We start from the raw sequence: 286,274 nt of genomic DNA on the forward strand, positions 1-286,274 counted from the left end.
TAGTTGCTCCGCGGCATGTGGGATCTTCCCGGACCAGGGCTCGAACCCATGTCCCCTGCATTGGCAGGCGGATTCCTAACCACTGTGCCACCAGGGAAGCCCCTCTATTTGTTTTTTAGTAAATGATAGCAGTTTGTAGATAGGGCTCTGCCATGTGCATTTTTCTACTTAAAGGTGTGTCTTGGAGATCTTCACGTCAGTGAATATAAATCTTTTTAAAGGCTGCATAGTGTTCCAAAACCTGAGATTCATTAAGCAGTCCCTAGGAATGTACGTTTAGATAGTTTCATGTGTGTTTGTATGAGTGTGTGTGTGTGTATGAGAGAGAGAGAGAGAGATTCCAGATGGTGGCAGGGAAACTCCTTGAAGTGCCTTCTCATGTCCTTGTGTGACCATTTCCCTGTAGGATATTTCTAGATTCTGTCATTGCTGGGTCTGAGAACATGCATATTTTTTATTTTAATAGATATGGCCAAACTGCCCTCTAAAAAGCCTGTGTGGGTTTGTACTCAACACTAGGAATGACGGAGGAGGTCTCTTCCCCACACCCTCTGTCTCACAGGGTAGCCCGAAGATTCTTTTCCTCACCTTGGCCATGGTGTCTCTTGCCATTTTAATATGCCAATTACCAGTGAGCTTTTGGACTTTTACATTGGCTTATTTTCCGTCTTCTAAGAGCTTGCTCAGAGCCATTACCCATCTTTCTACGGGTTATTTGTCTTTTTCGTATTGATTCGTTGAAGCTTTTTATATCACCTGCCCTTAAACACCTCCACCCTCCACCCCAGCTCTGGGAGCTGCCTGTGGACAGAGCAGGAGGAGGGGGGCCGAGCCCTCCCGGGAACTTGGGTTTTCTTCGGAATGTTTTAATGAGGCATCAAGAGGCCTCCCCCAGATTCCTGTTGTGGGCCTTCTGGGGACACTCCCTGGTCCGGCCACCACATCAGGAAGGCAGCTCTTTCAGAGCCCCCAGGAAAAAGAAAGGGTGGAGTGGGGGGTTTGCAGATGCCTGAAATTGTCTGCAAAATATAGTGTGACTGGGAGAGGGTGCAAAGTTTTGCTCAGATTCTCAAAGACATCAGAAACCTCCAAACCTTTCAGAACCCCAACTCTGGGACCTGCCTTTTGCAGAGGTGAGACCTGGTAGGATTCTGTTCTGCTGACCAGGTTGGGACCTGCCTTGTGCAGAGGTGAGACCTGGTAGGATTCTGTTCTGCTGACCAGGTTATGGTTAGGTTAGGTCATACCATCCTTCTGGGCCTTGGTCTCCAAGCCCAGGTAGAGGCCACTTATGAAGATCCACAGGGTCCTAGCAGCCAACTCTGCCATCCCAGGCTCCATCCCACTGCCTGCCCTGAAGGCCTCCACGCTGGCCAGGATGAGAGGCGTCACAGTGCCTCCCCCCAGCCCCTCCCAGCCCCGAACACAGGCAGCCTGTTCAGGAAGGCCAGGCGGAGGGGAGGAAAAGTCAGCACTTGTCAGCCATGGCGTGGTGGGGCAGGAGCGTCCCCGGCAGGGAACCCATCCCAGCCTGCTCAGGCCAGACAGACAGACAGAAGGCAGCAAGGGCAGGGAGCAGTGCCTAGCCAGCCGGCATGGGAGACATCGAGGGGTGCCAGCACAGGTCCCAGTAGTGGAACCTGGAGAAGAGGGGCAGGAAGGCCAGGAGGTCACGAGGGGGTCTCCTGTTAGCCAAGGTTTTCTCCTCCTGGCTTTTCTGAAGGTACAAACTCTCCTCCCTCCTAATACGAGGGTGCAACTATCCTCTGCCCAGTTAGAACTGAGCACAAGCTGCCATCACCCACGCCATCACCACCTGATCACCTCTAAGTCTACGTCCATTCCTGAATTACCTTTGTGGAAGCTGCCTTAGGTGCTCTGCAAAGAGGCTCTTGCTTGACACAGTGAAAGATAGAATCCAGAAGAACTCTGTGGAAAACTGGTATTGAGGCTGGCACTAGAGGACCCATGTGGCGGGGTACTTCCTCCTTTCTTTCCCTTCCTCTGGGGTTGTTGCTTCAGTATCAAGCAGACCTTAGCTCCATTCCTGGCCCTCTTCTTTCGAACTGTACTCTCGCCTCAGTGGCCTCATTCGTAAGATGGGGATGTTGAAGGAGATGTGGTTAAAGCTCCAGGGGCAATGGCTGTTGCCAACATGTAGAGGGGCTCTCATGGGGTGGGAGACACTGGTCACATCCAGGGATGAATGTTGGTAGATCTGCTTTCTCTAGAGGTGAGCAAGAAGCCAGCAGCTGTCTTCCCCTGGGGGAGCAGGCTGACGCCAGTCAGAGCGATAGATGAGATGACCCAAGAGGACATCCTGAGGCGGACACCAAGCAGTAGAAGGAGCCTCTTTCCCAGAGACAGAGGTGTCAGCAGCTGAAGAAGGATCCCTTGTATTTCCTCCTTTGTTTTGCCTGGAGGAGGAGAATGTAGGCATGTCTGGGATCACAGACAGCAAGTGTGTGGAATTTGGCAGTTAGGAGAGGAACTGAGAGGAGTGGCCCTCATTTGGTCAGTGGCACGAAACTGACTCTCCACCACCACTGTCACCGTCACACCTCCATCACCATCATTAGCCTTGACATCGCCCCACTCACTGTCTTCACCTCCACCCCCACAGCCCCCATCACTGTCATCTGCAGCTCCAACACCGTTCTCAGTGGGGTCTCCCTGGGAGCTGAGTTAGAAGGAGCTGCTTGCCCCCTGGCGGGAGGGGTACTGAGCAGATGGCTTTTCTCTTCCTTTGAGCTTCTGAACTCAGGAAATGAGAAGCACATCCGGGCTTCTTGACCACACATTACTTTCTCTCTGAGACAGCAGCTTCTATGTAGATAACATACCGGCTTCCAGCCCGCATCTGCACCCTGCCTGTGGCCCCACAAAAACCAGCCCTAGGCTCCCAGGCCACTTCTCTCCCTGCATATTCACAAACTGCAGATCACGCACATGTGTGCACACAGGAAGGTTCCACGTTGGAGGGTTGAACATGGGGAGAGTGCTACAGCCGAGCCCTCCAATGGTTAGGTCAGGGGAAGTCAGCCCTAACCCGAGACTGTAGGAGGGTGTGGGAGGAAGAGGGGTTCGGGACACCTGGCACCAGGGCTAGGTGACCCTATCAGTGGTGGGTATGGACTAACTGACCCTTGGCCATGACCCAGCTCCAGGTCCCTCAGTCCTCATCCGTGAGACCCGAGAGGCACAGACTCTCTGGATCTAAAATGATACAAGTCTGAGTCCTCCTTACCAGGAGCTAGGCCAGGAAACACTGAACTCTGCAGGGGAAAAGGGGCTGGTCGGGGAGGGTGCAGCGGATGGAGTGGCCAGGCCGGGAGGAGAATCAGAGCTCTCAGCATTTCCTGCATCACTCCATTAGAAAAGACCTCACTCAGGGCAGAGGCAGAGGAGGGGCCCTCCTGCCCCTTAAGCCCAAGTATGGGGGTCTGGCAGTGACCCTGAATCTTAGTGTGAGTCCAGGGTGGATCCAGAAATGCAGAGATTTATCGGGGTGTCCTTTCACCCCAAAAGCTGGCCAGGCAGACCTCACCTGCAGGCCCTCCTGTACCCCCTGCTCCCAATCCTCCTTGGAGTCCCACCACCCACCTGCTCCTCACTGTGGCCCCCTGGTCTCAGTCATCTACTCAGACAGTCTCCCCCTGCCTCTCTGGGCCCTGAGCCTGGGGGCACCCATGGTGCCCGGCAGCACAGTGGCCCATAGCCAGAGGTGGGGAGCCATGACTTGGTGCTGCTGCTGACCCAGTGGTAATAATAGCAACCAGCTTTTTGTGGGCCCCACCCCTGCCCAAGCTTTTCATACAGGACCTCATTTAACCCTCACAACAGCCCTATTATTATCTTGATTTTACACATGGGAGACTGAGGCACAAGGGTTAAACAGCTTTGCCAAAGATACAAAGTCAGTCAGTGGTGGAGACAGGATTCAAGTTCCGGTGCTGGGCAGAATCTCCTTAGATGAGGAGAGGGTGCAGCTGGAGGGAGAGGTGATGGATGAATTCCAGGCAGGGGAGCTGTACTCTAAAGCAAGTGGGGATGCTCTTGGTGTAGAGCTGCCCTCCACTCCTTGGGAAAGTGCTTTCTTGACTCCTTGCCTTGAATTCTTCTTGCTGCAATGGCAGTTCTGCCATGATTGGGTGACAGAGAAATGGGTCGTACAGTCCAGGGAGGCCAGAGATGGTGCCACTGTCCCTGTGGGTGAAGGAATCTGGGGGCTATCTGGTGCCTGAAGCACATGCCCCTCTCCTGGGCATTCCCAGACCCACCAGGAAATGAGACTCCAGAAAAGAGGATGTGCCTCCTCTTGGCCACAGAGGGCAGCAGTAGCAGTAGGTGGTGGCTGAGCAGATGCCTTGGGCCTGTGATAGGGGGTGTGGGTCAGTTCCTGGTCGTCACCCAGCTGCACACCTGTCTGTCTGTCAGCCTGCCAAATGGGCAGTTTTCAACCCATGGCTGCCTGCCTTTAGTCTAGGCCATCAGCCGTAACCCTCAGTGGGTCACATCAGTGGGCTAGTCTGTCTATCGGGAGGGCTGGTGTGCCAGACTTTGGGGACTGGTGGAAGCCTGTCAGCCACTCAGGAGCTTTTCCTCAGCTGGAAAAAATCTGGTGATTATCTGTTCATCTTGAAAGAGATGAAGGTGGGCAGAAGGAGGAAGGGGTGGTGGGGAAGGGGGCATGCTGAGGGAGTAAGGATAAGATGATAGGAAAGGTGGTACTGACCGTGGTTATGGGGCTGGTGGCAGTGATGGTGCTGATGTTGCCTTTGGTGGTAATGGTGCTGGTGGGGATGGCAATGCTGGTGGTAATACTGGAGGTGGTGGTGATGGTCACGGTGGTAATTGTGCTGGTGGAAACAGCACTGGTGGTGGTGATGGTAATGATGTTCTACCAGTTGTGATGGTGATGATGGTGGGTATACCGATGGTAATAGTAGTTAGTGCTCATGGGGGTAATGGTGGTGCTGCTGCTGCCGCTGCCGGTGGTATCGGTGGTATTGGCGGTGGGCGGCGTGGTTGTGTTGGTGGTGTTGGTTGTGGTGGTGATGGTGGTGGTGGTTACTGACAGAGGTACTAGTTGCAGTAATGGAAATGGAGGTGAAAGGGTGCTGTAGTGGGGGTGGGATGGGCAGGGCAGCTACCCAGGGATCAGACCCCTCAGCAGCTTGGATCCCCAATGCCAGAGGCACAAAGAGAACTTCAGGTTAGTCTTGGAGCCCCCTGGATTAGGGAAAACCCTAGTTGTCCTCCCTCAAGCCCCATCTCCCCAGGGCTACTTCTGCCCCAGCCTGCTCAGCCTTAGCTGCGGGTGGGGGAAGTTAGAGGAGCTGTAGGGGCCAGCAGCAAGCACGTGGGAATCTCTCCAGCAGTTCCCGGGCATTGGGTCCAGCTGAGATCTCAGGGTCCAACTCAGACGCCAGTGATCCGCGAAAGCACGTCCGGACACCCACAGACATGCAGGCTAATGAGCAACCGTATCACACACTCGCAGACACACACACGCGGACCTTTGCCCAGAAACATAGGTACACATGCATGTTCACAGACACCTCAGGCTCACGTCCCAAATGTGCGTGCTGGACGATCCCCACGTGAGAATATACAGAGACAGGGGCACACACGAGTGCACACACCAGCCAGACAGCATTGTGCGCGGCCACTCAAGGCTGTGCCGCCACTCACACGCAAAGACGCGCACGCGCCTCTGCTAAGTGAAACCAGCAGAACCCAATCCCAGCCGAGCCAACTGGAGACTCCTTGGCCCTAGAAGCCCTTGCTGCTGCCACCGAGAGACTCGGTCAATTAACTTCTCCCTGCAGCGGTCTCCCTGACCCTCCCGGCGGCTGCCCGCCCCCGCATAATGGGGCCCAACCCCTTCCCCCCACCTCCACCTCCCTCCCCTGCCTCCTCTGGGCTCTCCCACCCTCCAAAGCTCCGCTCAGACTGAAGGGACCGGGCCCTGACAGGGGATGTCTGAGGGGATGCAGCTCTGCCTGTTGGAGGTCTAAGGGAACCAGGCTCTGTCCTGGGGGTCTGCGGGGACATGGCCCTGACTTGGGGGTGAAGGTGGGGTCTGAGGGGATGCATTAACCTCTTGTGGGTCCCACTCATGGGAGTGGCTGGGCTTGGGCACACTGAGTTTTTCCCAGGGCGGGATGCTGCCTTTACCCCCTGACTTCCTTCCAACCCTAAGTCAGGGAAACAGAGGCTCAGAGTGAGTCCCATCTCACCCCCACCTCCGTGACGTTCCTGCTCCCTTCCTTAAAATGATGCCAGTGAATCCTCGTGGGTGGCAGCCAATACCCAGGGTGTACATGCTGGAAGGAAAGAAAGGAAGGACATTCCAGGCAGAGGGAACAGCAGGAGCAAAGGCCGGTCCACATCATCAGAACACAGGGTCTACTTGGATGTAGGGAAACTTCCAGATAAGCAATGGATGTGGGTGACTCCCACCCACAGCCTGCACAGGAGTGCCCCGCCCAACCCAGACCACTTGCCAGCAATTTCTCCATCCTCTCCCTCTTGGGACCTCAAGGGTGGGAGGAGTTGAGGCACTCTCCATTCACGGGGAAAGCACTGACTGGGGAGAGGGCCAGGATGGAAATTGGTGACTCCCAAGGTCCCGAGGGCACTAGGACTTGAAGGAATCCAGGCCCTGTTTCTTTCCCCAGAGTTCACCACCCCTTATCCACCCCCTCTCCACCCAGGTCCCCAATAGACAGCCAGGATCCTGTGAGGATCCACCCTGGGACATTCCATCCCTTTCCCATGTACCCCTGGGGAACAGACTGGACAGAGAATATCAGTGGCTGCAGCCTATGGGGTTACTATTGGGCAAGCAGGGGACAGCACCCCTCCCTCTTTTTTCCCTATGGTGGGGCAGGCCCTTCCCCTTGAAGCCGAGGCTTCCCGTCTGTACAATGGAGCTACATAAGGCAGATTTCCCGCATTCTTTGGAAAGGGGGGGGAATCCCTCAAGGAGGTTGGGATAGTTGTGGAGTCTGCTGCTCTGCTGGGAAGTCCTGCCTGCAATCTGACCTTCGGCTTGGTAGGTGGATGCAGATGACGTCATGACCAAAGAGGAGCAGATCTTCTTGCTGCACCGTGCCCAGGCCCAATGTGAGAAGCGGCTCAAAGAAGTCCTGCAGAGGCCAGGTGGGGGCGGGGCTAAAGGAGGAGGGTCTGGGGGCAAGGTCAGGAGACAGAGGGGCCAGAGGAAGGTGGGAGCCCAGGATGCAGATCCAAGTGGCACCAAGGGAGGGTAGGTCCAGGTAAAGTGGGCCAGGCCAAAGTGAGGACCAAAAATGGGGTGAGTCAGGTGAGATTAAAGTCAGCAGGCTCAGAGATGCACTGAGCCTCCCCTCCCAGGGTGGGGATAGGAGGTTACGGAGGCAGCTACTGACTGAATTACCTCGAACTGGTTTAGATCTAGTGAGGCACGCCACGATCAGGAGCACTGACGAGGGCTCCAGACCCCGCTGGAGTGGGCTGGGACAGCTTCCTGCAGGAGGAGGAGCTACCCAGTGCAGGTGCAGAAGGAAGAATAGGTCTTTGAAAAAGGCCCCCTGGGCAAAGGGCAAGGCAGAGGTGTCCAGGGTCAGGAGAATGGGGCTGGAAGGGGAGGGGAATAGAGGGATACGGATGGGTTTCTATGTCAGTCACATCCACTGTCCAGTAAAGGGTTCTTGATGGGGTAGGAAGGCTTCCTTCTACCAACAGAGCATCTCCATGGGACCCCTGCCATGGTGAAGCTGGGAGGGGCACTCACCTGACCTCACAGCTCCTGCCCCAGTCTCAAGCTGGTCTCTTCCTTGAGTCCCTTTCCTGGAAGCGGAAATGGAGCTTCATTAGCAACCATCCAGGCCTCTGACTTCTGTCTGATTAATCTCCTCAACCTGGAAGAGGCCCAGACCCCACCTGACTGGCAGGGAAGACAGCTTCCTCCCCTGCGCTGGCCCTCAGACTGCTGGGAGGGGATGCTGATGTACACCCAGGACGCAAGCACACAGTGACGTACCCTGGAGCCCACAGACTTTGCTCCCCTTCACAGGGACTGACATGGTCTCTGCAGTCACAGCCCTGCCTACACTGGCCCCGCCGGTGGCTCCCTGCTCCCCTGCCCCAGTCACATCAGGGTCTGGGCAGTCCTGAACCCAGCCGTCTTTCTGGTTGTGGAAGCATGGAGGCACCTCCCTCTGCCCTCTCTTTGTTCACGATGGAGGCCTTCCCTTCCCACTCTACCTCATCCTGCTACCCCCACCCTACTGATGCCCCAGGGTGCAGGCAGGAAAATGGGCACAGCCATTCTATCCCAGCCCAGGGTGTCTGCACTCAGCTTCTCATTGTTGCCACAAACCCCGACATGGGAGGGCCAGGGGGCCTTGGCTTGGGCTGTAGCTGAAGGTTAGATAATGAGGAAGACTTTCAGCAAGGAAGAGAGACCTCAGGCATCTCTCCAGTGGAGGGAAAGGCCAGGCCCCATCTCAGATGGAGAGTCTCCAGGGTCCCTTGTGGAAGCTGTGAACCCCTTACTTGGGTATCCTAGGGCAGGGGATGGGGTAGGTGGGCTCATCTGTCTTCCCTTGACAACTGCATCTTGCTCTTGTCTTTCGTACCACCAGCTTCTCGACCTACACAGCGCTCTGGCCGGGATTCATTTTCACTGTTTCACCTCTGTTGACATCACCACTACTGTCTACTTTTGCCATGCGCCCCCTGGTGGGGCCTTCGCCTCCTGCGTGGGCTTTGGCTGTGACTCCTGGGTCAGACATTTCTGCCCGGATTTACTGCTCAACCCACTCACTAGTTGATCCCACACCTGAATTGTGTTCGTTACCATTTGAACCCCTTGTTTACAGTCTCCATGCCGACTGATTACTTCTGCACCTGGCAAGCACTTTACAGTTTGTAAAGCACGTCCCTACCTGTCATCAGCCTAGGTGTCAGCAGGGCAGGGGACAACCCCCATGGTACAAAGGGGGAGTCTGAGGCAGGAGGGTACCCTGGGTCTTCTGCTGTAGTGCTGTCAACAGCCATAACTGGCCTAATTTCTCCAGCTGACATAATGGAATCAGGCAAAGGATGGGCATCTGCATCCACATCAGGGAAGCCCAAGAAAGAGAAGGCATCTGGGAAGCTCTACCCTGAGTCTGAGGAGGACAAGGAGGTGTCCGCTGGCAGCAGGCACCGAGGTACGTCTGTGCTTCCATGCATCCATCTGAGACCGACTCGGACCCACTTGCCCCACGGCTCCACAGCCTTCATGTGAGCTCATGCTCCTCGGCTCTTGTAGGAGGGGAGGTGCTAGGAGGAGACTCAGCCCAGGGGGCAGAGTGTGGAGGGGGCAGGCAAGCTGGATGGACTAGGGCCCCCAGGAGATGTGGGCAGAGAATTTGACTGCACACCTCAGGGGTGGACCCAGGGCTGTGGCCCCTCCCATGGAGAGAGATGACAGAGAACCCAGGAGACAGAGGGGCAGGGAGAGGCTGGGAGAGACCCAGAGACAAAGAGAGGCAGGAAGAGACAGAGAGGGGACCAGGAGGCACACACTGGGACTGGGACTCAGGGTGTCATAGGAGGGTGCATCAAGACACATAGTGGGGTTGGCCATAGAGACAGAGCAGGACAGAAGGGCGGCTGTGAAGGGGTGGGGCCAGACAGTGGGACAAGGAGGGCAGAAGAGAAGAGGAGGGAGATGCGGGCTGCATTGTCCCTCAGGGAGGTAAGGAGAGACAAACGCAGAGCCCAGGCTGCAGCCACAGGGCCAGTTTGAACCGGCTGGGTGGGCAGCAGATTCCAGATGGGCCACATCTGGGAGGCTGTGGTCACCCTGTGGCTCCCCAGGGATCAGAGGGAATTGTGGGCCTGGCCAGGCGGGGCTGGGAATATGGTGCCCAGGACAGAGAGCCTTTCACCAAGCCGGGGTGGGTCTAGCCATCAAGGCAACCTTCCAGGGTGGCTGGAGAGTCCTGTGGTTGGAGCCCTGCAGGGGGAAGAAGGAAGCTGGGAGTGGAAAGTGGAAGATTCAGAGGCTGGAGACGCTCCAAGGTCACTTAGCATCTCTGCTGTGAGGCTGGAGCCCCAAAGTGGGATGTGTCTCCCTGCCTTGAATCCCACAGTTAGCACTTAGATTGGGGGGATTATATGTACCCCCACAAGTGGTCACCAGAGTCTCACAGCAGGTGCTCAGGGCGGGTCTTGGACAGTGGTGGAAGTGCATATCAATCCCGATTTCCCAATGAAGAAACTGAAGTGCAAAGAGAGTAGACACCTGCATGAGGTGGGCAGCTCTTCAGGAGTCCGGCTGGCACTGGAAACTAGACCTTCTTCCTCTAGTCCATGGTCCCTGGGCAAGGAGCACATAGGAAACATTCTCAGCTGAGGGACAGTTAGTCTGGGAACTTGCTCTTCTTTAGGGACACCTGGAAGGTGGGACCAAGAACAGAGAGAAAAGAGAGAGGCCTGGCTAGGGGCTGAGCACCAGAGGAGGGCAGGGCCCCGGGCTGTATGACCTTGGTAAATCACTCGCCTCTCTTGGCCTCCACCAGCCAATCTAGAAAATAGGACCATTACCAGCACCTGCATAGAGGGTCTGAGGGAATTCTATGAGGCCAGGTGGCTGTAGGGCACAGTAGGGAGTAAGGGCTCAATACATTCTCTCCAGAATGCTCCAGGCCTGAGTTCTCCAGTCTTGGGGCACACCTATCCCTGAGGGAGCCAGAGACCACAGGTGTGTTTATTCCTCTGGGTCACTAACCATGGATCTGACTGATGTCCCCCACCTGTTCTGTCTATCTCTGTGGTCACAGGGCGCCCCTGCCTGCCAGAGTGGGACCACATCCTGTGCTGGCCGCTGGGGGCACCAGGTGAGGTGGTGGCCATGCCCTGTCCCGACTACATTTATGACTTCAATCATAAAGGTAAGGCGGGCTGGAGTAGGGTGGGGACCACAGGGATGTCAGGACTTGGAGCTCAGGGCTTCAGTGGTGCCAGACCTCTCTGCCTGCCCTGACCCTCCTATGGACCTGCAGGCCATGCCTACCGTCGCTGTGACCGTAATGGCAGCTGGGAGCTGGTGCCAGGGCACAACCGGACATGGGCCAACTACAGCGAGTGTGTCAAGTTCCTGACCAATGAGACTCGTGAACGGGTGCGAGGCTTCCCCCTCCCTAACCTGACCCGTGTAAGGCCACCCCACTCCACTGGTGACCCCTGAACCTAGTCCTGACTCATCTAGCAACCTTAAAGTGGCCTCTGACCCTTAACCTGATGCTCACCCCAGTCCCAGGGCTCTGACAGTAACTCCCCACCTGCACAGGAGGTGTTTGACCGCCTGGGCATGATCTACACCGTGGGCTACTCCGTCTCGCTGGCCTCTCTCACCGTGGCTGTCCTCATCCTGGCCTACTTTAGGTGGGCGGGGCGAGGAGTGGGTCGGGGGTCTGGGGTGGGGAGGGGACGTGGTCGGGGAGGGGCCGAGGTGGGGGGCGTGGGGCGTGGCCAAGGGCGTGATTGGACCGGGCGGAGGCATAATGTCTCTCTTCCGCTCACTGTACCCCTGCACACCAAGCGCCGCTTCGTGCCCTCCCGCCGCGTGTCCCCGTGCCCCCACCCACGGTGTTGTCGCGCGCTCCGCAGGAGGCTGCACTGCACACGCAACTACATCCACATGCACCTGTTCCTGTCCTTCATGCTTCGCGCCGTGAGCATCTTCGTCAAGGACGCGGTGCTCTACTCCGGCGCCACGCTTGATGAGGCTGAGCGCCTCACGGAGGAAGAGCTGCGCGCCATCGCCCAGGCACCGCCGCCGCCCGCCGCCGCCGCCGGCTACGTGAGTGCCCCCTCCGGCGGCCCGCGCCCGCCCGGGGCCCCTAGCCACCAATGGCTTCGCGGGAGCCCCACCCACCCTGCGGCGCCTCTGCCCTCGCCCCCGCCTGTCTCCTGCAGCCACGCGCTTCAGGCCACTCACACCCACCTCTCTGCGTGCATTGCACCTCTCAGCCCTGCTTCCAGGCCCTGTTGCCCAGAGCTTTGTGAGTGTTCCCCCTGCCCGCACTTTCATCAACACTCCTGCCTCGGCCCCGGACCACCAGTCACCCCACCTCTTCACCTTGATCCCCCACCCCCGTCGTCCGTGCCCTCCTGCCTGGGCAACATCGCCTCCACACACACCCCTCAGCCCCTGCCCTTGGTAGAGCCTGTCCCTTCCTCACCAGCTTGACTAGCACCTGTCGTATCTTACCAGCACCCCCTCCCACTGCCCATCCCTCAGCCCAGCCCAGCCCTGCCCAGATGCAGGTCCTGCTTTCTGGCTAACACCAGCTGGTCTCCTAGGTGGGCTGCCGGGTGACTGTGACCTTCTTCCTTTACTTCCTGGCTACCAACTACTACTGGATTCTGGTGGAGGGGCTGTACCTGCACAGTCTCATCTTCATGGCCTTCTTCTCAGAGAAGAAGTACCTCTGGGGCTTCACGATCTTCGGCTGGGGTACGCAGGCACGCAGGCAGTGAGGTGCAAGCAGGGTGGGACCATGGGCAGCAGGGTCAGAAAGTGCCACTGAGGGGAAAGCACCCATACAGCGTATCCTGTGCCAGATGTGGGGCAGCAGGTGGTGAGCCGTCTGTGACTGACTGCCCCCCCCACCCCAAGCTCAGGGAACAGGGCTTGGCCAAGGGTTAGGGTTCACTTGGGGTTGTCTCAGCCTGGAGTTGGGGCTCACCTGGAGGCAGGTTCACCCGGGGTTGAGGCTCAGCTCAGGAGAGGGAGGGGGGGACTCTCAGGTCAAGATTCCACTCAGGATCAGAGTGGATCTTGGGTCAGAGGTCAGCCTGGGGCTGGAGTTGGAAGGCAGCTATTCTCACCACTGTATCACCACTGCTGGGGCTGGAGTTGGGATCTGGAACGCTCCCTCCACCCTGAGCCCCACTTCTCCACCAGTCCCCACGCTGCATGGAGCTGTCCATGCTTCTGCCACCCTGCCCACAGGGTCCATGGCCCAGAACTGCAGGCCTTGGCTCTAGCATCATCTAGGCTTCAGCAGCTCCTCTGCAGAATGGGTTGCTGGGGTTCTGCACTCCTCCCCCCACAGGCTGTGGGATCGAGTTACTAATAATTGTCCATTATTGTTGGCAGCTCCAGAGCTTGGCCAGGCTCCGGGGCAACTGGCCAGACTGCAGAAGGGTAGGCTGGGTGGCTGGAGCCCTCCCTGCGCTCAGCACCTAGAGGCCCTCACATCAACAGCCATAGCCTCCCTGCCCTTTGGTGGACACTCTGACCTTGACCTCATCCATGGCAAGCCCCAGAGTTGCAGGCTGATGTGGGCTCTGGGGCTAGAGGGTATCAGTGTGGGCGAGAAGCACACAGATAGGGGAACACAGAGAACTTTGTGGCACAGGAATGTCACAGCTCCTTTCCTTGCATAAACCCAGGTCATGCCCTGCCCTTCCCAAGGGTACCCTGGGCCTAGAATGAAGTGTGTGGGGGCAGAGGGTGGGGATTTGGGCTCCTTCCTAGAGGCAAAACTCACTCAGAGGTACCATGTGCCATCTGAGTTGGCTTGGGCCTGGGCACACTGAGATTTCCCTGTAGCCCTTTATCCATCCTGGAACAACAGCACACCCTATCCAGCCTCATCCACGGGGCTAGGACTTTGTAAAGGGTGGCAGTGCTGGAATAGAAAACCCGTGATGATAAGCTCCCTCCCTCACAGGGAACCCCTAGCCCAGAGCAGCACCCTTTAGGGGAGGGGAGGGCAGAATGGACTGGGTGTGGATAAATTAGTGATACCTTATTCACCAAGTGCCCAGCAGGAGTGCATGTGTGGTACAAGATGCGGAACCAAGATGAGGGCAGAGGGCTGAACAGGGTCGTGAGGGCTGGAGCCCTGAGGGGAGGCTGTGCGGACAGCAGGACAGCACATGCAAGAGTAGGGCTCTGTCACCAATTAGCCCATGTGCCCAGGGTGAGGGGGGTCAGGGACAATGGTGGGCTAAGCTGGGGGTCACCAGGGATGAGGGGAATGGGACTGGCAAGGTGGGCTGAGGAGAGAGACATCATGGACAGTCCCTCACACACTGTCTCCCTCTGTGCCCACAGGTCTGCCTGCCATCTTCGTGGCTGTGTGGGTCAGTGTGAGAGCCACCCTGGCAAACACCGGGTAGGTCCAGGTGAAGTGGGCAGGAGGCTCTGACACAGGCCAGAAACACCCCTGCTACCCTCTTTCTCTGTAGAGCACGTGAGGGGCACCTCCTGTACCCTGGCCCTGAGTGGCCCAGTTTCGGGAGTTTTCAATTCAGCTTCAAGCTGGGTACCCGCTCAGGGTCAGCGGAGGCTACTTCAGAAGGGACCTCTGAGGGTGGCCTCAGGCCTGGCCATATATGACACTCCCCTGTCCTGTGCTCTTGGTGGGAGTCGGGGGACAGCTAATGTAGGAGCAGACCAGCTCTGGAGCCTCCCTGTGGGAAGGCTCAGGTTGGGAACGGCAGGGGGTGGGGGCTGATGCCTCAACCTCCCCCAGGTGCTGGGACTTGAGCTCCGGGAACAAGAAGTGGATCATCCAGGTGCCCATCCTGGCCTCCATTGTGGTAAGCAGGGGTGGCCACAGAGCTGGGTCGGGGTATGGACCGTGGGTCCCAGTGACCAGCCCCTGACAGGGACCTATAGAGGCTTCCCTGGACCCCAGGGTTGGAGCCACAAGGCCCAAGAAGCAGCTGATCCCCACCCGAGTCCACATGGGGAAACCAAGGGCCTAAGGAGCCACCTGGAGACACAGTGGCAGAGCAGAGCCTGAGCAGCGTCATGGGTCCCAGAGTCCTTGCCCCTCTCTGCTAGGGTGCAGCCTCGAGACGCAGCCCTCCCTCACTCCCACAGCTCAACTTCATCCTCTTCATCAACATTGTCCGGGTCCTCGCCACCAAGCTGCGGGAGACAAACGCTGGCCGGTGTGACACGCGGCAGCAGTACCGGTGAGCCACACCCACCATGCCCAGGCTCCTCAGAGTTCAGGGGTCATCCAACACCAGCACCACGTACAAAAGCAGACAGAGGCTCCACGAATGAGCCTGTCTCAAGGAAGGACTCAGCTCCTGACTCCCTTGCTGGCCCTGCCAGCAGTGATGGGATCTTGCCTGGCTTCTGGGGGCACCCCAAAGCCAGGCTGGGCCTCTTGGTGCTAGGCCCTGCACTAGAGCTGGGGTCTGGGCAGGACAAACCCAGACTTCTCCTCAGAGAGCTGGTCGCAGGGAGTCTGAGAGACAGGTGGGCAGTGGGTGGCCTTGAGAAGGCGGAAGCTTGACTGAAACCTGAGGAGGGACCTTGGGATACCGAGGTAAGGCCACGGGGGAGTGGGGGAGTGCCTGCAGAGGGACCAGCAGGTGCAAAGGGCCCTGGGACAGGGCGACATAACTTATGGTCCACTCTGGGACACCTCAGAATTAAGGGGCCCTGTTAACACTTTGCTGAGAAAACAAAGTGTCATTGGCTCAGGTGAACTGGGTTCCCCCACTGGCTGCCAGAGCCTCGGGCCTTTTAGTGGCTTCTGGAGCCTGGGGTTGGCAGGTCGGGGTACACAGCGCCTGTTGAGGGGGAAGTGGCTCCACCCTGACCCCCCTGCCCCGCTGGCCCAGGAAGCTGCTCAAATCCACACTGGTGCTCATGCCGCTCTTTGGCGTCCACTACATCGTCTTCATGGCCACGCCATATACCGAGGTCTCAGGGACGCTCTGGCAAGTCCAGATGCACTACGAGATGCTCTTCAACTCCTTCCAGGTGCGCAGCCCTGTCTGAGGGTGAGGGGCGGGTGGGGTTGGGAAGGCTGCTTCCACCCTCTCCAGATGCAGCTCTGGGCCCTGACCCAGTACCCTCTCTCCACAGGGATTTTTTGTCGCCATTATATACTGTTTCTGTAACGGCGAGGTAAGCGGTGGGCCACGCTGGGGCAAGGCAGGAAGGACGCAGAAGTGCCGAGGGAGGGTGGGTGGAATTTCCTGGTGTTCCGGTGGTTAGGACTCCGTGCTTCCATTGCAGCGGTCCCGGGTTCGATCCCCGGTCGGGGAACTAAGATCCCACAAGCCGCAAGGTGCAGCCAAAAATAAAAAAAAATTTTTTAATTAAAAAATGAAAAAGAAGTTCCGGGGGTTCCCGAGTCCTGTCCCTTCATTCTTCTGCCTGGTTCTTACTTTGTTCCTCCAAGAACATCCCTGAGGACGTTCTGAAGGCAGAGAGAAGTCTTTCCAGATGATTCAGGCTGAGGATGCGCTAGGATTTGTGGGCAAAGCCAAGTATCTTCCCAGCCCCATGGTTGAATCGGTTGAATCGTCTGTCATCCAGATTGAACACTCATCCACCCTTGGGGTCATTTGAGCTTTCTAGATTCTGGGTGTGTCAACTGCCTGCAGCCAGGCGCCATGTTCTGAGAATGACGGGATTCTTCTTGGCCTTGAAATTTTCCAGTAACAGCCTGCGCCTCTTTACATTCAGTGCTGAGTGTTGCAGGGGCAGGGATGGGGGCACCGCTGGGGTTGGGGACATGTGGCAGAGGGGTTAGGGGCACACCTGACCACCCACCCTCCTCCTGCCATCCCAGGTACAGGCTGAGATCAAGAAATCCTGGAGCCGCTGGACATTGGCACTGGACTTCAAGCGCAAGGCACGCAGCGGGAGCAGCAGCTACAGCTACGGTCCAATGGTGTCTCACACGAGTGTGACCAATGTAGGGCCCCGCACGGGACTTGGCCTGCCCCTCAGCCCCCGCCTGCTGCCTGCTGCCACAGCCAATGGCCACCCCCAGCTGCCCGGCCACACCAAGCCAGGGTCCCCAGCCCTTCAGACCACACCACCTGCCGTGGCCGCTCCTAAGGACGATGGGTTCCTCAACGGCTCCTGCTCGGGGCTGGATGAGGAGGCGTCTGCACCAGACAGGCCACCTGTCCTATTGCAGGAGGAATGGGAGACAGTCATGTGATTGGGGACCCGAGGGTTGGACCTGTGGACATAAGGGTGGACAAGCGGACCAAGAGACAGGTTGTTGGACAGTTGCCCACTCAGGACTGGGGCTGGGAGGATAAAACAGGAAAAAAAAAAAAAAAGGAAAAGGAAGCAGCGTGTGGTTTCCTGTGGTCTGAACTGGGCACCTATTCCAGGAGGGGAGGAGCTGGGAGCCATGGGGGTGTTCTTGGTCTTACCTCAGGAGGGGGTCTAGGAACCATGGGCCAGTCCCTGGGGGGTCGGGACCCAGCCCGGCAGAAAGGGCCTGAGAGAGGCCCCTGTCTAAGCCTAGAGAAGCTCAGGTTTGCTGGGTCATCAGCACCCCAGTGGCCCCATGCAGGAGGAGGGCCCCAGCCTTTCCCTGTCTCCAGCTGTCCCTCGGCTGCTCCCTGCACTTGTACACAGGCTCCATGGGCACCCAAGCTGCCTTTGGCCCAGGCTGAGTCCACAGACCTACTCACCCTGAAACACTCATATTGGCCACCTCTAGGACAGAGCTATGTCTTCCTTTCAGACTGGGTGCCCCCCAGGACAGAGTGGAGCCTCTCCTCTCAAACTGCATTTCCTCTAGAACATGGTTTAACCTCTTCCCACAGACTGAGGACCTCTTCCCCCCCAGGACAGAGCTGTGTTCATCCTGCAGACTGTGCACCCCGCAGAACAGCGCTATGCTCACCCCTCACACAGACCGGGCATCCCCCAGGACAGGGCTATACTCACCCCTCAGACTTGTTACCACCTTCCCTTTAGATGAACCCCCAAAACAGAGCTGTGCTTTCCCTTTGAACTAAATGCCCCCAAGACATGCTGGGTACCCCCCTCAGGTTTGGTGATCCCAAGCAGGGCAAGGTTCCCCCATATCCACTTGGATACCTCCTCCCCAAGGGCTGGCCCTCCTTCCTCAGGATTTTTGCACCCAGTCCAAGGCCAGGCCTCCCCCTTTAGACTGGGCAGCATTTGCCCCCTTGACTGGATGTCCAGGGTAGAACTGGACCTCTTACATCAGTCTAAGCTCCTAGTCCAGGACAAGGTCTCCTCCCTTAGACCTGGAGCTCCTGGGCCAGGGCCAGCCCCCCCACTCAGAGAGACCCTGAGCCCCACCTGGGCCATCCAGGTGTTGGCAGAGGAAGTGGGAGCCCTCAGAGGGCCTGGCAGGCAGTCAGGACCCTGTTTGCCTTGAACAGGGGCTGGAGCCAGGTAGTCATTTCTCCCTTCAAGGCCTCACAGCCCAGCCAAGCCGCAGGGAACACGTAAACACCAGCCGAGCCGGGCGGCAGGCAGGCAGGGAGGAGGAGCCCAGAAGACCCTGACTCATCAGCCTCCTTGGCCATGGCGTCTGGACACCTCATGGTGCCGCTCTAGATTCCAAGTCAGGCCAGTAAGATGAGCTCCAGCTCCCACCTGTCTTGGGCATGAAGATAGGCCCGGCCTGTTCTGGCCTGTCTCCCCGCAGCCCAGGCTGAGGACCTCTGAAGACCCATGGAAGGAATGTACTCTGCTGGGGGCTCCTAGAACACAGGCCAGGCATCAAGAGGAAGCTTCAGCTCAGAGCAGGATCGAGAGGGTCCAGGGTCATAGAAGAGAGGCCTCTACCGACCCACAACATGCCAGCCTCTGGAGAAGGAGAGACTAAGTGGGGCCCATATGTCAGCGGAGAGTGAGCAGGCTTTGACAGTCCACTCCCATTACCACTCAACCCGGGGTGGAGGGAGGACAGAGAACAGAATGAGGAGAAAGGGGACTGAGTTCCCTGGAAGATGAAAGGGACAAGACCCAGTCCAGCGGTCTGATCAGAGCCTTGTTCAGAGATCAGAGTTTGTGAGGGAAAAGGGACCTTCCTTGGGGGAAGAAGGGGACACAACCCTGCTCTGAGGACGGGTAAGGAGACATAGAACTTCCATGGGTGTTTGAGGGGACAGAGCTCTACTCTGAGGGTACAGGAGGGGACAATGAACCTCCTGAGGGGGTCTCAGGGGACACAGTTCTGCTCCGAGGGTACCTGAGGGGACAAAGCTTGCCCTGTGTAGTCTGAGACACAATCCTTTCCTGAGGGCACATGATGGGACATGGACCTTCTGTGGGGGTCTGAGGAGACACAGCTCTGCTCCAAGGGCGCATGAGGGGACACGGACCTTCCATCATAATCTGAGGGGACTCAGCTTTGCTCCGAAGGTGCGTGAGGGGACAAGAACTGCCCTGTGTGGTCTGAGAAGAAACCATCCTTCCCTGAGGGCACGTGAGGGGACATGGACCCTCCGTGGGGCTCTCAGGGGACACAGCTCTGTTCCAAGGGCATGTAAGGGGACATTAAACTACCTAAGGGGATCAGAGGGGACGCAGCTTCACTCCGAGGGCGTGTGAGGGGTCTCTGGACCTCCTGTGGGGGTCTGTGGGGACACAGCTCTGCTCCAAGGGTGTGTGAGGGGACATTGGGCCTCCTGAGTGGGTCTGAGGGGACACAGCTCTGCTCCAAGGGCACGTGAGGGGACCACGAACAACCTGAGTGGGTCTGAGGGGACACAGCTCTGCTCTGAGGGTGTGTTAGCAGACACTGAACTTCCTGAGGGGGTCGTAAGGGACACAGCTCTGCTCCAGGGTGCGTGAGGGGACATTGGACCTCCTGAGTGAGTCTGAGGGTACACAGCTCTGCTTCGAGGGTGCGTGAGGGGACATTGAACATCCTGAGGTGGTGTGAGGGGACAGCGCTCTGCTCTGACGGCGTGTGAGGGGACATTGAACCGCCCGAGGGGGTCTGAGGGGACACACTCTGCTCCGAGGGCTTTAGAGGGGACACTCAACTTTCTGAGGGGGTCTGAGAGAACACAGCTCTGCTCCGAGGGTGCGTGAGGGGACACTGGACCTCCTGAGTGGGTCTGAGGGGACACAGCTCTGCTCCAAGGGCATGCAAGGGGATATTGAACCACCTGAGGTGATCAGAGGGGACACAGCTTTGCTCTGAGGGCATGTGAGGGGATTCTGGACCCCCTGCGGGGGTCTAAGGTGAAACAGCTCTGCCCTGCGGGCATGTGAGGAGACATTGGACTTCATGCTTGGGTCTGAGGGGACACACCTCTGCTCCGAGGGCGCATGAGGACAGGACCTGCCCTGTGTGGACTGAGGAGACACAATCCTTCCCTGAGGGCACATGAAGGGACATCGACCTTCCGTGGGGGTCTGAGGGGACATAGCTCTGCTCCGAGGGCACCTGAGGGGACATTGAATCTCCTGAGGGGGTCTCAGGGGACACAGCTCTGCTGCAAGGGTGAGTGAGGGGACATAGACTTTCCGTGTGGTCTGAGGGGACACAGCTCTGCTCCGAGGGTACGTGAAGGGACATTGGATCTCCTGAGCAGTCTGTGGAGACACAGATCTACTCCGAGGGCAGGTGAGGGGAAACGGACCCTCCGTGGGGGTCTGAGGGAACACCGCTCTGCCCCAAGGGCATGTGAGGGGGCACTGGACCTCCTTAGGGAGTCTGAAGGGACACAGCTCTGCTCCGAGGGCAGGTGAGGGGAATTTGGACTTCCTGAGGGGGTCTGAGGAGACACTTTCTGCTCCGAGGGCATGACAGGTGACATTGGACCTCCTGAAGAGGTCTGAGTGGAAACAGCTCGGTTCTGAGGGCACGTGAGGGGACATGGACCGTCCTTGCGGGTCTGCGGGGACACAGCTCTGTTCCAATGGCGCGTGAGGGGACATTGGAGAACTGAGGGGGTCTGAGGGTACACAGCTCTGCTCCAAGGGCATGTGAGGGCCTAAGACCTGCCCTGTGTGGTCTGAGGAGACAGAAGCCTTCCCTGAGGGCACGCGAGGGGACATGGACCCTCTGTGGGGGTCTCAGGGGACACAGCTCTGCTTCAAGGGCATGTAAGGGGACATTGAACCACCTGAGGGGATTAGAGGGGACACAGCTCTGCTCCGAGGGCATGTGAGGGGACGTTGAATCTCCTGAGTGGGTCTGAGGGGACAAGCTCTGCTCTGTTTGTGCGTGAGGGGACATGAACCTCCCGATGGGGCCTGAGGGGACAGCTGTGCCAGAGGGCAAGTGAGGGGACATGGACCTTTTGAGGGGGTCTGAGGAGACACAGCTCTGCTCCAAGGGCATGTGAGGAGAAGGCCTGCCCTGTGTGGCCTGGAGACACAATCCTTCCCTGAGGGCACCTGAAGGGACATCGACCTTCCGTGAGGGTCTGAGGGGACATAGCTCTGCTCTGAGGGCATATGAGGGGACATTTGAGCTCCTAAGGGGGTCTCAGGGGACACAGCTCTGCTCCAAGGGTGAGTGAGGGGACATGGACCTTTCATGTGGTCTGAGGGGACACAGCTCTGCTCCGAGGGTGCAAGAGGGGACAAGACTTGCCTTGTGTGGTCTGAGGAGACACAATCCTTCCCTGATGGCACGTGAGGGACATGGACCTCCACGGGGAGTCTGAGGGGACTCAGCTCTGCTCCAACGGTGCGTGAGGGGCAAGACCTGCCCTGTGTGGTGTGGAGACACCATCCTTCCCTGAGGGCACATGAAGGGACAAGGAGCCGTTGGGGTGGGAAACACTGCGGGGACACAGCCCTACACTGAGGGTGCTTGTGGGCATGGACTTCCTGAGGGCTCTGAGGGGAAAAAGCAGCGCTCTGAGAGTGCTTGATGGGGCACAGACCTTCTGTGGGGGTCAGCAGGGACACAGCTCTGCTCTGAGGGCACATGAAGTGACGTGACCCTGCCCCAGGGGGTCTGAGTGATACAGTTTTGCTCCTAGGGGGTGTGAGGGGTCATGGACCTGCCGGGGGGGGGCGGGGGCGGTGGTCCGAGGGGGTGCAGTCCTGCTCTGAGGGTACTAGAGGGGACGTGGACCATCCATCCATCAGGGGTCCTAACAGGGTCCTGGCTCTGCCTTCATTTTTAGAAGTGAGGTCTGGCTGTGGGGACCCGGTCAGAGGGTGCTGGGTCAGTGGCTCTCATTGAGCACTGGGACACACAGGCTGGACTGTGTTCAGCTATAACCCTGTTGTCTCCTCAGCCAGCCCCAGAATGATCCCAGCCCGAGGCTCCCACGGCCAACTGAAACAAGCCTTGCCTGGGGCAGAGGAGCCTCCTCTTGGGCAGCGTAGGGGACTCTAGAGCCAGACAGGGGTCTGGGCCCTGGCTGGCTTCCCGTGTTTGCTGTGTGATCCAGGGCAAGCTGCCTTCCCTCTCTGAGCCTCAGCTTCACCTCTGAGGTCAGGCTCCTGTCTAGGTCTCTTGGCCTGTGTGGTCTCAGTACCCCGACCTGCTCCCTGGTGGGCCCCCAGGCTAGCTCTTGGCTGCCTGGACAAGGACTTTACCTTTCCCTTGGGCAGACCTGGGGCCCTCAGCACTGAAGGCCAGGACATCCCCAGGTGAGAGGCTCCCTCCTTCTTCGGCATCCCGGTCATGCAGGCAGTGGGGCCAAGAGGGTGGGTGTGGATCCTGGGCATCTCCTTCCCATCCAAAGGCTGGGGGTCAGGAAAGGGGCCAGGGTCTGGGAGGCAGAAAATTGTATCCCAGGCCTAAAACCATCCCTTCAGGCCTCAGCCTTCCATCTGTGCGTGAAAGGAGGGAAGGTGGGGCCCTTCGTGTGCCTGAATTAATTATGCCCCTGCCACCTGCAGCATCTGTTTTAGGGGGGTAGAGAGGAGAGTTTCAACGCCCCCAAAGGCTTCCTGACTGGAAGGCCTGATGGTTCTCAGTCCCAGTTCACAGACTGCAGGGTGGGGACACGGCCAGCGGTTCTGGCAGGGGACTCTGTTGATGGACAGCCCCATGGGGCTCCTGTTGGCTTTGCTTCCCAATGGCGAGGAGGAGGGGACGAGGCCAGGCTGGGAGGACGGGGTTCTGGGCATGGGACACCGGGCTTGTGACCACTGCAAGCTCCCTTCTCAGAGCTTCAGTACCTGTGGCTCCAGACTCCAGGCCCTGGTGCACGAGGCCCTCCACCTGCTCCTCTCCACTCCCCACGCGGTGCTCTCCAGTCAGCCCTCCTTGGGGGCCTCTGCCCCAGCACCCTTTTCCTGCTGCAGCACGTATGAGTCAGGGGACGGCCTTGGTGTGAACCACGTCCTGGCCCTGCCCAGAGGCGAAACTGTCAGGCTACCTGCCCCCAACAAGCGCACCCCAACCAGTGAGATAGAGAGGTGTGCTGTGTGTCTGTTGTTATGTGTGTTTGTATATATGCTTACTTGCATTTGCGTGTGTTTGTTTGTATATGTGCCTAGTTATATGTATCTGCTGTGTCTATTCGTACTGTCAGTTTGTAGTTCTATTTGTATCCTGTGTCTGTGTGTTGGTAATGTGCTCGTTTGTAATATGTATCTGTGTGTCCATCTGCATGTGTCTTTCGGTGTGTCTGTGTGCGTGACTGTACTGTGTGTGTACCAATATGTCTGTTTGTATTTATTGGTATGTCTGTGTATATGTGTGTGTCTATTTGTGTGTGTGTGTCTGTGTGGACCCGTGGTCTGAGAACGCCGCCTGTGGGTGGAATTTGGCCCAGAGACATATTTGGTTTGGCCCTCATAGTATTTTCAACATCTTGAGCCAACATTTAAAAATCAGGATATTTCACATAAAAATTCAGCTTTTCAGTTTCTTTTAAAAATTCAGAAGCCCTGGCAGCCTCGGGCCTGCGTTCCCATGAGGCCACTCTCCTCCAGAGCTGCTCAGAGGCTGCCTCGTCCTCCCACCCTCCACAGCCTCACCACTTTTCTCGCCCAGCAGCACCTTGAGGATGACTGAGTTTGTGATCCCAGAGTGTGTGGTCATGACTGAGTGTAAGCCTCGTTGCCAGGGAGTGTGTGCACGAGTGTATGGGACGAGTTCATGTGTGTGTGTGTGTAGGGGGGAGGGTGTGTGTGCGCATAAATCCATTTTGCAATGGGGGGCGTGTACACATGAATGCGTGTGTGCATATGAGGTCAATCTGTGTCAGTGGGCTGAGCGCATGTGTGAATGTGTGCGTGTGTGCATTAGGCAAATGTGAGTGTGTGGGGGACATGTGAGTGCCTGCATGTGTGTAGGGCATCTGTGCGTGCGGAGGTTTAGGTATGTGAATGCATGCGTTTGCAGGTGTGTGTGCGTGGGGTTTGTGTGGACATATTTGTGGCCATGTGGAGTGTGTGAGCCACTGCGGTCTGAGCATGCTCTGCACAGGAGCTTCTTTCGGCCTTTGAGGGGGAATCGGATTCCGGGTTTCTGGCTGGGCCACCTTGTGGGATTTATTTCTGTCTCAGTGCCGACCAGAGCCCTGAGTAATGGGAACATTTTAAGAAAACCAGTAAATACATAGAGAAAGGGCAGGCTGGCCGGGAAATAGGCTGGACACCCCTGCCCAGCCCACAGCTGCCAGAGGCCCTGAGTCCAGGCCTAAGGCAGGGAGGGAAGCAGCCCTAGAACCCAGCATGCTCAACCACTGTGCTCTATGGATACCCACTTCTGCCCATCCAGTGGGTGAGTCCCCTACACCACCTGGATGGCCCCTGGATCTAGGCATCTTTGCAGCTTGGCTCTGAGCAACAGATGCTCAGGACAGGCCCAGGGGGTGCCATGTCAGACCTGGCCCAGGGGCTAAGGGGACCTGACCCTCCAGGTGGGGCCCCTTTCCCAGCCAGGCTACAGTGGGTCCACATCCCTGAGTATTCGGTCCACATACGTCTCACACATACGTAGACCTTCCCTCGGGAGGGATGAGGCTGCCTGTGACCTGGCAGGGTTGGTGCTCCCCACAGGGTTGGGAGGGTACGCAATACACTCCACTTGGAGCCCACACACCCGAAAGTGCCTGGTGCCTGGAACCTGCGGAAGGCTGGTGTCGGTGGGGCGGAGTGGAGGGTTCTGTTGCTCCCCAGGACGTGGCCACCACTGTTCTGGGTTTCAGGCTGACTGAGCCCCACTCCCGGGATCACCTCTGATATCAGCCCCTTAAATGACACAGGCCCCACGGGAAAGGATGGGGTGCTTCCTCTGGTGGGATGAGGTTCCTTACAGAAGATCCACTTCAGCAGCGGGAAAAGCAGGCTATGCTGACCCACACTCCCCCTGTAGGGGCCCTGGGTCGGTGTCTTCTGCTGCCCCCCAGTGGCCGTGTGTGGGCAACAGGGGAAATAAAGGCTACACGGAGATTCTTATCCATAAAGGTCTGCTGGCTGAATAGAATTGCTGGGCTCTTGGCCCTAGATCCCCACCACTCACTACCCCGCACTGTGATGCCCAGTGAGATGGTTTGGGGAAAGCCAAGTCTTTTAGACTGGTCTGAGGAAAGGAACGTGGCTCCTAGCACAGATCCCGAGACCACTTGGAAGGTCAGCTCCTGGAGAGCAGGGCAACGTCAGGTTTACAGCTGCATCCTTAGCCCCTGGAACAGTGTCCAGCACAAGGTGAATACTCAGGAAACAGGATGAATTAATGCCTGAATCCCCAGCTCCTGTAAGGGTGCTGCAGCAGGCCCCAGATGCAGCTCAGAGCCCCATGGAGAGGTCACCTGAAGGTGAGCAGGAGTCTCGCACACTGAAGGCCAGGGGTGGGGAAGAGCAGCATGAAACCCCAACAGGGGACTTGGCCTGGACGATGCCTTGGGCTTGAGGATGCACAGGTAGAGTCCAGGGGACTTGATTTGCCCAAACTGGTCACCTTCACACAATTCACCTGCAGCCCACTGGGCTAGACAGAATCTTCCCTTGTAACTTTAGGGGCTATGCCTCTCTGTGACCCTGCGTCTGCGATTCCTCACCGTGTTACAGGCCCTATACCAGCCCGGATGTCCACCTGGCCTCTAGGGTCCTGTCCCTGCAATCCCAGGTATGACTTCCTCCCAGCCCTCGTGCTGCCTTCCCTCTTACCCAGAGGCATCAAGCGTGAGTCTCTGGGCCAGCAGGCCCTGTACTCCTGTCCTCTGCTTGGCAAAGGGGTATCCATGCTGTTGCCGAACATTTCAAACCTGACACCTCTCCTGAGATGACCCAGAGGCCAGATGTCCTTGAGGATTTCCAGCAGGAAGAGGGGCCTGGAGTGTTGGGAGGTCAGGGCTGTCCTGGAGGAGTGCCTGGTGAGCCAGGTAGCAGTGGGCACACCGGGGCTCCATCCACAGAGCTGGGCACTGCCACTTGGCCCATTTCTTCAGCCCTATGACAAAGGGGCTGCTGGGGCCTGAGAGTCTGAGAGTACCAATCAAGAGTACTGTATTATTCTAGGTAGGAGTCCTTTATCAGATATGGGGTTTGCAAGTATTTTCTTAGTCAGTAGATTTTCTCTTCATCCTTTTAACAGGGTCTTTGTTGGAGCAAAAGCTTTTCATTTTGGTTGTCAAATTTGCCCTTTTTTTTCTTTATGAATCGTGCTTTCTCATGTCTAAGAACGCTCTTCACCAAGCTCTAGGTCCTGAAGGTTTTCTCCTATAATCCACTTTAATTTTTGTATAAGGTCTGAAGTGTAGGTTGGGGTTCCTTTTTGGGACCTTTGGATGGATATCCAATCACTCCAGCACAATTTACTGAAGACTGTCCTTCCTCCATTGAGCTCATTTTGCACCTTTGCCAAAAATTAGTGAGCCATACCTATGTGGGGCTACTTCTGAGTTCTCTGTATTCTTCCATTGATCTATGTGCCTACTTTTCCACCAATACCACCATCTTGATTACTGTAGCTGTATAATAAGTCTTGAAATGGGTTGATTGACTCTTCCTGCTTTATTCTTCTAGTTAAAAATTGTTTAAGCTGTTCTTGTAACCTTCCTGATACATTTTAGAATAATCTTGTCTATATATAAAAATCTTACTGAGATTTTGATATGAATTGCATTAAACCTGTGTATCAATTCTCCAGTAAAACCACCTGAGCTTGGAGATGTCTTTTTCAGGGGTTTAAAAATTATGAATTCAATATCCTTAATAGTTACAGAGCTATGCAAATTATCTTTTTCATTTGGGGTGAGTTATGGCAGTTTGCACTTTTCAAGGAATTGGTCCATTTCATCAACTTGTCAAAATGTGGGTATTTACAGTACCCCTTTATTGTCCTTTTGATGTCCATGGGGTCTATGGTGATAGCGTTATTTCATTCCTAACATGCCTAATGTGTGTCTCCTCTTTCCTTTTTTTCTCTTTTTATTTATTTTTGGCTGCACTGGGTCTTCGTTGCTGCGCATGGGCTTTCTCTAGTTGTGGTGAGCGGGGGCTACTCTTCATTGCGGTGCACGGGCTTCTCATTGCGGTGGCTTCTCTTGTTGTGGAGCACGGGCTCTAGGCGTGTGGGCTTCAGTAGTTGTGGCACGTGGGCTCAGTAGTTGTGGCTCGTGGGCGCTAGAGCATGGGCTCAGTAGTTGTGGCGCACAGGCTTAGTTGCTCCATAGCATGTGGGATCTTCCTGGACCAGGGATTGAACCCATGTCCCCTGCATTGGCAGGAGGATTCTTAACCACTGCACCACCAGGGAAGTCCCTGTCTCCTCTTTCTTCGTCAGTCTTTATTTCTTGTTAGTCAATTACTGATTTCTGCAATGTTTACCACTTTCTTTGCTCACCACTTCTTCCTGCATCCTGTGGCAGGCACTGCTGGCTGCCTTCCCGGTACTCTTTCTACCCTTCTTCCTTTCTCATGGAACCTCAATTTCAATCATGGTGGCAATGTGCCCAGCTTAAAATACCCTTACTCCCCACATGTCTGCAGTTAGGGTTGGATCTGACACAGTAATGGCTGATCAGATGTGAAGGAAAGCATGGGGGACAGGGCTTGAAGTCATGGTTTCTTCAGCTGGCTTGCCCTTTGCCCTTCCCCCTCCTGCCTGTAGCTCAAACCTGGGAGGTCGGTTGGGGGGGGGGTGAAGGCCTCCAAGAGAGTTAAGGACAGCAGCTGAGGACACAGAAGGGACTCACGTCCTTCGTGGTCTCAAGGAGTCACTGTACCACCTTAGACATAACACAAGAAAAAACCCCTCCTCACTTAAAATCCTGTAGGTGAGCATCTGCCAAATGTCATCCTGATTCCCATATCCTTCTCCCTGCCCCCTCCCTCCTCCTCCTGCTACAGAGCATCCTTTAGTAGTTCTTTCAGCAAAGATCAGTGCAGAGTAAACACTTAGTGTCATAAGCCTGAAAATGTCTATCTTGCCCTTATTATTTATTATTAAGCAGACTGACATTTATGTTTCCTCAGCACTTAGGAAAAATTTGTCTTCTACTATCTACCATTGACTGATGAAAAGTGGAACTCATTCATTAGTAGGCAAACTTTCCGTTGTTGTTGTTTTTTTTCCCCTCCTGTAGCTTGTTGGATTTTCCTCTTTCCCCTCAATGTTCTAATCTTGACCATTGTAGTGAAACTGCAGATGTAGCCATTAAAAAAATTCTACTTCATACTCATTGAGTAATTTAGGTTGTGGATTCTGGAAATTTCTTTTAAAATTGTGTGAAATACAGTATATACAACCAAAAAAAAATGGAGAAAATGAATGGATAAAGAATAAAATGAATTCCCACCCCTTAAGCCAAGAAAAAGAACATTATCAACACCTCAGAGGGCCCCTTCCCAGAGCTAACCACAAGCCTGATGATGAGGATCATTGCCTTTGCTCTTCTGTGCCGACTTTACCACCCATGTGTGTATCCTTAGAGAGTGTATTGTTCTACTCTGCCTGTGTTGGAACATCACACAAATGTCTCATACTTCTTTTCTTCTGTGACCTGCTTTTAAAAAAAAAAAAATTATTTATTTTTGGCTGCGTTGGGTCTTCGTTGCTGCGTGCGGGCTTTCTCTAGTTGTGGCGAGCGGGGGCTACTCTTCGTTGTGGTGTGTGGGCATCTCACTGCGGTAGCTTCTCTTGTTGTGGAGCGTGGGCTCTAGAGCGCAGGCTCAGTAGTTGTGGCACACGGGCTTAGTTGCTCCGTGGCATGTGGTATCTTCTGGGACCAGGGCTCGAACCCATGTCCCATGCATTGGCAGGGGGATTCTTAACCACTGCGCCACCAGGGAAGTCTGACTTGCTTCTTCTGAGATGTATCCACAATCTTACACGGGGCTATAGCTCATTTCCTTGCTATAGAGTATTCCACTGTCAAAACAATAATAACTCATTGTGTTTTACTGTGTGTATGTGTGCTATTATGAACATTGCTTCTATTAGGGTTCCTGTCCCTGTCTCCCGGTATTCTTGTGCAACAGTGCTCTAGGACACTAATAGTGGAATTGCTGGTCACTGGCTGTGCACCAGTTCAACTTTTGCAAAAGTGGTCTTACCAACCAGCATTCCCACATGTGGCAGGTGGGAGGCCCGCTGCTCCACAGCACACCAGGGTAGCTAGTAACCCTTCTGTCTGAAAGTCTCCCTTGTCTGGCATCACCCCAGCTAGCTGAGCTTCCTTCTGTTGATTTTGAGCATGACAGAGCTTTTCTAATCCCTTTCAATCTGTTTGAAAGACTGGGTTTAGGTTTCTTTTTTTAAATGACATCAGACAAGAGTTTTTTTTAAAAAAAGCGAACAGGTACATTAATAGTAATTAATGACATATTTGGATTTATCTGTCCCACCTTTTTCTCTCTTTGCCTTCTTTTGGATAATTTATTTTTCTCAGTCCATTTTTTTTTTCCTTAATTTCTTTGGAAGAGGTACTAGGGACTTCCCTGGCGGTCCAGAGGTTAGTACTCTGCGCTCCCAATGCAGGGGGGAGGGGTTTGATCCCTGGTCAGGGAACTAAGATTCCACATGCTGCATGGTGAAGCAAAAAAAAAAAAGAAAAAAAAAGAAAAAAAGAAGGGGTACATTCTATCACTCTATTTCTATTTTTAGCGTTATCCTAGAAATGTCAGCCTGTCTGTATACCAGAGTCTTTGCTCTCTTCCTGAGTGAGCTTGGTAGATGGCTGTAATTCCAATCACCGATCACCTCAGGACTTACTATTATTGTTGTTATGTACCCTAGCCCTTGTTTTACTTTTACTTCACAACACATATTTGTTTTATAAGGTTAACGTCTACTTAAATTTACACTTTCTTTCTCTTCATTCCTTCTTACGATCTCAGATTTTCCATCTGGGATTCAGTCTGAAGACATTCATTCAAAAAAAGACATTCAGTTTTTTTTTTTTTTTTTTAAGGAGAATGCTTATTTCTTTTTTAAAAAAACAGCTTTATTGAGATATAATATATACCTCATACAATTCACCCATTTAAAGGTACAATCCAATGGCTTTTAGCATATTCACAGACTTGTACAACCATCACCATAATCCACTTTAGAATATTTTCATTACCTCAAGATAGATTTTTTTTAAAAAGTCTGCTGGTGACAAAACCTCTGATCTTGTTTGTCTAAAAATATTTTGTACTTGTAACATATTTTCTCTGGGTATAGAATTTCAAGTTGACAATTACCTTTTGTCCAGTTAACACTGATGCCAGATGGTACCATTCCAGTTAACACCGGCTGTGTTTGAGACATTTGCTGTGGGCTTGCTCTTTGAAAGAAAATATAATCTCTAATTTTAAGATTGTTTCTTGGTCTTTTCGTTCTGACAATTTATTACAATGTGTTCACGTATGTACTGGTTTTTAAACACGTCCGCAAATTCTCAGACTCCACCTCGAGGTGGAACCTAATTCTTCTCCCTTTCTTCTCCCTTTGAGCGTGGGCTGGACGCAGTGACTTGCTTCTAACAAACAGACTGTGGCAGAATATCACTTCCAAGACCTGGTCATAAAAGACCCTAAAGCTTCCTCCTGCTTCCTCTCTGGGATCACTCATTCTGGGGAAAGCCAGCCTCTACCACATGTGAACACTCATGCAAGCCTTATGGAGAGGTGCACGCGGCAAGAACTGTGGGTGCGTAATGCTTCTCTATGCATTCCTGTGAGCGCTGGGAGTGGAAACGGTCCTAAAGCAGATCCTCCAGCCCCAGTGGAGCCTTGCGTTGCCTGCTGCCCTGGAGGACATCTTGACGGCTACTTCAAAGAGACCCCAAACTAGAACTACTCAGCTAAGCCACTCCTGAATTCCTGATCCACAGAAACTGTCAGAAAATAATGATTTGTTGTTTTAAGCCACAGAGATTTGGGGTAATTTGTATGCAGCAATTTATAATTAATACAAAGTGTGAAAAAACTTGAGGCAAACTTGCTTATTGAGCTGTAATGAACATACAAAAAGTGCACAAAACGTATATGTACAGCTCAATGAATATTTGTAAAGTGAACATACCTAATGAGTCACCACCCATAACAAGAGACAGAACATTTGACTGCAGATGTCTTTTGGTTGCCCAGCTTGAGAACTGCTGACCTTGAACCTGTGGACTGGTGATTTTGAAAAGTTCAGTCATGTAAAAAAAAAAAAGACCTTTGCCCCATTTTTGCCTTTTTTTCCCCCTGGAACTCCAACCACAAGTTGGATCTTCTCACTCTATCCTTCATATCTCTTAGCCTCTTGTTTACACTACTGATCTGTTTATCGCGCTGGCTGCATTCTGGATAACCTCTTCAGATCTAGCTTCCTGTTCACAAATTGTCTCTTTGGCTCTAATTCACAGATACAAGGTTTTAAATTGCTATAATAATTTTTACTTCTAGAGCATCACTTTGGTTCTTCTGCAAATCTATTCTGGTTTTCAAGCTTCTCTTTTAGTTCTTAAATCATTTTTAAACATTGAAATTATCTGACTGATAATTCTAATGTCTGAAGTCTTTGCAACTCTCATGCTACCATGTTCTTTCTGATGTCCTTTGCTCTGAGTGCTTTGTTGCCTAGTATATCTCGTGAACTTTTCTGTAAGCTATTCCTCTTTCTTGGAACTTTATTGGTGGGGATTCTTTGAGGACTCAGATGAATAAAGATTCATTCAGGTCGGATCTGCATTTCCTTCTATCAAGTGTCTGAGACCACCACATTCTGGGACCACTGTAAATCTTGACCTGAGGTTTCCCGTGTGCAAACCCACATGAGGGAGGGCTGCCTCAGTTCTCAAGGGAGACTTTATTCTACTCCAGTAATTGGCAGGGTTCAAGCTCCCCTTGGGATGTCAAGAGTACAGACTGATTATTAGTTTACAGAGGGTGCTGCCCTTTGGGGCCCCACCAGGCACTGAGGGCCTCCAAAACCAAGGCTCGATTTCACCTGGCTTGTCATATACCTCCAGGGCAAAGGTCAGGCTTCAGCATTCTGCCACTTCTCTTACCTTTTGGCCTGAGTATTCCATACTTTCTTGCCAGATCATTGATGCATTTAAAAAGCATTTGTCAATATTTATTTACCTAGTATTTTTAGCTGTTTTCCAAGGGAAGATCACTTCAGGCAACCATCCTACCGAGATGCCAGAAACAGAAGTGATTGCTACTCCTTCTTCAAGTACCTTTTTTCTCCAGTTTTCTTTTCCCAAACGAATTCCTATCAGCTAAAGGACAGCTACCAGTACGTCAGGGCTCTCAACCTATCCCCTCTCTCTCCTTCTCTCTCTCTGCCACCTTTTGGATCTTCAACTTTACTTCCAATTTATTAATCCCTTCTTTGACTATAAGTAATCATTTAGCTCCTCCAGTGAGTTTCTTACTTTAATAAACATTCTTGGGCTTCCCTGATGGCTCAGCAGTTAAGAATCCACCTGCCAATGCAGGGAACACGGGTTCAAGCCCTGGTCCGGGAAGATGCCACAAGTCGCGGAGCAACTAAGCCCGTGCGCCACAACTACTGTGTCTGCACTATAGAGCCAGCAAGCCACAACTACTGAGCCCACGTGGCACAACTACTGAAGCCCACGCACTCTAGGCCCTGTGCTTCGCAACACGAGAAGCCACCGCAATAAGAAGCACGTGCACCACAACGAAGAGTAGCCCCCGCTCTCCGCAATGAGAGAAAGCCCGCACGCAGCAACGAAGACCCAACGCAGCCAAAAATAAATAAATAAATAAATTTAAATAAATAAATAAATGAACATTCTTTATTGCCAAGATTTCTAATCAGTTGTTTCTTATACCAAATCCCTGTTCTTGAGTTGTGTGAGATCAGAAAGTCCCTCTTTGATCTCACTGGTGATAAAACAAATGCTCATTTTAAAGCCTGTTAGGATATTATCGTTTTACTTTCTTCAAGTAGAAATTCTCCCACTTGTTGGGCTGCTGGCCATTCTTTATGGCACTGGATTTTCTCATGCATTTTATAATTTTTGAGTGTCCCTCATGGGTGATAGTTTTTGCTTTTCTCTCTCCCTGCAGGGCCATTGTTCTATAGGGCACACAGGGCTGCAAATGCAGAAGCAAACCTTTCATTAACTCTCTGGGCTCTCATACAGTGGGGATATCCTTACTCTGGTGCTGAGTGGGAGCCTAGTTGCTAGTCACAGGTGTCTGAGTCCTACACTGCCACAGACAAACATCCTGCTTCCAACTGCAATCCCAGGAGGTGGGGGCATCTTTTCACCCTTTATTCCTAGGAAGGGAAGCCCAGCTCTAGACCCTGGCTATGCAGAGAGAGCCTGGCTCCAGTCCTGACACCTGTGGGGCATGTCTGATCCCTGTCCATTGTGGGAATCAGTCCTGGCCTTGTCTCACTGCTCACCACAGCAGTCAGCCACCTACCACTTCAGCCCTTACTCATAGCTGCCAGTTTCTGCTCCCTTCCCAAGAACTATCTTCTTAGAGGAGTTGCATAATTTTAAGTTAAACCATTTACTTTATTGTATGAGTGACAGTCCGTGTGCACACACTCCCTCCACCTCTACCGCCCGAGTCCTCAGCACCGTCTACCAGAGCTGGGCCATTGTGTTCCTAGAAGCTGGCACAGAGGGAGGAACACACTGGGATGACTCAGGGCAGGGGCGGGAGGCTCAAGGGGAAACCATGAAGGAAACTTAAGAGTGTGATCATCCTGGAGGAGATGAAACTCTAAATGGTCACAGGTACCTGGAGTCAGACTTGTGGCCAGCCGGTCATTCTGGAGAGTCAGCTCCACAGAGGAGGCTCATGGTCCTGAAGCCAGGACCTTGGGGACCCAGGGTCCAAGACCACCCCCAAAACCCAGGCTACAATACCCCAGTCTTTAGCAGAATGGGCCACTCTCCCCCATACGGGTGCCCTGTGCCAGGGAAGCCAGCGTCTAGCTCTGGCCGGTGAAGTGGGGAGATGGGCTGCTGGGGCTGTGGGTGGAATGTGAACGAGCACTGCCAGGGGCCCCGAATCTGTAGTGGCCCAGAGTCGAGGCTTTGCCAAGGCACAGTTCACCCCCTTCATGGGCCCAGTCGCTTCCTTCTCACTGCGAGGGCGTCCACAGAGGACCAGAGTGGGAGCCTCTCCAAGGTATCCCACAAACTACTGTAAGGCCTATCTCTGTCACCCAAGGATTTTGAGATGATCACCGCTGACCAAGGACTGGACCAGAAACCTGGACCCAGAAGGTCAGGCCTGGGCCTTCTCCACCCCTCCAGCCTCAACATGTTCAGCCCAACACAGGGCTTACTCATATTAAACATCACCTCTGCAGCTGCCCCGTCTTGGGGCCCAAACCCAGAGTATCCCAAATATTCAGGAGGTTTCTGCCATACACAGGGGTCTGCTTGTTTCTATTTCCAGACATTAAAAAAATTCAAAATAACATATATATGTAGAGATACAGCAAGCCCACAGAGTTGTTGCTGGCTCTGCCCCAACTCAGCATGCTGGGGACCACTCAGGAGACAAGGAGCCGACCTCACAGCATGGGGAGGGGTGGGGTTCAGACTGCTAGGCAGGGAGTCACTGTTCTGAGGCCAAACTGGAGGTGATGGCAAGCCCAGCCCTGACCCTTGCCCAAGACCATCCTCCTATAGAACAGGCCTGAAAGGCGGGCGGCGAGGGGATAGGGCGTGCCTCAGTCGGAGTCACCAGCCTCTTGTTCGGTGGTGGTGGCCGCCACTGCAGAGGCCAGGTTGTCCTCCTGGCCCTTCAGCCTCTCACCTGGAAGGGTGGCAGACAGGAGGAGTGGAGAGGGGCCGTGTGTTTGCGCCACCACCCAGAGGGCAGGGAACGCTGCCTTACCAGGCCCCGCACTTACGGATCAGCTCGGCGATGGCCCTCTGGGTCCGCTTTTCTAGCTTCTCCAGCTTCTTGGCTACATCTCTCTTGAGGTCCCTGGAGCAGGGAGGTGGGAGGTGGGAGGAGGCCGGAGGCTGAAGGCTGGCCTGGTGTGGCCTTGGGGCCTTCCCCTCCCACAGCCCCTCCGGCATCAGGAATCACACTCAGGTGCCTGAGGTCAGGATGCTCCTCCCCTCTCTCTTTCTGTGTCCTCCAAAACCCAGCACCAGCCAACCTTGCCAGTCCCAGTGAGGCAGGGACTAGCACCACAGACCCACCCAACACAGGGGACCGAGTCAAGGTGTACAAGGCAGATGGTTCTTAGGGTCCTCTCTTTGTCTGTTCCCCTTGGTCTCCATCAGGGAGTGACTTGCCCTGGCCCGCTGGGGGTCCTGCTCCTCCTTCGACCACACGTTCACCCTCACCACCAGGAGCTTCCAGAAGTGCACACACAGCCTATTCCCCCTGGATCTGGGTTTCCAAGGACACGCGCCCCATGCTTTTGTTTCATCATATCAGAACACCTTCAGCTAGTGCCGTACTTGACACAGAATTGCAAGTGAGAGGGAAATGGCTGGTACCTCTGGACCAAGGTAAAGCGAACACACGGCCCTCTCTCGCCCTCTTTCTCTGCCCAGTCAAAGGGGCACCATGAAGGATGAGCATCCCCATTTCAATGCAGAGGAAGCTGAGGCCAAAGGTAAACAGGCTAGCTGGTGGCAGAACTGGCACAGAAACCTTCATCTGTCCTTCCCACCGTCTGGCCTCTACCCTATGGCTCCCTGAGGGCAACGGTCAGCCTTGTTCAAATGGAGCTCTCTGAGGTGGGGCGGGCCCTCATCCTTTCAGAAGGGACGTTTGGAGGGGACTGCTGAGCCCCCTCTGCCCGAGCCCCTCCCCACCCTTAGGTGTCATTCCCCGTCATGTCCCTCTCATTCTCCACTCACGTCCTTCTCGGCACTTACTTCAGACATTAATAATCTGAACATAATAATTCAGGCAGTATGTCTACACTGCCTGCCTCCCGTTGCGAGGCTGGGAAAGGCCCAGCCGGAGCCCATGCCTAGCACCAAGAGTGTCCCAGTCAGTCTGCACTGGTCCTACATGGGCAACACTCACCAATCAGGCTTCCGGGGTGCGAGGTTGGCCAGGTCCTGGGGAGGGAGGAGACACAAGTCAGGGCTGGAAGGGCTTAGCCCCAAGGGAAGTAGAAGACAGGGGACAGAGGTAGGAAAAGGGGAGAAAAGGGAGGAGGAAGGAGGGGGCTGAGGGGAAACAGGGAGGTAGAAAGGGAATAAAGAAGTGACGAGAAGGAAGGATGTGTGAAGAGAGCAGGTGGGAAGGAGAAAAGGACCCACAGAAGGAGCAAGGGAGGATGGGGACACCCCCAGGCACTCACCACTTCCTCAATGATGGGCTCTGGCTTGGCGGCCTCCAGCTGCTCCTTCACCTTCTCTTCCACTAGAGGGCGCAAGACAACAACGGAGGCAGGTCGGAAAGGAGCCACCACTCTCCCAGATAGGCAAACTGCAGCCGCAGGTCCCTGGGAGAGTCTGGGCTTTCTTGCCCCGCCTCTCCCCTTGGCCCCTAACTACCTAGAGGTGAAGATCCTGCAAAGGCAGCTCTGGAGGAAGGGCTTGGGTTTCTCAGGACGAAGGCAATCCGGGGATGAAGGAGGGCCAGCAGGCGGCAGCCAGCTAGAGTAGATGGAGCCAAGACCTCTAGCCAGGAAGCATGGGTGCTTCTCTTAGTCCCAGGATCCCCAGCTGGGAAATGAGACAGTTGCCTGGATATATCCAAAGTATGGTTTTGGGAAGGGCCTTGAGGACTGGCTTTTCCCATACCCTCCTGGGGCTCCTGGGCTCTGAGGACGTGCCCTGGGAATGGCCAGGGCACAGGTGGCATTTCTTCCCATCCCACTCTTAGATCTGTGCTCCCAAGACCAGCGGGGCAGCCACCTTGAGGAGTCCTGCCCACGTGTACCTCCCGGCTCCACCCAGCTGCCAACAGCACAACGGGCCTCTGGGTGGCCTGACCAGGAGGGCCCTGACCCTGTGGGGACAGATGTCAAGAACAACAGATTTGGGCTCCATGGGCTTCCTCTAACCCCCCTCACCATTGTCCCGGGTCTCCTCATGGCCCTTCTGCCCTGCCTCACCTCCCTCCAGCCACAAGTGCTGACCCTGAGACATGGGACCAGCTCCCCGTCCCTGTCCTCTGTCCTGCCTTACTCTCCCCACCATGCCACTGCCTCACCACGGCAAGGCCCAAACCATGAAGCAGATCACCTGGGAAGTGTGTGCATCTCAGGGCCGAAGGAGATGGGGAGGCAGACTGGAGTGTGGCTGAATGTGCAACACTTTACTCTTTTATAAGATAAATGTATCTATTAGTTTATTACTCATATAATTAAAAATTGATAAAAACAAAGAATAAAAAACACGGCCAGGGCCAGGGATCTGCATGATAGGAAGCACCCCAGCATCTCCAGCATGGATGGCTCTGGACAGGCTGCAGCTGGCCAGATGCTCCGGCTGCTGTGCAGCTCCCCACACCGTGGTGTGACTGGGCAGCCTCCGGGCCAGGCCCTTCATCCCACCAGTGAGAACACCTCTGCCCATCCTTTGTGCTCTGGCACTGCCACGCCCCAAGCTGGGCGGGTGTCTGCCTGCCCACTACTCTCCAAGCACCTGGATGGTCAGCCCGTCTTCAGCGTCTCTCACTCTGACCCTCCAAGGGCCCGCAGCACCCATCACCCTGCCCCTGCTGTCCAAGGGCCCCAGGGCCACTTCCACTTCTCAGCCCGGAGAGGTCCTCTGAGGGGATGTGGCCACTTCCCTCACAGGCCCCTGGAAAGCCTCCAAGGCAGGGCGTGAGCAGGGCAGAGCAGGCACAACAGGCCGCTTCAGTGCCCAGACTGCTTCTAGTTGTGCATCTGCCACGAGATGGTGACGGAGGGTCCTGGATGCCCAACTTCCAGCCCCGGCACTGTCAGTTATTCTCCAAGAGACGGTGACACCTGCCAAGGTGGAGGCAACCAACAGTGCCATGGAACAGAGGTGGAGATGCAGCCCACCTACCTGCGATTGGCTTGGCCTGGGGCACCCTTCTCTTCTTCAGGTCCTCATCCTCTGGGACATAGTTCCGCAGCCTGAGTTCCCTAAAGGGCAGAGAGAACAAGCAGAGAGAAAGTAAGGTATAACACAGTCTCATTCCCCTTATACAGGTTGCAGGTTGGCATGTGATGAAGCCATAGGAGCTGGCTACTTCCTGGACTTTCCTCTGGTCTCTCTGGAGATGACCTGGTGAAGGGGGACAGCACAGGAACAGAAGCTTCACTGTGATAGGCTCCCTTCTCCGAGCCTCAGCCTCCTCACCTTCCAGTTAGCAGCCGGGCCGGGTGCTCTCCCAAAGCCCCACCTGCACTGTAGGTTCTCATCAAGAGCTGGGGTCAGGGGTGTACAGAGAGCATTCACTGGATGTCTTCTCCAGCATTATCTCCATTTGACAGTTACGGGAACTGGGGGTCAAAGAGACTGCACCATTTTTATAGGGTCATACAGCAGTGGTCGCAGCATCTGAGACAAGGCAAGCTGTGACTCCAAGCCAGGGCCAGAGCTACTCCTAAAAGAGGAAGCCAGTGGTCACCCACTGGTTCCCCAAGCCCCACCTGCTCCTCAGAGCCTTCGTTCCCTGGAGCCTCAGCTACTGGTGGCAAGGGTCTGGTGTGCTGGCCAGCAAGGGCTGAGGGAACAGGCATGACAGTGTGCAAGGCTGGGAAAGCCACAATGCACCTGGACAGCCATGAGAAGTTCACATACCTCGCCCCTGCAAGGGGTTTTTTAAATCTACCAGAGCAGATCCCACGACCTCCTCCACGAAGGGGTAGCGGCCACAAGGAGCCAGAATGGCACACTAGGATTGACCAGCGACCGTGGTGTTGTTTTCCTCTTATTGCAGTCTCCTCGGGCAGGGCTGGCTGTACCAAGTGCTCACTGGAGGCCTCCCTGGCTCAGCAGCTCATCAAACCCCGACTCCCACACACAGCAGCCTGCCCGCAGGATGGGCCCTTGGCTAACTCCACAGGGTAGCAAAGAGAGAGTTCCTGGGGGCTGCTGCTTAATAAAGGCAAGACAGAGACACTAGGACAGACCATCTAGGCCCTGCGGGAGGCAGAAGTGGCCTCCCCAACCGGTTAGCCAGATGGGACTGGGATGTGGGTCCTCTTTCTTCCCCACTACCTCTTCTGAGCCCTCTCAGGGCTGCTGGCGCCTCAGAAATCCTGGGAACATTTTCTCAACAGGAGGCCTCCTGTGGTCTGTCATCTATGGAACCCTCTGTCTGTGCCAGGGAAATGTGTGGCTGATTTCTCCAGCCCCTGGGCAAGCAAGCTTTTCCAGAAGGGAGGCAGGAGGTGTCTGTGGCTACATAGTTAGCAAGTGACAGTGGTCTCAACTTGGGGTTTTTCTGACACCAAATCAGTCCCCTATTCACCAGCTTCACCTGCCCCCCTGCCCTCTGACAGGGCCCCCAGGGCCTGCAGTCCTGGGGCTTGGCTAAACCTGTGTGCCTGGGAGTAGTACCAGCATGGCCTGTGTGGAGGAAGCCTGCTGCCTACTCCCAGGGTCTACCTCCTCTAAGGAGCAGGGACACCATCCCCTAATGCCTGGAGGTAAATGCCAGGTCACTAAGGCACTGGGAGAGAAAGTGGGGCATGATCGGTACACTGACTTTCGTTTGTAACAGGGTGGGGAGAAAAGTGGAAGAGAAACTGGGTGTGGGAAGAAAACTGTGGGGATTCGTGAGAATAAAAAAAAAAACTGTCACTCTCAGAAACTGGCTCCAGGGTCTTGTAAGAGATCAGAGAGAGGAGAGTCTGGTGGCAGCTGTACCCAGAGCTCATAGCAGTAACCACAAGCACCCACATCTCCAGTACCCCCTGCTGCCCTGCTTCAGAAGACTAGCCGGAATGAGGGAGGACACAGCAGGAGACACAGAGAGGCCAGAAGCAACAGGAAAGAGCAGCAGCATCTGGTGGGCTGGCTGCACAGCAACCACCCCCAGCACCCCCGGTAGCCCCGCCGGCCACTGTCCCCTGTTCTGCCCTAGAGCTGAGCACTGCTCAAGCACTCAAGAACACCTGGGTCCCAGTCACTGTGGAAGTGCCCCATGCTGGGCTCCGATTTTCACATCTGTAAACAAGAAGGCTATGCTGGGTGTGTCGAGCTCTGTCAAGCTAGGTTCAAGTCCTTCCCTGGTTCAGTCTGTTGAGAGATAATGAAGAGACTGACCCTCACTAATGTCCAATTAACTGCTCCTCCCACCCCACCCCTATTTACCACCAAATGGCAAAAGTTTCTGGAGAGGTCATGGGGCACTGGGTTCTGCTCTGGGGCTTGGCCTTTCTAACAAAGGAACAAGGTTTAATTCCCTCCTTCTGCAAGCTTAAAAAAATCTGTGTGAAAAAAAAAAAAAATCTGTGTGTTGGTGAATTACCACGGCAACAAGGACCTGAGGGGCTGCAATCACAGAAAGAAGGGAAGTGCAACAAGGTGAGCCTGGCTTTGGGCATTTCTTTCCCCTTAAAGCACTTGTCTTTTTACAAGCAGAAGCTGAAAAGCCGAGAGACCAAGCAGAGCTTCCTGCGATCTCATGAGGCTGAAGAGACAAAAATTTGTGTTCAGTGAGAGGAAGCCTCTTTATCAGTCCTGAAAGGGTAGGTCAGGGTATCCATGTCTGCCAAAAGCTGGAATAAACTCCTTCTGGGGGAAAATAAACTATTCAAAATCCCAAATCATCTCTGGAACTTTTCATATGCAATATCCAGAATTCAATCAAAGCCAAGAGAAAAAAATAAAGATAACAGAAATGCACTCACAGGAGACCTAGATACTGGAATATAGTATCAGAAATGAAATGTGCATTAATTGAAATTATTAAAAGTTCAGGAAGGTATACCACAAGATTGAGAATTTTAGCAGAGGGCTTCCCTGGTGGCGCAGTGGTTGAGAGTCCACAACGGGAGAGGCCACAACAGTAAGAGGCCCGCGTACAGAAAAAAAAAAAAAAAAAAAGAATTTTAGCAGAGATCTGAATTTCGGAAACTGTAAAAATCAATCAAATGGAAATTCTACAAGTGAAAATAGAATCAAAATTAATAAATCAATAAATGGGTTCAACAGCAGTGTGGATACTGCTAAAGAAAGGATTAGTGAACTGTAAGATAAGCCAGAAAATATCCAGGCTGAGGGACAGAAGTAAAAAAGTTGAAAAATATAGAAAATAACTTAAGAAACATATGGAACATGGTGGAAAGATCTAACATACATGTAATTAGAGTCCGCAAACCAATATTTAAAGAGATAATGAGTGAAAAATGTACAGAATTAATTAAAAACATCAAGCCATAGATTAAAGAAACTCTATGAACTCCAAAGAAAAGCATAACTAGGCAAATCACTGTCAAACTACTTAACACCAAAGACAAATTCTTAAATTGGACAAAGACACCCAAACTTCAAAGGAGAAACTGAAAATGACAGCTGATTTTTCAACAGAAGCCATGAAAATCGTAAGACAATGGAGAGATACATGGGAAGGGCCAAAAGTAAATAAAATGCCACACCAGAATTATAAAGCTAGGTTAAACAGCCTTCAAAGAAAGACTTTTCCAGATAAAGAAAAATTGGGAAGATTAGTCATCAGAGGATCTGTTCTTTAAGAAATACTAAAGGGAATGCTTTAGACTGAAGGAAAATGATCTCATATGGAAGCATGGAACTCAGGAAGGAATGAAATGCATTCCTTGAGAAGCATGAAAGAGTAAATACGTGGGTAAATTTAAATGAATATTGACTGTATAAACAGTAATAATGACTTGTGGGATTTCAAATATAGCAACAACAGTACAGAAGACAGGAAGAGAGGCAAATGGCCTTAAAGTGTTCTGAGGTTGTGGCACTGTATGGGAAATGGTAAAATGTGACTTGTTATTAGACTTTGATAAGTTAAGGATGTATGTTGTATCGCTGTGGAAACCTCTATAAGGGAAAGGAGTATATTATTAGCAAGATAACAGGAAGGACATGGAAAGATTAAAAACAAAAAATCCAAAAGAAGACCGGACTTGAGACACAACAGGAAAGCCAAGAAACGAACGGTAAGACAAGAGGGTCACGAGGTGGGCCCAGGCTGCCATCCTGGGGGCTTCCCCCTGCAGTGACTGGAACTGTCACAGCTCTTGGAGACTGGGTGGGATGTGACTGCACTCATCAGGCAGCACTGGCATCTGGAATTCACCCTTCTGGAGGCCACTAGAGCCAAACGCTGGTTCTGCTATCCCCATTTTAGAACAAGGAAGCTGCTCGGGTGAGAGGGTACAAGAGCCTTGGCCTTCCAACAGTGTGACCTGGGTTCAAATCCAGCTTTGAAGCTTTTGAGACAGGATGGAAAGTGTCATGCTTTCACTGGCTTCCATATGGAAATCAAAGGTATCATTTCTCATGAGGCTGTGGGTGACACAGAATGTGGACATCAACACTGCACAGAGTGGTGTCCTGCAGAGCAAAGGTCAAATTGCCCAGAAGTGCTACCTTCCCACTCCACACTGCTGCCCCAGAAGCCCCTTCCTAAACCCTGAGAGCTCTCTAACTGCTATGAGGGGAATATGGCAGACTGTCCCAAAATGGGACGGTCAACCCTCCAAAGCCCAGAGAGTAACCCTTGAGTGCAGGTGGGAATGAGCAGCCCAGCAGCCCATGGCTGGGCCATGCCCAGCCCGCATGGCCTACCAAGCCTTCTCAAAATACTGCGCAAGCAGATCGAAAGTGGTCCTCGTGTGGCCCACAGGGTGGCAGGGACGCGCCTGTTTCTGCACATTGCACATCAAGTGGCAGGGCTGGCCAGGACATACCCCAGCAGTCGAGGCCCAGCCAAAGAACAGCCTACTACCTGCCTCTCCAGTATGTCTGATCTCCATGAACTTGGCATTGTTACTGGTAAGTCCAGGAGCCTGGCTTCTTATCTTACTGCTTATATCTACAGCCCTTTCTGCTCAGCACTAGGTGTGAAATGGACCTGGACTGAAATCTTCTGGATAAGGAAAGAAGACAGATTCCAAATGCACGGGCTCTTCCTACGCCAGGCAATGCCCAGACACTGAGGAAATGTGAGCCGATCCCCAGCTCTCCAGGAGCCAAAGGCAGATGGTGGAGAGAGCCAGGCCAGAGAAGAACCAGGAGCCTTTCAGACTCCCCCGGTCTAAGGCTGCAAAACAGGGGAGTCCTGTGCTACGGTGCTCTGGAGGACACAGACATTAAGAGCCCCCTCCTGGAGCCAACCCTCTCCTAGCGGGGAGAGTGCATCATGCAAACCCTGCTTATGTGCCCTTTGGCCCATATGAACAATAGAACGCCACATGACCAAAGGGACAAGGAAGATGCTTTTTATGAATTTCTGTGTAATGAATGTCAAGATGTACTGTCAAATTGACATGAGCGAGGTGAGGAACAGTAGTATGGCAGTATAGTGTGCTATCACGTGTGTAACAACAAGCATGTGTATGTGGGGGGTTGGGGGGATATATATCAGCATATTTGAATATCTGTGCACAGTCCACCTCTGAAAGGAGCCAAGCAGCTGGCCCTCAAGGTGGTGTTGCAACTAGGAGGTTGGGAGTGAAGGAAGATTTTTTTCCCCTGTGTGTCTTTTAACACCTTTTGCATTATGAATCATGAATCCTTTACATACTCAAAAAATAAAATAAAATATATATAAAATACATAAAGATACACCCAGACATTACATGGATCATTATATAGCCACTGAAAATAATGTCTGCAAAGGATTGTTCTGAACATATAACAGAAATTTAACAGACAGAAAACAACAACCAAACGTTGACAATGAGGGACTTCCCTGGTGGCGCAGTGGTTAAGAATCCACTTGACAGTGCAGGGGACAGGGGTTTGAGTCCTGGTCTGGGAAGATCCCACATGCCATGGAGCAACTAAGCCCGTGTGCCACAACTACTGAGCCTGCGCTCTAGAGCCCATGAGCCACAACTACTGAGCCCATGTGCCACAACTACTGAAGCCCACAGGCCTAGAGCCCGTGCTCCGCAATGAGGAGAAGCCACCGCGATGAGAAGCCCGCACACCATAACGAGGAGTAGCCCCGGCTCGCAGCAACTAGAGAAAGCCCGCGTGCAGCAACAAAGACCCAATGCAGTCAAAACTAAAATTAATTAATTAATTAATTTAAAAGTTGACAATGATTATCTAAGAGTGATTTTTCACTTGGTTATTTTGAATGTGCCAAGAGCTAGTTCAGACAGGCCCCTGCCCAGCTGAAGCTGCCATCGCATCTGAGCCACATGGTCTGCACCTACTCCCACCCAAGACTCCACAGAGCCCAGCCCAGCTTCTCTAAATTTACAGGCTGAGGGGCTTCCCTGGTGGCACAGTGGTTGGGAATCCGCCTGCCAATGCAGGGGACACGGGTTCAAGCCCTGGTCCCGGAAGATCCCACATGCTGTGGAGCAACTAAGCCCGTGCACCACGACTACTGAGCCTGCGCTCTAGAGCCCACAGGCCACAACTACTGAGCCCGTGCGCCTAGAGCCTGTGCTCTGCAACAAGAGAAGCCACCACAATCAGAAGCCCGTGTACCGCAACTAAGAGTAGCCCCCGCTCACCACAATCAGAGAAAAGCCCATACGCCACAACGAAGACCCAATGCAGCCAAAAACAATAAATAAATTAAATTAAATAAATTTTTAAGTAAATAAATAAATAAATTTACAGGCTGAGCTTTGCCCCCAATCCACCTGAAAATGCATAGCTGATGGGCACTTAAAGAAGTAGAAACAGCTGATATGCCAAAACTCAAGGACTGAAAAATTAATTATGGCACTCTCAAAGAAATACTAAGCAGCCATTGAGAATTTTATAGAAGCATGTTTATCAAAAGATGATCAAGATATGGTATGTGGGGCTTCCCTGGTGGCGCAGTGGTTGAGAGTCTGCCTGCCGATGCAGGGGACACGGGTTCGTGCCCTGGTCTGGGAGGATCCCACATGTCACGGAACGGCTGGGCCCGTGAGCCATGGCCGCTGAGCCTGCGCGTCCGGACCCTGTGCTCCACGGCGGGAGAGGCCACAACAGTGAGAGGCCCGCGTATCGCAAAAAAAAAAAAAAAAAAAAAACCAACCACCACCACCAACAACAAGAAAGATACAGTATGTGAAAAGGTTACAAAACAGAAGGATATTCACAGATACAGGCTAATAGGATTTACTAAATTTCCAACAATTGAAAAAATCTTTAAGTACTTTGAATATCAATTTAAATTTAAAAAGAGGCGTGGAGTAAAGGTTTATGGCAGCTAAGTTGAATCCCAAAGGGCCCACAAGATGAGAACTGAAGTGGCCACACTGGCTGTCGGGGCCCAGGTGGTGGCAGGGCCCAGAGCCTGCACAGTTCACTGCCCCCCACTCTCCTGGGGCCCAATCTATCCCTCAGACCACTCTGGGGGCCGTCCTGGGCTGCAGAATGCAGGCTGCAGGCTGCCCAAGAGAAACACTCTCCACCGCACAGCTGTCGGCAGCCCTGATGCCCACCCCTAGAGCCCCAGCCAAGAGGACACATGGGACAAAGGCCACTGCACTGAGAGTGAAGGTGGTGCAACGGAACCAGGCCTGGCCTGCCCGGGAGCTCGCATGCAGAGGATGGGAAGGGCTCCGTTTCCCCATCTGTGACATGACAGCTGGATGAGCTCAGCTGTTCTCCACCCTGCCTGCACACCAGACAGGGATGGAGGAGGGGTCCCAGTGCCGGTCCCCTCCCTCTCAGCTGGGGAATCTTAGATGAGTCACTTCACTTGTGTGAACTGTGGTTTCCTCACTCATGGTGGATCACAACGTTCCCCCAGAACAGGTTTAATAAGAAGGACTTTCGAGGCACTGGAGATCACAACATACAAGACGAAGACTGTCTTCCATGTAGGAAGGCCCCAGCCGTGCTCCCACTCTCCCCCTACACGAAGGGAAGCACCTGGCCCAGTCACACATCGAGTCGGCTTCCCACGACACCACATCCCTTATACCAGTTCTCTCTTGATTCACTCTTCCACATTCCTGCGCATAGTCCCGAGCAACAGGATCAGGAAAAACAGGGCGGCCGCAGGTCTCTGTGCTGCTGCCTCAGCACGAGTCACGGAGCCACAGTCCAGCCCCTCTATCCAGGGCCACGACATTCCGGCCTGGAGCGGGAGTGAGGTAACTCAGCAAGTGGGGGCAGGGGCCGCTCTGAGCATCACCGCGAGAGCTCAGCAATATCTGCCGAATCAAGCTGACGTCATGGGTCTGCAAGCACGTCCTGGTGCAAAGCCACCATCCTGGGGACCCAACCGGCAGATGCGAGAAGGCCTGGCATTTGTCAGCCTAAAGGGCTTGGGCACTGGGACAAGGCTGGGCCGGGCCTCAGCTGGGGTGGGACCTTTCTCCATATGGAGTTGGAGAACCGGTTTTCCATCCCCGAGGAAGGAAGGTTCATGGCCTAGTTCCTTCTCCAGTACGTGACACTCACCCAGGGTGTCCCTGAATGGTGACAGCTCTGGCTGGGTGCAGACCTCAATCCTAAGCCAAGGGGAGGTGACGGCTGTGGGAGCTGAGGGTTTGGGGCTTGCTTGTTCAGGCACTTAAGACACGCTCCCCCGCTCCATGCCCAACAGAGTGTGCAACATCGGCCCTCTCCTCCCACCTGGTAGGGTGGCCACGACTGTTGGCCACAAACCCTACCCTAGACATACCTCCACGGCATACACTAGCCAACTTGCCATCAGGAGGAAGTGACTGAGGGCTTACAAAAAACAACAGCAACTGACATAAATGCCCCTTTTTGTGGCCAGGTTTCCAGGGCTGCCATATCACATCTTACCTAGGCGGCAAGGAGGGGGCTGTGTTAGAGATGAGTCATGGGCGCCCGTGCAATTAACCAAGAGGGAAGGTTGGCTGGGAGAGGGCAGATCCAGCCCAGAGGAGAAGCAGGGGTCCTTCTGGAGGTGGGAACTCGTCTTTCCTTCCCACAGAGCCTGGCCTACGCTAGTCGACCTTCGGGGGACCGACTCCCACTCAATGGGGATTTGGTTGTAGGGGAATACGGTAGGATTTATCCTGAAGAGAGTAATAAAAAAATGTTTAAAGGTATTCTGATCTGTAGATTCCATGTAATACCAATCAAAACTCTAGCAAACTTTTTATTTATTTTTATTTTATTCTTTTTTGTATTAGTTTATTTTAAATAAGTAGGCAACAATACAAACACGTACACTTGAATGATGCCTACGTTCTGAAATTTTAAGAGGAACTGACATGAGACGGTCCATCCCTTCCACACTCCTTGAAATACCCATGCACAGGGCCACTAAGGAATGGGTTAGGATGAAGGGAAGGGCATCGTCTCCAGAAAGCCACGCCCCCTCCTCTCCTGGTTTCCACAACACATCATTGTCCTCCTCTGTCACTCTTTACTCTCAGTCACCTTCAGCAAGCTTTAAAAATAGATATTAACAAGCTGATTCTAAAACCTATAAGGAAAGCCAAAGGAACTAAAACAGCCACGATTCTAAATAGGTCTCCTTGGACAGATGGGTAGGAGCATGGGCAGAGAGGAAGGTGGGTGATTCTCCAGCATGGCTGGTGAGGGGTGAGGTCCTGGGGTGCCTGCCTCCAATCCTGCTGGATTTTCCCATTTCCTCAGCCATAACCCCTGGCCCCGCACTGTATCTGGTTAGACAACTGAATCTGCAAAATGACTCAAGGCTCCAGTCAGTAATCAAAAACCTAAGGACAAACCAGAAGAAAACCAAAGAGTCTCTGAGCAGTTACCACAGACCCACCCCCAAGCGCCCAAGTCTGCAGTCACTTGGCAAAACAGCAATGACCTGGCCTTCATCTCTGTCACCAGAGAGGGCCGCGTGCTGTGCTGGGGGGGGCCAAGGTCCAACAAGACACCCCAGAGCCCAGTGCTAGGGTGACAAGGGTCCCTGCACCACCACTGAGCATCACCAGCCTCTTAGCACAGAGCTGTCGCCTTCTGTGATAACAAGGGAGATGGCAAGGACCCTGCAGGGCTGCTGTGAGGAAGGCGTGAACACACTTTGTAAAGTGTTAAGTCACACGTGCACAGACACACACGCGCCCCTGTGGACTTGAAAAAGCCCCATCTCGTCTGAGATCAGCTCCTGAATAAGAAGGCAGGGATGAGGGGCCTGCACCTGGGGAGGGTTCCAGTCACACTGGTGAAGGAAACAGCAGGCTGTGGCGTCAGGAAGGCCTGCTTCCGAGTGCTGGTCCAGCTTCCTCTGGGGAACACCCCTCCCCACCTGCTGCACCCCCTCAAAGCACAGCCCACTGAGATAAGCTTTCTCAGGGCATCAAGATCTACTCCCCGAAGTGAGCAGGCACCCAGGCTGCTGGCTCAGACAGAGCTTCACACACCAGGGAGAGTCTGGACCTGATTCTGCAGGTGCTGTAGAACCATGTCACCCAAAGTGTTTTCAGAGAAGAGTGAGGGGACATGAGGGTCTGGAATAAAAGGCTGGTGGCTAAGAGTCAGATAGCCAGTGGGGGAAAGGGTGCAGAGAAGGTTCCAACTGTAAGATTGTCCTGTCTGAACAAGGCAGCCATGGGGTGGAGAGGAAGCAACGGGGTAGAGACTGAACGCAGAGTTGGGAGGATGTGGAAGCCAACAGGTACTGGAGGAGCGCGCAGGGCAGAGAGCTGCGTGTGAGGCATTACCTGTGCTTCTCGCCTTCCTCCTCCCCTTCTCTGAGCTGCTTGGTCTTTGGCTCCCCATCTTCCTTGTCCTGCAAAGGAAGGGAGAAAACGAGCTGCTCAAATTAACACTCCTTCCAGGAGCTAGACAGCCTGGCCAGGACCAGCTTGGCATTCCAGCCTCCAAGCGGGGCACATGCCTGCTGCAACCGACGGGGCACAATGCTGGAGCCACAATTCCCACCCCTCAACTCCCTCAGCAGAATTTAAAACCCATGACCCTGGGCTTCCCCAGTGGCGCAGTGGTTGAGAATCTGCCTGCCAATGCAGGGGACACGGGTTCAAGCCCTGGTCCGGGAAGATCCCACATGCCGCGGAGCAACTAAGCCTGTGCACCACAACTACTGAGCCCACGAACCACAACTGCTGAAGCCCACGCGCCACAACTACTGAGCCCATGCGCCTAGAGCCCGTGCTCTGCAACAAGAGAAGCCACCGCAATGTGAAGCCCGCGCACTGCAACGAAGAGTAGCCCCTGCTCGCCCCAACTACAAAAAGCCCAGGCACAGCAACAAGGACCCAATGCAGCCAAAAATAAATAAATAAATTAACAAAGCAAAACAAAACCATGATCCCAGCCCAGGCCCAGACCAGGGTGGCCCTCAGAGAACACTAGCAGGAAGAGCTGGAAGGTCTTAGGTGGTGAGAGATGATGCTGGTCAGTGCCGCCGAGGGCCCACGCTGGCAGGCCACCAGCCACCCTCATGTGTCGGGAGAGTCACCAGCAAGCAGAGCAGCACAAAAGCTCAGGTCTCCTGACCGCCACCCCCTGCCTTCCAGGCCAGAGGCCTCTCCAGAAACACCTATTTGGTTCCCTTTAGGAGCAGCATAACTCGAATTAGGACCAGGCTTGTAACAGGTTCACTCCTGCAATGCATTCAGGGGGACGGAGGGAAGGGGAATTAGTTTGAAGTTTCCATGGGAAAAATTTCTAAATGTGGTTATCTTCCTCTTCCCCCTTCCCCACCTCTTTGTAAGTCTAGAGAAGCCATGTTCCTCTCAACCCTGACAGAGTGTGCTTGCTCTCAGGTGCGCCGAGGGCCCAGCAGAAGGACACCCCCATGCTGCTTCCACCTGCAGCAGGAAACACCTTCCTGGGCTTTCTTCCTTACCATGTGACCACTGCAGTTGGATCAGACCTGCCTGCAGACAAACGAACATGGAGGGCGTGCACTGGGTGTGCTCTCGCATGCGCCCACGCCCCCAGTGTCTGTCCTGAGAAAATCTGGGACAGAGCCCTGCCCGGGGTCTTCCTGCGTGCCACGGCTGGCCCTCCAGAGGGGATCAATGTGCCCCTGATAACTGGCCATGACCTGCCTTTGACTTGCTGGAGCATGTTCCGAGGAGACACTTGGAAGCCCCTGCCATGGGGGACCTGCTGCAATAGAGAAAAGAACATATAAATTGTAAGTAAAATAGCTCCTTGTACCACCTCTCCTAGAGATTTGTTTCTGTCACTGACAACGGCCTCCCCGAGAGTGGCATTTGCATTATGAGTCACTTCCTGCCAGTGCTCATCATGGAGACCCTGGAAACCACCAGACTGCGCCATTTGTTGGCCACACACCTATGGGCAAGGAGACCACCCAAACCAGGCTCGGAGTCCTGGACAAGAGAAAGGTTTCTGTGATGTGAATAGAGCAAGATGTTCCCCTGGCTCTCTCAACCCAGGGCGGCTCAGTCTCCTGGGGATGAGGCAGCAGGAACCACAACAGCTACATGAGTGAGGTCAACATGGGTCTGTGGGGTAGGTAGGGGGCTTCCTACCTTTCTACTAAGGGGTGGGCAGAATTTGGGTGTTACAGGATGGGGAGACAGGAACAGGAAGGGCACTCCCAGAGGGGAGCAAGCTTGAGCAAAGGCGGGGTGTGGTCTGAAGAACACACAGGTGGTTGGAGCAGCAGGCAGGGCGCAGGTGAATTCAGGTAAGGCTGTCAAGGGGTGGGGCCGATCACAGAGGGCTCTGGCCAGTGTTCCAGGGCAACGGGAGCAGAGCTGCTGGAGGAAGGACCAGAGGCCTTTCCCAAGAGCCTGCTGAAGGGCTGGGCAGGGAGGCCCTGGGGCAGAAGCATTTGTTTGGTGATGGCCAAAGAGGTAAGGGGAGCAGGCGTACAAACTCTCAACTGAGAAACATGTTAAGGCTCCCCACATGGCTCCCAGGCTGCATGCACCCCTCCCTGACAAATGCTAGTGATTATGGGAAGCCAGAAGCCAGGACATAGGAACTAAAAGCTCCTTCCTAATTGCCAGCCAGTGGACTCCCTGATGGCCAGAGGTCCTGCAGCAGGGGAAGAAGGTGGCAGACACCTCCCCTTGGTGAGAAAGGACAGAGGTGGAAGAGCAGCAAAGGCTCAGCTTTCCCCCGAAGTGGGCTGATGGGCAAGCCCACAGGAAGGCTTCTTTCCATGAGGGCCCTGTTAACCTGGGCCAGCTGGAGGCAGAGGTTGGGGACTGTGGAAACAGCCTTTGGGAGCAACTCCTTTGCAAACACCATGCACGTTCACAGCCCCTGAGCAAGGGCAAACTCAGCAGCGCAGCTGCCACCACCCTCCTGGGGTCCCGGAGACACTCAAGTGTCTCGGCAAAGGCCAAGTTATTCATTAATGAGAAAACACCCAATGATCTAAATGACATTTTAAAAACATGCCCCGCAGTCTGGTGGGCCGTGCAGACTGCTGAGGTTAAGGAAGACCCCAGCCTGGGAGGTTGTGCAAGAGCAGGGGCTCTAGAATGGTACCCATATGTGCGTGGAGCCGGAGCCGGTGAACAAATGAACAGGCCACATAAGTGCAGGGACGAGGCGCGCTCCAGTCGGCCCACTCAAAGGCAACTCAGGTAGCACGGTGAGCATCTCTGAGCAGGGAAATGGCTTTGGGGCAACCCTGGCCTAGGTCACAAGGCAGGACTTGCACTGCTTGGGACAGTGGTAGGAGGCACTGACCAGTTTCACGGCCCACCCAGCCTGAGAGACTCGAAGGCCCTCAGAACTGGAGGGCTCACAGGACGACCGCCTTCCGAGTCCTCAAATCAACCCATGGGGGAAGCTGGCAAATGACCGCCACGGAAAGGAAAGATTGTCCCAAGGTCACAGCATCTGTCAGTGGTAGCTGGGGTTCTGGATCAAGGTCCTCCTGAACTCTTGCATTTTTGCCAAGGAGACAGGAGAGGCACTTAGTTTCTAAAACCAGCTCTGAACCCAGTCACCTCTCCCATGCTCCCCTCACAGTTCAGATTTGGCCACGTGCATTCAGACCAGTCACAGCCAGCCTGGGCCTAGGTCTAAGCCCTGGAGGACACCCATGGGAGTGCAGGCAGGGCCCGAGGTACACAGCATCCCAGGGAATCTAGAGACATCTCACCCACCCCCAGACCCTTAAATGTAACTCGCTGCCTAGCCCTGCCTACACACACCCTTCCCCAATCTCCCACCTTTCTCCCTCCTTCCAACCCCATGTTCTGTCCCAGCCTGATAGGTCCCCACCACAGCCAAGCCCACAGCTATTCCCCCCACCCTTGCCTGCCGCCAGCTACCCGCTACACTCTGGAGAACACAGCAGCCTGCTGCACCCTCCTCCTCTTTCTAATCCATCTCCCCTACATCTCTCTCCACCTTATCCATCCACATGGACAGAGGGTGTCCTCTGCTCAAAGCTCTCATTGGTCCCCATACCCTGAGGAACAGCATTCTCCTCAAGGTGCAGCCTCCCAAGGCCTCAGCACTCTCCCTGTAGCCCATCCATACTGGCCTTGTCCAGAATACTCTGACACCGGACCCTCTGTCCCAAATCCTGATCTGTCCGTTCTGACTACCCCGAACAAAGCCCACCCTCTGGCCAGTTCTGGACTCCAGCTCAAAGGCTACCTCCTCAAGGCAGCCTTCTGAGGTTCCCAGGCAACAGGCTCTGTCACTCCTCTGGGCCCAAGACACAAGCCTGTTGTCATTCCTACTCATCATCAGGCCTCTGTGTCCCTTCCAAGTCCCTCTCAGTGTGGGGACGTTTCCTAGAGCTCTTGTAGGCGTAGCCATGAGCCTGGACTACATCACCTTCATTAACTCTGTGCTAACTTAACTACCACTCTCTCCACCAACTCCAGAAGAGCCAAATTCTTAGAACACTGGTGGCTGGAGAGCAGGAAAGCCAAGGCCTGGACTGGGGTCCTCCCCACAGCCCGCCTGCCTGTTACTGGAGGTACCCCACATTTCTGACCCCGGCCCAGGTTTCCACACCTAGGCCCTGCCCCTGCTCTCACCTCCCTCAGAGCCCACAGGAGGAAGGGGCCTCTGAGGCAGGACTTCAGGGCCTCTCAAAAACAGCTCTGCCCCAAACAGAGCCTGACCGACCTGTTTCATAAAATTAGCATTGTGCAAGATTGGTGTTATTTCTTCTTTAAATATATGACAAGACTTCATCTTGGCCTGAAGTTTTCTTTGTGAGGTTTTAGGTATGGGGCTCATTAGATTTTCTATTTCCTCCTGAGTCAGTCTTATTATATCGTGTCTTTCAAGGAATATCCATTCATACTGAATTTACTGGCATAAAGTCGCTTATAATATTCCCTTATTATCCTTTTTTTAAAAATTTATTTATTTATTTTTGGCTGCGTTGGATCTTCGTTGCTGTGCGCGGGCTTTCCCTAGCTGCAGTGAGCAGGGGCTACTATTCGTTACAGTGCGCGGACTTCTCATTGTGGTGGCTTCTCTTGTTGCAGAGCACGGGCTCTAGGCACACAGGCTCAGTAGTTGTGGCACATGGGCTCAGCAGTTGTGGCTCGTGGGCTCTAGAGCACAGGCTCAGTAGTTGTGGCACACGGGCTTAGTTGCTCCGCAGCATGTGGGATCTTCCCGGACCAGGGCTCGAACCTGTGTCCCCTCCGTTGGCAGGTGGATTCTTAACCACTGCACCACCAGGGAAGTCCCCCTTATTATCCTTTTAATGTCTGTAGGATCTGTGGTGATACCCACTGATATTGATAATTTGTGTTTTTTCTCTTTCCTTATTAGACCAGCTGAAGATTTATCAATTTTGGGACATGTCCAGACTTGGTGTTTTTTTTCGTTTTTGTTTTTTTAATTTTTTGGCCACGCCAGGCGGCATGCAGGATCTTAGTTCCCCGACCAGGGATCGAATCCATGCCCCCAGCAGTGGAAGTACGGAGTCTTAACCACTGGAAGTCCCAAGACTTGGTGTTTTAACTCCGTGTTTGCTCCTCAGTCCCCTCTCAGAAGGAGCCCTCACTAGCTGAATGCACCTGCCTCTGGATGGTATACAAAATGGGGGGCGGGGAGATCAATCCATACTTGCTGCCTGAATGTAGGGCGACTACCAGAAGTAGCTCAATTAACCACCAGAAATGTAGAAAAGCAGGGGGAGAAGGGAGGCTGCTGCATCTCCTCCTGCTGACCTCCCCACCCAGGCAAAGACAAGGGTCCCTCTTCCCTTGTACCCCTGGACCCCTTTGTGTGCTGGGTCTGCCTTAGACACAAGGATAAAGGAAACAAGAACCCTGCCCACAAGAAGCTCAAGGAGCAGGTTTAGACAATGGTAACTGTGCCAAGAGTGAGGAGGAAAGCTTCATTCAATGTTTTGTATACTTGGAGAATCGGCAAGGAACAGGTGTTGTCAGGGAAGGAGGTTACCTTTCAACTCAACTCTAAATGTCAAATGGGGACTTGCCAAGTGGCTAAAGAAGGCAGAACATTCCTGGGAATGGTACTTGCCTGGCAGACATGAGAGCAGAGCAAGGGCACTGATAAGACCTGTAGGGCAGACCCAGGTGGCTGGCCCACCCAAGACTGCGGGGGTCAGGAGTAGAGGGGGGCTGACAGGGTCTTCCTCCAGTGCTCTGGGTGGGCGGAGGCTGATGCTTGGAAAGGCACTTTGGCAGCCTGGAGAGTGAGTGGTGGGAGGGGACGGAGACTAGAAACCAGGTGAGATGCTGCACTCCCAGCCTGGACCTGTCCCTACCTGTTCTTTGTGCGTGTGCGCTGGGGAGGGTGGTTAAGAGTAACTGAGGGCCAGGTGGGTGCCATCAGGGGCAGATGTGCCAAGGCAGGGGCGCTTGCTTTGAGGGGACAAGGAACAAGCCCCTCCCTCATCCGAAGTGGAGCTGCTGCCTGGGGCTCTCCCTTCCAGAAGAAAAAGAGGCAGGAAAGGGTTAACAGAGAGACACTTCAACTTCTGGTCTAGGTTCCTCCCACCATGAGACCATTACTGAAGCAGCTGGAGAGCCAACAGAAACTCACAGGTACAGAAACACTTTCCAGTGCCCAGGCAAACATGCCTCATTAGCTCTGAGTATGCCTGGGGTACTGTCCATGGAAACAGCCCTTCTGTTCAACAATCAAGAGAACAGGCTCCAAACCCTAGTTCCCTAAGAAGAGGTGAAACTGGCCCCGGTTTGAGCCTTTCCAGTTCCAACTTGGCCCAGGGTGGGGAAAAGTCAAAGAGACATGGGCACAGATGCCAGGAAGTGGGGAGCAGGAAGGTACTAACAATGCTGAGGGCAAACCTGGCAGGTTTCACAGTATCACCCTGCTGCCCATCCTCAGAGCCAGGGCAGCCCCATGTGGGGCAAAGGGACTTCCTGTCGGGTGCAGCTGCAGCCGGAGCTGTGCTCCAAGGGCACTTAGCGGGTAGGGCAGTCACCCAGAGTCTGACTCACCCTGAAGATGCAATGATAAGCCCTGGGCCGAACACCACCACGCCTGGGCACAGAAACTGCATGGCTCTCTACTGCCCAGAGACCAGGGAAGGGGGTGGGGAGGGGAGGTTCCAACAGGCAGCTTGGGCAGCAGGGCCCCTGACTCTGGGCCCTGGCACTCAGTTTGCTGCTAGGATGGCCTGGCCGGTGTGCCCACTGCTCAGTAGGCGGAGAGAACCTTGAAGGCAGACGCTTGTCTTAGCCACCTGTACCCGTGGGCCTGACACCGCCTACAGCAGGCACAGCACAGTGGTTGAGCTCATGGGCTCTGGGTGGGAATGTGTCTGGCAAGCCCGCCTCAATTTCACCTTGCTGTGTGACCTTGGGCAAGCCATTCAATCTGTCTGGCCTGGGTTTCCCCATGTATGAAAACCAGGACTATCATACCAACATCATGGCAATATTACAAGAAAGAAATGACCAGGGAGGAAGGAGGAAGGTCTGTGGCTTGGGTAACAGGACAGCAGACCCTGAGGGGCAGGGAGAATCGGGCCAGGGCAAGAAGGGAAGGGCCGCAGAGAAACCACGAGGCCACAGGCCCAGACTGCTGGCACCTGCAGCGGTCACGGTAAGTTTTCACTTTGTTTTCACCAGGCTTTCTCTGCAATCCCGAGATGGGCAGTATGATAACATCTGCTCCACGAAGACGACGTCAGAAGACATGTCAGACAATCTGTACAGGGGGAACAGGTCTTCTGATTCCCCGTTCAGTGCTTCACCAAGGATCAGAGAGTTCAGAAGGGGAGGGTGGGCCCAGAGCTGAGAGCCACTGCTCTCCTGTGGGTGTGGACATTCCCTAAAGGCTTGTGAGCGGAGAGAACAAAGCGAACAAAGCTCGCAGGGAGTTGAGGGCTGGGAGAACAGAAAGGGAGCGGGAGATAAGGACTGCAGATAAGAGCCGGAACTAGGTCAGTGGCGATGGGATAGAACAAGGGGGTGCCTGAATGCTGCGAGGGGACAGGAAGAAGTCAGGGACGACTGAGGTCCTGACCCTGACTCACTGGGAGAATGAAGGCGCCTTTAACAAAAAAGGTGGCAGTGCTTAGGCGACAAAGAGAAAGGGTGCGGCAGCTTTCAGGATGACCAGGGTTGAGGCCTAATGCCTGGAGTCTGGCGATGGCCGGTGCAGACAATGGCTGAGGCTCCAGTGCCTGTCAAGGTGTCCTCAGCAGCAGAAAATGGGCCCACTCCTCAGGAGAGGCAGGGCCGGCCCCACCACTGATACCCCATTCCGAGGCCCAGGCAACGGCATGCATGGCCTTGCCCCAGATGACTGCTGACGTCCTGCGTGTGGCAGACTAGTGTGGGGAGGTGGCCCCAAGCCAAGTCGGGCCCTATTCTTGCCACAAGTGCAACTGGGGAACCAGTCGTGCTCAAAGGGGGTGGCAGATAACCCCTCCAGCAGACTATTAGTCAACAAATATTGACTGGCTCCCTCCTGCTAGGTACTCCACACTGGCCAAGGAGAAAAAAAGAACAAGTAGGCACCTAGTGTTCACAGACCAGGGTGGGGACTCAGCCTGGGTCCATGCACAGGATTCCAGAGGTCCATGATCAGACACACACACAGGCCAGGTGTGCAAAGGCTCATTTTTCTGGAGTAAGAATCCACAGCTCTTCAGATTCTCAAGGGGGTGACGACCCAGAGGAGGAAAGGGAAGGTGACAACAGCATGGTGGGGAAGGAGGTTCTTTGGGTGGCACTTGAGGTATCTGGGGAGGCTCTCCAAAGGAAGTACAGTACCACCTGTCTTGCATTTTATTATTTTTATCTTTTTAAATTAATTAATTTATTTTTGGCTGCGTTGGGTCTTCGCTGCTGCACGCAGGCTTTCTCTAGCTGCGGCAAGCGAGGGCTACTCTTCATTGCGGTGCGGGGGCTTCTCATTGCGGTGGCTTCTCTTGTTGCGGAGCATGGGCTCTAGGTGCGCAGGCTTCAGTAGCTGTGGCACATGGGCTTCAGCAGTTGTGGCTCACGGGCTCTAGAGCACAGGCTCAGTAGTTGTGGCGCACGGGCTTAGTTGCTCCGCGGCACGTGGGATCTTCCCGGACCAGGGCCTGAAGCCGTGTCCCCTGTATTGGCAGGTGGATTCTTAACCACTGTGCCACCAGGGAAGCCCTCTGTCTTCATTTTAAAGGCTGAGTGGGAAGAGGGGCTGGGGGATGGGCAGCAGAGGGAACAACTATCACTGTGAGTGTGCACAGGGTTGCTAGGGCCCTTCCACTGCTCCCACATCCCCTGCAGGAAAGCCTTTGGAAGGTCACACTGAGAGCAGAGCAAAGACCAGTCCCCTCCTTTCCTTCATACACAGTCAGCCTGGACCAGTTCCTTTGGGCAGCCAGGCAAGACTCCCAACTCCCGCCCAGACACCTGTAGGGAGCACTGTGGTTTGCAGGAAGCCAGGCAGCAGGACTGGACAGGCCGGATGGTAGGAAAATCACTCTCCACTGCTTACCAACGGTGAGACTGTGGGCACCTGCAGGACCTCTCCGAGGCTCTTGTTCCCTCCCCTGTTAAAGTGGGGCTGGTGCTATGTCACAGGGTGTTTGAGGATTAAACAAGCTAACTTGGGGTCCACCATCTGGTACAGGACCCCCCATGACACCCATTATGGGAAACAACCTGCTGGCATCCTGGGGTGTTCCGAGTCCTGCCATCCATCAGCAGTGAGCCTAACTCTTGCTGCATCCTCCTGGGGAACCAGATGTTCCCTCTCCTTCCCCCGCCACCACCTGCTTGCCTGACCCCTCAATATCCTTTTCTGATAGTGCTTCTTTATTTTCTGCCAAGTTTCTGTAAATGACAAAATTTAATTTTTAAAATTGAGACTCAAATTAAGAACGACCTGTCTGACTCCTTCAGGGGCCCCAGGCTGGAAGAGCAGATACCACATCTGTGAGGCTTCCCTACAGAAACCTTGTTCTGCACCCACCACAAAACTCCACGGCAGCTGAAAGATGGTTGGTGGGTTACAGCACTTTCCCCTGGCTGTGCGGGCTGAAAGTTACACCCCTTTTTAGCAGAGGGCATTCTTCCCAGGCAGGCCCTCTAATGATAACTGTCCCAGACATTCGATTTTACCTGTAGTTGCCTACAAGAGATTTTGTTTATCACCTGTCTTCCTGCCTAGATTCAAGCTTCAAGAAGCCTGTCCATCACTGTTCCCCAGCACCTGGCACATGACAGCAGGGTAACAATAGCCAATGAATGAATGGACAAGTCGGGGGTAGGCAGGATGCACATGTTAATTCCCCCGCTTACAGATGAGGTTCTCCTCCCCAAGTTGGTTGTCTGAGCCTCCAAACAGCGCCCGTGCCTCAGGCATCACTAGGCTTGTGATGTTGGACTCTACACTCTTTCCGTCAGTTTGAGGAGACAGACAACTGGAAGCCCACTTCCCTGCCTCTACACACACAGTTCCTTTTTACCAACACATCCGCTTGTTCACCGCTAAGCTGTCTGTTCTATCCTCCCCTCTGACAATTACCTGCGCCTCTGCTTCTTTCCCAGAGAATGAGGGCAAAAATCTCAACCGTGCCCACTCCCTAAGAGAGTGGTAAGAATCAAATCTGACTAGGTTCCATAAAATTAGAAAACTTCCCAATAAAAGGTGAGCTCTGGGGAGGGCTGGACCCAATTGTTATTCAACTCTGTTCTACTGTATTTCCTACAACAGCAGTTGTAACAGTATGCCAGGCAATTGATTATTCAATTAATTGAAATAACATTTAAATTAATCAGCATAAAAATTTAATAAGGTCAATACCGCTTTCTCCTTTCACAGATAAAACTGGAGGCCCAATGCTGTTACTATTAAGTAACCCACCCAGAGTCACACTGCTTGGGGTTGCCAGCGCCCAAAGGGTGGCATGGGCCCCATGCCTAAGTGGCTCCCCCACAAAGCCCAGCCCTCTGCTCTGATCCTACTCCCACCCACCTCAAATACACAGGTGGTCTCACTGGCATCCAATGGCACTCAGCATCACATTACAGGGCTGATATCTCTTCCCGGTGACATTTCAGAGAGACATGACCAAACCATCAGGAGCCCCACATACAGACATTTCTGGGCCAGGAACTCCAATCCCAGGAAAGCACCAAAGGAGACAAAAGAGCAATGTATGTAGAGGCATTCACAGCTGTGTTTCTCATAACAGGCAGAAGTGGAGCCAGGAGGGAGATGTGACCTGCCGGACACAGTGAGGCAGGCCAGCTGCTCGCTGAAGTAGCAACCTGATGGGCATCACCGTGAGACAGAATAGGACTGTGAGGGGTGTGGAGCCCACACACGTAACCATGAGTGAGACCGCGGCAACACCTGACGCAGAATGGTCACAGACTTCACAGGCTCACACAGCAGGGCTGTGGGCAGTGCTTCTTCCGTTTCCTTTAATTCTGTTGTCAAAATGACTTAATAGCAAAATGATTTAAAAACAAGAGTGACACGAGGAACCCAGCTGCCTGTGGCTCACTGCTTGACTGTACTCACACCATAAACAGACTCTCCTGACCTTCACCTGGCTCAACAGGAAAGCAGGAAACCATGGGTGGCCCTCAGGCCCAACACAGTCCAGTCAATCTTTAATGACCTTTCTCAAGCTTAAAAAAAAAAAAAAGCAAAAACTAAAAACCCAGCATTGGTGGGGAAAGAAGAGGACAGACTGAGGCCTGCACACACCAGCCTCCCTGTGCGCCCAGGGACAGGCCCCGCAGTCACACTACAGGCCGAGGGGCCTCCAATCAGGCCAAACATCTCCTGCTGAATAATCAGCGTGAAAATTTCAGTTAAGAACTTAACTGATGGCAAACGATGAGGTTACCTCCCCTCCCCTCCCCCTGCCCCACCATTTCCCTTTAGTGGAAGGAGGGGGAAAACGTCTCCCCTGCCATAAAGCAGAACTCACAACCACCAGGACTTCCTCACCATGCTAGACTCACAGCTGAAACAAGAGCAAGCGAATCCCAATGGCAAATGATAAGGTCCCTGAAGCTCCCCTGCCCTGGTATGGGACAGCCTCACATGGCACTGCGGGGGGAGCTGGTCTGGAGCCCCCTCCCTATTGCATCACAGGGGACAGCCAGAGTCACCAGGCACGGGGAATGGGGGGCCCAGACGATCAGTTGTGGGGAATGGAAGAGCCACCGGAAGCTCAGGTCCTGAGGACACGCCGCTGGTGTCTGACCCTCTTCAGATCCGCAGGGCTGAAGAGCACACACGCCTCCCCCTTGCACCTGAACTCTGGCTGGTGGGCGGGATTCTGAGGCAGAGTCCCGAAGGGAGGTCCCAGGGAGCCTATCTCCTGTGTGTTCACCATCCCTGGATCCAGTGGAAGCAGCAAGCAAGGGTCTGAAAACCCCAGTGAATGGCCCCTGAAATGACACCCTTCCACACGCCCCACACACACCTAAGCACATGTGCCTGTTCACACCGATGCTGGGTGCCCCCAAGTGGTTCCCCAACAGCCACCAACAGGACAACATCAGGGCTCCTGTTACCAACATCACGTGGCTGGCTTATTAAAAGCCTGTGATCAACTAACACGAGCAGCTCTTCTCCACGTGGACAGGTGTCAAAGCAACCCCAGTCCATGCCTGAACAACAGATTTTGGAAACTTAACTGTCTTAGTAGACTTCACACACAGTGAAGTTGATCTTGCTGACATGGCTGCTGCCTGCAGACGTTTAAATAAGCCCCTGAACTCCTCCCAAAGGGCAGGTCTGCTTTTCCTTCAGAAAAATCTCAGCCCAACCAACTCCCAAGTCCATGTGCCTGCCACATTGCTTCATTTCTTCACTCGAATGTTTACAGAGTGCCTCTGGGTCTTGTCATCTGGCAGACAAGAAGGTGACTAAGATGTGATTGCTGTCCTCAGGGACTTGAGGGGCAGGTGAACGGGGAAGCAGACAGGTGAACGGAGAGTCCCCACACAGCGAGGCCGTGAATTCCTGGGTGCTAGGGGAATGCAGAGTGACTAACAGCTGAGGGGAAGACAAAACCTCAGCTCACCTGGAGGAACACTCAAGGCAGAGCGGGCATGGCAGGGAGCGCCGGAGTTACTGGAAGGAGTGGGTGTACTGAGGCTGGGCCTTGTGTCCATGGAGAGGGCAGAGACGCCCAAGGTGCACCTGGAGGAGGGACCCAGCATAGGAAGGCCTGCCCCATGGGCTACAGACTTTATCCCATGAGCACTGAGAAGCCAGTGAAAGGACAGGCAAGGAGGTGGCAAAAATGTGCTGAGAGTGTTATTTATAAAGAACATTCAGAAAGGGCCAGAAAGTGCAGGGCTCACTGGTTGAGGCCACTGGAAAAACAAGCCACATATGGGTTCAAAAAGCCACCTCCTTACCCCAAGGATGGCAGATGGCAGCTGCCTCTGAGTCTGTCTGGAGGGATAGACTCTTCCAGCTGCACGGTACCATGCTGTGCTTGCAAAGCTGCCCACACTTCACTCAGGCACACAGGGCCTCTCGTCCCCACAACTACCCTGGGATCAGGCGTTATCATCCCGCCCAAACGACAAGGTTCGTAACAACTAAGGAACTTACTCAACGGTTCACAGCTAATAAAAGACAGGTCAGCATTTAAACTAAAGTTCCTGATTGCATCATGCTTCCAAAACTCAAATAAATAGCCTCAAAGCTTGGGTGTGCTTTCTGCACAGTAGCCAGAGAAGTGTGACCATGTCCATTACCAAGTGAGAAAAGTACCAAAACCATAAACTGTTAGGGCTGCAAAGACCTCAGATATCATCCGGTACAACATGAACTAGATCCAGTGGCCCAGGGAGGGTGTTAGAAATCAAACTGACCACATCAGAATATTCCACTGTAAGACCCAGGAATCTGAATGTTTCAAGAGCCTGCCCACTCCCAGGTCATGATTCTACCACATGGCCCGATTGAGGAGCTTCTGAGTCAGACCACATCCCTCCTCTCAAAGAGGCTGACCCACGGGAGGAAGTGACCTGTATGATGCCACCCCAAGCTGCCTGAGTGCCTACTGTGGTCACCAGGGTGGGTGGGCTCTGGATCAGAGCAGGCAGGATGAGAAGAAACACAGAAATCTCTCATACAACACAGACATCCTGAGCGCCACAAGAGACCCAAGTAAAGTACAGGACAAGAAGGGCAAGAGCTAGGGCTAAACTAGACCTCAGGTCTCTGGACTTCAATTTGACTGGTATGTTGTCTATTTTACCATGTTGCCTGGAGCCATGGAGGAAGGTGACTGGAACTTCAATTCCCAAGTCATTCTATGGGCTGCCCAATGCCCACGCCCCTCCCTTACTTGGGAAGGCTCCACGTGGAGCCTCGAGGGAAGAAGAGCCAGCTGCAGCCTATAAAGTGCCCCCCACTCACTGTCCCAGCTGTGGGGAGGCGCCAGCAGCACAGACTTCTCTCTGGCAGCATTGGTAGCAGAGCAAGCTGCAGTGTCTAGTACTTGAGAGCAAGCCATTTTCCTGTGAAATGCTGGGCTTCTTTCTGACTGCGAACCTCCAAGGTAGGCTCTGCTCTCTCTTTTTTCAAAAATGAACAAACAAACCAGTCAGAGTAGATTTCTGTTGCTTGCAACTAAGTACCCTAGCTTCATGTGACCACTTACAGCAATAGCCTAACAATAATTATGGGCATCACTTTAAGCATTCCAAGTTTCTTAAATTCCCTGACTCATCTGATCCACAGGGAGACACTGGATGCAAGCAAGGCAAAGGTTCTGATGCCTAGCTTGCAAATGGAGAAGCTGGGCTCAGGATGTAACGTGTTCTGTGGACTGGGTCCCAGCATTCCCCCAAGTCCAACACAAAGGCCAATGGGTGATGCAGGCAAGCCAAGGTGCTCACCTGGCCTGGGGTTCCTCTCACCGTCCTTCCATCCCAAGCTGGAGCTGAGCTTGAAATGTGCAGGGTCCCAACACTGGCGCCCCAGTTCAAAAAGCAAATTCTTTACAAGTCAATTCCCAGGCAAGTCAGCGGTTTACAGAGCAACAAAGTGCGCTGAAGCTCCTAGGAGACTAGAAGCTATTTTAACCTCTGATCAGCTGCTTCTCAGAGTGTCACAGTCTGAGAAGTAAAGGTAAGACAGCTGTGTCCTCGCTGGTGTGATCTCCAAGTGATAAAAATCCTAATTGAACCAAATTTAAACTACAAGCCAGAATTGGCACATTTATTTGTTGCGGAAAATATCGCTTAAACAAGGTCTTTCGGTCTTCACCTACACATATTTCCTCTGGAAGCAAAGCCTTTTTTTCTTTTTAACCACGTGCTGGGCTGAAAGGTTGAGAAGGCAGAAGCACACAAGGAAGCTGTGCTGTGGGACTACGCTGAGTTCTTGAGCTTCTCAGAGCTGCACTCTCCAAAACTGCAGAGGGGCGTTAAATGAGGGAGCGTATGTGATGTGTGCAGCTCTGTGCTACGGCCGATCAGTAGGCGCCAACACGGTGATGACCAACGGCGGGGCCGGATGCTCTCACCTGCACCGTCCGAGTGAAGCCCCGAAATTCTACCGCCCAAGTGAGGCCTGCTCCCCCCACCCCATCCCTGAAAGAGGTCATATGACAGATCCCCACACGCATGCCTCTCCCCTCCCCTCACTTCATCTAGAGGAGGACTGATCCCTCGCCCTTGAGCTGACCTCACTTTAGAAGGGCAGATCCATCACGTGTGCAGAGGACATGAGTCCAGGTCAGGAAAGCTAGTCACAGTGGGAGGGTGAACTGAGGCAGGAGCTTCTCCTCAAAGTCAGACACCTCCACACGTGCCAGTTGTGCTCCAGCCCCTCGCCTTCTCCCAGGCCTCCAGACTGCCTTCCACTCAATCCCTGCTCAAGTGTTTTCTCAGCACCTCTGCTGGGTCAGTTATGCTGCCTGGGGCACAAAGCCAACCAATAAGACACAGCGGGGAAAGCAATTCACTGGGAAAGCAAATCCTGGGCTCAGGACTCCCTCCTCCATGCAGCCCACACCCTGCTGCAAGCCCTCCCTCCAGGAGGCTCACAGCTCTCTCAGACACCCCTCCCGTCCCTCCGCAATGCACAGCAGTACGCAGTATTATAACTGGTGTGCGCGGGTCTGTCACCCCACTGGGCCCAGCCTCACTGATATCGGTCCCCAAGCTCTTCACAAGCCCAGCACACAGCCGGCGCTCCTCAGTAAGAGTAAGGACAGCGGTTGCAAAGAAGGGCTTGGAAACTTACGCCTCGCCCCAAAGAGCCCAGGCCTCAAGCCCCACTCTCTAAGGACTCATGGACTCCTGGACCCGGGTCAGGAAAGTCCTGCTCTCACCAAAGGACTGCCTCTCCCAGCTATCAAACACACAGGTGCTTCTTCTTTAGGATTCAAACTGCCCTGCCAGAACTGGAGTGTGGCCCTGCCCTGAACACAGGGTGTGGGGGGAGAGGGAGTGCCATCCTTGAAAGGACAAATGTTTTCTGCTCCAGCCATTCACATTTTCTCTAGACAGAGCAGCTCTTGAGAGCCCTGAATCAAAACAGCCCTAGAGTGTGGATTTTACTGGCCACGGGGCCTCATTACCACAGCAACTGTTTTTCCTCTTGGAATTCTTTCAAGAGTACAAGCTGTTGCTTCCCTCAAAAACAAAACCGGGGAGAAGCCAGGGCACTGAGGAGTAAGGGAAGGCCCTGAAAGAAGGAGGGCCAGACGTGACCAAGCCACAGCAAGCTCTGCCTTGAGGTCTCCCAGATCTCTGCAATGGCTTAGCAACTAGAAATGGCGAGTCCCTCCCAGCTGTTTAGGGTTGTATGTGTTGGGGGGTGGAGAGGAGACAGTGTTGAGGGTGTGGGGTATGGTTCATGTGTGTGTTTTGGGGAGTTATAGGATGTGTAGAGGTGTGGGATGGAGGTACTGAGGGTTGAGAATGCAGTGGGAGTGGGTGTAGTCTGGCGGGTTGCTGTGTGGGGTGCGTGGGGAGGGGTTGGGGAAGTGTGAGGAGGTGTGGGATACGATGATGTAAGGGAGTGAGCGGGGGTTGGAGGGTGTGTGTGTGTGGGGTGCTTCCCTGGTGGCACCGTGGTTAAGAATCCGCCTGCCAATGCAGGGGACACGGGTTCGAGCCCTGGTCCTGGAAGATCCCACGTGCCGCGGAGCAACTAAGCCCATGAGCCACAACTACTGAGCCCGCAAGCCTAGAGCCCGTGCTCTGCAACAAGAGAAGCCACCACAATGAGAAGCCTGCACACCACAACGAAGAGTAGCCCCTGCTCACCACAACTAGAGAAAGACAGCGCAGAGCAATGAAGACCCAATGCAGCCAAAAACAAATAAGTTAAAAAAAAAAAACGAACACGGGGGAAAGTTAGGGAGGGATAAATGGGGAGATTGGGATTGACAAATACACGTTAATATATATAAAATAGGTAACTAAGAAGAACGTACTGTATAGCACAGGGAACTCTACTCAATACTCTGTAATGGCCTACCTGGGAAAAGAATCTAAAAAAGAGTGGACACATGTATATGTATAACTGATCAGTTATATGTATAACTGATTCACTTTGCTGTACACCTGAAACTAACACATCATTGTAAATCAATTATACTCCAATAAAAATTTTAAAAATAATAACAAAGAACACAAATTGCATTTCAATTCTGTATTACAATACTTAGTACTATGGAGCAACCACATCCCGGTCCAAGTGTTAGCAGGAGCGAATTTAAAACATACAGCCCGAGTTTGAAACAGCTGACCTAGAAGCAATTGTTCGAGGCAACTCATATTTCTAGTCAGAACACCCCAGTCAGTTGGTCCAGAACATGGAGAGAGTGGATGGCAAGTCCAAGCAGCTTTGGGGAGCCAGGCTCAGCAGGTCCCTGCCCTCTGTGTGAGTCCGTGGTCTGGTGCACAAAGCCAAGGGGCTCAGAGTCATGGGACAAAGAACACCCAGGACAACTGCCAATGGCATGAAATATCTAAATGCTTTGTTAAAATAAGTTTGAGTTGTCCCTGCCCCAAGGAGCTGCCTGTCTGCTGAGGGGCTGGCATGAACTGGGACTCAGTAACATTCAAAACAAAAAAAAATTAGTTACTACTATTATTATTATAGTAACTACAACTATTATCAAGATGTGGGAGGTTAGCAGTATGGCTTATCAAGGACGCTGCATGCCTGCCAACCATTCACAAGGAAACAGTCTTCTTTCTAAAAAAACAAATGCCAAATAATAAGTAGTGCTGAGTCACTGATATCCATATGGGGGAAAAATCTTGACCTCTATCTCACACCATGTAAAAATAAATAAATTCCAGATGGACTGGCAATCTAAAGGTGAAAGGTAAAACAGTAAAACTTCTAGAATATAACATCAGAGAATATCATCATGACCCAGAGTATGCAACCATATTCTTAAATAGGCCATAGAAGGTATTAGGGGGAAAAATGGATAAACTGGCCTACATTAAATGAAGAACTTCTGTTCATCAAAGAATGCAATTAAAAGCAAGAAAAGTGAAGGCCCAGAGGCGGTAGAAGAGACAGTTGCAGCACCATATAGAACAAAGGACTCACCCAGGACTGGAATAAAGAACTCCTAAAAATCAAGAGGAAAAAGTATCAGGCAATCCAATAAAAGGCCTGAACAGGTACTTCATATAAACATATGAAAAGATACAGAACTCTATTAGTTAGGAAGAAAATGCAAATTTAAACCACAAAAGTGCTAGAGAGAACCCTCATATACACCACTGGTGGGAGTGTAAAATGGTACAGGCGTTTTGGAAAACTGTTAGGCAGTATCTACCCTATATATGCCCTATGACCTAGCAATTCTACTCACAGGCATACACCCAGCAGACATATGTACATAGATTCACCAAGACATGCACAAGATTGGGTACAGCAGCATAATCCATAATAGCCCCGCCCTGAAAATCTAGAGTGGAATGGATAAAATGCGGTGTATTCAAACAATGGAACACTGTACAGCAATAAGAATGAAGTAATGCCACACTCAGTAAAATAGCCCACACACATAATGATGAATGAAAGAAGCCAGATACAAGAGTATGTGCTGTATGATCCATTTACATAAGGTTCAAAAGTAAGAAAAGCCAAACTCTGGTATTAAAAGTCCCAAGGGATTGATTACTCCAGAGATGTAAGCACCTGGGTGGGGGCAGGAGGGGGATTCTGGAATGCTGCCACGTTTCTTGATCTGAGTTACTGATTACATGGGTGTATTCACTTAGTGAAAATAACGGAGCTGATTTGTGTACTTTTCTTTATGTATAATATACTTCAATTAAGAGTTGTTTTTTTAAAATTTTTAGTGCCATTTCATTGCTGTTAAAACAGAAAAACTGACATCCATTTAGAAACCAAAAATAAATCATTAAAACCTAAAGCGGGGGCTAATTCTGTCTAGATGACAGTAAGTTCTCCAAAGAGAAGAATATCTCGGGGCCCCCAAGCACACCAAGAAGACAGCTACCTGGACACCAAGAGGGAAGCACACTCCCTCACACCCTCCTGACTCTAGGAGACAAGCGAATACAACTGAGGGATTCACCATCAAGGTCACACAAATTCTTTTGTTGCAAAAGCTAACAGAAAGATTACACACCAGCTTGAATTTCAAGATTCCTTTGCTTTCCAATTCCTGTCCCCCATCAGTGGGGCCTTGAGAACACCTGGTTACATCTTGTAATGCCACAGAAGTCACCCGAAAGGGAAACTGAGGCCTGAATAACTGCATCAGTGCAGTGAAGGAGCAAGAAAGAGGGATCTTGTCTTCTGGCTTCCTGTCCAGGGTCTTTTCTGCTACATGAGGCTGCCTCAGCCACCGCAGGTGAGCTAAACCATAAAGGAGCCAGACAGCTGTGCATCTACCTCGGGAAGCCCTACCCTCCCGGGAAACTTAGAAAGAGGTGCACCCTTTGCCCAGCTCAGTAGCTTCTCCCCACATTAGCACAGCAAGCTGAGGGAAGGTCTCGTTCTCTTCCTTGCAGCCCATGGCAAAGCCCCTCCCTGCACAGCTCCAAGGGGGAGGCTGCACCAGTTCCACCCCATCGGGAGGGCTCCAAGGGACTCAGCCATGAGGTGGTGGGCTCCTCTGTGCCCATCTCCAGGGGGGCAGTCCTGTGTGACGTTGTACAGCCCCTGACCCTCTCTGGGTCTCCACTGTCACATCTGTAAAGTAAAGGGGTCCTCACTGGGGGTAGAACAAGAGTACAGCAGAAAGAATAAACGCACATACACACTTCTCATTTCTCAACACCTTTCTGCACCCACCACCCCACTTCATCTTCATCCTGGAGGGCCGGGGTTACCGTGGCCGGCTGAAGAAGTGTAAGCTCAGGAACACGAGGAGATTTACCTATCGGTCTCAGAGTTAGCAGAGTAGCAGGCAAGGTGGCAAATGCAATCTGCCTAGGCAACCCTGGTGCAGGGAACCTCAGAGAAGCCACCAGCCTGACTCAGAGGCAGCACTCAGTTCAAATGGAGGCAGCCCTCGGGGCCTGCCCACCCACAGGGATGAGTAAGGGCAAAAGAGAAGGAAGCGGGCTTCCCGGGTGGCGCAGTGGTTGAGAGTCTGCCTGCCAATGCAGGGGACACGGGTTCGTGCCCCGGTCCGGGAAGATCCCACATGCCGTGGAGCAGCTGGGCCCGTGAGCCATGGCCGCTGAGCCTGCGCGTCCGGAGCCTGTGCTCCGCAACGGGAGAGGCCACAACAGTGAGAGGCCCGCGTACCGCAAAAAAAAAAAAAAAAAAGAGAGAGAAGGAAGCAGGAAGGTCGCCTGCTCCACAACACAGGGCCAGCCCAGAGAGCCAAGCCACAGGGGCACTGCCTCAGCCTGTGCTACCTCTCCTGAGAGACCAGTGAGTCTTACCGCTGGGGTCTGGTGAGGCCTTGCTACAGTGGAAAGGAGGCCCAATTCACAGTGAGGCTGTGGTTGCCATGCTGCACCCCTATCCAGCCGGCCTGGACCCCACTGGCACCCTCCCCTCCCACACACACTTCCCTGAAACAGCTGGACCGAGCTCGCCTGTCACCTCGTCCTGCCCAAAGCCATTCCATCCTCACCTGGCTTCCCCCAGCCCCACTGCCCCCTCCCTCTAAGTTTCCTCCACCAACTCCTCCGAAACGCCCGCAGGGCGAGCCTCAGGGCACTGATGGTGCCCCCAGTTCTCCCCCTTTGCTGTCTAGGCTCTGAACCCAGGGGCCCTCATCTAGACCTACAGCTTCAAATCCTACTACACAAGCACCTCTTAACAGTCCAGATGCCCGCCTGCCAGTCTCTCTGCACTTAGATGTCTAATAGTCGCCTCAGGCCTAAAGTGACCTAAACTGGACTCCTGATTTCCCCTACAAGACCACTGTCCCCTGGACTTACCTCAGGAACAGGCCCCGCCATCCACTCAGCTCACTCACCCCACAGCCCATCTGTCAGGACATCCGGGAACCCTGTCCGACGGCCACTGCCTCACACCTGGCCTAATGCAGCAGCCTCCTACCGCCACACACTGTCAGGGCAGGGCACTGGTGCTCGCTCAGGCCTCCAGTGGCTCCCTATCACCCTCAGAGGGAGGTCCAGCCCCTGCGGCCCCAGCCTCCCAGGGCCTCTCTACTCTCATGCCCACCCTACGCCCCCAACCTTTGACTCTACTCCTGCCACACAGGGATTCTTTCTGCCACTGAAACAAGCCAAGCTCCACCTGCTCTTCCCTAGATCTTGGCATCCCATCCCTCCCTGCTCCCCACCCCTCACTCCTACCCCCTCTATCTCAAATCTCCCACTCAAAGAGATCTTCCCAACCGAAGGCGGCTGTGCAGCGCGCGCGCGCGCGCGCGCACACACACACCCACCCACCCCAACACCCCCATCCTAGCCCTCACAAGTTATCTTCCCTGTTTACATGTTATCTTCCCTGTTTACGTGTACTTTACTAACCACCCACTCCTCCCATGGAAGCCCCTGGAGGCAGGGAGGCAGTCTTATTCACAGGCTGGATCCCCAGGGCCTGGCACACAGCTGGTGCTCAATAATACTTGTTTGGTAGCTGGCTGCAGAGTTCCTGCAGTCAGAAAGGGCTGCTAATGCTCCAGGGAAAGGAGATGTTCTACTTCCTTTTGTCAAGGGAGAATGTCAGGGGAGTGATCAGAGATTTCCAGAAAAATGCTGTATCAGAATCATCTGGGGAACTTTAAAAATGCTTTGATTCTAAGATCCTGACAGGAGGTTTGGGATGGGGCCAGAGAAGAGATTGCAAATTGTCTCCCCAGGTGATCCTGATGTACTGGTAGGTCTGAGGACCTCTGACTGAACCTACATCTTTATTTCACAAATGAACAAGTCAGGGCCCTCCAAGGGGATGACTGAATCCAAAGTTTCAACACTGGTTCATCAACAGGTATCTGTGTTGGGAGCCCAAACCTCCCACCCACAAGGTTCTCTCTCTCACTGGCTCTAAGACCTTAGGGTCTGAGCAGAGGTGGGGAAGAGGTCAGTCCTTAAGATGAATGGGAACTGCAAACCTCGTCAAGGTTGCAGCTCTGCAAATCCACTTTGTTAATCTAACATTTGGCACTAAAAATGAATTCCACCTTCAAGGAATTAGGGCTAGGCTGAGTAAAGCCAGGGTACCAGGAGGATGTCCTCTTTGCTTCCATCGGAAACAGAGCGGGCTCCACCCACTGTCACTCAGCAGAGAGGGCTGGAGGACCACTTGACTTCCCTGCTTCCAAGAGGGCAGAGGATAAAGGACAGACACTCATGTTTATAAAAGGCCCATGGGCAAGATCTTGAGCTGGACACTTCTTGGACCTCTTTCTCTGGGCTCCTAGCTACTGAAGAGGTCAGAAGCCATGTCTAGGATAGGGAGGCTCAGAGTTTTGAAGATCTGCTTCTATCCCAAAGATGTGATGAATGGAGCTGAGATTTGAACCACATTACCTGGTTCCAAAGCAGATGCTCTCTGCTAAGCCAGGCAGCTCCCACCAGGCAGCCTGATGGCAATTTCTGTGTGTGATGGGAAGGAGACCCCTTCTTGGGGACCGCTTGTTCCCAAGCACCTGGGGTTGAGGAGTGGAGAGGGATACAGGGCCAGGGCCTAAGGGACCATCCAGGATTGGCAACACGGCAACGCATAGGCACAAGAGGTCCCTTCAGCCTCAGGTTTCCTTGTCTATTAAATAGGGAGAAACCAACACCTACCTGAAGGGGCTGCTTTGGGGACTGAACAAGTCACGAGATCCCGTCACAAACGGCTGTGTAAATGTTGTGACTGCCCACCTGCAAAAGGCTGTCAACCCAAGAGGCAGTCACCTCCTCAAGTGACTTAGCAATCAGGCTGCTGGGCATGGGGTGTGGCCACATGGGGTGGGGACAGAGACAACTTCCTGAGAGGTGATCAGGACATGGACACGTCAGACTCCCCCCAGCTCCCTGGGCTCTCCTCCACCGCCCCCCTCACTGCCCTACTCTGCCCCCCCCCCCGCCCCAACTTGCTAGCCCTTCCCTCCAGCTCCCTCTTCTGCCCCTATCTGGCCAGGACATTCCCCGGCACACCAAAGTCAGAAAGTTTCAACGTGCTCCCCCTTTGCCTTGGCACTGCTCCCACTCTCCACATGCACATTCCTTGAGTGTGAAGACCACAACTGTACCACTGAATGGTCAGCATTTAACTGCACTGGATGCACACACAGAAGGTCAGGGATATGCATGTGCTGGAGACACCAGCCACGAAGACTGGCAACTTAAAAGCCCTCTGCCCCAACTCTAGGCCCCCCAAGACCTGGCTCTGTGGTGCAATGGGTAGCACATTGGACTTTTAGGCCCCCCAGGCTGATCTGATGGTCCCCTGGGTGGTTTCCACCTGCCCTCTCCCTCTTACCTCTCAATAAATGGGAGTTAGGTAGAGACACGGTCTCTTATGAGATGGACTAGAGGAAGCAAGTCCTCCAGAGATGCACTATCCTATAAGACAGCCGTAAGTCAAGTGTAGCTGTTCAAATGTAAGCTAATTAAAATGGAATAAAATTAATGTCCTGTTAGCCACATTTCAAGGGCTCAAGAGCCACATGTGGCTTGTGGTTATGGTACTGGACAGCACAGATTAGATGTAGAACACTGAACAGTGCTGCTCTGGTCTCTAGAGCCAGGTGAAAAACAGGAACTGCTGTTGAACCTGAAAGCTGACAGCCAGACCTTGGCCCCGAGATCACACCCAACCCCTGAGGGGCTGGCCAGGCCGACAACCAGTCTCCCTGTCTCAGGGCAGAAAGAGACAGCCCAATCCAGGCCAAATGTCGGTAGAGCCAACAGCCAAGGGGCAAGTGTTTGTGCCAAGTGAATCACCTTCAGAAGCCACCATTTGGCTGCTGAGGAAGAGGTCAGAAAAGAAAGTGGCCTCACAGTGCCCTGCTGGATGGCATGGTAGAGAGATGCCACAGAACTTCACCTACAGCCTTGAACTATTCACCTACTCACCCAGCTTGGAACTTCTGGATGAGCATCAAGAAATGAGGTTCAAATACTGCAGTACAGAAATATGTGCCCGGGCAAGCTGGCTACCCTTGCAGCTGCAAGCCCTGGCTCCTGCAGAACTTGGCCACCAAAGCACCCAGCAGCACTTTCAGACCTCATCCCTGCCCCAATCCCTGCCAACTGCTTGCTGTCAAACCCTCTGGAGCATCCCCCACTCTCCCTTCTGTGCCCCTGAATGTTCCCATCTCTGAACTGCTCCCCTGGAACATTCCCCTCCAGCTACTTTAATACTCCCTTCCCAGTCCCATCCACCACAACTCAGCCCATGTTCCACTCTGCCTTCCCATGAAGCCTCCCTGGACCCAGCTTGGCTTTCCCAGGAAATGAACCCCAGGAGCACAGTCGAACATCGTATGTGGTCTTTCCACCTGTCAACCTGGGTTGGCTGACCTACAGTATGCTGCTACAAGCAGGGCTGTCCCTGCATAAAAGCCCCCTCTAGCAGGGGGTCTAGCAGGGGGTCTTGCTTGGGCTGGAATCCAGGAGAGTCACTTACGTTCCATAACCTTGGGCACCTGAACCTCTTCTTGTCTTGCTCCCTCTCAAATCAGCTGCATCAGGTGGGGTAGCAAGGACGCACTTTGGAAAACTGCTAAGCTGCACAACCACGACGGAGCTTTACTGCTGAATAATACACAGAAACTTCATGACTATAATTTTGAGTCCATCTGTCACAATCTCAGCACTGATTCCTCCACACTACACTAAATTATAAGTTTATAGCCTTGTGGGGGAAGAAAGTAAGATAACACCATGAGGAAAATCAACCTCATGCCCGAAACCCTGACGCCTCCTGCAAAACCATGTGCACAGAAGGTATCAACGAAGGACCTGCACAGAGTCTAGGGGGCCAGCAGGGAGCCACCCCATGGGGCAGACAGGCACTCTCCATCAACAGGGGCAGGCTGAGGCAGCGCTCAACCCTGGAGTCTGTCCCACAGAGGCCTCGTCCTAACATCAGAAGACTGAACTAAAAGTGGGGCACCACTTCCTCCCTGAGGGAGGAGACCACTTGCTTCCTATCTGCCAGCAGTAGGCAGGCCGTACTTCCTCCGCACTCACAGGTCCCACGAGAAATAACTGTGGACTGAAAAATTAACTCAGACTTTAGACCCTTGACTGTCTTTTCCCCAGGCATCTACCCCAAAAGTAACGTCACTCAAGAACTGTGGAGAGGGCTTCCCTGGTGGTGCAGTGGTTGAGAGTCCGCCTGCTGATGCAGGGGACACGGGTTCGTGCCCCGGTCTGGGAAGATCCCATATGCCGTGGAACAGCTGGGCCCGTGAGCCATGGCCGCTGAGCCTGCGCGGCTCCGCAAAGGGAGAGGCCACAACTATGAGAGGCCCACGTACCGCAGGAAAAAAAAAGAACTGTGGAGATTACATATGACACTAAAAACACAGGTAACAGAAGGTAAGAAAAGATAATTTGGACTTTATCAAGATTTTAAAAACTTTCATGCATCAAAAGACACTACGAAGAGAGAGAAAAGACAACCCACAGAATGGGAGAAAATATTTGCAAATCCCATACCTGATAATGGTTTAATATCCAGCGCATATAAAAAAATCAACAACTCAACAACAGAAAGACAAGCCACCCAATTAAAAAATGGGCAGAGGACATGAGTAGATATTTCTCCAGAGAACATATACAAATGGCAAATAAGAACATAAAAAGATACTCAACAGCAAAAATTATTAGGGAATTGCTAATCAAAACCACAATAGTGGACTTCCCTGGTGGCGCAGTGGTTAAGAATCTGCCTGCCAATGTAGGGGACATGGGTTCGATCCCTGGTCCGGGAAGATCCCACATGCTACGGAGCAACTAAGCCCGTGCACCACAACTACTGAGCCCGCGTGCCACAACTACTGAAGCCTTCACGCCTAGAGCCCGTGCTCCACAACAAGAAAAGCCACCACAATGAGAAGCCCGTGCACCACAACGAAGAGTAGCCCCCACTCACCGCAACTAGAGAAAGCCCGCACACAGCAACGAAGACCCAAAGCAGACAAAAAATAAATAAATAAAATTAAAAAAAAAAAAACACGACAGTGAGATACCAGTTCACACCTACTACGAGAGCTATAATTATTTTTTTTAAGGAAAATCACAAGTGTTGGCAAGTATGTAGAGAAATTGGAACCCTCATGCATCGCAGGTAGTAGTGGAAAATGGTACAGCTGCTCTGGCAAACAGTTTGGCAGTTTCTCAAAAAGTTAAACACAGAATTATAAGCAATTCCACTCCTTAGGTATATACCCAAAAGAACTGAAAACAGGGACTCAAACAAATACTTATACACCAAAACGTACACCAATACACCAATGACAGCATTAGTCACAACTGCCAAAAGGTGTCCATCAACAGATGACTGGATAAACAAAATGTGGTATGTACATATAATGGAATATTATTCAGCCTTAAAAAGGAATGAAACTCTGTTACATACTAGAATGGATGAACCTTGAAAACTTTTGCTAAGTGAAATAAGCCAAACACAAAAGAACAAATACTGCAAGATTCCATTTATATGAGGTATTTATATCAGGCAAATTCAGAGAGACAGAAAGTAGGTTAGAGGCTACAAGGCGCCGGGGTAAGAGAGGAATAGGGAGTTATTGCTTAATGAGTGCAGAGTTTCTGTTTAGAGTGATGAAACGTTTTAGAAATAGTGGTGACGGTTGCACAACATTGTGAATATACTTAATGCCAATGAAAAATGGTTAAATGGCAAATTTTATGTCATATAGATTTTACCATAATAAAAAAAATACCAAAAAAAAAGAACTGTGGCAAATAAGGTTACACCCATCCTTGTCAGTGGGAAGAAGGGCCAGAATCAGGACTAATTGGGATCTTAGTCAGTAGGGATTAAGGCATGTACATACGGGCAGCTTGGACTTGGGGCCTATACTCTTTTTTTTTTTTTTACTTTAAAATTTACTTATTTATTTTTGTCCACACCATGCATCATACAGAATCTTAGTTCCCCAGCCAGGCATCAAACCTGTGCCCCCTGCAGTGGAAGCACGGATTCTTAACCACTGGACCGCTAGGGAAGTCCTGGGCCTATACTCTTTTTCCACTATTGTTTTTTGGGGATGTAATTCATAAAACCTCAAGGAGCCAGAAATTATGTAGGAAAGCTTCTCAACCTGTCCCCACCCTGCCTCTGAGAAACCAGCCCAAGTCAGTGCATAAAGAGAGCCACCACCTGTTCTCACGGTCCCTAACCGCAGCACTCACCTGGGATACCTCCTCCTTATGTGACAAATAAAACCGCCTCCCATTTATTGGCCTTAGTGCTGCCACCTATAAATTAGCCCTCCTTCTTCCTTCTTCTCAAGGCTGTCATCAAGACCAGATAAGATAAGCCAGGCAGGCGGTATCATTAGCCATGTTAAGTCTGAAAACACTGCTGCCTTTAATAAAGAAATTAAACTGCTAGAGCTACAGAGTAAAACAGGAGCACCATGTACTCCCCATCTCTCTTTCCTTCTTTCCTTTTCTTCATAACACCATCTCCGTCTAACACTAGATATATTTTGCACGACCATCTGTGCCCCCAACTAAATGGAAGCTGCTTGGGGCACAGACTTCTGTGTGCTTTGTTCACTGTGGTACCTCCAGTGCCTGAATCACTGGTGCACAGTAGCTGTTCAGTACACCTCTGTTGAAGGAATGGATTACTAGTTCTAATAATCCATTTTGAAACAAACCAAACAATATTTCATCACCTCCTGCTAATGCACTATTGACACCACTGCATGGAAATCGAAGAGTCAACTAAAAATTCTAACTTCGCTTTCTAAGCAGGAAAAGGACTATACGAGTGGAAAAATCAGGAGCTCCTAGATACGCATGCCAAGAAAGGAAAAAGCTTCCAACGGAATCAAAATTGTGGCTTCACAGTAACTCTTGTTTCTTAAAATGAATGCAAGGAAACTCCAAAGGCCAGTGAACTCTCAATTCCAAGAGGAAAGTCATGTGATTTCCAAATGTACATTTTTCAGAAATGAGTTCACAACCATGAGCTTTCTGAAGTCAGAACTGTGAAGATTAAACCAATTAAAGTAGTAATCAGTATGCCAACAAACTGGATAACCTAGATGAAATGGAAAAATTCCTAGAAACACACGATGTAACTAAACTGACTCATGAAGAAATAAAAAATTTGAATAGACCTATAATTAAAAAGATGACTGAATAAGTAACCAAAAACCTCCCAGCAAAGAAAAGCCCAGGGCCAGCTGGCTTTACTGGTGAATTCCACCAAACACTTAAACAGTTAACACCAAACCTTCTAAAACTCTTCGAAAAAAATGAAGAGAAGGAAACACTTCCTAAATCATTCTATAAGATCAGCACTACCCTGATAGCAAAGCCAGACAAACTACAGATCAATAACCCTTATGAATACTGTTGCAAAAATCTTTAACAAAATACTAGCAAACTGAATTTAGCAGCATATTAAAAGGTTTATACACCATGACTAAGTGGAATTTACTCATGAAATGCAAGGATGGCTCAACTTACAAAATTAATCAACATAATACAATAATAAAATGTAGGAAAAAACCACAGGATCATCTCAATTGATTAAGAAAAAGCATTTGATGAAATCCAATTCCCCTTCTTGATAAAAACACTCAACACTAGAAACAGAAGGAAACTTCCTCAACATGATAAAGACCATATATGAAAAACCCATAGTGAACATCACACTCAATGGTGAAAGACTGAATACTCTTTCCCTCAGGTCAGGAACAAAACAAGATGCCTGCTTTCAACACTTCTACTCAATATGGTACTGAAAGTTCCAGCCGGAGCAATTAGGCAAGAAAACAAATAAAAGGCATCCAAATTGAAAGAGAAGTAAAATTATCTCTCTTCAATGATGACATGATCTTACATGCAGAAAACCCTAGAGTCCACCAAAAAAACAAAACAAAAACAAAAAACAAAAAAACAAAACAAAACCAAAAAAACCGTGTTAGAATAAATAATAAATTCAGCAAAGTTCCAGGATACAAAATCAATGAACAAAAATCAGCAGCATTTCTATATGCTGGCAATGAACAATCCGAAAAGGAAATTAAGAAAACAATCCTATTTAAAACAACACTAAAAAGAACGAAATACTTTGGATTACATTTACCAAGGAGGCTAAAGACTTGTACAATGTAAATTAAAGAGTTTTGTTGAGAGAAATTAAAGACTTAAATAAACATAAAGACATCCCATGCTCATGAATTGGAAGACTTAATATTGTTAGGATGACAATACTACCCAAAATGATCTACAGATTCAGTGCAATCCCTATCAAAATCTCAATGGCGTTCTTTGCACAAATAGAAAAATCTATCCTCAAATTCATATGGAATCTCAAGGAATCCCAAACAGCCAAAACAATCTTGAAAGAGAACTAAGTTGGAGGACTCATTCTTCCTGATTTCAAAACTTACTACAAAGCTACAGTAATCAAAACAGTGATACTGGCATAAGGACAGACATACAGACCAATGGGACAGAATAGAGCGTCTAGAAACAAACCCTTGCATATATGGTTAAATGATTTTCAACAGGGATACAAAGAACATTCAATAGAGAAAGGACAGTCTTTTCAACAAATGGTACCGGGAAAGCTGGATAGTCACATGCAAAAGAATATACTGGATCCTTATGTTATACCATATACAAATATTAACTTAGAACGGATCAAAGACCTAAATGTAGGAGCTAAAACTATAAAACTCTTAGAAGAAAACGCAGGAGAAAAGCTTCATGATCTTGGATTTGATGATGGTTTATTAGGTATGATACCAAAAGCAGGATCAACAACAGAAAAAGATAAACTGAACTTCATTAAAATTTAAAACTTTGTGCATCAAAGGACATTATCAGGAAAGTAAAAAGACAATCTTGGGAATGGGAGAAAATATTTGCAAATCACCCATCTGATAAGGGGTTAATATCCAGAATAGGTTAAGAACTCCTACAATCCAACAACCACCAAAACCCAATTTAAAAATGGGCAAAGGATCGAATAGACATTTCTCCAAAGAAGATAAACAAATGGCCATAGGCACATGAGAAGATGCTCAATATCACTACTCATCAAGGAAATGCAAATCAAAACTACAGCCACAATTAGGGTGTGTATAACCAACAAAACATAAAAAGAAAAGTGTTGGCAAGGGTGTGGAGAAACTGAAACCCTTGTGCATTGCTGGTGGGAATGTAAAATGATGTGGCAGCTATGGAAAACATGGCGGTTCCTCAAAAAGTTAAACATAGAATTACTGTATGATCCCAAAATTCCACTTCTGGATATATACACAAAAGAACTGAAAACAGGGACTCAAACAGATATTTGTACACCCACTACTTACAACAGCCAAAAGCTAGAAGCAACCCAAATGCCCACTAACAGATAAATGGATAAACAAAATGTGTTATATACAAACAATGGAATATTATTCCGCCTTAAAAAGGAATGAAATTCCGACACATGCTGCAACATGGCTGAACCCTGACAACATTACACTGAATGAATAAGCCAGTCACAGAGAGGCAAGTAGTATATGATTCTCTTATATGAGATACTTAGAGTAGTCAAATTCAATGAGACAGAAAGAATGGTGGTTGCCAGGAACTGGGTAGAGAAGGGGAAGGGGAGTTATTGTTTAATGGGTACAGAGTTTCCATTTGGGATGATGAAAAGTTCTGGCAATAGTGGCTTAATTATATAACACTGTGACTATCCTTAATGTCACTGATTTGTACACTTAAAATGGTACATTTTATGTTATGTATATTCTACTACAATTTTTTAAAAAGTAAAGGAAAAAAATAGGTCCATATTTTCAGCGCATTGAGAGAATCCCTCTTAAAAGGCCAGTTTTCCTGATAGCCTGGGGCATCCTTCCCATTGTAAGGGGGCCTGAGGATGCCATTCTGTCCTTTGTATTCTGCTCTCAAACCCAATTCCATAATCTGGACCCTAAATCCAAGGAAGCAGCTCAGGTTGACTAGCTGCTGTTTGAAAGGCTGAGGTCTTGAGTATCCCTAGGCCAAGCAGTCTGCAGGGATGACTGACAGAGCCGACAAATTGCCAACAAAAACAGAAGCCAATCCCGCTGGCTTTCACTTTCTATTACTTCCCCTTACACTTTCTCACAGGACACCAGACGGCCATGCAGAAAGGAAACGGGCCAAACCAACCTGCCTGATTTTTTTTAGTTGGAAAATGGAGTCCCTGTTTCCCCCCATCCATTACAGGTCTAGATATTTAATATCCTTTGTATTTTGTACAGCTGAGGACAAAGTTTTTGCCCACCCCAAAACAGCAGAACGAACAACGTCCATCCTCTGTACTCTATATACTCTCTAGGGCTCTTGCATACAGATAATCTAACAGATTATCCTGTTAGATCTCAAAATAACCCAGTGAGAATGAATGTTTTGGGGTTGTTATCCTCCACTGGAGACATGAAGAAACCGGAGCTCATGAGATGAAGCAATTAGTCCCAAATCCTACAACCCCAAGTGACAGGACCAGGATTCGCACAAAAGTAGTGAACTTCAGAGTTCTCCTTCCCCTCGATTACTTCGGAAAGAAAAACGAAGTAGAAATGGAATCAGACCATTTTGTTGTCAAACAAGACCAAGGAAAAATGCTTCCAAGTTTGGCAACTAATAGGACTAAATCCCCAAAGAAGAGCCTGGAAAAGAACTAAGCGCCCGCCTCTTTCCCTTAGGTCTACCCTAACCCAGACATGGATCTTTCCTTCTGGTTTTTTGTACTCAACGATCCAGCCAGGCTCCCAGGGCAGTCTCGTACTGCCCTGCCCAAGGCGCTCTGGCACACAGCGGAGAGTCGGCCATACTCGCGGTATTTCACCAGGGATGGGAGGCCGGCTGGTCATGGGAAAACGGAAGATTCAGCGTGCTCAGACACGAACAAATCACGCCCAAACCAACGAGCATATGAAACTAAAACTGGCCCTGGAAATCCACACGGGAAACACCGGCCAGGAGCCAAAGGGCCTGCGGCGCGTCGACCACTGCCCTACCATACCAACGCACGCGCGACAGCACTAGCGCCAAGCATGGTACCGCTCTCGCAGACCCAGACTTGGGCGGTCGCCGACGCCGTACGCATGCTCCAGCAGCGCGCATGCGCGTCCCCAGCAGTTGCCTTTTCCCTGTAGTCCCCTGCCCTCTCGCCCTGATGCCGGAACCAAACGCTGGGTACCTCAGCCACGGGCCTCACTCTGCATTCCTCACCTTGCGCCCGGTTTTCTCCCGTAGGGCCTTCAGCCGTTCCTTTCGCCGCAACGCCTCTTCCTCCAACCGGCCCACACCGGCCGCAGTAGCCGCCATCTTGCCCACAGACATCCCCCCGCCCCCACTCTTCTCTTGTCCCGCAGCGCGCAGGCCCAAGGTGTTAGACGAACCCCTCACGGCCAATCCAGGGACGAGAATGGGAGAGCAGGAAGTCCTGAAAGCCAACCAATGCTGAGTTGCTACAGGAGGACCCTCCCTCTTCCTCCCCCACAGAACGTCTAACTCTTCGGGGGTCGACAAAGAAGGCGCTAAGGCTCGATTCGTCCAATGCCGATCAGGGAAAAAGCGGCAAGAGGAACCAGACCTGAGTGAAGGAGGATAGAGCGCGTCAATCGCTCTGGTTTTACCTAAGCGCCAACCATGCTGGCTGGCCACTTGGAATGCGCCGACCCATCTTTGTCCACTTCTCCTGATTCTTAAAGGCTCGAATGCCTTCACGAAGCCTTCCCTGACTCTCTACTCTGATCCCAGCCTAAGAGGTCTGCCTCTGCTTTCCTCTTAAGCTATCTGTGGCTTCCTGGATGCACTTGTTCATGGGCCTCTGGGCCCTTCTCTGTCCACTCTCAGCTCAGACAAAACCTAAGCAGAGCAGGGCTTGGCTGAATGGCCATTTTCCTCTGGGTTCATGGATGATCCCCTCCCACCTCCAACCCCCTGCCCGGCCCCCGCCCCCGGGGTGGCAAAGTACCCAGGGTCAGACTACCTAACCTGGAGAAGAGCAAACCCCAACTTGGGCCCAGTGGGCCCTAAGGGACCACCCTGAGCTTAGTTCCTGAGAACTAAGCTGAGAGTTGGTTTCGCCTCGGCCGATAGGTGCACTGCCTCCCAGCAGGAGCTGCCAGGGTATCCTTTCCCAAGTCAATTACCATGCCCTGACAACTGAGAGACCACTTTGACTGAAGTCAGTATCTTCTAACAGCCTATCCAGGTCCCCAGAGCCACACCTCCTCTCACCTAGGGAGAGTGACTTGTCTCTCAGCAAAGCTGTTCCCTGCTTGTGGCCTCCCTTCCCAGGCTGACAGCAGGTGGACACCCACTCCTTGCTTCCCAGTTCCCTTCAGAGATCCCCAGTGCCACAGACCCCTGTCCAACTGGCCCCCACAAACGACCCTCTTGACCTCTGTAACTTGGGCCTTTTGGTGCCCTCTCCCCTGCATCAGGTGGGGTGCCCTGCCAGGGCCTAGTATGCAGGTAGTACCCAATACACATGTAGTAAGTGTTCAGGAAATGTCAGAAGTAGGATGGATGGGGCAGAAGAAAAGGCCAGAGTGGAGGAGATGCCCAAGAAGCCAGGAGGACAGAACAGGATGGGTATGGGGACAGAGTCTGTCTCTTCTTGGCCACCCAAGGTCTAGGGGGCTCCAGGCTGGTCAGTTCCTCCAATTGATGGTAACTCTCTGGGTCCCACAAACTTTCCCCCCAGCCCCAACAAAGGGCCTCACCCCTGCCCAACACCATGGGCCCTCCTCACCTCCCAGGAGAGTAGGGGGAGGTGGGGGAAGAGGCCCAGGGGTGATGGTGGCAGTGGTTCTGGAAAGTCAGGCCTCTGTCCCTGTCCATGCTGCCCAGGTGGTCCTCATTTGGCCCATCTGGGCCCCAGTTTCTCTGCCTGTTAAACAGAAGCATGAGGTACCCTTTAGCCTTTAACCTCTTGAAGTTAAAGAAAAAAAATGTGAATCAAGTGCTGAGCCCCGGAGTGAAGGGTGCCTCCATTTGGAGTATCTAGGAAGGCTTCCTGGAGGAGGGGATCCAGGCGAGGTGAGGAGTACCTAAATCTTCCAGGGATCTGCCCAACAGATGGAAGGAACTGCTCCCCCGGAGTTATTTCAGGCTTGTCTTGCTGTTTTCTGATCCCCCCTCCCGCCCCCCCCGCCCCGCACTCCTGCCACACAATCCTGCTCCACTAACAACAGGATTAAAAAAGTGACACTTCGGTCTCCCCATAAGCGCTTATACCAACGCCTGGCACGTAGTAAACTCTACAAGTGGTTGTCACGGTTGTTGTCCTCGTTAGTTATTGAAGGACCCTGCCCATCTGCACGCGGCCCGCAGCCCCTTCCCCCAATCCCGCGAGCCTGTCCCTTCCACGAATGGTGGCCTTTCCAGCCAGGCGGGCTGTGTCCCGGTTAGATCTAGACGTAGGGCAAACTTGGAATCCCTGACCCAGACCCTAGTCCGGGGGGCTCAGATTGGCCTTTCCGGAGGGCGCGGATTGCGGGGGGGGGCGGGGCTGCTGGGCGCGCTGCTGGGCGCCCTCCCGGGCCGCCCTGACCTCAGGCTCCTCCTCCTGTCGGGCTCCCCGCCCTTTGCACGGTCCCGGGATAGGCGGGGCGGCGGTGGCGGCTGCAGAAGCGCAGGAAGCCGGGCGGTGGCCGACCGGGAGGAGGAGGAGCGCGACGGCGGCCAGTACTACTTCCCTCAGTAGTACCGCGCCGCTCCGCCCTGGAGTGACGCCCTCCGCCCATGGGCCTGGCCGAGGGCAACCGGCGGGCGGCGCGGAGGAGGCGGCGGCGGCGGCAGGTGGCGTGCAGCAGGGTTGGAGCCTGGTCGGGCCATGGCCGCCTCGGAGCGGCTCTACGAGTTGTGGCTACTCTACTACGCGCAGGTGAGCCCGCGCCCGCCGTGCCCACAGCTCCGCGCGCCCGGCGTCTGCTGCACCTGCGCCCGGCGCCACCTGGGCCGTGTATACGCACGCGCCGGGCGTGCTCGGGCTCCGCACGCACGTGTGCGACCCCGGCCGGCTGGTGCCTCTGGCACTTATACCTGGGGGTCGGCCCTCGCGGGCGCGGACCTTACAAGAGCCTCTTGGGTGGGGACAGTGCAGCCTCGGTTGTCCCTGAGGAGAGGGGCCTGGACCAAGCCAGGGCACTTACCCCTTTTACAGATGGGGAAACTGAGGCCTGGGGGGAAAAAAAAGGCTGGCCGGGTCGGAAGGGGCGGGAGGCTTACTTTGAATTTGGGCGTGCCACTCCTGTGGGCGCAGCCCAGTTGGGTGGTCGCCTGATGGGTCTGAGTGGGCTGGGGGTCTCCAGGCATGCAAGGGGGACGTCCCTACTTCGGTCTGACTTGAGTCAACTCCTCAGATACCCTGCGGTGAACTGCCGGTGGTGAGCTCCTCCTTGACCCCAGGTGGCCCCACCCCAACCCCCGGGGGGGCAGGGTGTGGATTACGGGGGAGAGGGGGTCCAGCCCAAAGCAAAGATTCGCCTTGGATGCTGGGGGTGAAAATGGGGAATGCGGGTGAGGTGGGAGGGATGTTTGAAAGGGATGGAGGGAGGCCATTTTCTCCTGAGCTCCCCGTCCTTCCTCAGAGACTACCTCAAGTGGCCTCAGAAGGTGAAGGGAGCAACTCTGACCCAGGTGTACCCCAAACTGTGTCTCGCACACATAGGCCCCCACTTTCCTTCTGTATTCACAGCAAGGAGAGAACCCAGGGTAAGGCTCCCTCTCCCCTTCACCCAGCACCAGCCTTCCTCCCTGCACCTGCCTGGCATCATACTCCTGGCTCAGGTGTGCCTGGGGCACAATGCACTATTGTGTGCCCCTGATCTCGTCACTAGGGGGAAGTTCATGCTCGAATCAGCTGGCCCTCTGAAGAGGCTAGCCGACTGTCTCCCAGGACTGCAGGCCAGGACTTGGGCCCCAGAGATCAGGAGTCCAGGCCGTAAGGGCCATAGCTTCTTGAGCCCGCTTAGGTGGTGAGAAGTCCAGGCACCCGGCAAGAGGCAGTGCATGGAGTAGAGTCTGTCTTTGGTGTGACCGAGGGCACGCTCTTTACACCCCTGAGCCTCTGCTTCCATATCTGTAAATTTGGCACAGTCCTGGCCTCCGGTGGCCTGGACTGTGCAGAGGGATAGCCAGTATGGCTGGTCCAGGCCAGAGAAGTTTCCTGCTTCCCCGCCCCATTGGATCCCCTCACCCCAGCTTCTCTGTCTCCGTCGCCAAAGGTTGGTCCTTGTGAAGGAGCAAAAGATTTGGGAGGAAACCTGCCCCTGGCCCTCATGCTTCTGATTGCCTCCGTGGTCGTGGGCAGGTTCTTGGTCTTCAGTTTCTTCAGCTGTGACCAGGCAAAGGGGGGCTTGAACAAGGTGATGAGTCTGAGGGATGTTAATCAAGCTTCCGATTGCCTCCGTGGTTGTGGGCAGGTTCTTGGTCTTCAGTTTCTTCAGCTGTGACCAGGCAAAGGGGAGCTTGAACAAGGTGATGAGTCTGAGGGATGTTAATCAAGCTTCTGATTGCCTCCGTGGTCGTGGGCAGGTTCTTGGTCTTCAGTTTCTTCAGCTGTGATCAGGCGACGGGGCGGGGGGCTTGAGCGAGGGGACGAGACTGAGGGTTGTGAATGGTGGGTCTTCAGGCTGGGTGGCATGCTGCTGGGGAAGGGTGTCTCGGCAGTTTCCCAGGATTGTACCTCCGACGTGGTTACCTCCTGCTGCCCCTTCTAGCTGACCTCTGCAAGTGGTCAGTCCCTCACAGGTGTTTAGCATTCATCTGTGCTGAGTCCCTTCTCCCGCTCCAGCTCCTCACCTCACAGGGCGGGTGTGGGGCACAGGCTAGCTGGTTGTAGCCTTAGAAGCCTGGGCAGGCAGGGTACGGCCTGGGGCCAGGCAAACAAATCCAGGATATGAGTGTGAACCCAGGAGCCGGGAGGGGCCAGGTTTCCTGGGGAGAGGAAGCTTCAGCCAGCCTCCCAGCACTGCCTTCCTGCCGGCTTGGTCCTGCTTCTGCTCCCGGAACGTGGTCTCCACCCTCTGTACTGAGCTCCTAGGGAGTGGTGGCTGTGCTACTTTGAGCCCTGCCAGGGACCTATTGTGTGTGTACTTGGGGGAGAGGGGAAGATAAGGTAAGGGGTCGAACTGAGAGAGGGTATTAAGAGACCCCTGAAATGGCCAGCTACCCAGCCAGTAGGCTCCCCCAATACTTTCGCCCCTCCCTTCAACAGTGAGAGCTGACATCAGCTGGCAAACCTGTTTCCCCAGTTGTGGGTCTAGGCCCGCCCTGGGAGCACCCCTGTTTCTGCCCTTCCTTTCCCCTCACAGACCCCAGGTTCATGCCTGCTCACCCCCTACCTCTTGGGGCCATGAGTGGGTGAGGGGGCTGTGGGTGGCTACTGAAGGAGGAAGGAGGGTCAGAGTGCCCCCTGGACATCACTCAGTCTGAGCCCCTCAGAGCCTTAGTGGGGAAACCAAGGCAGGGTTGTACCAAGGTCATTGGACAGGTTTGGGGCAGAGCCTGGCAGAGCTCTGGCCCAGTCTCCATCCTGTGTTCCCTTACCCAGGAGAGGTGTAGTCCTGTGGGCGGGAAGACTCAGGTGGGCCTGCACCCTGGGACGGCACAGGCTGTGTCCTCTGCCTGGAGCCTTCTCCCTCCTGTCTGAGGAGGCCTTCCCCGCCTGTTCCCGCAGCCCAAGCTGGACCTCAGCCCAGGCGTGTCCCCACTTGAACCCTCATTGTGCTTGCTACTCTGCGGTTTCCCCACGCCTCACACTTAGCCGGTGCTCCTTGGGTATTAGCTGAATGTCTGGGTGACTGATCAGGGATGTCTTACCAGAGGCCTGAGTTTGGGCCTGGAGGGCTGAGCGCACAGGAGCAGGAGGAGCAAGCACACGGCAGTGGGAACTGTGAGCGGCAAGTTCGTCGGGTGGGTGGGGGCACATCCAGAGGACTCAACCCGGCAGGGCTTCCCCAGTGAGGGCTTAGGAAGTGGGGGAGAGGATAAGGGGACTGGGGCCGCACCCAGTAGGCTAGCAGTTGGGTGGCTGTCGAGGTTATGCAAAATATGCAGCTGAGTGGCCCTCTTTCAGGCTGGAGCAGTAGTGCTGCTCAGTAGCCCTCCAGTGAAAGGGAGCGTTGGGGAGCATGAAAGCTGAGGGGTACTTAGGGTCCCAAAAGTCAGGACAGGGCAAACAGTCAGGGTTCAGGTGGGGAGCCTAGGCTGAACTCTCTGCTTATGCTATTGAGGACTCAGGGTTCTAGGAAGGTCAGGTCAGAGCCCGAGCTGACCTCGCTCTGCCCGCCCCTCCCTGGTCCCTCACCCCTGACTGATGAGCTCTACTGCCTCATGGAAACCTAGTCAGGCCCTCTGCTCCCTCCGAGACCTTAGCTGGGTCATATTTCTTCCTTTGCCTCAGTTTACCATCTTGAAATGGGAAAAAGGACCTCCTTGGTGCTTGACCCACCCCCCCCCCCGCAACCCTCTTCCGTACCTTAAAGGGGCAACCAGAGTTTCCTCCTACCTGCCTTTATTACTGAGGCAACTGAAGACGGAGGGACTGAGGTGATGGGGAGAGTAGCACAGAGTCCAGGTTGGGAGAGGGGCTGGTAATCCCTGGAACTTTTATGGCAACTGGGGAGCTGATGTGGAAGTGTGGGGTCACTGTGGAAACAGGTCACTTACCATGGGGACCCTGAAAGGAAATGCCTGTTTTCCAAAGTGATAGGACAAGGGGAAGCTTAAACCCTGAAGGGTGTTATGGAGACCAGAAGGTCCATGCCTTTCAAGACCCCATCCCCAGGTAAGGGGGAGAGACTGGCCCAGCCACCTAGGCCCTTGGACCACTAGCCTCAGTTGTCCTTGCCCCTGGCAAAGTCCCCATCTTCCTGCTTCGTTCCTTGGCCCGAGGCCCTCCAAGTCTGACCTCCAGTCGTCCTGGTGTAGCCAAAGGCCACCTTCAGCTTGACGTTGCCATCCCCCTCATGCTGAGTGGGGAGACCCCCACACGTGAAGGAGGTCATCCTGGTCAGGCCCCACCCCACCCTATCCCATTTCTGCTTGCCTGTTCCAGGAGATGGGGTGCTCCCTACCACCTAGGCAGCTCTGACTGGGAAGAGTCACCACTATGGAGCTTCAGTCTTCTCTCCCTACCCTCCTTATAGCGCTAACCTGGGGTCCATGAAGATCCTCCCATTCCACCTGCCTGGGACAGCCAGCTGGGGAGTGGCCCATGGGACCTTGGCTCTGCCAGTGAACCAAGGTCTGCCACTCATCTGTCACTCATGGAGGTGGGTGGGGAGAAGATGAGTGTTGCCCTGGAATGCCAAGGGCTTGGGAAGGCAGAGCCCGTGAATTTGGGAGTGGAGCTCCCACTCACCTTACCACATGCTGGTGGGTGTGGTTGGAGAGCCTTTACCTGTTAAGCAAAGAGATGGTTTTAAAGAGGCAGCTGAAGCAGAGAGATTAATCGTTTGTTTTGTTTTTTTCATTTTTATTTTATATCAGAATATAGTTGATTTACAATTTGTGTTAGTTTCGGTTGTACAGCAGTGACTTAGTTATACATATATCTATTCTTTTTCAGATTCTTTTCTCATATAGATTATTACAGAGTATTGAGTAGAATTCCCTGTGCTATACAGTAGGTCCTTGTTGATTATCTGTTTGTTTTTTTTGTTTTGTTTTTTTTGCGGTACGCGGGCCTCTCACTGTTTTGGCCTCTCCCGTTGCGGAGCACAGGCTCCGGACACACAGGCTCAGCAGCCATGGCTCACGGGCCCAGCCACTCCGCGGCATGTGAGATCCTCCCAGACCGGGGCACGAACCTGTGTCCCCTGCATCGGCAGGTGGACTCTCAACCACTGCACCACCAGGGAAGCCCTGATTATCTGTTTTATGTATAGTAGCATGTATATGTTAATCCCAATGTCCTAATTTATCCCTCCCCCCCCCCACCTTTCCCCTTTGGTAACCATAAGTTTTTTTTCTAAATCTGTGATGGGGTTTCTGTTTTGTAATTAAGTTCATTTGTATCAATTTTTAGATTCCACATATAAGTGATAACATATGATATTTGTTGTTTTCTGACTTAGTATGATCATCTCTAGGTCCATCCATGTTGCTGCAAATGGCATTATTTCATTCTTTTTATGGCTGAGTAACATTCTAATGTGTATATGTAGCACATCTTTATGCATTCATCTGTTGATGGACATTTAGGTTGCTTCCATGTCTTGGCTATTGTAAATAGTGCTGTTCATGATACATGAACATTGGGGTGCATGTATCTTTTCAAAGTATGGTTTTCTCCGGATATATGTCCAGGAATGGGATTGCTGGACCACATGGTAGCTCTATTTTTAGTTTTTTAAGGAACCTCCATACTGTTCTCCATCGTGGGTGTACCAATTTACATTCCCACCAGCAGTGTAGGAGAGTTCCCTTTTGAGAGATTAATATTTAGTAAGCTACCGAGTGTAAAAATCAGGTCTGGACTCCAGAACCCATGCCCTCAACCACATTCAATTTGGCACCCCCGGCCTCTGAAGTACCAGACAGGGCTGCATCTTGGGGAAGATGCTGGCTCTGATGGGGATACATTTAAGCCGAGGAAACACAGAGAGCAAAGCGCATGCAGACTTGTGGCAGTGGGGACAGTGAGTAATATCCAGTGGGGCAGCCAGTGAATATGGCATGTGGGGCTGGAGATGAGGTGGGCACCACCCGTGGCGGGCTTCGGATGTCGGGGGGAGGCTGTGGACGTGCCCTGGGCCTGTGGTAGGGTGGCTGACTGGCTGCTCAGACAGTAGTGGTAACTGATGGGTCCTGGGGGCGCTGGGTACTGCTTAAGGAACTTTGGGGATGGGGAATTTGGGGCAAGATCTGGCCCCTGAGACACAGGGCAAGCCAGGTCTGATGTCAGGCTCGGGGTAAGGCACGCAGGTCTCAGGCAGCACAGTGTCAGGAGCTCAGTGGTCCCTGTCCCTCTGAAAGACAGCCCTACCCACCCATCCATGCCTCAGCCGCCTGCCCTCAGCCCTGCCGCGTTACCTCAGAGTTCTGAGGAAGTGGCAGTTCCACGCTCACCCAGGACCTAACCAACCCGTGGGAGCTCCCCTCCTCCAGCACTGAGTGTCCTCAGGGCTGGTTGGGCATAGACTGGGGTCCCTACCGGGGTGACTCTGAGACCCCCATACCCACAGCTTTCTCCCCTGCTGCAAGGCCCTGGGAGGAGTGTGACTGCTCCTGACCTGCCTTCATGGGAGGGGCAGGGTTGGGACCCCGTCCCAGTCAGGTTGGGGTGGGGACTGGGCTGGCCCACCGATGTTCCTGTTCTGAGCTGGAAAGGGAAGGAGGAGCCAGCGAGGCAGAGCTTTGAGAGTGTGGGGCTCCTGAGCAGCACAGCCACCTGCTGCCGGCTCTGGAGCCTTCGGCATGCAGCAGTGCCTCCATGCTCAAGGCCCCTGCTCTGCCCTGCCTCCCAGCCCCGGTGCCTGCAGGGACTCCCTCACCCCCCAGCACTGCAGCCTCAAGCCATGGGGCCCAAGTCAGAGCCAGGCTGAGGATTCCCCGGGAGAAGAGGTGAGACCCCCAGAGTCAAGACCGGCAGTTACCCCTACCCCTGCCTACTACTGTGCTCTAGAGACCCCTCCTGCCCCTCCAGAACCCACAAAGGCTGCTGCCTTGATTGCCTCAGACCTGAACCCAGCCCAGCCTGGACCTGCTGGAAGTTTGCAGGACTGGACACGCTGAGGGTGTGGTTCTAGGGACAGAAAGCAGGGGTGTGCAGAGTTTGAGGGGCCCATCAGGTCTGGGAGGGTCGATCCAGGTGATGGCCATGAGGAGGGTGGGAGTTTCCTGCTTAAGTACCAAAAGCCCAAGTCACAGATGGCAGTGGGGCATGGGGAGATCAGAGGCCTGCACAGGAGAATGTGAATCACAGATGTGGGAGGGCAGAGAGGCTGGAGAAGGAGTCCCTGGTTGGACTAGGGGCCCAGAATGCCTGGCTTACCAATTAAGCCTTTTATCTTTGGGTCAGGGAGGGAGGACATGGTCAAATGTGGGCTTACAGGTGCTCAGCAGAGCTGTAGTGGGCAAGAAGGACGCAGGTTTTGGGTGGGAGAGACAGTGGCTTGACTGGGGGTGGTTTGGAGCTAGAAGAAGGGAGGATGGTGTTGGGACAATTTTGAAGGTAGGGAGGGATGTGTGGGGTCATTGAGGCAGGGTCGTGGGTCATGTGGTCAGCTTGGGCTGACTGGCTCTAGCCACCATGAGTGATCCTGGCCTAGAACAGAGGTTGAGCTGCAACTGTGCTAGTGGACGAGGCATCCCCTCTGGGGCCCCCCGTTTTCCCATTTGCAGTGGGAAGGGTTCAGAAGAAATGGTCTAAGAGCCCTGGCCTGCTCTGGTGTTTTCAGGGTTGGGCATGTTGATGTCCTTGCTGGTTTGTGGAGAGGAGAGGTATAGACAGAGGTAGGTGAGCAGGGAGGCTGCCAGCGGCAGAGGGTGGAGAGGTCGCCAAAGGTAACTGACAGGCAAAAAGTCATAGCGGTGTGGGCCTGCACCTTGGTGGCCCCAGCCCCTCTCTGAATTGCCTGGGCCTTGGCTCTGTGATAAAATGTACAAGGAAGGTGTCCAACCACAGGGTGGAGGGCTGCTCTGTCTAGGTTTTTTGGGGGCCTGGCCCAGTCTGCTGGGGTCAGGCCCCTTCCCTGGAGCCCATTCAGCCCTGGCCCTGTGGTCTGGGACCCACAAGCGGCAAAAAAAATTAGCCGTCCATGCAAAAGTAGTTGTGGAGGTCCTTGATTTGAGGCCCGTGGCACCTGGGGAGCAGTCTCAGGGTGTCGTCTGTGGTGTGTCCCTTGCCCCTACATGTTCAGTATAGTCCCTGCCCTTCCCCCCCACCCCTGGGAAAGAAAGCTGCTCTCTGGGCCATGCTGGTTAGGGTGGGTCCTCCAGATGGGGCTGGTGTGGAAGGAGGAGCTCAGATCCAGGCCACCACCCACTCCATGCCTTGGGAGGGGCTTAGAGGTTAGAACAGATTAGGGCTAGTCCAGGGCTTGCCAGTGTCCCTGGAGCAAAGAGACCAGCAGGGTCAGATGGGGAGCCTGGATGCAGGAGGAGGGTGGGGCAGCGGTATGGATGAGTCCTTCAGCATCATTGCCTGGGCCTGAGGCCTTAGCCCCAGGTCAGGGAGCTGTGGGTGCCTTGAATGAAGGGCACTGTGGTAGCACGGACCACAACCTGTCCCTGGATAGGCTTGGCCTGACTCCTGTCCTGGAGTTCTCCTGGACCTCACGCCTGTAGAACTAGTTTCTGTCCACAAGCCCCACCCAGGGCAATGTGACCCCTGCCCATCTGTGCTGCAGGCCCCACCCCCGGTGCTAGGCTGGGTCCTTCACAGCTTCTCTTGCTGGGCCCTGGGTGCCCCAGGCCCTCCCACATCCCTGCGGTCTGCCGGGAGGAAGCGGCCCCCTTCCCCCACCGTGACTTTGCGCTTCCTGCCCCCGGGGGCCAGGGTGGGAGGGGACGTTTCCCGTTCACACCAAAGTTTCCCTGGCTGGTGGCTGCGCCCAAACTCGGGCTCAGCCCGCTGTCCCTCTTACCCATGGAACCAGCTCTAGGGCCTGGGGTCCAGGTAACCAGCCAGGGTGTGGGCGGAGGTTCCCAAGGTGAGGCAGGGCATTTTGCCTGTACAGGTGGGGGGGGTGTGTGTGTGTGCGTGGGTCTGCCTGGTCGATAGTGCACATGCAGCCTGGGATATACAGTCAAGGAAGGTTTTCTGGAGGTGGTGGCTGCTGAGTTGGGAGAAGGTGGCAGGCGAGAGCCCAGCTCATAGCTTTGGGTTCAGGGAGGCTGGTGAGTGGGAGACCTTTACCCATAGCACCCCTGTGGGCCACAGCCGTGCCCTAGGAACGTATACACTTAAGTCCCTCCCCTGCCTGTGTCAGGCTTGCCTGGGTCCCCAAGGGTTCAGGAAGTGGGAGAGGAGACTGGGAGGCTGAGAAAAGCAGATGGGGGCCCTGAGAGAGTGGTCAATATGTAAGGCAGTCCTCTGATGCTGACCTTCCACTTCCTGTCCTCCTCCCCAACCCATCCCTACCTTTCTCCACCCCCACTGCTCTGCCTCCAATCCCTGTGTACCCCCATTCACTTTCTACCTCTGTCCACATCCCCTTGTCCCTCCCCTGTCCACTGTGCCCCTTCTGCCCCCACCACTGTTCCCCTGAACTCCTCTGCCTGCAGAAGGACCTGGGCTATCTGCAGCAGTGGCTGAAGGCCTTTGTGGGTACCTTCGAGAAAAGCATCTCACTATCCTCTCTGGAGCCACGCAGGTGAGGCTGGAGCTACATGGAGGGCGGGAGGCTGAGGGATGCTCGGCGCCTAGTGACCCCGCTCCCTGCAGGCCGGAGGAGGCAGGTGCGGAGGTGCCGCTGCTCCCTCGGGATGCGCTGCACGTGCTGGCCGAGCGGCTGGACGAGGGGGACCTGGAGCAAGCCCTGCTGCTGCTCAAGCTCTTCGTCATCCTCTGCAGGTGGGTCCCTGTTGTCTTCTCCACGGTGAGAGAATGTGCAATTATGGGCCGGGGTGGGGGCTGGCTTGTCACCGGGACCTCTCCCGTCATTCACTTCCCAGGAACCCGGAGAATGTAGAGGCAGGCTGGGGCCAGGTGCTGGTGCCCCGGGTGCTGGCGTTGCTGACCTGCTTGGTGGCCAAGGTGAGGTGGCCTCTACCCTGGGGGTTGGCAGGTGGTAGCCACGGCCCAGCTAACCCCCTTTCACCCTCTCTGCATGTCTACAGCTGAAAGGACCGCCACCACCGGAGAAGGGCCATGGGTCCCAGCTGGAAAACGTAGCCCTGCATGCCCTGCTCCTCTGTGAGGGCCTCTTCGACCCCTACCAGACCTGGCGGCGCCAGCACAGTGGGTGAGAGGCGGCCCGCAGGCGGAGGACCTAGAGGAGGCCCGGGACAGGATGGGGGTGGCCGCACTGGCCAAGGTGCAGAGGTGGGAGGGGCCGGTGTGCAGGCTGCTGAGGGGGAGGATGACGCAGGAGGAGTAGAAGTACTGGCCTCACCTCGGCCCCTGCCCACCCTGTCCCCACCTGCCAGGGAAGTCATCAGCTCCAAGGAGAAGAGCAAGTACAAGTTCCCTCCTGCGGCTTTGCCCTGTGGATTCAGCACCTTCTTCCGAGGTCAGGCCCCACCCCCGGCCCGCCTGGCCCCACCCCCAAACATGAGCCCCCTCCTTTGGTTCCCCATTGCATATGCAGGATAGGACCCACTTGTGGCTGTACTCAGGGCTGGAAGAACCATGGGAATTTGAGTGGGCTTCCAAAGGCAAGTAGGAGTTCAGGGGCAGAGAGGAGAGGAAGGGCATGTCTGCACAAAATGAGTAATTTCTTTTTGCGGGGGAGTCGATTTCCCTTCCCCCTTCTCTTCTGTCTCTTGGGACCCCCCATTGCTTGTACCCCACTCTGATCTGGACCATCTTAAAACTCCCTGGTCCAATCTCTTTGTCCCTGTAGCTCCACCCAGTCTCCTCTCTTCCACAGGACAGTGTCTACATTAGGTGTCTCCCCTTCCTGCTCCCATACTCCCGGGGAAGCTGACCCCCCAGAACATCTCTGGCCACCTATTCTCCCTGGGTACCTTCTGCTCCTGAGTGTTCCCTCTCCTCTCATTGGAAGACACTGGCCAGGATTTCAGATGGGCTCCTGGCAGGATGCTGTCTGGACAGGGGCAGGCCAGGTTTGGGAAGGTGGTGGCCTAGGAAATACCTCAGTGTTTCTGGGATGCACCAGGGAGCTGCGGGCCTGGGTTTGGAACGGGGGCAACAGCTCCAAGTGGGGAGATGCCCCTGGGAAGTCCCTGCCTCTGTTCTCCCACAGCCTGAGTACTCTTCTTAAAACACACTGGATTTTTTGTTTCCCCTACTGTAAATTCCTCAGTGGGGACCTGACACCCTCAGAATCCAATCGTCTCCACAGCCTTCCTTTCCAGCCCCGCTGGCTCTCTGCTCTCCGCTCTCCAGCCATGGTCCTGTCCTCTCCTTCCTAGAATCCAACTATCCCACCTTTGGTCTTTGCCCATACTGTTTCCTTTTCCTTTCCAGGCCAACTGCATTATCAGGCCTCACCTTGAAAGCCCTGTCCCCTGGGAGGACCCCCACCCCATCCCACTGGTATCAAGGCAGCTCTGCATTCCCCCCTTCAACGCACACACACTCATGTGACCCAGGGCTGGTCCTTTCTGCTCTCTGGGTTTCAGTTCGTGTCCTGGCATCCTGTCCAGCTTTACTGGAGCAGGGCCAGGTGGGCCTCCCAGATATGACGCTGTGAAAGCCCCTAGAAGTCCCCAGTGGGGGTGTAGGGGGATGGTGTGTGGAGCATCTGTATGGTAGGTACGGCAGGGTCCCCAGAGCCGGTCATGGGATGCTCCAGCCATCACAGGGCAGAGGGACCAGGAGACTTGTATCTAAGAAACTAAACCCTGGGTTGCCATGGGGAAGTGCATGGGGGGTGCTCACCCTGGGGTCCTCATTTTGGGGCTTAAGGTTCCAGGGAGCTGGCTAGGCTCTCAGGGCAGGGCCATGCCCCCTACAAGCTCCCCAACGAAGGGCTGTGTCCTCAGACCTCCTAGCATAGAATCATGACATTTTAGACTCCCAGCACAGAACCTGGTCTTCTCCCTCAGATTGGGCCTCCCAGCCCTGTTCCTTGACCCAGCCCCCCACTCCCACCCCAGGGCACCCACCTCTTGTGTGGTCCCCTGGACCCACAGCCCTGCAAGCTTTGTGACATTGTCTTGCTCCCCACCCCCATCAGAGAGCCTGCAGGATGCAGATCACTTGCCGCCTGTGCTCCTGCTGCGTCTCATCCATCTCTTTGGTGCTGTCCTTGCAGGAGGGAAGGTAGGCCTGGAGGAGCCTGGGGGCCCGAGGGTGGCTGTCTCAGAGTCTCTCTGCTGGGTGAGCCCTTTGCCCATTGCCCGTCTCTGCCCACACCTGCAGGAGAACGGGCAGAAGGCTGTGAGCGCTGGCACTGTTCAGGGCCTGCTGGATGTGGTGCGGGGCTGGGGCCACGGGCCAGCCCAGGACCCCCGCCTAGTGCCGCTGGCACTGGAGGCACTGGTGGGTGCGGTACATGTCCTGCACGCCAGCCGCACACCCCCCCGGGGGCCAGAGCTCCGAGCCCTGCTTGAGGGCTACTTCCGTGTCCTTAATGCCGACTGGCCAGCCGGGCCAAGCCTGGACCCCGAAGAGGCCCTCATCGCCCTACGGGTCAGCATGCTCGGTGGGTATAGCCTCTTGGGCTCTTGGGGAGGTGGCACTAGCAGGGGAAGGCCCAAGTTATGATGGAAAGGCTGGCCTGGGCAGTATGGGAAGAAGGTTTAAGGCTGACCAGAGGCGCTGCTGAGACAGGCTTGGGCAGGGCTGACCCTTGACCTCTCCACAGATGCCATCCCCATGATGCTGGCATGTGAGGACCGGCCAGTGCTGCAGGCCACCTTCCTCAGCAACAATTGCTTTGAACACCTTATTCGCCTCATCCAGAACAGCAAGGTGGGTGGGGCCCAGGCTGGGGCTGGGGGCACCACGTGTGGATGCCGAGCTGCTGATGAGCAAACTTGGGCTGGTGGGATGGCTTGCACTTCAGTGGGAGGGCCTGGGGCTCAGGATGGCTCTGGACCCCACATGAAGAGGGTGTTGTAGAAGGACGGGAGCTGCCCTGGCCCCTTGTTTCCCTTTTCCCCAACCCCAAACGTAGGGGCAGGAGGAAGGCTCAGCTGTTTCGGATGCAGTGCCTATCCCTGCCTACTTATCTGCCCCCGGCTCTGTCCCTCTGGGCAGGGTATGGGTGGCTCGGCTCCCCTACCCTTCCCTAGTGCCTGGTAGGGCGCTCGGCCTGGGGCTCAGGGCACATCCTTCCCTATGGGGCGGAGCCCTGGCAACTGCCCCAGGTCCTGCTCTAATCCCACCCTTCCCTCATCTTCTCTCTCCTCTGCCTCCTCTACCTTGTGCCTCCCCCCCCCCCCACCGACAGCTGTACTTGCAGGCCCGGGCGCCCCCTGAGGGGGACAGTGACCTGGCTACCTGGTTACTGACCGAGCCCGATGTCCAGAAGGTACCACCCTGGGGCTGACCAGCTCAGGCACCCACATCCCTGGGCACCCACCCCCCCGGGGCTCCCTCTTTGAGCCTTTCTGCACTATGCAGGGGGAACGATGCCAGTCCTGGTATAGCCTAGTGATGGGGCTGGGTCCCCCATGCTGTCTCACCTACCTTCCAAATCCCAGTCCTAGGAAATGGCACAGTTGTGATCTGTTCCCTGCCTTGTATTAGTCTTGGGAGCTGGGGTTTGGCTATGCCAACCTAGAAGGAACCTTCGATACTCAACCACCCCACCCCCATTGCACAGAAGGGGAAACAAGAGGCCAGATACTCAGGGATTTGGCTGTGGTCACTCACAGAGAAGGAGGTCCCCCACGTGGGGCTACTTCTTTGCTTGGATCCTTGCACCTGCCCTAAGCGGGTCACTGGGAGTTCCCTATCCCCTCATGCCCTCATGACGTGCTCCCTGCCTCACCTTGCATGGGGGCTGTAGGAGGCTGCGGGGTGTCAGGGGCTTGGCATGGGGCATCCTCTCTCTGGTGGCTCAACACCTGGGCCCCCACCTCCAGAGCCCCGCCCTGGCTTTGTCCTCATGAAGCAGCCCTGTGTGTCTATTGCACTTGGCTGTTTTCTGAGAACCTGCATGTCCATTCATGTACAAAGCAGGCAAGGCCAGTGAGACCCCTGCTTTTTACAGATGAGGAAACTGAGGCCTGGAGGAGGGAAAAGATCGCCGGAGGTCCCTTAGGGAGTCAGGCAGAGCTGGGACCAAGGGCCCCATGGAGCCAAAATACAGCCTGGCACCTGCTGACAAACTCTCCAAGCCCTCCTGACTTCTCAGCCCCTCAGCAGGGCAGGGTGAAGGAGTAGCTGCCTCTGGCTGTTGGGTGCAGCCAGGGCGAGCCTCAGCAGCCCCATCTGGATCTAGGGGAAAGGGGCAGGGTAGGACCTAAAGGTCTCGAAGGTTCTTCTGGTTCTAACGTCCTGTGATTGATTGTCCCTAAATTCCCCAACCCCCTGTCAATCATCGTGGGTGATGGGACACTTGCCAGCCTGCCTGCACATGTGTTTAGCTTGGGTGGCGATGGGCGGAGACCGGGGCCCATAAACCCACCGGACAGTGGAGGGCAGAGGGCTGTGGCCAAAGGGTTCACTGGTGATCTGTCCCAGTATCCCAGTGAGGCCCTTCCCAGCCTTGGTTTCTTCCCTGGCTTCTCTGTCAGAGTGGGCCTTGCCAAGCTGCTTGGCAGCCTGGGCAAGGGTAGAGGGCCTGGTGGCTTCTGTTCTAGCACTGTATGGCCCAGACAGGGCTTCCACACTCCCAGGGCCCCAAGCCAGCTCAGCTACTTGCCTTGGGGCATCTGTTCCTGTCCCTGCACCCCTTTTATTGCAGGGTGCCGCCAGCTGCGACGTCCTGGCACCTGCCTCTCCTGACTGTCCCTCCCCACCCCAAGGTACTGGACCAGGACACAGACGCCATTGCAGTCCACGTAGTCAGAGTGTTGACCTGCATCATGAGCGGCTCCCCCTCCGCCAAGGTGAGGATGCTGCGGTCCTGCTGTAGTAGGGGTGTGGGATGGGAGTTCAGTTGATCAGCTGTCTCTAGAACAGGCCTGGCTGATGGCTGTCAGAGCAAGTGAGCTGGGGAGGTGACCATCCTGCCCTCTGGGGTACGGCTCAGGCCCCTGGGCGAGCGTGGTCATTAGTGAGTCCTGGGAGCTGGCTATCCTGGCTCAGAGCTGGAGGGTGGAAGGATGCTTGTGGCTGACCCCCATCTGCAGCCTTCCGAGGTAGACCTATTCCCCTGCTAGCACTGTGACCCAGAGGCAGAGCCAGGCAAGGGGGCTCTGAAAGCTGATGCCTCCTCCAGGGTTCCTGTAGGGTGTGAGTGCGCCCTGGGGCCCACATACACACTCACTCCTTTCCCACACGTCCCTGCACAGGAGGTGTTTAAGGAGCGCATCGGCTACCCTCACCTGCAAGAGGTTCTGCAGAGTCACGGTCCCCCCACCCATCGACTGTTGCAAGAGCTGCTCAACATGGTGAGGGCAAGGGCTTGGGGGCAGGGTCCCAAGGGCAGCCAGGAGTGAGTCAGGGCTACCACGGAAGGTGAGCTCTCCACCTTAGGGGACCATGTTGACTATGTGTGACCTGGGGCCTGACCCTGTGTGTCAGGGTCACTGGGGTGAGGATTCTGAGCTGCATGGGGCTACCAACAGAAGCTGCTACATGTTAGCAAGCCCCAGGATGATCCTAGGAATAGGCAGTTGGGGTTTAGGCCAACCTAGACTGAAAGCCAAGGGTTGTTGTTGGTAGCAATGGTTGTCTGAGCACCTCTGGCTTTCCTGAGCCTCAGACACAACCTGTGAGCTGGATGGGGTAGCACACGTTGTGTTCCCATGCTGGAGGCAAGTAAACTGAGACAGGAAGTCCCACTGTTGGTAGGGTGGCCTGTTCCATGCCAGTTGCCCGGGAACTATCATTCTCTCCACCCGCAGGCTGTGGAGGGCAACCACAGCACGTGTCCGCCACCACCAATCCGCAATGAGCAGCCGGTGCTGGTGCTAATGCGGTGGCTGCCAGCACTGCCCACAGCTGAGCTGCGGCTCTTCCTAGCACAGCGCCTCTGGTGGCTCTGTGACAGCTGCCCTGCCAGCCGTGCCACGTGTGTCCAGGCCGGTCTGGTGGGCTGCCTGTTGGAGACACTCAGCGAGGGGGCAGCCCTGGGGGCCCGCTGCCAGGAGCAGCTGCTGGCGCTGCTGCAAGCATTGGGCCACGTGTCACTAAGGCCCTTGGAGCTGCGTCGCCTGCTTCGTCCCCCAGCAGGTCTGGACTCAGGGCCGGGTGGAGCTGAGGCCGGGGCTGCCCGACACGCAGGTGCCACCATCCGCGCGCTCTCAGGCATGGCCCGGCGCCAGGGCCCGGCACGAGCCCTGTGCTACTTTGACCTCACGCCCAGCATGGCGGGTATCATGGTACCCCCTGTGCAGCGATGGCCAGGACCTGGCTTCACCTTCCATGCCTGGCTGTGTCTGCACCCCACGGCTGTAACACCTGCTCCGGGCCCCACCCGGCCGCTCCAGCGAAAGCAACTGTACAGGTGGGTGACTGCTAGGGACCAGGGTGCGGTGCCAGGGTGAGCAGGAGAACCAGCGGGCATAACTGGCTTGGCCTGCCCCCAGCTTCTTCACCAGCAGCGGCTCAGGGTTTGAAGCCTTCTTCATGGCGGCTGGGACCCTGGTGGTGGCCGTGTGCACCCGGAAGGAGTACTTGACCATGAGCTTGCCTGAAGTGTCCTTTGCCGACTCTGCCTGGGTGAGCCTCCGTCCTCATGTGGCCCAGGGAGGTGGAGGGGACACCACGTCCCAACCTGTGACCTGATGTTGTGGCTTCTGTTCTAGCACTGTGTGGCCATTGTCCATGTGCCCGGGCGCCGGCCCTTCAGCCAGAACCTGGTGCATGTCTACAAAGACGGCCATCTGGTGAAGACGGCACCCCTTCGCTGCCCCTCCCTTAGTGAGGTGTGCCAGGCAGGGTTTAGGGAGGCTTGGGCAGCTGGGGGCACTTGGACAGGGTGGGACCTGGAGCCCCGTGTTCCCCCTCCCCCACCCCACAGGCCTCAGCCTCTGGGGCCTGTGCAGCCTTGGGGGTCACCGAGGAACTGGATGCAGGTGGAACCCCAGGCTCTGCTGTGACCTGACCACTCCCCCAACCCTGGCCCCACAGCCTTTCTCCTCCTGCTGTATCGGCTCTGCTGGGCACCGCACAACGACCACCACCACGGGCCTACCTGCGCCACCTGTCCCCGCTGCCCTGGCTCACACTCACCCCTCCCTCACCCGCTCCCAGTCAGTCCCGGCCACCACAGGGCTTGGCTGGGGGTCCGGGCTGGTGGCCCCTCTGCAGGAGGGCAGCATCAGCTCCACCCTCGCAGGCACACAGGACACTCGGTGGGGCAGCCCCACATCCCTGGAGGGCGAGCTGGGGGCTGTGGCCATCTTCCATGAAGCCCTGCAGGCGGCAGCCCTGCGGGTCCTGTGCACCCTGGGTATGCAGCGCCGTCCCCGTGCCCTGCCCCAGCCCCTACCGCTTTGCCCCAGGACCCAACTGGTTGGGTCTCAACAAGTGCCCAGGCCAGAAACGAGGGGTCTGGCGGGGGGAAGGTGTCCCTGGGAGGGGCGGGGTCTGTCCTCTTATCAGGCAGAGAAGAGGCAGGCTGTGTGTGGGGTTTGGCCAGAAGCCCAGCCAGGTCTGAAGCCCCCCTGCCCACCCCCCAGGGCCCAATGAGACAGCACCCTTCAAGCCCGAGGGTGAACTGCATGAACTTGGCACCAAGCTGCTCCTCCATTACTCACCTCAGGTACTGCGGAGGTGGGCAGTTGGCTTAATCCCGCTCCCTCCCCCTGCCTCACACCCTCTGTCTCCCACCACCTCCTCCACTGAGCCTTGCTGCCTGCTCACCCCCTGTCCGCAGGCCTGTAAGAACAACATCTGCCTGGACCTGTCCCCTGGTCACGGGCTGGATGGCCGCCTGACAGGCCACAGGGTGGAGACCTGGGACGTGAAGGTGTGTGCTCACGTGAGCAGTGTGTGCAGGAAGCGTGAGCATGGGCACATGTGTACAGGGCGGGCTGGGGAGTGGCACTGTGCCCTGGGAGGTCTTGAGGAGACCCAGATTTCCAGGCTGGAGGGTCTGCTGGGATGGAGTGGAGCAGGAAATGGCTGGGTGCTGCCCTCTCATGGGGGCCCCCACCCGCAGGATGTGGTGAATTGCGTGGGAGGCATGGGTGCCCTGCTGCCCCTGCTGGAACGAGTGGCTACACAGCCCCAAGAAGCCGAGGCAGGTCCAGCAGAAACACATGACCTTGTGGGGCCCGAACTGACCTCTGGCCACAACACCACCCAGGGACTGCTGCTCCCACTGGGCAGGTCCTCAGGTAAGTGTCCCTGCTGCCTGAACTGGGGGGAGGAGATCTTGGCATGGTTGGGGGACTGGACTGCTTGAGGTCTCTGTGGCCACTGGCAGGCCTTTGAGGTACATCTGTTCCCTTCCTGGTGGCGGTAGAGGAGCGAATGGAGAGGAATGCAGTGGCTGCCTTTCTGCTGATGCTGCGGAACTTCCTACAGGGCCATGCTGTGAACCAGGAGAGCCTGGTGCAGTGCCAGGGGCCTGCCATCATTGGGGCCCTCCTGCGCAAGGTGGGGCCTGCTGGGGCAGGCGGGGAGGGGACTGCCCTGTCTGACTAAGGGGACTGATTGGAGGGACCAAGAAGGGGAGCCTGATGGCATCAGTCAGGGAGGGCCTCCTGGGAGAGGTGGCATTTGAGCAGGGCCTTGAAAGGCTGGGCAGGGTTTGGCTAAGAGGGTCTGGGGGGAGTAGCAGAACCGCAGGGCACCTGCACAGCAGTCTGGGAGCTTGCACTTCAGAGACAGCAGGGAGCCACTGAAGCGTTTTGAGCAGGCAGAATGCTTGTGTCCATCTGCCTGTGCAGGGCAGGGTGGAAATTGGGAGGCCTGAGAGTGGGCGGGCAGGGCCTGATATCTCACCCCAGCTCCTCTGTCCTCCCCCAGGTCCCCAGCTGGGCCATGGACATGAATGTGCTCATGTCTGCCCAGCTTCTGATGGAGCAGGTGGCAGCCGAGGGCGGTGGGCCCCTCCTGTACCTGCTCTACCAGCATTTGCTCTTCAACTTTCACCTCTGGACCCTTAGTGACTTTGCTGTGCGCCTGGGTAGGTGTGGGGACTTGGGGATGTTGGTGGAGGTTCTGAGAAGCTATAACCCTGTGGGTGATCTGAGGGGACATATCTGCCCTGAGGCGTCTGAGGGGACCATGACCCTCTCCTGGTGGGGGGTGGAGGTGGGCAGGGAGGTCTGGCAGGGGCATGGCCCCTGTCTTGGAGGATGGAAGGGACCCGGCTCAGTCAGGTAGCCTGAGCCCTCTGCCGATTCCCACTTAGGCCACATCCAGTACGTGTCTAGCATAGTCCGTGAGCATAGACAAAAGCTGCGGAAGAAGTATGGGGTCCAGTTCATCCTCGATGCTCTGCGCGCTCACTACAGGTGAGGCTGGTGGGGGCAGATGGGGTGGGGTGCTGACACTGCAGCTTCTGGCCTTGGGGGCAGGTCTGTTCAGTCCCCCAGCTCACCTGCCCACTTGCCCTGTTCTCCCCTCCATGCCCCTGTGTTCTCCTGGCCCTGGGTGCATGTTTCTGCTGGGACCTGCCCAGCCTACAGCGGGAGCACCCCCTAGCGGCTGATGACCTGCGCACAGTGCAGACTTCACTCCTGGGCCTGGCGCGGGAGTTTCTGGTCCGGAGCTCTTCCGCTGATGACCTGCAGGTGGTGCTGAACTTTCTGGCGGCTGCGGGTGATGATGGCCAGGTAAGCTGGAGGTTGGCGAGGGTGAGACTAGGGGGAGGGGTGGAGTGTGGACCACGTTCAGGGTTGGGGGTGTCCGGCTCAGTGTGAGACTTTGTATCCCCAGGTGCTGGGTGCGCTGGACCTGCTGCTGGCACTGCTGCAGGGCTCGCCAGCACAGGAGTCTTTGGCTGTCTTCCTGCTGGAGCCAGGGAACCTTGAGGTGCTGCTGGCACTGCTGGTGCGGCCAAGGCCCATGCCCTTGCTGCCCGACCGAGTCTGCAAGGTACACTCAGCTCACTCCTGACCCTGGCATCCTAATTCACGGGGGCCCCCGCCTGAGTCCAGAGAGGTGCAGAAGGCCTTAGGCTGGTGGGTGAAGCTGCCTTTGCCGACCTCTCTTGGAGCCACACGCCTGCGTGGTGACTCACCCTCCTCCAGTAACTCTTTCCCCATGATGACGACCCCTACACAGATCCTGCGCAGACTGCAGCAGAATGAGCGCTTACCTGAGCGCAGCCGCCAGCGGCTCCGGCTGCGAGAGTGTGGCCTCCAGGGTCTCGTTGCCTGCCTGCCGGAGGGGGCTGTTTCCCCCCAGCTCTGCCAGGGCCTCTTCAAGCTGTTCCTGGGGGCAGGTACAACCTGTTTGGGGCCAAGAGGCAGGCCAAGTAGAGGGGTGATGTGGATCCAGGAACCAGGGCAGGTGGGAATAGGGAAGGTGTTGGGACCAAGGGACCAAGGCTGAGCCAGCAGAGGAGCACAGTCCCTCTCTGGGGTCAGTCCCTCAGGCCTTTTCTGGCCGTTTTCCCAGATTGCCTGAACCTCTCAGATCTATTGGCTGTGGTGCAGCTGTCCCTGCAGGCTGACCTCAGCATCCGCCTAGACATCTGTCGTCAGGTGAGTGGGAAGTGAAAGCTTTGTTGGGGGTTGGGGGGCGGCTTCTACCCTGCGGCCTTTGCCTGTGACGAGGGGTCTCTGGAGGCCTCCCATGCAAAGGCCCCAGGAGGAGGGGCTGGGGCAGGCTGTCGGATGAGTCCCTCACTTGCTGTGCCCTGGCCCGGCAGCTCTTCCACCTCATCTACGGACAGCCAGACGTAGTGCGGCTGCTGGCCCGACAGGCCGGCTGGCAGGATGTGCTGACCCGGCTGTTTGTCCTGGAAGCCGTCACAGCTGGCAGTCCCCTGCCCTTTACCCCCGAGCCACCCACCTCCCCGGAGCCAGCCTTACACAAGCCACCCACTGAGTCACCTGAGCCTTCGGACGTCTTCCTGCCCGCGGAGGTCCCCTGCCCTGACGCCTTTTACCAGGCTCTTTCCCCATTCTCCACACCCTTTGAGCTGGGCCCGGAACGGGCCAGTGTGAGTTCAGGCAATACTGCTGGCGGTGGCAGTGGCAGTGGGACTCTCACTCCAGCCAGCCAGCCTGGCACCCCTTCCCCGCTGGATGGGCCCCGGTCCTTCCCTATTGCCCAGGGCCGCCACAGCTCCAGTCTCTCCAATGTGCTGGAGGATGGCAGCCTGCCAGAGCCCACCATCAGTGGGGATGACACCTCTAATACAAGCAACCCTCAGGTGAGGCGGGCCCACCCTCTACCACCGTACGGCACCAAGGGAGGGCACCTCTGGGACACGGGGCAGGCAGCGTAGCTTTTCCACAGGTGTTGCCCTATTTGACATCAGGGCTACAACTGCTATTCGGGTCTGGCGCTGCTGCCTCGTAGCTTTTATCTGCAGTGTGTTCCCTGGGGGGTGGGGAGTATTCTGGAACAGGGCAAGTCATGCTGAGACAGAGTTGGGGGCACTAACCAGGCTTCAGAAGGCCCTAGAGAGCCTGTGAGGCAGGGACTTCACGGGGCCCGTGGGCAGTATTGCTCTAAGGGTCCTGCCTGTGCTTCTGGATCCGGGGATGGGCGTCTGCTTATTCCATGGCATGCTTCCAGAGAATTCTAGGACAGTCCTTGAGGCCTGTGAGGACTGTGAGGTAACCGTGTGAACTACCTCATCTCCTCTTAGGAGTCCTGGAATCCCAGGATCCTCCCTGGAACTCGGGCAGTGGCTGAGGCCCACACCATCTGTTTAGGCCTTTAGCACCAGACTGGCTCGGCTGTTGGCCAGAGGCTCGGCTTCCTGCTGTCCCTACTAGTGGGTGGGTGGACGTGCTGAACAGGGATGGTAGTGGGGCAGTGATTGCCTCCCTCCCCAGCCTGCACCCCACACACCCCCTGTGTCCGCAGCAAACCTGTGAGGAGGAGCTTTGTAACCTGCTCACTAACGTGCTGTTCTCGGTGACTTGGCGGGGAGTGGATGGCAGTGACGAGGCTGCCTGGCGGGAGCGCGGCCAGGTCTTCTCCGTGCTCACCCAGCTGGGGGCCTCGGCCACGCTTGTGCGCCCACCAGACTGCATCAAGCGCAGGTGAGGGGGTGACTCAGGAGGGGGAAGAGCCTCGGGGAAACCTGGGGCCAAGAAGGCGGTCAGGTAGACACCTGAGTCCCTCGCCCCTCTCCAGCCTCCTGGAGATGATGCTGGAGTCAGCCCTGACCGACATCAAAGAGGCCCCCCTTGGGGTCCTAGCCAGCCTCACCCAGCAGGCGCTCTGGCTGCTGCGCCTGCTGCAGGACTTCCTGTGTGCCGAGGGCCACGGTAACCAGGAGCTGTGGAGTGAGAAGGTATGATAGCTCAGAGGGGTACGTGCTCAGTGTTCTCGTGCACCTGAGGGCATCTGGTCTGGGAGGTGGATGAGTACACGTGTGCCGTCATGGGTTCATCAGCTCCGGTATCTGTGAGCGTAGGTTTATCTGTATGTACAAGCCCTCCCTGGCCTCCAGCCCAAACCTCACCTTGCTCTTGCCCCATGGGCTGTTGGCCTCCTCTGGTGATGGCCGCCTGGAATATATGGTGTGTGGCAGCTCTTTGAAGGTGTGTGCAGCCTGCTTGATCGCCTGGGGGCCTGGCTGCACCTGGCCAATGGCACAGCAGATCTCCGAGAGATGGCACAGATTGGCCTGCGCCTCGTGCTTGGCTACATTCTGCTGGAGGACCCACAGGTGAGCACAGGGTGGGTGTGAGGGGAGGGTGTGTGGTGGGTATAGGGAACTCCGGGAGTAGCTGGTGACACCTCCACCCCTTCGGTCCACAGCTGCACGCCCAGGCCTATGTAAAGCTGCACGCACTGCTGCAGACTGCAGTGCCCATGCGCCGGGAGGAGGCTTGTTATGTGCTCTCCAAGCTGGAGGCGGCGCTGGCACGGGCGCTGAACGCCCCAGCCTCAGAGACCCCCACCGGGGACGGGGAGCCCCCAGCTGCAGCCGCTGCTGCAGAGCGCTGCTCATGGCTGGTACCGCTGGTGCGCACACTGCTGAACCGTGCCTACGGGCCCCTGGGGCTGCAGTGGGGGCTGCCTTCCCTGCCTCCCACCAACGGCAGCCCCACCTTCTTCGAGGACTTCCAGGCCTTTTGTGCCACCCCCGAATGGCGTCACTTCATCGACAAGCAGGTGCCTGGAGCTGGGGGCACGGGCAGAGAAGTGCGAGCTGGGGACCCACATCGAGCACCGGTCTCCTGTCCCTGTCCCATCCTCCAGGTGCAGCCCACCATGTCGCAGTTCGAAATGGACACCTACGCTAAGAGCCACGACCTCATGTCAGGCTTCTGGAATGCCTGCTACGACATGCTCATGAGCAGTGGGCAGCGGCGCCAGCGGGAGCGGGCACGCGGTCGTCGGGCCTTCCAGGTGTGCGACCCGAGGCGGGGGGCGGGGAGCTGCTCCACACGTGGGCCCAGAGGACGGCTGATGGGACGGAGTGGAGAAACAGGGACAGCACATGAAGCAGCCAGCGGGACTCACCCGTTCCTCCACCCTACCCACCCCCCCCCACTCCTCAGGAGCTGGTGCTGGAACCTGCACAGCGGCGGGCACGCTTGGAGGGGCTGCGGTACACAGCGGCCCTGAAGCAGCAGGCAGCGCAGCACTCGACCGCCCTGCTGCACTGGGGGGCGCTGTGGCGTCAGCTCTCTAGCCCCTGTGGGGCCTGGGCCCTGAGGTGGGCGGGGTTCTGGGTGGAGTCCGGGTGGGGTGGGACTTGGGAGGGAGGAGCCGGGAGGGTGCCTTTGGGGAGGAACCTGGGAGGAACCCAGAGGTCTATAGCCTTCTGCCCGTGACCATCACTGGGGACGTATCTGTAGGGACCCGCCCACCCCCCGCTGGAAGCTCTCCAGTGCCGAGACATACTCGCGCATGCGTCTGAAGCTGGTGCCCAACCATCACTTCAACCCTCACCTGGAAGCCAGTGCCCTACGCGACAACCTGGGTGAGAGGGTGTGCTGAGCTGGGTCCACCCAACCTCGTACGCCCTGTCTTGTCTCTGGCTGAGCATCCTTGGGCCCATTGCAGGTGAGGCCCCCCTGACACCCGCAGAGGAGGCCTCCCTGCCTCTAGCAGTGACCAAAGAGGCCAAAGTCAGCAGCCTACCCGAGGAGCTGCAGGAAGACCAGCTGGGTGAGGATGAGCTGGCTGCGCTGGAGACCGCGTGAGTGGGGCTGGGAAAGAGCTGATTGATGGGGGCAACGGGTCTGCTCCAGTGTGTGCTGGCCGGTGGTGGAATTGACTCCGGAGTCTGTTTCCCCTCCCGCTGAAAGGGATGGTCCAAAATCAGGTGGGAGTATTGGGCACAGCTATAACAGAATGGATAGTTGCTCTTTCATGGCTCGGCACCCCAGAGCAGGACTGAGAAACACAGACCAGACTAGGATGGGGGCCCTGGGAGCAGGCAGGGGCTGAGTGAGGGAAGCCGGGGATGGGGGTTGGTGTCCTGGCAAGACATTCAGAGGCCCAGGTTTCGGGGCGGGGACTGTGGTCAGTCTGGACCCTGGGCAGCTCCTCCTCCTCTGGGAGTCATGAGCTGTGCATCTCATGACTTGGTGGTGCTCTGAGAGCGTGGTCCTTGGGCTTGTCAGAAAGGGGACCCCAGAGTCTGGAGCCTAAAGTGGGTGCCGGCCCCCAGGTTGGAGGCCGCAGAGCTGGACGAGCAGCATGAGAAGCTGGTGCTGTCAGCTGAGTGCCAGCTGGTCACAGTGGTGGCTGTGGTCCCAGGGCTGCTGGAGGTCACTACCCAGCACGTGTATTTCTACGACGGCAGCGCTGAGCGTGTGGAAACCGAGGAGGGTGTGTTCTGATGGAACGGGACGGAGGGACGGCAGGGATGGCTGGGGTACGGTGGGGCCGGGGCGAGTGACTTCTGCACTCGCTGTCCGTCCCCACAGGCATCGGCCATGACTTCCGGCGCCCACTGGCCCAGCTCCGCGAGGTCCACCTGCGGCGTTTCAACCTGCGCCGTTCGGCGCTTGAGCTCTTCTTCATTGATCAGGCCAACTACTTCCTCAACTTCCCCTGCAAGATGGGTGGGGCCACGGCCTCATCTCCGTGCCAGGCCCCCAGGCCCCAACCCTGCCCCATCCCACCCCACACCCAGGTGCGGAACCAGGTGTACTCGTGGCTCCTGCGCCTGCGACCCCCCACCCAAGGCTACCTGAGCAGCCGCTCCCCCCAGGAGATGCTGCGCGCCTCAGGCCTTACCCAGGTGAGAGCCCTGGAGTGTGAGGATCGGGTGAGGTCAGGGCCCGGCGGTTGGGAAGAGGGCTGGCAGCCCAGCTGGCTCACCTCTTGCCCCTGCCCCCCAGAAATGGGTACAGCGTGAGATCTCCAACTTCGAGTACCTGATGCAACTCAACACCATTGCGGGGCGGACCTACAATGACTTGTCTCAGTACCCTGTGGTGAGGGCCTGCTCCCCACCTCCCCCACTCCTCTGGTCTGCCAGCCCTGGTTCACCCAAGTGTGGGTACTGATGCTTGGTCAGGACCGAGCCCTGAGCTTGGTCCTGGGCGGGTGCTGTCTGAGGCCTGGCCTCTGTTCTCCCTGAAGGGAGTCCTGTCCCAGACAGTCCCACCTGCTCCCCTGCAGCCCCTCCACGTGGTGCATCCCCACCTGTGGGCTCCGCCCGTCTTCTTGAGGGTGAGGGTGAGGGCAGGGCAGGTAGGCCATCAGGACCCTCATGCAGCTCCTGCCCGGGTGGGCGGCCAGTTCCCCTGGGTCCTACAGGACTATGTGTCCCCAACGTTGGACCTCAGCAACCCAGTCGTCTTCCGGGACCTGTCCAAGCCCATCGGTGTGGTGAATCCCAAGCATGCCCAGCTTGTGAGAGAGAAGTGAGTGCCTGAGTGAGGCTGGGCTCGGGGGTTGGGATGGACAAGAGGAGGGCTTCTGCTGACTCCCCCCAACTGTTGCTCTAGGTACGAGAGCTTCGAGGACCCAGCGGGCACCATTGACAGATTCCACTATGGCACCCACTATTCCAACGCAGCAGGTGTGATGCACTACCTCATCCGCGTGGAACCCTTCACCTCCCTGCACGTCCAGCTGCAGAGTGGCCGGTGCGGAGGGGCAGGCAGATGGTGCAGGGCAGGGCAGGGTGGATGAAGGGAAGAGGCAGGTCTTCCAGGCACCCTGGACCCTCTGGCTCTCGGCTTTCCTACGGCCACACCTTCTCCCCCACTGTCTCCCTTCTCTCCACCTCACTTTGGCCCGTGCCCCTCCCTAGCTTTGACTGCTCTGACCGGCAGTTCCACTCGGTGGCAGCAGCCTGGCAGGCCCGCCTGGAGAGCCCAGCCGATGTGAAGGAGCTCATCCCAGAGTTCTTCTACTTCCCTGATTTCCTGGAGAACCAGAACGGTAGGAGCTGGCGTCGGGGCAGGAGGTGTGGGGATGGAGAGCTCGGGTTGGGGGCGGTGGCCAGGGAGCAGGTGAAGGTGGCGTAGAGAGACAGCTGACCCAGTCTTCTGTGCCAGGCTTTGACCTGGGCTGCCTGCAGCTGACCAACGAGAAGGTAGGCGACGTGGTGCTGCCCCCGTGGGCCAGCTCTCCTGAGGACTTCATCCAGCAGCACCGCCGGGCTCTGGTGAGATGAGCACACGCAGACAGGCGGGCAGCCGGGGTTGGTGGGGGAGTCAGCCGTTCCTGGACTGACTGCCTCCTCCCCGCCCCCAGGAGTCAGAATATGTGTCCGCCCACCTCCACGAGTGGATCGACCTCATCTTTGGCTACAAGCAGCGGGGGCCAGCTGCAGAGGAGGCCCTCAACGTCTTCTATTACTGCACCTATGAGGGTGAGCAGTGTCCTTGACTCAAGTGGGAGCCGGGGCACAGAGGAGGGGTGAATGCGGTGGGCACAGAGGGAGTCCTGACTGCCCTGCCCTTCCTGTCTGATGCTCAGGGGCCGTGGACCTGGACCAAGTGGCAGATGAGCGGGAACGGAAGGCTCTGGAGGGCATTATCAGCAACTTCGGGCAGACACCCTGTCAGCTGCTGAAGGTAAGGCCAGCTTGGAAGACAGTGGTCAGGGATGCCCTGGCCACGGTGCTGATCGGCCACTTGCCCACAGGAGCCACATCCAGCTCGGCTTTCAGCTGAGGAAGCAGCCCAACGCCTTGCACGTCTGGATACTAACTCACCTAGCATGTTCCAGCACCTGGACCAGCTCAAGGCCTTCTTTGCAGAGGTGAGAGGAGGCAGGGTCTCGACTTCTTACTTTGTGAAATTCGTTGAATCCCACTGTCCTTACCAGCCTCTTGGGGCAGATGGAAAACCTAAATCAAGGTGACTGATGCTAAGACATCTTAGAAAAAGAGGTAAACATCAGAGGAGATGGGAGTGCGGGTGGGATGCCTTCTTCGTGAGAAAGAGTCAGGACAAGGTGTTGACTCACCTGACCATCCTTAGGGTGACCAGAAGGAGGGAGTCCGGCCTTAGATACTCTACCTCACCTTCCTGTCTGCATCCCAGAATGCCCCCAAGTCTGACGTGTTTAGGCTCTTCTCTCCTCCTGCTAGCAGGCTCAGAGCCGTGGAGTAATGGGTTGGGATGACCACAGCTGAAACCAAGCTTGACACCCTGGAAGGATCTTCCTTGTCCATCTGGTTTCTCACTCACTTTCTGAGACGCCCTGAAGGCACACTGGTCTCTGATGCCTATTCCTCTGAGAGACCTCTGTCTGTATGATGCCTAGCCTGTGACCCCTGGGGGCTGAGGGCCAGGGACTGAGTCGTGTTCCAGGGAGCCGGTAGTGTAGTGAGAGCCCTAGCTGGCTGCTCAGGCACAGCTAGCCTTGCTCCGCTCCCTGCAGGTCATCAGTGATGGCGTGCCCCTAGTGCTGGCCCTGGTTCCCCACCGGCAGCCCCATTCCTTCATTACCCAGGGCTCCGCAGACCTTTTGGTAAGTGCACTGGGCCGGGCCCCATCTCAGCTCCAACCCCTTTCTGGCTCTGCCCCAAACCCACCTCTGTCCCCTCTTGCCCACAGGTGACTGTGAGTGCCAATGGGCTACTGGGCACCCACAGCTGGTTGCCCTATGACCGTAATATAAGCAATTACTTCAGCTTCAGCAAAGACCCCACCGTGGGCAACCCCAAGTAAGACAGAGGGCTGTGGGCAGGGGTGGGCTCTAAATACCCTGCACCCCAAGTCATCTCCCCACCCAAACAGAATGCAGGCCAGCTGCAGGCTCTGGCCAAGATTTCTGAGGGCCTGGGTTCTCCTTTGTGGCCTGACCTCACCTGTGGTCCTCCTCACTGGGTCAGGATGCAGCGACTGCTGAGTGGCCCTTGGGTGCCAGGTGGTGGTGTGAGTGGGCAGGCCCTGGCAGCAGCCCCAGACGGAAAGCTGGTGTTCAGTGGCGGCCATTGGGATGGCAGCCTGCGGGTGACGTCACTACCCCGGGGCAAGCTGTTGAAGCAGCTCAGCTGCCACCTCGGTATGTGCAGTCTTGGACTTGGGGTGTGCAGGTGGGAGTAGGGTTCCAAGGCTGGCCAGGGAGGGGGTAACCACTTTGTTCTGCTGGTACCCTCCCCTCCCCTCTCCATTCAGATGTAGTAACCTGCCTTTCACTGGACACCTGTGGCATCTACCTCATCTCAGGCTCCCGGGACACCACATGCATGGTGTGGCGGCTCCTGCAGCAGGTATGCTGGGTGGCAGCCCTCCGGGGCCCCCATAGTCCAGATCTGCAGTCCGTCTGCCCCTCAGTGGGCCTCTCCAGTCCTACCCTGTTCTCTTCTCCTTCCCTCTGCTACCATGAGCAAGTCTGGGGCTCCACAGCCCTCCAGCTCTCCAGCTTTGGACAAGACCTTCAGTTTTCTGAGCTTTAGCCTTCTCACTCACTCAGGGGCCAAGGTAGTGGGAGGCCCCAGTCCTGAGCCAGCTCTGGTGTTCCCCACAGGGTGGTCTCTCGGTGGGGCTGGCATCAAAGCCTGTGCAGGTCCTATACGGGCATGAGGCTGCAGTGAGCTGTGTGGCCATCAGCACTGAACTTGACATGGCGGTGTCTGGATCCGAGGTGTGTGTATGCCTGTGTCCAGGGGAGGCTGTTTTCTGGGCACTGCCCCTGGAGCTCACACACCCCTGCCTAGCACCCTAAGCTGCCTTCCTGCAGGATGGAACTGTGATCATCCACACTGTACGCCGTGGCCAGTTTGTGGCCGCACTAAGGCACCCAGAAGCCACGTTGCCTGGACCTGTGTCCCACCTGGCGCTGGGGTCTGAGGGCCAGATCCTGGTGCAGAGCTCAGCGCGGGAGCGGCCAGGGGCCCAGGTACGGGAAAGGGGCGCCCAGCCAAGATAGGGGTGGTTGGGATTCTGTCCTTGCTGACACCTCCTGCTTCCTCCAGGTCACCTACTCCTTGCACCTGTACTCGGTGAACGGGAGGTTGCGGGCTTCACTGCCCTTGGTAGAGCAGCCCACAGCCCTCGCGGTGACGGAGGACTTTGTTCTGCTGGGCACAGCCCAGTGTGCCCTGCACATCCTCCATTTGAACAAGTGAGCCCCACTGTTTATGGGTTTGTGATACTTCAGGGTGGTGGTCATTGGCAGAGGACACTAGGAGGTGCCCCCGTGGACCCACATCCCCTTTACATGTCTGTGGACACATTCTTCAAGGCCTGTCACCTGTCCTCCCATCCCCCAGTGGGGAGCTCTTGCCCTGGGCCTCCCTTAGCCACACACTTGTGGGAGGTCCCTTTCTGTGTCAGGATTTTAATCGAGTCATCCTTCAAATGAGGACTGGGAGGTAGATGGGAGAATGGAGAGACATCTATCTGCTGGATCAAAGCTTCCTTGTAGTTGCGAGTTCGTATATATATATCCCCCCTCCCTCCCTCCAGACTGCTGCCGGCCGCGCCTCCCCTGCCCATGAAGGTGCCCATCCGCAGTGTGGCTGTGACCAAGGAGCGCAGCCACGTGCTCGTGGGCTTGGAAGACGGCAAGCTTATCGTGGTGGGCGCAGGGCAGCCCTCTGAGGTGAGGATGAGGGCCGGGAGGGCCTCGAACGGGATGGGGAAGCGACGGTCCTGGCTGACCCCAGCCTGCTCCTGCTCCTACCAGGTGCGCAGCAGCCAGTTAGCGCGGAAGCTGTGGCGATCCTCCCGGCGCATCTCCCAGGTGTCCTCTGGGGAGACAGAGTACAACCCTGGAGAGGCGCGCTGACAGCCTGCCCTGCCCTGCCCCACCGCGCAGCTCCGCCCCCAGCGGGCTTCGCCCTGGGAGGGCCCCGCCCAGGAGTCCAAGGAGAGGGTGACATCCAGCCCACACTCTGGCAGGGGGTGGGCGGGGCCCCACCTCTGCCCAGCTCAGGGATTGGTGGGCGATATCACTCCTGGAAGTCCCGCCCCTCGCCGGCAGAGGGGCCTCCCGGAGTCCCAGCGCTGGCCTCAGCAGCCGCACAGCACTTTTTGCACAGCCTGGGGTGGGGAGCCCAGGTTCCCAAGCCCCCGTCCCGGCAGAGTACAGGGGCCGGGCCGTGGCCTTAATCCTAAGGGCGGCCCCCCGCTCTCGCATCTCCGCAATAAACCTGGACTAGTTTTGTAGCTGTTCTGCCTCCAAGCATATGTGCACGCGCGGCGTCTCAACCCGCCCTGGCCACAGCCCCGGGCTAGCGTCCCCCTGGTCCATGAGCACCTGCGGCGACCCGTCCCCTCCCCAACCACACCGCCCTAGTCCCTAGGGGCCCCGGCTGCAGTTTCTCCGGCAGCTGCACGCTCAGTCCCCCTCCGGGCTCACTTCCACGCATGTGTGCGTTCCGGGGCCGGGCAGGGCAAGACCGTGGGCGGCCCCGCCCACTCGGTGTCCAGTCCTCCTCCTGTCTGTGCCGCCGCTTTAGTCTCGGGCGGGTAAGAACCTGGTATCCCCAGGGACTCCACTCTGTCTTCCCGGCCGGCCCAAGGCCCAGAGGCCCCGTCCCGCCTGGCTGAGCAGATCCTGGGACCCGCGGAGGGTCGGCCCCCACAGGTCAGGAGCGGGTTGGGGACACAGCTTTGGGTCTTTCTGGACGGAGGGAGCCAAGGCTGCCTCTCTGCCCCCCATTTCCAGACCCGAAATCCTGTGCGGTTGGATTGCCTGTGGGAAGTCGGGGTAGTGTGTGCGTGTGTGCATATTCTGTGGGCCTCGAGATGGGTGTGTGTGGGAGTTGGTAGAGGCTCCAGTCCCACAGCTCGGGGTGGGTCGGGCACAAGGCTTGGCTGTCTCTGCGACCGTTAGTCACAAGCTCACCCGCCAACCCGGATCCAGAAAGGGCCCCTTATGTGGTAAGTGACACAAATGTACATACACATCCTTCAGGTGGCAAGGGTCACCACAGCCTCAGTGCCAGGCCCACTTGCCGACTGTGTGCTTTACCATACACATGGGCCTCTGGCCTTGTGGAGGGAAGTGAGTTTGGAGTGCCTGGGTTGGACCAGGTCGGATGTGGATGTGGGGGGAAGTGAGTTTGGAGAGCCTGGGTTGGACCAGGTCGGATGTGGATGTGGGGGAATTGGAGGACCTTCCCCCAGGTCTCATCTCTATCCCTTTTCCAGGCAAAGTCCCCTCCTCTGCCCAGACCAGGGTCTCTTCCCCAAGCCTCAGGAGGTGGGTCTCAGCAGGATCAGCCTTGTAAGTACAGATGGGTCCTGGATTGAGTGTTCTTCAGGTTTCTGGCCTCCAGGCCCTCTCCAAATTCCCAGATGAGAAAGGACCAGGGGGAGCCTCTGGGCCCACATGCCATCTGCCCTTGCTGAACCCACCAAGGAACCCTCCTGTCCAGCCCCTGAGCAGGAGGTGAGGGCTGGACACTGACCCTAGAGGCAGGAGTGGGAGCTTAGTCACTCCAGGGACTATGCTGTTGCTGACAACTCTGGAAAGCCTCCTACCAGCTAGTAAGTCTCCACCTGGCTCTGGCTTAGATGGGGATGGGAGTCTCCCTGTGCTATCCCTGGACTCAGACCAGGGGTTTGCCATGGTCTTTGAGACAGGGTGGTTTCCAGTGTGCCCTTTTCCATCCAGAGCTGCAATATGGTCTCCTCCAGCTTTGGCCAGCTGGGGCCAGCAATATCACTTCCACCCCATTTGACACGGGAGGAAACTGGTCCAGATTGGTGACTGGGGAGATTGGGGGGTAGGTACCCAGTCCTGGAATGAATCAGGATGAAGTGAGCCAGGAAAGCGGAACAGACTACCCCAAGGGACTCCTGACTTCAGGCTTGAGGAATTTCCCCCATGTCCCTATACACAGCCCCTTCTGGACTCAGAGAAGTCTCCCAGCTCCTTTTTCTGAGTGCTGCCCATGACATTCCAACCCCTTCTCTAAGATACAGCCACTGGGAGCACTGCTAGCTGGCAGAACCATGCTTCACAACTCCAGCCACAGGGAAGGCACGGTGCATGTGGGTTAAGTACTTCTTGATCCAGATTTTGGGCACTGAGAGGGTAGGATGAGAGGTATCCATGGGCCCCTGGCCTTGCAGGCCATACACAAGTCCAGTCACAGGCTTTGGAGTCCCTGTTTCTTGTGCCCTGCCTGCACTGGATTGTGGGGACAACTGGCCTGCAGGCAGAAGTTAGCAGCAGCATTTACTTGCCTTTCGGATCAGTTTTATTTTGCAAAAATCTACAAGGTCTCCTCTGCACAGAGGCTCCCACAGGGACCAAAATGAATCAGTGTGCTCTCACAGTCCAGAGTTGGTGGGGGAGACAGGACACAGTTTAGTGCCATAGCAGGCAGAGGAGATGCACCAGGAGCCAGAAAAGGGAGCCTGGGAGAGATCAGGAAAGACTTCCCAGAGTAGATTTCCTGCCAATTTGTCAGATGGCAAAGGTAGACTAGCAAGAGCAGACGTCTGGAAGCCCGGAGAAGGTACATCTGGGAAGGGCTAGGTGTCCAAGCGTGGCGAGCCAAGGGGAGGCTGTGGGAGATGAGGGTGGGGAACGAACCAGTCAGCTTTTGACGCCACGGTATGAACTTCTGACTCTACACAGTAGGGACTATGATTTCCAGTCTTTCTAGCAGCAAAGTCTACATCTGCTGCCTCCTTGCCCCTGACCTTGTCTGTCCTTTCCTCCACAGATAAGTCCCAGAGGGAGCAGGACAGGGACAGGGAAGGGGTGTGGGCAGGGGCAGGGGGAGCCCTGGCCCCCAGTACCTCCTGCTCATTCCCCCCTGAGCCTCCAGGGGCCTCAGGCAGCAATATCCCTGTCTACTGTGCCCTCCTGGCCTCTGTGGCCCTCAGTCTGCTTGCCTACGTGGCCTTCAAGTGGTAGGTAGTCTGGGCATCGCCCTCTGGTAACCTCCCTCCCCATCTGGGCTCCCAACCAGCTCCCTGTCTGTCTCAGTGAAGGCTGGAGCAGGCTGGCAGGTTCCCCCTGCTCCCCACAGCTGGTGCTCACGTAAACAAAGACAGCAGCTGGCCAAAGCTCGGACTGCAGAGCTGGGGGCCTTCAACAGGGACCAGATGCTTGGGGAGAGCAGTGTCTTCTGGGACTCTCCTAGCAGCCTGGAGCCCTGTGTCCCCAGCCAGGGTGAGCCCCTTTCCCCAAACTGTAGTCCTTCACACCTACCTAGCTCTGTCCCACCACAAAGCCTGCCTAACCCTCATGTGTCCCTCATGTCTCCCATCCCAGGGCTACATCCTGAACTTGGCTGCCGGCTTTACCTCCATCTCCCTTGGCAGCAGCAGGAGGAAGTGGAACAGCTCCTGGAGCTCCCTCGGCAGCAGCAGGAGGAAGTGGAACAGCTCCTGGAGGTGTCGGGTGAACCTGACAAAGGCTGGCGGGGCCTGGCGGGCCACCTGGGCTACCAGGCTGAGGCAGTGGAGACCATGGCTCAGAGCCAGGTGCCAGCCTACACCCTGCTGAGGTACTGGGCTGTCCAAGAAGGCAGTGGTGCCACCCTCAGGGTGCTAGCAGATGCGCTGGCTGTCCTGGGCTGTGAAGATGTGGTCTGGGCCCTGGGCCCACTGGCTGAGGACTGCTCCGTGGTGTGACGCTCCACAGCCTGGCCTCTCAGGGAACCTGCTCTGGTGCTCCCACCACCCCCAGCTCATACACCTTCCCTTTCACGGGCTTCCTGGCATTGGTGACCTCGGCCTGCTGTTCTGGGGGGACACGGAAGATCCAGGCACCACTCACCTCCCCTCGCCCTACATTCCTCCAGGACAGGGACCAGGATATTGGGGGGAGGGGTTGATAGTGAGGAGCAGTCCTGCTCTCCTGATCCCCACTGCACCCCCTCTTACTTAGCCTCAACTGTTTTTTCTACTTTTGTATCCCATATTAAAGGCAACTTTGGACTACTGGCCTGGCTCTGTCTGGTTCCGTGGGCCTGTGAGACAGTTGGATAGCTATGTGGCAGAGGCCCAGAAAAAGGATGGGATCCCTAGAAGGTGGGAAAAGCCCCTGAGTTGGCAGGCAGTGTGTTCTGCAGATGTGCGAGCTCTGCGGGCAGAGTGTATGTAGTTCACATCCTGCATCTGCCATTCACTGGCTGAATTGTGTTAGGAAGCATTTTACCTTTTTGAACTTCAGCTTCCTTAGCTGGAGAACAATAAATAGACTGGCACATTCAGAAGCCTCCCACCAAGACTCTCAGGCCTTGGGTTTGAGACCATTTTCCTGACTTGTGCTGTGACTAGCCTCAAGGGCTGGAAGCCTGCCCCACCCCTAGGCAGAAAGCAAGAGGCAGTTCCGAGGCAAAGTGAACTGCCTCTGAACTGGTCCTGGGAAGCTAGTTACCAAGGGCCTCAGGTCATCTCCAGGTGAGGAAAAGGAAGAAAGTGTCCTTTCAAGACCCATACTCCAGACTCGAAGGGGGAGGTCCAAACATGCTTCCACACAAGCCAAGCACAGGCAGGTCATCCCACCTACCTGAGGGGCTGCTGAGGACAGGGCAGCTGCAGCCAGACCACCTGCACCCCTCACATATGCCCACCCTGAATGGAGGAGCAGGCAGGTCAGTTACTGTGCCTTTGGAGGGGGTTGCTAAAGCAGACAGGCCCTGCCTAGGAAGAAACAATGGCTGCCATCCTGGTGTCCATCAGGATCAGGGCACTTAAGAAGCACAGTCACCTAAACTCAGGAGACTTCGGTCCAGTCATGATCCAGAGGCCCGGGCTAGAGCCTGTCCCCTAGCTGAGATGTGACCTGCATTAGCTGTTCTGTGAGTACCAAACTCATCAGACTGCTGCTATTCCTATGCCTCAGAGTTTACCAGGGCTGCTTAACCCTGTAAATCTTATACTTAAAATCAGGGCAGGTTTGGAGCCACCATCATCCGGAGATGAAAGGAGGAAAAGCTTGGTGTTTGGTCAGCCGTAAACAGGCCAAAGCACTGGAGACATCACACCTACTTTGGCAGGGAGGTGGCCAGAGGGCTATCAAGGGTTAGATCGGCAATGAGGGTGAAATCCTGCATTGAGAGGAATGAACAGGTCCTGGATTAGCCGGTAACTCTCTTCACCACTGAGGGGATTTGAGCCTAAAGGTTTCAAGGGGTGTGTGTTTCAAGATCTTCCCCTCCCAAACTCCAGAGGAGGTAAAATGACTGAGAATTCCTCTGCAAAGAGGTCCTTTCTGAAACTTGACAGCCCTCTGGTCACCACCCTTTAATGCAAGGCTACCTAGATTTCCTTGGAAAATCTGAAACCTGGACCCTCAGGTAAAACTATGAGTTTGACTTGGTTGCCAGCAGCAGTGCATGTGGCTGCACCTCTGCATGGGAGACCTACCCAAAAGAGAAACACTTTCTTTTAATGTGCTCAAGCACATTAGTTGAAACATTTTCTTTACTGTTAAGGGTGGGGGGGGGGGCGGGGGACTTCCCTGGTGGCGCAGTGGTTAAGAATCCGCCTGCCAATGCAGGGGACACAGGTTCGAGCCCTGGTCCGGGAAGATCCCACATGCCACAGACCAACTAAGCCCGTGCGCCACAACTCCTGAGCCTGTGCTCTAGAGCCTGCGAGCCACAACTACTGAGCCTGCACGCCTAGAGCCCGTGCACAGCAACAAGAGAAGCCACCATAGTGAGAAGCCCACTCACTGTAACAAAGTAGTCCCTGCTCGCCACTAGAGAAAGCCCGTGCGCAGCAACAAAGACCCAACACAGCCAAAAATAAAAATATGTGCTATAAACATTTCAAATGTTTAAAAATAAATAAAATAAAATGTTAAGGGGGTTAAATTAGGGTCCCTCCATTTGATATAATAATGTGCTTGAGTTAAACAGTTTAAGGCTGCAGTACCATGGGAAAATACTTTGGCTACATTGTTAAACAGCATGTCTAATGATGTCTTTAAAATAGGTGTTTTTCTCCTCTTTTCACAATTTCTTTAATACAAGGATATGAGATGAGTTACTGAGCCTCTCTGAACCTTAGTCTCCTTATCCGAACAGTGCCAATTCCTGTGCCTCCAGGTTGTGAGGATCAAAGGAGCACAACTTGAGCTCTAAGTGCCCAGCAGGCAGTGACTGTTCCAACTGCTGCCCACCCCATCCAATATCTGGCGGGTCACAGCCTCTTCCCCAAGGGCATTGCTGCAATGAGCAAAATCACCCCGGTGAGGAAGAGATGGTACCAGTCTCTGCAAAGATGGGCTGGGCCCCAGGCTGGCCTGAAACCTTTGGCCCTTCTCACTGCCCAGACAACTGGTCCATCAAGGATGGGGTGTGTCTCCACTGAGCTGTGTCCTCCAGAAGATGTCTGCTCTCATTACTTGAGCACTGTACCCCTTTATCGGGGTACTCCCTCTAGGATCCAAGCCCAGTGTCAGAAGACATGGTGGGGAGTCAGGGAACCCAAACATCAAATGAGCATTCCTGTGGGCTCTGGGAACTCAAGTCTCTGGAGGGAAGAGGTTCATTCCCTTTCACCAGCCAAAAGGTACAAAGGGGAAGACAAGTGCCTTTCTCTTGACTGGCTTATTACCCAAAGTAAAGAAGCCCAGCGCCAGAGAGGTCACAGGTCCACTTCCTTTGCTCAGGAATGCGTGTGTAAGATGCCTACCTCAGTCACAGTGGGACCTGTGGGGAAGACCTGGGATAAACTCCAATCTCAAGAACTAATTTTGGACTTCACACACCTATGGCCACCACCTCTTTTCTCTCAGTGCCAACACTATATACAAACATGCTTGACTAGCTTTTAGGGAACACACCTGCCAAGTTCTTTAACTGATTTTATTTTTTACATAAAAAGTTCAGTAAAAATTGGATAAAGTAAAGTGATTTTAAGCAGTAAATCAATCTTATCAACATAGCACAAGGCTGGCCGAAACCGCAAGGCAGCCTGCTCTGGAATATTTACATGATAACAAATTAAACCTTGCAGGAGAACTTAAACCATCCTTACAAAGTCTTCTGTGATCCTAGCACGCAGAGGCTTAAAAGCAAAACAAAAACCAAAAACCAGGAAAAAACAAATTATTTTCAATATATTCACATATACATTAAAATATAATACAGATCGTCAGGGTAAGGGGTTGTGGGTGGGGATGCGCATGAGTCTGTGCGCTGACAGCACCGCCAAGGAGGAGACCCAGGCTTGAGAGTGGGCTCAGGCCTGGCCAGGGTCTCAGAAGGGAAGGTCTCAAGGGCCTAAACCCTTGCCTCAGATGGCCTCTACCAACAGCTCACAACCAGGGACCGCTTATTGTAGATGGAGCTCATTTTTGTGGCTTTCAGTTGAAATCTGCAGGTTTGAATTCCCCAGGGTGATGTGTCATCAGTAGCACAGCCCTGACAGTGGGGTGGGGAGAGAGGGCCCACGGGATTTCTTCTCCCCAGAGTCTCTCCTACCAGCTTGCCCGTCCTCCCACCCTGGCCCTGCAGCTCACTCTAATTCAGTGTCCTCTTTGGGTTTGTAAACAGCCCCAAACTTCTGCATGTACTTCTTAATGTACTCCTTGGTTTTGTGTTTCACATTCTCATTGCACTCCAGGTCCTCGGGGTTCTTACAGTACTTCAGCTCCTTATTCATAACGCCGTGAGTCAGCTGTCCAGGACACAGGAAGAGAGATCACAGCCACCAATCAGAGTGAAAATGATTTGAGGGGGGAAGGCCAGTCTGCTGCCTCGGGCCCCTTCTCACAAAGACTGGGAGGTGAACTGGAGGGGGAGGTTGGGGCAGGCTGGTGCTGGGATCACCAGAAAGGGGAAGCTCAGCTCTCAGAGAACCGCTACCATCAAGTAGGGTACCCTCTCTTCCCAAACCTTCCCCCTCTGTTCCTGGGTCTCCAGCCTGGGCATGTGTCAAGGAAAACTCACTTTTTATGATGAAAGGGGCCTTCTAGGAAGGTATAGTTTTCCCAGAACATTGTCAGACCACAAGCAGGGGGGAATACCTTGCGAGCTAGGTGTTTGAAATCTTCAGTTGTGGTAATTCTTCCCACTTTGCAGTCAGGTTTCCGGTAAGGGTTCAGGCACTGGACGATGAACTGGGACATCTACAGGTATGGGGAGAAGAGCACACTGCTCAATAGTCCAGAGAAGGCAAGAAAGTTGTACTAAGGAAATACTTAGAATAGGCAGTAAGCCGAGCCAGCCAATCCTTCCCTTTCCCTCACTCACACTAGCTGTTGTGGACAGAAGAATGCCAGTATGCCAGTGGGGTATAAGAGAAAAGAATCCTGGATCAGCCTCAAGAGGGAAAGGGCTCCCTTGGATGGACTTAGCAAGCCTCACTTGCAGATGGAGGGACAGAGCAGCAGGACTCCATGCTGAATCTCATGGCAGCCCCAGATTTCAGCTAACAAATCTCATGTTCTTGGCATAAAGAGACTGTAGCTAAATTCTCTGGCCCCTGGAGGCAGGGCAGAGAGGGCCTTTCTGTGCTACCAGGAGGCTCAGTGACTCCAGGAAATGCAGGCATTTTGTTACTGAAGGCTACTTAGATTCTGTAAGTGTTGCACTTCATTTGATTCATACTACATCAATGTGAAGCAGAGGGACACATGATATGGCAGCTGGTTGGAGAACATCTGGGGTAAGACCCTTTTCAATACACAAATTCCCATGTCCTCCTGAGCTATCTCTGTAGTGTCTGTCCTACCCAGTGGCTCTCAAAAGAGATCCAGGCACAGGATTTCTGGAAGTATTTGTGGCGCTAAGCCACAAAGTTGACCCCAGGGGAAAAAGGGAGCGAGGAGGTGAGTGATAGCCACTCACCAGGGAGCACCATGAACAGGGTCTACCCATCCCTGAAAGTCAGTGAGTCTTCAGACATTCAAAGAACAAGGCTATATCACAAGGTAGGCACTAAATAAACAGCTGCTAGTTGGCTGGGCTGAAATGCCAATAATCACAAAGGGACAGTGAGAAACTTAAGTTTTAACTCTAGAGAAGGCTTTTACTCAAAATTCTTCTGTGGTCTCCTGTTTCCATACTCTCTCCCCTCAATCCACTTCCCCAAATAAAATAGGGGATTTCATTATTCCCAGCTTAAAATCCTGCAATACTCCCTGCAACTCACAGTACCAAGCAGCACAATACTGTGCAGCCTCATCTTCCAACACCCCTCACATACCGGGTGCTACAGCCCACAGATTCCCTGAAAAGGATGACGCCTTCTTCTGCCTCTGTACACTCTACTGCCTGAATTACAACCCTCCTGATCTATCTGGCTAATTCCTACCCCTGACTCAAGAGCCTTTCCTGACACCCAGAACAGAGACCTCCAAGCCCTATCATGGCACATTCCTCACACAGCTGCCATTACTTTTTTTTTTTTTTTTTTAATGCCATTACTTATTTACAGGTCTACCTCCTCCAACAGACTATGAGCCCCCTCGGTGAACAAAGACTGGAGTTTAGAATCTGGATGCCCTGAGGCAGAAAAGGTTAGTGTCCTGAGAGCTGTACTGCACTTCCAGCAGCATAAAGACGAGCTGCTTTCTCCCAATCACTTGAGGATTAGGCAGCCACCAAATGAGGTATCACAGAAAAAGAAACGGACTTTGAGCCAGAGGCCCGAGTTCAAGTCTTCTGTCCAGAGCTTGCCTTCTCTAAACCTCAAGAGCTCCTCCACCAGCATAAGAGGAATTACAATTCCGGTCTTGCCTACCTCACGCGATGTTGTGGGGATAAAATGATATAATGGATATGAAAGTGCTTATTATCCCACTGTAAAGGACCATACCAATATGTCATCACATAACAACTACACAGTCCAATCACAGAAGCAAAGGAACACCCAAAGGCAGGGCCACCTAGTACTACAAACAGCTGTGCACACTTAGGATGAGAAAGAAAGGGTCTCAGTTTAAGCCTTCAGAATGTAGTGTCCACATCCCACCAAACCTTACCTCTTTTCTGAATACTTCTTTGCTTTTCTTAGCCAGCTCACTGGAGGTGTCTGCTTCTGCTGTCTTAGGCTTTTTTGAGGTCTAGAAATGGAAAACACCACAGTGTGGGAATGAGAGGTCAGGTCAGTGATGCCCTGCTCTTCGAGAACCTCCCTTCTTTCCCGCAATTGGGATGCCTGACTCTTGGTATCAGAATCTTAAAGGGACATGGCCTGGAGTCAACTTAGCTGCTGTTACCACTCTCACTTCATGTTTAAATCTTGTCATCTGGCACTGGCCTCGCTCCTATAAACCAAGTTCTAATTCTCTACCCTAAGTGAAAGCTACATCCTTGATGTAGTTAAACATTTGTTTCAGGGTCACCTTCTCTGCAGAGAAATGTGCTGTGTGATTTGGACCACTCAGGTCCCTGTTCTGAGCTGCAGTATCCCACACTGTCAAGAGAGGCCCAGACTCAACGGGCTCTACCTCTCCTGTCTCTGACATCCTAGGACTCCTGGACAAAGGCAAAATGATTTAGCCACACAACCATGGTCCAAATACCATGCTCCTCATCCAAGTCCCCTAGACTGTAGGAGACAGTCTCAGCATGCAAGAGAGGCTCCTTAAAGGTTGGTATCCTCGGTTCAGGAATGGAAACACTAAAGAGGTATCAAGGTGTTGCGGGGGAGGAGATGAGGGTCATGCAAGTCAGTGAACAGATGAGTAGATCCTAAGACAGAAGATACTCTGTCCCAAGATGCTAAAGATGATGACAAACCTAGGAATGCTCCCTTCCAGCACTGCAAGGGGGAGGCTGCCAGTCCCCCTGCCCCGCGCCCCCTGCCTGATTAGGCACTGCTGAGAGGTGAGAGGTCAGCAGCCCTGGCATTCAGAGCACCTGGCATGCAAGGCCACCTCCCCATACCTTTGCTCACCACCAGTCATCAAGCCCCTTCCTAGTAAATGTACTTCTCCATGGAAAAGATTATGAGCATTCCCCTTTGAATGCAACTCACTTCAGATGGATGTAGAAGCAGTTGGCATTACAGGTACTTCATTTTTTTGCTAGCTGCTTAGAGCACAAAATTTTTTCAACCTACCCCCACTTCTGATTCCTCTCTTTCCAGAAACAGTATGAAGGTGCTGGTGATGAAGGGACTGTTCAACTCCCTCTGCTCTGGACTGGCTCCAGAGAAAGGTGGCACTCCCCTGGCTTCTGGGCTTCTATACATCAGCTTTCCCTGACTTGTTATAAAAGCTTTGCATATTTTCTACTTTTCTACTTTCTTTCTGTGGCTGTGGCAGCAGGAAAGGGAGGGCAGGGTAGAAAGAACATACAGATTCTACCTCTGGTTTTAGGAAACAAAATGCAAATAACTGTTTTCAAATGTTTTGCTTTGAGATTTTGTGGTTATTTTTTCTAGCAGTAGAGAGTGTAGCTGTGCTTCACAATAAGACCTCATGTAGCATGGGATCAAGAATTGCCTGAATAAGCCAAGGTAATTTCAACACACCCTCAGCTGCTGTCTTGTGGATCTCAGAAATGAGTAGCAGCAGCAATGAGTACAGAAAGCCCCTTAAGGTGTAACAATGATCTCAAGGCTCTGGCTCCTATAGAGGAGGCCAGGCTCTCAGTGAGGGCACTGTGTAAACAGGAATGTTCTGCTTCCCTCTGAACGGGGTATGTGTTCAGAAAGCTAAATAATTCCAGTGCATTTCTAATTTAATCTCTGACTTGGTGAGGTTGTAGGGCTTTAAAAACACACAATCCCCTGAGCTCTCTCTAGGAGCTTTCCTGGTCCAGAAGAAGTTGAGGTATCAGAAACACTACACATGATTCAACCTAAATTCTGCAACACACGAACCTGGTACACACCAATTAAAAGGTTAAGAAAGAAAGATCCTTGAAAATAATAAAAACTCAGTATATTCTGTTTTGAAGTTGCCGCCACCTTTGCTAACAAAAAGAGCAAAATAATTTCAGTTTGGTTCTAGATCAGGCACTATATACCACACCTTAGTTTGTCAAATGAGGCATGGGAGAGGGGGTGCAGGAAGTGAGAGGACAGGAACAAATCATCTCTACGACACTTTCAAGAAACTGGCAGGCCATTCCTTGCCTCTTCCATATCCACTTGTTTGCTCAGCCCCAAATGATGCCTCTCAGATGCCTTTGCGTGCATCTTCAACATCTCCATTCTTAGTTCCTCACTTTGCCTAAACTATTAAAATACTCTTCAATCTGATCTCCAATGCTACCAATCTCACCTTTTCAAATGGGCCTGTTTCACTCAAGGAACACATATTTGATTGCCTGTCTTGCTGCTTTAAAAGCATCCACTGGCCTTTAAGCATACAATAATCACATTGGTAGGACACCAAGATCTCAGACAATTTAAATCTGACCTACTTTTCCATATTTTTATCTTGCTCACTACCTACCCCATATGTATCTAAATTCTTACCATAACCAAATTATTTTTATTGTTCCCTACATAGGCTCTGTCTTGTACTGACTTTATACCTTTGCAAAAACGGCTTTATTTGCCCAGAATCCTCTTTTCTGCTCACCTTAGCTACAGGTAAAATCATGTTTTCTGTGACATATCACTAGTGCATTTTCTTAGACCATTAATCACTGTGCTCCCATAGCATTCTGTACATACTTCTACTACAGCAATTATCCCGTTGTGTTCTTGGTTTATAGATGTGGTTATTTCCTTAGATTGAACTTCATGAAGATTAGTACTCAGATTTATTTCTCTTTCTATCTGTAATACCTTACACAAGGCCTGTGAATTACGGAAAATTTACAATGTTACAGTCTTCATCTCCAAGGGCTTTAAAATCTAAATGAAGGCCCTAAAGATGGGAAAAAAAAAATTGGAGCAGAAGGAATAAACACATAACCCACAGGCATCCTTCTCCTGTCTGAGATGCTAGCTAGGTGAATACAGTAGTAAACTGGTTAGGAATGTTAGATCCAAATAAGTCCCTGGCTATCCACGTCACACTAGGTCCTAATGATAGAGACAACGGTCTAGAAAGAAATCCAAAGACTGACACCTCAAGCCTTTGACTTGTGCATCATGGCAAGGTTGGTTGGAATATCAAAACTCATTTGTTCCTTCATAAACTATCAAAGGGTTAATAACAAAATAGATGACTTCATTTATATTTTCTCATTAGAAATACAAGAAAAGGTAAAGCTGACAAGTCAGAGACAAAAGCCTAAGAAGCTAAGATAGAGAGTGAATGAACATCCAGAGAGTTTTTTACTGGAAGCACATGACAGTTATGGGTTTTTTTCCCCTTAGGTACCTGTCTCTATAAAAACTCTCCCACAGAAACTTCATACACTGCCAGTAGAAATGTACAATGATATAGCAACTTTAGAAAACAGTTTGACAGTTTCTTAAAAAGTTAGACAGAGACAGTCTAACTTTGATCCAGCAATTCCACTCCTAGGTATCTACCCAAGAGAACTGAAAATGTATGTCCAAAGATTTGTTCACAATTGTTCATATTCCATTATTCACAACAGCCAAAGAGTGGAAACAACCCAAATGTCCATCAACTGGTAAATGGATAAATAAAAATGTGGCACATCTAATACAATGGGATATTATTCAATGCTAAAAAGAAACGAGCTACCAAGCCATGAAAAGGCATGCAAGAACCTTAAATGTATATTGCTAGGTGAATGAAGCAAATCTGAAAAGGCTACAAGTCCAAATATGTGACATTCTATAAAAGGCAAAACTGGAGAAAGTAAAAAGATCAGAGATTGTCAGGGATAGGGATGGGGATGGGGGGAGGCGGGGAGAGAGGATGAGATGAATAGGGGGAGCACAGAGATTTTCAATGCAGTGAAACTATTCTGTAGATGATAATGGTGGATACATGCCATTATACATTTGTCAAAACCCACAGAATGTACAATACCAAGAACACTAATGTGAACTACAGACTTTGAGTGATAATAATGTAGATCAACTGATTGCAATAAATGTATCATACTCCGGCAGGCTGTTGATAGTGGAGGACGCTATGCATGTGTGATGACAGGGGGTGTATGGAAACTCTGTACTTTCTGCTCAAATTTAAAGGGAACCTAAAACTGTCTGAAAATAAAATATATTAAGAAAAAGAGGTATATAAGGACCTTTTCAGACAAACAAAAATGAGACAGCTCATCACAATTAGACCTGAAATACTCAAAGTATTAAAGGAAATTCTTCAGACTGGGAATTCCCTGGTGGTCCAGTGGTTAAGAATCCGCCTTCCACTGAAGGAGACACAGGTTCGATCCCTGGTCAGGGAACTAAGATCCCACATGCCACGGGGCAACTAAGCCCGCAAACCGCAACTACTGAGCCCACGTGCCATAACTAGAGAGAAGCCCGTGCACTGCAACGAAGAGCTCGCACGCCTTAACGGGAAGATTCCTACGTGCCGCAACTAAGACCTGACGCAGCCAAATAAATTTTTAAAATAGTTTTAAAAATTTATAAAAAAAAAATTTATAAAAAAAAATTTATATTTTTTATATATAAAAAATTTATAAAAAAAATTTATAAAAAAAATTTTTATAAAAAAATAAAAATTTATTTATATAAAAAAAGGAAATTGTTCAGACTAAAGGAATGCTAAATATAATGCTGAAGAAAGAAAAACATTTCCCCCAAAGTGAATAAAATATAAAAGGAGGTATGGATTTGTTTCCACTTTCCTTCTCATTCCCATTCCTTCGTTCCCTCTTCCACCTCTTTCCACTGACTTAACTAGTTAAGTGTCTCTTATTTTCAAAATTAAATACTATTCAAATCTTAGAGCATAGATATATTGTCTTTGATTTCATTCAAGACACCACATCCTTGGAGACAGTGAGTCCTGTTCCAAGTGGAAAAGGATAAAAATTTTTAATTCAAGCATTGAGAGTCACACTGATTCACATGACCTCTAATCCCGATTACTCTCTTGTTAGAAGGAGAGACGAGGAATAAGCTCTCTTTCGCTTTACTCTAGAATAGTATTTCCAGAGTAAAATATCTCAGTTGCAAATCTTAAAAAAAGGGGGGGCCCAGTTATACTTTTTTGGTGAGGTTTTTTTTTTTTTTTTTTTTGCGGTACGCGGGCCTCTCACTGCTGTGGCCTCTCCTGTTGTGGAACACAGGCTCCGGACGTGCAGGCTCAGCGGCCATGGCTCACGGGCCCAGCCGCTCCGCTGCATATGGGATCTTCCCAGACCGTGGCACGAACCCGTGTCCCCTGCATTGGCAGGCGGACTCTCAACCACTGCGCCACCAGGGAAGCCCCTTTGGTGAGGTTTTAATGCAACCAGTTTAACTTCTTTCCAGACCCACCAATCCCAAAATGGCAAGACATTAAAGCAAACGAAGAAAGACTGCAGTTAAACAGAAAAAACACATTTAAAAGAAACATAACATTAAGAAGAATGCTGTAATCTACAGGGAAAGAGCTAAGATATATTAAAGGAAGTTATAATGGAATAAGAATACTATGATTCTATTTGTATGTTTAGAATGAAAAGAAAGAAAAACATCTGTGTGTGTTTTCCATAAAGGTCTGGAAGAACATACAACAAAGCAAGGTTTTGCAACTTTGACACTACTGACATTTGGGCCAGTTCTTTGTTGTGGGGGATTATCCTGTGCACTCTAAGATGTTTAGTGGCTTCTCTGGCCTCTGTACACACTAGAAGCTAGTAGCATCTCCACAGCTGTAACAACCAAAAATGTCTCCAGATATTATCAAAAGTCTCCCGAGGAGCAAAACTGCTCTTGGTTGAGAACCTGTGCACTAAATAGTTAACAGTATTTATCTCCGGAGAGGGAAGTATGATGAAAGGAGAGCAACTAAATAGAAATTAAGAGCTTTTATTTTTTGTTCTATATACTGTACTTCTGTATTGTTTGGACGTCCTACCACCCCCAAGCATTTTTTTATATGCATAATTCTCCAGAACAATAAGAAAAATAGAATTCCAAGATAACATGGCTACTGACTCTACAAAATGAGAAGACAAAGAATCCCAAATGATCAGGAAACATATCTGTAAGCCACACTCACCTTCATGGGATTTTCATCATATGTTGGGGTTCCCAGGTCCATCTCAGCTTCATGCTCAAGGCTGGCATCATCTCCTGGGCTTTCCCAAGTAGGAGGATCCCACTGAGTCTGCCTAGAAGAAGGTAAGAACAGCCATGCTGTCATGGCCAGAAAACAGAGAACTCTGGCATAGGTATCTCTGCTCATATATACATAATATACAAGATGCAATGAAACAGAACAAGTCAGCTCCATAAGACAGAAAGATTCTTCCCAGCAGCAATGATTCTATCCCATAGACATACATTGTTTTTAGCCCACTGTACTTCTGTAGCCAACGCTGTGGCAACATTTGCTGGGTATCAAAGACAACAGTAAAACCAAACATCTTTGTCTCTCACCTGACTATTAAAGTCCTGAAAACAGGATTCAGCAAAGTCTAAGGAAAGTACATGGAGTAGGTGCCTGCCTATGCCACTCCTATGCAGGTGATCAATCATGATTGTACCTAGCATGTACCTGGAGCAAAGTAAAATAAATCACAACACCCTCCTCACAATCCTTGATCATGTGAGAAAACCGTTCCTTGCCTTAGGAGTCTTCTTGTTTGTAGTTTTGCTCCTCTGGCTTGATGATTTACAGCATGGAAAAGATGTACAGGTTAAAAACTTGTGCCCTCTGCTAAAAATATTTTCAGCTGGCTACAAAAAAAGAGTTCAACCACATTAACTCTTTGCATACTTTTTTTTTTTTGGCCACGCCGCATAGCTCTTGGGGATCTTAGCTCCCGACCAGGGAATTCCCTCATTGCATGTTTATGGCTGTTTTGAAAGTTAGCAGGCAAAGATGGTTTTGTTTTTGTTTTGTTTTTAAAGCTAGACCTGTGAAGTAACATGTGGAAGTAAGGAAATTCTATTCAGGAGTCAGAAGTCAGCTGTCACAGGAAATGCTCTAAGGGGAATCACTTAAAACGTCAAAAGCCTCCAAGAAGCTAGCGACATATCTGACAGGTCTATCCTGCCATCATAGTCTTGTGCTTTCCTACCACAGCAATCTTTAGTTAGCAACATTAAAGGCATTTGATGTAAATTAGTTTTGCAGATGATTATGAAAGTAGGTTTATCTCTGACCGACAGAACTAATTATAAAATGGGCTCAAGATTTCTATTGTAATCAAAGAAGCACAAGCAGCTGTGGGTTTTATTATGGGAATTAAACAGGAGGTATTATGCTCTTAGGTGCTAGCTAAGGAAAACCTTGAAAAAAAGATGGAAAAATTACACACATAAGTAAGAAATATAATTTTTTTTTTTGAAAAGTGATAGTCCATTATAAAGCTTGCTTTGGTATTGAAAAAACAAAGTTCTGGTAAAATTTGCAGACACTGGTTTTTAAAGTCACAACTTCCAGTCAGCAGCATAACAAGGGCTTGTTTCTTTGGGGTTTTTTTGGCTGCATTGGGTCTTCATTGCTGCGCGCGGCCTTTCTCTAGTTGCGGCAAGCGGGCTTCTCATTGCGGTAGCTTCTCTTGTTGTGGAGCACAGGTTCTAGGCATGCGGGATTCAGTAGTTGCAGCACGTGGGCTCAGTAGTTGCGGCACACGGGCCCTAGAGCATGCAGGCCTCAGTAGTTGTGGTGTGTGGGCTCATTAGTTGTGGCGTGCGGGCTCTAGAGTGCAGGCTCAGTAGTTGTGGCACACAGGCTTAGCTGCTCCACGGCATGTGGGATCTTCCCGGACCAGGGATCAAACCCGTATCCCCTGCACTGGCAGGGGGATTCTTAACCACTGTGCCACCAGGGAAGTCCCAAGGGCTTGTTTTATAAAGGTATTTTTATGGGAATAATGAAGACCTTTCTAAGTAGAATACATAAAGGGAAAATATTTGACTGCATGAAATTTTTAACTTCTTCACGTCACAAGACATTACAAACAAAAACATTTGCAATATTCTTTTTTTTTGGGCGATACGCGGGCCTCTCACTGTTGTGGCCTCTCCCGTTGCGGAGCACAGGCTCCGGATGCGCAGGCTCAGTGGCCATGGCTCATGGGCCCAGCCGCTCCGCGGCATGTGGGATCCTCCCGGACCAGGGCACAAACCCACGTCCCCTGCATCGGCAGGCGGACTCTCAACCACTGCACCACCAGGGAAGCCCTGAAATATTCTTGATAAACAGATTAACAATGCTGACAGAAAATGGGTAGATGCCCCAAACAAGCAATTCACAAAAGATACAAATAGCCAATAATCTAATGAAGACGTTCCATCTCAAAAATAATTGAAAATAAAAATAAGATTTCTCATCTACTATTTTACATGAGTTAAAGAACCTACATGAAGAAAAAGGCACTTTTGTGTACCTTTTGTGGGAGTCTAAATTGGTACGTTTTTTTTTTTAATGGTAAGCTGACAATACTTATCAACTTAAAATGTGTATCTCTTTTGATCAAATATTTTGCCTCTAAGAATCTGCCTGAAGAAGGCAGTAAGATTAGTATTAGTGTCTGTAAGGATGTCCAGGTTTAGAGTTATATATAAAATAGTGAAAATCCATCAATCAGGGTGGGTTAAACAAAATTTGGTATAGCCATACAGAAGAGCAGGGTTTAGGCAAACTTCTACAAAGGATCAGAGAGTAAATACCCTTGACCTTGTGGACCAAATGATCTCTGTCACAACTAGTCTACTGTCATTGGAGTATGAAAGTAGCCATCAACAATTCCTAAAATAAATGGGTGTGGCTGTGTTCCAAAAAAACTTTATTTACCAAAACAAGTAGCCCATTGACATAGTTTGCTGAGCCCTGCAACAAATAAGCAAGTATTAAAAATAATGTAGTTTTTCATTAATTGGTACAGAAAGTTCTATAAATAGATTGGTAAACAAAGCAGATGACAAAACATGCACCCCAATAACTCACATTATATACCAATGAATACATACATACACACACAGAAAACACATATATTCACATAAAGCTATCTGCCTAAAATATATGTTTAATTCTAAGAAAAAGATATATCAGGTTTTTTATATAAATTGCAGGAGTCATCAAACTATGGCTCATGAACCAAATAAAGTTTTACTGGAACAGAGACATACCCATTCATTTATGTATTGTCTATGGCTGCTTACACAACAATAGAAGAACTGAACAGTTGTGACAAAGAATGTTTGGCAAGCAAAGCCTAAAATATTTATTATCTGGCCTTTTACAGAAAAGGTTTGCCCACGACCCCTGATTATCTACAATGTTAGATGAAGTCATTACCATTTTCTAAAAAATTCCTTAGTTTGGGACTTCCCTGGTGGCACAGTGGTTGGGACTCCACGCTCCCAACGCAGGGGGCCCCAGTTCAATCCCTAGTTAGGGAACCAGATCCCACATGCTGCAACTAAGAGTTCACATGCCTCAACTAAGGAGCCCACCTGCTGCAACTAAGACCTGGCGCAACCAAATAAATAAATAAAATAAATTCCTTAGTTTTCTCCAAGCGTCTTGCAGATTAAAAACACCAGAACATACCTAAAAAGGACCAAAGTCTAAAGTATGTCATAACATTTATGATGGGATTCTGGAAAACCAGCAGCCCTCAGGAACAGTTAACAGCTAATAACAAGTCTATAACCATAAAACTCCCCTTACAGTGGCAGCTTCTTTGACCAACTGAAAGCTGATTTGGGAATGCTCAGACAGCTCTTCTTACCTTGTGATCACATGGTAGTAGTAAATCTTCCCTTCTGGGTCTCGGGCTGTCTTCCAGTTGGGAGGTAAGACAATGGTTTTTGGTTTGGGAGGAGATGGGGGTGGTAAATCCAAGAGATTATTTGTCACAACCATTTCAGGCTAAAAAGACACACAAGTTCTTGATCAGTGACATTTCTTTTAATCTGGCTGAGAAGGACAAAAATAGTCTACTTAAGCAGTATGTAAAAACATACATCTTCCTCTTCTTTTAAAAAAAGATTAAAAGTAAAGGTACAATCTGGGAAATGATCAGAGACAGTGTATATGAAGAGCTTTAGGGATCTATCAGAAAATTCACAGCAGGCTTCGAGTTCACCATCCACTACACCATATTTAAAAATATTCAGCAGCTCATTATGTAGAACAATATTTTTCAACCTTAAAAAAACCAATGCTAAATGGCATATAACCAACTCCAAGATACCAATTAGCTGAATGGGCTTTAGATAGAAGCAAATATGATAAAATGTTAACATTTATCCATTATATATTTTTTGTATGTTTGAAACCTCATATTTATATTTTAAAAATATAGAAATGGGTGAAAAGCTTGTTTTTCAGTTTAATTGAAAAAAATTTTCTAAATAAATAGCTTTTAAAAATTTAATGCCACATTTTGAAAAACATAAAAACTTCATAATCACTGTTATAAACTGAATTGTGCTTCCCCCAAATTCATATGAAGCCCTAACCCCCAATGCGATTGTATTTGAAGACAGCACCTTTAAATAGGTAATTAAGGTTAAATGAGGTCTCGAGAGTGCGGCCCTAATGCAACAGGACTGGTGTCCTTATAAGAAGTGGAAGAGGCATCAGGGAATGTGCGCAGAGAAAAGACCAGGTGAGGGCACAGTGAGAAAGCAGCCATCTGCAAAACAGGAGCAGCCTCAGGAGACAGCAAACCTGCTGACACCTTGATTTTAGACCTGCAGGCTCCGAGACTATGAGAAAATAAATTTCTGTTAGTTAAGCTACGTAGTCTGTGGTATTTTGTTAAAGTAGCTCTAGTAAACTGATAATATAATCATGATAAGGATATATACTCTTAATTGTTCATTCTATGTAATCCAGTTAATAAAGAAAAAAATTTCCAACTTTACCTTTGCTTGAGCAGTTAAAGAGGAACCTAAGATCCCAGGCTCAGATAAAACATGGCCACTTTTAAGCAAACCTAAGTCTCCGAGCATTGCTGCTTTGTGCATACCCCCCCAAGCCTTACTTCGCAGAGCTGCTTTTTGTTGGCCCCACTTAAGTTCCACTTCCTCCATTCCTGTAGTCCTCTATCTAGCCTATAAGGTGATCTCTTTCCCCTAAGCTTTCGTGTCACTTAAGAATATTCCAAATTATTCAGTATCTACTAGATTACCAATCCTTCTCCAATTTGGGAATAATTTTTTCCCCTCCTCAAATTCTACCTGCATATTTCATGACACTAAACGCTGACTACTTTTAGTATTATTCATTGTGATCCTCATCTCTCTTACTGGAATGTCAGCTTTTAAGCACAGGAATGGAATTTTACGTTTGTTTTCAAAACGCCTAGAAGGACCCAATTCACGGCAAGCCCTCAAATACCTGCCATACACACTGTCTTATTTCTAAGTGTTTCACATGTAGTCTTTTTACTCCATCTCCACCGACTGCCCTACTTATCGAAAGCCACCAGAATGCAACAAGAGCCTTCTCTGGAAATGTCAGTATTCTAACCTGCTAATTTGTTCATGTTTAGTTTCTCAACTGCTTCTAGTGCCAGCTCCTATTTCCCATTTCATCTAAAAACAGCATTTCATCAAGATTTCATCATATCCTTCTACACAGGTGGCAGAATACCAAAAGCTTCTTTCAATATATATTGTACAACATGTAAAGTGAACTATATCATTCAATTTTATATCTCTAGCCCTCAGTACAGTATCATAGTCTAGTTCTCCATAAATAATGATGGAGCTAGTCTAGAAAACTATTACTTCAGAAATTCATAGCAAAGTGTAAGAATACAAGATCAGTCAGTTTAAATTACAAATAAAAAGGATCCTAAGGGCAAAGTACATATAAATTAACATAGTTGTAAGTTCCACAGAATTTTTTTTAATTGACAGCACTGTCGTGTAGTGCTCCCTCAGGGTCCACAGGCACTTGAGTGAAATTGGAGACTACAAAAATTTTTATAAAAAACAAACAAACAAAAAAGGAGTAAAAAACCCCCTAACTAAACCAAACAAAAAGTAATCTTTCTAAAGATAAGGTAGGTAGCCAAGGAGAGTTTTAGCAACCAAAATATTTCTTACTGGCTGTAAGGGCTGAGGCTGCCCTGGTGCAACTATTGTAGTCACGGCTGTGGCTGGCTGTACCACCACTCCTTGTGGGTGAGCTGTGAAAATCTGTTGTCCCTGGATGTACTGAAGACTTGGCTGGGCATAACTCTAAAAGATAAAATGAAGAAATTCACAATTTATAGTTTTCTAGTTCTTAATAAGCAGTATCTGACTTCCAAGTTGACAAATCTTATTGGAAGATACACCCATTAATTTTTTTTTAACTTTAAATGTGAATATTTTACTACAAATGTGTAAAACAATCTTTTACTTCAAACTCTTTTTTTCTTTTTTGAATAATTCCCTAGTCATTTACTTACTTTGATTTTACTTTATCATAAAAAGTTAGAAAACTTTTTTGAGGCGGAGGCGGGGATGGGGGTGGGGTGGAGTACTCATGAAACCTGTCTAATTGTTTGGCTTCAATGAGACTTGAATGACAACTGAAGTGCTACTCCTAGGATACCTGAGAAAGAGCTCCACACAATGCTCTTTACAGAGAGCGTTTTAACTACCAACTCCTAATAACTAACAGCTTGTTTTGTTTTGTTTTGTTTCTTTGCAGTATGCAGGCCTCTCACTGCTGTGGCCTCTCTCGTTGCAGAGCACAGGCTCCGGATGCGCAGGCTCAGCGGCCATGGCTCACGGGCTCAGCCGCTCCGCGGCATGTGGGATCCGCCCGGACCAAGGCACGAACTCGTGTCCCCTGCATCGGCAGGTGGACTCCCAACCACTGCGCCACCAGGGAAGCCCTAACAGCTTGTTTTGATTGGAAAAGGTCAAAAGGAGTGATCCACAGTAGAGGAAGCTGAAGGTGATCAAATTTTAAACTAGTTTTCTAGCTTTTTGTAGGCTTCTATAAGAAAGACAGCGGAATTCAATATATCTAAAATCCTTATGACACACTGATTTATATATAGTGCTTTATCAAGCAGAAAAGCCCTTTTGCATATATTATCTCACTCAATCCTGACCACCATCAGAGGTGGGTGTATCTCCCACACCTGGAGTTATATAACTAATAAGTACCATGGCTAGCTAGGACTCAAACATACTCTGAAATTACGATAGAAAAACTGTTTAAAGAAGTGGCAAGAAGCCCTGAAAACAACCTTGTTTTGTTAAAAGGTGATGACTACCAAGGAGCTGAACAGATACGTATTTAAGGACAGATTTTGACCCTATAAACTGAGATTCTATCAGGTAAAATGATTCAGAAGTATTAATTGATAAGTACTCAAAATACAAAATATAATCAAAATATAATTATTCCAAATGATACCAGTAAAGACCCAAGGAGTCTGAATAGGTAAATGTAGCTGCCCGGCAGATTTCTGGATGAATAATTACTGAGAAGACACACAGAAAGAGGAAGAATACAATACTTGATTCAGTATTGCAAACAGCTTAATCTACACATTATCATAAACCAGATTCAATGCTAACTGTCAAAGCAGAATTGTCAGAATAGTATCACAAAGCTGAGAGAAAAATGTATACCTCAGAAATATTTTCATCTCTAGGTATTTGGATACAAGATGGGAAATATGTGCAACATCAAAAATTTTGTAGAAATTTATCTCCTCACCTAACTCCTGCCCCAAAGCCTGAAATCTGATTAAATCCAAAACACTTTTCAATACTGACATATAACCAGACAATACTGAATCAGAAGTCAGTACCAAAGAAGTATTAGCAACAAAGATGACCAAATACTGCTTAAAAAATTAAAAAGCATACTCTAAAGGTAAAATATAAATAATTCTTAAAGTTCTCCTTTAACTCTGATAAAATAAACCATAAAACAAAACATATCTAACTGGGCTCTATTCTATGATCACCAATCTATCTGGAAAGTTAAGTTTCCAAGAAAGTTTCTAAGGGCCGACACCCAGAAGGAAGCATCCTCAAAAGGCAAGTTACTGTGCATGTAGGAGGTTAACACGTATGTGCTGGTAACCCTGATTCTGAGTAGAAACAGTTTCTGGGAGGCTGAAGAGGACAGATGGATAAACTGGAATTTTCCCAACCCACTAAGCCAAACACCAGATACTGTAACGAATCCCAAATTTAATTTCTTCCTGACCCACTCTCCTAATCTAATCTATCAGCAAATTCCGTTGGCTCTGCATTTTTTATATATGTATGTACATGTGCACGTCTATCTGTACGTATGAGTTTATATATATGTGTGTGTATATATATATATATATATACATAAAAATAAAATCTGATCATTTCTTACATCTCTCCTTCTACTATTCCAGTATAAATGGCCATATTCTCTTGCCTAGATTACTCAACAGTCTTTTAACTGATCTCCCTACTTCTGCCCTTGACTCCCACGATCTCTTCACCCAGAGCAACCAGAGCGAGTCTCTTAAAATACGTCAAATCACGCCAGTCCGCTGTAACTGCTCCAGTGGATTTTCACATTATTCAGACTAACAGCCCAAATCCTCACAAAGCCCTGACCGTCTTGTTCCTCCCCAAGGCCTTGACCTCATTTCCTACTACAGGTGTACCTCAGAGATATTGTGGGTTCAGTTTCAGAACATGCAATAAAGTGAATATTGCAATAAAAAGTGAATCACATGAATATTTTGGTTTCCCAGCACATATAAAAGTCATGCTTCACTATAGTGGACTCTATTAAGTGTACAGTAACATTAGGTCTAAAAAACAATGTACATACCTTAATTTAAAAATGCTTTACTGCTTAAAAATGCTGACCATCCTCTGAGCCTTCAGAGAGTCATGTCTGTCTGCTGGTGGAGGGTCTGGCCTCGATGTTGATGGCTGCTGACTGGGTGGCTGTGGCAATTTCTTAAAATAAGACAATGAAGCTTTTGCCACACTGACTGACTCTTCCTTTCACCATTTCTCTAGAGTACGTGATGCTATTTGATAGCATTTTACCCACAGTAGAACTGCTTTCAAAATTGGAGTCGATCTTCTTAAACTTGCCTCTGCTTTATCAACTAAATATATGTAATATTCTAAATCCTCTGATATCATTTCAACAATCTTCACAGCCTCTTTACCAGGAGTAGATTCCATCTCAAGAAACTACTTTCTTTTTTGCTCATCCATAAGAAGTAACTCCTCATCCATTCAAGTTTTATCATGAGACTGTAGCAGTTCAGTCACATCTTCAGGCTCTGCTTCTAATTTTAGTTCACTTGCTATTTCTACGACATCTGCAATTACTTCCACCACTGAAGTCTTCAACCCCTCCAAGTTATCAATTAGAGTTGGAATCAACTATATCTTCTGGATAACTTGCTGCAGTTTCTACATGAGCACTTTCTGCTTCACCTTGCACTTTAATGTTGCAGAGATGGCTTCTTTCCTCCAACCTCATGAATCAACCTCTGCTAAGCTTCAAACTTTTCTTCTGCAGCTTTCTCCCCCATCTCAGCCTTCACAGAACTGAAGAGAGTTAGGGACCTGGTTCTGGATTAGGCTTTGGCTTAAGGGAATGTTGTGGCTGGTATGATCTTCTATCCAGACCACTAAAACTTTCTTCATATATATCAGCAATAAGGCTGATAAGACTATTTTGCTTTCTTATCAATTTCCTTCAAGAACTTTTCCTTTGCATTCACAATTTGGCTAACTGGCACAAGAGGCCTAGCTTTTGGCCTATCTCAGCTTTCAACTTGCTTTCCTCACTAAACGTCATCATTTCTAGGTTTTGATTTAAAGTGAGAGATGTATGACCCTTCCTTTCACTTGATATTTAAAGGCCATCGTAGGGTTATTAATTGGCTTAATTTTAATATTATTTTGTCTCAGGGAGTAGGGAGGCCCAAGGAGAGGGAGAGAGATCGGAAAATGGCCAGTCGGTGGAGCAGGCAGAACACAACACTTACCGATTAAGCTCGCTGGCTTATATGGGCTCAGTTCATGACACCCCAAAACAATTACAATTGTAATGTCAAAGATCACTGATCACAGCTCACCATAACAAATATAATAATAATAAAAAAGTCTGAAATAGTGCAAAAATTATCAATTTGTGACACAGAGACATGAAGTAAGCAAATGCTATTGGAAAAATGGCACCAACAGACTTAATTTGACACAGAGTTGCCACAAACCTTCAATGTGTAAAAAATGCAGTATCTGCAAAGCACAATGAGGTGTGCCTGTACTGTCACCTTAACTCATTTGGAAAAGGAAGGGCTTCACAATTATCTCACACATTTTGAATGACAAACATTTCATATCCTGATTTTGAAAAAAAAAATTTAAAAGCTAGATCAAGATACTAGTTTTGAGAACAACTGTCAACAGGATGAAACATGTTATCTTCAGAGTGATCAACAGGTTAAACACCCAGATCTACAATAGAAAAATGCTAATATTTTGGAGGGTAAAATTTCTTTGACCTTCAGTGAAACTAGGTTCATGAAGAATTTATCTGACAAGATCACAGTTGTGTAAGGCTTATCATGGAGACACTCTAAAGGATTCAATTAATGTGTAGTAAAGCTGTGGTTTCTTTAGCATGAAAAGTCTGGCTACAAATGTTGGTTGTGAGATAACTTCTAAACTGAAATGGCATTACCCAGCTTGATCATTCCCTGTATTTACTAGATATGGCTCCAGACAAATTTTATCTGTTTCTAAAGTGCAAAGATATATTTAAAGGATAACAATTTATCAACAGGAAAGAATGTTACACATACTGAAAATAATTCCCAAAGGAAATGCAATGCCAAAAACATCTTAACAACATCACTGCAAAAAAAAAAAAAAAAAAAACCCACAAAAAGCAAAACCTAAACAAACAAAAACACCCAAAATTGCAACATTCATTTGCAGATATAGTGTTTGAAACTCAAACTGTCAAAAAGTAAAGGGAAAATAAACATTTTCTAGGGTTCTGTAGTACCTACCCAAACTAGCTGACAATCATACGCCAAAGCCAAAACAATTAACAGCAATAAAAATGGGAAACTGGTTTGCAGTCCCACTGAAATAATACAAAAGATGTACACATTTGTGAGATATATCCAAATAGCATGTGCCTGCAAAATTTATCCATTTACTGGAAGAAAGTCTGTTGGAGATTGGCTCTATCTACAAGGGACCTGAAATTATACAAAACATAAATCCAATCTAGAAATATCTTTAAAATGGGACTTCTAATGGGAATTTTAAGAGAGGGTCCAATATGTTATAGAGGGGAAAACATAATTGTTCTGCTCCCACTTCTAAAGGGAAAAAAACAGCTATTACTTTATATCTGAGTCACTTCACTTATGTGAACAATTTATAGTCTAAGCACTCAAATTTTTTGAGATGTAATTTAGTGTAACTTTTTAAGAATAGGTCACTCTAATGTCACAAGACCACTATAAAGCACATGGCCTCAGTTAAAACGGAGCTTGTATGTCTAATAAGCAGCTGTGGCAAAAAATTAAAGCCACCTTCTGATAACACAACTGCTCCAAATTTCAAAGATACTGCATATGTACACATACTCACAAATTTTTATTATACCATATCACATACTACTTCATTGTCAAGGTTATTATACCTCAGCTCATGTTGGTATGGTTGATATTTGATTTGAACAACACAGGCCTCAACATAGACCAGATAGATGACCTTGATCAGCTGTAATTCACAGCCCACTAATGTCAATACTCTCAGTATTAAGGTAACTAAGTAAGAACTATAATTAAACCTTCAAGGTATATGGTGCTTTAAATTTATCATTACTAATATCCATTATCTCATACAAACCTCAACCACTCTGAGGCATTCTGCTCATTTAATAAATGAGAAAACTAAAACTGAAGAATCTAAGTGCCTGTCTCCAGGACACACAGTAAGTGACAGACTAGGACTTAAAATACACACACTAACAACATGGTCTATGCTTCTCATTACCCAGAGTCGAACATCATCTCTGATCAACTAATCTCATAAAGGGAAGGATAGTCTGAACCATCTTAGTCCATTTATCAACTACTCTAGCACACGAAAAGCAGATTAGGGAGTCAATAAATGACTCCTTGGTAGGAACAGACTGAAAACTGGAAATAAAATTGTAATACTTGGGCTTCCCTGGTGGCTCAGTGGTTGAGAGTCCGCCTGTCGATGCAGGGGACATGGGTTCGTGCCCCGGTCCTGGAGGATCCCACATGCCACAGAGCGGCTGGGCCGGTGAGCCATGGACGCTGAGCCTGCGCATCCGGAGCCTGTGCTCCGCAACGGAAGAGGCCACAACAGTGAGAGGCCCGTGTACCGCAAAAAAAAAAAAAATTGTAATACTTGAGTCTTAAGGCTATGACTAAACCCTAGAGAAATCTTTTGCTCAATGGGATGGAAAAATAAACTCTATTTTAGAAGAACAACCATAAGATCACTGAGCTCTCTACTAAAGAGTCTTTAATTCTGTAGGAAGCAGAATTATGCATAACAAACACCACCACCAACAACAATAAAAAGCTAAGAAAATTGATAGCCAATAACCAATAATGCCCATTTTCTTACCTGCTGTATTTAGCCCTATAACATTAATTTTAAGCCAAAAATGAAAGGAAAAACACACACACAAAAAAACTAAGTATAAGAATGTTCAGTGCAGTATTATTTATAATTATGAAAAAGAACTTTCAATTTAAACAACTACCCCAGGAAAATGGATAAACAGCGACCTTATAAGCAAATGTGGTATTATACAGACATTAAAATGTGTATGTGGGGCTTCCCTGGTGGCGCAGTGGTTGAGAGTCCACCTGCCGATGCAGGGGACACGGGTTCGTGCTCTGGTCCGGGAAGATCCCACATGCCGCGGAGCGGCTAGGCCCGTGAGCCATGGACACTGAGCCTGCGTGTCCGGAGCCTGTGCTCCGCAACGGGGGAGGCCACGACAGTGAGAGGCCCACGCACCGCCAAAAAAAAAAAAAAAAAAGTGTATGTATGCATATATATATACACACACACACACACACACACACACACACACACACACATATAAAAATACAGAGTAATTTGGAGAAATGGTTAAGAATCATGTTACACAGAAAAACATGGGACAAAAAAACTTCCAAGTCTTCAAAATTACAAATTCATAAAATATATAAACATGTAAAGAGATCATAAAAAATGAAGGGAGGGGCTTCCCTGGTGGCACAGTGGTTGGGAATCTGCCTGCCAATGCAGGGGACATGGGTTCGAGCCCTGGTCTGGGAAGATCCCACATGCCGCGGAGCAACTAGGCCCGTGAGCCACAACTACTGAGCCTGCGCGTCTGGAGCTTGTGCTCCACAAGAAGAGAGGCCACGACAGTGAGAGGCCCACGCACCGCGATGAAGAGTGGCCCCCGCTCACCGCAACTAGAGAAAGCCCACGCACAGAAATGAAGACCCAACACAGCCAAAAATAAATAAATAAATAAATTTTTTTTTAAAAAATGAAGGCAGTTAAAACAGTTAACGTTTTCAGAATTAAAGCAGGACACTTTGTCACGGCCTTTTGGACAAAATTTTGATACAGCTTCATAACAAAAATACAAACAGAAGTAAAAATCACTTCTGTTACCTCAATACTAAGTAATGTGTACAGGAAACACCTATGGGAGTCTCTGCCATCCACAATAATTCACCTTTAAGGGGTGACAAGGAATGATGGGAGAGACATAGGAATGTGGTGAAGACGATGCCTTAAAGAGTCTTTTTTTTTTTTTTTAATGTATTGGTTTTATAAAAAAGAAAAGAAATTTGATTTAAAACCACAAAAATACACTTCAAAAGTTATTCTCTCTCTCTCTCTCACTGATCACTTGCTTTTGGGGAAGCCAGCTGGCATGTTGTAAGCAGCGCTATTGAGAGTGGTAAGGAACCAAGGACAGCTAACAACCATGTGAGTGAGCTTGAAAGTAAACCTTCCATCCCCTGTCTAGTCTTCAGATGACTGCAACCCTGCTTAATAGCTTGACTGTAATTTCATGACTCTGAGCCAGAACCACCCAGCCAAACCGCTTCTGAATTCCTGACCCACAGAAACTATGAGATAATAATTACTTACTGTTTTAAACTGCTAAGTGATTTGTGACACAATAGATAACTAGTATATATAAAATTAGCCAATATGTAAAAGTGATCAACGGCAGGACTTCCCCCTCACATCAGATTTAACATCCCATAAACAGACAGTAAAACAGACAAAAGTATTTCCAAAATTAGTTACCTGTACAATTGGTGGAGTTGTCTGTGAGTAGGGTGATGTCACACCATAAACAGTTGGACAAGCCTGTCCTTGATAATATATGGTTGCTTGAGACTGTGCAGGAGAGTACTGCTGCTGTACACTCACGGACTGTTGGTTTGAATCCCAAACACCGTAATTCTGTCCCTGGACTGGGCCTGGGGCTGGCACTGGCAAGACGGTGACACTAGAGTCTTGGTGTACCACACCATCACTTTGGGCCACATACTGTGAACTGGAAACTTCCACAGGGGCTGCCACATGTGGCACCACTGGCACAGGTGGAGGGGCAGCAAGGGGTTCTGTAGAATGTCCCACCAAGGGCTGAGAATGATCATAAGGAGCAGGAGAACACACAGGATCCATGCTGGGTGTGGGGAGGAGCACCTTTCCAGCATTAGGATTGCTGGGATCCACATAGGCCTGCATGGGGTAACCTGGTGGGTAGCCAGCAAAGGGGTGATGAGGGGCACTGTAGCCAAGAGAGTCATAGGGCAGTGGAGACGTCATTCCCAGGTTCTGCATCTGCTGCTGTTGTTTTTGAGCCTCCCGCTGAGCTACCTCCTGCTCAAACAACTTTCGACGCTCCTCTGTAGAAAGTTTATTGCGATCTTTAATTCGTACTTTCTTTTTAGAAGTTGGTGTATCATATCTAGAAAGAAAACAATAAGAGCACCACAAAAAGTTTTTCCCTAAATCAGAGACATAACCAAAGCACTAATAAATGTTATGCCACTCGATACTAAACCATTAACCACACCAACTCCAATTTGGCACAGGCTGAAAATCATACTCAAAATTACTTAAGGAGTTTTGCAGATAGGAGAGAACCTCAAGGAAATAGACACTTAGATGAAAATAATAACTTTATCCTTATCCTCAGCTTCTAGAACTTCAAACTAAAGATACATGTAGTATCCTAAATAGATTCTTCTTTATAGTTAAGTTCTGTAGTTCTGTAACTACAAATTCTGAAATTAAAACAAAAACCCAAATACACTAATAAAAGCTACAGAATTTGATGTATGTCTGACCACACCCATTAATATCAACACAGGTTAGTTAAGTGAAAGACAAGCATGTACACATAAAAGTATGGGGGTTATATTCACATACTCTTCTTTGTGCAGTACCAAGTATAATATCATATTGCTAAACCTAATATCCTGTGATAGTTTTGACAAGTATCCCCAGTAAGCCCCCAAGAAACCATCAGCTCTAACATTCACAAGAGAACTGAGAACTTAAAAGATTCTTTTGTGAAGTTCTATGGACTGAATCGAACTTTTGATAAAGGCTCTTGGCAAAAATGAAAAATGACAACTAATTTCAAGACGTTTCATTGCAAAGAAACATCTAATAATAGATTCATGGATAAGGGTACAGCATTTATCCAAACAACAAAAAATATATGGTCTAAAAACCTCTTAGCTGAAAACTTCCTTTAAAGTGTTAGTGGGGTGGTAGTACCCTTAGCTGCCTGGCAGAAACAAATGCAAACAGTCTATAGAAGAGAGCACCTTAAATCCAGGCCTCAATGAATTCCTACAGATTAAGTTCTAAGGAACAGGAGTTCATTAGACAATAAAATTAATCTTGCCATTTGTAACAACATGGATGGACCTAGAGGGTATTATGCTGAGAAAAATAAGTAAGACAAAGAAAGATAAATACTGTACGATTTCACTTGTATGTGGTATCTAAAAAACAAAACAAATGAACAAATAAAACAAACAGAGTTACAGATACAGAGAACAAACAGCTGGTTGCCAGAGGGGAGAGGGGAAGAAAGAAACAGGTAAGGGAGATTAAGAGGTACAAAAATTCAGTTGCAAAATAAATGAATCACATGGTATGAAATGTACAGTGTGGGGAATATAGTAAAAAACTATGTAATATCTTTGTAAGGTGACATACTGTAATTAGACTTACTGTGGTGATCATTTTGGTATAGAAATATCAAATTACTATGCTGTGTAACAGGAACTAACAATGCTGTAGGTCGATTATACTTCAAAAACACTCACAGAAACAAACTCATAAAAGATAAACATGTACTAGGAATATAATGTACCACATGATACATATATAATGAACACTGCTGTATGTTCTATATGAAAGTTAAGAGAGTAAATCCTAAGAGTTCTCATCACAAGGAAAGGTATTTTCCCCTATTTCTATAATTTTGTATCTACATGAGATGATGGATGTTCACTAAACTTATTGTGATGATCATTTCATGATGTATGTAAGTCAAATCATATGCTTAACATCTTAAACTTATACTGTGCTGTATGTCAATTATATCTCACCGAAAGCAAAAAAAAAGGTATATAATTATAAAATAATAAAATACACACACACACACACAAGTGAGAGGAAGAGACATATAAAGACGGCTGATGCTGGAATTATCACACACAAAATATTAGAGATGTTTAATATGTTTAATACGATAAAAGAGGCTATTAAAAATATGCCTAAGGAACAGGACCATAAAATACTATCAGGCAGATTTGAATAAGAACCCCATGAAGCATCTAAAAAGGAAAAAGAATGAAAATTAAAACTCAATTATCATTTGAAATTGCACATACGTGGCAAAATTCTACTTAAATATCCAAGAGAAACTTTTGCACATGTACACCAAAATAAGATAACAGCACTATACATAATAGAAAAAGTTTTATAACAAAACATTATACAGTAATAAAAATAAACTGATACTATTATGAATAAATCTTAGTAAATAAATATCAAGTCAAAACAAAGTACTGTCAAATTAAATGCAAAATAATAGCCTTTTCATACAGTTAAAACTAACATATTTTTAAGAAATATATATTAGATGACATAAAACTATATTTAAAAAAAGGCAGGCCAGGGTACAATGAACAACAGAATCCAACAGATACTACTTGCTATCACAAGTAGTAAAGACAGGGGACGGTGCAGAAATAAGTGACATAGCAAGATTTATATAATTGTTAAGATCCTGACTTTTGTGCTGGGACCTCCAGGGCTCATTACATTATAGTAAATGTATGGAGAAAAGGTCCAGGGATAGAAATAAGTGTCATGAACCAAGAAATAACCTAATATTCAATTCAATTCAGTGCCCATAAGAGCCATGGTATGGTTAAGCAAGAGATTAGATCTGAAGAGAATAAGTAACTTGGAAGATGATCTTCAAATTTAAAAAGTTAGATGAATTTCAACCAGGTTGAAAAAAAAAAGAAATCCTCATATAAACACAGGGAAACGATAATGCGGAACACCAAATACAAAGAGAACTTCTTAAAAGCAGGCCAAGAGAAAAGCCAGGTTACTTAACAAAGAATAGCAACCAACAAGTTTCGTAAAATCAATAAGGAAAGTCAGAAGAATGAAGAATAACAGCTTCAAAGTATTCAGAAAAACTGTCAACCCAAAAGAACTTCCTTTCAAAAATGAGAATAAATGTTCACATAAAGACTTGTTCATAGCCAGTAATATTCACAAGAGTCATCTGGAAACAATCCAAACACCTATCAACTAATGAATTTATAAACAAACTATAGTATATCTATACAATGGACTACTACTAAGCACTAAAAAAGAACTGAGATGCATAATAACATGGATGAATATCTCAAATATAATATGCCAAGTGAAAGAAGACAGAATATATTTTATAGTATATGATACCATATATAATGACATTGTGGAAAAGACAAAACCAAGTCAGAAAGGAGATCAGTGGTGGCCAGGGACTAGGAGTAGAAGAAGGGGACGCACTACAAAGGGGTAAGAGATAATTTTATGAGGTGATGAAATGTTCTATTGGGTTGGCCCAAAAGTTCGTTTGGATTTTTCCGTAAGATGTTATGGAAAAACCCGAATGAACTTTTTGGCCAATCCAATATATAACCTCTGTGGTTGTAGTTACAGAACTGTATGCATCTGACAAAACTCAATGAACACTACACTTAAAATCATGAATTTTACTGTAAGCAATTTATACTTGCTGGTTAAATAAAGCTGATTTTTAAAATTGAGGGTGAGCAATGCAAACAAAACATGAAAAACACTTTTTAGACAAAAACTGAAATATTATGAAGAGAAACTCACTAAAAGAAACCATTTAGGGACTTCCCTGGTGGCGCAGCGGTTAAGAATCTGCCTGCCAATGCAGGGGACATGGGTTCGATCCCTGGTCTGGGAAGATCCCACATGCCAGGGAGCAACTAAGCCCGAGCACCACAACTACTGAGCCTGAGCTCTAGAGCCTGCGAGCCACAACTACTGAAGCCCACGCACCTAGAGCAGGTGCTCCACAACAAGAGAAGCCACCTCAATGAGAAGCCCACGCACCGCAACGAAGAGGAGCCCCCTCTTGCCGCAACTAGAGAAAGCCTGCACGCAGCAACAAAGACCCAACGCAGCCAAAAATAAATAAATAAACAATAATTTAAAAAAAAAAAGCATTTAAAGGGGTCTGAGATAAGAAAGAAGAGAAACTAGTAAATGTAAACAAACTAAAAACATCAGTTGGTCTACATAAAAAAATTAACAATAACTGATGGGAGGAGAGAGGAGGAATTATAATACTGGACAATAATACCATGTAAATTGGGAAGGCTAAATGGTCAGAGTAAGTACTTATGTTGTTCAGGATATTGATTAGCTTCAAATTTTATTAAATTGGAACAACCAGTTAAAGAATTAAAGAGTTGCCATAAAAGATTAAAAAAGACAAAAACAAAACCACCCAATCAGCTATAAGCTATTTATTAGACACAGAAAAGTTGAAAGTAAAAGGAAGGAAGAGGCTTCCTGGGACAGGACTTGCCCCCTATCCTCTGCTTTAGCTCCTCTCTGAAGTACCTAGACAACAGTATTTGATGCACATTTCCTGAGTTGTTTTACAGATGTGAAAACCCCCACCAAATGGAAGATGTTAACTACTTAAAGACCAGGAGCACATAGCCCCAGGCCTCCTTAAACCTAAGGACTGATAATATTAACCCCTGTTACCTTACCCTCACCTGGCTTTTAAAAATGCTTTGTGGAAACCCTTCAGGGAGCTTGGGGTTTTTTTTAGAGCATGAGCCACCCATCTTCTTGCATGGCCCTGTGATAAACCTTTCCCTGCTCCAAAAAATAAAAAATAAAATAAAATAAAAGGAAGAAAGATATACCAGTTAAATCCTACTAAAAGGAAGATAAGCATATTTCTATGAATATCAAACAAAAGAGACTATAAAGCAAGCTTCAATAAAATTCTAAGAACTGTTATCATACAGATCAATTAATGACAAATTGAAAATTTAACAAAAAGAAATTTAAACACATTGTATATCCTAATAGTATTTAGAACTAGATTATGAAGCTGCATTAACAAGAGTAGTTCAAGCAGTCTTACAGTTCTTAAACACTTCTATCAGAAGAGAAAAATTAATGAGCTAAGAATCCCAATTGTTCCAGTTAAGAAATTAAAAAAACAATATAACAAGCCTAAAAAAGTGGAAGGAAACAAAATATGAGTAGAAATCAATTACCAAGATAAAAAATGCTATCATTCTGTGATTTGCATTGGAGGTATTGCTAGCAAAGTAACATGAACAAGGCATAAGAATTAGAAAGGAAAACCAAAACAAATTCATATGATATGGACTGTTGACAATGACAAAAAAAGGAGACAGTGGGGCAAAATAAAAATCCTATACTCTTGAAATTAATACAAGTTTTGTAATGGTTAACAAAAATAGGATCAATATACAAAGGTGAATTGCATATCAAAACACCAAAACCAAACTGAATATGTAACAGAAGTTAGGGTTCTCAGAAATAAATACACCAAAAGATAAACAAGTTTTTCTGGAGAAAACTATTAACAAAGACATTAATGAAAAACTTTATCTTCATTAAAAATATTAAAGAAGACCTAACTAGATAGAGAATATTCAAATACTCAAAGCAGATTCTAAGGAAGAATAAATCTGAGAAAAGACAGGGCATCCCAGAAGATCAAGTAGGGATTTGCCCTACTTGCTATCAAGACTTAAATATAAGATAGTCATGAGGAGCCCAGAAACAGATCCTCCCATATGTGAAAACCTGTTGGAAAGAGGCAGCACTGCAGATCAGTGCGGAAAGGAGGAGCGTTCAAGTAGTAAATGATGCTGGGACAACTGGGTGTTCACCTAGAAAGAAATGAAACCAGATTCCTACCTTAAAATATATACAAAAATTAATTCCCAATGGATTAAGGACTTAAATCTTGCTAAAACAAAATGTATATACACACACACACACACAAAGTCATCTCAAGAGTTGGGAAGAATTTCTTAAAACACTGTAAACACTAACCATAAAGGAAACAGACAATATATATGATATATTCAATTACACCATAATTAATAAATTCTGTGTATTGAAAGATACAGAAAGAGTCAAAATACAAGTCATAAACTGGGAAAAAATACTTGCAAAATTATATTTAGAATATAAAAAAAGAACACCTAGAGCTTAAAAAGACAAAATTTAATAAATGAACACCACATATAAAAAGACACTTCACAGAAGAGTAAATAGGAATGGTCAATAAACATACGGCAAAATGTTCAATCTATTTAGTAATTAGAGAAATGTAAATTAAAATCATGATGAATTACTATTACATACCCAGAGAACCCAAAATTAAAAATTCTGACAACTGCATTACATGACTGCTATATCTCAATTTTTTTTTAAAGTATATTTAATTTAAAAAGAACTTCTCGGGAACAAATGTTTTCTAGTGCCCAGCAGGTGATTATGTGGCCTGTTTTTCTACCAGCATCACAAGACAGCCTCTGACACAGGGATCAAACAACATTTTGAACTGGTATGGTGTAAGATTCACTAGAAAACATAGGGTTATCTCCCATCAACCCCCATTCCCCTTTAAAGAACAAATCTCTGGCTCCTCAAATAGCATTTAAACGTTATGAAGTAGAAGCCATTCGAGTACCAAAAATCTATTCGTCTTCACAGCTATTACTACTGTCAAAAGAGACTCTCAATAGTTATGAGTAGAGTTTCCTTTTATACTCACTCACAAGAGAATACATTTATTACAAAAGCACTTGTTGCCCCCAAATCAGAAGTGTATCACTTGGGTACTTTTTGACTTGCTCAGAAAAGAGAGTAACTCACATAGGTCACTTACCTGTCATCTGGCCTTTTTGTTCCCCGCTCATAGGCGGAAGAAGGTGGTGAGAGGGAGCCCCTTCGTTTCCTTTTCTCTTTATTTTGAGTTTGTTTGTCTGGGTCTCTCTCTCTTGACCTGTTAGGAGTCTTTGGGGCAACTGTTTGATCTCTGAAGCCAACAGCATCCCTTCCTCGTTCGGTTACTAGGGGAAAAGGTTTTTAAAAAAATTTACTTGGTAGACTTTTCTCCATCATGATAGTATACCAACTGTATAATAAAATTTCTATCCAACAAACAGATCTATGGACTCCTCTTTCATATACCCAGTCCCAAATTTGGACGAGACATAAGGTGTTATATGCTTGTGTGCTCTACTTCCTAAAAGTCTCTTCCATGACTGCCCTTTTCTACCTTTTCCCACCAAAGTCTCAGTCCAAGCTTTCATCATTTCTAACTAGTTCTGTGGAACACATGCATGCAAAATGTTTCTGATACCTTTAGTAAGGCAGTCTGCTTGTCAGTTCAAAATGTAAAAGCCTTCCCCTGCCCTTATAACTCTACATATTTACAACTGGTAGAAAAACAGCCTGGCATGCTAAACATAAAAACCTCAATAGAAAAATCTCTTTAATGAAAAAAAAAATTAGACAACTTTTTATGAACTACAATTTCCAAAGAAAAATATTTCAAACACAGGTGAAACAGGTGGTAACTCAGTAAGTTATCAAAACCAGAGAGCTACATCTTCAAAAAAAGAACGCCAGCTTCCTATTCAAAGATGGAAGCTGAGGGCTTCCCTGATGGTGCAGTGGTTAAGAATCCACCTGCCAATGCAGGGGACACGGGTTTGAGCCCTGGTCTGGGAGGATCCCCCATGCCACAGAGCAACTAAGCCCGTGCACCACAACTACTGAGCCTGCGCTCTAGAACTCGCAAGCCACAACTACTGAAGCCTGTGTACCTAGAGCCCGTGCTCCGCAACAAGAGAAGCCACCACAGTGAGAAGCCCGCACACCGCAACGAAGAGTAGCCCCTGCTCACCACAACTAGAGAAAGCCCGTGCACAGCTACAAAGACCCAACGCAGCCAAAAATAAAATAAATTAAAAAAAAAAAAAAGATGGAAGCTAACCTTCTTCACTCAGTCTCTTTACCTAGAATGGTTCTCACCCAATTCCATTGCCACTGCTCCCAAAAGCTGCCCTAAGTACTACTTTTCACTGATCACACCACCTAGTCTTTCATTTTCCTAAGTAGTCTAGATCCCACCAATGAACATTTCAATATAAACTGACTAGTATTATATGCTGTTGCTTTGTGTATGTTAGTACTGTTACCTACTAATCATATTGCTCTCTTCATAAGGAGAGAATTTCTTATAAAATATCTCTCATAGCGCAAAGCGGATTCTTGATAAACATTGTTTTTTCTTTTCTCATCTCAGAAAAATGTGCTATCAGTTGTTTTTTCCCCCAGCAGTAGGATCAGGTTTACATATACCATTCTCACAGTTCTTTTAGCTGGCCAAAAACTCCATTTATTTACAAAAAAGTTACTAATCTACAGCCATGTATGAGTATTTGTCAGTGAGAAGCTAACAGAACTAACTCATCTAATACCACATGCTGGCAGAAAATACCATACAATTAAAACAACTGTTCAGCTCAGAAGGTATTAGCACAACATCTTTTTGTGAAGTATTATTATCTAGTTTCATCTGGATCTGCCCATGACTCTCTATTTCCTCCTTCAAACCCAGGTTCCTTACCCTGGTGTTAATTTCCTTAAAATGTGGCTATTTCTTCACTATATATTGGTAAAACAAGAAAAGGAATCATACCAACAGTATATTCTGACTCTGCATCTTAGAATATGTGAGGCAGAGAAATCATCTTATATATTCAGGCTGATTTTCTCATATTTTAAAACGTGGATAAAGCTAGACTGCATATTTCCCAAAGTATTTCACAATCCTTATGAATTTTAAAAGTTCTAAGCTTTTTAATCGCTTGACATTAAGTAGTAACATAGCAAGTCAGGTTTGCATTATAAGCATTTCTCTAATCTAAAAGCCTGATACTGAGATGGAGGCGGGGTTCCCCACATGTGAGGATGAGACTGAAGTTGGCACACAAAAGGCTGCTCCCTGAAAAGATTATAATTGTCCACTACAGACCATGTCCTGCTTCTCTCAGACGGCCATACCAGACTAGATATTTACAAAACAATGGTGGCAGGGTGGGGTGGGAGGACCTTCATAGGTATTGAAACTTCGCCTGTCTTGCTAATGTTTTCAACTCAGTGGGCCCAGAGAAGCCAGCCTCTGATGATCAACTCTATAGTGGTGCTGCTGATACTGCCAACCAGTACTACTCAATCCAGCTTTCTTTCTTATGGGAAGAAATCTTTGCAGCCCTCAGTAGGATGTCTGGCTATGAAGAGACTAAACCAGTAGAACTAAAAATATCCAAAAGATACAAAAGTGATGTAAAGGATACTTTACAGGGCTTTAACCAATAAGATTATTTAACCAATAAGATTTAAGATTACAAAATGTTCTTCATGCCAAAAATAAAGAAAAAGACCAAAAACATGATCACACTGGCTCCTTTACTCTATTTATACTGGGTCACTGCTGGAGGGGCACAAGAGACTAACAAGAGCCACCATAATTTATACCATTGCTTTAATCTCTAAAGTATGTTGGAAACACAGCTAAGTGGTAAAGCCCAGAAACCATACTGCAATGGTCTCCCTATTATCTGTTCTGTAATAATGATTCTTAACCTTGTGAGGGGTCACTGATTCCTTGAGAATCTGATGAAAGTTTTGAATTTTCCCCAGTAAAATGAACGTATACCAAGGACTTTGCATATAAACATCTACAGGTAAAAACTTACACACACCTAAGGAGTATAGGTTTAAGAATGTCTGCTCTAGGGCTTCCCTGGTGGCGCAGTGGTTGAGAGTCCACCTGCCGATGCAGGGGACACGGGTTCATGCCCTGGTCCGGGAAGATCCCACATGCTGCGGAGCCGCTAGGCCCGTGAGCCACGGCTGCTGAGCCTGCGCGTCCGGAGCCTGTGCTCCGCAACGGGAGAGGCCACAACAGTGAGAGGCCCGCGTACCGCCAAAAAAAAAAAAAAAAAAAAAAAGAATGTCTGCTCTAGAGGAAGAAATGAATGGAAGAAAAGCTACTAGAAGGCCATGACTTCAAGGAAAGAAACAACACAGGGAGTATAAAGGGACATCTCCTTTGACAAAAAATCACTAAGAATAAAAATGCACAGATCCACCTCCTAGAGCAATGAAAATAAAAATAGAAATTAACAAATGGGACCTAATTCAACTTAAAAGCTTTTGCGCAGCAAAGGAAACTACAAAGAAGATGAAAAGACAACCCTCAGAATGGGAGAAAATATTTGCAAACAAAGTGATAGATAAGGGATTAATCTCCAAAATATACAAACAGCTTGTGCAGCTCAGTATCAAAAAAACAAACAACCCAAACAAAACATGGGTGGAAAATCTAAATAGACATTTCTCCAAAGAGACATACAGATGGCCAAAAGGCACATGAAAAGATACTCAACATCACTAATTATGAGAAAAATGCAAATCAAACTACAATGAGGTATCACCTTACACTGGTCAGAATGGCTATCATCAAAAAATCTACAAACAATAAACGCTACAGAGGGTGTGGAGAAAAGGGAACCCTGCTACACTGCTGGTGGAACTGTAAACTGGTATAGCCCCTATGGAGAACAGTACTATGGAGGTTCCTTAAAAAACTAAAAATAGAGCTACCATATGATCCAGCAATCCCACTCATGGGCATATATCCAGAGACAACTGTGATTTAAAAAGATACATGCACCCCAATGTTCACTGCAGTACTATTTACAAGAGCCAGGACAGGGAAGCAACCTAAATGTCCATCAACAGAGGAATGGATAAAGAAGATATGGTACATATATACAATGGAATATTAGCCATAAAAAAGAATGAAATAATGCCATTTGCAGTAACATGATAGACCTAGAGATTGTCATACTGAGTGAAGTCAGACAGAGAAAGACAAATATCATATGTATCACTTATGTGTGAAATCTAAAAAAATGGTACAAATGAACTTATTTACAAAACAGAGAGTCACATATGTAGAAAATAAACTTATGGTTACCAGAGGGGAAGGAAGGGAAGGATAAATTGAGAAATTGGGATTGACATATACACACTACTATACATAAAACAGATAACTAATAAGGGCTTACTGTATAGCACAGGGAACTCTACTCAATACACTGTAATGGCCTATATGTGAAAAGAATCTAAAAAAGAGTGGATATATGTATATGTATAACTGATTCACTTTGCAGTACACCTGAAACTAACACAACATTGTAAGTCAACTGTACTCCAAGAAAATTGTTTTAAAAACACGTTTTCAAACTTATACCAAAAATATTTCATTTACCTAATGACATATTATCTGGTTCCAAAAACACAATAAACTTCTTATCAGTTACATCTGCATATTTCTAAAAGAATATTCGTAAAGTCATATGCACAAAGTATCTCTGAATACCTACTTGTGCTCTCCTTTTCAGTTTGACTTTTCTTTGGAATTCGATATACCTCCTGCAAAAAATAAACCAAAAGAAAAGTTATCAGTGTGGAATGGAAGTGGTGATTGCTTTGAAGCTGAATGATTTCACATGGCAACAAAGAAATGGGGAGGAACAATCTGGTATTTAATTATTCTCCAAAATTTTACCTATGTTTGGCTTTAAATAAAAATAGATCCTGGTCCCTTAAAAAACAAGTAAAAACATATAGCACAAATACATATTTATTTCTAAACGTCTACCAGGCTTGTATGACCTCATTAGCCAAGTAGCAGACTAAGTAACTAAGACATTTTATTTCTGGCAGGAATACACCTCCTGATAATCTTAATTTCTATATGCCTTCTGCACATAAAATGAAGTCATATATAGTTCATTTACTGAGAGTATGCATATGAACAAGTCAAACATCTCACTTGCCATCCCTACTTAAGGGAAGAAAAGGTTAGTAATACCTCAGCTATATAAACACACTTCAGAAAAATTACATGTGTAAACACAATTCCTGCTATTCAGCGTATTTTTCTATAAATACAAAATCAACTTGGCTAATGGCCAAATCTACTTTTATACTGCCGTTATTTTAAAAAAGGAAAGTTTTGGATCATTGTTGCTCTTCAAATACTATCTAATACTTTATCAAAATTGTTCTTGAGAAATATAAACTACGTTTTTAAGCCTTGAGGTACCTTTTCTTGCTGTATGAATCTAAAGCCTAGCAACAATTCTGTTCCCTGACAATCTCTCACTGTTCTAAGTCCATCAAGTAGCTCTTGGGCACATACTTCCTTATCCAGTCACCTTGTTAAGTGGGCAAATGGCAAACCCACACATTCTCAATGGTACATCATATAAAACCCTTCCTTCAGAGTAATCTCATAATACTGACCACACCTATATGACCTGGTAATCCCATTTTTTAGGAAATGTACTCCAAGAAAAATCTTTCCACACGATTTTTGGTTCTAGCAGCATTTGTGGAAAACGAAATAACTCACATGTCACACAACTGAGGAAAGTTCAAGATGTAATATTCAGCTGCCAGTAAAAATGCCAATGTGGACTTTACAGACGCAGGGCAATCTGTATGAATGTATTATCTTATTTGAATTTCAAAACAACCCTATGAGGTTGCTATCTCCATTTTACAAATGGGAAAACTTACTTAAAAAGTTTAGCAACCTGCCCAAGGTTATGATGCCTTTTATCATCTGTACCAGATGACACAGTGGCATTATTCTGGGAAGGAGTACCATTTTGGGGATTTATCCACAAATGTAGGTAACATCCACTATCCCCCTAGCCTTTTCTAAGTAGAACTTCCACTACAGCTGGGATTCTCAATTCTGGCTGCAGAATTAAACCACTCCAGGCAACTTTTATAGATACACTATCCAAAACAAATTGAATCTAAAATTCTGGGAATGGGTCCCAGGCACCTGTATTTTTTAGAAGTTCCCCAGATGATTCTGATGTCCAGAGAAAGTGGACATCACTGAATTACTGGCTTCTCTTAACAGCCCTCACTCATTCCTTCCTCACAAGGGAGAATTTGAGAGAAAGAACTATGTATGTCTGTCCTCAGTTCAGAGCCATCTGGGCTCTTTCTCCTCTTGGGCTGCTTCTGCCTGTAGAGAGGATACATTCTAATCTATTCCTCTGAGGGATGCCTGGAGTTGTCTAATTCAATGTCTACCTGTGGGTATGAATCAGGGATAAAGAGAGGAAGGACTTAACACTTTTAGCTCTGACTTCTCTATCCACCTCTTGGAGGGGTTAACAAACTCAGGAAAAAGAATGCCACTTATCAGCACCTACCCACATTATAGGGAAAAACAGGTATTCTGCTAATTTTAAAAGTTTGAAAATGACTGTTGCATTAGGTACTCTGTAAACCTAGGCACTCCAAAAGAGTTCATTCATGAAGGGTGCTCAGAACAGATATATCGAGGATGATATCTGAGTCAACTAAGAATTACACAATTTTAACTCAGTTTCTTTTGCAGAAGGTCTCAGCATTACAGGTATTCATTACAAACATTTATAGCAATTTATTACAGACCTCAAGTTTGGGGCCCATTCTATGGTGGCGGTTAATACACCGAGGAAATGCTTCTCAAAGATACATTCTTAATTCCATTCAAAAGTTTAGAGCAACTGCTAACTAGAAAATGTATTCTGCTCACTGAGTTGTACACATGAAACTAATATTGTATGTCAAACATACTTCAATTTTAAAAAAAGGATTCAGGGACTTCCCTGGTGGTCCAATGGGTAAGACTCTGAGTTCCCAATGCAGGGGGCCCGGGTTCAATCCCTGGTTGGGGAACTAGAGCCTGCATGCATGCCACAACTAAGAAGTTCGCACACCGCAAGGAAGATCCAGTGCAGCCAAAATAAATAAATAAAAATTTTAAGTATTCTGATGTTCACAAAATGGCTGATTACTACTGATTAGTGACCAAGAGCTACTGACTGTTAGAGTATGCCTAACACTATGGGGAAGTTCTATCAACATGCACCTAAGCACTTGGAATTACTAACTTCCTCCTCTTCATATTGTCAAAGCTGTATACAAAATTTAAGCTGGAAACTAAGATTATCTACTTTGAGGCCCTGAAATGCAACAGAATCTTTCCAAAGTCCCACAACAACAAAAAGTAAGAAGGAAGCAGCCCTATAAAGATTACTGTAACATTTCTTAGGATCATTCTGTCTTGTGAATAAACAGCAATAGTGTTAGCCTACATATGAAAATCTGTTTGGAATAATGTCACACCCGCATGGCACAGAATCCATTGCTGAAACTGCTATCTGAGTTGCCTTCATTCACACTAATCCTTTATCTAAATGGGAGATTAAAAAAATTAAATTAGAGGATAAGAGTCAGAAGTCCTACATCTCCTAACAGGTAGCCAGAAAGCAGGGAGAGAGAAAACTGAGGGTAAGAAAGTATTAAAAAGAAAAAAAAAAAGAAAAGAAAATTTTTTAGAACTGACATATTAAGTCACCAGATAGAGAGGGCTCAGAGCACCTCCCACAACAAAGGAGTCGAAATAGTATCAAAATAGCAACACTGTAAGCTGGAAAATGATACAATGACATCTTGAACATTTTGAAGGAAAATCTATTTCCAAATGGTAATTATATGATTTGCCAAACAAGAATAGAATAAAGGTATTTTTCAGAGTTATAAGGTCTCAAAATTTTGTCTACCAGAAGAGAATGTTAAAGACACTCCAATGTGGAGGGCCTAAAATTCAAGATTCTAGATTGTGTGAAATACATCTCATAAATTGTCTACAGTGTACATTGCACCATACTACGTACAATAATTTATAAGACCTAACAATAATTCCTGACAGAGTGATGGAAAATCTTTCGAAAGTTACTGTAAATGAATTACCCAGCATTTAGATGATATAGGCATAGATTAATAAATATATGTACATAAATTCAACAATGGGGCATTCAAAATAGATCAAGTGTCCAAGCTCTACTTCTGTGCAAATAACTAGGCGGTGGTGGCTATTTAAAATAACACCTGCAAAAGATCCGAAGATGTCATTCTAACCTGTCAGAATTTCAAAAAAAGTTGTCTTCCAACAATACTGTCCCTAACTGAAAAGTTTAGTTATCTAGAAAGTGTTTTTAAAGCAACTGTTATAATTAGCAATATAAATTTTTTACAAAAGGGGTACATGTTTTGACTATGGGTTACTTGAAAAATGATGAAGATATTAACAGAAATGTACACCAAAGACGAAGAATTAGCTTATAAAACAAGATTATGAGCTGGAGTCTGAAGGGCAAGTGGAGGAGAGAGCCAAGAGAAGCCTGAAGGGACTTCCCTGGTGGTGCAGTGGTTAAGAGTCCGCCTGCCAATTCAGGGGACACAGGTTCAAGCCCTGGTCCGGGAAGACCCCACATGACACAGAGCAACTAAGCCCGTGTGCCACAACTACTGAGCCTGCGCTCTAGAGCCCGCAAGCCACATGTACTGAACCCACGTGTCACAACTAGTGAAGCCCGTGCACCTAGAGCCCGTGCTCTGCAACAAGAGAAGCCACCACAATGGGAAGCCCGCGCACTGTAACAAAGAGTAGCCCCTGCTCACCACAAGTAGACAAAGCCCATGCACAGCAACGAAGACCCAATGCAGCCAAAAATAAATAAGTAAATAAATTTATTTTTTAAAAAAAGGAGAGAGAAAGCCGAAAATATAGACCTAAAATTCAGGAAATAGGCTAAAGCAAGAGATCCACAATCTGGGAAAACCTTAAGAAAACAATCGATATATAGTGTTACTGTCAGAGATTGCCAAGAGAGAAGGTACATAGAGAAAAACAGACTGACTTGAAGGAAAATGAAATTAAAAGGTGGAAAGTCTTTATACCTGATTCATACTGTAAGTTTTCCATTTCTTAATAAACACCTGCCAGCAATCTCACTTCTGTGTATGTATCCAAACAAAATGAAAAGCAGATCTCAAAGAGATGCCTGACTCCCATGTTCACTGCAGCATTATTCACAATAGCCAAAATACAGAAACAACCTAAGTGTCTATCAAGAGATGAATGGATAGAGAAGCTATGGTATATGTATACAATGGATATCATTCAATCAGGAGAAAGAAGGGCACCTTGCCACTTGTGACATGGATAGACCCTGAGGGTATTATGCTAAATGAAATAAGACAGAGAAAGACAAACACTGTACAATATCACTTATTATATGTAATCCAAAATAGCTGAACTCATAGAAACAGAGACTAAAACAGGGGTGAAGGGAGGTAGAGTTAGAAACTTGGTCAGAGTTACAAACTTCCAATTATAAGATGAGTAAGTTCCGGGGATCTAATGTACAGCATAGTGATACAGTTAATAATACTGTACTATATACTTGAAAGTTGCCAAGAGAATAGATCTTTAATATTCTCCCCGAAAAAAAGAAATGGTAATAATGCAGGTGTTAGCTAACACTATGGTGGTAACCAGTTTGCAATATATATGTGTATCATATCAACAGGTGTACACGTTAACCTTACACAATGTTAAATGTCAGTTATATCACAATAAAGCTGGGGAGAAAAGAAAGGAATGTAGATACTAAAACAAAGGACCATTTTAACTCGAGAAATATTATATAGCTATGAGTTCGATGTTTTTGTCTTTATTGTATGTGAATCATGATTCCCCAAAAGCAGTTAGATTATATTTAAAGTACAGTAAATAGATTCTGAGTAAACGGATTCTCTTATGGAAAAAAAAAGTTTACTTTTAATTATACAGTTTTTATACTACCCATTTTTAGTTAAAAAAACAAACAACACTTGAAAAAGTTACCTACTGCTAATACGTCACACTAAATCGGTCTAAACTGGGATGTTTTCTTCCAACAGTCTCAAAAAGTACTCATTGGAAGTTTGTTGGCAAAGTACTCCAGCACATTTTTAACACATCTCAAATGATACAGAATAGACTCAAATAGAATAGACTGAAGAAAAAAACAGGATTAAAACAAAATTACAAAACAATACTTTTTCTGGAAAGTGTAAAAATTTAACACTGATGTAGACTGTTCTTTAGCTAAACAAGACTTTGAGAACAAAATAATTTACAATGAGAGTATAATTTTTTACCTTTTATTATATACAGATCAGATTATATATTCTGTAATAACACATTTACTTTTTACAACTAAGACTATTTTTCCTTGTTATTAGCAAGTACAGATAAAATTGTGTAGTGTATGTGTCAAACAAATCTTTATTCCTAAATGACAGCAAGACTAAGAACAAAAAAGAGAAAGAGACTCTGAGCAAGGTGCCATTTTTACAGCTGGAAGAGGAGATAAAAAGCAGGAAGGGACAGAAAGAAAATGTGAAAGCAAAGTTATGCGATATGGAGGCTAGAAGTTAAAGTGCCAACTCCAGGTAAAAGGAATTCTAGGAGAGAAGGAACTTTTTTGAGAAATAATGAAGAGTTTTCCAGAATTAAAGAAACATAAAATACCTTTCATTAAAAAGGCAAAGAGCATCAAATAAGAAACAAAGACTATGACCTAGCAATTCTGCATCTATGTTTATCCATCCGTCCCCCGCCCAATTTCATATTGGCTCATACAACAATATGTAGAAAATGATATCCATACAATGGAGTATTATTCAGCTACAAAGTGTAATTAACTACTGATACATACTACAACATGGATAAAGCCTGAAAACACTATGCTAAGTAAAAGCAGCCAGACACAAAAAGCCACAGATTTCATGATTCCATTTATCCTCATTATTCAGAGATCCTGTATCTGCAAATTCACCAACTCACTAACATTAATTTGTAATCCCAAAATCAATACATGAGACAAAACTTCACCAACTCTCCCCCCCAAAAGATGAGTCAATTGTTGATATTTTTTGATATACTTTTTCCAAATAATTAACTGATAACATGATGCAACATTCTTTTCCCAGGAGTATCTCAGAATCTTTTCATTACTTTTTCTGAAAATGCTTCTAGTACACTAGTGGTCTTATATATTTCCTTTCCAACTTCTTCAATATTATTTTTACTGACTTTATGAAATCAGTGCATTTTTACTTCACAATAGGTCTGCCAACTTTTATAACAGTGAGACTGGCTGAAAAAGAAAACCCATTGGACAATGATACATGCTGATGTTAACTGAGAAGGGACCTTTGAATAAGAATTTTTTTAAGTGTTCAGTTCACTAATGTTTTTTGTCATAATTTTTGTTTCTCTAAGCAATTTTGAAACTGAAGATACTGAGAATACTATATACGTGTGTATATGTATATATGAATGTTTATGTATTTAGTTACATGTGAGAGAGAAGCTTCTCCAAGATAACTGAATGTATTAGAAGATTTTTTAAAACCCTACTTTAAACCCCATTTAAAAAAAATCCTTCTTCCCAGGATTTTCAGGTATTTGTGAAGTTTCAGGGTTAGAAGCAAAGAAACCAAATATTTACGTGAATTTACTGAACACTGAAAATCTAGAAAAAGAGGTAAGAACTTAGAGAAATAAAATGATAATAAATAAATAAACTTGGGAATTCCCTGTCAGTCCAGTGGTTAAGACTTGGCACTTTCACTGCCATGCCCTGGGTTCAATCCCTGGTGGGGGAACTAAGATCTCGCTGTACGGTGCAGCCAAAAAATGACAACAGAAAAAACTAAGCTCATCTGGTTCCCATTGAAACCGTATGGCTTACAGACAAATCATCTTGGAAAATACATGGTTAAATCAATTCTGTTAGTCATTTAGGCTAAGGATATTAAAACACTTATATCTGGGTAATATCAGACTGTAAAGAAACCTGATTCACAATTCCACACACCAGTGCAGGGGTCAGCAAACTACGCCCTGAAGTCTGACCTGCAGCCTGGTTCTTTAAGTGCCCCTTCAACCCCAGCTAAGAATGGTTTTTTACATTTTTAAAGTGAGGGAGAAAAGGGGAGGGAAGAGGAAAAAGGAAGGGGAAGAAAAGGGCAGAAAGAAGGGAAGAAGAAGAAGGGTGGAAGAGACTGAGGCCTCACAGTCACATTTTAAATTTAAGTATTTTAATATTTACTATCTGACCTTTTACAGAAAAAAACTGCCAACCCTTGATCTAGAGAAATAAAAGCACATCTTTGGGTAATATATGACTGTCTTGGAACCTGATTCATAATTCTATATACTAGCATAAAGATTTTAAAGATCCATTTTCTTGATTAACAACAACAAAATTTTAAAAATGAACATACAACATATAACTTCAATGTCTATGGCCCTATACCACTCTAAGGTTAAAAAGAAAAAAAAGAAAAAGAAAGAAAGAAAGAAATTACTGGGCAAATACTGATAAGTAAATACCCTAGGCTCCTTTTCCCTCAGCATAATTCTGTGAAATGCTTTCAGTGGTAATGGTTCTATAACCCAGATTTAGCTTCCTTTAATAGAAGGAAGAACTGTACCTCGATCATCATACCCCTGTAAAGTGTTAAGAGTCTATGATTTTATCTCATAAATTGTATTACAAAAAGTGGGAGTAGGGGTATCTCCATTAGGTCACAGAGGTCCTGAGATTTGACTGGAAAAATAACTTAGAAGATAATACACGTGTCTGGAAGTTTTATAAAATCACACACATGAGAGGGGCGGAGGAAGGGAGAGTAAGGGGAAGAGGGAGTAGAATAATTTTATTTATTCTTTGAAACCCTTGAATAAACACTCTAACTTCAGACAGCTGGGCTCCCAACAAACAAAAGATAATAAGATCCAATTTCAGTTTTCAGCCACTCAGAAAAATGGGCAAAGGATATGGACATAGTTCTTACAATAGGAAATATAAACGTAAATATATTTAATACTTCATGTATAAGAGAAATGCAAATTAAAACTATAATAATATTCCATTTTTGCCTATCCGTCTGACCAACATAAAGTTAGACAACACCTGTGTTGGCCAGGGTGTAGTGAAACAGGCACTCTTACACATAAACATTGCTGATGAGAGTTAAACTGGTACAACTATGAAGAGAGATTTGGCAGTACCTATCAAAATTACAAATAACACAGACTATGACTCAGATACACAACTTTTAGTAATTTATCCAACATGTATATCCCACATATGTGAATATGTTCAAAAAGTTACTTGCTGCTAAGCTAATGAAAGGAATCAACCTAAATGGCCGAAATAGAAGACTGATTAATGTATGATTATGATAAACTGATTATGGTATATTTATACAATAAAATACTATGCAGTTATGAAAAATAAATTCTTCATAAACTGGTATGAAATAATCTTTACAATATATTAAGTAAAAAGGAGCTAAACAGTGGTGCCAGCTTTGTAAAAAAGGCAAAATATATACATATAGTATGCACAAATTATCTCTAGAACGCTCACAACAAACTAGTTGTATTGGTTGCCTCCAGGGAACAGGACACAGGACAGGGTTAGGAGTGAAATGTTGCCTTTTGAATTTTGTCGTGTGCAGGAATGGTCTATTTTAAAAATTAAAAGAAAAGGTAACATGCCTCAGAAGCAGCCCTAGACACAGTACCAAAAGACTTCTGTGCATCGTGATTGCATTCAAGGTATAGAATGAGGGGCTGTAAAGTCTCAGGCAAAGGCCTAAGGAACATGGGGATTCCCAAGGCAACTTCTAAATGCTGCTATTTAGCAAGTACCATACCTTAAAAAGCTTTCCTAGTTCACTGACATTGTTTAATTTTTATTTTTAAAGGAAGGCATCCAGGGCACTGGTAATATTCCATTTCTCTCTCTTTTTTAAAAATAAATGTATTTATTTATTTTTGGCCGCACTGGGTCTTTGTTGCTGTGCCCAGGCTTTCTCTAGTTGCAGCAAGTGGGGGCTACTTTTCGTCATGGTGTGTGGGCTTCTCATTGCGGTGGCTTCCCTTGTTGTGGAGCACGGGCTCCAGGCGTGTGGGCTTCAGAAGTTGTGGCACGTGGGCTCAGTAGTTGTGGCTTGAGGGCTCCAGAGTGCAGGCTCAGTAGTTGTGGCGCACGGGCTTCGTTGTTCTGCAGCAAGTGGGATCTTCCCAGACCAGGGCTCGAACCCGTCTCCTCTGCATTTGTGGGTAGATTCTTAACCACTGAGCTACCAGGGGAGTCTCTGCCGTTCAGTTTAAACTTGTTCCCCGAACTTCCTCCTTCTCTAGCCTTACCCACCTTGACTCTAATTCAAAAAATCTACCTTAACAACACTCAGTTTTATTCAACACGCATCTAAAATGTGCCGGGCTTCCACCAGTACTGAAGCACAAGGTGAACACCTGACACATGAGCCTGCTTTCAAGGCCTCCCCAGCCCAGTAGTAAAACATGTGTGTAGAAAAATTAAAGTTTTATGCTGGTAAGTAATCACTGAAGAATAATCAAGGTCATGATGATTAAATGTTTCTCAAATTTCAGATTTCTGTTTTCTAGGCAAGTTAATTCCAAATCTAAGATTTTCTTTTACACTTTCAAATTTACCTCCTCTATAATTTTTCTAATTAAAACTTAAAAATCACCACAGCCCTCCAAGAGACTTCACTGAAGTTATATGTTGCACTAGTCAATACAACACTGCAGCTAAGACCATCCAGCAAACACTTTTTGGACCACAATTGGTTCTTTTCCCAACCCATATATATATACACCCCTGTTTGAGAAACTGCTCATATTTGTGGACCCTTGCCCCAGAAAACCCCACAGTTTTATATATGATTTCAAGCATTCTGAAAATCCCTTGAAATTCAATCATGGATCACAGGTTGATCTCTGCAGCATTAAGGAAAAAAAGATACTTGAACAAAACACTAAAATGATAATTTCTATGATTTAAGAATGAATTTGAACTTATTACAGTTATTAAAACAGAAACAGATTGAGAGAAGTCTGAAAAGTATTCAGCAAAGATACATAATTGCATGAACTGTCTAGCAAGGACGTAGCAATCACTATTTGCTGGATCAGAAAAAGGACTGGAAAGAACATAGGATTTAAATCAGAAGATAATTTTCAGCTATGTCATTTAAAGTTAAGTTACAAACTCATGGGCCTGTTTGTTTCCCTTTCACAGCTGATACAAACACCACCACTTACTCTGCAGGGTTGTAAAGATTACATGACACTCATTCAAGTATTTTCTGACCACCTATCAAATAAAATATACACATTATGGATTCAAGAAGAATCAGGACTTCCCTGGTGGTTCAGTGGTTAAGACTCCGTGCTTACACTGCAAGGGGCATGGGTTCGGTCCCTGGTCAGCGAAGACGCCACAAGCCATGGTGTGCGGCCAGAAAATTAAAATATAAATTAAAAAAAAAATAGCAGCAGTGTGGTACCATGGAAAAAGAAGGACCTTCTTCACTTCATCATTCAAATATTTATGAAGTGCCAAACTACACAGTACGCTCTCACTGTGCCCTGGGGAGACTCAAGTGACCAAGACAGACACAGTCTCTGCCTCTGCACAATGTACAATTATGAAATGTTATCTGCTATGATTGGAAAGGATGTTATGGGAGCATATAGAAAAGGCAGAATACTCTGTCTTGGAGGAACAGGAATGGTTTTCAGGGGAAAGGATGAAACTTAAATGAGAAGAGACATCTAAACAAAAGAAAGTCTTCTCAGAAACAAGTCAATGAGAGAGAGAGAGAGAGAGAGAGAGAGAGAGAGAGAGAGAGAGTGTGTGTGTGTGTGTGTGTGAACATTAGTAGCACTGTCCCACTGGTAGGCCAGAAACTCTTGAGGTGAAAATGCATACATAAATAAGAACCAGATTATGCCATGGTATGCAAGCCTTGTTAAGAGAAATGGATTTAACTAAACAATGTAATGAGGAACCATTTAAAAGTTTTAAATAGGACTTTGACATGAACAGATGTATATTTCCAAAAAGATCACTCTGGATACTGAATGTAGCACACACTGTAGGGGTCACAGAGTAGTCATTCACTATTATTAAGTGGTAACTTATTACAACCATTACTAAAAAGATACCATGATGAAAGTAACTCTTACTACCAACGATTAAGGAATGGTCTCTGCCCTTGAAGATCTCAAGGCCTGTGAGGTCCTGTGAGGAGAAACAAGCATCTAAGCAAGTAATTTTAATAACCTGTTAAGACTGCTACCACTGTATAGAAATACAGAAAAAGGAATGATGGATTAGAAAATCACCATTTGTTAACAATCATAGTTGTACAAGATTCAGGCAAATTCACTGGATGGCTGAATTTCACAAAAAAGAGTATTTATTATCTCCAAAGGTGCTCCTATATTATACTCTTTAATTATAAAGGGGAAAATAGTAACTTTACATTGGAGAAACCTGGCAGACACCAACTTAACCAAGTGACTGAAGTTGACAATGCCAGTAATTGGGATAAACGAACATTCCAAACAGAACTTCAGACAAACCCAAATTGAGGAATATTCTAAAAAATTTAAAAATATTCAAAAATGTGACGTTCATAAAAGCCAAAGACTGAGGAACTAACTATTCCAGATTAAAGGATACTAAAGAGATACAACTCAATTTAACGCTTGATCTCAGGTTAGATTCTGGATCAGAAATTTTCTTTTTTCTATAGAGGACATTATGGGCACAACTGGCAAAATCTGAATGAGGTCTGTTTAACAGATTAATAGTATTGTGTCACTGTAATTTGCTGATTTTGATAAGTACACTGAAGTCATAAAGAAGAATGTCCTTGTTTTTAGGAAATACACACTAAAAATATCTAGGCGCAGTGGGCATGATATCTGTGACTTATTCTTTAAAAGTTAAAAAGAAATTAAGAGAAAATGTTAAGGTAAATTTGGTAAAATGTTAACACTGGGGAATCTGGATGAAGGGTTTAGAGGAATTTTTACTGTTTTTAACATACATCTGTCACTGGATGTGTATTACATGAAGAATACATAAGAACAGTATTCTTGCAGTTTTCCTGTTAAGTCTGAAATTACATCAAAATCAAAAGTTAAGAACATTAAGAAGGAAAATTTATATATTTTCATTATGGTTATATATAAAACTAGATTATACCAACTTATCTGTACTCTACAAGTCTCTTAAGTTTCCGACTAACTTGATCATGGTCCTGAGGGAAGAATGACATTCCTTACAGGTGTCTTCTAGCCCAGTAATTCTATAATGTATATACTCTCCCACTTCTCAGATAGTCCAATATCCAAATCACTTAAAGTAACTTTTCCTAAACAGAGTCAAGACTTCTTTTTTTTTTAAAAGTAACTTCATGGGGTATGGAAACATGGTCATCATGTCTCTAGGGAAACAGAATTAAGAGCTCACCCAGGGCTTCCCTGGTGGCGCAGTGGTTGGGAGTCCGCCTGCCGATGCGGGGGACACGGGTTCGTGCCCTGGTCCGGGAGGATCCCACATGCTGCGGAGCGGCTAGGCCCGTGAGCCATGGCCGCTGAGCCTGCGCGTCTGGAGCCTGTGCTCCGCAACGGGAGAGGCCACAACAGTGAGAGGCCCGCGTACCGCAAAAAACAAAACAAAACAAAACAAAAAAGAGCTCACCCAAAAGAATAAAGTATCAAAATGACTTCATTCAAAATCAGAATGTTTAGAGCAGCCAGATTCTGTACTTTATCATTTAGATTAGGTGTTGGCAAACTTTTTCTGTAAAGGACAAAGCAATAAATATTTTAGGCTTTGTTGGCCATCCAGTCTGATGCAACTACTCAACTCTATCAGTGCAGTGCAAAAGCAGCCACAGACGTATGTAAATGAACGAACTTGGCTGGGCTCCCCCCCAAACTTCATTTATGAAAAAAGGCAGCAGGGCAGATTAGGCCACCCCATAATTTAGATGAAAGTATTATCTGATAATAAAGAAACCAGGCTACTAATAAGTTTTAGACCATGTTTGCCTTTTATCAAATGAGATTCTTATTACAAAAATTCAATGTAGTGGTACCTAAAATAGTGCTCTTTGGGGGCAATTCTGTATTTTAAACAAAAGTGTGAGTAATACTGATCCTTTTGGATACAGAATAATGTCTACTAAGGATTTTGAAATTTATTACAGAAATTCAGGGCACATCATTTCATGTTGAAATGTTGCATAGCAGATTTCACATATTAGTTAGGAACCGAAATTCCAAGCAGTGACTCAAAACTTGTTTTATTTTTTTTTGACCATGCAGCTTTTGGGATCTTAGTGCCCGACCAGGGATTGAACCCAGGTCCCCAGCAGTGGAAGCATGGAGTCCTAACCACTGGACCGCCAGGGAGTTTCCCCAGACTCAAAACTTTTCAGTTGGGTAACTCTCTGAATTATTTAAAACTTCTGTAGAGTTCAATGCTTAACTTTCTAGGAAAATAATATGTTTAATTAAAGATAATGTCTTGAGATAAAGATGAAAAAGATAATAAGGATGGTTCTTAAGAAAAGTCCAACTTATCACATGTACAAAATGTCCCTAAATCATCTAATCCAGATGTAACTATAACTACTCAGACTTCACTATAAGGAGACACACATCCTGTAACCTAAGTGTTTATAAGAGAGGCTCTGGAATCACTAGCCATCACAATCTCTCAGCTGTTTAACTGCAACTGAAACTGCCAAATTCATGGGAACCTTACCTCTTCTTCTCATGATCCAAATGAAGATTTTCCAGTCAAGTTTATAATTAATCATCACTTATAACCAGCTGTTTTGCCCTGTGAAGTGTTGGGTATATTTTCAGCATGAGGGGTGATGTACAGTAATTCCTTTTACAAACAGAAATATATGCACATGTCCCTGCTGAAAATGTAGCCCAGTTAATTTGCATGTGAAAATGAATACACGCTCATGTGTAGCAATGTGCTAAGTGATGTTTCTTGTTGAGGTCTACTTTAGGAGTCAAAAATGTGTAAGCCTTGTGGAGCCAAGGCAGTGGTCCTGTGTATAGAGGTATAGAAAAAGTAGCTCACTTAATCCTTTCTCGCCAGGAGTCGGGATTTTCCCAGAACGACATCCATTGTCGGCAATGGACGCACCAAAATAACGCCGGTGCCAGTGAGTTAACCACCTCTGTCCTCTTTTCACCTATTATATTTTTCATGCATCATCCAACTTCCCAACCATCTTCCTGTTTTCTTCACAGAATGCACGCTAGGTTCTTGTTTTTCTTCAGCACGAAGTTGAAAATGGAGTTGAGAAAAGGAGACACATGGTCAGCTGGTGATGTTAACAAGCTCCTTGCTGCCCTGAGAAGCTAGATGGAAATGGTTCAAGTTACAAGGGGGATCATCATCAGATCTGGGAGGACAAAGAGTAATTCATGAAGCTTCATTCCCTTCCCTCCCACCCTCTTTCATTTACTGATGATCCCTATAGTCTGCCTTCACAGCAAAATCAAGATTAAGAAATCTGAAGCAACCTCTTTCAGTTCTTCACTCCATCCAGTATGTAGAAAGGACAAGTGGAACACATGTCCAGCAATGTTACAGTGGCCCAGGAAGGTCAGGGAAGCTTGGAGTGGCTAACATAACCACAATCTTAGATCAATGCTTTTTAGTATAATCTTGAAATTAACATCAGCAACTAACACATGCTTGGCAACAGGTGCTTAATAAAAGTTGGTTGAATAACACATTTTCTTTTCTGCCAACATCTACTTGAACACACAGGTGGAAGTCAGACAGAAGTAGTTAACTCTTTCAATGCCGGGAATAGGATGGATATATAGTAATCACATCAAGTCAAGGTGTTTCTCTAAAACATGTTCAAATTATGGGTTCCCTAGCTGAAGTATATTTTTTAAGGACAACTATAACCGGTTTTGAAATTAGAACCACGGTGAATGTTAATTAGAATGATAGATGAATTAAGAACCCCAGCACCAATGCATAACAAAACATCACAGTTCAGGCAAGCAAAAACATTTCTCAGTAATGCAATTCTAGATGGGTAATGATTCCAGAGCAAACTATAAAGTTTGAGGAAGGAGGATTTTATTTAATAACTTCCTTGATGCTAAGAATTGGGATAAATCCAAAGTATGAACGTTAAGAAGAATATATTTTAGGTACAAATAAAATTTTAAACCTCAAGTCAAGAGGATCATCAGTCTACATAGTACTGTGCAACCACTTCGATCTTTCAGATAGGAGTGAAGAGGACAAGCAAGGGAAGAAATAATTGTGTAGGACTCAAAAACATTTATGTCTGGAGTGTGAGTTTAAAGTACCAGTTATATCTAATTGAGTTAAGGATATTCCAGAGAATAATTTATATCATTACAATTATAATTAAAAAAACTACCATACAGAGAAACAAAAACATTTACTTATTCCAGATTTCAAGAAGAGACAGGTTTTTAAGAAATTAAGATGATTATGTCTTTTTTTTTTTTTTTTTTAAATTACGTCAACCAGAGCCTTCTCAGGCAAAAGTGAACTACTAGGTCTACAACCCCCCTCTCTATAAAACTATGTCTGTAAGGCCTTTTCTACCTTCACCTGAGTGCCTGTCTCCATTTCCACCTTCCTTACTGAGCCAATCATAGTACAGGCTCTACTAGCAGTCTCCAAACACAAGAGGGACTTCGTCCAGGGACTCCTGTGCCCTCACAAAGCAGGCCTTAAATAAAGGTTCACACAAATGACTGTCCCAGCAGCTCTTTCAATTAATTGCAACTCCAGTTCCTGCATTCACATGTTGTGTCATAAACAGATTTACTCTGAATCTTTCCTTTTATATTTATAAAAAGGTCAGATTTCAAATAATAAGGCTGAGTTTATGCTGAACTGTAGGTGATCAAAGAGTAGCATGAGTAAGAGCTCAAATGGGTAAATGAGAGCTGAAACCACACCATACTTAAAGAAGGGTCTCAACACAGTAAATTACAAATGCAAAAATAAGCACAGTGCACAACCAACCAACTACACTCATTCTGCTCAGTATAAGGATAGTTCCCTATGGGTCAAATGGTAGGATATAATGGGTGAGCTTTGTAGTCATAATTGGGAACAGAGAAGACTCAGTCCATTTTGCTGCAAATCTGTATTCTTGGTTTATCTGGTTGCTTCACCTCTGGCGCAAGAAAGGAGGAACAGAAAAACAGAGGCTAGGTAGTAACCTGTTCCCACAGGGTCCTCAAGACCTGGATCCCAGGATCCCACTTACAATCAGAATTTGCCACATCTCTCCTAGGCTCATCCTGTTATTCACTTCTGTGTTTATCCAAGACCCAGACTGGGTTCTCTGCAAAGAAAACCCTGCACATCATGCTACATACTTTAACAAGTGATTATGCAAGTATTAGATGTAAGGGTTCCAGAACTCTATATTTTTCCTCTCGATAACATCTTCTGGCCAGAAAAATAGGCATTTAAAAGCAGGCCTATTTCAGAAACAATAATAAAACTGAGTATGAACTAGCTCCATATAATGTTGTTTTACTGGAACAGATATTTATGTTCAATAGTTTGCTTTGGGTTTTTTTTTTGTCATGAGACATTCCACCAAGCTAACAAGCATGATTCTATAGCTTTATATGTTCAATCATTTTTGATGAGAAGTTGCAAAATTACCTTGGCTTCCAATTAATTTTATTTTTAATTAATTTCTAGTTAATCCAATAAATTAATTTCCAATTATTTTAAACATTCATTTTTTTCTTACATAGACTCAAATGTAGAATTCATATTTGTTACTAAAAGGATTTTTGTTTTTAATGTAAAGACCACCTGAATGACTGAATTTACTGTTGTGATATACTTTTGTAAACAAGGAAAAGGGGGATGTTTGTATATTAGTTTGGCTGGTATCTCTGGCCAAGGTTTAAAAGACATATTATTTATAAAGACATTTATAATTAGCTGACAGAGAGATAGTATTCCATTTTTCAAAAATACATACAGCTAGAAAAGTAGGTAATTCGACTGAAGGTTTACAGAACTCTAAACCTGGGTAATTCAGGTTAAAATGAACAGAAATGTTTTCTTACCTTTAGGTCTTTCCAACTGTCCAGGAGCTTGGTGGCCAAATCACTTATATCTACTGTTTTATCTGGCTGTTCCTGGCTCCTCTCACTCTCCACATCAGATACACCCTCCTCTTCATCTTGGGATGGTGTTTCCTCAGCAATAGGTTCGTCTAGTTTTGTGCCATTGCTCTCTTTAGGCTCTATTTCAGTGTCAGCCTCTGGTTCAGATGTGGGTAGCTTAATGGCCTCCACAGCAATTTCACTATCAACTTTAGATTCAGGCAGCTGTTGTGTGAGTAGCTGTTGTGACTGTAACTCTTCCTCTTCTTCTATAGGGACGTTTTCTAACTGGTCAAGGTCCTCTTTGCCATCCTTGCCTTCTAGCTCACTGGTGGCATCAGAGATCGCACTGTCCATGCTATTTTCACTTATAATTTTAAGTCTGCGAAACATTAGCTTCTTGGGGGTGTCTGTATCAGCTTCTATGCTCAGCTTGGTGGAAGGATCAGGTGTGTTGAGCGGTGTGTGAGCACGTGATGTATTCTCGCTAGAATACCCATCTCCTTCACTCAGCTGAGGGACAGCAGTCTTGGTTTGAGACCAACGTTGAATAATAGGAAGTACTTTGCTTTCCTCCAACATATTTTTAGTAGGAATGGGTAAATGTTCCAAAGTCTTTATAATCTGATTAAACATAATTTAAAAAAAAACAAACATCACTTTGTACAGCTGACTTTTCAAGCCTCTCCATGGGACTCAGATCAATTCTGTAGAAACAGTGTTTTTTTTTTACTGTCTTATTAAATTAAGACCTAAATCTTGTAACCACAGATGGATTTAAATGTCATAATATTAGTTTCCTCTAGTATGGAAGGAAAAGTGTTTGATTTTTTATTTTTTTATTTTTTTTGGCTGCACCACGAGGCATATGGGATCTTAGTTCCCCAACCAGGGATCAAATCCGTGCCCCCTGCAGTGGAAGCTCAGAGTCTCAACCACTGGACCGCCAGCTAAGTCCCAGAAAAGTGTTTTAATAAGCCTGACCAGCAAGAATAAAATGTGGAGCAGGTGACTGCTCACACATCAAATAAGACTAATTTAATTAATATTCTCTACCAGTAGTTCTCAAACCCAGGTAGATTTTTTAAAAATATAAACACTACTGGACCTCATCCTGGGTACGTTTTTCTAAAAAGTTTCCCAAGTGACTGTGATAAAGGCCTGGGAACTAAGCAACAATATATATTTAAATGTCTTGCATACAAACAAAAAATGCAGATATTACTTAACCTCCTTAGCCTTTGACAAACAGCTGTCTAGCAAAGAGAGACACTCTCTTCATTCTGAGATAACCACCCCCACCCCACACTCTGAAATCCAATAATTTCTTCCAAAGTACTCCCCCAGTGTAGTTCTACAGAAACTCCAAGGCTTCCCCAACTCCTACTTATTGCTGAATCTCCTGGGAGAAGGATGGAGGCAAGACAATCACTCATTTGCCCACTCATGTTTTTGTTTTTAAAAGTATATTATTAAATGACCTGGGGATTATATTAGCACTTATGATTAAAAAGAACTACATTTAAACCAAGTTAGAAAATACTGTGTATTTCACGGGACGGTATAAATATAACAATTCCACTAACGACATTGTCAATGAACATCTATTTAGATCTTTTAAAACAATTTACTCCTCAAAATGTTCTTACTCTTGTCATCCAGAATTCAGCTCTTCATAATTTTTTAGAACCCCAGAATTTAAGTTCCATATGGTTTCCTATCTTTTTAAAATTATGGTTTTAGCAACACATTGGATCTTTCACTTAACTATGATACTAGTATATCTTGCTCTTGCAGTTCACAACTATGTAGTACTAAGCTTTAAAAGATACCATAGGGAAAACCACTGGGCAAACTCACTTCCAGCAAGGTGTATGTAAAGTTACAGTTATAGGAATGATATTGGGATGATAAAATGATGTAATTATTTAATATGAGTGGTAAATATAGTGCTAAATTCATTATCACTGTTATTATCACAATACCCTCAACCTAAATAATAAATACAGTAGTTTTAAGAAACAAGCAGGTCAGCTGAATGTGAACTGACCTCTTCCTGAAGCTTCTGGTTACTTTCCCGGCCATCACCTAGTTCTGCCATCCAGATCCACAACAAAGACAGCCCATGACGTTCCAGAAAGGACTTCAGGCAAGACTGTGAATGTGTGTTCTTCCATGGAGGAAGTGAAGCAGGATGCAGTGTATTGGGGGGTGGGAGGAGGGAGACACATAATACCACAGAGAGCGTTAAAGAGGGCCCACAGAGAGGACTAGAGTTCATTTATATTCACAAAGAAACCTAGAAATTCTATTTTGATTAATCTACTAGAACTGCGCAATTAACAAATGCTTTAAAGTGAGAGATTATAATCTTTTTTGATACTTAAAATGTCAACCTGGACTTTACTAAAGTTCAAATTTTGAAGGACTAAGAAAAAAATTATATTCACAATTTTTACTGAAAAAGCTATAACTATAAAAAAATTTTAAAATCTTTTATTATCCAACTTCTTGTGGAATATTTAATAAACTGGAGTAAATATGATTACTGTTAAAATTCCTTGCTTTGAGATCCTATGGTAAAAATGGCCTTGCCATGCTAATAATCAAGCGGCGGTGGGGAGAGACCCTCTATCAAGTGTCATGAATTGTTACACACACAAAAAAAATTCCACCATGTTCTTTGACTAGAGAGAAAACACACAATATCTACTAATAGATTAAATGATGCTGAACTCTTAAGACATTTTTAAGAGTACAAGTTGTCAAAGTCATATAGAACTCACATATCCATTTTAAAAATGAGTAACTCTTCTCATATCAGAATTATTCCTTTTCCCTTCATCATTCTGGATTGTAGTTTAAATGTCCCACCTCAAATTCAGAAATAAAAAATAAATTAATATCACAGTGTTCACCTGTATGAGCTTGAGACAGGTAAGTTTCTGTTCCAAAGTTTCAATTCTAACCATTAGCCGGGATAAGCTGAGCACCTGGTTTTTATCAGAGAGACCCTCACCATTCTCCATCAGGGCTTCTAGCTCTCCATCCACCTGCCACAGCAAGGAAAAATATCTGGTTATAGACAACAACAACAACAACAACAAAACCCCCACTAATCTAAGAATCAAACAATCTGAAAAGATGCTCGACCTCACCAGTAATAAGGAAAACTAAGACCACAGTAAGAAACCATATTACACTCACTATAAGAAGTCTGATAAAATCAAGTCTAGGCAAAGATGTGGGTCAAAACAAACATTTGTACACTGCTAATGAAAATATAAATTGGTATGATCAATTTGAAAAGCATTTCATTCAATCATCAAATATTTACCAAGCACTTATACATCTAGTATAGTTCTAGGTGCTGAAGACATTGCAATGAAGCAAAACAAAAAAATATGCCTTTATGGGAGGAAGAAAAATTATATTAGGTGAGAAGTATGTCAGGAAAAAAAAAGTATGTCAGAAAAAATAAAGCACTGAAATAAAGCTTGAAAAATAAATATTTGTATCCCCTATGCCTAGCCGCTGTAACACCTAAGAATAAACCCTAGAGAAACTTCTGCACATGTGTACTCTAAGAATCAGAACAATGATCACTGAACAGCCATTCATAAGAGCAAAAAACTACCAACAATCCAAATGCCTGTGGCCAGGCTGGATAAACCGGCATGTTCACATAATGGCATATACCACAATGAAAGGAATCAAGTGCAGCCAAATGCAACAAAAATTATCAATCTTAGCAAACATAATGCTATGTAAAAAAATAGTTACAGAATATTGCATGCTGTATGAATCCGTTTCTCTGCACCTCAAAAACAAATTTTTTACAGATACATATCTGAAAAGTCTATTTTAAAATGGCAAAGGGGACTTCCCTGATGACACTGTGGTTAAGAATCCACGTGCCAATGCAGGGGACACAGGTTCGATCCCTGATCCAGGAAGATCCCACATGCCGCAGAGCAACTAAGCCCGTGGCCACAACTACTGAGCCTGCGCTCCAGAGCCCAAGAGCCACAACTACTGAGCCCACATGCCACAACTACTGAAGTCTGCACACCTAGAGCCCGTGCTCCGCAACAAGAGAAGCCACCACAATGAGAAGCCCGCATACCACAATGAAGATTAGACCCCGCTCACCGCAACTAGAGAAAGCCCGCGCGCAGCAACGAAGACCGAACGCAGCCATAAATAAATAAAAAAATAAATGATTTTTTGTTTGTTTGTTTTTAAAAAAGGGCAAGGGAGGTAAGACACAAAATTCAAAATGGTGGTATCCTCCAGGAGCTATAAGCAGAGAGAAGGAAGCAGAGAATGCTCACAAGCACATATAAAGTATAATTATAGGCTTTATAATTTAACATAAATTCTTTGTTCCAAAGATATTAAATAATAGAGAACAACAGCAACAAAAATCAAGGTTCCAAAGGTTGTTTTCTAGCTGTGTTGCAGCAGTTATAAAAGATATAAAGACACCCTCACAGGGCTTCCCTGGTGGCACAGTGGTTGAGAGTCCGCCTGCTGATGCAGGGGACACGGGTTCGTGCCCTGGTCCAGGAAGATACCACATGCCGCAGAGCGGCTGGGCCCGTGAGCCATGGCCGCTGAGCCTGCTCGTCCAGAGCCTGTGCTCCGCAACGGGAGAGGCCACAACAGTGAGAGGCCCGCGTACCGCAAAAAAAAAAAAAGAAAAGACACCCTCACAGAACTTACTATCGGGGAGATAAAATTAACTCATATGAAAACGAACAATGATATAAATGTTAATGTTAAGAAACCTAAGAGGTCTAAGATGAAGGGAGTGCTTAAAATGAGAGTCACCAGAGGGCTTCCCTGGTGGCGCAGTGGCTGAGAGTCCGCCTGCCAATGCAGGGGACTCGGGTTCGTGTCCCGGTCCGGGAAGATCCCACATGCCGCGGAGCGGCTAGGCCCGTGAGCCATGGCTGCTGAGCCTGCGCGTCCAGAGCCTGTGCTCCGCAACAGGAGAGGCCACAACAGTGAGAGGGCCGCGTACCGCAAAAAAAAAAAAAAAAAAATGAGAGTCACCAGAAATGAATTCACCAAAGTGGGGTTAGAAATAGGTAAGATAAATACAAGAGGAGGGAGGAGGGAGGAAGCAGAAGGAAAAGTCTGAACAACCGGAAATGGAAAATTATGACAGTGCATACTATGCTCAGCCTGGCTGGAGTGGATAAGGTGCAGTGAGGAATTGAGAAAAATCTTATCAAAAAGAAGGCTGGGGCTTCCCTGGTGGCGCAGTGGTTGACAGTCCGCCTGCCGATGCAGGGGACACGGGTTCGTGCCCCGGTCCGGGAAGATCCCACATGCCGCGGGGCGGCTGGGCCCGTGAGCCATGGCCACTGAGCCTGCGCGTCTGCAGACTGTGCTCCGCAACGTGAGAGGCCCGCGTACAGCAAAAAAAAAGAAGGCTGGTGTTAGAACATCTCAGATGTAATATAAAAGAATCTGGATTTGATGAGACTAAGTAAGAGAGCTCTATTACTGAATCCCAAAAAGGGAATAATATGATCAAAATGGAATTTGAGAATAATTAGTCTGACAATAACAGGATGAAATCTAGACAAGATAGAGATTGAAGGAAAAGAGATATAAACGACAGCATTAAATCAACTTGACATGAAATGATAAAAGTACAGAATGAGCTGATAATAAATTAGAGAAAAGCAAATATAAAAGAAAATATCTTGAAATTTTCTGTTACTTAACTGGCTAAGTGTCTCACTTAATATAATTTTAGGCAAGGCATTGAAACATTTCTATTTCATACTATACCCCAAAACTCTTTATTATGGTATATAGAACAAAAATAAATGAGAAAATATAAAATGCTGCCTGCAAGAAGTTGAAGATACATAAACTCATTTTTTCCTTCTAAAAAGTACATTTGAGGCTCATCCTCTTTCGTTTCCAGTATTATTTCTTAGGTTTTGAATAGATTAAATACATGAACAGAAAAGCCAATTTACAGTTAAATCTTAATGTAAGACAATTTCCTTAAAGATGTTTTTTTCCTTGCATAACCTAAATGTAAAAATTTCCTGTGTCCCAAATCCCAGAGGATTAGCATAGGAAAGACCAAGGGCTTTAAAATACTACTTTCCCTCTCAAATACAAGAATCTTGCTTTTGACAGTTTTGAGATGCAAATATTCACTAAGATTATATTTCCTTTTGGGGTTATTTCCTTTTCATAATTAGGCATGTAATCTGAAAAGTTAAAACTGAGTTGTTACTTTCATTCATCAATAAATTGAGTAGATATTACTGTATAAAAGGCACTACTGGGATATAAAAAAGTAGCATTCTTAAGGAAATAAACAGTAAAAATGTAGAAGTATAAATAACAAAATTTTGCAAACAAAATACAGAAGGTGAACAATCTTTGAACATTCCTACTATAATGATAAGCTTAATGGTTGTATTACATAAAAGTAAGCATGCCAATCCTAGTGGTGATATGATACATCTTCCATAATTTTGGGTACTCAAGTGAACAATCAATTGTGGAATTAATAACTTTTAGGACACCTACAGGGGAGGAAGCCAGGAGATGACTGACATTGATTGCTTTCATTAAATTTACTAAAAGTATTTATTTTTCATTTATGGGTCACCACCTTCCAAAAAGGATTTGTGATAAGTATAAGGAGGATTAGGATGTATTTTAATAAATTACTGATAAATGAAAATTTATATGTATATATACAATTCTGTAGCACTTAAAAATTCTGTTAATTACCTAATCAGTTCAAGAAAAATGTTTATTCTTTATTTTGGGGTATGAACTGTCTTTAATGGGTCTAAAGCACCATTGTTAATACATTCTGATAAATATAACATACGTATAGAAAAGTATATAAACAATTAGTAAATAAACAGGTTTAATAAACAAATAGTTGAGCAATATCCATGGCAACCAACACTCAGGTAAAAGGGAGGGTGGGGGGATGGGGAGGACACTGCCAGTGTTCCTGAGGTGCTCCATGTGCCCCTTCCTTGTTATAATACCTTCTCTTCTTAACTCTAGAGACAATGTCTCCTAACTTCTTAGGAAATAGTTCTGATTTTCAAAATAGGTTTACTACATATATTATAAATTCCTAAACATTATAATTGTCTGTTTTTAATATTTATATAAATGAAATCACACTGGACAAAAAATCTTTGTGCCATGGTTCTTTTTCAATCAACTTTACATTTTAAGTCATCATTGTTGCACGCAACCATAAATTTCTTTATTTTCATGACTAGTTTTTCATCATATGATTACAATTTATTCATATGTTATTTATTCTAATGTTAATGGGTATTTGAGTTGTTTCTACTTTTTCTAATGTAAGCAATGCTGCTATGATTCCTGATGTGCATTTTAAACAAGTCTCTCTCTGGTTATAGACCTAGGAGTACAACTGCTGGCTCATATAGTATACATACATTCACCTTTAGTAAATAACACCAAAGTGTTTTCAAAAGTGATTGTATCCATTTACACCTCCACCACCAGTGTATGAGATCTATTGTTCCTGTGTATCATCTGACTTAATTTTTATCAATGTAGTCAGTATGCAAATAACATCTGACAGTAGTTTTAATTTGTACTCCTCTGATTACTAATGAGGTTGAACACCTTTCCACATGTTTACTGGCTATCTGGATTACTAAAGTGTCTATGGAAGTTGTTTATTTTTCTTTTGGGGCTATTTTTTTCTTATTGATTAGACAGAGCTCTTTATATATTCCAGATACCAGGATTTGTTTGTTATCTGCTGAAAGCAACTATTTCCTTTCTTATGTGGCTCTTCACCCTCTTTATTGTGTAAATTAGTTACTGTTAATTTGTTTCACAAACTCAAAAGAGATTAAGGTAAATTTCGGACTATTCCCTGTTTATAATTTACAATCTACAAATAACATCAGATAATAGTGTGGATTTATTATACCTCCATCAACTAAGTATTTAATTAAGTACCTAGTTTGTGACATATCCAAAGAAGACAATCACCTGTCCTGGAAGAGCTTACAGTTTTTAAGTGGATAAACTGTATGTACATAGCTTCAATCATAAGAGCAAGGAATAAGAAATGTTCACCAATCAAAGCTTAATATGGGAGGGCAGATGCAGACTACAGTGCCATTAAAATATTCTTGTTAATAGTTAAAATATGCAAAACTATATCTTAAACTGCTGCTATCTTTTCCTTTCCACGGCATCCCCTACCCAAAAGAATTCCAAAAACTAACACTTGGGAATTTCTTTCTTTCCTTTTTTTTTTTTTTTGCTGTACCACGCAGTTTGTGGGATCTTAGTTCCCCGACCAGGGATGGAACCCAGGGTTATGGCAGTGAAAGCACCGAGTTCCCTGCCAGGGAACTCCTTAACACTTGGGAATTTCAAGAGGTGCTACTTTTGTGATTCTATTCAACTGTACCTGACCAGAACTCAGAATCTAAGCATCCAGCCACAATTTCAGTAGGAGACCAATCCAATTAAAACCAAAGTGGAGTTAAACTCTTCATTACAGTCAAGGGACAAATGACCCTTCTAGGAACCCAGATTCACTCTGGGTCATTCCTCTATCAGGGCAAAGTTTCATCCAAAACATCCCTGTTCCAGAACAGCTTCAAATTCACATCTGGAGGGCTTCACTGGTGGTGCAGTGCTTAAGAATCCGCCCGCTAATGCAGGGGAAACAGGTTCGAGCCCTGGTCCGGGAAGATCCCACATGCCGCGGAGCAACGAAGCCCATGAGCCACAACTACTAAGCCTGCGCTCTAGAGCCGGCGAGCCACAACTGCTGAAGCTCGCGCACCTAGAGCCCATGCTCCGCAACAAGAGAAGCCACTGCAATGAGAAGCCCATGCACCGCAACAAAGAGTAGCCCCTGCTCACTGTAACTAAGGGAAAGCCTGTGTGCAGCAACGAAGACCCAAAGCAGCCAAAAATAAATAAATAAATAAATAAATTCACATCTGGAGCAACCCATGACTTCAGCCCACCAACTGACTAGATTCACTTTACATCTAATTTAGTCTACAATACCATAAAATACTGATATGGACATACTATTACCAGAATAAAAACAAGCAAGCAAAAACCAGGAATACCTACGTCTTGGTCCCTTGGGGTTGTTCTTGAATCTTACCAGGAAGGTAGAAAGCCATCTGATATTGTTATGATGGCAGTATAATACCACCCAGGAAACCATCACACTACAACAACGCTCCCCACCAATAATGCAGTTTTTAATGTAAGTTTTGAAAACAGAAAATAGCCAAAGGGAAGCTTTTATGGAGATTTTAGCTTAGGTCAACATGTTTAATGACTACTTTGTGGTTGCTCTGGTAAACTATCAATTATATGAAACAAGAGTTAAAAATAAAAGTAATCTTGATGAAGTTTAAAGAAAAATTTCCTGTAATAGTCAGGTCCAAAAGCTAATAGGCTATGACCCAGTGACCCCACTTCCATGGATATACCTTAAAGAAACATGTACAGAAGAGACATGTGCAAAGACATTAAGAGCAAAAGATTGGAAACACAAGTGTTCATCAGTAGGAATATATGTAAATAAACTGTTATATGATGAAAATCTTTACAGCAGTTAAAAATGTACATATATATATACATACACATATATCAACATGGAAGAGTAAAAAACAAATTGTGGGGGTTTCCCTGGTGGCGCAGTGGTTAAGAAAGAGCCTGTGCTCCGCAACAAGAGAAGCCACTGCAATGAGAAGCCCACACACGGCAATGAAGAGTAGCCCCCGCTCACCGCAACTAAAGAAAGCCCACGTGCAGCAACGAAGACCCAACACAGTCAAAAAATAAATAAAAATTTTTTTAAAAACTGTAGAAATATATATATATATATATATATATCATTTCTAAAACTCTACACAAAGGAACTCAATACAGTTAAAAGCAAAGAAAAGAGCTAGACTAGCTCTTTCCCGTCGCTTATTGGGCGACCTTGTAACCTCTGTGCTTTAGTGTTCTCATCTGTAAAAGAGGGAAAATCCTTGTACCTAACTTAAAGGGCTTATTGTGAGAATTAAATGAGTTAATGTGTCAGGCGCTTAGAAGAGTGCTTAGCACACAATTACAATATATATGCTCTCTAAAAAATAGAACTGAAGCAACAATACTCTAAAGAGCATTTGTTCATCTTGGGTGGCAGAAGCATGGGTGTTTCTTGTAAACTTTCCCTTTTTGCATTTTTTAAATGACCCCCTTTTTTTTTTTAATTTTTAAATGGCCCTTTCTAATGCTTCCTGCTATCTAAGTCTTCTTATAGAATTCAGATTCTCAATAACTAATTCTCTCCAATTAATTTGGGTTTACTGACATCACCTTTTAACTATTATATTTTTATCCCTTTCCTGACTTATGTGTTCTACCTGCTCAACTAAATAGTAAGACTGCTGTCATTTACAATTCTTAACATAAGTATGGGTTCCTGAAAAGCCTAGGAATGAGCTAACTGCAAAAGACTCACAGGTGGATTTGCTGGCTAACACCTCTGGCCCCCTGGCTCCTTCTGGCCCTCCACTAAGATTCATAGGTCTGCGGATAGGCCCCAAAATGTGCATTTTTACAATGGACCCTGCCAAGTGGTTCTGAGGTGGAGAAACACTGCTCTGACAAAGGGATCCTCAGAAAAAGGGCAGGGGGGATTTTTTAAAAACGACACAAAATTCTTGTCCCAGTTAAGAGCTCCTGTAGTAGCAAGATACCACTCACCTCCAGTTGTAACTCAGGTGAACTGGGGTAGAAAAAAGGCTATCAACCACTGTTCTAACGGATTAAATACAAAGACCATCTGAGACTACCCCTTTCTCACTCTTGGGTTGCCTGTTACCTCTCAAAACTCACCTTACTCTCCAAGGAGGATTTTGAGAGATTTTAAGAACACATGCAAACAAAAGACAAAACAATATTAAAAGATTAGGAATGTAGATCAGACTTATGTGAGTCAACAGATAAACATGTTACTTATACATAAGATTAGGAGTTTTACAGGCTCTCAAAAACTATTAACCTGTCTGTTTTCAAGATGCTTTCAATAGTTCTCAGTATCCACGTCTAACCTCCATGAAACAAAAACAGCAATCGTACTTTTCCATGATTATCTCATTTGACCCTGAATTTCTCTGGTTGTAGTTTGACTTTTCAAAGTTCATTCAGGAAAGCTACCTCCCTTCTTAAAATGCACATGGTGACAGTTGAAAGAAGAATGGAACACTTACCGAATCCTTCTTCCGAGATCGTTCTTTCTTCATTTTCCCTCCTGCTGCTCTGATGCTGACTCTGTTCTCTCCTCCCAGGTAACCCCGGCAATTAGCCGACCCACAGAAACATTTCTGTGCTTCTTTCCTGTTCGAGGAGCATAAGAAAGATGTCAATTATGTGAAAGTAAACCATAAAAAATGTTGATAGTATAGCAATTACATACAGGAGAAGAGTCAATCCAGCTTAAAGGAAAAAAAGTTTTTTTAAGAGACACCAACAAACCTGATACTAATAGAAATGCCTGAAAATTGCTCTTAAAAGTCATTCTTTATTAGCTAGACAAAACTAGCCAAGAAATTAATAAGTAATTTCTCCATTTATGAGAGCTTCTACTAATGTATGAAAATAAGAGATCTTATATACCTGTTGGGGCTAAGAACAAAATTGCTTAAATAGATCAACACCTATAACTTATATGTAAATATTTAACTGACACACAGAACAAAATGTATTATTATGAACAGATATAAAAAGCATAATTAGTAAAGGACACTTAGAAGGAAACACGTGGTTATTAAAAGTTATCATTACATAAGGATGAGACATTACTAATAAATATAGTAATAAGTAAATGTAACCATGGTGTCAAGGTAAAGTGGAAGAAAGAATACAGGCCTAAGTCTACAGCCCTCTGCCATTTATTTACTCTGCAACCAGAGCTACCCAAGGAAAACATGAAGGACTATTCCAAAAGTAAACTGACAGATTTAGTATATAACAGTAGCAATCAGAGGCACAAAAATATTTGATAAATACAGCAGGGAATCACAAACAGCACTTAATTTCCAGTTTCCTTTCTTTCAAAGAGGACAGTACAAATACAAGAGGAAAAAAAAAATAATGGAGCCCTACATGGAACCTGGTCAACCCCAGAATACTTGACCATTGCCTAGATCCACTAGTTTATGAGGTGTTGCAAAATGGTGATACCATTACTGCTTCATTTATTAGCTAAAATAACCTCTATAAAGAATTTCCTCTCACCAACTGCTTGGTTTAATCAAAAATTCACTTGGGAAAGGAAGGGTAAATGCTTGATTTTTTTCTTCTTTTAATTTTTGAACTAGTGGTTACTCATAGGGAGAGGGGAAGGGGCAAAAGAGGGATAGGGGATTAAGAGATATAACTATTATGCATAAAATAAATAAGCTACTAGGATGTACTGTACAATAGAGGGAATATAGCCAGTGTTTTGTAGTAACTATAGATGGAACATAACCTTTAAAAATTGTTATTCACTATGTTGTATACCTGTAACTTATGTAATATTGCACATCAACTATACTTCAATTAAAAAAAACCAAAAACTAGTTTTCAAGATCATGAATTGGTTCCTTTCAATTATGACTAATGCGCTTTTATTTTTAAAATGTCATTAAAACTCATGGATTTTATGTAGTGTGTTTCAAACCACTCGCCATTATTATTCTTAATGATGCTTAAGTGTTAATAAGAACCCTCCCACTTTTGGTAAGTGAGATTCTATTCAAGCTATCTCCGAAGTCCCTTTGACATGACCCTCCTTATCTTTTATAACTGGTTTTCTGGTATGAGGAGATAATCCAGAGTCATCTTGTTTAATACCTGTCCCAAAGTTGACACCAGACATTTCTCCGAGGAACCCTGTTCCTTTTAGTGGGGTTTTATTAAAACCACAATATAAATGCTAGGGGTATTCAGTGCTATTGCATCAGTTACTGGTTTTGGTAGAACTAGGTAACAAATTATTTTTCAGAGTACAATATGGTATAGATGAGACATGATAAACTCATGAACTAATAACTGACAGATGAATTATGGCCACACAGGGATTCATTATATTGTTCTCTTTATACCATGTCAACACCCTGTTGACATTTCTGTAATAGAAAGTTTTAAAATTATATTAGAAACATAACTATATAAATAAGGCAGCATGAAGTTCAGAGGAGGAACATGTAGTTCCTGTACAATATCCCTTAATGGCCTGAAGTGTCATACAGAAGGAAAATACACAGAACTAAAAGAGAACACTATAGATAAGAACTGACAGTACATATAACTTCTTAGTAATTCACATCTAAATTTTCGATTCCTATATCTGAACAGTCTATTTCTGCATCAGAAGCAGCAAAACAGAACGGAATCAATACTTACCCATATCTTTGGAACTGATAGTCAAATGTTAACTCTGAGCCTGAAGGAACCAGTTTGGTGGTAAAAAACCCAACTCTCAGTTGTCCATTCACAGTCCACTGAGATGTTGTTTTTAAAAGAAAAGAAATTAGTAACTGGTTAATCTATGTGTGTGTGGGTGTTTTTTAAAAAAAGATCATCATCACCTGCCTTAATTATGCATGTGCCTCTTTAGATAATAAAGGCTTTTCCAAATAGCTAACAGGAAAATTAAAAAACAAAATAAACTTAAGTATCACTCTTATTTAATGAGCTACCAGATGAATATCATCTATAATTTAACTCTAATAAAAGTAACTGCTGGGGCTTCCCTGGTGGCGCAGTGGTTGGGAGTCCGCCTGCCGATGCAGGGGACGCGGGTTCGTGCCCCGGTCCGGGAGGATACCACGTGCCGTGGAGCGGCTGGGCCCGTGAGCCATGGCCAATGAGCCTGCACGTCTGGAGCCTGTGCTCTGCAGCGGGAGAGGCCACAGCAGTGAGGGCCCGCGTACCGCAAAAAAAAAAAAAAAAAAAAGTAACTGCTACTTTAACTTACCTTAATACACATTTTCACACAGTAAAGATTCACTTGTAGTAAAAATAGGCAAATATGGAATGCTTGGTGTCACTGAGTACCAGGCGAATTTGTACTACCTTATGTTAAAAGTAACTATAAGATAAGATGGGGCGTGGAAAAAGGAAAACAACAATGCCAGAAGTTTAATTTCATGAAACAGTGGTCATAATGCTGAGTGTAGAGAAAGGGAAGGGAAGCATCAGAGCAGATACATAAAACTCAAAAATTAAAATGGGGGTAAATACACAGGGATTGGACCTTGTAGTTCCAGAATATGTAAATTGACTGGAAAGCGCCTGTCCAGACCATTTGAACCTGCTACTGATGAAAAACCCAGACTTAAAGAGGTGAAGGGAAACAGTACAGTTGGAGTCTCACAGCTAGACATGTGGCCACCAGCTGCAGGCAAAAATAGAACCAGAACTTAATTAGGTTAAATAATTTCACACTGGGTTCTCCTATTCGTTGTATGTTTTGGCTCTTGGAAGAGCTGTATCTAAGATCTATAAGTACAGATATCAAAGGGCAAAAAATATCCAAGAGTCAAAACTATTCAATATGAGAGGAAATCACTGATATATTTTTCTAGGGCGTGGGTCCACAGCTTTCTTAACCTAAAAAAGAACCAATATTCTAATGTGCATATATATGTATCTATATGCTTTTTTTTTTTAACTCTAAGCTTAAAACACAAATTAGAGGGTACCAAGATCATTACCTCGAAATATTACATCGAATTCGGTAAATGAATTTATCAAGTGTCAACTGTGTGCCAGGCACAGGGACATAAAGATAACCAAGACCCAAAGTCTGGCCTTGTTGAGGAGGAGCAGTATATCCACATGCATACCATATATCGTCTCTCTCATCTGTGGCCATTCAGCCCCTTATAAATGTTATTAAAACTACCAAATTTGGCACCTGGATAAGACTGATATAAAATCTGAATATAACAGTACACACTGGACTTCATCAAAATTAAAATTTAGTTTTTCATTTCGGCACCTTAAACAATATCTAAAATTTATGGGCAGAGATGTGACAATTAAATGCAACTGGAGTTCCTGGATTGGATCCTAGACTAGAAAAATGACATATGGCAAAACTTGAATAAGGTCTTTAGACTAGTTAGTAGTTAACAGTATTTCCTGGATTGGGTAATTATATTATGGTTATGTTCAATGTAGACATTTGCAGAAGTTAGTGAAGGATAATATATGGGAACTCTGTACTATTTCAACACTATTTATTATTTTATACATCTAAACTTATTTCAAAAAAAAGTTTAAGAGTAAGAAAAAAATCAGTACAATGATTAAAAAATAATATCCATGCGTACCTTTGGTATAGAATCTAAAATTAACAGTCAGAACAGCAGTCTTGAACAAATATCCCAAACTCTAAATCTACCTCAACTTACTTTTTGAGTCTCACAGTTTGGTTCACAGCTGTGATTCATGAACCGGGAGCAATTTCCTTTCTGAGTGGCATCTATTATCTAGGGAAAAGGATAATTTAACAGTTAAAAATGAGACCTTAGGGGCTTTCCCTGGTGGCGCAGTGGTTGAGAGTCCGCCTGCCAATGCAGGGGACACGGGTTTGTGCCCCGGTCTGGGAAGATCCCACATGCCGTGGAGCGGCTGGGCCCGTGAGCCATGGCCACTGAGCCTGCGCATCCGGAGCCTGTGCTCCGCAACGGGAGAGGCCACAACAGTGAGAGGCCCGCATACCGCAAAAAAAAAAAAGAGACCTTAAAACATATGTGCATTTTGCAAAGGCAAGGCATCCAGCAAATTTAAGACCCTTACCCCTAATCCCCCATTCCTTCTGAGAACTCTCTCATATCACTTTACACATCAAAGTGACAAATATCCAATGTCTTCCTCAGAAAGATCTCTAACTATCAACATTTTACCTAGGGGGCAAAATTATCTCCATATCTATCAATGTCTCATTTTCTTTTAGCTATTTCTTACATCCTATTATATTCCAATCTTACTTCAAGTTTTTAAAACTTTATTTTCAAATGCATGCGATACCACAGTGCAGCAGCTCTCAAACTTGAGTATGTATCTGAATCCACTGAGAGCTTGTTAAAACTCTTGCTGAGCCCACCCTCAGAGTGAGATTCAACAGGTCCTACTAGGATAGTTCCCTACAACTTGCATTTCCAGATTGGATGTAGAGGCAGACATGAGAATCTAGCTAAATTCTAGTAAGTCAGACATTAAAGAGATTTGTAAATGGTACTCCTCACTAAAAAAAAAAGCTTTTTGGAAAATACTTAATTTTCACAAAAGCATATGCTATTTGTGTCAACGTAATAGGCTTGCTTATTGTCACTTTTAAATGGTTTAATAAAAAATAAGTATTTTCAACTTCTCAGCTTTCGTCTTTAATATAAATATTGATAAATATAATCTACATAAACAAAAGCTCTTTGGGGGCTATCAATAGTTTTTAAGAATTGTAGTATGAAGCATGTATGTTTACATTTACATATACATGTAAATACCCCCCTCTCCCTCATCCTTTTTGTAAGCAAATAGAAAAAAACTATCCACACTGTTCAGCTCCTTATTTTGGTCACTTAATATATTTTAAATATCAGTCCATATCAATGACCCCTTTCAAACTCAAGAATTTCCAGATCTGTTTCAAAACAAACACAATCATGCCACTTACCTCATCATTCTTCAGGGCCATGAAATAGTAGTGGATGTTTTTGTTTCGTGCATACTCCTTTACCCGGGCTTTAAACTCTTTATGATCAAGTACCTCTCCACAATATTCCAGGACAAAGGTGTTCCTGGCAAAAGAAAAACAGTATTTCCTGCCTAGGAGATATACGGAAAACACATACATCCATGCAAAAATAATGAATTTTAAAAACTATTGTAAAGTGGACAGATTTGCTATTACACAAGATGTAATTAAAATATATGTAAAGTGCCTAGCAACTAATCGAGGTTAATTTTCTCCTTCCTAATACTTTTCAAAGAATGTTGACTCTAAGAAGCTTTTATAATTTACACTTATACCAAAATGCATATCCTTGCTCTCACTAGATATTAAAACGAACTTTCAAGTCTGGTTTACATTATCATGAAAACAATGATTCACAACTGAGAAATGGTTGTGAAGAAATCAGAAGCAGTGAAAAATTAGAGGCTTTATGTCCTAAGAAAAAAGAAGGCAACTTAAATACAGCAGCCCTTCTACTACCTTTACTCTCAAAGGTCTCTAATGATGTTAAAGGTCAAATATACCTTTTCTCTGACTGCATTCTCTGTGAGTTTTCTCTAGCATTTATCAACAGTCATGATTAAGCTCTCTCCTTGGCTTCTTTCAGTTACCTTCTACCTTTGATTGTTCATGGTTATTTACCTATTTCTTCTCTATTGAAGATATTCTCAGTCTCTTCCCTCTCCCTTTATTTTATAAAAGCTCATTCTCACCAATGACTTCAAGTATTACCTCCATGTAAACAAATGCTTCTCTACGGTTTACTCCCAAGTTCGGACCTGAAGTGACCTACCCAGAAGTCTTGTCTTACCCTTTCAAAATAAACATGCCCTGGAATTCCCTGGCTGTCCAGTGGTTAGGACTCAGCGCTTTCATTGCTGGGGCCTGGGTTCATTCCCTGGTCGGGGAACTAAGACCCCACAAGACGTGCAGAGAGAAAATAAACAAACGTGCCCTAACACTAACCAAAGAGATTTTTAAAATTTAAAAATGTAAATCATTTGTATTTGTTATGATATACTGACATAATCAGTATACTTTTTTTTTTTTTTGGCCACGCTAAAAAAATGCTATGTTTAACAGCTTTAAGAAGCCAGAAACAAAAAGCCACATTTATATTTCATATAAATATCTAGAATAGGTAAATCCACAGAGATGGCAGATTTAGAGGTTGCCAAGGGCTGGGAAGAGGGGGCAATAGGGAGAATCTGCTTAATGGGTAAGGGGTTTCCTTTTGGGGTGATAAAGATTTTTGGAACTAGACAGAGGTGATAGCTGCCCAATATTATGAATGTACTAAATGTCACTGAATCATGCACTTTAAAAAGGCTAATAATATATTGTTTGAATTTTACTCCACCCCCCCATCCCAAAAAAACGAAGTCCCATTTGGTATCCAATAACATTAAGTCAACCTGGACAGCACTGCCTTCCATTCCTACAGCCTAAAACTTGAGGGTTTTGGTAAGAATTTGCTTTTTTTTTTGGTGGAGTCTGTCATGGTATTTTAACAGTAACTAGCAGTTTGTTCCAAATACCTCCTCCTCATACTGTGCACATCTGACAGTATGCCCTTCTTAAATGGGAATACTCTACCAGTGAACACCTAAATAGCTTAGAGTTAAAAATTTATAAAATTGGTATTACCATCAGCACATGGAAGTACATGAGTGAAAGTGTGGGAATCATGGAAACATTAAGTCCTGGTATATTTTACCAAAGCAGGGTTCTTTGTGAGTAGCTGAGGAAAGCTAAAGAGCTTTAGGAAATTTTAACCTGCTATGTGAACCAGTCACGCATTCTCTCCTCTCTTCTCCCATCTCCTTCCTCATAACAGAAACGGACTCCTGAGCCATCAAATAGTCTCTGTTGCATACAACAAGAATTTACATTAAAGTTGAAGCTATGTTAGTGCAGACTCTGCCAAGAGGCAGTGTCCATTACTACCCCTGTAAGAGAGGGTTATGTCCAAACTGGAGTTCCTTTAAAAAATTTTTAAAAAGACTCTCCAAAAGAAAAGCCTGGCTGGCTTGAGTAGAATAAAAGAAAGCATACCTAAAAACTTGCATCTAGACCAGAGTTAGTGATTTTAGAAATGCACCAGACTGCCTTGGCAAGTACTGAGTTCAGTGTTGTTAACAGTGTTCAAGGGAAGCTTAGTCTATTATTTATTTAAAATATTATAAAGGATCCAATGAATTTGGATATGAAACATACTGAGATGATTCTGAGATACTTGTTTCAAATAAACAATTTAAAAATGGTTATAAACCAAAATACTCTGATAATACTTTGCAGAAAAGGGAAATATATGAGGTTCCTACTATCTACTTTTTTATATAATAAAACATGGTTTTTTTCTAGTTGGTTCTCAAAAGGATAAGATCATTTCCTATTTTCACAATAAAAACTAAATGATTTGGCTTTCAAAAGATATATGAGGTTCCTGTCAGAAAACTAAATTACCTGGTGGTAGTGGTGGTGGTTATTATTAGGTTTTTTGCTACCTGGTTGCTTTGAATCCCCACAATAAAAAGACTAAAACCCCTCACTCCATCCCAATTCCCATTCAAGTTTGGCCATATGCTTAGGATTCTGAAAGAATAGTTGTGCCTGAATCACTAGAATCAGCAACTGTTTTTCTTCCTTTATTCCTTTGATGTATTTTTAAAAATTCTTCAATCATAAACAAATGTAATCTGTATATACTTAACTTTAAAGAAAAAGGTACTCAACTTTCATAAGAATACTTAAATATGCTATATGTAAGAAAATTGGTGGTTAAAGGAAATACCGAATATGGTAGAAAATAAAACTGAACCTTTTATTGCATTACATATAAAAGTTGCATGACTTTAGAAGGCAACATTTATTCATTCAAAAATGTTTAATGAGTATCTATCAAGTATGCTTTAATTCTCTATCTCAATATCCTCAGACTCTCCACTACTCTTATCCCAACTAAACTTTATATAGATTCAACTTTATAGATTCTGTCCTAACTCCTTTTTATAGAGTTTCATAGGGATTGTGGGGATCTACAGCAAATACTTGGTAATTACTTGGAATTAAGGTGACATAACTATCAGACAAAGAAGGACCGGCCTAGTCCAAATATCACAAGGGACAAACTGCTCTCTCATATATAGACAGAAGAGATTTCTATTTAATTTCCTAAAAGAAGTGAATTTAAAACGAACAAAGTAGCTACCAAGTGGTCATTGCACAATAATCATTATTAAACTTCAGTGTAATAGGCAAATTATTTTCCTAAAAAGTATCTAACCAACTTCAACAACACAAATGAAGTGAAAGACGATTAAAACAACTTACGAAGGAAGGTCTTTAGCAGCTCTCAAGCCCCAGCCTTTCTTTTCTGTGAGTATGACTTCCACATCTGCATGCTGTTTTCTTTGAAACCGTCTATTGGAACAATAATCCCCATTTGGACAACGAGAAGAACTGAAATGAGAAAAGGAGAAAATTAATTCTTCAAAGCAGCAAAAGAACCAAAAACATGTTCACTAGAATGTTATGTAAATATATCCATATCTTTATGGCATAATCAGCATATGTGTGGTAAAACTCCAAGTGAGACTTCCTCAATAATTCTTTCCATCATGAAGGGATTCCTTAAAATTGAGTGTCTACATTGTTAAACAGATGATGCCCAAAATACAGTCTTGTCAACTGGTCATTACCCCTCCCTGAGTGTCTAAGATACATTTCCAGGCTGCATGTAAGTTTGCAGTACTCTGACAACTATGCAGAGCTAACTTATTTTCAATCAGTGCACCTTCTCTTATATTCCACTCCAATCATCACTAATTTCATCTTCTGAATGTAGCTAACTACTTGAGCTACATTTAAGAGAAACCAAAGTCGTCATTAAACATCTCTCTGTTCAGAGTAAGCACAATAAAAACTGGCAAGGCTCTTCCCTCATGGATCCTAGAATAAAAATAAAATCAAAAATTTACTGAATTCTTAATATTCCAAAGCTTGCAGATACAAAGGTTTTTAATACTGAGTAAGGCTACAATAAAAATTACTAACTATTTCCAACATATTATTATTTATTGCCAAACCAGTAGTAGTAAGCAACATTTTTACAGATGTCCAACGGATAAAGGATTCACTCTGGAGAGGAGCAGTGAAAGAAAGCTTTCCGGAAGGAGTAGGATTAAAGCAGAATTTCTAATGACACAGAGGATATGGACAGATAAGGAAAACAAGAGGTACAATGACAGTGCCCACCTGTGTGCAGAAATAGGAAACAAGGCCTACTTGAGAAAAGGGGAATAAAATAGCTAAGGATAACTGATAAGAAAGGTGGGTTGCTGGAAGATGAAAAGGCAGGTTGTTGATGTACTATGAAGGGCTCTCAATACCAAGGTTATATTTGAACCTAATCTTGAGAACCACTAAGTTTTGAGCGTGGGAATAACAAGAAAAAAGAATTTCTGTACTTCATATCTGTTCAACAAGGTTGACAGGAAAAACCAGAAAAATGCAGAGACTAGGGCAACAATGTCAAATTAGGAGAATACTGTTCTTATGTCTTCTCTTCTTTTTTAATTAATTAATTAATTTGGCTGCGTTGGGTCTTTGTTGCTGTGCGTGGGCTTTCTCTGGTTGTGGTGAGTGGCGGCTACTCTTAGTTGCAGTGTGCAGGCTTCTCATCGTGGTGGCTTCTCGTTGCGGAGCACGGGCTCTAGGCTCACAGGCTTCAGTAGTTGTGGCACACGGGCTCAGTAGTTGTGGCTTGTGGGCTCTAGAGCGCAGGCTCAGTAGTTGTGGCGCACAGGCTTAGTTGCTCCGCAGCATGTGGGATCTTCCCAGACCAGGGCTCAAACCCGTGTCCCCTGCATTGGCAGGCGGACTCTTAACCACTGTGCCACCAAGGAAATCCCTCTTCTCTCCTTATATGTTTACTGTCATCTCTGCTTTTAGTTTACATTTAAAAATACCAAAAATGCTTTCTCTTTTTTATTTTTTGAGGTATATGTTTTATTTTTGTAACACTATTACATAAGCAAAACTAAAAACTGAGTTTTGGGAAAAAACACTTCATTAACACTAAAAATAAGGTACCTACACTATAAATCACCTTAATATTCTTTCCATGTTAAAAATGATACAATTTTCAATCCGACTGGTTTTTTTTTAAAAATCACATTTTTTAATGTAAAGATATTTACTGTTTATATGAAAAATATGGAAGCAAATGTCTATCAATAGAAGATTAATAAATATGGGTTAACTATGAATAGAATACATAATGTAGTCAAGAGAAAGATTTAGATAGGTCTAAATATGTAGCTCTGAATAGGTCTCCAAAACATATTTAATTAAAAGTGTGGGGACTTCCCTGGTGGCACAGTGGTTAAAGAATCCGCCTGCCAATGCAGGGGACATGCATTCGAGCCCTGGTCCGGGAGGATCCCAAATGTCCCGGAGCAACTTGGTCCGTGTGCCACAACTACTGAGCCTGTGCTCTAGAGCCCACGAGCCACAGCTACTGAGGCCCGCGTGCCTAGAGCCCATGCTCTGCAACAAGAGCAGCTACCACGATGAGGGGCCCGTGCATGGTGGCAGGTAGTGGCCCCCGCTCGCCACAACTAGGGAAAGCCCGCGCACAGCAATGAAGTCCCACTGCAGCCAAAGTTACATTAAAAAAAAAATTATTAAAAAAAAGAAAAGCGTGTGTGGCAGGTGAGAGGGAACAAAGTTTCAAAAAGTACATATAGTAAGGACTTCATTTCTACACATAAAAAGAGGAAACGTCTACCCATGCTGGTATAGGCATAAAAATTATCTGGAAAGACTACAAATAGAGGGATTGAGGCTTGGGGGAGCAAGACATTTTACTTTAAGCACTTTTGAAATGTTAGGGTTTTAGCTTATTTTTATAGTAAAAGCTAAAAAATACCAACATTTACCTTTCAGGACGTGAACCTTACAAAAGATAAAAGGAGACTGGGTAAAAATTAGTATTACTATGTTAGCATTAGGGCTACTTTACAGAGCACTTACAATATGTACTATAATCTAACGCACAATGCAAGGGAAATCTGCCTCCTTATAAACACTATTACACATTGGAGATTTCATTGCTCAGAAATACTCCACAATAGGTAGAAGGAGAAAAGTTAAATTTTACTCCTAATAATTCTTCTTAAAATTTAGAGACATTTAATAGAATAGTTGAGCAAAAGCAGAGCATTCTAATTTACTTACCATTCAATCATGAGGAGACGATTAAGACAATCTTCCCCACATGCTATTTCACCTTGAGCTCTTTCATCTTTAGAAAGAGGTGTACACTCACACTGCATTCGCTTAATATCCCGATGGGATTTATTCTTCTTTCTAGTGGGTAAAATTTTATTAAAATTGGTTAAAAAAATGTCCTGGCAATGATACAACATACACAATCAAAAATGTGCTAAATCTCACTAGTTTCCCATTTAATGATTCTCGTTAAGTCAATCATTCAAAAAGAAGAAAACATCTAACCACTAAGCATTTATGAGACTGAAAACACTAGGAATTGTATTGCAAAACAGGTGAGAGAGACAACCTCAGCCTTGGCAAATGGGAAGCTGGGGTAAGTTCAGGTCTATCATTTTGGACTCAGTCCTTATTTCCTAGTCCTTGTCATCTAAACCTTGAACTCTGAGCAGTTTCAAATGTTAATAGTCAAATTTGGCTCCACAGAGAAATAGGAAAACTCATGAATATCAAATAATAACATAGCTGATTAATTAAAGTTAGGTTTAAGAATCAGTCCTCATGGACTTCCCTGCAGTCCAGTGGTTAAGACTCCGCGATTCCACTGCAGGGGGCGAGGGATCAATCCCTGGTCGGGGAACTAGGATCCCGCATGCAGTGGAGCAGCCCAAAAAAAAAAAAAGAATCAGGCCTCATGGATATACAAATAATAGTTGAGATACAAGGCTAAGGAAGAAAAGGAGTTGCTTTAGAAAGAAAAAGGAGTTTTTAATTAAGAATTTAGCTCAATCAAATCCTTTAGAGAATCCTTTAGCAACATCACTTTTGTACAAATCCTGTTTAAAAGAAGACTGAATGATTTAAAAAAGAAAAAAGAATGACGTATATATTATTATAGAATAGCATTACTACAGAGGACTAAACTTTCTCAGTGTAGATTTGGCGGGGAGAAGATAAATGTTCGAAATTGACTGGGTTCATAAAAACCTAAGCCAGAGTTTGCAAAGCAAAAGTGAAAATGTGATTATTTACTGGTCTTTTTGTTGAACTCTATTTTTTGATCTTTGTCAAAAAGGAAAAAAAAAATCAAGGACAGACGAATAAGATCCCTTTCTTAAGATTAGGGAACTATGACTTACTCTTCAGCTATTAGACAAGTGAAGAGCACAGCTGCTCTAAGTGACTGTCTTAATCTAACTAATCTGCTTTCATCTCCAACATATGTTCTACCACAGTCTCAGTTTTATAAAGTACCTAGTGTGTCATGATAGTTTCCACTAAGTTTGAATAACAAGTATGATTCATCTGGATCAATTAAAGATATAATTCATTAATGAGCATAAGAACATGCTTAGCCTGAAGAAAGATGACTAAAGATAAACAAATTATCTTTTTATAAGTACTTAAGAGCTATGTGTAAAAACAGTAGCTTTATTTTGTATTGCTCCAAAAAGGCCAGATGAGGACTAACGGGCACAGATTTCGCTCAGGTAAGCCTATTTTCACTAGACATAAGAATGCACATACTATTTTACAATAATTTGTCTTCTTAGTGGCTTCTATAAATGCCCAGCTTATATCAAGCACTTTAAAAGGCCTCTCACCAACCAATTATGTATATGAAACTCACTGAATAAAATCCAGAGGGTTGGGTTGATTAATTTTATTTCTATTCTTTCACAAAGATCATGTAAGTTGCATCACTCTACTCACAAAATTCTTAAGGAGTACCACTTAAAATATTCAATATTTTGAAGTTAAACCTAATTTACAACTAGTTACAAATGAACGTAATTGTAAGAGGCCCGCTTTATCCTTAAAAAAAAAGTGGTTTTTTTTTTTTTGCTATTTAAATAGGAAAAACTTCTGATGGGTCTAACTTTAAGATGAAGTCTTTTACCTTATCCACAGTGGAAAATGTCTTCATTTTAAAAAATTCTGAATGCTTAAAGGGATGATGGCTAAGTTGATTCTCAACTAGAGGAGAAATTTCCAAAAGGAGGTAGGTGGTTAGGAGACTATAAATTTTTTTTAAAGGCATATTCAACATATATTTACATTGGGAAAACAAGATTATCAAAGAGAGGTGTAAGAAAGTCGACTGAGAATCTGTGCTCTAGGAATTTGTTTTTATTATCCTAGCCTCATTATACCTTGTTTCATGTTAGGGATTTCACCATTTAAAACTTAAAGACTTGTTATGCTATTGCCAAGTTTAATCTACTAGCAACAGATTTTGAAACATGACAAAAGAAAACTATATTCTAATCGAGTTCCAGCTTGTAAAGTACCTAATGATATTTTTCAAAAATGTTCAGAATGGTGCTCGCTTCTGTAGCATATATACTAAAATTGGAACAATACAGAGAAAATTAGCACGGCCCCTGCGCAAGGACGACATGCAAATTCGTGAAGGGTTCCATATTTTTAAAAAGAAACGAAGTTGAGTTATTTCTAGTGACGTGGATGGACCTAGAGACTGTCATACAGAGTGAAGTCAGAAAGAGAAAAACAAATACCGTATGCTAACACATATATATGGAATCTAAAAAAAAAAAAAAGGTTCTGAAGAACCTATGGGCAGGACAGGAATAAAAACGCAGACGTAGAGACTGGACTTGAGGACACCGGGAGGGGGAAGGGTAAGCTGGGACGAAGTGAGAGAGTGGCACGGACATATATACACTACCAAATGCACAATAGATATCTAGTGGGAAGCAGCCGCATAGCACAGGGAGGTCAGCTCGGTGCTTTGTGTCCACCTAGAGGGGTGGGATAGTATCAGGAGAGTGGGAGGGAGACGCAAGAGGGAGGAGATATGGGGATATATGTATCTATATAGCTGATTCACTTTGTTATACAGCAGAAACTAACACACCATTGTAAAGCAATTATACTCCAATAAAGATGTTAAAAAAAATGTTCAGAATGAAGGAAAAAAAAATCCAACGTAACTTTTTTCTTCTCTAAAAGCAGACTATTTTGCTGGAGTTTTGTTTCACTTTCTGCCACAGTTTCACATGTAAAAGAAATTTAAGAAAAACTGGGCTGGTCTATATACTTTTTTTAATGTACTTCTAGAACCAAAGAGGTAATGGGACCAAAAAAAAAAAAATTTAGACATCCCCTTCCTGTGTGTGGGGTGGGGGGGAAAATTGGGGGACTGTACACCATCAAATCTAAATAGGTAAATACACTTTTAAAATTTTTTAAGTTACATTTTATCACACAACCATATTTCATACAATTGAGCTCATATATTCTGAACTTTTGAAAGTTAATTTTTTTCCTACAAAACGAGGTTAATACTTGTCCAACAAGTATTAATTTGGCTTACCTTTCTGTTAAATAAACATTTTCTTCAATCAGATCAAAGTAACAAGGCATCTTCCCTTGTTTGGCACATTCCTTCCACCGCTGTGGGTCCCTGAAGTCCTCCATGACACACGAAGGCCCAACCAATGCTGAGCCTAGAGGCACTGCTGTCTCTCCCTGCTCTACCTCCACTCTAACTTTCTTTCTGTCCTGAAGCTCACCATCACTTTCAGAATCACTCTCCAATTCCTGTCTCCTTTTTTTAAGAGGCCCTCTATCTTTCATATCATTTTTTTCTAAGTTTTTCAAAAGATCTTTCTTCTCATTCACAGCTAAAGAGTCCTTAATGGAATTGCTGCTTATTTCAGGTGCTTGCACGGATCCCTTGTCCTTCTGAAGGGACAGAAAAAATTTATTGGACTGGCTTGAAAAGTGAGATCCTCCACGTTGATCCCAATTCTCCTCCTCTTCACGGTCATCTGTTAAGGAATCTGGTACCTGCCCTTGAATTCGATCATACACAACCCCAGTTCCAGGCGGTCTACCTGCTGATCTTGGATCCCAGTAGCCATTGCCTTGCCAGTAATTACGTGTCCCACTATACTGTTCTGCACTTTGCTGATACTTGTGTCCACCACAGGCTCCATAGCTGCTGTCAGGTTGCTGATATGTGGTAGTAGGCTTTTCTTGTTGAGAGAAGTCCCACCCTAGATTTCTGAGCTCTTCTGATGAACGGAAACCATCCACTCGGGAGATCTCACAAGAAGAAAAATTTGACTCTGTTTTCCCCAGTCTACTATCTGGCCTGTTAGGGAAAGTGGTCTGTTGCCGAGACTTACTTGAGACATCTTCAAAATCATCAGAAGAATAAACTGGCAGCTCTTCTTGCTGCCTAGAAGTTATTCTGGCTTTCACTGCTTCCTCAGAATTTGGATGACCTAGAGGGTCAGATTTTATGTCTGTATGACTTGTACTATCAACCCCATCACTCTGAGGATGAGCAATTTCAGACATGTGATTATCTATCTGTTTTCGGCTGGGCTGTATAAAAGAAATTTCTGAATTCTTCTCTGTTGCTTTATGAAAGAAGAACTTCTCAGTTTGAGGACAGACTTTACTTGCTATACTCTCAAATTTTTCCTCATATGAATGCCTCCTTGGCTCCAATCGCTCATCTTCCCAGTGGTCAGAATAGTGTCTGTAACTTTGACTGCTCCTAGAAGAACAAGGACTTGTTTCTTCCATGGGCAAAGTAGAATTCTTTGGCACAACCACAACAGACTGAAGACGGTTTCTTGGAATACTGCTATCATCAGAATCTGTATCTTCTGAATCACTTTCATCACTTGAACTTTCGGAAGAACCAGAATAATCTTCATGGACAGTAGATACAATCTCTGAGGCATGACCACTACTGTCACATTTTAAGGTATATGTTACACCATCACTGTCCTCCATGATTAAATTCAAATCACAAGAAGAAAATACAACTTCTGAGTCATCAGAAGTATGTGCATGTCCTCTTCCACCTTCTTCATCTAAAGAGATTTCTGGTCTTCCTCTTCTATCAGGCAGTATGGAATTCCCTTCTTCTTGAGCCTCTTGCACACATTTCCCAGATAGTCCATTATTATGCCTGTTTTCCCAGGAAGCAAATCCTCTTCCTGAATCAGGAAGGCCACTACCTACTTCTATTATTTCTTTCTCTGCATGCTTTAAAAACTCTGAGCTTTTACTCTTCAGCACAGCATCCAAAACTGAAGATGTATTCTCTCCACATTGCAAGAGAGTTAAACTGTCTACTTTTATTCCTGGTGGAAGACTCTGAAGAGATGAAGCAATACATGAGCTCCCTGTAGGTTGATATAAATCATCAAAATGATTAATAGAAGCTGAACTAGTACTACCAACACTCTGCTTATATTCTCCACATGCAAATTTTGAGTGCTGATCTGTCAGACTTCCATTATCACATATAACTGTTTTTGATTTCAAATGCATGTTCATAAAGCTATTTGAAGAAATCTTCGTTACTAAAGGCTCAGTATTTTCAGCTCCGGAATGACAAAAAGAAGGGCGGCTGTCGTTTGAAGTACAGTATATATCTGAATCTTTGGTTTTACAGCAAGAAACTCTCACATCAACTGGTTCTTTAACTACTGTTTTGGAGTAATCTATAGTCATAACTGGCAAAGATATGAGTTGATCCTGGTGTGGCGACACTGGAGGTTCTGTTTCTCTAAATGGGCTTTCTGACTTACTATGCTGCATGCGAGTATCATCCAAGTCTTTTTCTTTACATCTATTAATATTTTGAAATCCATTTGATGAAAGCAAACACGTTTTGACCAAAGGGGATACCTCTGATCCAGTCACACTATCATCAGAAGACATCAAAACAGTGTCACGTTTAGAAGTGCAAAATGTTGCCAAATCAGATTCTGCCCCAGGAGATCCATTTATATTAAATTCTGTGGGACAATAACTTCTTAATTGATCATTCTTCACTTTACATAAAGAGTCTAATTCCTTAATACTATCATGGCTATCATGTCCTATAAATTCAGACTTAAAAACAGGTGATTCATCTAGCTTTTTAAAAGTAGGTGAATCATTTAATCGATTTGATGGAGATGGAGACCTAATCTTCTCTCTTTCAGTAACTTTACTAATCATTCTTAATTCACTACCTTTTGAACAAGGAGTCTGTAAACTAAAAGAATGAGACTGTTTGATTTCCTCATTCAATTCTGTACAACAGAAAGAATTTTTAAATTTATCAGCCTTGGGTGCAGGTTTTGAAGGGGCAGATTTATAACGGGAAGCACTGTTACCATGCTTGGAATATGATGACCCCCGTCGGAATCCCAGTTCATTAGTGGGAGAACAACATCTTTTCATTGCTTCATTTTCTGAAGTCCTTTTGGATTCTCTTTCTAATTTTGAGGAATACTTTCCTCTCTTCTCCATCTCTAAATAAGAGGACTCAGTTTTACAGTCTCGATCAGATTTAGAATAGGAGGATGGTGTCCTTAGGTCTCTGTAAGAGGAAGAATGAGATGAGGTGCGCCTTGAGTATGTCTTCTTATACTCATCTTCTGAGTCAGAACTTTCTCTTGCCCTGTTATCTGTATATGGCCGAGAATAGCGTGCCCTCTCTCGATAAGGGGAACTCCTATGGTAGCGACGATCAGAGTCATAATAATGGGATCGTTCTGACCGAGAATAGGATGAACTAGTTCTAGAACCTCTGTCAGATCTAGAACGAGACCTGCTCCGCCTTCGCTCTCTCTCTGATCTACAGCGAGAAGATATATAACGAGTATCTCTTTCAAGTTTTGAGTAGCTAAAATATTTATCATCTCTCTCTGTTTTAGATCGTGAAGATTTCCCTAAATCCTCACTTTTTAAAGTTGCTAAGCTCTTTTTTGAATCTCTTTCTTTTTCAATGTTGGCTGAAAATTTTAAATCATGTGATCTTTGACTTGAGGAAGTCCGTACAGAATCTTCATCAGATTCTGAAGCAAGAAAGGTGCCTTCAGATTGTGAGGATTTCTTCTTAGAACCTGTTTTTTTAGAGCCCAGACTACTCTTAGAACTATCTGGAATTTCTTCTTCCTTCCCAATATGGGAATCTTCTTTTTGTGAAGGAATATCTGCTTGCTCATTCAAATTGTGAGTTATGTGTTCTTCTGAACTATTAGACACAGGGTCCTGCTTAGTGTCCACTTCTGATGATTCTGGTACAATTGTAACTGGTGGTTCCTTCAATGCTCTAGCAGCTACATCTACTGGTGCTGTCATCAGAACTGTCACTGGTGTGTGTGGCAAGGCCACTGGCTCTGTTACTGGTGCTGGTAATGAGGGTGTTGTGGCTTGGGGAGGTGGAGGTGGTGGAGGTGGAGATGAGGGTGGCGAGTCTACAGTTGTTGATTCTGCTATGACTGCTGGTAATGGTACTATGGGAGGAGATGGAGATGCCACTGCTGTGGTAGAAGTCAGCAGTGGCCTGGATGTTACATGAAGCAGATGTTTCTTAAAATGGATTTTGCCCAATTCTACCCTTGATTTTGGTGGGGAAGATTCTTCTGTAGTAGATAATGTATCTCCAATGTCCATTTTAATTTTAGGGGTCGAGTCTACTTGAAGAGGTACAACTGGGGAATTTGGAGTATCATTTTGCTTTTCACTGCCAAGTGCCGTCAGAAACCTGTTCTGCAAAGTTTTCTTTGTAAGGCTGAAGCTGAATGACACCTTCTGTCGTCCCTGTTCCTCCAAATTAACTTTTGTCTTGGTGCCTTTGGGCAAAAACCGACTAGAAGCAACACCTTTGAACATTGGTCCTTTGATGAAACCTGTTTTCTGCACATTTTCAATCTTTGCCTATAAATGAACAAAAAAAAGCAGTTACTACTACAATAAAGTTACTTTCAAATGGCTAGCATCACAGTTTAAAATGTAAGGGAAATGAAAAGTCCTTTTTAATGACAAACAGCATGAATTTCATTAAGCTATATATGCATTTTTTAAAACTCTTTATTATGGAAATTTTCAAACATACCCAAAAGTACAGAGAATTGTTTAATAAACCTCTAAGTAAACATCCTCAGTTTCAACAATTATCTATATTTTTCCATTCTTATCTTAAAGAATTTTATCCAGTTTTATAACTATTTTCCAGGCAGAATTTTTAATGAGAATTTAAAAAATAATCTGATGTGTATTTCAAGATACACTACAAGAGGACATGTGGATAGAGAGCAACAGCTAACATCTCAGTAATGAAAATACTTTGTTCTTGTGTCCTATCTGAGAAGAAACATCAGAAGTCATTATAACCAGTGGTCTTCTGGTATCACATAGAATCACTTGGGTACTTGGTAGAAATATAGATCTGTGACAAAACTCCAGGAAATAACAATTCAATAGCTCTAAGGTGAATAAAGTTTATTTTGTTTTGTTTTTTGAGAACAAGCATCTCAGTTAATTCTGAGGGACTTCCTAGATTTGGTAAACCACCGGTATAGAGCAGTCTCCCATCTCACTCATTTCACAGATGAGGTAACCAAATGGGGACCAGGCCTTTCTGCCTTCCTGGAAATTACTCTGTCCTGGCAAACTACTACTGCATCTGCCTGGGCCCCACACACCCAGGCCATGCTGATTTATAGTCTGATCCTACCGTGAACGACAACTACAAAGTATACATCTAAGAAGACTTCACCCTTCTTTATTTGCCAAACCACCAAAGGAACTGATGGGCGTTAGAAGTTAAAGGCATAACCTCGGTTGTAGACAGAACAGCAGGAAAGTCTATAGCAACAAACTCAAGCCTAAATTAAAGATAGTACACTTGCCATCTACAACATTTTTCTAACTGACATTCTTTAATCAAGTCTGGTTATTTAAGAGAACAGTTTTCTACTTCAACATGGTAAAATCTGAGATCAGTTTTCAAAATTATACAGTTACCATTCAAGTGGGAAAGTAAATGTTTTCACATGCATTATCACAGAGCAGTGGTCTTCAAATACTTTTTAAGAAAGAAAATTCACTTTTCAAATTGAATTTTACATGGAAGCTCAATGCGTAAAAACAGGTAAAAAGCTGTCTCCAAAGTTGCCAGCTTCCTTTACCTTGACTAAAGCTCTTGAAACTCCGAAGTCTAAAAACCATTTTCTTGAGATATACAACATCCCTCACTGGAATGAATTACTATAGATCCAAAAACAAAACTAAGCAAAAACTATTACTTCATTTCACATTCAAAATGATAGCTAAATTTTGAATGTTTTCAAGCTCATAATCGCTGAATACCTAATTAAATTATACATACCTCATTTTCTTCTTCTCTATTGTCATCCAGCCAAGAAAGCATGCAAAAGAATAAAAAGAAATCATAAATACTTAAAACCGATTGAAATGTAAGTTGTTTTTTATTAAAACTTAGGATACCTACAACCTCCAGGTATATTCTATATAGGCTGTCCGTTCCTTCATAGCCTTAGTTACATTTAGCATAGCAAATGTTTAAAGAAGATAGTGTCATACACTGTGCTAGGTGATGGAGAGAAAAGGTGAATAAAGCAGAGTCCCTGCCCTCAAGAAGCTCTTACAGTTTCCTGTAAATACAAAATATAATTTTGTTATAAAAGTAATTCCAACATAATGGAGTAAATACAAGGATAGAAATATGCACAAATGTAACAGCAATGAGGAAGATAAGCAACTCAGTTTAGTGGAAGGATAGGAATGCAAAGAATCCTTTCTAAAAGAAAAATTAGTTTTTGAAGAATGAATTTGAAGGGAGATCCTTAACGAAGGAAGATCCCAGGCAAAGATATAGAGATTAAAACATAGAACAATATGAGCAAGGAAACTATAAAATAATGTTATCTGAGTATAAAGCATAAGGCAGAAAGAAGCCAATAATTAGCCAAAGTAGGGAGCAGTGGCCAGGTCCAGAGACCAGGTCTCTTACGATGAGAAACATTTTATCTTATGAATTAGTGGTTCTCAACCTGTTCTGGTATCTGTTCAGCAGTCCCTTTGCTTAATGCAAGGTTTACACTCTACATCAGAGCATGTGGCTTTCTGAGCTCACAGTTATATTCTAACAAAGATAACCACACTATGTCCTGACTGAGGAATCAAAAGCTAAAAGTCTGGTGTATACCAGTGCACTGAAGCACGCTGGGGGAAGAGAAGATACAAAAGGGTTTTACGCTATAACAGCCAGATTTGTATTTTAAGCCAGTGTCTCTGTAGACTATGTGGCAAGACTGGAGTACAATAATCTGTCTTAAATGCCCCTTAAAAGAAATGTACTAAAAATCCTTTTCCTAAATGTAGGCTTTACTCCACCATAATTCAGTGCATTCACCAGAGTCCATGGTAGCCATACAAAACAAAGTAATGAAGGGGAAACAAAGTTGGCAATACATGGATGAGATCTAAAGCAGTGCCAGGGTTAAACACTTTTTTCTACTCTAAAGCCACAAAGACTACAGAGATGTGACCTTAGAACTGCTGTATTTCATCAATTCTATGATATACATTTTTCCCATGTATAACACCTCTACACAATGCATCATACTATCAATAACATCACAGTCTAATTGGCAGAGTTTTTTCCTTTCTTAGTGATTAAAAAAAATAATTGTGTCTCACAATACGGCATACTACATTCGATTTAAATTAGTACCATGTGAAATTTTTTTTTAAAGAACAGAAAAGGAACCTGGAGATGTCCAAGCATTTGCAATGTCATTCGTATTTGTACTCCTCTTTTCAGTGGATGTTTTAGAAAAAGCATTCGTGGTTGTCTTCACGGTATCCATACACACAAAGTGCTGGAAATACTGAGGTTACCAGAACCCTTTCCTAAGTCTCAGCACTTATACTTTGGATAAACAAGTGAAAAGAATTCTGACAAGCTGTAATCAAAGTGATCACATGATCAAAGGGCTAAGGAAACATTATAAATGTGGGACTTGAGTGGGCATGTGGGGGGAGGAAATAAAGTTTCAATTCAGAAATCAGAAAACTGCTTGACAAAGATAGCAAGGCATTTCCCATAACTTGATAATATTTTTAAAATTTATAATAAAAAGGGGACTTCCCTGGTGGTCCAGTGGTTAAGACTCTGCACTCCCAATGCAGGGGGCCCGGGTTTGATCCCTGGTCAGGGAACTAGATCCTGCATGACACAACGAAGACCCTGCATGCCTCAACAGAGACCCTGCATGCCACAACAAAGACCCAGTGCAGCCAAATAAATAAATAAATATTTTTAAAAATAAATTTATAATAAAAACAATATAAGCACATACAGAAAATATGGGGGAAAATATCCAATTTTTCTCATCTTAAAATCATTTCATGTTAATAGAAATCAAATTACACACAAGCAAAAAGAAAAGTCCACAATCCAACCCATCCAGAGACAACTGCTGCAAACACCTTGGTATACAGAGCCTTCTAATACTTCTTTTGTGTGTGGGGAGGGCGTTAAAACAGAGATTTTTGTTTTTCTTTTTGAGTACAGTAATCATACCACACAAGCCATTCTGTACCTTGCTTCCCCCACCCCCCATCATAAATACAGCAGGTGAGCAAACGATGTGTTTAGATCAAAGGAAAAAAATGGAATCACTGCAACAGATGGAGGAGGGAATGATCTTGAGAGAAGGGGATATAGATGAGTAAAGACATAGGTAAGTTTCAAAATAAAGCAAGAATATTCCTTTTGGCCTGTATTTCTCTCTGACATCATTAGTTGAAAGTTAGGGGCAGGGACAAGGTAAAAGACTTGGAAAAATTCAAGTGTGGGGAACAAAAATGGAAGCAGACTATAATCTTCAATGTTGCTGCCCCAAGTTGGACATTACTAATTTATAATCAGAGTCATTGGCACACTTATGTTACTTCCCCTTGCAGCATTAGGCTATCTAGAAGCAATGAGGACAAACGACTGATGAGTTACTCTATCAAGTTGGGTGGGACAAGAGAGGTAGAAGGCGGCAAGGGGCTGAGAGAATTGAAGGCATTCCCAAGAATGATCCACAGATAATAGAATAGGGAGTAAAATCTGAAGGAAGCTGATAAACTGAAGGAACAGGGTAGGGACAAGATAGCAGCAGCTTCAAAGAGTAGATTTGGTGGAAACCAGAAAGAGAAGTAGAAGGGTATCGTGAAGGAATTGGACATTATGGTCAGACTAATATTTCAGAGTTGGAGTACCCTTCAGAAGATAATACCTAGGTGTGGCCAGGTGAGTAGACTGCCACAGCAATAAGAGGACAAACCCTTTTTAAAGATATTAATGAAATTGTGAGGCCATGATAAATAGCAAGAATCAGCCACAAATGTTTCTAATAAAAGAACACTTGCGGGGACTTCCCTGGTGGCGCAGTGGTTAAGAATCCGCCTGCCAATGCAGGGGACACGGGTTCAATCCCGAGTTGAGGAAGATCCCACATGCAATGGAGAAACTATGCCCACGAGCCACAACTACTGAGCCTGCGCTCTAGAGCCCGCAAGCCACAACTACTGAAGCCCGCATGCCTAGAGACCGTGCTCCACAACAAGGGAAGCCACCACAATGAGAAGCCCACACACCATAACGAAGAGTAGCCCGCACTCGCTGCAACTAGAGAAAGCCCGCGTGCAGTAACAAAGACACAACGCAGCCAAAAATAAAAAATAAATTTATTTTCTTTTAAAAAAAAAGAACACTTGCTTTGGTAAATAATATAATGTCAAGAGCAAAGAATAGGGTTTTTGAAGGAAAGTTGTTGGAACAAGGGTATGGAAGCCACAGGTAAGAGTACTAAGCCTCCTGTGCCCCTGCCATAAAAAATGAGGCATGCGAAAACAGGCATTTAAGTTTCCAGCATGGGATTGTGCTAGAGTGCCTTATTTCTTCTTTTGAAAAGCTACTACAGAAGAAAAACCAGAGGAATACCGCAGCCAGTTTTCTGTCAAAAACGTACAGTATGCAGATCTGCAGCTTACTGAAGAACTATAAAGAATTCTGACTAATCCATGTCAACGCAGAGACAAATCTCTATTAGGTCACAGGACACATGTGGGAAAACACTTAATTAAGACTTTTAGTCATAGCAATCTCAAAGAACCAAAGAATGACATGATTATTTAAATCAACAACCAACCAACTTCTCAGGCTAGAACATAAGTAAAGTTTCCAAAGGGTGGCCTGGTATAATGAGAGATATTTGGCCATATCAACAATATTCATAAATGTAAACAAGTTGGATAGTAAGAATCTATTCTAGATACCATGTTACACAGGAAATGTTTATAGTTAAAACAGAAGTATTTTTATTTACTGTGGAAAAAAGACAATTTAAAGCAGTGGTCCCCAACCTTTTGGGTACCAGGGACCAGTTTCGTGGAAGACAATTTTTCCACGGACTGTGGTGTGGCTGGGGGGGTGGTTCATGCAGTAATGCGAGTGATGGGGAGCGGCAGATGAAGCTTTGCTCGCTGGCCCACCGCTCACCTCCTGCTGTGCAGCCCGGTTCCTAATAGGCTGTGGACCGCTACCGGTCCTTGGCCCAGGCGTTGGGGACCCCTGATTTACAGAACCTTAGTGATTTATTTCAAAACATCAGAAAACTTCAAAGATAAAATAGTCTTATTTTGCTCAATTCCAAAACTTGGACCTATGACCAAGAGAAGTATAGAATGACAGATTTTACCTCATTTTAATTTAGAACATTTTACACTAGTTTTCCTTCTCTATTTGAAAAAGTAATACATGTACGCAGGGGGAAACTCTGTAATACAAAAAGATATACAACTAAAATTAGATCTCTCTATGTAGTGGCAACCATTGTTAAGTTTCGTACATCCTTCTAAAAATTGTGTGCATATATGAGCAAATACATTACTTTTGACTCTGGGAGGGCTCACGCCAAGGAATACTTTCCAGAACTTCTGCTGCCAGGGTCCTTGTCCTCACGGTGAGCCACAGCCACCCACCGCCTCTGCAGGAGACCCTCCAACACTAGCAGATACATCAGAAATACATCTACACGTGGAACAACTCCTACAGAACACCTACTGAACACTGGCAGAAGACCTCAGACCTCCCAAAAGGCAAGAAACTCCCCACGTACCTGGGTAGGGCAAAAGAAAGAATAAACAGAGACAGAAGAATAGGGATGGGATCTGCACCAATGGGAGGGAGCTGTGAAGGAGGAAAGGTTTCCACACACTAGGAAGCCCCTTCACGGGCGGAGACTGCGGGTGGCGGAGGCGGGAAGCTTCGGTGCTGCGGAGGAGAGCACAGCAACAGGGGTGCGGAGGGCAAAGTGGAGAGATTCCCGCACAGAGGATTGGTGCCGGACCCGCACTCATTAGCCGGACCCGCACTCATTAGCCGGACCCGCACTCATTAGCCCGAGAGTCTTATCTCCTCACCGGCTGGGAGCTGAGGCTCGGCTTCGGTTGGAGCACAGGGAGAGGACTGGCGGCATGAACACAGTCTGAAGGGGTTAGTGCACCACGGGCTGGCCGGGAGGGAGTCCAGCGGCGGGGGGGGGGGGGGGGGGGGGGGGCGGGGTCTGGACCTGCCGAAGAGGCAAGAGACTTTTTCTTCCCTCTTTGCTTCCTGGTGCGTGAGGAGAAGGGGTTAAGAGCGCTGCTTAAAGGAGCTCCAGAGACGGGTGCGAGCCGAGGCTAACAGCGGGGACCCCAGAGACGGGCATGAGACGCTAAGGCTGCTGATGCCGCCACCAAGAAGCCTGTGTGCGAGCACAGGTCACTATCCACACCTGCCTGCCAGGGAGCCTGTGCAGCCCGCCACTGCCAGGGTCCCTGGATCCAGGGACAACTTGCCCGGGAGAACGCACGGCGCGCCTCAGGCTGGTGCGACGTCACCGGCTTCTGCCGCCGCAGGCTCACCCCGCATCGTGCCCCTCCCTCTCCCCCGGCCTGAGTGAGCCAGAGCCCCCGAATCAGCAGCTCCTTTAACCCCGTCCGGTCTGAGGGAAGAACAGACGCCCTCCGGCGACCTACACGCAGAGGCGGGGCCACATCCAAAGCTGAACCCCAGGAGCTGTGTGAACAAAGAAGAGAAAGGGAAATCTCTCCCAGCAGTCTCAGGAGCAGAGGATTAAAGCTCCACAATCAACTTGATGTACCCTGCATCTGTGGAATACCTGAATAGACAACGAAACATCCCAAATTGAAGAGGTGGACTTTGAGAGCAAGATTTATTATTTTTTCCCCTTTCCCTCTTTTTGTGAGTGTGTATGTGTATGCTTTTGGGTGAGATTCTGTCTGTATAGCTTTGCTTTCCCCATTTGTCCTAGGGTTCTATCTGTCCTTTTTTTTTTTTTTACTTTTAAAAATAACTTTTTTCTTAATAATTATTTTTTATTTTAATAACTTTATTTTATGTTCTTTTATTTCCTTCCTTCCTTCCTTTCTTTCTTTCTTCTTTTTCTCCCTTTTATTCTAAGCCGTGTGGATGAAAGGCTCTTGGCTCTGCAGCCAGGAGTCAGTGCTGTGCCTCTGAGGTGGGAGAGTCAACTTCAGGACACTGGTCCACAAGAGACCTCCCAGCTCCACATAATATCAAACGGCGAAAATCTCCCAGAGATCTCCATCTCAACACCAGCACCCAGCTTCACTCAACGACCAGCAAGCTACAGTGCTGGATACCCTATGCCAAACAACTAGCAAGACAGGAACACAACCCCACCCATTAGCAGAGAGGCTGCCTAAAATCATAATAAGTCCACAGACACCCCAAAACACACCACCAGACATGGACCTGCCCACCAGAAAGACGAGATCCAGCCTCATCCACCAGAACACAGGCACTAGTACCCTCCACCAGGAAGCCTACAGAACCCACTGAACCAACTTTAGCCACTGGGGACAGACACCAAAAACAACGGGAACTACGAACCTGCAGCCTGCAAGGAGGAAACCCCAAACACAGTATGATAAGCAAAATGAGAAGACAGAAAAACACACAGCAGATGAAGGAGCAAGATAAAAACCCACCAGACCTAACAAATGAAGAGGAAATAGGCAGTCTACCTGAAAAAGAATTCAGAATAATGATAGCAAAGATGATCCAAAATCTTGGAAATAGAATAGAAAAAACACAAGAAACATTTAACAAGGACCTAGAAGAACTAAAGATGAAACAAGCAATGATGAAAAACACAATAAATGAAATTAAAAATACTCTAGAAGGGGTCAATAGCAGAATAACTAGGCAGAAGAACGGATAAGTGACCTGGAAGATAAAACAGCGGAAATAACTACTGCAGAGCAGAATAAAGAAAAAAGAATGAAAAGAAGTGAGGACAGTCTCAGAGACATCGGGGACAACATTAAACGTACCAACATTCGAATTATAGGGGTTCCAGAAGAAGAAGAGGAAAAAAAGGGACTGAGAAAATATTTGAAGAGATTATAGCTGAAAACTTCCCTAATATGGAAAAGGAAATAGTTAATCAAGTCCAGGAAGCACAGAGAGTACCATACAGGATAAATCCAAGGAGAAACACGCCAAGACACATATTAATCAAACTGTCAAATATTAAATACAAAGAAAACATGTTAAAAGCAGCAAGGGAAAAACAACAAATAACGCACAAGGGAATCCCCATAAGGTTAACAGCTGATCTTTCAGCAGAAACTCTGCAAGTCAGAAGGGACTGGCAGGACATATTTAAAGTGATGAAGGAGAAAAACCTACAACCAACATTACTCTACCCAGCAAGGATCTCATTCAGATTTGATGGAGAAATTAAAACCTTTACAGACAAGCAAAAGCTGAGAGAGTTCAGCACCACCATACCAGCTTTACAACAAATGTTAACGGATCTTCTCTAGGCAAGAAACACAAGAGAAGGAAAAGACCTACAATAACAAACCCAAAACAATTAAGAAAATGGGAATAGGAACATACATATCAACAATTACCTTAAATGTAAATGGATTAAATGCTCCCACCAAAAGACACAGACTGGCTGAATGGATACAAAAAAAAGACCCACATATATGCTGTCTACAAGAGACCCACTTCACACCTAGAGACACATACAGACTGAAAGTGAGGGGATGGAAAAAGATATTCCATGCAAATGGAAACCAAAAGAAAGCTGGAGTAGCAATTCTCGTATCAGACAAAAGAGACTTTAAAATACAAGAGACAAAGAAGGACACTACATAATGATCAAGGGATCGATCCAAGAAGATATAACAATTGTAAATATTTATGCTCCGCAATGGGAGAGGCCACAACAGTGAGAGGCCCGCGTACTGCAAAAAAAAAAAAAAAAAAAAAAAAAAAGCTATCTCTGATATAGGTCAAAACAGCACTTCTCTCCCCCAAGTCATACTCATCAACTACTCTTATACCGCCAAACAGTTGCAACTTTAATGCCAAGTGTCTATATAGATAGTAAGTAAAGCTATTTTCTTTAAACAAGAAATCACTTTGTAAACAAACACAGCTGATCTCGAATGTTTCGCTGTACAGTTCCTAGTCAGTGAGGAAAGGCAAGAATATGATCCCGAATGTTAACAATTGTATATACCTGAAATCTGTTTCTAAATTTTTCTTCCAAATCAGCTTGCAGGAACACTTGAATGAAGTGAATTATGTTCTCCTGTTCAAGCAATTTGTTCTCCAAAACCCATAATTAGGCTGCATGGGGATCTAATTTGAACATTTTAGGGCTTGTTACATACAAATGAGTTTCACTACTTTTATTCATTACTTTGAGTTAAATCTCTTAAATTATCTGTTTTATTTTTCTCATTAGCAAATTGTAGGAGAGGGGATATCCATTACCAAATAACCTTCAAAACACAGAATGCATAAATGCTGAAATTCATTTTTACTACTAGTCAATAAATCACAGCAGAAAGAGCTAAAGGTAGTTCTCAGTAACCTCATTACATTATGTACACTACTGTCTTATAGCCCCATTATTAGACCACCATCACCATTACAAGTAGCTAATAGAATATTTTCCATTTTTCAGGTACTTCGTTAAATGCTTTACATACATCTAGCTCATCTGATCCTCAAACCTAAGAAGGGTATACTACGTATTTGTATTCCCACTTTTACAAATGAAGAAACCTACAGTTATAGCTGGCAAAGTGGCAGAGCCAATTATCCAGGCTGTTTGACTGCAGAGCCCTTGCTCTTTAAGTCAAATATTTATTAGCTATTACACAAAACTGGGAGAAAAGTGTAAAAAGTTTCAGAGAAATGTATTTTGATTCGGTATAATAGTCAATGTATCTGCCTAACAACAGAAGGGGCTGTATCATGAAATAAAGAGTAACAGAAGTGTTCAAACTAGAGTCCTGATGATCATGTGTCTGTGTTTCAGGGCAATCAAACAGATGGTGAGTAATAGCTGTACTTTATAGCAGAATTCTAGCTAATAAATGCAACAATCATCAATGGCAGCAAAACCCAGTAGATTAAAGTTTGATGAGGAACTTTGTAATGAATGGATCAGAGTGACTAGACCAGAATCCACTGATTAATTCTGACATCACTAAAAGTAAGACAACAGGGTATGTGCCCCCCACATATGATGCAATAGGTAACTGATAAACTACTGGCAGTCGTGGGGGTGAGGGGTCTGATGTAACTACCAGTCTCAAAAAAATATATAGCAAACATATAAGGAGACTATCACAGATTAAGAGAGATTTGAGATCTAGTAATCACATAATGGGACTTCCCTGGTGGTCCAGTGGTTAAGAATCCACCTTCCAAAGCAGGGACGTTCGATCCCTGGCCAGGGAACTCGGACCCCACATGCCACAAAGCAACTGGGCCCTTGCACCACAACTACTGAGCCAGCGCTCTGTGGAGCCCATGCGCCACAATGAAAGATCCTGCATGCAGCAACGAAGATGCCGTGTGCCACAACTAAGACCTAATGCAGCTAAATAAATAAATATTTTTTAAAATTCTTTAAAAAAATTACATAACTATTTTTTTAAAAGAATGAACAGGGATGATGTACTAAATAACATTAAATATTTCCTGCCTATTGCACTAGATATGATAATGGCATTGTGGTTATTTTTAAAGCCTCTCTTATTTCTATATATTAAAGTATGAAATGAGAGAATATCTGGCATGCTTTAAAATATTCCAGTAACAACAACAAAACAGTAGGGGACAGATGAAACCAGAATGGCAAAACGTTAATAACTGTTGAAGCTGGATGAGTACACTGGGCAGGGGCAAGGGGTATTCATTATACCATTCTCTCTTGTATGAATGTTTGAAATTTTCCATAATAAAAAATTTTTAATGTTTAATTGCAATATGAACGAGGATAACAAATCTCCAAACAAGTAAACAACAGGAGACCATGTGCGCACATGCAGCAAGCAGAGACGTATGCTGGCAAAAGACATGTATTACTTTTAGTATCCAATCACCCACTTACCCATAGTCAGGGCCCATTTACCAGGCTGTAGCTAAGCATTATCCCCTGACCCAAGCAAAAGTAATCACCAGGATTCACCCATCTGATTTAGCACTTATCTCTATGGTTGTAAGAATTTAACTCCCCAACAATAACCCCCCCAAAAAAATCGTAAATATGTAACCACAGTAAACATTATGCTATGATGGGAAGTATTTTCCATAAATTAACTTTTGCCAAATAACATCAATACATAGTTCTACTTTACAGTCATTAAAAAATATATATTTATTTATTTATTTGGCTGCTCCAGGTCCTAGTTGCGGCATGTGGGATCTGTAGTTGCAGCATGTGAACTCTTAGATGCGGCAGGTGGGACCTAGTTCCCTGACCAGGGATCGAACCTGGGCCCCCTGCATTGGGAGCGTGGAACCTTAGCCACTGGACCACCAGGGAAGTCCCTACTTTAGAGTCATTTTATTTGAAAAGACTCAAGGTGAGAGACTTTAAAAACAAAAAACTCAGCAATGGTAAATATAAAACTGTTTTGTGTTTGGGAAGGAGAATATTAATATTCTGAATATTTGAATCCATTTTCCACCCATCTGCCAATCTCTCTGGATAAGGCACCACTGTGCTAAATTTTCATTTCGTGTGAAAATTATCTTTTGAGTTCTCAAGGTAAACCTAAGAACAATAGAGTATTTTGTACATCATTTTGCAAATGAGAAGTCTGGATGGAATTTCCACTTCCAGATACCAAATTCCAGATAAATACTATATTATAATAATAATGTATAATGACAATAAAGCTAGCTATTCCATAAAATAGAATTATATCAGAACTTCTATACCATGGGTTTTTTGTTTTGTTTCTCAAATGTCAAGTTATACTATATTACAATTTAGAAAATGTAGCTCATCTACAGCCCTAGCCGTCAAGTCCCTAGCCACTCTAAAATATTCCCGCCATCACAGAGGGGCAGTAAGTGACATAAACAACTCACTGTAAGAGGTCAAATCCTATGCTCTATGACAAAGAAATGCTGCAAGTTGACAAGGTAGATGCACACCTCACAGAGAAACAACAAAGGGTAAAATAAAATGATAAAAGGACTATGACAGGACTATGACTTAGAATTAACAACAGTAACTAATACCATACCCAGAAGTTGAACTAGGCAGCTGGTTTTCATGCCTACCATCTACACCGATGACAGCACTGAAAATCAAAGCTGACACTATGTAAACACTAACCAGTACACGGTTCAGCCAAAGTTTTCTGTTCTAGGGCCTTCTGTCCAGAAGGCATGCTCCATCCAATTCCTTTTCTCCCCCATTATATGTTTTCAAAACACCTGATGAGGAGGCATAACAGAGTAATATATAAGAGCAAAAGCTTGAAAAGTCAGTCAAACTGGATTTGAAAACCAACTACAATACTTTTTAACCTAAGATGCTAAGAGAAATGGTGGCCAAACAGATTATCTATAAAACTGAGATAGTAGTACTGTAATTACTTCAAAGATGATGAGCAGAGAATATCTATTTAAAATCCTCCGTACAGAAGATATCTGCAAACAATGCAACGGACAAGGGGCTAATATTCAAAACATACAAACAGCTTATACAACTCAGTATAAGGAAGAACCCAATCAAAATATGGGCAGAAGACCTAAATACAGACATTTTCCCCAAAAAAAGACATACAGATGGCTAACAGGTACATGAAAAGATGCTCAACATTGCTAATTATTAGAGAAATGCAAATCAAAAGCACAATAAGGTATCACTTCAAACGGGGCTGAATGCCCATCATCAAAAAGTCTACAAATAATGCTAGAGAGGATGTAAAGGGAACCCTTATACACTGTTGGTGGGAAAGTAACTTCGTGCAGCCACTATGGAAAACAGTATGGAGGTTCCTTAAAAAACTAAAAATAGAACTACAGTATGATCCAGCAATTCCACTCCTGGGCATATATCCGGAAAAAATGAAAACTCTAATTCAAAAAGATACATATACACCAATGTTCATACCAGCACTATTTACAATAGCTAAGACACGGAAGCAACCCAAGTGCCATCAACAGAAGACTGGCTTAAGACAATGGGATATATACGTACAGTGAGTGGAGTATTACTCAGCCATAAAAAAGAATGAAATATTGCCACTTGTAGCAATGTGGATGGACCTAAAGAATATGCTTACTGAAATAAATAAGACAAAGACAAATACTATATGATATCATATGTACAATCTAAAAAATAATACAAATGGATCTTTATAGAAAACAGAAAGAGACTCAGACACAGAAAACAGATTTATGGTTACCAAGGTGGGGAGGGGACAAATGAATAAAGGATTAACAGATACAAACTACTATACATAAAATAGATAAGCAACAGGGATTGACTGGAGAGCACAGGGAATTATACCCAGTATCTTGTAATATAACCTACAATGGAATATAATCTGCAAAAAACCCAAATCACTATGCTGTACACCTGAAACTAACACAATACTGTAAATCAACTACACTTCAGTTAAAAAAATAAAAAGTGAAACCCTCCATAGAGCACCTGCCACATAGTGCTCAACAAATAAGAACTGTGAGCTATCTGAATTACGTATTTGAAATATTCTCTAACAACAGTCTTCACTACTAGAAAATAAACATGGGGCTTCCCTGGTGGTGCAGTGGTTAGGAATCCACCTGCCAATGCAGGGTACATGGGTTCGGGCCCTGGTCCGGGAAGATCCCAGATGCTGCGGAGCAACTAAGCCCATGTGCCACAACTACTGAGCCTGCGCTCCAGAGCCCGCCAGCCACAACTACGGAAGCCGACGTACCTAGAGCCCACGCTCCGCAACAAGAAAAGCCACTGCAATGAGAAGCCCGCGCACGGCAACGAAGATAGCCCCCGCTCACCACAACTAGAGAAAGCCCGCACACAGCAATGAAGACCCAACGCAGCCAAAAATAAATAAATAAAATTAATTAATTAAAAAAAAAAACCTGGTCTTTCACCACAGACAGTTTGAGAAACACTAACTAAACCAGAACATGCATGAATTGTCTTTATTCTATTTGGAACCCCTTACTTTCTAAGTAATTGATAATTGAGTGCCTAGAGCCCGTGCTCCAAAACAAGAGAAGCCACTGCAATGAGAAAGTAAGTACTTATTTTTCTACTTTGTGGTAGCAGACAATGCTAAGTTGAAGCATATACAGAAAGTGTCCACTTTCTGTATGTTAGGGTTTAACTGCTAATAAAGTTCTATTCTTCACTCCTTTCACTCCTATCGTACCCAACAGACCAAGGAAAACAGAAAGCCAGGCTTTCACTTTAAAACAATGCCTCCAGAAGAGTGCAATGTGTGGGGATTCAACAGACCTTATGACTTTAAAAAACAAAACCAAACAAAAAGGTTCCCAGAAGCTTCACAGTGCTCATCCAAAAATCTTCTTTTGGATTTCTTTTTTCCTTCCCAGATTCCTGAAAATACACTACAATCATTTTTTACCTGGGGCTTTGAGAAATTTTCAATATGTTTAGACCACATGCCATTTATTAAGACATTTCTTCCAGCTTCTAGCCCACACTTTCCACACTCTAGTTTGTTAAAGTATGATTAGGACCCTATAAACTACATTTCTCCTTTGATAGTAATAGCATGTGCTAGAGGAAGAATCAAAGGCTGGAAGAATAAGAAGGAATATATATGCTCCTTATTATTGGTCACAGTTTCTATGTGTATGGACCCATTAATGCATTTCATCCTGGCACTGATTCCAGTTTCTACCTTTTTTCCAAAATCCCAGACCAACCTGACTGCAATTCCTCACACACAAGAACCAGTTGTCCAATACCCCTCCTTTGGAAATTTCAGCTCCAAGAGGGGCCCTACTCCAAGCTTCTGGGTTCTGGTAACCACACCCTCTTCCCTTTTTTCTCCCAGCCCTAGGGCAAGTAGCTACTTCTGCCTTTCTGTTACCTCAGTGTCCCCTTTTCATTTTCTTAGTTCTCCAAAAACGCTTTTAACCAATTCCTCACGTTAAATTCTGTTCTCCTGACTAGTATGAGAAGAATATGAAATTTTAAAACTCTTTCCTTGAAAGCTTATTATAAAAGAGAAACAGAGGCTTCCCTGGTGGCGCAGTGGTTGAGAGTCCGCCTGCTGATGCAGGGGACATGGGTTCGTGCCCCGGTCCGGGAAGATCCTACATGCCGTGGAGTGGCTGGGCCCGTGAGCCATGGCCGCTGGGCCTGCGCATCCGGAGCCTGTGCTCCGCAACGGGAGAGGCCACAACAGTGAGAGGCCCGCGTATCGCAAAAAAAAAAAAAAAAAAAAAAAAAAGAGAGAAACATAAAATACAAGTAATTATTCCAACCTGTGATATCACCACTCTAATGCCAAGTTGGGGCTTCTTACCAAGCCACTCTAAAAGCATGAAACTGGGGACTTCCCTGGTGGCACAGTGGTTAAGAATCTGCCTGCCAATGCAGGGAACACGGGTTTGAGCCCTGGTCCAGGAAGATCCCACATGCCGCGGAGCAACGAAGCCCGGGCGCCACAACTACTGAGCCTGAGCTCTAGAGCCCGTGAGCCACAACTACTGAGCCCATGTGCCACAACTACTGAAGCCCGCACGCCTAGAGCCCGTGTTCCGCAACAAGAGAAGCCACAGCAATGAGAAGCCCACGCATCACAATAAAGAGTAGCCCCTGCTCGCTGCAACTAGAGAGCTCCCGCGTGCAGCAACAAAGACCCAATGCAGCCAAAAATAAATGAATAAACAAAGTTTTTTTGTTTTTTTTTTTTGCGGTACGCGGGCCTCTCACTGTTGTGGTCCCTCCCGTTGCGGAGCACAGGCTCTGGACGCGCAGGCTCAGTGGCCATGGCTCACAAGCCCAGCCGCTCCGTGGCATGTGGGATCTTCCCGGACCGGGACACGAACCCGTGTCCCCTGCATCGGCAGGCGGACTCTCAACCACTGCGCCACCAGGGAGGCCCCTAAACAAGTAAATTTTTAAAAATAAATAAATAATAAAATAAAAGCATGAAACTGGGATGGGTCATGCTTTCTGGAAAACGTAACACATTTAAAAACTGTACATAAGCAGTCTTGAAAATGAGACACTCAATATATGATTGTTCATTAGTGCTCTGGAGCAAGTGTATGCAAATTTTTTATAAAGAGACAGAAAGTAAGTATTTTAGGCTTTGCAGGCCCTGCAGTCTCTGTCACAACTACTCAACTCCCAACGTTTTTTTGTGAAAACAGTCATAGACAGGGACTTCACTGGTGGTCCAGTGGTTAAGACTTCGCCTTCCAATGCAGAGGGTGCGGGTTTGATCCCTGGTTGGGGAGCTAAGATCCCACATGCCTCCCTGGCCAAAACCCAAAACATAAAACAGAAGCAATATTGTAACAAATTCAATAAAGACAAGAAAGAGAGAGAAAGAGAGGAAGGAAGGAAGGGAGGGAGAGAGGGAGGGATGGAGGGAGGACTGGCGGGAGGGGCCACAGACTGCTGTGAATGAGCGAGCATAGCTGTGTTCCAATAACACTTTATTTATGGACATAAAATGATATGAAGTTGAAATTTCTAACATGTCACAAAATATTATTCTTTTGATTTTTTTTAACCATCTAAAAATATAAAATCATTCTTAGTTCACAGGCTGTAAGAAAACATGCAGGCAGGCTGGATTTGGCCCAGTGGCCTGTTTGCCAACCCCGTTCTACATTGTGCCTCTTCCAAAATCAAAGTATTATGTTCACTGATGGACTAAAAAAAAAAAAGAAAAAAAATTACTCTAGCAAACCTAGGTTTAAACTATAATGTAACTAACCTGAAACATTAATGAAACAGACAAAACAATGTTACTTACCCTCCTCAATCTTTCTTTTAATGAAGACTAAAGATAAGAAAATTTACTAACAGGGAAATTTCAAAGTATGATCCAGGTTCAATTTATATATTTGCCAAACTTGTGTACCTTCTTTCTACCTCTGCAGCACCATAAAATAAGCACTGGTTTTAAAATTAACCTTGAATAATGTAAATTTCTAAATCAGAGATTAATTGAATTAGGGTCTTAATGATGTTCAACTGAGAAGAACTTAAGTTAAAGTAATAATGGTCCCCATTTCCCAAACAATTCTTCAAGTAGAAAAAACATCTACAGACATTAGCAAGTTACACTCAAGTTTCTTATTTCAAAGTAACCATGACTGTATAGCCTCTCCTGTTAATCCGCAACTACTTTGATTCCTTAGTATCTGCAATGAGGAACGTCTCTTTGGCATCTTATGCTCCCACAAATATGTTCATTATTGCTACTTATGAACTGTGTCCATCTGTCCAAAACCTATGAGTTAAAGTCCTAAGAGCACCCTTGAACTAGGACTACCTCAAGACCTGGACACAGTATGCACTGGTAAGACAAAAAAAAAAAAAGCACAAGCAGCGGTGCAGTAGTATGCATGACACGTGAAAGGCATAAAAACAAACATTACGCCTCTCAAAAAAAGGCAAGTTCTCTACATGTGTACCTCTCATAGTTTTCCTCAGTTTATGGAAAGACAACAAACCAAGGCTTGAGTTTCATATGGGATTAAAAGTTCCTAGAAGCTCATTTCCAATGCAGATTTCAGACTAAAGGCACTTGGCCAAAGGGGCAGACCTGGATGATCCACATATCCAGTGTACCTTTTGCTGAAATGATGTCCAGGCCTCTAATCCTCTAGAATACATATCTGCAAAGTCAGACGAAAGAACCAACTCAACCAACCTGCACCTTCCAAATTGAACTATTATAAGCACCTCAAAACTAATCCAGAAGACCTCTAGGAAAACTCAGAATACAGAAATCCAGCTGATTATGAATGGCAGCTATTCCAAATATTATTTCTTAATACCGTTAAAAAGATAGTCTTTGACAAATTGGTAAATGAAGAGACCTTTGCTCAAGTTGTGGTATACCATTAAACTAGCTAGGGAGCATAGTGTGAACTTCTTTGGGTCTTCTTTTCCTTCCTTATTCTGTGAAATGAAGGCACTAGCTCCCATGCCCTTTAAAATCACAGCCATGGAGCGTAAAGACTTAAATATAAGACATGACACCATAAAATTCCAAGAAGAAAAAGTAAGCAAAACATTCTGACATAAATCCTAGCAATGTTTTCTTAGGTCAGTCTCCCAAGGCAATAGAAATAAAAGCAAAAGTAAACAAATGGGACCTAATCAAACTTTTAAGCTTTTGTACAGCAAAGGAAACCATAAACAAAAAGACAACCTACAGACTGGGAGAAAATATTTGCAAATGATGTGATGGAAAAGGGCTTAATTTCCAAATTATACAAACAGGTCATACAACTCAATAACAATCAAAAACCCAATCAAAAAATGGGCAGAAGACCTAACTAGACTTTTCTCCAAAGAAGACATACTGATGGCCAATAGCCACATGAAAAGATGCTCAACACTGCTAATTATTAGAGAAATGCAAATCAAAACTACAATGAAGTACCACCTCACACCGGTCAGAATGGCCATCATTAAAAAGTCCACAAGTAAGGGCTTCCCTGGTGGTACAGTGGTTAAGAATATGACTGCTAATGGAGGGGACACAGGTTGGAGCCCTGTTCCAGGAAGATCCCACATGCTGCGGAGCAACTAAGCCCATGTGCTACAACTACTGAGCCTGCGCTCTGGAGCCGTGTGCCTAGAGCCTGTGCTCTGCAACAAGAGAAGCCACCGCAATGAGAAGCCTGCGCACCACAATAAAGAGTAGCCCCTGCCTGCTGCCAACTAAAGAAAGCCCACACACAGCAAGGAAGACCCAACGCAGCAAAAAATTAATTAATTAAATAAATAAAACTTAAAAAGTCTACAAACAACAAATGCTGGAGAAGGTGTGGAGAAAAGGGAACCCTCCTACACTGTTGGTGGGAATGTAAATTGGTGCAGCCACTGTGGAAAACAGTATGGAGGTTCCTCAAAAAGCTAAAAATAGAGTTGCCATATGATCCAGCAATCCCAATCCTTGGCATATATCCAGACAAAACTATAATTCAAAAAGATACATGCACCCCTATGTTCATAGCAGCACTATTCACAGTGGCCAAGACACAGAAACCACCTAAATGTCCATTGACAGAGAAATGAATAAAGAAGATATGATACATATGTACAATGGAATACTACTCAGCCATAAAAAAGAATGAACTAATGCCATTCATAACAACATGGATGGACCTAGAGACTATCATACTAAGTGAAGTAAGTCAGAAAGAGAAAGGCAAATACCATATAATATCACTTATATATGGAATCTAAAATATGGCACAGGGCTTCCCTGGTGGCGCAGTGGTTGAGAGTCTACCTGCCGATGCAGGGGACACAGGTTTGTGCCCCAGTCCGGGAGGATCCCACATGCCGCGGAGCGGCTGGGCCCGTGAGCCATGGCCGCTGGGCCTGCGCGTCCGGAGCCTGTGCTCCGCAACAGGAGAGGCCACAACAGTGAGAGGCCCGCGTACCGCAAAAAAATAAAAAATAAATAAAATAAATAAAATAAAATATGGCACAAATGAACTTATCTACAAAACAGAAACAGACTCACAGACATAAAGATCAGATTTGTGGTTGCCAAGGTGAAGTGGGGGAAGGAGAGGGGTGGATTGGGAGTTTGGGGTTGTTAGATGCAAACTATTACATTTAGAATGGATAAATAACAAGGTCCTAGGCACAGGGAACTATATCCAATCTCCTGGGATAAACCATAATGGAAAACAATATAAAAAAGAGAACATCTATATGTGTATAACTGAGTGACTTTGCTGTACAGCAGAGATGGGCACAACATTGTAAATCAACTATACTTCAATAAAAAATTTAAAAAAAAAAAAATTATAGAGCTAAGCAATTACACTAAAAAAAAAAAAGCATCAACTATCCTACAGAGCAACAAAAGCCTCAATTTTTAGAGTACCACGTTTTCTACCATTTTTCAATGTCACAGCTTTATGGTATATCCAAAAACACCCCTTGATTTACCACTGCATTTGTAGCTTCCTCACTTCCTTTTGGCCCCTAATATTCATAAAGAGATAAATGAAACTGTTGAGCTGAAGGATTTGAATAAAAGACAAACAAGAGTAAAAGCACACAGGCCTAGTTTAAATAGGTTATCCATTCCGGAAAACACCCAAGTATAAAACAACTAAAAAGACTGGGGCGGGGGCGCGGGGGATGTAACAAAGCACACTACACTGTCCCAGCAAAGGCAGCTGTCATAATCTCTCTCAGACCACCACCATGAGATCTCTAATTTTCATTAGTTTGTCTCCACCAGGATCAACAGAAGACTAAAAAGTGTCTTGAGCACCAATCACTCTCATCAGCTCAACACATACCACTCAGTACCCTGACCTCCTCTCTCCTAATGTAATAGTTATTTAAAACGGTCTTTCAATGTCAGTTATTATTAATGCTGCTATTCACTCTATGAGGAAAATAGAATAATGATAGTTATGAAGAATCAGGTCAACTCAAACATTTATCAATACTAAGCACATACTACTATGTTCCCAGTTGCTAGTCACTGGGATTCCTCCATTTAAAAGAATAAGTCTCTAAAACATATTCATCATGGTCCTTGGATTTTCTGGTACATAGAACTACAAAATCCCTTAGGTCCTAGCAACAGAACCAACAAGTCTAGATCATGCAAGAGAACGGACGAATGCTAAGACAGACAGGCTCCAATGAAATGTTAGTCTTTCTTGATGCTGTGTATTAGTAACCACCCAAAGCATCTTAAAAGTTGGAGAATTATAAAAATACACATGTATACAAATACATCTTTTAAAATACTTATATGGAAAAAAATAATAATGAAAATACTTAAGCAATGAGTACATTTCACAAAAGCACACAGGTAACAAATTTTGCAGCTAGCATATGTACAACTGAAAAAAATGTCCTATCATTGGTTCCAACTCCTGCTCCAATTTCATATCCTCTGACACTATCAGTATCTTCTCTAGTAATAAAGAAAAGGAGTCAAAGAAAGGTGAGCACCAAGTATTTTTTGGTAGTCTCACTGTCTCTCTATAACACACGTGAGCATTCTATAACTGGGGAAATACTTGTTTTATACTCAACTACCACTGTTTCAATTTGTTACTATGTAGTTATTAACATTAATTCGTCAAACTGCTGTTAATCTGCCAAGAAAACTCCATATTTCTCATAATTTATACAATTGGTTTCCTAAATAATAATACACCCATAACAGATTTTTTAATTTTTTAATGGATACAGTAAACTTAAGCTTAAATAAGATACCTATGATGGTGACCTTGAGGAAAACTTTAGTAGTACATTTTCACATATTTCTAACAAAATGTTTTGTTGTACCTCAACAAAATTCAACTGTTTACTATAGATAATCCTTAACTAAATTTTCAGCACAGAAGCAGTACCATAAAATGTGTAGCTTATGTTTTAGAGTTGATATAGATACTAGAATTGAGAAATTAATGGAAGAGTTATATATTTAACCAGGCAATTTTAGAAAGTCTGTGTGCTCAGGTTCAGAAAAATGGACTTCCAAAAAAAGGTTTTTGCATCCATCGATACAATTTATGAAAAATGTTAGCTCTAATTTACATTCATACAAAATTCATAGAAATCTTAAACATGGCACCTTCTGCCTACTAAAGTAGAGCATATGTAATTAACAACTATCCACCAAGAAGCAAAATATCACACAAAAGACTCAAAATACAAGTTAGTCCATGAGTCTCCAAAGAGCTAATCATGAAGCAAATATTGGTGATTACTATACAGCCCTCCCCAAAGAGAGTCACTGCACTTGGCAGGAAGTGGGCAGCAGGAAGAGCTACAGTCAGAAACCACCACTTGCTCCAGGTTTTTACAAGCTCACAGCAGTGCTCCCAATAAGCAGACCTGGTAGCAGCCTGCCAGCACGATCAAATTCCTATCAATACCCGCACCATTTTAAGGATATTTTCACTTGTGAGACGTTAGCATCGGCAGAAAAGGCATTCTAAAATAAAAAGCATCTTTAGGAATTCACACCAACTTTAAACCTCCATCTAAATGACCAAAGTATTTGCTCAGCTGGAAAAGATATTGAAGCAACCATCGAGCTTGATTAAAAAAAAAACTACCAAATTAAACATAAAGGACATTATACATTAATTCTAAAGCTAAGGGACTCAAATACAACACCTGATTAGTGTATGGTAACCAAGAATGACAAAAATTGCCTCTCATTTGAATCCATGAAAGTACACTTCCAAATATAATTCCCATTATGAAAAAAAACCAAACCTATTGAATTTTCAGTTGGCTAGTTGGTTGGCTAGCTTCAAATCAACCATTTTCAAGAGACTATACTTAAATACCTTGAGTTTTTAAAATAAGCAACCAACTAATCAAAGGGCAGGAATAAAAGCTATTTAATACATCAGCACCAGACAGGACAAACAGAAATAAGCATGGACAAAAAAATAAAATTTTAAAAAAGAAAAGAGAGAAATATAGGAATCAAACTCTAAAGAGAATCGCAAAACACCATCATAAACTACCAGATATACTTGGGAGGAGACACTTTCCACACAGCACATATCCTAAGGCCCTTTTAAACTCCTTAACATGGTAAGAAAACAAAGCAACTTAACATAGGACATCCACAGTATAGAATATTCCCTGTTAAAAAAAGATAAGCACATCTTATACGTAAACGCAAGTATGTAGATGATACAATATGTGTAGCAGACAAAAACAAAAGGTCTGGAAAGGTATACACTAAATTGTCAGTAGTGGTTACCTCTTGAATGTGGGATTTGAAGAGATGGAGCCAGAAAGAGATGCTAAAGGTGGATTTTTACTTTTTCCTCTATAAACATCTGTATTATCTTACCCTTTCGCCATAAGCATTTATTGTTTTGGTAATTAAAAAAAGAAACCATTTCAGGGCTTCCCTCGTGGTCCAGTGGTTAAGACTCTGCGCTTCCATGCAAGGGGCACAGGTTCGAACCCTGGTAAGGGAACTAAGATCCAGCATGCCGCTCGGCGTGGCCAAAAAAATAAATAAATAAAAATTAAAAAAGAAGCCATTTCAAAACTATTACCAGACATTGTTATTGTTTTCAAAACATCACATTGATGGTTAGTACAAAGAGATAATAGTAGTAAAGTGCCTTCAAACCTTGAATTTAAAGCTCTATCCTCAGAATAAAGAAGACTAAGAGACATGACAATTAAATCCAATGTGTAATCCCAGACTGAAAAAAGAGGACACTATTGGGATAACAGGCACACTTTAAATATGAACATATATCAGGTGTAATATTATAAATGTTAAATTGCCTGAATTTAATCACTGCATGTTGGTTATCTAAGAGAATGCTTATTCTTAGGTAATACTATGAACTATTCAGCGGTGAAGGGTGATGGAGCCTACACCTTACTCTCAAATGGTTCAGCCAAAAATAAACAAACACAGGTTTATATGTTTTTATATAGAAAGATAAAGCAAACGTGGTGAAATTTCAACTACTGGTCAATCTAGGTGAAAATATGGGAGTTCACTATACTATTCTTAAAATTTCCCTGCAAGTTTGGTTTTTTTCCCAAAATAAAAGATTCCTTCCCTCTAGAGAGTGGATCTCTCTCAGAAAGGGAAAGGAAGAATTCTAAACCTGACTTTCAGTTACGCTAGGTGTAAATGTTTGTTTCTAATATGAAACGTCTCTCAGGGTCTTACAATAATGGCCCTTAATGCATTACAAAATAAGATGCTCTATAGTATCCCGGAAAAATTAACAGAAATGATGAAGCTAGTCAACTTTTGATTCTAGCATATGACTATTATAGCTTCTCTGAAAAAACTGACAATGCTCATAGAACAACACTAAATATCAGGGTTAAGAAAAATAATTATAAATATCTGCTAGAGTAAATCATAATGCATTTCAATCTAAAGGGGAATAGATTAAATAAATTAATCACTACAGTGAAAAGTGGCAGAGAAGATTTGAAACACAAAAGTCCCACTAACACTAGAAAAGTATGATTGATAGATATGTCTTGGCAGTTTGAACATTTCTTAGGAAAACACAACTGTATCAACAGTTGCTTGATACCTTTCTAAAGACATAGTGTGTCAGTAGAAGAATGGTGGGCCTGAAATCTAGATAAGGCAAGAGCAAAGAGGGACATGAATTCTGGAGAGGTATACTCTATCCTAAGTACTAGGATAGTTCCACCAGGCTTTCTGTGATCACCAGGAAAGCCTCCAAGTAATATTTTGGCCTCCCATGTACCTACCAAAGACTGTACCCTGGCCTGTAGAACATACCTCAATCACTACAAAGCTATTTCTCTCTTATAAAATAACAAAAACTGAATTATGTACTGCCTGCAAAGCTACTAAAGGTCCAGACCATATGTGGAATCTGGTGACCACGTTATTCTTTCAGTTGGCTTCCTATGGCATCTCTATCCCCATTGTAACTTACATAATTATGAGAATTTTATGAGAACACGACTATCCTCACTGCTTTATATTTTATTTGACATGCTGAAGTATTTTTTCCCAGTTAATAAACTTTATTTTTGCCAAATTCACCATGCTTTTCATATCATGGTGCCTTGTAAAGTACTGTTCTTTCTAGCTGCATCTTTCCATCCAATACTAATAATAAAAGTTAACACTGTCTTAATTCTTAAATCCTCATAAAACCCTTTGTAGAAAATACTGTTATGATCCTGACTTTACATATAAGGACACTAAGGCACAGAGTCATTACAAAATTTGCCCAGGTTCATAATGCTATTAAGTAAAAGAGGTGAGATTCTAAACCAGGAATTAGGATCCAGAGCTCAAGGGTTTAACATTTTTTGTGCCTTGGACCATTCTGCAGTCTGATGAAGCCTGCAAATTCCTTCTCAGCTTAGTATTTTTAAATATATGAAATAAACAAAGGTGACCAATTACCTTGGGGACAAAAAACTCAAATGTATGATACAGTAGTATATATATGCTTCTCAACAATCTACTGGTGAATCTCCTATTTACTGTAATTTCTATGTAATGATGAACATAAATAATATTTTGAGATATCTACAATAATCACAATATAATATCTGTGATTTGTACTAGTAGTAAAATCACAGGTACTGTTAATAGTACTGTAGTTTGCTGTTTACATTAATAATTAAAAGGAATGCCAACTTCTAGTTAGAGGTTAGTGAAGAGGTAATTTTCCCCCTAAGTTTATGGATGCCATCCATGTTAACACTGCCCACTATATTAATTCTCTTAACACTGCAGTTTAAAAAAGGACCAATCCTGGGTCCTTCTCTCTTTCTACACTGGATCTCTTGGTGATCTCATCCAGTCCTGTGGCTCTGAATACTACTTAAGTTGATGACTACAAAGTTTTATCTCTCATCCAGACCCTTCCCCTAAATTCCAGACTTGGATATCAATTCAACCAGTATGTATAACAGGCATCTCAAACTTACCACGTCTAAAACTGAACTCCTAATCTATTCCCCAAACCTGTTCTTCTCACGGTCATCCCTATCTTAGTTGACGGCAACCCCATCTTTCTCACTGCTCAGACCAAAACTCTTAGAATCATCCTTGACTCCTCTCTTACATGCCACATCTGATCTATCAACAAATCGTACTGGTTTGATCTTCAAAATATATCCAGAATTCAACCATTTCTATCTCCTGTTACCACCTTGATACAAGTCACCAGCATCTCCCTCCCAGATTTCTAACTTCCTTAAAATTGTAAGTCTCCCTGCCTCTACTGTTGTTCCCCCCTACAAACTGAGAGATCCTTCAGAAGCTGAAAGCAGATCATGTCATTCCTTGGTTGAAAACTCCAGGCAAAGTCCTTATAAAGCCTCTACCAAGCCCTGTGAAATCTGTACCCCACCCCAACATAATGTACTATTACTTTTTTGTTCATTCCATTCTAGCCATACTGAGCAGAACTCACCAGGTCGGCCTCAGCACCTTGGAACAAACTATTCCCTCTACTTGGAAAGCTTTTTCCCCAAATGTTAACGAGGCTAACTTTCTCCCTTTTAAGTCTTTGTCTAAATATCACTCTCAAGAAGGCTCACCCAGTTCACCTCATTTTAAATTTCAACATCTACCCCAGAAATTCTGAATCCCCCTTACCGTGCTCCATTTTCCAAAGCACTTATCTTTGAACATTCCATTATTATTTATTGTTTTTCACCCCGCACTAGGAGGGGTGCCCACACAAGCAAAATTGTTTCGTACACCACTCACCTCTAGTATGCCTATGTTTGGCACAAAGTAAACATGCATATATTTTAAAAACAGCACTTCTATCATTGTAAAGTACTTGCCTGTGTCTCTCATTAGAAGAATTCCTAGAAGACTCTGACTGGATCTAATTTGTAGTGCCCTCAACACCTGGCCTGGGGCCTGCCCAACAGCAGACACCTAACACACAGATACTCACGTGATTACAGCCACTTTCACCTGAAACACAATCCTGTATGCCACAGGAAAAGCCAGGTCTTACAGCTGTGTCTGATTAAATACTTGGTAGAAGGCAAACACAGAACATCAGGTTCCAACTGTTCCTTCAATCAAACTGAGTTTAAGTTTCATGCTTCATTTCTTCACGTGTCTAAGAAGCATTTCAAACTATCTGAAGTCTAAAAAGGTCACTTGGTCATTCCTCCCCCGCAGCCATGGCACCACCTCTCCAGCCCACCTAATCTTTTCATGCTTGACTTAAAATCCTCTTAAGTGTTCCTTGATGACCCCAGCTAGAAGCACTTACCCGTGCCATGCTCTGGGCCAACTGCTTTCCATATGTTATTCTCATTTGATTCTCCCAAAAGCCCTATGAGGTTGCTTCCATTATGACACCTATTTCAAAGATTAGAAAACTCAAACTTGGAGAGATCAAATCACTTGTTCAAGGTTCAACGAGTGTTCAAACACAGGTCTGCCTGACTCTGAAATCCAAGTTCTTTAACCCTCCACTATACCGCTTTTCTCTCTCCAATATTACAAACCCTAACTAGTTTATACATACTACCTCATAGGATTTGCTGTCACTTCACTTATCTAGACTTCAATTCCGGCAACTGTCAAACAGGGGATATCGTTCAGGATGGCTCCTTTCAAGACCCCTTCCAATTCTTAGAGTATTATGAAATAAAACATTTTATAATTCTTTACATACTCCAAGTAGGTTAATACACACATACACACATGTATTTTAGCACTTAGTCTCTGCTAGAAATTAGAAATCTCCACTGCCAAAGAGCAGTGAAAATAAAAACTCCAAGACCTTATATAAAAAATAAAACATTCTTGATTCCTCGCCACATTCACATCTATCAGAGATGCACTTCTGAGTCCATTTTCCCATGTAGTATGAAAAATTATGTTTTCCCCCAAGAAGTGTAAGAATGTGATACTTAAAGCTTCTGGACTTCACCATACAACCTGGTAAAAGGAACTGAAAACAGCCACTTAGCCCATTCAGGAGCTAGCATGTTGTTTTAGACAGGACAAGTGCTCAATAAGCATTTATTGGATCATGATACAGAATTTTTTTTTTGAGGTTTTCCAAGTCTCAAACCAAAAGCCTATAAAGAGCCACACCAAAACTAAGGTAAAATGTGTCAAAAGAACATATCTCTTGGAATCATTCTGGTCATAAAAGTGAATTTCATTTGAAATCCCTATCAACTGTTAAGTTTGAAATGAGTCATATTCGTAGGTCTAGACTTCAACCAACACCAGCAAATGGAGTTTAAGGATAGCTTTTTAAAACAATAGTCTTGTGAGGATGCAGAAAAAGAAGTGAATCCAGGCTCTGGAGTGGAAGCTCTCGAGATATCAGATACAGTAGCAGACACAGTCCACAACAGAAATGTAAAAATGTCCTAGGCTGAAAACACTGTTGGGCAAAACGATATTTCGGTTTTCTAAAGCACTGTCTGTTTAGAGAATCCTCAAACGATTCTTGCTTTTTACCAAAGTCTTCAAAAGGAGTAGAAAGTCATCCGTTCAGGGTAAGAGGTTGCTGCTACCAAGGAAGTAGAGTGTCCGAAAGTGTGCAAATCTCATAATCTAATAGAGAACGCATGCCCCTGCGGATGCTTTCACCTTCGGGCGGAAAAACCAACCCGGTGTCACCTCAACATTGGGGCCACTCAAACCTCACCACCATTACAAAACCGAAATGCCAAAGGTGCAGAATATGAAGCCGGAAGCACTACCAGGCCAGGATCACGTTCCAGGGGAAAAAAAATCAAAACCGAGACTGCAGCGCGGGGCCCTCGGCCGCCTTGGGCCGAGAGACGCACACTAGGCCCTTCCGGTCGGAGCCGCCGTCGCCGGTAGGCCAGGCGACGGGCCAGGCTTTCACCCGAGCCCGGGGATTCGCGGCCTACCCTCGCCGGTGCCCTCTCGCCGAGTCTGGCACCGGCTGCTCCTCCGACTTGGCCCCTTCGTCTGTAGCGCGGTCCGCGCAGGCCGCGAGGAGCCGGAGGAGACCGCCGAGCCTTGGGCCGGCCGGGTCGGTGCAGACGCGGCGGTGGCGGCAGAGGCCGCGCCGCCCCTCCCCCACCGGCCCGGCCCAACCGCCGCTGCGACGCGAGTAGCGGCGCCAACGCCGGGCCCAACCTCCGGCCCGCGGCGGCCCGGACAAGGGGCCGGTGGCGGCGGCGCGGGCCTGCTCCCCACGCCGCCTGCGCGAGTCCACCGCAGGCCCGTTACTCTCCGCGCCACAACCCGTCAGGACGCGCCGCCCTCGGCTTGCGCTGAGGCGGCCGAGGGCAGCGGGAAGCCGCTGAGCTGATACTTACTCAGGGGTCGGGTGCTCGGGGTCGTAGAAATCCCCCATCTTCGGAGGCGGCTGCGGCGGCAGCTGCTTCATCGGGAGCGGCTGGAGACGGCGACGCGAGCCCCCTCCCCGCGGCAGGGCGACGGGAGGAAGGGGAGGGGAGAAGGCCGCTGGTCCGACCGCGGCAGCGGCGGCGGCGGCGGCAGGGGCGGCCCGCGTCGCTTGCTCGCTCGCTCGCTCCCTCCCTCCGGCGCCCGCCCGCCGCTCTCTCCCTCACACACTCACACCGGGAGCGACGCTAACCCCGCCCTCCCCTCTGCAGCACAGGCCCGGCCCCTTAAAGAGACACGCACCCGCCGCGAGTCCGCCGCCAGTCGGCGCGCCGGCAGCTGCCGGTTGTCCTCAGGCCGGAGCGGGAGGAGCGGGAGGAGCGGGAGGGGCTGTGCGCAGCCCGCGGACCCGGCCCGACTTCGCCAGCGACTTCCTGGAACAATAAGCCCCAGGCTTGAGCGCCGTTGGCCCGCCCCGGCTGAGAGCCGCTGCGCCGCTAACCCTCCCTCGGGCCCGCTGTGGCGGCGGGGCGCTGAGGCGTGACCCAGCGCGCCCCGGGGTTGTTTGCCGGCGACGACGGGGAAACAGCCCGAGCCCGCCGGGACACTAGCCTGCCTGCTCCGCTGCTCTCGAAGACCTGCCCTCCCGGAGCGCTGGAGTCCGCAGCGGCGCCGAGGGCCCCTCCCCCGGGCCTGCGGGCTCTGAGGTAAGGCGGTCGCCGCTTCTCCCGTGCCTCTCGCCCCTCTCTCCTTTATTTTTCCTCGCTTTTTCTCCCTGTTGCCTCTTCATCTCGTCCCCTCAGCAAGTACGAAAGCGGAGCTAGGCTGGGGATTCGCCCTAAAGCCGATCTCTGGGGACGCCCCTTCCTACCTCCCGCCCCCGCTGGGTCGGCTGGGCCCCGTCCGCCTGTCGCCGGGCTGCGTTCCACCACCCACACCTCCACCTGGAGCTGTACGTATTCTGCCCCCATCCCAGCATCTGGGAGCTGCGGGTCCCGTTTTCTGGGTGGTTCTTAAAGGCCTTGGAGGAAATGTCTTTTAAGAAAAAGTTATTAATCACTTTCCTGCAAAAATGACATGGTAAGATGAAGTAGGATAACTTGAAAGGGTTGTGAGTCTGTTATTTTTGGAAGGAGAAACAAGAATACATAAAGCCATTAGCTAAACTCTTAGGGAGGTTCATAAGATAAGATATTTTTGTAGTTTTTTTAAAATTTCCAATGTAATTTTGAATCGGATTTTACCAGCAAACAATTGGATGGAGGTGTGTGTTATGGACTGAATGTGTACTCCATCCCACAAATTTATATGTGAAATTCTGTCCCCCAAGATAATAGTATTAGAAGGTGGGACGTTTGCGAGGTGATTAGGTCATGAGAGTGGAGCCTGCATGAATAATGGGATTAGTGCCCTTATAAAAGTCCATTGAGTTCTCTCCTTGTCTGCCCTGAGGATACAAGGAGAAAACAGTGTGCAACCCAGAAGAAGGTCCTCGCCAGAACTCAGCCGTTCTGGCACCCTGATCTCCAACTTTCAGCCTCCAAAACTGTGAGAAATAAATTTCTGTAGTTTATAGCCACCAGTCTATGGTATTCCGTTTTAGCAACCGACAGTATAAGAGACTAGACATCCTTTACTAACTCTTTTTTATATCGTGTGTGTGTGTGTAAACACACATATATGTATGTTGTCACTGTCTGTTAGTGCTTTATCATCATTGTTTCTCACTTGGGGATTATTTTGGCTTTTTTGTTGGTTTTTAGGCATGTCATGCAGGTCCAGAGCCTGTCTCACTCCCTTGGTTCAAGTCTCCCATGGCCACTTCTTTACAAACTATGAATATTACCTAATTTATCTGCTTTTTCTCATTGTAAGATGAGAATATTAATGTGGACAGGACCTCACTGTTGTAAGGATCCAATGAGATAATATTTGTAAAGCTTTAAACCTTAAGTAAATAACAAGCACTCACTTAGACATTATAGTACAGTGGTTAAGAGCTACGAGGCATTGTATACCAACCCACCACTTTCTAACTTTGTGACATTAGGCATGGTTACTTTTCATGCTTCCAGTGCCTCATCTGTAAAATAGAGGTATTATCCACTGCACAGAGTGTTGTGATTATCGAACTAAATTGTATAAAACATGCTTGCACAATACCTCTCATTGAGTAAGTGTTATGTTTTAGGCTTTGAAAGAATAGATTGGAGCCCTGTGCCTTAGATGCCACATAGGCCATTGGGAGCCACTTGACATTGGACAGACAGGAAAGGGCTACCTTAATTATAGGTGGAGGTGGCTAAAATAATTTAAGTATGAGGTGATAAGGACCTAAACTGAGGTGAATGAGAAAAAAGCAGTCAGTTACAAGTTTCCTGTTTCCTAAATAACAAAGTAAATAGTTCTCTTGCAGGAGGTGCAGCTGGTCTTGATAATACCTGGTCTTAAGATAGCATTAGTCTGGTTAGAACCCAATGCAATAAGCATGCCAAACTATGGGATTCAGTGGGAAATACTAAGCCCCAAACATAAATAAATAAACCGAGTTTTTACAGGCAAGATTGTTGGAAGATTGAGTACTATTTAATGGCCTCATCTATCTCTGTACTAGGAGTTCTCTGTACACGTATTTTAAATTCAAAGAGAAGGCATCCTTGGAACACATACTTGGGCCTGGCCTCTTGATCAAAGCTGTGGGATAATTTGGTCTTTAGCCTATAATTGACTATCTCCTACTTTCTTACATAAAACCTTTTACAAATATGTTTGAAGGAAAAATGTCAAAAGCCTTAAAGTAAAACATATTATAAAAGGCATTCTATTCTTACAGTGCTAAAACCGTAGAAATTTTCATAATTGCTCCTGCCATTACTACTGCTGTAGGCCCAGAGCACCCCCATCTCAGGGGGACCCAAACATAGCCAGTAGTGACCCTGAAACAAAGTTGACTAGGGCATCTCTTGCCTTAGGGGAAATGGAAGGCCAAACATCAGATATTGCCCACAGTCATGCTCCTGGTACCTGGATGGGAAAAGAAAAAATATAATTGAGGTGGAAGAGAGAGCACCAGTTGATTGCTTGAGCACATTCTTCAAAACTACTATGTGTAAACAAAATTTTTCAGGTCATATGTTGACAAGACAGTTCTTAGGACTGATAAAACACAGAAGCAATAAAATCAAGACACGGAGGTAGTCTGAGGTACCGCTGGGTGGTGCCTCTTTTCACTGTGCCCAAGTCAGAGCTCTGCTGGCTTCAAATGGGAACCTGGCTAAGGCTTTAGGAGAGAGAGAGAGAAAAGTTGTTACCCCTCGAACCTACAGCCGGGGTTGAGTGGGGAAGCTGCCCCTACCTACTTACCCTTGCCTCTTCCTGTCCCATTCTTCCCTCACCAAATCCTTTGCTGACCTAAGGATTGTCAGAAGACTGTATTTCTCAAGAAATGCCAACGTGGGAAGGGCATGCAAGCCCCAGGCCTTCAGTCCTACAACGCCCCAAAGTTCCTGGCTTTGCCAAGAGGGGACAGGGTTGACAGTGGCAACAAAGTCAATGTGGGCAGCATGAGCAGGACAGTGTGAGCAGGGCAATGTGGGAAACCGTATCTCTACCCATGTGCTCCCACAAACACCCTCACGTTGGCAGATTAGGCCCATTCTTAATGGCCATAGCCTATGGTTAATAATGGTCTGCCCACGTATAAAAGGTTGAATTTAATATCAGAGAGGCAGTTTAGGAGTATACATGAATGATATACAGAAGGCTGGGTTATATCAAGATCAAATGTTTGAAAGTTGAAGCTTGCCAGTACAAGGTTTATGAAGATCATAACAGTTTGTGAGACACCTAATTAATTTCCTTGATTATTTAAATATTATCTTCAATCTATTCCCTGATGTTGATGATCCTGTCATCAGTTTGTTTTTTTCTAGTCCAGTGTTTTTTGAATAGAGGAATTGTGTTACATATTCCAAAAATGTGTTTTTATTTATTTGGTCTCTAGGAAACCAAAATTGGCTGTTACTGTAGTTACACATTAACCATTATGTCATGATTACAAACAGGTACATCCTAGCATTAGAATAGAAACGTGATTTGGGTGTCTATAAGCTGTTATATACAGTTTTTTAATGCTGATTTACTGCTTAGTTTTAATAGATCAATATGTCATTCTGTTGTAACTGAAACTAATTCTTTTCCATTAATTAAAAATATAATGAGAAAGGTGGTTTTCAAAATATAAAGTATGTTACTCTACAAATGAAAGACTTGGATCAAGTGGTTTAAATGTGTATTTACTCTTCTGTAGGACAGAAATATATATAACCAACATCTCAGCATTTGGGGACCATGAAATGGGATAATGTCTGAGAAAGTACCTAGCACATGTAAACTAATAGCCATATGGTAAAAAATTGGATACCTTATAAATTTATGTAGCTACATGAGACTCAACAGAATTGAAAGTTATTTTAGATTTAATCAGTATACCAAAAAAAGACAGCATCATTTAAAATAATGGTTATTTTAACTGTTCTACACAAATCTTTCACACTCTTTGGCTCTGGAATACCTTCCTTGGGGAGGTGTAATTACAGTTGATTTTTATTCATGTTTAATTAGCACATTTCAACACAAGTTAAGAATATAGAAAACAATACAAGACCTACATTGAGCCCTATTACATATATTATTTGTATCAAGCCAAGAACCTTCCTATATATATAGTATTGTACTCTGTAGTTGTCTTTTCTGTTCCATACTGCTTTGTTAACTGACTTCCATTACATGAGTCTATCTTCCCAACTCTTTGTTTTATTACTTTGCTACTTTTTTTACTTTTTTTTTTCTTTTAGAAGCTCTTAAAATGTTCACTTTGAATTTTTCTGTTGGGACTAGATTGTTGTGCAGTTAGCAGGCTTCTATAAGTCTCCTTCATAAGTTCCTACAAGCCAACCATATCACTGGGCTTGAAAGTGCTGACATAAAAGAACCACAGGGACTTCCCTGGTGGCACAGTGGTTAAGAATCCACCTGCCAATGCAGGGGACACGGGTTCGATCCCTGCTTCGGGAAGATCCCCCATGCCATGGAGCAACTAAGCCCGTGCGCCTGTGCTCTAGAGCCTGTGAGCCACAACTCTTGACCCTGCGAGCCACAACTACTGAAGTCCGTGTGCCTAGAGCCCATGCTTTGCAACAAGAGAAGCCACTGCAATGAGTCTTGCCTGTACACTGCAAGAAGAGTAGCCCCTGCTCGCCGCAACTAGAGAAAGCCCGTGCACAGCACCAAAGACCCAACACAGCCTAAATAAATAAATAAATAAAATTAATAAATTAAATAAATTAATTTTAAAAAAAAGAACCACATACTTTAGCCCTCAAGTATATAGAAATATTGTTATTAGGTAATTTTTTTTGCAATATGTGTTAATCTTGTCTTCCCTACAAGATTATCAAGCACTCAGGGAAATGATTATAGTGTCTGTTTGTTTTTGTCCTGTTTTATTTTGAATCTTGGCACCCTTTCAGAGAACTCATCTCCTGAGCTTCTTGCCTTCCAGCAGAGGATCAAACTGCTCAAGATTATCTCTGCTTTACAAAATAAACCAAAAATCCCAAAGGTTAAGTCACATGACTAAGAAGTGGTAAAGCCAGGATTTGAACTTGGTTATCCGATTCAAGACATCTTCAGGCAGAAAATCTGGAGTTTGTCACTAATAGAACATAATCCCTGATATAAGAAAGAATCATGAGCAAAGAAATTGGTAAATAAGTGGTTAAAACTAAAAAATATTTACCATAGAAAGTAATAATAATACATAATTTGTGTGGTTAATAAAGTAAAGCAAGATAGAACTAATATCCTGGATAACAAAGTCATAATTTGGAAGTGGGATGGGTGGGGTGATGATTGGATATGAAGTTTTCCAAGGTCCTTGTACTGTTTGGGAAGAGGGTAAACATACTGATTAACTTTAAGCTTTACTCTTTTAAGTGTACAAGTTAAAATGTCTTGGGTAACTACTAAAAGAGTGTATCATTTCCAAATTAATGGAGGGAGAAAAAATTTTTTTAAAAAGCAAGATATGTAGAAAAAAGAAAGAAATAGTGAAACAAAACCAAAAACAAAACACAGAAAGATGTAAATGGATAGAAAAAGATGTCAGGCTAGGGCTTCCCTGGTGGCGCAGTGGTTAAGAATCCACGTGCCAATGCATGGGATGCAGGTTCGAGTCCTGGCCTGGGAAGATCCCACATGCCACGGACCAGCTAAGCCCATGTGCCACAACTGCTGAGCCTGCACTCTAGAGCCCACAAGTCACAACTACTGAAGCCCAAGTGCCTAAAGCCCGTGCACTGCAACAAGAGAAGCCACAACAATGAGAAGACTGCGCAGAACAACAGGAAAATCTGTTTCCTGCTCCTCTGGATTGTTGGCAGAATTCAGTTCCTTAAGTTGTAGGACCATAGTCCCACTTTCTTGCTGGCTATAAAATGAGTAAGGGTCATTCCCATCTTGTAGAGGCTGCCACATTCCTTGGCTTATGGCCTCTTTCTTCCATTTTCAAAGCTAACAACAGGCATGTTAAATCCTTGTCCTTGTCTCTGTGTTCAACTCTTTTTGTCTTCTTCCATTTTTAAGGATTTGTGATTAGATTGAGCCCAGGTAATCCAGGATAATCTCCCCACCACAAGGTCTGTAATTTAATCACGTGGAAGTCCCTGCCACTTAAGGTAATATATTCACAGGTTCCAGGGAATAGGGAGTGGACATCTTTGGGGAGCTATTATTCTGCCTACCACACCATCATAACTTGTTAATATGGTGAATTACATGAAATAAACGTGCAATATTGAACCCAAACTTTCATTCCTGAAACAAATTCAACTTGGTCATGATTTTTACCTTGTAAACAAATTGCTGGATTTGCTTTAATAGTGTTTTGTTCGGGATCATTGCATCTTTATTTAAGAATCAGAATAGCTTATAATTTTAATTTCTCATCCTATCCTTGCCTGTCTGGGTCTGTATGTTCATCCATCCATCTATCCTTTCCTCCCTGCCTTTATTTTTTGAAGGAAAATTGACCAATAATTCATTTTTTAATGGTTCTAGGACCAAATAGGTTTTCTATTTCTCATTTCTCAGTTTGCTAATTTATATTATCTTAGAAAGTTGTCCAAGTTGAACAAAGTTTTCAAATTTATTGGCATCAACTTGTTCATTTTTTCAGTTAATTTTATAGTCTCTGCAATTTCCACAGTTTTGTCCCACTTCTCATTATTTGTATATTTTTTCCCCAATTTGCCAGAAATTGGTCAACAGTCTTTTAGAAGAACCAATTCTCGCCTTTGTGTACCTTCTCCACTGTATATCTTTTATTTCTTTAATTAATTTTGTATTTTCATCTTCACTATTTTACTTCTACTTTAGTTCTTAAGTTTGACATAATTTGTTAATTTTGTCTTTTTTCCCCCTGTAAAATAAGCATTTAAATTTCTTAATTTCCTTGTTATTACTTTAGCTGTATTATACACTTTTGTTAGTTATTTCATTGATCTTTAGTTCTAATTAGTTATTAGAACTAAATAACCAATGTTATTAGAACTAAATAACCATGGAGTTATTTACAAGTCTCCTTTTGAAACTTCAGAAGTGTTTTCCCCCCCTAGTTAGTAATTTCTTCTAACTTAATTGCATAGTGCTCATAGAATGTGGCCTATATAACATCAATCATTTGAAATTTGTTGAGAATTACTACCTGAACTTATACGTGGTCAATTTTCATAAATATTCCACATGTGCATTAGAAGGATATGAATGCTCTAATTGTATAGTGCAACACCAAATGTGTGTTAATTCAATCTTAATTATGTTGCTCGTATCTTCAGATTCTTGTCTGTAAGATCTATCCATTATTTTGAGGTATTTTAAAATCTCCACTATAGTGGTAAATATATTCATTTTTCCTTGTGATTTGTCAAATTTTGCTTTTCTTATTTTAAGGATTTGTAATTAGGTGTATATATGTTTAGAATTCCAAAGTTCTAGGGCCCTGAATTTTTATCATTATTTAGTGAGCTTTGTTTATTTCTATTTTGTCTGATGTTAACATAGCTACACCTATCAAAATGGTTAAGTCTCAGGAACATAACGAGCAGGATAAAAAGGAATAAATGAATATATTTTTCCCTTTATATGAAGTTTTACAAGTCAAAATTAAACAACAGATTGTACAGGGAATTAAACATGGCAGAGCTTGGGGCTGGGCTGCTCATGAGAGCTGGGCTCTCCCATTCCTGCCAGGATTCATCCACTCCAGGATTTGAGGGCCACAGAGCTCAAGCGGGCAGGCTGGCAAGGGGGATCACCCACTGGAATCAGAGATCCGGGGTCCCTGCACAGGACCTGACCCGTAGGGAACAAAAAGAAAAAAAATGGCAGAACTCAAGGAGGAAAGGGAAAAGTAAAGAATTCGGGATAATTTTTTTTCTAAAGGGGTAAAAGGATCACATGGAGGCACCCAGAAGGTTTCAGAGAATAGGAAAAGTTCTATTTCTTAAACTAGGTGGTAAGTACATAGATATTTTATTATTTTGTCTACCCTATGCATGATTAATATTTGTATCTATTTACTATTTAATAAAAACTCTGTGTGTGTGCATCCTTTGACACAGCAAATTCTATTTCTGAACTTCTACTTCATAGAATATCCATACCAAGGAATATTATATTGTCATTGAAAAGAATTTTCACCATGCTTGGTGTTCTAGAGGAGTTTACATGAGGTTTGGGGGTTTGTTGAATAGGAAAAGCAAGATTTTTAGGCATAATAAAAATGTGTATATATACATGAATATATTTATTTGATTTTGTGAGTGTGATAAAAGATATGAGCATATCTTTATATGTCATTTAGTCAAGTTATATTGAGTTGGGAGTTGAAGGGGAGGAAGTGGGAGAAAAAATAAGGAAAAATTACTACCACCACACCGCTGTAAATAAATATTGATCTACAGATGTTTGTATATATTTAGAGCTCCATTAAGAAATTAGAAGAGGGCTTCCCTGGTGGCGCAGTGGTTGAGAGTCTGCCTGCTGATGCAGGGGACACGGGTTCGTGCCCCGGTCCAGGAAGATCCCTCATGCCGCGGAGTGGTTGGGCCCGTGAGCCATGGCCGCTGAGCCTGCGCGTCCGGAGCCTGTGCTCCACAACGGGAGAGGCCACAACAGTGAGAGGCCCGTGTACCGCAAAAAAAATAAATAAATAAAAGAAATTAGAAGAACAAAGTATGTATCTACTGAATTATAGGGATGTCAATTTAAAAAAGTATTTCGAGTCTATTTCTTTAAACTAAGATATGCATATTAATGTAAATGCTTGTGTAAGTATATCCAAACAAGGTGCAGACTAGTCTGATACTATTACTGATGTTTTGGATGTGGGGTATGAGAAAAAAAAAAAAAAGATGAATCCTAAATTTTTTACCTCAACAACTGGATGACTGGTGGACACGAGACTGGGAGAAATAGCTTAGGGGTTATGGAATTAATAATTATGCTTTGAACATATTAAGGCAGAGAATGCTGATAAACTTCAAATGGAGATGTCAAGTGAGTAGTTCAAAATGCCAGTCATGAATTTAGAGGATTTTTCATAAGGAAATACAAATTTTGGAGTCCTCAATATACAACTGATATTTAAAGCTATAGGACTGCATAAGATTTCCTAGGGAAAAAGTACAGCTAAAGAAAAAAGCGGATAAAAGGGCAGTGCTCAGGATTGAGCATTGAGAACTTAGTGCTTACAGGTCAAAGAATGATAAGCCAGCAAAGGGACAGAGGTGAAGTTAACAACAAACAGGAGAGTGTGGTCTCATGGAGACCATGAAAAGAAAGTGTTTAAATGAATGAACAAAGAAATTCAAAAGCAATATTGCTTCCCACTCTCAGTTACTTTTCAGATTTATCCTTGTACCAGTTATCAGTTGTCCAGCATAGTGGGAGGCCAGAAATCTGCACTTCCATCCAACAGGAACAAGGCACCACTCCCCTCTGGGGTATGAAAGAAGGAGAAATGGGAAACCTGAAATTTCACCCCCACCTGGCAGTCAGGAGGTGGCACTCCATTCCACCTGGCCTAGTGTCAGAGTGGTCCTTCTAAAATAGAAGGTTTACACAGGATCCAGAGTCTTATAATGCTCTAAATGTCCAGGATACCATTTTTAAAAAATCATTCATTGGGACTGCACAGTGGTTAAGAATCCACCTGCCAGTGCAGGGGACGTGGGTTCGATCCCTGGTCCGGGAAGATCCTACATGCTGAGGAACAACTAGGCCCATGCGCCACAACTACTGAGCCTGTGCTCTAAAGCCTGTGAGCCACAACTACTGAACCCATGGGCCGCAACTACTGAAGCCCTCGTTCCTAGAGCCCACGCTCCACAACAAGAGAAGCCACCACAATGAGAAGCCCATGCACCACAATGAAGAGTAGCCCCTGATCACCGCAATTAGAGAAAGCCAGGCACAGCAACGAAGACCCAGCGCAGACAAAATAATTTTTTTAAGCCTAGAATATTGAAAAAATTAAAAATAAAATCATTGATCATACACCAAGAACCAGGAAAATTTCAAATTGAATGACAAAATACAATTTTAAAAGATGCTGACACCAGAAAGAGAAAGACATATCATATATCACTTACATGTGGAATCTAATATATGACACAAATGAACCTATCTACGAAACAAAGACTCACAGACATAGAGAACAGACTTGTGGTTGCCAAGGGGGACAGGGGTGGGGGAAGGGATGGACTGGGAGTTCGGAGTTAGCAGATGCAAACTATTACATATAGAATGGATAAACAAGGTCCTACTGTATAGCACAAGGAACTATATTCAGTATCCTGAGAGAAACCATAATGGAAAGAATGTATATATGTATAACTAAATCACTTTGTTGTACAGCAGAAATCAACATTGTAAATCAACTATACCTCAATTAAAAGATGCTGACACCAAGATAAATCAGATGTCAGAACTGACAGATTTTAAAGCAACTGTCAAAAAAATGCTTCAACAAGCAAATATGAACACACTTGAAAGAAATAAATAGAAAGTCTCAGCAAAAATATAGAAGATATAAAGAACCAAATGGAAATTTTAAACTAAATGTATGAGCTCAACAGCAGAATGGAGAAGATAGAGGAAATAACCAGTGAACTTGAAGATAGGACCAAAAAAACCAAAAACAAAACAAAAACAACAACAAAAACTATCCTGTCTGAACCACAAAGAGAAAACAGACTGACAAAAAAAAAAAAAATGAACTGGTCCTCAGGGACCAGTGGAACTATAACAGAAGATCTACATTTGTGTAATCAGAGTCTCAGAAAAAGTGAGAAAGAGAGTAGAGCTGAAAAGTATTTAAAGATATGATGGCTGAAAATTGCCAAATTTGTCAAAATACGTAAACCTATAGATTCAAAAAGTTGAATAGACAGAATAGACCCAAAGAAATCTATACCAAGGTACATCATATTTAAACTTCTGAAAGCAATGAAAGAGAAATACCATCTATAGGGAACAGTTTTTGGATGGCAGATTTCTCATCAAAACCATGGTGGTCAGAAGGAAGTGGCACAATACTTTTCAATTGCCAAAAGAAAAGAACTGTCAATTCCATTCTACATATGGTGAAATTATCCTTCAGGAATGAAAGAAAACTACAGAAAACGTAGAAAAACTAAGAATTGTCACCACTAAATCTGCTGTAAAAATTGCTGAAGAATATTCTTCAAATATAAAGGAAATGATGAAAGATGGAAACGTAGACTATCAGGAAGAATGAAAGCACAATAGAAAGAGCAAAAATATTAGTAAATAAAACAGACTTCCTGCACTCAAGTTTTCTAAATTATGTTTGACAGTTGAAACAAATATATATATATATATATATATATATATATATATAAAACATTGTCTGATTTGGTTTGCAGTGTATATAGAAGAAATATTTAAAACAATTATAAATAGGGGAGGGTAAAGGGACTTAAAGAGAGGTTAGTTTTCTATACTTTATTTGAACTGGTAGAATATTAAAAACAGTAGACTGTGATAAGTAATGTATGTATAATGTAATACTTAGAGTACCTCCCAAAAAATCTATACAAAGAGATATACTCAAAACCTTATAGATAAATCAGAATGCAATTCTAAAATATATATATATATATTCATTCAATTAACACAGGAAGACAAAAGGAAACACCAGGAGGAACAAACAAAATGAAATAAAATGGCAGACTTAAGTCAGAACACATCGATACCTTAAATGTAAATAATCTAAATACAGTAATTGAAAGACAGAGAGGGACTTCCCTGGTGGTCCAGTGGTTAAGACTGCGTGCTTCCAATGCAGGGGGATCGGGTTCGATCCCTGGTCAGAGAACTAAGATCCCACATGGCATGGCCAAAAACAAAAAACCAGAGATTAGGAGAGTAAATTTTTTTTAATGTTTTTTTTCTTATTAGTCATCCATTTTATACACATCAGTGTATACATGTCAATCCCAATCTCCCAATTCATCATACCTCAAGCCCCAACCCCCACTGCTTTCCCCCCTTGATGTCCATACATTTGTTCTCTACTTCTGTGTCTCAATTTCTGCTCTGCAAACCGGTTCATCTACCATTGTCTAGGTTCCACATATATGCGTTAATATACAATATTTGTTTTTCTCTTTCTGACTTACTTCACTCTGTATGACAGTCTCTAGATGCATCCACATCTCTACAAATGACCCAGTTTTGTTCCTTTTTATGGCTGAGTAATATCCCATTGTATATATATACCACATCTTCTTTATCCGTTCGTCTGTCGATGGGTATTTAGGTTGCTTCCATGACCTGGCTATTGTAAATAGTGCTGCAGTGAACATTGGGGTGCATGTGTCTTTCTGAATTATGGTTTTCTCTGGGTATATGCCCAGTAGTGGGATTGCTGGGTCATATGGTAATTCTATTTTTAGTTTTTTAAGGAACCTCTATACTGTTCTCCATAGTGGCTGTATCAATTTACATTCCCACCAACAGTGCAAGAGGGTTCCCTTTTCTCCACACCCTCTCCAGCATTTGTTCTGTGTAGATTTTCTGATGATTCCTGTTCTAACTGGTGTGAGGTGATACCTCATTGTAGTTTTGATTTGCATTTCTCTAATAATTAGTGATGTTGAGCAGCTTTTCATGTGCTTCTTGGCCATCTGTATGTCTTCTTTGGAGAAATGTCTATTTACGTCTTCTGCCCATTTTTGGATTGGGTTGTTTGTGTTTTTAATATTGAGCTGCATGAGCTGTTTATATATTTTGGAGATTAATCCTTTCTCTGATGATTCATTTGCAAATATTTTCTCCCATTCTGAGGGCTGTCTTTTTGTCTTGTTTATGGTTTCCATTGTTGTGCAAAAGCTTTTAAGTTTCATTAGGTCCCATTTGTTTATTTTTGTTTTTAATCTCCATTACTCTAGGAGGTGGATCAAAAAAGATCTTGCTGTGATTTATGTCAAAGAGTGTTCTTCCTATGTTTTCCTCTAAGAGTTTTATAGTGCCCTGTCTTACATTTAGGTCTCTAATCCATTTTGAGTTTATTTTTGTGTATGGTGTTAGGGAGTGTTCTAATTTCATTCTTTTACATGTAGCTGTCCAGTTTTCCCAGCACCACTTATTGAAGAGGCTGTTGTTTCTCCATTGTATATTTTTGCCTCCTTTATCAAAGATAAGGTGACCATATGTGCATGGGTTTATCTCTGGGCTTTCTATCCTGTTCCATTGATCTGTATTTCTGTTTTTGTGCCAGTGCCATATTGTCTTGATTACTGTAGCTTTGTAGTATAGTGTGAAGTCAGGGAGTCTGATTTGTCCAGCTCCTTTTTTTTCCCTCAAGACTGCTTTGGCTATTCGGGGTCTTTTGTGTCTCCATACAAATTTTAAGATTTTTTGTTGAGTTCTGTAAAAAATGCCACTGGTACTTTGATAGGGATTGCATTGAATCTGTAGATTGCTTTGGGTAGTATAGTCATTTTCATAATATTGATTCTTCTAATCCAAGAACATGGTATATCTCTCCATCTGTTGGTATCATCTTTAATTTCTTTCATCCGTGTCTTATACTTTTCTGCATACAAGTCTTTTGTCTCTCTAGGTAGGTTTATTCCTAGGTATTTTATTCTTTTTGTTGCAGTGGTAAATGGGAGTGTTTCCTTAATTTCTCTTTCAGATTTTTCACCATTAGTGTATAGGAATGCAAGAGATTTCTGTGCATTAATTTTGTATCCTGAAACTTTACCAAATTCATTGATTAGCTCTACTAGTTTTCTGGTGGCATCTTTAGGATTCTCTATGTATAGTATCATGTCATCTGCAAACAGTGACAGTTTTATTGAGAAGTTCCTTTAGCATTTGTTGTAGAGCCGGTTTGGTGGTGCTGAATTCTCTTAGCTTTTGCCTGTCTGTAAAGCTTTTGATTTCTCCATCGAATCTGAATGAGATCCTTGCTGGGTAGAGTAATATTGGTTGTAGGTTCTTCCCTTTCATGACTTTAAATATGTCATGCCACTCCCTTCTGGCTTGTAGAGTTTCTGCTGAGAAATCAGCTGTTAACCTTATGGGAGTTCCCTTTTATGTTATTTATTATTTTTCCCTTGCTGCTTTCAGTAATTTTTCTTTGTCTTTAATTTTTGCCAATTTGATTACTGTGTCTTGGCATGTTTCTCCTTGGGTTTATCCTGTATGGGATTCTCTGCGCTTCCTGGACTTGGGTGGCTCTTTCCTTTCCCATGTTAGGGAAGTTTTCGACTATAATCTCTTCAAATATTTTCTCAGGACCTTTCCCTCTCTCTTCTCCTTCTGGGACCCCTATAATGCGAATGTTGTTGCGTTAAATGTCCCAGAGGTCTCCTAGGCCGTCTTCATTTCCTTTCATTCTTTTCTCTTTATTCTGTTCCGCAGCAGTGAATTCTACCATTCTGCCTTCCAGGTCACTTATCCATTTTTCTGCCTCAGTTATTCTGCTATTGATTCCTTCTAGTGTATTTTTCATTTCAGTTATTGTATTGTTCATCTCTGTTTGTTTGTTGTTTAATTCTTCTAGATCTTTGTTAAACATTTCTTGCATCTTCTCGATCTTTGCCTCCATTCTTTTTCCGAGGTCCTGAATCATCTCCACTATCAATATTCTGAATTCTTTTTCTGGAAGATTGCCTATTTCCATTTCATATAGTTGTTTGTCTAGGGTTTTATCTTGTTCCTTCATCTGGTACATAGCCCTCTGCCTTTTCATTTTGTCTATCTTTCTGTGAATGTGGTTTTTGTTCCACAGGCTGCAGGATTGTAGTTCTTCTTGCTTCTGCTGTCTGCTCTCTGGTGGATGAGGCTAAGAGGCTTGTGCAAGTTTCCTGATGGGAGGGACTGGTGGTGGGTAGAGCTGGCTGTTGCTCTGGTGGGCAGAGCTCAGTAAAACTTTAATCCGCTTGTCTGCTGATGGGCGGGGCTGGGTTCCCTCCCTGTTGGTTGTTTGGCCTGAGATGATCCAACACTGGAGCCTACCTGGGCTGTTTGGTGGGGCTAATGGCAGACCTTGGGAGGGCTCACACCAAGGAGTACTTCCCAGACCTTCTGCTGCCAGTGTCATTGTCCCTTGGTGAGCCACAGCCGCCCCCGGCCTCTGCAGGAGACCCTCCAACACTAGCAGGTAGGTCTGGTTCAGTCACCTGTGGGTTCACTGCTCCTTCCCCTGGGACCCAATGAGCACACTACTTTGTGTACGCCCTCCAAGAGTGGAGTCCCTGTTTCCTCCAGTCCTGCCAAAGTCCTGCAATCAAATCCCGCTAGCCTTCAAAGGCTGATTCTCTAGGAATTCCTCCTCCCGTTGCCAGACCCCCAGGTTGGGAAGCCTGATGTGTGGCTCAGAACCTTCACTCCAGTGGGTGGAATTCTGTGGTATAAGTGTTCTCCAGTTTGTGAGTCACCCACCCAGCAGTTATGGGATTTGATTTTATTATGATAGTGCCTCTCCTACCGTCTCATTGTGGCTTCTCCTTTGGCTTTGCATGTGGGGTAGCTTTTTTGGTGAGTTCCAGTGTATTCCTGTCAATGATTGTTCAGCAGTTAGTTGGGATTCCGGTGTTCTCGAATGAGGGAGTGAGAGCATAGGAGAGTAAATTTTTGAAAATCATGACTCAACTATATGAAAAGGCAAAGGAAGTACAATAGAATAGCCAAAATACTTTTGACTTCATAAAATTTAAAACTGTTGTGCTCCAATCCAAAGATGGGCAGAAGACCTAAATAGACATTTCTCCAAAGAAGACATACAGATTGCCAACAAACACCTGAAAAGATGCTCAGCATCACTAATCATTAGAGAAATACAAATCAAAACCACAATGAGGTATCACCTCACACTGGTCAGAATGGCCATCATCAAAAAATCTACAAACAATAAATGCTGGAGAGGATGTGGAGAGAAGGGAACCCTCTTGCACTGTTGGTGGGAATGTAAATTGATACAGCCACTATGGAGAACAGTATGGAGGTTCCTTAAAAAACTAAAAATAGAACTATCATGTGACCCAGCAATCGCACTACTGGGCATATACCCTGAGAAAACCATAATTCAAACGATACATGTACCCCAATGTTCATTGCAGCACTATTTACAATAGCCAGGACATGGAAGCAACCTAAATGTCCACTGACAGATGAATGGATGAAGACGTGGTACATATGTACAATGGAATATCACTCAGCCATAAAATGGAATGAGTTTAAGTTATTTGTAATGAGGTGGATGAAACTAGAGTCTGTCATACAGAGTGAAGTAAGTCAGAAGGAGAAAAACAAATACCGTATGTGAACACACATGTATGGAATCTAAAAAAATGATAATGATGAACCAGTGGCAGAGCAGACGTAGACATAGAGAACGGACTTGAGGACACAGCAGGGGAAGGGGAAGCTGGGACAAAGTGAGAGTAGCATTGACATATATACACTACCAAATGTAAAATAGATGGCTAGTGGGAAGCTGCTACATAGCAAAGGGAGATCAGCTCAATGCTTTGTTACGACCTAGAGGGGTGGGATAGGGAGGGTGGGAGGGAGGCTCACGAGGGAGGGGATATGGGGATATATGTATACTCATAGCTGATTCACTTTGTTGTACAACAGAGACTGACAACATTGTAAGGCAATAATACTCCAATAAAGATGTTTTTTAAATTAAAAAAATAAAATAAAACTTGTGCTACAAATGATATTATAAAGTAAAAAGATGACCCACTGAATGGGAGAAAGAAAACTGCAAGTCCTATATCTGGTAAGGGATTTATACCCAGAATATATAAGAACTCTTACAAGTTAATAAGAAAAAGATCAATAAAGCAGGGAAGCCCAATAAAGCAATTTTTAAATGGGCAAATGATTCGAATAGAAATTTCTCCAAAGAAAATATGCAAATTGCTTATAGTCATATGAAAAGAATGCTCAACATCAGTAGTCATAAGGGAAATGCAAATCAAAACCACAATGAAGGGCTTCCCTGGTGGCGCAGTGGTTGAGAGTCCGCCTGCCAATGGAGGGGACACGGGTTCGTGCCCCGGTCTGGGAAGATCCCACATGCCGCGGAATGGCTAGGCCCATGAGCCATGGTCGTTGAGCCTGCGCATCCGGAGCCTGTGCTCCGCAATGGGAGAGGCCACAACAGTGAGAGGCCCGCGTACCGCAAAAAAAACTCAAAAAAAGCCCACAATGAAATACTACTTTATATGCACTAAGATGGCTAGAGTAAAAAAGACAACACTAAGTGTTGTCAGGATGTGGAGAAGTTGGAACTCTCATACATTGCTGGCAGAAATGTAAAATTATGAATCCACTTTGGAAAACAGTCTGGAAGTTCCTCAGAATAGTGAATATAGAGTTAATATATGAACCAACAATTCCACTGTTGAGTAATAAAAAAAATACATTCCTACAAAACTGGTACATGAATGTTCACAGGAGCATTATTTATAATAAGCAAAAGTGAAACCAACCCAAAAACTTACATTAATTCATGAATGGATAAACAAAATGTGGTGTATCCATACAACGGAATATTATTCAGCAGTAAAAAAGAAGTCTGATATATGCTACTACATAGATGAGCTGTAAAAACATTGTTTTATGTGAAGGAAGCCAACCACAAAAAACCACATATTGTATGATCCTATTCATGTGAAATGCAAGAATAGGCAAATCCATAGCAACAGAAGGTAGAGTAGTGGTTGCTGATACCTGATGGAGGTGGAGTGGAGAAATGGGAAGCGACTGGTAATAGATACAAGGTTTTTTTTTTGTGGGTGGACAAATGTTCTCAAATTAGACTGTGGTGATAGTTTGTTGATATACTAAAATCCGTTGAATTATTTTCTTAAGTGGGTGAATTTTATAGTGTGTGAATTATATCTCAATAAAGCTGTTAAAAGAAGAAACCACATGGGCTTCCCTGGTGGCGCAGTGGTTGAGAGTCCGCCTGCCGATGCAGGGGACGTGGGTTCGTGCCCCTGTCAGGGAAGATCCCACATGCCGCGGAGCAGCTGGGCCCGAGAGCCATGGCCGCTGAGCCTGTGCGTCCGGAGCCTGTGTTCCGCAATGGGAGAGGCCACAACAGTGAGAGGCCTGCATACCCCCTTCAAAAAAAAAGAAACCACAGATAAGAGTCAATTGTATTTCTATATGCTACCAATGGACAATTGGAAATTGAAATTTAAAAAGCATTGTCAGAGAGGAGCTTCAAGATGGTGAAAGAGTAAGACATGGAAATCAACTTCCTCCCCACAAATACATCAGATATACATCTACATGTGGAACAACTCCTACGGAACACCTACTGAGCACTGGCAGAAGACCTCAGACCTCCCAAAAAGCAAGAAACTCCCCACGTACCTGGGTAGGGCACAGGAAAAAAGAAAAAACAGACAAAAGAATAGGGACGGGACTTGCACCAGTGGGAGGGAGCTGTGAAGGAGGAAAGGTTTCCACCCACTAGGAAGCCCCTTTGCGGGCAGAGACTGCGGGTGGCGGAGTGGGGAGCTTCGGAGCCACAGAGGAGAGCACAGCAACAGGGGTGCAGAGGGCAAAGTGGAGAGATTCCCGCACAGAGGATCGGTGCCGACGAGCACCCCCCAACCTGAGAGGCTTGTCTGCTCACCTGGGATGGATGGGGGCTGGGAGCTGAGGCTCCAGCTTCGGTCAGATCCCAGGGAGAGGCCTGGGGTTGGCTGCGTGAACACAGCCTGAAGGGGGCTAGTGTGCCACAGCTAGCTGGGAGGGAGTCTGGGAAAAGGTCTGGAACAGCCTAAGAGGCAAGAGACTTTTTCTTCTTTATTTCCTGGTGCGCGAGGAGAGGAGATTACGAACGCAGCTTAAAGGAGCTCCAGAGAAGGGCGCAAGCTGCGGCTACCAGCTCATACCCCAGAGACGGGCATGAGTTGCTAAGGCTGCTCCTGCAGCCACCAAGAAGCCTGTGTACAAGCACAGGTCACTATCCACACCTCCCCTCCTGGGAGCCTGTGCAGCCCGCCACTGCCAGGGTCCCATGATCCGGGGACAACTTCCCCCGGAGAACACATGGCGCGCCTCAGGCTGGTGCAACGTCACGCTGGCTTCTGCCGCCGCAGGCTCGCCCCACATTCCGTACCCCTCCGTCCCCCTGCCTGAGGGAGCCAGAGCCCCATAATCAGCAGCTCCTTTAACCCCGTCCTGTCTGAGCGAAGAACAGACGCCCTCAGGCGACCTACCCGCACAGGCGGGGCCAAATCCAAAGCTGAACCCCAGGAGTTGTGCGAACAAACAAGAGAAAGGGAAATCTCTCCCAGCAGCCTCAGAAGCAGCAGATTAAGTCTCCACAGTCAACTGGATGTACCCTACATCTGTGGAATACCTGAAGAGACAATGAGTCATCCCAAATTGAGGAGGTGGACTTTGGGAGCAATGATATATATATTTTTTCCCTTTTTCTTTTTGTGAGTGTGTATGTGTATGCTTCTGTGTGTGATTTTGTCTGTATAGCTTTGCTTTTACCATTTGTCCTAGGGTTCTGTCTGTCCGTTTTTGTTTTTTTGTTTTCTTAGTATAATTTTCAATGTTTCTTATCATTCGTAGATTTGTTTTTTGGTTTGGTTGTTCTTTCTTTCCTTTTTTTTTTTTTTTCTGTATGTGGGCCTCTCACTGTTGTGGTCTCTCCCGTTGTGGAGCACAGGCTCCGCACGCACAGGCTAAGTGGCCATGGCTCACGGGCCTAGCCGCTCCGCGGCATAGGGGATCTTCCCAGACCGGGGCACAAACCCGTGTCCCCTGCATCAGCAGGCGGACTCTCAACCACTGCGTCACCAGAGAAGCCCTCCTTCTTTTTTTTTAATTACTTTAAATTTTTTTAATAATTATGTTTTGTTTTTTATTTTAATAACTTTTTTCTTTTCTTTTCTTCTATCTTTTTCTTTCTTTCTTTCTTTCTCCCTTTTATTCTGAGCTGTGTGGATGACAGGCTCTTGGTGCTCCAGCCAGGCGTCAGGGCTGTGCCTCTGAGGTGGGAGAGTCAAGTTCAGGACACTGGTCCACCACAGACCTACCAGCTCCATGTAATATCAAATGGGGAAAATCTCCCAGAGATCTCCATCTCAACGCAAAGACCCAGCTCCACTCAACGACCAGCAAGCTACAGTGCTGGACACCCTATGCCAAACAACTAGCAATACAGGAACACAACCCCACCCATTAGCAGAGAGGCTGCCTAAAATCATAATAAGGTCACAGACACCCCAGAACACACCACCAGACGTGGACCTGCCCACGAGAAAGACAAAATCCAGCCTCATCCACCAGAACACAGACACTAGTCCCCTCCACCAGGAAGCCTACACAACCCACTCAACCCACCTTAGCCACTGGGGGCAGACATGAAAAACAGCAGGAACTATGAACCTGCCGCCTGTGAAAAGGAGACCCCAAATACAGTAAATTAAGCAAAATGAGAAGACAAACACACAGCAGATGAAGGAGCAAGGTAAAAACCCACCAGACCTAACAAATGAAGAGGAAATAGGCAGTCTACCTGAAAAATAATTCAGAATAATAATAGTAAAGATGATCCAAAATCTTGGAAATAGAATGGAGAAAATACAAGAAACGTTTAACAAGGAACTAGAAGAACTAAAGAGCAAACAAACAATCATGAACAACACAATAAATGAAATTAAGAATTCTCTAGAAGGAATCAACAGCAGAACAACTGAGGCAGAAGAACAGATAAGTGACCTGGAAGATAAAATAGTTGAAATAAATACCACAGAGAAAAATAAAGAAAAAAGAATGAAAAGATTTCAGGACAGTCTCAGAGACCTCTTGGACAATATTAAACGCACCAACATTTGAATTATAGGGGTCCCAGAAGAAGAAGAGAAAAAGAAATGGACTGAGAAAATATTTGAAGAGCTTATACTTGAAAACTTCCCAAATATGGGAAAGGAAATAGTTAATCAAGTCCAGGAAGCACAGAGAGTCCCATACAGGATAAATCCGAGGAGAAACACACCAAGACACATACTAAGCAAACTATCAAAAATTAAATACAGGGGCTTCCCTGGTGGCACAGTGGTTGAGAGTCCGCCTGCCGATGCAGGGGGTGCGGGTTCATGCCCCGGTCCGGGAAGATCCCACAGGCCGTGGAGCAGCTAGGCCCATGAGCCATGGCCACTGAGCCTGCACGTCCAGAGCCTGTTCTCCGCAATGGGAGAGGCTCAACAGTGAGAGAACCGCGTACCACAAAAAAAAAAAAAAAAATATATATATATATATATGTATATATATGTATATATAATACAAAGAAAAAATATTAAAAGCAGCAAGGGAACAATAACAAATAACATACAAGGGAATCCCCATGAGGTTAACAGCTGATCTTTCAGCAGAAACTCTGCAAGCCAGAAGGTAGTGGCTGGACATATTTAAAGTGATGAAAGGGAGAAACCTACAACCAAGATTACTCGACCCAGCAAGGATTTCATTCAGATTTGATGGAGAAATTAAAACCTTTACAGACAAGCAAAAGGTAAGAGAATCACCACAACCAAACCAGCTTTACAACAAATGCTAAAGGAACTTCTCTAGGCAGGAAACAGAAGAGAAGGAAAAGACCTACAATAACAAACCCAAACAGTTCCTATGGTAATAGGAACATACCTATGGATAATTACCTTAAATGTAAATGGATTAAATGCTCCAACTAAAAGACATAGACTGGCTGAATGTATACAAAAACAAGACCCATCTATATGCTGTCTACAAGAGACCCACTTCAGACTTAGGGACACATACAGACTGAAAGTGAGGGGATGGAAAAAGATATTCCATGCAAATGGAAATCAAAAGAAAGCTGGAGTAGCAATTCTCATATCAGAGAAAATAGACTTTAAAACAAAGACTATTACAAGAGACAAAGAAGGACACTACATAATGATCAAGGGATCAATCCAAGAAGAAGATATAACAACTGTAAGCATTTATGCACCCAACATAAGAGCACCTCAATACATAAAGTAAATTCTAACATTCATAAAAGGGGAAATCAACAGAAACACAATAATAGTGCGGGACTTTAACACCCCACTTTCACCAATGGACAGATCATCCAAAATGAAAATAAGTAAGGAAACACAAGCTTTAAATGATACATTAAACAAGATGGACTTAATTGATATTTATAAGACTTTCCACCCAAAAACAACAGAATACACATTTTTCTCAAGTGCTCATGGAACATTCTCCAGGGTCACATCTTGGGTCACAAATCAAGCCTTGGTAAATTTAAGAAAATCGAAATCATATCAAGTATCTTTTCTGACCACAATGCTATGAGACTAGATATCAATTACAGGAAAAAATCTGTAAAAAATACAAACACATGGAGGCTAAACAATACACTACTTAATAACCAAGAGATCACTGAGGAAATCAAAAAATAGCTAGAAACAAATGACAATGAAAACATGACGACCCAAAACCTATGGGATACAGCAAAAGCAGTTCTAAGAGGGAAGTTTATAGCAATACAATCCTACTTAAGAAACAAGAAACATCTCAAATAAACAATGTAACCTTACACCTAAAGCAATTAGAGAAAGAAGAGTAAAACAACCCCAAAGTTAGCAGAAGGAAAGAAATCATAAAGATCACATCAGAAATAAATGAAAAAGAAATGAAGGAAACAATTGCAAAGATCAATAGAACTAAAAGCAGGTTCTTTGAGAAGATAAACAAAATTGATAAACCATTAGCCAGACTCATCAAGAAAAAAAGGCAGAAGACTCAAATCAATAGAATTAGAAATGAAAAAGGAGGAGTAACAACTGACACTGCAGAAATACAAAGGATCATGAGAGATTACTACAAGCAACTCTATGCCAATAAAATGGATAACCTGGAAGAAATGGACAAATTCTTAGAAAAGCACAATCTTCTGAGGCTGAACCAGGAAGAAATAGAAAATATAAACAGACCAATCACAAGTAATGAAATTGAAACTGATTAAAAACTTCCAACAAACAGAAGCCCAGGATCAGATGGCTTCACATGTGAATTCTATCAAACATTTAGAGAAGAGCTAACACCTATCCTTCTCAAACTCTTCCAAAATATAGCAGCAGGAGGAACACTCCCAAACTCATTCTATGAGGCCACCATCATCCTGATACCAAAACCAGACAAAGATGTCGCAAAAAAAGAAAACTACAGACCAATATCACCGATGAACATAGATGCAAAAATCCTCAACAAAATACTAGCAAACAGAATCCAACAGCACATTAAAAGGATCATACAGGGCTTCCCTGGTCGTGCAGTGGTTGAGAGGATCATACACCATGATCAAGTGGGGTTTATCCTAGGAATGCAAGGATTCTTAAATATACACAAATCAATCAATGTGATACACCATATAAACAAATTGAAGGAGAAGAACCATATGATCATCTCAATAGATGCAGAGAAAGCTTTCGACAAAATTCAACCCCCATTTATGATAAAAACCATCCAGAAAGTAGGCATAGAGGGAACTTACCTCAACATAATAAAGGTCATATATGACAAACCCACAGCCAACATTGTCCTCAATGGTGAAAAACTGAAACCATTTCCACTAAGATCAGGAACAAGACAAGGTTGCCCACTCTCACCACTATTATTCAACATAGTTTTGGAAGTTTTAGTCACAGCAATCAGAGAGGAAAAAGAAATAAAAGAAATCCAAATCAGAAAAGAAGTAAAGCTGTCACTGTTTACAGACGACATGATACTATACATAGAGAATCCTAAAGATGCTACCAGAAAACTACTAAAGCTAATCAATGAATTTGGTAAAGTAGCAGGATACAAAACTAATGCACAGAAATCTCTTGCATTCCTATACACTAATGATGAAAAATCTGTAAGTGAATTTAAGAAAACACTCCCATTTACCATTGCAACAAAAAGAATAAGATACCTAGGAATAAACCTACCTAAGGAGACAAAAGACCTGTATGCAGAAAACTATAAGACACTGATGAAGGAAAGATGATACCAATAGATGGAGAGATATACCATGTTCTTGGATTGGAAGAATCAACATTGTGAAAATGACTATACTACCCAAAGCAATCTACAGATTCAGTGCAATCCCTGTCAAAGTATCATGGCATTTTTCACAGAACTAGAACAAAAAATTTCACAATTTCTATGGAAACACAAAAGACCCAGAATAGCCAAAGCAATCTTGAGAATGAAAAACGGAGCTAGAGAAATCAGGCTCCCAGACTTCAGACAATACTACAAAACTACAGTAAGCAAGACAGTGGTACTGGCACATAAAAAAGTAATCAAGACAGTGGTACTGGCACAAAAACAGAAATATAGATCAATGGAACAGGATAGAAAGCCCAGAGATAAACTCATGCACATATGGTCACCTTATCTTTGATAAAGGAGGCAAAAATATACAATGGAGAAACAACAGCCTCTTCAATAAGTGGTGCTGGGAAAACTGGACAGCTACATGTAAAAGAATGAAATTAGAACACTCCCTAACACCATACACAAAAATAAACTCAAAATGGATTAAAGAACTAAATGTAAGGCCTGACACTATCAAACTCTTAGAGGAAAACATAGGCAGAACACTCTATGACATAAATCACAGCAAGATCCTTTTTGACCCCGCTCCTAGAGAAATGGAAATAAAATCAAAAATAAACAAATGGGACCTAATGAAACTTAAAAGCTTTTGTACAGCAAAGGAATCCATAAACAAGACGAAAAGACAACCCTCAGAATGGGGGAAAATATTTGCAAATGAAGCAACTGACAAAGGATTAATCTCCAAAATTTACAAGCATCTCATGCAGCTCAATATCAAGAAAACAAACAACCCAAACCAAAAATGCGCAGAAGACCTAAATAGACATTTCTCCAGAGAAGATATACAGATTGCCAACAAACACATGAAAGAATGCTCAACATCATTAATCATTAGAGAAATGCAAATCAAAACTACAATGCGAGGGCTTCCCTGGGGGCACAGTGGTTGGGAGTCCGCCTGCAGATGCAGGGGACACAGATTTGTGCCCCAGTACAGCAGGATCCCACATGCCGTGGAGCAGCTGGGCCCGTGGGCCATGGCCGCTGAACCTGCGCATCCGGAGCCTGTGCTCCGCAACGGGAGAGGCCACAACAGGAGAGGCCCACATACCACAAAAAAAAAACCAAAAAAACCTACAATGCAATATCATCTCACACTGGTCAGAATGGCCATCATCAAAAAATCTACAAATAATAAATGCTGGAGAGGGTGTGGAGAAAAGGGAACCCTCTTGCACTGTTGGTGGGAATGTAAGTTGATACAGCCACTATGGAGAACAGTATGGAGGTTCCTTAAAAAACTAAAAATAGAACTACCATACGACCCAGCCATCCCACTACTGGGTATATACCCTGAGAAAACCACAATTCAAAAAGAGTCATGTACCACAATGTTCATTGCGTCTCTATTTACAATAGCCAGGACATGGAAGCATCCTAAGTGTCCGTCGATAGATGAATGGATAAAGAAGATGTGGCACATATATGCAATGGAATATTACTCAGCCATAAAAAGAAACAAATTTTTGTTATTTGTAGTGAGGTGGATGGACCTAGAGTCTGTCATACAGAGTGAAGTAAGTCAGAAGGAAAACCAAATACCGTATGCTAACACATATATATGGAATTTAAAAAAAAAAAGGTCATGAAGAATCTAGGGGCAAGATGGGAACAAAGACACAGACCTACTAGAGAATGTACCTGAGCACACGGGGAGGGGGAAGGGTAAGCTGGGACAAAGTGACAGAGTGGTAGTGTACATATGTCCATATATACACTACCAAATGTAAAATAGATAGCTAGTGGGAAGCAGTAGCACAGCACAGGTAGATCAGCTCGGTGCTTTGTGACAAGCTAGAAAGGTGGGATAGGGAGGGTGGGACGGAGATGAAAGTGGGAGCAGATATGGGGATATATGTATATGTATAAGTGATTCACTTTGTTACACAGCAGAAACTAACACACCATTGTAAAGCAATTATACTCCAATAAAAATGTAAAAAAAAGTGTCATTAGCAATAATATAAAAATATGGATAAATTTTCAAAGGATACGAAAGACTTGTACACTGAAAACTATAAAATACTGCTGAGAAAAAGAAGATAGGTAAATGGAGAGATATACCTTCTTTATGATTGAAAGACTCAATATTATTAAGGTGTCAATTCTCCCCAAGTTTAACTACAGATTAGGTGCAGTACTAATCAAAATCCCAGCAAGCTTTTTTGAAAACATTGTCTTACTGATTCTAAAATTCACATAGAAATTCAAAGAACTAGAACAGTCAAAATAACTCTGAAAAAGAAGAACAAATTTGGAAGGCTAATGCTACCTAATCATAAGAGTTATTTTAAAGCTACAGTAAATCAAAACAGTGGTTTTTTTGTTGTTTTGTTTTCGGTCACACCTCATGACCTGTGGGATCTTAGTTCCCCAGTCAAGGATCGAAGCCGGGCCATGGCAGTGAAACCACTGAGTCCTAACCGCTGGACCGCCAGGGAATTCCCAAAACAGTTTATTTTTTTTATATAAATTTGTTTAATTTGTGGGGGGGGTGGCTACGTTGGTTATTCGTTGCTGCGCGCAGGCCTTCTGTAGTTGCGCCGAGTGGGGGCTGCTCTTTGTTGTGGTGCGCGGGCTTCTCGTGACTTCTCTTGTTGCAGAGCACCAGCTCTAGGCACGCGGGCTCTATAACTCAGGCTCAGTAGTTGTAGCGCTGGGGCTTAGTTGTTCTATGGCACATGGGATCTTCCCAGACCAGGAATCGAACCCGTGGCCCCTGCATTGGCAGGATTCTTAACCACTGCGCCACCAGGGAAGTCCCAACAGTTTGGTTTTGACATAAAGATAGGCACATATATCAAAGGAACAGTATAGAGTCCCCAAAAACCCCACACATGTATAGACAATTGATTTTTAACAGAGGCATAAAGGCAATTTATTGGAGAAAGGATACCATTCCAACATTGGTGCTTAGACAGTTGGACATCCATATGCAAAAATAAACAAACTTGGATCCATATCTCACACCATACAGAAACTAACTCTAGATGAATCATAGACCTAAATGTCAAACCTCAAATTATAAAATTTCTAAAAGAAAACAGAAGAAACCCTTTGTGACCTTGACTTAGGCAATAAAAGCACAGAACAAACTGATAAATTGGACTTCATCAAAATTAAAAACTCCTGCTCCTCAAATGACACTGTTAGGAAAATGAAAAAGCAAAGCATAATGTAGGAGAAAACCATTGCAACACATATATCTGATAAAGAACTTGAATCGAGAATATGTAAAGAACTCTCAAAAATCAATAAGAAAACAGCACAATTTTTTAAATGAGTAAAGGATTTGAACAGGCATGTCATCAAAGAAGATATCCGCATGGCAAATAAGAACATGAAAAGGTGCTCAACATCATTGGTCATTGAGGAAATGCAAATATAAAATGGAACAAGATTCCACTACACACACAGCTATCAGAATAGCTAAAGTTAGAAAGACTGACCATATCAAATATTGGCAAGGATGCATTTTGCTTTCTTCTTGGTGGTGGGAGGTGCAAGATGCAATAATTTGTCTTCTGTTTTGGAGGTGATGTCCCAGACTACTGGACCCCTAAAAGTTTTATTGATGTGGTGGCCCCCAAATCTTCATAGGATTTTTCTCCCAGCCATTGTAGCACATGACAAAGACTCCATCATGCTAGCCATTTATTGCTTATTTGGTCCAATTAATATGATGTCATCAATATAGTGGACCAATGTGGTATTCTGAAGAATGTCCAGATTACTTGGATCTCTTTATTTTATAGTTTGACCGAAGCCATGAGAGTTAAGATAGCTTTGGGCAAAACTGTAAATGTGTACTGTTGTCCATTTCAAATGAATGTGAACTGTTTTTGAGATTAGGGATTGTCTAATGTTTACAAACTCTTTTAACCCTGTTGTAATATGCAAAGCATCTGTTCATTTAGTTCACACTGTTTAACCCTAGTAAATGACCGAACATAAGTCAGCATATCCAAGTACCCCATGTGGTAGAGACAATTTTTGGTCATTTTATCCCTAATACAATCTAATTTCTGCCTCACCAGACAGCACTCACAACTATGTACATCTCAGAGAGAAAACCTGTATGTATACTCCATCGAAGTACAATAATTTTCCATGCTTTTTTTAAATTGAGAAAATGGTTTGTATCTAGAGAACTGGTGTTCAGATCAAAGTGCTCTCTCAACAGCAATTTATTGAATCCTCTCTATATGCCAAAACCTGTGGGTAGAAATAGAATGTACAGAAATAAATGAGATAATGTCTGCCTTTGGGAGGCTCTCAAAGTAACTGGAGAAACACTTCAAACAGTTAAGGGGTAGTACTGTATTGAACATACTGTAAAGATGGGACCAGAATGCTAAGGGAAAAGGAAGTAACTCCTCATGCCTGGAGGAGTTTAGGAAGGACATGGTACATAAGTTGAGCACTAAGTAGTAACTATTTATCTGACCAAAAAGGGGGCAGGTGAGGGCATTTCCAGGCAGTGAACATTAGCCCTATTAGTGAGTTTGTTAGTAACTTTGGAGCATACTTGAAGCCAAGAGGGTTGTTCTCTCCTTTCCTACAGAGAACCAAAGCAAGTGGTTAGACAGCTTTATGTGCTAGGTTATGAAAATCTGAATCTAGGTTATAGACTTTCAACAATGGAGCAGCTGCTAGCCAAGGCAGGGGCTAAGGCGAAAGACTGCCTGAAATCATTCCTTTTTTTTTTTTTTTTTTTTTTTTTTTTTTTTTTTGCAGTACGCGGGCCTCTCACTGTTGTGGCCTCTCCCGTTGCGGAGCACAGGCTCTGCAGCCAGGCTCATCGGCCATGGCTCACGGGCCCAGCCGCTCCGCGGCACGTGGGATCTTCCCGGACCAGGGCACGAACCTGTGTCCCCTGCATCGGCAGGCGGACTCTCAACCACTGCGCCACCAGGGAAGCCCTGAAATCATTCTTAAATACGTGCTCATGTGAGAATGTCTGGCTTCCTAGGGTTTGTACTGTCTAGGGTGGTGTAATAACACAGCCATCAGGAATGAGCCTCCCATTCCCTTGGAATACATTTTCACAGCTTTAAAATTTTTTTACTCCTTTACAAATTCATGAAGAATGAGGAACCCAATGACGATTTAGAGTTGGGCTCCTTGGTGGAGTGAGGGCTGCTTTTTTTCTCAAAGGATGCTTAACAACCCTTGATAGTTTGGGGCATCACAATTGAATGCTGGCAAAGTAAATTTTTTTAAAATGTTGAAAACATGATTCATACAAACACAGAATGAACATATGTCAAGATTTATTAACTTATTAATAAGGGAGCCAGTAAGTTAAAGCTGGTTATAAGAGCATGTTGAGGAACTGGGTATTCATAGACATTTATAAAAGAAAACTAGGAGTAAAAAAGGAATGTTAGAATTAAAACGTTAGATTAGATATAAAACTGGTTCATATCCAGGAGGGCATTCAAACTGTTCCCTTTGGGGTTATCTTTTCTACTGGATAATATCTAGCATATAACTTCAGAGTCTAAGCCTATACTTGATAGTAATAACAATGCTACATTCCCTTAGGTTAGGTAATGAATTAACTCTTAGATGAGACCACCATCCATCCCCAGTAATGCATTGAAAGTACATGCCACCTACCTTCTTGCCTTTTTTCCAAGTAATTTTTCTTAACAACATTTCATATTTCTTCAGCCAGGCATTTGAGTTCTCTTCCCCCACCCAGCCCACATCTGTCCCAGCATGCCTTTTTAACTCCAGCTGCCCTCTACACCTTACCATCCATGTATACCACTCTCTTCTACTTTAGAACTATTGTCCACCTTCTCCCATCAACCAAAGACCCTGCCGTTCATTGCCAGAGGTCAGAGTACAACTTATCCTTCAAGGGCAAGTGCACTTGGCACTCTCTCCTCAGAATCAGTGCTGTAATAAATTGAATCACCCTTGACACCCTTCCAAATTACTTAGTACCAATCTTTCTTGGCTGGTCTAAAAAAAAAGGTTTCTTGGGATTTCACTATTTTATATGCTTGGAACCTCTCTAGAGACAGCCTGCTGAAAAACTAAGTCTTCAGCTATTAAGGCATTTGGTCCTGTTTAATTGGATTTGATGGCTTGGGCACACCTGCACTAAAGCTTTCAAATGAAATGCGCGTTCTGTTGCATGAGCCTAATTTAAAACTGGCCCAAGGGGACATTTTGTACAATTGGTGGAAATTTTGTGATATCATGTTGAGACTTAAAATGAGTAAATTCAGCTTTGACAGATTTTTTTTTTTTTCTTTTTGGCTGCATTGGGTCTTCGTTGCTACACGTGGGCTTCTCTCTAATTGCGGAGAGCAGGGGCTACTCTTCATTGTGTGCACAGGCTTCTCATTGCGGTGGCTTCTCTTGTTGCGGAGCACGGGCTCTAGGCACACTGGCTTCAATGGTTGTAGTTTGCAGGCTCTAGAGCGCAGGCTCAGTAGTTGTGGCACACAGGCTTAGTTGCTCTGCAGCATGTGGGATGTTCCCGGACAAGGGCTTGAACCCATGTCCCCTGCATTGGTAGGCAGATTCTTAACCACTGCGCCACCAGAGAAGCCCTTGACTGAATTTTTTTTTTAACATCTTTATTGGGGTATAATTGCTTTACAATTTGACTGAATTTTTGATGCAAAAAAAAAATCAAGGAACTTTGGAAATGGGGCCACAAAAAGGATGATATACCATTAATTCTGGCAGTTGATAATGGGACAACTGCATATCCACATGCAAAAGAATGAATTTGTTATACTAAGTGAAGTAAGCCAGACAAAGATAAATATCATATGATATCGCTTATACATGGAATCTAAAAAAAATGATACAAATGAACTTATTTACAAAATAGAAATAGACTCACAGACATAGAAAACAAACACAGTTACCAAAGGGAAAAGAGGGGTGAGGGATAAATGAGGCATTTCAGATTAAAATGTACAAACTACTATATATAAAATAGATAACCAACAAAGACCTACTGTATAGCACAGGGAACTATACTCAATGTCTTGTAATAACCTATAATGGACAAAATAACGTAAAAAAAGAATATATATATTTATGTATATGTATAAGTGAATCACTTTGCTGTACATCTGAAACTAACACAACGTTATAAATCAACTCTATTTCAGTAAGGAAAAATTTTGTGCAAAAAAAAAAAAAAGAAAGAATGAATTTGAACTACTATCTCACAAAATTAACTCAGAATGGACCAAAGACCTACATAAAACTGTAAAACTCTTAGATGAAAACATAGGTGTAAATCTTCATGACCATGAATTTGTCAATGTTTTCTTAGATATGGTACCAAAAGTACAAGTAAAAGAAAAAAAAAACTGGACTTCATCAAAATTTATAACTTCTGTGCTTCAAAGGACACCACCAAGAAACTGAACCCACATATAGGAGAACATATTTGCAAATCATATATCTGATAATGGACATGTATCTAGACTATATAAACTCTTACAACTTAATAATGAAAGATAACCCGTTAAAAATGGACAAAGGACTTGAATAGACATTTCTACAAAGAAGATATTAAAGTGGCTAATAAGCACATGAAAAGACACTCAGCATCATTAGTCATTATGGAAATGGAAATCAAAACCAAATGAGATACTACTTCATACCCCCTGGGGCGGCTGTAATAAAAAAGACAGATAATAACTGTTGTTTAGAATGTGGAGAAATTGAAACCCTTATACACTGCTGAGGGAAGATAAAATGGTAGAGCCACTTTGGAAAACAGTCTGGCAACTACTCAAAAGGTTAAATGTAGAGCTACTATTTGACCCAGCAATTCCACTCGTAGGTATATACCAAGAGGAATGTATATGTATGTCTACACAAAAGCTTTTATTTGGGTCATAACAACACTATTCATAATAGCCAAAAAGTGGAAACAATCCAAATTTCCATCAGCTGAAGAATGGATGAACAATTGTGGTATACCCATCAATTAAATGTTATTCCTCTATAAAAAGGAATGCAATACTGATACGTGCTACAATAATAGATTAACCTTAAAAACATGCTAAATGAAAGAAGTCAGTCACCAGACACCACATATTGTGTGATTTCATTTATGTAAAGTGGCCAGAATAGGCAAATCTCTAGAGACAGAAAGTAGAGTGGTGGTTGCCTGTGGCTGGGGGAGATAGAATGAGGAAATGGGGAGCAACTGCTAATAAGTTCAGAGTTTTTAAGAGGGTAACAAAATGGCCTAATACTAGATTGTGGTGATGATTGCACCACACTATGAATATACTAAAAAGAGTTGAATAGTTGTGATAGAGACCATGTGGTCCACAAAGCCTAATATATTTACTATTGAGCTCTTTACAGGAAAGTTTGCCAATTTCTCCCTTATAGTAAGTTTTAAATTGAAATGTGTGAGTCCTCCAACTCTTTTCTTCTTTGTAAAAATTATTTTGGCTATCCTGGGTCCTTTGCATTTCCATATAATTTTTTTTTTTTTTTGCGGTACGCGGGCTTCTCACTGTTGTGGCCTCTCCGGTTGTGGAGCGCAGGCTCCGGACACACAGGCTCATCGGCCATGGCTCACGGGCCCAGCCGCTCCGTGGCATGTGGGATCTTCCCGGACCGGAGCACGAACCCTTGTCCCCTGCATCGGCAGGTGGACTCCCCAGGCGGACTCCCAACCACTGCGCCACCAGGGAAGCCCATCCATATAAATTTTAAGATCAGCTTGTCAGTTTTTCCAGAAAGGTCTGCTGGATTTTGATAGTGATTGTGTTAAATTTATAAGTCAAATTGAGGAGATCATTTTTTAATTAATCTCATATTGTCTGATATTTTACTGGTGAAAACCTCTTCAACTGTCTTATGTGTCCTTTTGATAAGAACTATATAATTTTTGACCACTGCCTTGCTTTCTGGCATAAATTATTCAAGCTCATTTCATAATTGTTCTTGTCACAGCCAAGGAGTTCTGGTTCTTTCAGTGGAGTCAATATTTTGGTTCTTGGTACATTGCTATTGGGGATGTTACTGCTCCAAAGCCCTCTCAGTGCACAGAGCTAGGGTATATTTGAATATAAATAAATAAATAAATAGATACATACATAAGTAAATCCCCTATATACACACACATACACATTTATATCTATTTATTATTTATGTCATTGTATGTGTATATTTGTTTTCTTTTCTTTTCTTTTTTTTTTTCCGGTACGCGGGCCTCTCACTGTTGTGGCCTCTCCCGTTGTGGAGCACAGGCTCCGGACGCGCAGGCTCAGCGGCTGTGGCTCACGGGCCCAGCCACTCCGCGGCATGTGGGATCTTCCCCGACCAGGGCACGAACCCGTGTCCCCTGCATCGGCAGGCGGACTCTCAACCACTGCGCCACCAGGGAATCCCTGTATGTGTATATTTGTATATTATATATGTATATACCTATATTAACATTCATGAGTAGTTCACACTGAATCCGCTAGTTCTAATCCAATACCGCAGAGTTCTTCCAGTTTTCTTCATTTCCATATTTGTTACTCCCTTCTTTGCAATGAGAAACCTGGCTTACATATTCTGTGATATACCTATATGTTTATATATTTTATATAAATAGATAGTTATAGCTGTGTCTGTATCTATACACTATATACTATATTAGTCTATATATATTTATGTATGGTAGGATTGGACTTTCCACCATCTCTGTGACTATCAGAGACAGACTGTCTTCTTTCCTCATGTTCTAACTGGGACCCCAAGCGGTCAAGGAACATTCCCAAGATCATTCTATTAGTGATGGACACAGGCCTTGCTGAACACAGGCCTCCCCACCCCCTGATGGGTTTGATTGTTTCCTGTGGTTCCACAGCAAGCATAGACCTGACTCCGAGTAGGAGGATGTCTTAGGTTGGCTGCCCTTGAAACAGACTCTGAGCTGCAGAGAGTTTGTTCCACAAACTTGTACAGCAAGTCTGTTAGAGAACATGCTCAGTAGACACAACTGTAAGGGGCAAAGGAGACAGAACTGGGCAGAAGGAGAAGCCAACCAAGGTTGGAAATGAGACCTCAGATCACCCTACAAGCAGATCTGGAGCTGGGGTAGCCCCCAAAGTTGACTCAAGTTGTGAGATGAGGAGCTGGCTTTTTTATCTCCACATCAGCCCACCATTGGCTATGGGCTGGCCCCTGGAACGGGGCATAGCCTGCATGGCCAGTTCCCTGTAGCTGAGGGCAGTTTCCAGTGAGAAGTGCAGCTATGAACTGTCAACAATTAATACAGCAGCTGAGGGATGGGTGCGTCAGCTCTGAAGAGGGGATGGGATAGAGCCCCACAGAATCCACTAGAGGGAAAGAAGTCTAGCCTGCAGGCAGTGATGTCAGACAAGTATTCAGCATCGCACAGGAGGTGGAGCTCAAGGAGCAGAATTAGAACAGGCAAGGACAGCTGGCATTTTGGCGCTAGAAACGGGTCCTGGGAACAGCTTACTGGGCATGAAGAGAGCACATGGTGTGAGAAGGTTCTGAGCTGGACCTTTTACTTCAGGCCTGTGTGTTTAGGGGCTGAATGGTCCAAGTAAAAAGAAATCGCAGGATCTCTCTGAGTTGCTTCCTTTCAGTTCATCAACTTCAAGTGGCAGTTGTGATTTAGTTATGTGTTGCTTTCCTCCTTGAGTATTGAACTTAAGACAGTTGATAAATTGACCTCATAAAAAAATATAAGTTCAAGGGGAATTCCCTGGCTGTCCAGTGGTTAAGACTTGGGCTTGGGACTTCCCTGGTGGTGCAGTGGTTAAGAATCCATCTGCCAATGCAGGGAACACAGGTTTGATCCCTGGTCCGGGAAGATCCCACATGCCACGGAGCAACTACGCCTGCGTGCCACAATTACTGAGCCTGTGGTCCTAGAGTCCATGCTCCACAACAAGAGAAGCCCCCGCTCGCCGCAACAAGAGAAAGCCTGCACGCAGTAACCAAAACCCAACACAGCCAAAAAAAAAAAAGACTCGGGCTTTAACTGCTGTGGACCCAAGTTCAATCCCTGGTTGGGGAACTAAGGTCCCACAAGCTGTGCAGTGTGGCAAAAAAATTCTGATTTTTACAATGGAGTCTTAGTCTGAGACTGGTTATGATCTTTGGATACTTCTACCAGCCACTTAAAGACAACATAAAATTGTGTTGATGCTACTCTGAGGTCAGCTCAGCCCACAGGTAAGTCCTAGAAGGAGGTACTTTTCTGTTCTAGTCAGGAGTCTTTGTCTTCTGTGGGATTTGTGCCTATTCTCCCCGTATCACATGGGGTTCACTTCCTTCTTGTGCTGAATCCACTTGTGTCTAATCCATTGACTATTCTCTCAGCCCCTCTCTGCATTAACTCTGTTCCATGGGAGAGCCCAGAGAACACTCCTTTTATCAAAGCAGTCAAGAATGCACTAGTAGGGACTTCCCTGGTGGCTCAGTGGTTAAGACTCTGCACTCCCAATGCAGGGGGCCCGGATTCAATGCCTGGTCAGGGAACTAGATCCCACATACATGCCGCAGCTAAGAGTTCTCATGCCACAACTAAGGAACCGGTGAACTGCAACTAAGGAGCCCACCTGCCGCAACTAAGACCCAGCACAACCAAATTAATCAATCAATCAATTAATTTTTTTAAAAAAAGAAAAGAATGCACTGGTGAGGGGCTTCCCTGGTGGTCCAGTGGTTAAGACTCTGTGCTTCCAATGCAGGGGGTGTGGGTATGATCCCTGGTCAGGGAACTAAAAATCCGATATGTCTCGCAGAGTGGCCAAAAAAATGCACTGGTGAGAGAGACACCAGCATCAAGGAAAAACAGTGGTGACTGGTCTACGGAGGCTGGGGCTAACAGTAGGAGATGCTCTTAGACTATCAGCTTCATCATAGGTTGCAAAGATAATAGAGGTCAAGTGGTATAGCACTTAACTCTAAGAAGAAAAGTGAGCACAATTATTTTAATTAAAGAAATGCAGAAAGCTCTACAACTGGTTAATAGAAATGGGGTATAGTCATCATCTTACTTCACCTTCCCAGCAGCCCAGTGAAGCCATTTTACAGAGAAGCAAATCAATGCTGGGAAGGACCAATGCCTTTGCCCAAGATCCACTGAAAGAGGCAGACTTGGACTCAACTGCATGGCCACCTGTCACCCAAGTCCAAGCATTAGCATCACACCATGCTGCTTATGGAAGACGTGTGAGACACAGTTCCAACCCCTCCTGTAGCTAACAGGTCTCTGGGAGACAGGATCAGTATGAACAGATTCAGAGGAGGAACAGAGATAATGTTTGTTGAAACTTGATTCTATGGGATTTTCATCAGAACTCAGAGGTTGGCACTTACCGCACGGACCTACTGTATGGAGCAGGTGGATTGGTCAGCACAAGGGGGTGCTGTGGTGCATCGCCCAAATTCCCCTTCTGGACCCAAGGTACTTATCTCACTAGCTGCCTGTGGGTTCTAATCACAGGACATAGAGCTTCTGAAATTCCATACCATGCTCAACGCTTGGCTTCATCATAGCACTAGTGCTCCTTTAAAATTGTGTGGTGGATCATCTTCTAACCTTGAACACTGACTGTAAACTCATTTTCTTCCTTTACTTTCTCAGAGAATTGCAGCTACTTGCAAAAGTTCCTTTATCTTTGCCCTGGCATCTGCTTTGTTTCCCTTCAGGAAGCTCTCCTGCTCTGTGTCTGAACTGTAACCCAGAGTCATGATAAATACATTTATAGCATGTGCTATACTGAAAAAAACCCCAACAAATTAGCTTCCTCAAAAAATTAGACATAGAATTACCAAATAATTCAGCAATTTCACTTCTGGGTACATACCCAAAAGAATTGAAAGCAGGAAATCAAACAGATATTTGTACACCAATGTTCATAGCAGCATTATTCACAATAGCCAAAAAGTGGAAACAACCCAAATATCTATGAATGGATGAATAAATAAACAAAATATGGTTGGGATATTAATCAGCTATAAAAAGGAATGAAGTTCTGATAATGCTACAAATGGATGAACCGTGAACATATTATGCTAAGTGAAATTAGACACAAAATGACAAATATTATATGATTGCACTTATATGAGGTACCTTTAATAGACAAATTCATAGAGAAAAAAGTAGAATAGTGGTTTTACAATAGCCAAGACATGGAAACAACCTAAATGTCCATTGACAGATAACTAGATAAAGAAGATGTGGTATATATACACAATGGAATATTAGTCATTAAAAAGAATGAAATAATGCCATTTGCAGCAACATGGATGACTTAGAGATTATCATACTAAGCGAAGTATGTCAGAAAGAGAAAGACAAATACCATATGATATCACTTATACATGGAATCTAAAATACAACACAAATGAACACATCTACAAAACAAAAACAGACTCACAGATATAGAGAACAGACTTGTGGTTGCCAAGGTGGGTGGGAGGGAAGGGCTGGGAGTTTGGGATTAGTAGATGCAAACTATTGTATATAGGATGGGTAAACAACAAGGTCCTACTGTATAGCACGGGGAACTATATTCAATATCCTGTGAGAAACCATAGTAGAAAAGAGTATGAAAAAGAAAAAAATATATATATATATATAACTGAGTCACTTTGCTGTACAGCAGAAATTAACATTGTAAATCAACTATACTTCAATAATTTTTTTTTTTAAGTAGAATTGTGGTTACCAGGGCCTGGGGGAGAGGTGAGTGGAAGTTACTGTTTAATGGGTGCACAGTTTCAGTTTGAGATGATGAAAAAGTTCTGGAGATGGATAGTGGTGATGGTTGCACAACAATGTGAATGTACTTAATGCCACTGAACTATACACCTAAATACAGCACATGCTATAAATGTATTTTCTTCATAACCTTGGAACTGCAACTTTAGTTCATTTACAAGATAGAAAATGTCAGCTATATAATCCAGTTGCTAACACCAATCTTCTCTGTCATTAAATCAGATCAGATTTACCTATTGTCAGAAAACATCTGTTTATTTTTTACATCAAATAAATGTGTTAATACTTATTTCAAGGAACATGACAGTAACCACTAGGAAATAAATAAATCTTATAAATCAGATTATTAAAATCTATCTAGTTTAAAGTGATATAGTTCTTGGGCTTCCCTGGTGGCGCAGTGGGCTTCCCTGGTGGCACAGTGGTTAAGAATGTGCCTGCCAATGCAGGGGACACGGGTTTCAGCCCTGGTCCAGGAAGATCCCCCATGCCACGGAGCAACTAAGCCCGTGTGCCACAACTACTGAAGCCCACGCGCCTAGAGTCTGTGCTCCACAACAAGAGAAGCCACCGCAATGAGAAGCCCATGCACCACAACGAAGAGTAGCCCCCCCTCGCCGCAACTAGAGAAAGCCCCCGTGCAGCAACGAAGACCCAATGCAGCCAAAAATAAATAAATAAATAAAATAAAGTGATATAGATCTAATATAATTAAGTTATCCATTTTATAATCTTACTAAAAATAAGATAATACATCAATATATTGTTTCTTACTAATTTCTAATAATGCAATGTAATGTGTAGCTAAAATTATACATTACTTGTAAAACAAGGGGTATGATGAATGCATGGTTTCCCTGGGTAAAGAGTACATATGTGTATGTGGATGTGATTCAAATTCTAGTGTTTAGCTTTTTAAAAAAATTAATAAAAATCAAGTATAAAAACAGTAAATAACTCCATTATAGGAAATCTTTTCCTATTTAATGAAAGAGAAAAGTATTTACTGCTAAACACTAATTAAACTAGCACGTAATTTCATTTTTTTTTTTGGTCGATAGAAAGTAGACAATATTTAACAATTTTTAGGGAGTTCCCTTGCTGTCCAGTGGTAGCACTCGGTGCTTTCACTGCCGTGGCCAAGGTTCAGTCCCTGGTCAGGGAAATAAGATCCCGCAAGCTACATGACGTGGCCGGAACAAAACCAATTTTTTTTTTTTTTTTTTTTTTTTTTGCGGTACTCGGGCCTCTCACTGTTGTGGCCTCTCCCGTTGCGGAGCACAGGCTCCGGACGCGCAGGCTCAGTGGCCATGGCTCACGGGCCCAGCCGCTTCGCGGCATGTGGGATCTTCCCGGACCGGGGCACGAACCCGCGTCCCCTGCATCGGCAGGCGGACTCTCAACCACTGCGCCACCAGGGAAGCCCCAAAACCAATTTTTAAAACAATAAGAATTTACCATTATAACAAATACTTCATGATATGATTTTTTTTTTTTTTTGGCTGCGTTTTGGGTCTTCATTGCTGCGCGGGGGCTTTCTCTAGTTGCGGCGAACGCGGGCTACTTTCGCCACGGTGCTCGGGCTTCTCATTGAGGTGGCTTCTCTTGTTGCAGAGCACGAGATCTAGGCGAACGGGCTTCAGTAGTTGTGGCTCGCGGGCTCAGTAGTTGTGGCTCGCGGGCTCCAGAGCGCAGGCTCAGTAGCTGTGGCACACGGGCTTAGTTGCTCCGTGGCATATGGGATCTTCCCAGACCAGAGCTCAAACCCGTGTGCCCTGCATTGGCAGGTGGATTCTCAGCCACTGTGCCACCAGGGAAGCCAATCATGATATGATTTGATAAAAATGATTTTAACTACCTAATCAAGTAATGCACAACAAATCTAAAATAAATCAGATAAAAGTTTTATCCCAGATATCTGGAAAGATTTAGTAGTCCCATGAAAACGTTCCAGGTATATTTAAAAGAATCACTGTCAATAGTCCATACTTTTTTCTTTCCGAGAATGATCATTTAAAGACCTGCTTACATTGTATACATATAGAAAGACATTTTTGGCATTCAGGACAGAATTTCTTTCTTATTTCTTATATTTCTTTCTAGCTTTTTAAAAATTGAAGTATAGTTTATCTACAAAATCTTGTTAATTTCAGGTGTACAACACAGTGATTCTGTTTTACATATATATATTCCTTTTCAGATTCTTTTCCCTTACAGGTTATTACAAAATATTGAATATAGTTCCCTGTGCTGTGCAGAAGGTCCTTGTTGGTTATTTTATATATAGTAGTGTGTATATGTCAATCCCAATCTCCCATTTTATCCCTCCGTCACCCTCCTTTCCCCTTTGGTAACCATAAGTTGGTTTTCTATGTCTGTGAGTCTCTTTCTGTTTTGTAAATAAGTTCACTTGTATCTTTTTTTTTTGGCCAAGCCACGTGGCATGTGTGATCCTAGTTCCCCGACCAGGGATTGAACCTGTGCCCCCTGCATTGGAAACTTGGAGTCTTAACCACTGGACCGCAAGGGAAGTCCCTGTATCATATTTTAGATTTCACATGTAAGTGATGTCATATGATATTTATCTTTCTCTTTCTGACTTACTTCACTTAGTATGATAATCTCTAGGTCCATCCATGTTTCTGCAAATGGCTTTATTTCATTCTTTTTTATGGCTGATACTCTTGCCTTTTTTGTTCTGCTCTCAAGTGATTATCTAACAAGAGCTAGGCATTCTTGGGCAATAGTCAGGGGATAGAAGAGGCAAAATTATTGAATAAAAATTATCAATACTCCCACTGCCTCTATCATTTATCCGAATTCAAAACTTGGGGCAGAATGCCCTGGTCTTAATTTAACTTTACCCTTAACAGAAATGAGCCCAAGACAGGGAGAGACAGCAAGCCCTCTCCAAGAGTATAGAAGGGTAATGCCTTTTTCTTATAAAGGGACAGAGGGCTATTGGTGATCCAGGCCTAGACTTGGGCCAACCAATGTTAGAAAATTTATGGGCAATGAAGAACTGGAAACATGTATCAAAGCCCTAAGAAGGCCTTCTCATGCCCCAGTGGAATCAGATCCTGGTTTGAAGACCACATACACATCTTGGTCATAGTGGAGCTGGTGAAGTGATATTGCCTCTTCACTCTACCAGATTCAGAAGGACTTGGAGGTAAATCCCTCGGCCAGAAAAGGGAAGGACTATGACCTTTTAATGAGTAATTAATAATAATAATAATACCTTTTCTTAACTTATTCATAGGTTTTCATGAATATACTGTTACTTTTTATTATTTATGCTTAGTGCTCACACACACTGGTTTTCATGTTTTCTTGACATTAAAATTGACAAGAGATATCTTTTAATTCTTTTAATAGTTAGCCAAAATTTGATTTTCTCTTCAGAACTTTTTTGTTTGAAGACCTGTAATCATTTTGTGACTTTGTTTAAGTTCCTGTATTGAGATCACCCTAGAACACTTTTTAAAGGAGCAATCTACCTAAACTGTTACACTTGGGAAATGGCTCAAGAGAAGCTAATTTATCAACATAATGAAATACCATGCAGTCAACAGAAATGGCAATGTTGAAGGCAAATGATGTGGTTGTGTACAACAGCATTTTAAAAAATTTTATTGGAGCATAATAGATTTACAATGTTGTATTAGTTTTAGGTGTACCACATAGTGATTTAGTTATACATATACATATATTCATTCTTTTTCATATTTTTTTCCCATATAAGTTATTACAGAATATTGAGTATAGTTCCCCATGCTATACAGTAAGTCCTTATTGGTTATCTATTTTATATATAGTAGAGTGTGTATGTTAATTCCAAGCTTACAAAGCATCCTAAATGCAGAAACTAGAACACTGATATCAGTGAGTCAGGTTATGTTGGTTCAGAGCTGAATTGGAGAAATTTAACATATTAAGTGGAAGATATATGAGGAATTTTTGCCCTTAAATCATTTTCTTAATGTGGTCAAAATATGTGTTGTACAATAAAAATATGCAGTGAATGTTGAGAGCAGTGATCACTGTTAATGAGTAAACAAAAGTGTTCCTTGCAAATTAATTAGTAAGTAAAAGAACTTTCAAAGGGCAACGAGCTTAAGTTATAAAAGGGAGAGTTGGTTATAGAAAAACCTATTTGGCAAAAGGCTGCCAAAGAGACCCTAAAACATCTCTCCAGGGGGTAAATTCAAGAAAGGCCAAAGTAATAGGCTTATGGGGTAATGAACAAATCTGCAGAATGAAGGTCCAAGGACCTGTTGCTATTGATAAGCTTGAATATTTTGACATCCCCTCTCAAAGCAAGAAAACTAGCCAAGGCAAAGGGAAATGTAGTGTGTATAAACTCAACAACCACATATCAAATATGTGTAAACCTCTGCCTCTGTGTTTCAGCATTTGCCCCCCTCTCAGGTTTCTCCTCTTTCCTCTTTCCCTCCTTCCTGGGATCCTGGGTAAGGAAGCTTGAATAGGGGGAGTGGTTGGTCCTTGCTCATTAACCTATTTATCCCACTTGGATTTTGCCTCTGCTCTGTCAGCTCACTGGGATGTGCTGGCCAGTGAAGCTTACCTCAAGCTCCACTGCCTGGGAGTCTTCCTCAGCCACAGTTACTCTACAGCTCAGTTGCCTTGTTGGTTCTGATGTCATGTTGAATGTAGCACCATGTTGAATAGAGTACCACTGTGTGGTAGGGCCCTTTGGATGCAGCACTATGTTGGTGGTGGCAGCATGTTAGAGGAATTCCATGTTGGATAGAGTGCCACATTGGCAGCAGTGCCATGTTGGCTGTAGCACCATGTTGGCAGTGGCACCAAGTAGACGGGGGCATGTTGGTGGGCCATCTGTGATTACTGAGTGCTGCATGGGCTCTCTAAATGACTGCTCCAGGAAATCCAGAACAAGCTGTCTACTCTGGGATTTCTCATCCCACCCCAAAACTGTGGGTCCTTAATACACATACTGTCCTTGGAAGTTCAATCCTGAGAGAAGTGTGGAACTAGAGCCCCATCTCTGACTTCTTCCTGTCTTCCAAAAAATCGAAAGAAAGTAAAAATCACCCATCATTCCACCCTACATAGATAGCTGCTGATGATATTTGCATAATAATATTTTTATTTGTGTGTACATTTGAATGAAATGGTACACGTTATACATAATGTTTTATAATATTTTTATTTAGTAGTATATTTGTCAGTCTTCACTGTGTGTATGTGATCTTATTTATTTATTTTAATTTTTCTTGAAATATAATTGATTTACAATGTTGTATTAGTTTCACGTGTACAGCAAAGTGATTCACATATATATATGTATATATATATTCTTTTTTAGATTCTTTTTCATTATAGTTTATTACAACATATTGAGTATAGTTCCCTGTGCCATACAGTCCTTGTTTTTTATCTATTTTACATATAGTGGTGTGTATATTTTATACTCTTTTTTTTTTTTTTTTTTGCGGTACGCGGGCCTCTCACTGTTGTGGCCCCTCCCGTTGCGGAGCACAGGCTCTGGACGCGTAGGCTCAGCGGCCATGGCTCACGGGCCCAGCCGCTCCGCGGCATGTGAGATCTTTCCAGACTGGGGCACGAACCCGTGTCCCCTGCATCGGCATGCGGACTCTCAACCGCTGCGGAAGCCTCCTGGTGTGTATATTTTAATCCCAAACTCCAAATTTATCCCTCCCCTGCCTTTCCCCTTTGGTAACCATAAGTTTGTTTTCTATGTTTGTGAGTCTATTTCTGTTTTGTAAATTATCTTTATTTTTAATGGCTGTATACGCTTCCATAGTATAAATGTACAACTCATTTAATCAATTCCCCATTCATTTTGGGTGCTAACAATTGTTCACTCTTATATAAACAGTGGTGTAGATCCTTGCAGAGAAATCTCTGTTCATCACCACGATGTTTTCATTAGTAAATTTCCTAGAATTAGAATTTCTGGGTCAAGGGATAAACTAAAGTGATGCATGCTCACTGTAAAAATTCAAACAATACAGAAGTTTATATTGCTAATAGGTGTATACACTTTCAGCCTTTTTTCTCTGCAAGTCCACACACATATGTGTGCACACACACAGACACACATTTATAAAAGGTAAAATGGTATCATACTATACATATTGTTCCACAGCTTGCTCTTTTATAAGAACTAGAGTAGATCATGAACATCCTCCTAGTCTATAAGTTTACCTCATTTTAAGTTGCAGAGTATTCCAGAATAAAGGTATATTTTGTAAGCCATTCCCCAGTGGACAGACATTTAAGTTGCTTACAGTTTTTCTCATAAATTGTGTGGCAATAAATATTCTTGTTTGTATAACTTTGCACATTGTGTGAGTAATTCTTTAGGATAAATTTCTAGAAGTGGATTTCTGGGTCAAAATGTGTTAGGAACATACTGAAGTTCAGTCTCAGCCTTGGTATTCTACCAAAATTTGATATTTGTGTTTGGTTTTAGCCAAATAGCAAAATGCCTATCTTTCCTGACCTCGTCATCAGTGATCACATGGTAGCCCTGGACATCAACAAGTCCATCTAGTCAACCAAGCTCCTGCTTCGGTTATTGACTGTGGTAGGTAGAATAATGTCCCTCCCCCAAAGATGTCCATTTCTCTCTTTTTTTTTAAATTTATTTTATTTATATATTTATTTACTTATTTATTTTTGGCTGCATTGGGTCTTCATTGCTGTGCACTGGCTTTCTCTAGTTGTGGCGAGCGGGGGCTACTCTTCATTGCGGTGCGAGGACTTCTCATTGCGGTGGCTTCTCTTGTTGCAGAGCATGGGCTCTAGGTGCTCGGGCTTCAGTAGTTGTGGCTCGTGGGCTCTATAGCACAGGCTCATTAGTTGTGGCACACGAACTTAGTTGCTCCGCGGCATGTGGGATCTTCCCGGACCAGGGCTCGAACCCCTGTCCCCTGCATTGGCAGGCAGATTCTTAGCCACTGTGCCACCAGGGAAGTCCAAAGATGTCCATTTCTAATACCTGAAACAGTGAATATGTTAGGTTACATGGCCAAGGGGGATCAAAGGTGCAGACAGAATCAAGTTTACTAATCAACTGATTTTAAAATAGATTATCCTGGATTATCCAGATGGGTACAAGATAATCACGAAGGTCCTTAAAAGTGAAAGAAGGAAGCTGAAAAGAAGGGTCAGAGGGAGACCAGACTATGGAAGAACAGTCAGAGAGATGGCTTTGTAGATGGAGGAAAGGGGCCATGAGCCAAGGAATGTAGGCAACTTCTAGAAACTGGAAAAGGCAAGGAAATGGATTCTTCCCTATTGTCACCTTGATTTTAGCCCAACATCAGACTTCAAACTATAAAATAATAAATTTGTATTGTTTCAAGCTACTAAATTCGTGGTAATTTGTTACAGCAGCAATAGAAAACTAATACCGTGATCAAGAGATTTCTGGTCTAACAGAGCTAATCTGGTTAAGTAAGTATTTATAGGATGGAAAATCAATGAAGAAAATGTTTCATGAGTGTCCTTGACAATGGAACACACATGGTAAAGCTTGTGAGTGGTTTTGGAATCAGAGGCATACAGTGTTTTGTCTATACCTTTCAGATGTTTCTTCAGACAGTCCCTTTAGTGCAGCAGGATGTGTTGGTCAAAGACAGAGAATGGGCTGCTTTCATCATTTTTCTTCAGGCAAAGACATTACCTGACCTGTCAGAGATTTGGGAACTGTCTTCTCATACATATACAAGTTGAAATGGCAGCCATTAGGTGTTTAAGTACAACTATAACAAGAAGACTTATCACTATTTTTCAATAATAATACCAACACAGTAGGACTTACTAACAACCAGTTTTTGCTTACAATAAAAATAGTTTGCAGGAACCTGATAAAGAGAACTGAAACCAATTTAATTTCCTCTCTCTGGATTAAAAAAAGTACTGGGTCCAGGCATACTTTCCTGTCATTACACACTGAGAACAAGCAAAAATAACTTAGCTATTTGTTCCAACAAATACTTGCTCCTAGAAGACTATGAACTAACAAAAAGAGCTTACTTATCAAAACTAGCATTTTACTCATCGACACTTGCTTAAAGACTGCTGCCTCACTGTGCCTGCCAATCCAAAATTATTGTTATAAATTCTGCCTAATCTCGATCAGTTTCCTGCTTTGCAAGACCCTCCTTTAAACTACCCAGTTTGGGCCCTAAAGCCCTGTAAACATCCTTGCCTGACTTTCCCCTTCTGAGAAATGTTTATGACTTTGTCAATTTGGCATTCTCTTTAATGCTGTAAGTTTATTAAATTTAACTTAACTTGAACAGGTTTTCAGGGGGTCTTTTGGAGAGTCTTTTCCTGATAGAAGTAACCTTGAGAGTGCTAGTATACTTTTCATGAAGCCTACTCTAAAGATTCTCCTATATTCTCACTCCAGGGAAGATACTGAAGTTGGTGTGTATGCATTGGAAGCTGAGTATCACATGGATATTCATAAACAGTTTTATTTCCTTAAACGCAAGTCACCTTGCTCCACAGCAACAGTTCTAGGTCCAAAGTCAAAGGAATCTATTTATTAGAAATAAAAATATGTAAGTGAAAGTAGCAATGTTACATCTACTACTTAGTAGGTGTTTTCTTCAAGTAAAGCAAAACTCTTCAGTATGTGTGTTTGCTTCAGTGAAATTGTATCATCAACTTAGCCTCAAGTCCAGGAATTGAAGAAGAAGGAGATAAATCTTTACCCAGTCAGCTCACTATTAGAGAGGAAGGAAGCTTTAATAACTTGATGACAACATCACTGTCAGTTGAACACTTTACTGCAGAACCTACGGAAATAAATCTGGCTCCTCCACTCACCTTTGCTGACTATACTGAAAACGAATGACTGTTTAGTATCACAGAAGTACACGTAACAATCGAGCAGCCCATGTTACTTGGAAATTATGGTGCCCATAAGTATTAAAATGTAAAACTTAAAAAATTTGGCTACTAAAATAAAATAATTATAATTATTTATAAAAATAAATAATAATTACTATATAATAATAATTTTGAAATAATTTTTAAATAATTCTAATTAAAATTTGTATTTGAACAAAATGTGTTTATGGTATACCTCTGTTATACACAATTAAAATTGTTAAAGGTATCACCAAATTTTTATCCAAGAAGTTTGTACTAATGTAAAAAGTATGTACCAATATACATTTTTAAGGCTCTGGAGATGGACTACCTAATTGTCCTCCAGAAAACATGAGCCAGTTGATTCTGCAACACTGAAGAAGAATGTCCATTTATCTGTTGTTAAAGGAGAATTTTTCAAAAAAGTTATAATCGTGAACAGGAATAAATAATGGGCATTTATGAATTGCGAAGTCTTCATAGACATTAACTTGCCTGGTCCTTTTAGCATCCACGTAGTAGGGCAGGCAGTAACAGCTGCTGCCTCCATTTTACAAAGGCAGAGATTGAGCCTCAGAGAAGTGGCACCTAAGGTCACAGACTCTGAGTGGTAGCATGTGGACTTGGCATGGGGTTCTCAGACCCTGTGTTCCATTTTCATGTACCTGGCCACATATGTGACCACATTCTCTATGCTCTCAGCGTCTTTGGGAGCCTTCCAGTTCCTCCTTCAGACCCTCTCACCTTCTGCAGGAGAAGGCCAGGCACAGCCCTATAGCAAAGACAGTTTCTTCCACCCTTGCCATCTCCGCCCTTGCCATCATTCCCAAATTTAAGAACAATTCTTGTCCACTTGGGACTACCCTGGTGGTCCAGTGGGTAAGACTCCATGCTCCCAATGCAGAGGGCCTGGGTTCAATCCCTGGTCATGGAACTAGATCCTGCATGCATGCCGCAACTAAGAAGTCCACATGCTGCAACTAAAAGATCCCTCATGCTGCAACGAAGATCCCGCGTGCCTCAACTAAGACCCGGTGCAGCCAAAATAAATAAATAATAATAATAATAAAAGAACAATACTTGTCTACTCCACACACACTCAACTCTAGCATCCTAATGCTTTTTACAGCTTTTCTGGACAGAGCAGATTCTCCTTCAAGGGGTGTATAATAGGAAAATCCCACTTGTTTCTTAAAAGCCATTTAGTTATCAAATCACACAATCATGGCTGGCCTTTGAGGTAAGCCCCTTCCCTGCATGCAATACTCCCTCTTTTTTCTTCCAGCCGTTGCTGATACATTTCTGCAAATAGGGTGCCTCTCCCTTTATTGTTGGAAAGCTGAGCTGGTAAAAATGTCTTTCATCTGCTCATATAAAAATATCTTTCTAAATTAAATGTTATTTTTGTTAAGAAAAGCAAATTATATTTAACAGAAAAATTTTAAAATATTTTAAAATTTAAGGGGAAAAATCACTTCCAGTTTCATCCAGAAATAACCACTTTTGACATTTTAGTCTTTTTTTATTCATATATATGTGTGAATATCTCTGTATATGATATAATTTTCAACTGATATGTTAAGTAACTTTTCCACAACTGCTTTTATAGAATCACAGAATCTAGATTTAGAAGAAAACTCAAGGCCTTCAAGATCTTTCTTCCTGGTTTGAGGGCTTTGATTGGGTCTGCCTAGACACTGCTTGTATCCTCCAGGGACTGGAAGCCCAGTTTGTACTAAGAAAATCCATTTCTGGGTTGGAAAATTCTCATTCCGTTTTTGTCTCCTGAAATGACAGAATATGAATATGAATATGTCCTATTTGGATTTCTCTTCTCAGATTGAATATCCCTGGTTTCCATGATTATTCCTTGCTTGACAGAATTTTCAGAGCCACTCATGATGCTGGTCACCCTCCCCAGGGGAGTCTGTTCACTTATAACACTGCCTCCAGTCCCTGACATGAAGTCCCAAGTGCAGCCTGGCAGATGTGGTGTGCAGTGGGGCTGCTGCTTCCCTAACCCCAGACACTTGACCTCCAGTAACACTGCTCAGGATGGCACTATATTTTTAGCAGCTACTTTTACTGTAAGCTTTTGGGTTGGTCTTAAAAAGCCATCAGTCAGGATTAATTGGAGAAAGATAATGCCAGTCAGAATGCTGCCTTTTCAAATCCAAAATCTATTTTGGGGAGTGGAAAGGGAGCCTAACATTGGTTGGGGTGTGTGTGTGTGTGTGCGCGCGCGCGTGCACGCGTGTGTGTGCTTGTGTGTTTGTTCACCATCTATCAGATGCAATGCTGAACACATTCATATCTTTATTATTATTATAGTTATTGTTACTGTCATGGCAGTTTCAGTTGGTTGAGGTCCTACTGTGCACTAGACATACATTAATTTCATTTCACAGAGCCCCAGGATAATTAATTGTTGTTTTACACATGAGGAAAGGAAGGCAGGGAAATTGGACAACTTGTTCCAAGGTCCCACACCAGTAAGATGTTTACGCCCATGTTCTACCCCTATATCGTATTGTCTCAGAAAAGTGCAACCACTGATCAACAGTCAAGTTCAGAGTGAGACTCCCTGGAATTCCCTGGCAGTGCAGTGGCTAAAGACTATGTGCTTTCACTGCAGAGATCCTGCAAGCTGATAAATGATCAGATTTTTAATATAGTTCAAAGGTTAAAGTCCACTGAATTTCTTGACAGATTCAATGTGGGGTGTAAGAGGAGTGAAATACAAAACTAAGGATTTTAGCCTGAGCAATAGGGCTGAGATAAAGAAGGCTGTGGGTGGAGCACGTTTTGGGGTGGCATTTGAGCATTTAGGGGTTTTTTTGGTTTTTTTTAAATAAATAAATTTATTTATTAATTTTGGCTGTGTTGGGTCGTAGCTGCGTGTGGGCTTTTCTCCAGCTGGAGCGAACGGGGGCTACTCTTCGTTGCGGTGTGCGGGCTTCTCATTGCGGTGGCTTCTCTTGTTGCGGATGGGCTCTAGGTGCGTGGGCTTCAGTAGTTGTGGCACATGGGCTCAGTAGTTGTGGCTTGTGGGCTCTAGAGCGCAGGCTCAGTAGTTGTGGCTCGTGGGCTTAGTTGCTCCACAGCATGTGGAATCTTCCTGGACCAGGGCTCGAACCCGCGTCCCCTGCATTGGCAGGCGGATTCTTAACCACTGTGCCACCAGGGAAGTCCGAGCATTTAGTTTTAAACATGCTGATTTGTAAGTATCTTAATAGACACTCAAGTGGAGATGCCAAGTTAGCAGTTAGCTATACAGGTATACCTTGTTTTATTACATTTTGCTTTTTGCACTTTGCAGATACTGAGCTTTTTACAAATTAAAGATTTATGGCAACGCTGCATTGAGCAAATCTATTGGTGTAATTTTTCTAACAGCATTTGCTCAACTTGCGTCTCTGTGTCACATTTTGGTAATTCTCACAATATTTAAAATTTTTTTGTTATTATTATACTTGTTATGGTGATCTGTGATCAGTGATCTTTGATGTTACTGTTGTGAAGGATTATAACTCACTGAAGGCTCAGATGATGGTTTGCATTTTTTAGTAATAAAATATTTTTTAATTAAGGTATGTACATTTGATAGACATAATGCTATTATACACTTATCAGACTACAGTGTAAACATAACTTTTATATGCACTGTGAAACTAAAAAATTCACATGACTCGCTTTATTGAGATATTCACTTTATTGCAGTGGTCTGGAATCAAACCCACAGTATCTCCAAGGTATGCCTGTACAGTTTTGGAGATCAGGAGAGCAGCCTAAGCTAGACATATAAAATTGAGAGTTGGCACATGGATGATGTTTAAAGCCACAAGGCTGGATGAGATCACCAAGAGAGTGATCTCCCTATTATCTCCTCTGGATCTGTGATTAGATGCTTCCTAAATCTTCTCATTCTCTCCACCATGACTCATCGTGCTTTCAATTTTCTTTCTCTTCCTCCCTCTACGCTACAAGTCCCAGCAGTTTCTTCAGATCCAACATCCAGGTCATTAATTCTCTCTTTCACTGTTTCTAGTCTGTCATTTTAACTTTTATAACTACATTTTCTTCATTCCTAGAAATTCTTTTTAAAAAAATATGCACTCTATTTTAATAGCCTTTATCATATGTTTGACACATACTTTGTCTTTATTTAAAACATAACATATATATTGTATAATCTTTATCCAGTAATTTGTTATCTGAAGTTCTAATGACTCTGAAACTGATTCTCTTTACACTGTGCCTCCATCATGATACATTGTTTCCATGTATGCCACATGTGCACATGTGCATGCATGTGCATGTGTGTGTCTGTGTGTGTGTTTAATCTTTGGAGCTCATGTTTACTAGGGCTTTGTGGGAATGCTGTGTAGCTGGATAAAGGGCCTGAACACTAGATTTTAAAATTTCATTCTACTAGGTGTTTCAACCTTGGGAAAAAATTTTTTTTCTGTCTAAAAACAAACATTTAGATCTCCAGTTTTATTGAAGCCTTGGGCTAATTTTTATGCTAATTCTTCAGCCTGGTGGTTCCTGGACCACACAGTGTAAATTTGAATCCCAAACCTGTGCATGGTTGCAAATTCTCACAGGACCTGTTCTCCCTCATCCTGGGGATAGTTTCTTTGTTATTTCTCC

The 286,274-nt window shown here is 45.7% G+C and overlaps 5 protein-coding genes and 1 long non-coding RNA gene across 9 annotated transcripts in view; 4 read left to right on the top strand and 2 right to left on the bottom strand.

The window, feature by feature from the left end:
- PTH1R (parathyroid hormone 1 receptor) overlaps positions 1 to 17,167 on the top strand; it is a 21,885-nt gene extending 4,718 nt beyond the window's left edge. Inside the window, exons 3-15 of the mRNA XM_082664767.1 lie at positions 7,065 to 7,167; positions 9,069 to 9,203; positions 10,821 to 10,931; positions 11,043 to 11,161; positions 11,330 to 11,424; positions 11,650 to 11,842; positions 12,346 to 12,499; positions 14,108 to 14,168; positions 14,529 to 14,595; positions 14,882 to 14,976; positions 15,637 to 15,778; positions 15,884 to 15,925; positions 16,596 to 17,167. Coding sequence (XP_082520893.1) covers positions 7,065 to 7,167; positions 9,069 to 9,203; positions 10,821 to 10,931; positions 11,043 to 11,161; positions 11,330 to 11,424; positions 11,650 to 11,842; positions 12,346 to 12,499; positions 14,108 to 14,168; positions 14,529 to 14,595; positions 14,882 to 14,976; positions 15,637 to 15,778; positions 15,884 to 15,925; positions 16,596 to 16,973 — 1,695 coding nt within the window. The 3' untranslated portion in view covers positions 16,974 to 17,167. The remainder of the gene's footprint in view (positions 1 to 7,064; positions 7,168 to 9,068; positions 9,204 to 10,820; positions 10,932 to 11,042; positions 11,162 to 11,329; positions 11,425 to 11,649; positions 11,843 to 12,345; positions 12,500 to 14,107; positions 14,169 to 14,528; positions 14,596 to 14,881; positions 14,977 to 15,636; positions 15,779 to 15,883; positions 15,926 to 16,595) is intronic.
- A 12,951-nt stretch (positions 17,168 to 30,118) lies between these two features.
- CCDC12 (coiled-coil domain containing 12) lies at positions 30,119 to 81,494 on the bottom strand. The gene is made up of 7 exons (XM_082664154.1): positions 81,363 to 81,494; positions 48,828 to 48,895; positions 38,110 to 38,189; positions 36,429 to 36,490; positions 36,149 to 36,183; positions 35,010 to 35,086; positions 30,119 to 34,912 (listed from the first exon to the last, which is right to left on the bottom strand). The coding sequence occupies exons 1-7, from the start codon at positions 81,471 to 81,473 to the stop codon at positions 34,827 to 34,829; spliced, it is 519 nt and encodes a 172-aa protein (XP_082520280.1). The 5' UTR covers positions 81,474 to 81,494; the 3' UTR covers positions 30,119 to 34,826.
- Positions 81,495 to 83,924: 2,430 nt separating this feature from the next.
- On the top strand, positions 83,925 to 114,512 carry NBEAL2 (neurobeachin like 2; the record flags this gene model as incomplete). 3 transcript variants are annotated; one of them, XM_082664869.1, is made up of 54 exons in its annotated part: positions 83,925 to 84,027; positions 93,378 to 93,466; positions 93,538 to 93,666; positions 93,768 to 93,849; positions 93,933 to 94,057; positions 94,242 to 94,324; positions 95,957 to 96,042; positions 96,142 to 96,424; positions 96,587 to 96,693; positions 97,175 to 97,255; positions 98,697 to 98,780; positions 99,186 to 99,284; positions 99,741 to 100,342; positions 100,425 to 100,557; positions 100,644 to 100,763; positions 100,969 to 101,290; positions 101,520 to 101,602; positions 101,717 to 101,809; positions 102,002 to 102,179; positions 102,308 to 102,441; positions 102,814 to 102,973; positions 103,202 to 103,304; positions 103,472 to 103,625; positions 103,729 to 103,887; positions 104,077 to 104,236; positions 104,365 to 104,498; positions 104,666 to 105,172; positions 105,835 to 106,013; positions 106,108 to 106,267; positions 106,508 to 106,645; positions 106,738 to 107,094; positions 107,182 to 107,331; positions 107,484 to 107,641; positions 107,784 to 107,908; positions 107,992 to 108,127; positions 108,602 to 108,762; positions 108,861 to 109,177; positions 109,278 to 109,373; positions 109,681 to 109,805; positions 109,890 to 110,030; positions 110,198 to 110,328; positions 110,445 to 110,554; positions 110,644 to 110,761; positions 110,869 to 110,966; positions 111,037 to 111,153; positions 111,778 to 111,867; positions 111,954 to 112,063; positions 112,232 to 112,404; positions 112,518 to 112,612; positions 112,870 to 112,986; positions 113,083 to 113,241; positions 113,318 to 113,466; positions 113,811 to 113,946; positions 114,031 to 114,512. In XM_082664869.1, 54 exons carry the CDS (start codon positions 83,977 to 83,979, stop codon positions 114,130 to 114,132), a joined length of 8,289 nt encoding a protein of 2,762 aa, XP_082520995.1. In that variant the 3' UTR covers positions 114,133 to 114,512. The 3 variants fall into 3 exon arrangements, with proteins under 3 accessions (XP_082520995.1, XP_082520996.1, XP_082520997.1); XM_082664870.1 differs by having other exon boundaries at positions 104,413 to 104,498; XM_082664871.1 differs by lacking the exons at positions 83,925 to 84,027; positions 97,175 to 97,255 and adding an exon at positions 92,740 to 92,769 and having other exon boundaries at positions 104,413 to 104,498.
- On the top strand, positions 84,463 to 88,884 carry LOC309827943. Its single transcript, XR_014297267.1, has 3 exons — positions 84,463 to 84,529; positions 88,295 to 88,392; positions 88,872 to 88,884. It is a non-coding gene; the product is annotated as an uncharacterized lncRNA (long non-coding RNA).
- A 1,155-nt stretch (positions 114,513 to 115,667) lies between the features above and the next one.
- On the top strand, positions 115,668 to 118,247 carry LOC309829155 (death domain-containing membrane protein NRADD-like). The gene is made up of 4 exons (XM_082664872.1): positions 115,668 to 115,838; positions 117,026 to 117,215; positions 117,335 to 117,477; positions 117,580 to 118,247. The coding sequence occupies exons 1-4, from the start codon at positions 115,799 to 115,801 to the stop codon at positions 117,939 to 117,941; spliced, it is 735 nt and encodes a 244-aa protein (XP_082520998.1). The 5' UTR covers positions 115,668 to 115,798; the 3' UTR covers positions 117,942 to 118,247.
- Positions 118,248 to 121,367: 3,120 nt separating this feature from the next.
- SETD2 (SET domain containing 2, histone lysine methyltransferase) lies at positions 121,368 to 204,641 on the bottom strand. 2 transcript variants are annotated; one of them, XM_082662836.1, is made up of 19 exons: positions 200,316 to 204,641; positions 196,985 to 197,116; positions 194,078 to 194,206; positions 190,685 to 190,808; positions 189,420 to 189,497; positions 187,405 to 187,502; positions 185,226 to 185,352; positions 176,862 to 176,996; positions 175,994 to 176,113; positions 173,905 to 174,567; positions 156,362 to 156,410; positions 151,786 to 151,969; positions 144,576 to 145,245; positions 136,341 to 136,475; positions 134,012 to 134,151; positions 130,327 to 130,438; positions 124,252 to 124,332; positions 122,293 to 122,394; positions 121,368 to 121,943 (listed from the first exon to the last, which is right to left on the bottom strand). In XM_082662836.1, the coding sequence occupies exons 1-19, from the start codon at positions 204,629 to 204,631 to the stop codon at positions 121,782 to 121,784; spliced, it is 7,557 nt and encodes a 2,518-aa protein (XP_082518962.1). In that variant the 5' UTR covers positions 204,632 to 204,641; the 3' UTR covers positions 121,368 to 121,781. The 2 variants fall into 2 exon arrangements, with proteins under 2 accessions (XP_082518962.1, XP_082518963.1); XM_082662837.1 differs by lacking the exon at positions 173,905 to 174,567.
- Positions 204,642 to 286,274: the final 81,633 nt, after the last annotated feature.

This window comes from Grampus griseus, assembly GCF_964374135.1.
Source record: "Grampus griseus genome assembly, chromosome: 10".
In the NCBI taxonomy this organism is placed as follows: domain Eukaryota; kingdom Metazoa; phylum Chordata; class Mammalia; order Artiodactyla; family Delphinidae; genus Grampus; species Grampus griseus.

Bases quoted from the DNA above. Each gene is read 5' to 3' on its own strand.
- SETD2 (XM_082662836.1), bottom strand. From the start codon at position 204,631: ATGTTCAAAGGTGTTGCTTCTAGTCGGTTTTTGCCCAAAGGCACCAAG. The intron at 197,117-200,315 runs GTAAGCCAAATT...TTTACCCACTAG, and splicing joins AATGTTTATTTAACAGAAAG to AAAGAAGAATAAATCCCATC. The intron at 194,207-196,984 runs GTAAGTAAATTA...TTCTCATTTCAG, and splicing joins CGTCTCCTCATGATTGAATG to TTCTTCTCGTTGTCCAAATG.
- CCDC12 (XM_082664154.1), bottom strand. From the start codon at position 81,473: ATGTCTGTGGGCAAGATGGCGGCTACTGCGGCCGGTGTGGGCCGGTTG. The intron at 38,190-48,827 runs GTAATGCCTCAC...TCTGCCCTTTAG, and splicing joins GAGGAAGGCGAGAAGCACAG to GGAACTCAGGCTGCGGAACT. The intron at 35,087-36,148 runs GTGAGTGTTGCC...TCCCTGCTCCAG, and splicing joins GCACCCCGGAAGCCTGATTG to GGACCTCAAGAGAGATGTAG.
- LOC309829155 (XM_082664872.1), top strand. From the start codon at position 115,799: ATGCTGTTGCTGACAACTCTGGAAAGCCTCCTACCAGCTA. The intron at 117,216-117,334 runs GTAGGTAGTCTG...TGCTCCCCACAG, and splicing joins GCCTACGTGGCCTTCAAGTG to CTGGTGCTCACGTAAACAAA. The intron at 117,478-117,579 runs GTGAGCCCCTTT...CTCCCATCCCAG, and splicing joins GCCCTGTGTCCCCAGCCAGG to GGCTACATCCTGAACTTGGC.